Below are 284,326 nucleotides of genomic sequence, written 5' to 3' on the forward strand. Positions count from 1 at the left end.
GAGCATGCTACTCGTCATTTGTCTATTATTATATGATGTTAAATTAAATGGTTTGATATTATCTATTATATTTTATATGTGAGCTAATTATTTGATATCTAATAAAAACATGTTATGAAAATAATAAAAAAATAATTATAAATAAGATTTATCCAAATTCGTGACTGGCAAAACTAGACAAATCACAAATGTGGGAAGAAAATAAAACATATCCGTATGAAACTTTTCTTTTTACTTTTTCATTTTGTTGGTTCTTTAAACTCATGGAGAACCATTTATGGACTGCATTAATATCAAAAGTTTATACATTCCTGTGATGCCCCCAACCCCCACTTGGGATTGGACGGTGATCGAGATGCCGAGACATGTAACACAAAGCTACACACCCATCGTACATGACAGATAATATACTATTATTGCTATATACCTAAGTATACTAGCAGTATAAATACACTAGCAATATGCAATAACGTATCAGTAAAAAAATAACAAAAGTCGGATAAACTAAACAACGCGATGAGCAGTTGCAAAGTACATGACACCGTACTAATATCACATCCCAAATATTGTTCAAAATGTAAACATGTATCATAAAAATATAACATCCCAAATCATATAGTATAGCTTAAAACTCCCAAAACACAGGACTTCCTCAAAACATAGTTTTACAAAAGTTGAGGTCTAAAACCATAATTATTTTTTTTGCCACAAAATAACTTAAGCTCCCGTACTTCTTCAAAAAGATTCGGGCTTCACATGTTTTTCCAAAACCTTATCATTGTCCCGGTTGTTACGCCGCTTGAACTCCACAATGAATTCAAGTACACTAGTAGTCTCCCAGTCGATAGCATCCAGTAGCTCCAAGATGGAGGGCTCGAGCCGATTCATAGCCATTTTAGGCACAATCCTCTCCGGAGGAGGAGGTGCCATTCTCTTCCTCTTTGTCATGGTCGTCGCTTACTATACCTATCACAACTTCTACCATTCCGGTTGGTGAATAGTAGTGAAAACTATCACAATGATATTTTAAGATATCTCAACAAGTAATCACACAACATACCACAGTTAACACAATCATACAAAATGTATATCATGAAATGCGTGCATGGACATGTACTTAACTTATGCCTTTGACTATAACTTGGTTTATGCACTTGACCATTTTCAAGAGACTCGTAACAGACACTTGCGTTTGGATGTTGAACTAAATTGAGTTGAGTTGAGTTGAGAAGATAAAATATTGTTAGAATATTATTTTTTAATATTATTATTATTTTGAAATTTGAAAATTTTGAATTGTTTATTATATTTTGAAATTTGAAAAAATTGTAATGATTAATTGAGATGAGTTTGAGATCCAAACGTACCACTTAAGCTTTTCATAAAAACTTCTTACCTTTTTCTTATTCACGTGAACTTATTCAGAACTTGTCTTATCAGAACATATCACAAGATTTGCATCGAGTGATCTTTGGCACTTAGGCTCATATTCTTATTCAAATGGTGGACACAACACGGTTCCCCTTAGCACCGTGTGTCCTTGCTAGTTACCGCACCATCAACGGTCCATACACCATGATGAATACGTCATAAATAAAGATTCATATTAACTCGACCTTACTTCGTCGGGTTACATGCCTTATGCACCCACTAGTGTTAGGTGATTCCTCTGTCCGGTATCATTTAAAAAGAATCTATTCGAGACTCGTCGACGGTACTTTATTGACCCAGGAGTTACCACTCCATTCTTAAACACTCCAGAGTGGACATAAGAGTTTCACTAGGACATTCCTCCGCCCTAGCATATGGGATCGTGATAAAATTTTTAAACTCTTTTATTTGAAAATACTTTTCTCAAATGCATGTGACATGAGACTTATAACATGCATACTTACACTTGACATATGACATGCGAAATGTCGTATATGAAATAACCAAGCATAACATGTTTATTACATAGCATGATAACACAAATCATATGAGATATCAAAACATATACATGAAATCATAAAAAATTGCTTAAGCTGAAACTCATGGGCACAAAAACATGAATGATCATCACTTAAACATATTCCAAACTTCTAGCATATAATATAGAAATCAATACATAGTGAAACAAAACATGAAATCATAGATTTTGACCAAAGTCTGAAATTTTCAAGACACGTTCAAACCGAAATATCATGTTACGTAAACTATCAACCTTACTCAAGTAAAAACTGGAACTTATAAGAGTATTTCATGGTATTTTCATCACAAATCTGAAACATATAATTCATTCTTTAGAGTTACTCAAGATCATATTAGCATATTCAAACAAACAACCAAAAGATGACAAACGAAGCAATCAAAACCATGGAAGAATTTACACAAATATATACAAGCATTAACCAAAAGTAAGTTGAGTGTATACTTACAAAAATCCACGTAAAGAAATACTTGGCAAGCTATAAATCCGAGCATACTATATTAGAAAGAGTAACTAAAACCCTATCTCATGTTCTTGAGTGTGTGTGTGAATTTCTAGGACATCACTTGGTCTTAAACCACTCGGCTTCTAGGGTTTTTGGGTTAAAACCCTTTCATTTCACTCATGAAGTAAAACAAAACCTAAAGAAAGCAAAAATACATGTGGTGGTCGAAAACATGGAGGATGAACTCCCCCTTACTAATCGGCTTCAAGGGTTTTTTTAAAAACCCTAAGTCATTTTTTCAAGAAAACGTTAGAAAGTGTGGGTGTTCTATCATTTTCAAAGTCTAATGAGATTTAAATCTCATTTTTGGGTTGAGAAAGCCAATCCTTACCTTGCTTATCCTTGGTGGTGCCGAAATCCCTTCTCTTGCAAGGATCCTCCTTGTTTGGTTGGAAAGAAAATACAAGAAAATGAGAGAACTTTCAAATGAATATGGGAGAATTGTGTGGAGAGAGTGAAAGCTCATGTAATTTCCGAAAAAATGGCAAGGGAAAAGCTCTTTGGCGTGTACCCCTTATTTTTTATAGAAGACCCTTCACTTTCCACCTTGGTTGCTTCTAAAATCTTTGCATGGATGACAAGTGGCATAGGTTTATTCTTCCCCTTTCTCTTTTGCCAAAAATGCCTCTTGGAGTTCTCCATTTGGATTGCATTGGAAAGGGACACCTTGGGGGTGGAGTGTAGGGTTTCTCTTCCCTTGGCCGAAATTCCCTTATTTCCCCTTTATGCCATTCATTTCCTTAAGTAAGTGAATGTTTCTTCAAGGGTAGCTTGGTAAAACATTACATGTGTCTTCTTTTTCCCAACAAGTAACCTTTGGCATGGATGACAAGTGGTATTGGGCGTGTTCCATAGGCCTAGTCGTCCACTCTTTCTTCATTTCCCAAGTTGATACTTCATCTTCCAAATGCTCATTCCCTAGGTGACATTTCAAGTACCATTGGTCCAAAATAAACTAAGTGACAAGTGGCAAGTGAATGGGGTGCTTGAGAGTGTGCTAGTCGAAACCTTAAGGGCATACTTGTCCTTGATACAAAAGTCTATTCACATATTCTTTTAGAAAATTAGTGCATGCTTGACACTTGGTAAAAATTGACTAAATTCGAAATCATATGTACCTCCCTTCGATTCTCTATGCAAAACTTTTAGAAAAGCTCAATTTCACTTCCCTAGGTTTCCATTTCCAAGAAATCTACCTTGGAACTTGAATTATGGGCAAAACAATGGGTTAAGCGTGCAAGCCATTCTTAGTCTTTCCTACACCTCTCTCTCCCCCTTAACCCACTATCAAGATTAGATTTAAGGTATAACATTCTCATGACACATAGCACTAGTGACTTAGAATTGGGTCATGGGCCTAAACCATTGGACTTAAATTTCTAAATAGGGCTGAAATTACAAAGTAAACTAAGGTCACTCTCCTATTGGGCTCAAGTTACCAAATCAAAGATCCTAAGGCATTTCAAAGTAACTAAAGGCTTCTAAAATGTCATGACAACCTAGAACAAATTTTAAGGGCCAAGCTTAGACAAACTCAGGTCATCACAATTCTGATGATATTTTTTTTGTTAAAATGGCAGGGGGTTTCGAACTCAAGTTTTACATTTAAAGAATTGGATCATATGCCATCAAACTATCAAACTCTTGACCATTTCGATGGCATTTGTCTCACAGTTACGTGGGTGTTTCTGTTTCAAAAAAATAAAAGTTACATGGGTGTTTCTATTTTACTATCTTAATTTTCTAAACCACCTTATTACACAATTAATTTTATGTGTTTGGGTATACTTAAATTTTGTTTTTTAATAAAACTTTGAATTTATTTGTAGTGGACCTAGTGGTGGAGTCTGACAAGTGACAAGTTGATGAGTTTATATCTACTACAAGTTTTTTTTTTTTTTTTTATAAAGGAATTAAAAGTTTTGAATTCAGATTTTTCATTTGGAGAACTGGATCAAATGTCATAAGATAACTTTTTTTCCTCTTTTATATTATATATATATTTTTTATAATACTATAAACCGAATACAAAAAACATATACTGAAATACCACAAATCTCGAAAAATGGGTTTTCACTGATAATTTAAAGAGAAATTCTTATTGCAGTCCCCATTCGGGGACTGCAATACAATCCTTTAATGAAACGCAGCGTTTCATTAAAGGAAATGAAACACTGCATTTTATACAATCCTCAAACCCATACGAATTTGAAACGCTGCGTCGCCCCAGACCCATCGCCCCTTCGCCCCTGCTGGTTAGAGTCCTTTCATCGCACTAGGACTGATCGAGCACACCAAGCCCATCGCAGAGCGCCGTCGCCGTGCCCAAGCCCATCGCGACGCCATCGCCATCGCCGTCGCCGTGGTCATCTCCATCTGCCGCGGGCATATCCATCTTGGTGAGGGATTTCTATCTCTCGATTTCAGCGGTAAAACAGTGATCGATTTTCTCTGTGATTTAAGCTATTTTCTGGTTTGTGATTCGCTTGAGCGTGAATCTTGAATTGATATAGCTTGTTTGTAAATTTGTGTTAAGATCTTTACTTGGTTGTATAAAATATTTCTACTTCTAGAAATGCACTCTACGCGTTTGTTAAAATTTTTGAACGGGTTTCATATGATAATTTATGCTTGAAGTGTATGTGTTTTTCACTTTCAGACTTGTTGAAGTGTAAGTGTATATAAAACTTAGTGTGTGAAGGCTTATTTCCAGTGGTGCTAAGGATCAGTTTCCTGAAAACGTGTTAAGGATCAGTTTCCTGATTCCAAAACATGAAAACGTGAAAACGTGTTGAGGATCAGTTTCCTGATTCCAGAAGTCACCATCCATGCACTTGTACCTCAATATTAAGCATCTACTATACTGGTGAAAAGCCATTTCATGAACAATTAAAGAAATAAACTTTTAGATGAATTGTATCAACTTTAGTTGCATTTCACTCTAATTAACAATCAAAGCTCAGGTAAGTAAAACATCATCATGGTCAGATTATTTTCCCTATATATGCCTTTCTAACTTCCTCATGGAATTAAAAAAAAAAAAAAAAGGTCAAAAAGAAAGAGAACTAAGGAATAGAGAGGAAGAAATTGTTAGTTGTATTTAACTTGAACCCCAAATTGATTCATATTTAACTTTCCTTTGTGGCTACATTTTTTTTCTCTTCCACACTTAGTTTATATCACTGCTAGTCTGCTACAACTATATACAAAATGCCCAGACTATGGTTTTTTTTCCCTTTTTGTCAAAACACTCAGTGCTGGTGTGCATAAAGATTCACACTCTTTTCATTCAACCATGGGTCATTATTCAAGCACTCTTCATTCTTTTATATATCATGTGTTTTAATATATCTAATTTTTTATCTGATGTTTAGAATCTAGACTTTTGCGCATCTAATATATTTGATACGCAATGTCTTTATCGCATTATTCATCTTCTTCGAATCATACTCCAAAATGTCTATGCGGAGAGATGGCATGTTTAAAATTATCGAAAACAACAAAAAATCCAAGCCGACCTTTTTATTCTTGTCCAAATTACAATAGAGAGGTAACATTAAAAGAATTTGTGATTTCATATATTGTTGTATTATTTGTAATTTATCACACTAATTAGATGTTTGTTGCAGGGAAGACCATACTGCGAGTACTTTTTATGGGCAGATATTAAAGTAGAAAATGAAGGAAAAGTTGTGTGCGAAAGAGAACGTCGGCTCCAAAAAAGAGAGGAAGAACTCAAAAAATGGGAGGAAGAACTCCAAGTGAGTGAGAAAGAGCTTCAACGTGCAAGGGTACAAATGCATAAATCGGAAGATGACATCCGAAATGATCGGGATGAGCTTCACGGTGTAATGAAAGATATTAACCATACAACCATGCGACCCTGCATGTATTGGAGATTTGCAATTCTAATATTTTGTTGTTGGATATGATCAAGAACAGTGTAAAATTAGTATAAGTGTATATCAAACTGTGTAATGTTGTTAAGTAGGTTGTAATAGATAGGTTTACAATCTTTATCAATATTGTATTATTCAAACCCATCAGCCTTGTGAACATTATGAATGGTTATGAGAAGTATTTTCCTTGCATTATATTTCATGTATTTTGTTCTACATTAAATAAAGCCAATGAGATTATTACTTTGAACTAACACTTTAATATAAGTATCCAACACTTTGATCAATCCTCATTCCGAACAATAATAACATATCTCATACCCATAACATTTCAACAAAATGAAATGGTATAAATATCCAATGTTACAAAAATACACCAAGTTTACAAGAATACAAAGTAGAGTTATACAAATGAAGTTATGATCTTTTCTCAACATAACAGTCTACAGCGTTTTCAATTCTCAAATACTTTGATGGGGGCAGCAGTCTACGATGTCTTTCATCAATCATCGAGAGGGCCAGGGCATGCGAAGTTCACCTGCAAGTAGTTTGAAATATTTTGTAAAACATTATGCAATACTCAACATTATTTGTTCAAAATATAAACAAAAAGGAATATTATTTACCATTTACCTGAGAAATAACGCTTTGTTGTGTACCAGGCAACTGCGAAACAACAGCTTCTGGTGTGTCGTGCAGTATTACCGATTCTGTGGAGTTTAATTCGTCTTCCATCCGTGATTGAGGCTACATTTGAATACATAAACAAATGACATAACTTATGTATAAATTTGTTAAAACTATATCAAAATCACATTATTTAAATATTCCGTACATTCTTTATTTGTCGCTTGCCACCAGCTTTTTTATTTTTGGTTTGTAATTTCTCTATTGTAGTTTGTCTCCTCTTTGATGGGAGCCTGCCCTTGCCTCTGACAACACGAGGGCTCAACACTTTTTTCGAACTTCCAGTTTCGGCATCAATGGAAGCATGAGTGCTTGCAACTGTGGCCTGTGGCTTCGATTTAGTGTAAATGTCATTCACTGCCTTCAACTTCTGTGTCATGTCCAGAGAATTATCTTCGTTTTCACATGCATTTGTAGCTACTTGGTAATGTAATTTTATCAAACCAGAGTATCGACTAGCAGCTGGTTTACCACTCAAGTCATCGTAACTGCTTCGAATGAGACCATATCTATGTTTAATGTCCTTCCTCCACTTCTCCATAATGTACTTTTTCGGCAATACTTGGACATCTCTTGTGGCAAAAATTGAAAGAATGTGCCTACATATAATCCCTATCATCTCAAATAGTCCACACATGCACTTGGCCTCACACTCATCTTCATTGAAGTACGCCTGCAAAGTTGACTTCTTGATACCGTCTTCAACTACCCTTTGGTCATTAACTTGATACGTGGTAATTGCCCCTTCTGTTTTTATGACAACACAATGAGAGTAGATAATCTCCATTACTTCTGACTGCACTTCTTTAAATTTAGAATTCGTGTACACAACTTGGAATTTTTTCTCCACGGGTAAATGAGATATACAAGGGACTGTGCAATTGAATGAGTGGAAATCCGCTGCCATCTCATTCTCTACTTTCTTCCTCAGTGCATTGTCGAATTGATCAACGAATTCTTTCAACGTAGTCTCAGAATGTGCATATCCATCAAAAAAGGCATGCATGCTCTCAATCCTCTGAGTTGTGCTCATCCCAGCCCAAAATGTATTTTTCAGGTATACGGGAACCCAATACATTTGCTCACTGTAGAGACTTTGAAGCCATGCATTTTCCTTCAAATTGTAAGTGTCAATAAACACCTCCCAAGACTTCTCGAACTCGTCAGAAGTTTGAGAATCATAAACACATCTCTGCAATGCACTTTTCAACCCACACTTAAAATTCAGCATGTGAGCCCAACTTCTCTGGTAGTTTTCTCATTATGTGCCACAAATAGTATCTATGCCGGGTATTTGGAAAGACTATTGCAATAGCATTTTTCATGGCCCTGTCTTGATCAGTGATAATAGCTTTTGGCGCCCTCTCATCCATACATTTCAACCAAGTGTCAAATAACCAAACAAATGTTTCAGTATTTTCACTTGATATCAAACCTGCTCCCAGCAGTATTGACTGTCCATGGTGGTTAACACCAACAAACGGAGCAAATGGCATGCCATATCTATTTGTTAGGTATGTTGTATCAAATGTCACAACATCCCCAAAATAATCACATGCTGCTCTGCTGCGTGCATCGGCCCGAAATACATTTTTTAATCGACTCTCATCATCCAAATCCATTGATGAGTAAAACCCATTATTCTTATACTGCATCCTCTCAAAATAACCACGAAGTGCATCAGCACCTCCTTTGCCAAGTCTAAGGTGTCGAGCCTTGTCTATATAATTCATTGCATCTTTTTCAATAAATGGAAGTTTCTCAAAACCACCAGCCTCAACAACCAATGCGTTAAAACTTTTGGCCATACCTATGACTGCCTTGTCGTTAATATCTAACTGCCTCTTCACTGAATCATCAATTGCTCGATTACATCTAAAAAATCTTGCCTTTTGTGGACTTAACCCATGGTTATGTGCATTGCAGACAGTAGTTATATGTAAGACATCATCAGCCAAAACTGCATTAATTCTCGCCTTACAATCAGTCTTCGTTGTCGGGCGTGGTTTAGAAATGTTGGTAATACGTTTCCTTGCCTTACCGCCACGAGCACACCCAAGTGTTACATATCTAACACTCCCATCATCTTCCCTTTTACTTCTTTGGGTCATTATGCCGAATCCAGCCTGTCTCCCATATTGCTTGTAGTAGTAAATGAGTTATTTCTCAGTTTTAAAAAACATCCCCGGCGTTGGTTCTGAAACCCCATCAGCATCATTTCCTGGTGTTGGTTCTGAAACCCCATCATCATCATTTCCTGACGTTGGATCTGAAACTCCATCATCATCATTTCCCGACACCCCATCATCATCATTTCCCGGCGTTGGCTCTAAAACCACATCATCATCATCATTCCCCATCAATACAACATGATTATCAATCACTACCTCATCATCTCTCACATTTGGGGTATCCATATAATTACTGCTTTCTGAAAAAAACAGTGGTCGCCTAGTAGATGTGCATTCTTCCCCTTTCTCCATCAAGAACAATCTTCATATATTTTTGAAGCACAACATGAAAGTAAATATATATATATATATATTTAAAGCACAACAAATTAACACTCCCATATGTTAGTAGAAGCAAATGAAATAGGTAAAATCATTTATACTGTTTCTAGAAATAATCTAGTTAAATCTTGTTTATCTACTCTCATTTACTTCCACTAAAATCTAGTAGAAGCAAATGAAAAAGGTAAAATTATTAACACTCCCATATCCAACCCCCCATTACTTCCACTATCTACATGCCACAATTATCCAACCCCCCATTCGGACTAGGCTCTATTTATCAATGAGAGTAGATAAACAAAATAGTTTACAAAAAATGGCATGTAGATAGTGGAAGTAATGGTAATTAGATAGTCTGTTTTTATAATTGTGGCATGTAGATAGTTGACAAAAATTGAGAGTAGATAATTGTGGCATGTAGTCTATTCCCATTTTTCTTTGATCAATTATCCTTGCCCAGCCCAGCCCGTAAAACCATCCCATTGTTTAGCCTTTTTTACATGCACAAACCATGGTCTTTCTTTTGCTTTTCTATAAAACAAAGTGTAGACTCAGCCAACAATGGGATGTCTGGTGCTTTCCCCAGACTATACAAGCATGCGAGCCTATATTTGTGCAGCAGGACTACTTAAAACATTAAATCAGTGTGCATAAATAAACAAGTGCAGGAACCTCAACTGAGCTAAAATCTCACAGTAACTATACCCCTATATTTATACAAACTGTACATACTAGAAAAAGTTGTAGTCTCGGTAAAACAATCCATACTTTCTTAAGTTCACCAGTTACATACTTTCTTAAGTGCTTTGCCTCTTGATTTTGTATCTGAATGATTATTCTATATTTATACAAACTAGCTAAAACTATGTAAATAATAAAGTGCAGAAAACTTAGAAGATACTAAGGAAATCGTCGGCAGTCGATGGTGGAGAAGGCTTTGGCATCCGTCGATGGTGGGTTGAAGGTGCTCTTCTCGATGGTGGAGGCTGCGATTCGTTCGGGCATGCATCAAGAAAACCCAGAAGAGGGAAAAACGTAGGAGCAAGGTGGAGGCGTGTGATTTGAATTTGGTTTTTGGTTCAGATTTAGGTTGTAGAGAAAATGGTAATTTAGTCAATTCACGGATTAAAATGGGGATAAGATTGTCAATTCGGCACTAGGACTGCAATACAGTCATCTTAAGAGGACTGTATATAGAACGACTCTAATTTAAAACATGTTGTTTTCTTTGAATAGATGAAAATCCCACTTTACCTTTCAAAGAAAATGTAGTCTTAAAGATGAAAACCTTTTTTCTCTTTATGAAATTTATGTAGAGACGGGGGAGAAAGCATAGAAGAACGAAACAAAATTGAAGAATATAATATAAATATATAGGAAATCATAGAAAAAACAATGGCACTGTTTAGCCTACCCTTCATCCGAAGAGTCTTCTTCAAAGCGGGAGAGGAAAGGGGTTGGGGCTGTGATATCCGCGAAGAGGTTTGACGGGGACAGTACCTTGAGCCTTAAACAATCACAAGACAAGGACTGAAAAAGAAATAAACAAAAGTGAAAAGGTTATAACGTAAATAACAAAGTACCAGCAATATCTACCCGCCGATACGCACTCTTATTTAATATTTATTTATTTTTCTTTCGGTTGAAATAATTTAAGGCCCCTATTCTCGGAAAAACCAAACGATCGCTTTTTCTTTTTCTTTCTCATTCCCCATTTTATATTTGTCCATTTCGATTAGGGTTTTCTTTTTCTTCTTCATCTTCTCTTCGTCTCTGAGCTTACAAACCCTAATCTCCTCCCCCCCTCTCACCCACTCTCCGTCCGATCTCCTTTCACTAGCCGTTACACTCGGTTTCCCGCCAAGCTCAACTTCATCTCAGCCGTCTGTTTCTGTTGTTTATTTTTTTTAAAAAAACTAACCGTTAGATCTGCCATATCGGGAAACCGTTCGGTTTGTGTTCCTTTTTTTCTATCGACATAAGATTTTATTGACCGTTGGGAATGTCTGCGGTGGAACCGGAGAAGACGGTTGACGTGGTGTCGGAGGAGGAGGAGAAAGGGGGAGAGCTCTTGTTCTGCGGTGCCACTTCTTGGGATTCCGTTGGTCGCCGCAAAGGCCTCGAGGGCAACTTGGTCTCCCCGACTCGGCTTCGCCCGCTCGTCGGTGTTGACATTCGATTCGTCGCTTCGGGCTGCAGTAAGTTTCATTCTCCATCTAGAATTGGTTTCGCTTCGCTTTTAGCTCCTATTGGATTGCATTTCTCGGTTCTTGAATCGAATGCCTTGATCTTGACCGAACATTGCCGGTGTAGTTTTGGTATTTTTATTTTTCTTTCATTATAACGAATTGTATTCTGACCGTTATATGGTTTGCATCGAATCGTAGCATCGTGTCATTGTGTGGCGTTGGATACTGAAGGGCGTTGCTATACATGGGGGCGCAATGAGGCACGAACTTGTATTTTGTTAGCAAGTTTGTACGTTTCTTGCTCTCTTTTTATGCTATTAATTCATAGTCTATTGATGTGCAGAAGGGCCAACTTGGCCACGGAGACACTATTCAGAGAGACAGGCCGACTGTAGTGTCTGAACTTCTCAAGTAAGTTGCAGGAGTCAGGCTTTGCTTGCTCAGTGTCTACTCCAAATCTTGGGAGTGGCTCCTGTCCAATAGGTTGTTGTAGAGTTCCTCTTTGATTTATGGCTTCCCTTGAGCGAACAGATGTTCTGAATAAATGCAGCTGGCTTGAGTTTGAATTTTAGGGATTAAAGTGTCTGAAACTGTAATTTAATGACTGCATATGGTGGTTATAGAATTGAGTTATTTAATGTTAATGGGGCTGAGAAAAAATAATTCGAAGAAAGTATTGAAAAAAATAGATGGATAGAACAAAACTATTTTGCAAAAGTTATTAGGCATTTTGTTTGTGGTTGGTTAGCAAAGTTCCACCTCGTCAAGATGGTAGAGAACTTGATAGCCACATAACAACAAGTGGAAATAGATTTACTTGCTTATCACAGTTTCACCTTTTCAGGATGGTAGAGTACAGAGAGTGATAGTGATGCGAACAGATGTTCTGAATAAATGCAGCTGGCTTGAGTTTGAATTTTAGGGATTAAAGTGTCTGAAACTGTAATTTAATGACTGCATATAGTGGTTATAGAATTGAATTATTTAATGTAAATGGGGCTGAGAAAAAATAATTCGAAGAAAGTATTGAAAAAAATAGATGGATAGAACAAAACTATTTTGCAAAAGTTATTAGGCACTTTGTTTGTGGTTGGTTAGCAAAGTTCCACCTTGTCAAGATGGTAGAGAACTTGATAGGCACATAACAACAAGTGGAAATAGATTTACTTGCTTATCAAAGTTCCACCTTTTCAGGATGGTAGAGTACAGATGAGTGATAGTGATGAAGGTTCTGTTAAGGATTTGTATATTCTACTAATATCATATGACAAGTGCTCGTATTGGTGATTTTTGTAACCCATGGAAAATCCTGGATTTAAATGTCTTAATTGAGTTTTAAAACCAGTAATTATTTATTTATTCATTTTGTTATTCGAGTTGTTACGGCTATCCATTGAAGGTACAAAGTCATTAGAGCTGGAACGGGGAGGAGCCATACAGTAGTGGGTACTGAGGATGGAATTTCCCTCTCCTTTGGCTGGAACAAACATGGACAGCTGGGTTCAGGCTCGGTACGCAATGGTGGGTTTGTTTTTATAAATTTAGTTCAATGAAATTTCTAGAAGCTTGCAATGCAAATCTAATGGCAAATGTTTTTGATAGGCTGGCCACTCTGACATTGCAGTGCCATTTATAGATTTAAGAGTTATAAGCTCACTACATATGAGGCAGGGTACACAATATTTCCAAGTTTCTTATGCATTAAGAATGGCACTTGTAACACATGGAATACCTATCTGATTTCATGCTGAAGTGGGTACTTTAAGGGCATTCTTGGAATCATGATCGAGTACTAGGACTTTGTCACTTTATATGCGACATTATTATGCAAATACAGATAAAATAATCCAAGTTTGATCCCTTTACGTGTTACATTTTTTTTAGGTAACATCATTATATTAAAATAACAAAATTCAACATTGTTATTTGATTTTGAAGGTTTTATGGGAAAATGTGATTAGGGATATGCGGTGTGCTTAATCCAAGTTTGCCTTTGCAAATTACTGATAAAAAAAAGTTTGCCTTGGCAAATTGAATTCAGATCACCAAGTCCATCATCCAGATTATGTTTGTATCTGGATCTGATTCCTGTATGTATTTTTATAGTTGTGAACAAATAGCATATGATATTACTTATTAATGCTTATAGAGTTTGTATTTTTGTTATATCTCATTGTAAAACATGCATTAGTGTCTGACAACAAGCTGCTTTACGTAGTCACTTTATCATTTGTAGAAATCGAGTTATCTCCTGTTCGCTGTCTTGTTTCTGAAGTAAAAAATACTGTTTGCGGGGCTGACTTCACCGTGTGGTTGACTTCTGTTGAAGGAGCTTCTATACTGTATGGTTTGTGGATACACTTGGGCTTTTGTTTTCATGGTTTTTCGGCCAATTTGTCATTTGGTTTTGTAGTTCACAATTAAGTCAAACAACTTGCTGATTTGCAAAATTTTTCTTGGTTTCTAGGACTGCAGGTCTTCCTCAGTATGGACAACTTGGGCATGGAACAGATAATGAGGTATGCTATTATGTTTTATGTGTTCATTTTTTATATTCTCCCCATGATCTTTTGACAAGTTGCCAAGTTGTCCGTGTGTCGTATTCATGGGATCCAAAGACTTTATTGCTTTAAATTTGGTGATAGCGACATAGGTCCTTACCTGTATTTCTATATTTTCTTGGCCAACTTTCATATATAGAGGCAATATGTTTGGGATAATTCTTTTATCAGGGGTGAATAGAGCGATCAAGTACCACTAAAAGGTAAATGGTAGAATTTGTTACATAGCACTGATCCAATATGAGTATTAATTTGTATCTACTAATTTTTTAATCTGAATCTCCTTAGGGTTTTTAATAGAACAGCTGGATTGTTTGCATAGGAATTTTGTTTAGTTTTTTCTTTTGAGATGAATCTTAGCCCCCTCAGAAAGTATGAAGTTGATGCAATATGCTGGCTTCTTAATGAAGGAAAAGAGCTGACTGTGGAAATATGTACGGTGGACTATCATTGGATTTTGATTTTGGAAATAGGCTTATAAAGAGGGATTAATAGGATAGTTTTCTTAGAGATCGTACCTCATTTCACATTCACATAAAAAATAAAGATTGTACCTCACTTAGAACCAGAAGCATCATGCCTCTTGATTGTTAGGATCCTTTGACATTTTCAACCTATTGAGAAAAGTACTTAATAGTTCTAATGTCCTTTTTGTTTTCAAATATCCTTCAACAATATTTCCTACAATATGATGAAAAAAAGTTCTTACAAAGGTGGTTACTTTATTTTTTGTTAAGTATAAAGGTGGTTACTTTTAGGTGTAGCATTCTGCAGCTAGCCTTAATTTTTTTTTTTTTTTTGATAAATTGCAGTTTGCCTTAATAGAATTCTCTATTCAACAAAATTATTCAAAACATATGATGATGTTAATATTTCAAAATCTCCCATGGCCGAATATGGACTTATTAAGGCACTTTAAGCTGGTTTGTGGTGCTAGCATTAAACGGATGCTGAACTGTGGAATGATTTTCGTAATATCCACCCTTCTTGCCCCTCCACTGCTTTCTGCTTCTCCCTCGGCTGGTGTGAAGTCCAATTAATTCATCAATTGCTTAAACTCGACTTTCTTGTTTAGTTTCATGCTTCTGCTTGCTAGCAGCTCTCATCTTGAATTTTGTTACGTCGTTTTATTTATATTCAATCTTCCTTTACACACCGTATGTAGCCTATGTAAACGTTTCCATTAGACTGCATTCATCAAGAAGCGTCTTTGTTGTTGTCATTATTTAGTTTGCTCTAGTCACTACCCTTGATAAAGTGTCATTCAGTTTATATGCAGACACAAAGACACAGGGCGCTGCATGATTTTAACACATATTTGCACATACCCTCGCAGATATGAGACTTTTTTTGTATGAAGTTTCACATAATTTAAGCTGCTGTGTGGCACTGGGATTAAATGGCTACTGAACTGTAGAAGCCTCTTTGATTTGTCATTACCTTGTTTCCTCTAGTCGATACCCTTGATGAAATGTCAAAGTTTGTATACAGACAGAGACAGGGTTGCATGATTTAGACACTTTTGTACATACACATACAGATATGGGACCTTTTTTAGTGTGAAGCTTCACATAATTTTTTATGTACTTGCAGTACAACACCAAGGACAGCTCAGTGAGACTCGCTTATGAAGCCCAACCACGCCCTAGAGCAATTGCTTCTCTTGCTGGGGAAACGATTGTCAAAGTTGCATGTGGAACGAACCATACTGGTTGTTAATAGCTTCTGCTCTCTCTGTGTATTTATACATACGCATTTTCTTAGGTGTATTTATACATAAGTATACACTAATCCCCCCCAGCTCCCACCCCACTTTTCCTCCGCGTCAACATACTTGCATTGTTGTTATGTTTGTTTCTTTATGTTGGCTTTTGGTCTTGGCATACAGTGGCTGTGGATTCAAATGGATTTGTTTACACGTAAGTGCTTATTCAGTTTACCTAGTGTGAGATAGCATTACACTTCTCTTTCTTCCTGCTGACTTGGAAATATCTTCTGGTTGACTATCTGCTGTGGAAATATGTTTAGGTGGGGATTTGGCGGTTATGGAAGGTAGGTTCTAGCTATTCAGATTGTGTATGGGCTTTCTTCATGGTGCCGTCTTTTTCTTATCCATGTAATTCCTGGAATGCTTATTTTTAGGCTCGGACATAGGGAGCAGAAGGATGAGTGGGTCCCTCGTCGTGTTGACGTTTTTCAGAGGCACAATGTTCTACCTCCAGATGCAGTGATTTCAGCTGGTTCTGTTAACTCCTCTTGCACTGCAGGTATATATGAACTTGGTTTAAAGTGTAGATATTGTGATGCACACACCCTCCCCTATTATAGACCTTGTTTATTATGGAAGCTTGGAAGGTGGTGCTAAATGCCAACTGGGACAATATGTAAAGGTGTTTGAACAACATGATACCAAGTTGAGTGTGTCAGTGTGGAACAATAGAATGCAAGTTGCTCTATAGATCTTAGCATATAAGTAGATGTAACAAATCATTTAGACAACCGTGTAATGAGTGTATGTGTAGATCATGACATGATAAAGATGTAGAAGGGCTGTGGGAAGATTAAATTTATGTTTAAGCTTTGTGGTTTACCCAATTAACCTACACCTCTTATTGATAGTATTTGGCAGAGAGCTAAGTGTTATGGTTAATCTCTTTAAAGGAAAATATAGAAGAAAAACTTTGTTATGGTGAAAAGATTGAATTTCAAATCAAGCATAAGAGTCTAAGACTTGGTAATATGGGAGTGAAACACTTCTTCATAAGGTTATTGAATTGGCTTTAGTTTTGTCATATAATATCCAATTTATTTGTCCATTGGTAATGTGGGAGTGCACACGTCTATTACTAGGCAATTGAATTGGCTTTAGTTTGGCTTGCCATATCTTAGGACCAAGATATCGTGTTACATTCAATTTATTTGTTGATGTTTTTTTCTTCATGGGCCCCTGAATAAAGGACCAAATCATCAAGTAAGCTTTAGTAGTAACCACTTGGCTCATTGGCAATTAGCCAAGGTTAGTTGAAGTGAGGATCCTATTTAGTGTTGCCAAGGGGCTTCAGGCCTTTACTTTTTTTTTAATAGGTAAAAGTAAAATTTTATTGTTATAAAAGGCAAGCTTCAGGCCTCTACTTACCTTGCAAGTGAAATAATTTTATACAAATGGCATATGTAGGAAGGAATATGAAAACATTATTAATTGGAGAATTTTTTTTGCGAACCTTACCACTCAATTTTTAAATTTGTGTTCTATTTTTTTACAGTTTTTTTTTTGGTTTTTGCTAAAATTAATTTGTTTTCTAGGTGGAGGACAGTTGTATATGTGGGGCAAGATAAAGAACGCCGGTGATGATTGGATGTATCCTAAACCTCTCATGGATTTAAGGTTTGGCTTTGCATCATGATTGTGTTATTTATATATTAAGTTTTATTTTTTTTATTGGCACCGGGTGTCTGAGATCAAAGTCCCGACTAATTCTGAGGGTGCACAGGCCCTCGGCAAGGAGTTTCCCACAAGTGCAACTTGGGTAATTCAATGGGAAGTTCCCCCAGTCCGATGGCCCTTAGAAAGTGTTTGCACCCAAAAGGATTCAAACCTTAGACCTCGAGGGAGCATACCACCAAAACCAAGGCCTTTACCATTTGAGCCAACCCCTATGGGTTGGTTAAGTGTTATTAAGGATCAAAATATGTTTTTCCCAGTACAGAGAACTAATACTTGAGATACACCCTATGAAAAAAAAAGGCATAAAAGCCCCGTAAACTACAAAGAAAAAGCTGAATGAGCAATCATCCAATGTGGTAAAGGGTTTTGAACAAGAATCCTTGAGTTCCTCTGTCTTTATTGTCTTTCCAATTGCAACACAACAAACTAGATGGAACAATCTTCCATGATGCTTTGCTGTGAGACTGACAAAACGTTCCATTTCAATAGTCCAATAAGATCTATGACATGACAAGGCATTGCAATCTAACCCAAACATCCCAAAAATAGAATTTCATCAACTTATCTGTGGAAACTCTTCCACGAACTGCATAAATTTTTCTGTAACTTTGGATTAACTTTTTTGTTTGACATTTCCCACAGTTGTTTAGGAGTTTCATGTTTTTTCATGCAAGTTGATCCCATTAGGACCTATGTCCTTCACTTTCTGCTTTTACATCTTCATATGTGGAACTTTTTAAAGTAATGGATAAAACAGAAAAGTGAAATTGAAGTCTTAGCCATTTGCTGCAAGATTAGTTATGGGATGAGTAAAGGTTAGCATGAAAAGGGATTTCAAACCCAGGCTTGTAGTCATGCGAATGAAGGCTTTAACGCCAAGACTTTGGTGTTGTCTTTTGAGTTTTGGGAGTTATTATGAATTTTTATTTGTGGAAGTTTTGTTTACCGAATAAAAAAATGAAAAATTATCCGTGGGATTTGATCCAAAGAACCAAGTCGGCTCGGCCTTTCTTTATCCAAGTATAATCATGCAATTGACAAGCGGTTTTGCAGAACCAATAGTGCTGTTAATATTCTGAATATTATAGCATTCCTATTGTAATTTGATTTTTTTTTTGCCAAAATTTTGAGTTCATTTAGGAAATCTTGATGATTCAAATTGACTAGCCATCAAAGCATATCAGAAAAATTTCCCTTGTTTTTTAGATTTTGTATTCTCTTCAGCTTTACAAGTATCCCGTCTCCTGGCCTTTATTGTCGGTGTAAATCCAGAGCCTCTTTCAGTAATATAATATCCTGTCTGGCATCTTGAAAGTGTATTACTCTTCCAACTCATGAAGTGATAATTTAGAGGTTTGCTGGTTTTAGTTTTTGGGTTTGACTGGTACTCAGCATAATTGCATAGATAACTTTATTTTCTGCTTTTTTACAGTGGCTGGAATCTACGTTGCATGGATTCAGGTAATATGCACCATTTTGTTGGTGCTGATTCCTCCTGCATAAGTTGGGGCCATGCACAACATGGAGAGCTGGGATTTGGCCCAAATGGGCAGAAGTAAGGGTTTGTCACTTCTAAATCATAAATTTCCTTTCTTTTAAAGGCGTCCTTTTTTCTTTCTTTAAGTTTTGCTTTGTGTTTGTTTCTGCTCCTTAGATCTTCCGCAATACCCAAAAAAGTAGATATTCTTGAGGGCATGCATGTCATCAGGTGCGTGTTAGTCTTTGCTTACCTTTTAATTTGTTTTCAACAATTCTACTCATAGATTGTAATTATTTTTTTTTTCACTGTAGTGTTGCATGTGGTATGGGCCATTCCATGGTGGTGGTTGATAGAAAAAATGTGGGTGACCAACTTGATCAGGTAATTATTAAAAGATCACAGTATCCTGTTATTGGAATTTTGGGTGCTCTTGCATTTTTGGTGTTGTATCTTATCGGAATGTTGTCTGAACACTGTTGCCAGAAGAAATGTAGTTACCCTTAGCTTTCAGCGGTCATCAATCTTTGTTTGAGCATTTAACTTCCTGGTAGTGTTTTGGCAGTACAATGATTTCGAAACAGTAATTGCATTCTTTGATAAATGAGCTAGATGAAATACGAATTTTTCTTAAATTGTGTCCTTGGAATGTTCGATTTGGAAGAATCTTAAACAGTAAGTGTTTTGGCATGGCAGAATCGTTTTGTAGTGACAGCTAGCTGCTCTAGACTCTTTAATGTCATACTCTGTTCAAAATCTAATGTTCAGCAGCGATTTTCCCTTCTTTGGGAAGGGCATTTTATCTCCTATATTTTAGTAGCTGCTTTTCATTACGCTCCCTAAAAAATACAGATAAAGCTGTTATTAACTTTGGATAATTTTTTGATCTTTATTTTTCAGCTCGATATTTATGATGGCAAAGCTTCTGGTGAAGGTATGCTGATGTCAAAGCATGTAGTGTAAATGGTTGGTCTGATTTATTGTTGAAAGAACTGTTATTACATGTTTTGGATGAAAGGAATATTAGTCGATTCAAGGCACAACTTTTGGCCAAGTGGACAATGTATATGTTTGCACGTTTTTAGGGGCCAGACTTCTGCCTGGGCCTTCCCATAGCCTGAGAGTTAAAATTAGCTTGGCTGTCAACATTGTATTGACGATTTGGGGGTCTAAGCTGGTTAACCTAATCAGAAGAATTCTTTCTGCAGGTAGTGAAGAGCCTGAGCTTCAAACTCCGGTTGTCAAGCAAACTGCTAAAAAGGGTACTGCTAAATCTTTAAGTAACTCGAAGAAGAGGAAGAAGTTGAAAGATTCATCTGACTCGGAAGATGGAGATGACAGTGATGCTGACAGTGAAGATGGTGAAGAACAGGTCAATGGGCAGACAGAACAGAGAAAGGGGGGTAGGAATGTTTCTGGTCGAGGTCGAGGTAAAGGTGCTAATAAATCAACGCGTGGGCGAGGTCGACCTCCATCAGCAAATAAAAGTTCACATTCTTCTCAAGGGAAAAGCGGTAAAAGAGGAAGGCCCCGGAAGGCCTAACTTGACACTTCCAAGTTTGAAATTTTGTTCTCTCTCTGTTTAGAGAGGGGTACGACACTATCAATTGGCTACTGTACTTGGAGTTCTTTCTAATTTCCAAAAGTATTTTTTTCCTTTTTTAATTCTTCAGTCCCGCAGAATTGTACTTGTTTGATTGATAGAAACATTTCTCTTGTACTAACATTTCATTTTTTTACTTGGAAAACTGAGAAAATGTTGCATCAGAACTTACCACATTATCGATTTTAGAAAATCTCACATTCAGTCAATTTTCCCATTGATATTTCATAACTTGATGGGCTATTTCTCTCTTTCCGTTTTATACTATTAACAAGCGTCATCAGCATTTGCTAAAATACGCGAGCAAGCGTTTGTGGGATCTGTCATCTGGTTGGTCTGTAAACATTTTGTGGCTAACATAAATTACCGAAGAATACTTATTGCAGAATTTGGTATTCCAAACAGAAAATGAGAGACAATAATTATTGTATGGAGTTTGCGACGAACATAACCAAGCCGGACAAAGAGAATGAAATGAGTATATCAAAAAGTGACCAAAACTTAAATTTTTTTACATCTGAACATAACCAACCAATTAAAAAATGACCAGGTTCAATAAAATAAACGATTTTATGTATTTCTATATTTATAGAAGCTTATATACGATGGCACACAACCTTTATTTCATGGTAAGGCTTTTTTTTTTCTTTCTATGAGCTATTCAAAAGCTAGGACACCATGCAGTTTGAATAGACAAGTTGAAGCGGCAACCTATGGGTTTGGCTCTTGCTCAGCAGCATCATCATTCTGCAGCTGGGGCTGTACTCCATTGTGATGAGGCTGTAGTTGTGCCTGATGTTGCAGTACATGCTGCTGCTGCCGCAGCAAATGGTAAAGCTGTGTTTGCTGGGGATGCTGCAGCTGGAACACCTGTTGATTAATGGAAAGCTGCTGAGCCATTAAGTCTGCAAGGTAGCCCTCCCCGCCGCATTCTGCTGCAGTAAGCCTCAAATGCTGAACTTCTGTGGTCAAGGCCTCGTTTAAAGCTGGGAGTCAAAAGACAAAAAAGACAAATATCTTAGCCCAAATGCAGCCCTAAAACTATTAGGAACTAGGTACCATAGCAACAAATATCAAAAGATGATATATTAAACAACCCCATTAAAATCTTCAGGATGAGAGAAATTAAGAGAGTACATATTGAGCAACAAACTGAACCAGTGCAACTTTAATGACTCGTATCAAAGCCCCATGTAATAGATATCCTCGTTTGAGACACATACTGATGCAAACTTGGAAAAAAAAAAAGTTGGGAAACTTCATCCAGTTAGCTCTAGTAAAATTTTCAATTGGCTTAGAAACATAAGTTAATGTAGTAATGACAAAAAAAATCTATCTTGACGAATTGGGAGATGCAAGATACACATCCCATGCCCCATCATTATTTTTCCAGACAAACTACCATCATCGAGCAAAAGAATTTCCATTGCAACGTGAAAGTTTACAAGCCTGTGAACTGCTCGAACAGCATCTTAAAGTTGCATCAAACTAATGTAATTAAGCAGTCGTGTATCCTGGATCCTAAGTGTAAAGCCAGGCATGAGCATGAGGGGGAGTAAAGTGCTTATGGAAATTATCACACTTGTACAGGGATAATTAAGTAATTTGATACGAATTACACTTTTATGCACTTCATAATTAAATTGTAAAATCAGTTGAAATTTTACATGAGTTGGGATTAATCACTCAATCACACAACCTTTTTTTTATGAGAACTTCTAAGTTCAAAATCTAGTAACCCAATTAGAAGGAAAACAGCTGCGTTCGACGTACTAGAAACAGAGTTAAAGGTTTCTTCTGCTTACTTAAAGTTTCAAGTTCCTAAAGTACTCTCTTCTCATGTAAAAACTACAAAGGAACAAAAATAAAAATAAAAACTATCGACTCTACAAGCAAAATCCAGCATGTTTGTTACTGCCTTGAACTTTTGTAAAAGAAAACGCACATTTTTGTTCTGAACTTCCGCCTCTTCTATGAAGCCTTACATGGGCATCAAGGTGCTAGATGTGAGCTTCACTGAGATTTGAACTTGAAGTATTAATTTTTTTTTAGAGAGGCACTTAAAGCATTCCTAGGCACACTTTTACTGACACTGATCAAGAACTTGAGAAGCCTCTTAGATTGATTCCTGATTTATTTGTTTACCGAGGTGCTAGATGTGAGCCTCACTGAGATTTGAAATTGAAGTATTAATTTTTTTAAGAGAGGCACTTAAAAGCATTCCTAGGCACACTTTTACTGGTGCTGATCAAGAACTTGAGAAGCCTCTTAGATTGATTCCTGATTTATTTGTTTTCTGATTTACTCACAGATAGAAGGGCATCTTAACTTTAGGGTTTCTTTTCCTTCTCAGTGCCAAAAACTTTAAGAAAATTATATATATTGAACTTATCCCCCTTGTATATAAGAGTCCCAGTACAAAATGAAGCAACTAAATCCTACTTTGCCTATGTTTATTTGAATCTAGGTCAATTATGTTTCCACTAGCATATATGTCAAGGAGTTGATGGAGCCTGGAAGAAGAGATTGAACAATCCATACAGACTCAAAAATCATAAAATTAAAATAATCTGTGATACATATTTGGATACTGTACTTATATTAAAAATATATATATATTTGGATACTGTAAAAGGCATGGTGGAACTGCCAAAATAATCTGTTAAATCTAGTTCCCAAGCAGCTTCAATACTGCCAAAATGGGTAAAAAGATCAATAGTAAAAATTACATCATCAGAGTTGGAAGTTTTTGTTTACTTATGTGGGTAAAAGGAGGAATGGGTAAAGTGAAATGAGAAGCTAGGGTCAAGCAAGCACATTTCGTAACAGAAGAATGAGACAGCTTTCAGCTAAATCAAAATATGAAGTTCTTGTTTTGGTTTCGGGGGGAGGGGGTGGAATTTTATTAAAATATCAATAACCTAAATTAGGAGAAAGGCAACAGAAGAAGCCTCTCTACAACCTAGTCTAACATACCATAATTTCGAGTTAGAAGAGCCCCCACTAGAATTAGATGGCATATTTGCTAAACTCTAATTAGGTTACTCATGTATACTCCCTGTGTACTTGGGCTTTGCCTACTTCTATGAATACAACTTTTTGATCACCTAAAAAAAAAAATAGATGGAATATTTGCTAATAAATCATAGTTTGCTTCAGCTGACTAAATTACACGGAGCAGAAGAAAAAGTATGCATACCGTTTTTTAGCTTTGACTCCTGTTCCATGGCCTGAAGGCGGAATTTCAACTCATTGTTCTCACTCTTAAGCACGGTAGACTCCCTCTGGATAATAAAATGGAAAATAAAACCAAGAGTGTATAACGAATATCAATTATACATTAAGTTCATTACTAGTTAATAACAAATCTCATCAACCTAGATACCCACCTGTAACTTTGTAAGCTCATTAGACAGTGTAGTGTTCTCTGTCTGTAGGGTTTGTGCCTTCTGTTCTAAGTCTGCAGTGTAACGCATCTTTCGCTCCTTGGAACGAGCAGCTGACAGACGATTAGCCAAAACCCTGGATCAGAAAATCAGGAATGAGAAAATTCACTCAAGGGCACAATGATTGCCAACAATACACAGATAAAAGGGTGAAAAAACACCTCTTGGCACGCTTCGGGTCTGATAATGCAATCTCAGACAGTTTCGCATTTTCCCTGATCTTTTCCAGTTCAGCCTCACTGAAGTGACCATTTCCAAACTCCACGCAGAACTTATTTGCGTTCCCATCAATGGTACCGATAGGTAAGTGTTGGTCCATTCTAGTTCCTATGGGCGGGAGCTTTGGTGACTCATCGTCAAAATGCAAATTTCCCATATAACTATCCATTGAAACACTTCTATTGTGTCGAACAGTGGGCTTCGTGTCTCCACCAGCAATTCTCTTTCCTTCCCTATTCTCATTAGCAACACTATAACTGTTTGGGTAGCCATTTACACGACTTTCCACTTCATTATCACTGCTATCACATCCATTTGTCTTCGAGCCACTGACTCTGCTATCCATATCCTTTTCCTCTGTACCAGATGAGTTCATTTTATCAATATTGTCCAGATTCATGATTTCATTAAACAAGTCATCAACGGTTTCTCCTTCAGATTTCCCTTCAGCTGTTCCATCAGCAATGTTATTGCCATCCCTATCCCTCTTCAACTCACCCTTCATCACCAACTGGATTGGCTTGTCCACCCCAGAATTCTCTCTTACAGAAACCGACCGGTCCAAAACTCCCCGACTTCCAATGGGAATCAATTGAGGTGAAGACTGAATCATGGCTGAAAATCCTAATGGAATACTATCACTGTTGGAGCGCCGGTGCCCTCTACGAGGAGGAAGGCCCTCACCTACCCGAAATGCATTATGTCCGTTTACAGGCAAAGGAAGTGGCAGGGAATGAGAATTAACAGCACTTTCTTCCATAGACAAATCAGTCGAGATTGGATCAGAGAGCGAGCTCATCGAGGGCTCACGATAAGGCAAAGGACTCAAAGGGGGCAGCAAGTTATCAAGCGCAAAAAATGTGGGTTGAGACAAAGATCTAGAATGGGAAGGCCCCGGGCTTAAACTCTGAGAACTCGGTTGTTGTCGTGAAGCCGGGCGGGACCCCATAAACTGGGGAAACTGAGGCGAAGAAGCGGTGTTATTCGGATGCGAGGGTGGTATACCAGATCTCTTATTACCATTCTCACTACCTCCAGGACTCGAATTTTGCGGTAGATGACGCACTGGAAAACCCATTTGAGACGCATTTAAATTTTGCATATCCAATTGATTCTTTGGTTTCAATCCAAATGCAGATTGATGCCCCACTTGCATAGCACTTCCACTTTCATCAACGCCACCCATCTCCCTCTCTGTTATGCTAAACCCTTTTAATAAGTACAAAAAACCCTAATACTACCAGATATGGTAATGAAACAAACCTCTAAAACACACACCAACAAAAACTCGTACTAAATTGTTAATCGACTGGAACCCAATTATCAGAAAAATAGAAAAAAGAACATGACTGCGTGATCATACACACGGTCACCATAGTTATAGTCATGGTCATAGACAGACCCTACCTGCTTCAGTGAAATAGACTCGACACAGACCTTAGTGCATGGCGGAAGATGAGCAAGAGAACCTCGAAAGTACGGGCAGACAGTAATCGAAGACCGCGACCGAGTTTATCGGGCAACTGTGGCGGTGATATCCACAAGCACGGGGGAGTAGGCCTCGGGCTACGCTTCGAAGAACTCAGAAATATTGCCTCTTGGGACACAAGCTTTCTTGTCCTTTCTCTCTCTCTCGGACAACGTAAATATATATGTATCCTTGTATGGACGGCTTTATTTTCGGTCATTTTTATTATTATTTTTTTGGGTAAATTGAAACGCGGTTTCTAATCATATGCTTTCGTGTCGATGACGCCGTTACGTTACGGTCTTTCTTTCTTTCTTCCCTTTATCTCCGCCTTTAATCGCGAGGATAAGATTCTACGGCAAATTGACGATTACGTTTTTCGTATTCACTAATAGCCGAGCCGGCCTAAGTCGGTGCACAGGTGCAAGGGGTTCAGACGGCCAGCTTGGCTTGGCGTGGCAGCTATGTATTTGAGGATTTATTTAGCTTATTATGGTTTTATTTATTTACTTAAAAAAACCTTCTTCTTTTTTTTTTTAAATTAATGAGCCAGATCGTTTTCCATACGCACCCCTTCATTTTTTTAAAAGTATTCCATCACAAGCCATGGACTTTCATATTTTGGTAATATATTTATTAAAATGCACTAGCCTACCATATGTTGTGCATATGGTGATTTCATCGTGTGTTTATCTTCTACTTGCGTCTAATTATATATTTTAGGTTGAGAAGCGATGCATATATAACCTGTTCAACATTTTAATAACTCGGTGTTGGATGGAAATTGATTTTTTAAAATCCCAATCAGACGAAAAGCTCATAATTCTTTTTGTTTTTTTTTTTTTAACATTTTTAAGGAAGTGAAACTGACAATAAATGGTTTGTAAATAGTCATTGTTCATTTTAATACCAGAAGTGCTATAATCACATAAATATTTTATAAAAATAAACTCACAAACTGACGTGATATCATATAATACGTTAAATATATTTTATAATAAAAATAATTTTATAATCTGAGATACTACATTAAACCATATAAGTTTAAGAATTTACTTTTATATATATATATATATTGTGATTAAAACATTTCTATTTATTTATTCATTATAAGATATTAGTAAGAAATCATTAGGGACGCTAAAGGGGTCTAACAAACTGATGTAGCACAGTGTCAATATGCCATGATAGTTAAACCCCTTTAGCTTGTTAGACCCCTCTAGCGAACGCGTGAAGGTGTGAGGAGGGGAGGAGCGCAGAGGAGAGGGAAAATTAAAGAAAAAATAGACTGATGTAGCATATTAGCACTGCATCACATTATTTTGTGAGATCTCATTGTGCCTCTAACAACGGTCTATTAGTAAATCATGCACCACATATTCAGGTTACCAAAACTTGATGATGGGCTACCAGGTTTAAGTTATGGGCAGGCTGTTCGAATTTGAACCCGAGGCCCATTGAGGCACCACACTGGTTTTAAAGTTTGCTTTCCAATCCCCTCTTTCTCGGCCCCAATTCATAAAAACCCAATGCTCTCCCCTGTTTTAACCTATAGGTCCATATATCCGAGCCCAAAGGGATAATATCTCGGCCTTCACCGACTAACAGGAGGTGTTATTACACCATTTGTCTGTGACAATTTTTCCATCACCAATCAAACTACGAATCTATTTGACTCTTAAGGCCTCCCGTCGAGCCACTTTATAAACCAAGCCTGCAAGTCACTTTAGCCGTCCCCAAAAACCCTAGCTAAAACTTCTATAAATCGCCGTCTCCTTACCTTCTAAGTGTACCTCGCTTCCTTCTTCCGTTCTTCACCTTCTTGAGCTGAGTCTGAGGCCTATAATCCGCGTTATTGCTTAGGTTTTGTGTTCATATATGTACTTGGATATGACTATATTGGAGAGGGCAAATGACGAAGATTCTTGATTGTTAGAATGCTCGAACTTTGATTTTGGGTGTGATGATCCAACAATTTCGAATAGGAAGATCTGATGCCTCTCTTTCTCTAATATTCATTTCCACTATCTTTCTCACTTTTTCGCTATATTTTTTTTAAATTGTTTAATTTCTGTTGTTTTTAATGTTTTCCTCTTCTTTTTCCTATATCATCTACGAGCAAGGAAACTTATGAAGCACACGGTTGTATTCATGAATTCCGACCTCAAAAAATAGTTGATGGTCACACATTTATGTTATATTTCTTTTTGTTATAGTTGTGGATAAATAGCCAATGATGAAGATCTTGAAATCGACTGAAATGCAAGTTAATGGTAAACTTGTAAACTTGTCGAAAATCATGAACTAGGACGGTCTGAGGCTCTTTTTTTTTTTTCCATCCAATTGCATATCTCGTGTCGAGAGTAAGAGAGTTCGTCCTTCTTTTAGAAGTGTTGGAATTCATGATCATAATTTGTTGGATAAATCGTATCTACAGTGTTGTGAATGATGAGGATATAATTTTTACAGTTATCCCTGTCTGATGCATTGTGCTGACAGTTTGTAATCTGACGCACACTGTAGGGCTCTATGCATTCATTTCCATAAATTTACATGTTATATAATCCTTCTGCCCCTTGTGATTCTATTATTCAAACTAAAATATTTTGAATGATTTGTAGTTTTAATCATGTTTGGTCAGATTCTTGAATCTGTTCTTCATAAACACTCGCAGTAATGAATGCATGATTACTTTTTATCATAGAGTCCTGATATAATCACGGTGAAATCCACGGGATGCGGTAAAAATCTATCCCGTGAATTCCCCATTTTCTCTCACGTTGTCTAATCTCTTTGCTTTGATTTATTTGAAGTATAGTTTTATTTTGCCGTAATCTTATTCAGGTCGGTCGATACTCCGCCCTTGTTTCCTCTTTTTATCAGAATTTGTTGTAAATATAATCCGGGGTGCTGTATACTCAAGCCAGTTGTGAATGTGTGGGTCTTTAGAATGATGACCGAACGATCGATGCGAAAGCTTTGGGCATTTAAGAAGGGATTATTACTGGGTTAAAATGGTTTCAATGTTTCAGTTCTTGGAAATGTGCACATACAATTTATATGTCAATTGGTGATTGGTAGGGAAAGAATATCTGCCGTGCGATATGTGGGACTTCAAGAGAGACGCACATAAGCCAAATAATGTCAAGACTCCACTTATTGAGTGCCATAGTAGGGATTGTCATTTGAAATGTATTTCTCGAAAATATGTTCTATTATTGGCATTTGATTGGAGAAATCAGATATGTTAGACAAAGGAATACTACCTTCAGCGGATTAAAATTGGCTTCTATTTGAAAAGCAGAAACCATTTATTTTCTGTCTCTTAAATTTTGAACGCGGAGAGACAGTGAGAGAGAGAGCGAGACGCTGCGAGAGACCTCCTTCTATATCATTCCCTCCCCCTCCCTCCCTCCCTCCCTCCCCGTCTGACACACTTTACCCTGCCCGGCAGGAGCATCTTCAGAACTCAACTCCTAAGTAAAAATTGTCATTGTCAACTTATTATTCACTGTACACATTCCAAAACATAGCCATATCGATAAAAAAAAATAACTTATAGACTGACGCTTTTCATTCAAGAGTGCAAGTTCCACAACAATCTAGACAGAACTCCGACATGTCACATGGGCGACTAATCACTAGTCCTAAACTAAGGTAGTTTAGGCGAGACATAGGAGGCGGCTTTCGTTCTTTATTGATGTGGACAAAATAGTTACATCGACAACAACAGAGAATGCTGATTTTCTGCAGGAGGGGTAAACTGGCAGGGCTACTAACAAGCTCATTCGTTTGCCAATTATCAATTTCTTTCTTTTACTCCACGGCTGAAAGGGAAGTAGTATAAGATGGATACCTGCTCGTCATTAGCTGTTTAACTATTATCCTATACCTCCATTCCATTAAAATTTACTAGTCTACTTGATTGTTATGTAGCGATTTGTCCCATGCTTGGCCCAGTGATCTTTCAGGTCAACGGGATTTGACAGATCATGGCCTTCTGCTGCAAGGCGGCTGATAAGCTTGTTAAAGGCACTTCCGCTCATCTTTCGCCCACCGACTCGGGCATGCCGCTTGTTGGGCACAGCTGGTAGAGGATACATTGACAGGGTTGTTGTGCAGCATGAAGATTGCCACCCCCCATTTCCCCATTTATAACACTGCCTTAGGATTCCAGTGCAGGAACATACTGGTGCAGGCATGGTTGAGTCGTCAAATGAAACCTGATTCAACCCCAGGTCCTGTCCCTTCCAATCAGACTTTGAAGCCCCAGATTGTCTGTTCAGATCATCACTTCCAACACCCATTTCCGGCCCACCCTTCCACTCTTGTGACTTTCCAAACATGATTTTATTCAAGTCATCACTCTCGCTCTTAATCTTCCTTGGAGGTTTTGAGGCCTTGCTTGCAGTTGTCATCCCCTTCGTCTCTTTTGTTCGTTTAGCTCGCCGTGACTTGGCAGTCTCAGACTCAACTTGTGATGCTGCAAGGCCATCGCTTGTGTGCATATCCCTTATATTGTTAGAAGCCTCACCCATGTGGGGTAGATGATGAACGTGCTGTTGGGGATGGTGGATGTGCTTCACCCCTCGTGAGATTTGGCATCCTGGTGGGCATGAGGACATATTGCCACTGCTCAAGGAGTTTTCCCTATATTGAAGAGTGGCAATGGCATTGTCCCGTTCCATTATGGCATTATTCCGTTCTGCTATTGCTGCATCTCGTTGCAAAATTGCCATGTCTCGTTCTGCAAAAGCTGCCTTTTTTTCAGAAAGGGCCAAATTTCGTTCTTGAAGAGCTGCATCTCTTTCAGCTATAATGGTCATTATCTGCTTCATTGATGGCTGATGTTGCATCAACCACTGCAACAACAGCAGCATTTGCATATCTATCACATCAGGAATTCAAAAAGAAAGATGTGCTCATTCCTATAGTTCTGTGTATAATCTGTATCAAATTCTTACTCATACCTGACCCTGAGCTGATTTATACTGGTCTGCTTTGTGTCTTCCATTTTCACGATGCCCTCCATCATCCATCTGAGCAGTAATTCTGACAAAAGTTTCAAACCTCCTTTGTAAGCACCAAGTCCCAGTCAATCAAGCATGACCCTTGTCCAGGCTACAGATCCTCTATCTTGAAGCAAAGAGATAAAATCGTTCATAGTTTATTTATGGGTTGCCTGTGTGCAGATACACACAGGCACAACAGATTTGAACAGAGCGAGAGAGAGTGAGAGAGATGGAGGGAGATTTGAATTACAGAACCATAAGCAGGTGGACATAAGTAATAATAGAAACCCCTCAAGGAGGAAATATTAGAAATCATGTATAAATCCAAAGCTTAAGACCCACACGCTTCCATCAAACAATGATCCACAAGATGCAAAAAGAAAACAATGAGTATAGACAAGACAATATTGATGATCGCCTATATACAAAGAATACTCGAAGATGGAAATGAGAAATCAGATGCACGAAAGCTCATCAAATGAAAATGATGCTGAAATGGACCATAGCTAAAACAAGAAGCAAGCACAGATGTTAAGCTAAAAGTATAAATAAGTTACAACAGCCCTAAAGTGCATAGAGAAGGTATGCAAATTCGGATGGTGTCTTTGAACAAAAGTACATCCTAATTGTTAGCACTAATCCGACTAAGCACTTTTAAATAACTAATCAGTCACAGAAGGTATGTGAATTTCTTGAGTATAAACGCTGAGCCTACAAAAATACAGTGTGGCATGATGTTGAAATGTTAAGAAACATGATTGCACAACATATTTTTGGTTATATTATATAATGGTAATGATCAAGAAAAAAAGGATGCACTTTGTATATAATGTTCTTGGATAAATGCAGAGCCCTCGTTTTCATTATGCTTCAGTTCAATATATAACATGTTGTGGCTCCGATGAAAGAGTCAAGGATTGCCAACTTTGTAGCATATGCTCTTACACTTCTAGGCCCTTTTGTTTAATTCTTAAAAACCAAATCAAATCGATCATGGCAATTGTCATGTAAAAAAGCTTCATTCCTTCTTGGGAACCAAAAAGACGATGGCAGTAAGAGCAGCCGACGAAACAATAGAAAGAATCATTACAGCATGTCCATATCAATTTAATCCTCATTAAATGTCACTCAATCCTAGTTTAATCCACAAGATCACCTACAGAGTACTACGCACAGCTTAACATCGATTGCCACACGCACAGGGAACAGAAATCACCAAAATTAGTGTCTACTGCTCGAAAAGTGTTGCAGAAACACCAATTCAAGAAACAAGCTGCACGAACTTAGCACTAAGTAGGTAGTAACAGTATTAATAATCAGACGAAGAAAATCAAATCACTACAAAAATTAAAAAAAGCGAGAAGCTTTACCTTAAGAAGTAAGAGCAAGAGAATCGGAAGAGGAACGGAGACTTCGGGAACCTACAAATCAAGAAAGTTATAAATAGAGAAAAAAAAATTGGGGAAGCCACAGTTGGGAAAGGGATGCAAAACCCACTTTTCCGCTGCGGGAGCGATTTTACCTGTACCTCACTACATTTTTTCTTTCCACTGCTCTTTTTATTTTTTATATTTTTTATTTCCTAAGAGTACAATTTTCTTATTTTCTGGCATAAATAAAGGAGATTTTTCCTTCACCTTACGTGTGCCTGAGATAAAATAGACGATGATTTTTAAGGATTCCCTTCGCCACGTGCGACAAAATAAGGAAGTTGTAGTGGCATTTAATTATGAATATTGCTAGAGCTACTGCTGTTGGGCTCAGCGTATGTGTTTTTTTAATTTTTATTATATAAATCTTTTTAATAATTTTAAATATTTTAAAAAAATAAAAAATATTCACAATATTATTAAAAAATATTTCCTTAATCACGAAGTAAAATAAAAAATCATAAAAAAATATTTTTTTTATTTTACTTCATGATTAAGAAAGTATTTTTTAATGATTTTTTTTACTTTCTAATTAAAAATATATATTTTAATGATATTCTAAATTTATTTTATTTTTTAAAAATATTTAAAAGTGTTAAAAAATTTATATAAAAAATAATTTAAAAAAAGACACATGAAAAAATACATGATAGAGCTAGCGGGAGCTCCAAGCGGTGGCTCTAACATTGTCCTTTAGTTATTTAGTTTTTTCAATAATAATTAAACTTTGAGCCAATGTTATATTTAATTAACTGTCTTGAAGATTAGTTGACAGTTGAAACCTACCTAGACATGATATTATGTAAATATATATGACATACCCACGAAATTAAATTGAATCATGTTGCTTATTTACATCTTGTTTGAAGCATTGATATTGACTTAGCCAGATGAGTTTTTACCTTAGTAGTTCAATGTATATGTAGGAAATTGTAGTTGTAGGCAAATCTTATTTTATTTGTTTTTTTCTCTCAACCTATTTTTATTTGAGAAATGATATTCCCACTAAGGAAAATCACCGGTAAAAGTCACTAATTTTGTGGGTTTTTTTTTTTTTTTAATATATATACTGAATGTGATGGGAAGAAAAATCATTACCTTAGCCACAAGAGAGCAGAGAGGGCTTGTTGCGGGAGTTGGGTCAACAATGGGGTCAAGCCCGGTCGCCTAAGCCCAAACAAGGGAAGACGAAGCCAAGACCAATGCCAAGGTAGAGGGTTCAGGTCGGGCTAGTTATCCAGAGGAAGACTAGGGAAAGAGGAAAGGAAGATTATGACTAGCGTCGTCGAATGAATGGAATGGCAAACGAAGCTGCATTTAATGCAGCCCTTAACAGAGGCCACATCGTATTTAATGTGGCCCATAACAGAGGCCACGTCGCATTTAATGCGGCCCATAGTAGATGTCAAGTCGCGTTTAATACGGTCCAGAGCAGAGACCACGTCGCATTAAATGCCTCCCAATGCACAGGGTGTGCGGCATTAAATGCAGCCCAAGACCAGAACAGTGCGCAGAGAAGGTTGGGTGTTATCGCTGCTCGGTGGCGCAACACGCGGGGCAAATTGCCCTACGCAACATGATACCTTGCTATAGGGAATCCTAAACGGTAACTATAAACAAGGGACAACCCAACGACGAAGGGGGTAATGAAAAAAACTCTCTCTCTCTCTCTCTCTCTCTCTCTCTCTCTCTCTCTCTCTCTCTCTATTCATAATTTTAGCTTCTCTCTTGAGTAGGGCTGCAAACGGGCCGGTCCAGTCCGGTCCGGCGATGGATCGAAAATTTTCGGTCCATTATTTTTCCAGACCGGACCGGACCGAACACCCAAAGGGACCGGATCGGACCGATAGCTATCGGTCCGCCTTTTTTTTTTTTTTAAATTAATAAAAAAATTTATTTAAAATACTAAATTAAATTAAGTGACTTATTAATGTGGATTATATAACAAACTCAATAAAAAAATATTTTATATGGTCAATAATAATAAATTAGATGAAAATTATATTATTAATTTATATAATTACTATATAATTAACTAATTGATATTATATATTTATTAATTCATAGAATATTAACAAGTGTTAATAGTATATTTAAAATTTTATATTGTTAATAGTGATAGGTTAAATGAAGATATATATAAAATATTGTTAATTTATAGAATATTAACAAGTATTAATAATATATTTAAAAATTTATATTGTTAATTGTACAATTATTATATATAAAATATATATAAAAAATATTTTTTTTTTAATTTTTCATTCGGTCCGGTCCGGTCCGGTCCGAAAAAACTGTGGACCGTGGACCGGACCGAATGATTTCGGTCCTCTAAAATATGGACCGGACCGGACCGGTCTAAGTCTCGGTCCGGTCCGGTCCGGACCGAAACGGTCGGTCCGGTCGGTCCATTCGGTCCGACCGGACCGTTAATCACCCCTACTCTTGAGTCTTATCTCTCAAAATACTAACTCAAGCTTCGGAGGATTAACGGACCTCGAGATCCCCTTTCCGTTTTTGACTGTGCAGGATCGAGCTTGTATACCGAGACTGAGTAGTTGCCCAGGTCCGCGAAACACGACATCAACACTGAAATATATATTTAACAAATTTGTATTTTTTTTTAAATATTTAAAGGATTTAAAATGTTTGAAAAAAAAAATTTGACCGTTCTGTGGGAACTTTCGATGGCTCTCCTCGGTAGCTCTACTCGGTGGGTGTATCATACTATCGGCACCCTTTTTATTTTCATTTACTTTTCTCTCCAAACACAAAATATATAGGCGATACTTAGTGGGTGGATATGTGATTTTTTAGAATTCTTAAAATATTATAAATGTTATAAATCTTATTGTTGTACAGATTGGTATAACTTTGATTGGTATGACTTTAGTGGCACCGCGATATAATTTTAGTGACAATGGCCATATTGCATATAAATGAAGCTTTTCTTAATGTCCTCCAGCAAACAATATGAAATATCTCGAGATGAATTTCTTTACATCCGATTTCTTTTACACCCATGTATTACAGTATTAAAAAGCATTGCTATATTCTCCCAAAAAAAAAAAAAAAAAGCATTGCTATAGATAGACATTTTTTTTATATCCATGTATTAATACAACCTTTAGATAGAATAATGATAATTAAATAAAAAAAATGACCGTTAGATAAAATAAATACAACCGTTAGATCTACAAAATATAACTATTAAAAATAAATAAATAATTATAATTTATTGTTATAGAAAGTTAAATGGTTAATTCAATATAGAATTAAGTTTTGGATGAGGTAGCCCAAATGCAAAGCATGGTGCTACTCCCACAGAGGGAGGTCACCGAATAGGCAAAAAAACTTTTGCCTTTTTTTCTTTTCTTTTTTAAATATTTTTTTATTTATTAAAATAAAAAAAAACATAAATTCATTAAAAAACATTTACTTAACTAAAAAAAAACTGGATCGGTGGCCACCAGATAAGCATTTCCCAAATGCAAAAGGTTACATATTAATAAAAAAAATTGCCTAAACTAATGTTAATGCTCTTGACAAGAAAGCAAAATAATTATAAGAAATGTGATATTTACGTAATTATTTAAAATTATGTTAATCTAAAAAAATAAATAAAATTATGTGGCTTCTTTATACATAGCTTATTGTGGAACTAGAATAACTATAAAAAAAAATTAGAACAAATATTTTATTGTTAATTGACGAGAGAGTGAGTCTCTGGGATAGAATTCCACGCGGCGTTTGTTTTCAGAGATGAGATGAGTTGAGATTAAAGTTAAAAAGTTGAATAAAATATTGTTAAAATATATTTTTTAATATTATTGTTATTTTGGGATTTGAAAAAATTGAATTGTTTATTTTATTTTGTGTGGGGATTTGAGAAAGTTGTAATGATGAGGTGAGATGAGATGAGATGAGATGAGATGTTTCTGGAAAACAAACAATCCTCTAAAGTCAAATCTTCGTTCCAGTCTTTACCTATTCTGGCTTTTTTGCTTTTATTTTCACACTACTAATAGAGCAGCGTCCAAGGAACGTTTGCATTTTTTACAAAAATTATAACATCTTTTATATAAAAAAAAATGATTGATAAATTATCTAATAAATTTTAATACTGATTTAATGTATAAAGTACGTTTGCCATATTTATCTAATTAAAAGAAAAAATACATTTTTTAAAAATAATGTGTCCAAACAGTAAATAAAATGTGACTCTTTACATGTAGCACAAAATCTTGAATAATTGAATTAGTTGTTAGTTCACAATCATCAAGATTCAAAGAGCACATATGATTGATTTGTAAAAAGTCTAATGCATAAGAGCCTAAAATCTAATATAAACAAGTATTTATGAATTTCCATATTTCTCTAGTTTAATAAGAAGAGTTAGTTTCAATCGCAATATCTCCAAAGATTTCTTTTAGGTTGATCATCTGTATGTGAAAGATCAATCACAATCATGTGTTAAAACTCTGCATGAAAGTTTCAACTCTACAAATTAATCATTTGACGGTAGAGATTAATGCATTCATGTCATGCTACCTCAAACCATGCAGTAGATGTAGCGAGCTTGTATGAAACAAATCCACCCTCCCTATTTCAACTCTTATATTTTGGAAGCCCAAAAAATATTTTAATTGTAGAAAATTATTTTATCTAAATGATTTTAGTCAATTAAGAATATTATAATATTTAAATTATGTTAAAAACTATAATTATTTATATGGTTTTACTTTCTAAAAATATTTTACAAAATTTCATCATTTATTTAATGACAAAATATTACTATTTTATAAATTAAATTTGATAGTTTATGTATGATATGATATTTATATTTTAATTATCTATTTTAAATTAGTTTAAATCAATATTTAAACTTCTATTGTTGGATCAAATTTGAGACTTAAGAGTTGGGATTTAAATCCCAAAAACTTTCATTTTCTCCTCACTTTTCATTTCTCACTCTCTCCTTCTCATTCAGCAGCCATGCCTTCCCTCTCTCTCACCTGATCTCCTCCCTCAAGCAGCCCAGCACCACCATGTGACGTCACCAACCACTTTACCGGCTTCCCCTCACGCCGGCGACCAAACCCCACTGTCAAAGCCCCTTGGCAGCTCCTCCTTTAGCCGCACGCGAGCAGCCTGAAATGGGTCTCAACGCAAGGATTCTCCTCTCCACCCTTGCGCCACCGCGACTCAGCCCCAGCTCCACCAAGCACCACCACCTAGTTTCCCTCACGTTGTAGATCACTTCCATGGAACCCACTACTTGTAGCTCCTCTCTAACCCCACCCACGCAGCCCCTCTACATGCACGAGTTTCTTCCTATAGTGTCGTCGTTAGCCAACCCCACGCCACCTCACCGCCATGATGGCCTAGATCTGCCGCCTACAGCCCACGATGCCACCACCAACCTTCCACAGCACCTCCCTTGCCCCTCTATGCCCAGCCAAGCCTCTACCTCTCCCTTACTTTGATTTTATAAATTTGTACAATTAGTATGATTTTGTGATCATCCTACGGTGATTTTGAGATGATTTATGGTGAGGTTGGTCTATGTTTGCTATGATTGCTGTAGAGTTGTACAAATCAGGGACATAAGTGAAAGAAAGAAGTATACATTGTTCATTCATGTTCATCAATCGATAGATTCTTTTAAGTATAAAGAGATATTGAGGTTGGGACCACATTGATAAAAAGCCCAATCCAAGTTTAATAAAAAGTATTGTTATATCTATAAAGGAATTACACAAAAACAATCTTATAAATTAATGACTTCATTTGATCCATTAGATCTACTTTACAATAAAAATAATTTTATAATCTGACGAACTAAATCAAGTCACATCAATCTGTGGAATTACTTTTGTGTAATCCCTTTGTCACATCGGTTTGTTGAATTATTTTTATATAATCTCTTTGTCACATCAGTTTGTAAAATTACTTTTATATAATTCCTTTATGATTAGAGTATTTCCCTTAATCAAAAGACTCTTGTTTCAAGTGACCAGAATAAACCGAAACGTGAGTCCCACCCAGAACTTGAAACAAGATTTGGGGGAAACCAGAATAGCAAAATATATCGTTCGTTTTAGGTTCGAACAAATCACCTATCCAAGTGATATTTTATGAAGAAAAGTAACATTACTTCATTGCATCTAATTCTAAACACGTTTCTTAAAAAAAAAAAAAAAAAAAAAAAATTCTAAACACGAATAAAAAAAAAGAGATTCAATTGTACAAATCTAAAAATTAACAACACCTAACAGCCTCACAATGATCAATTTATAACAAAGAACCCAAGATTAGAAATAATCTGATTGGTCCCTGCCCGATACGTACATCCCATTCCAATAAGAAAGACAACTAGTCCACAAAGAGATTCAATAAAAACTACCCCAGAAAGTAATGTGGCGTGATGTGGTACTTTAAATTATAAAAATTTATTTAGTGTAAAACAAATATGATGTATCATATCATGACATATCTATTTGTGAAATAGCTTTTTGTGAATCTCTCTTTGTGAATGTAGCATTCTATTCCAATAATGAGCCATGAAAAATAAAAAAACCTTCACTGTGAAGTTTATCATCAAACTTTCACAAAAACGGGAACCTTCACCTGTGCCTAGGGATGAAAGGAAAGGGTAGGAATAACCGTGGGATCAGCCTGAAATGAGAACCTTTTCAATATTGTCAGGGTACATGTACATGTTTTTACAAACATAGATGATTGTTTTTCGCTACAAATTCAACATAGAATGCATAGCTACACGAGAAACGTAATGTCAACAACAAGAGCAAAGTGTAATTGCAGGGTCAATATTTGAACCTCTAGTCTATGCTTTCCTTCCTCTCAATACTTGACCTGCTGAGTACAAGTACGCCAATTATGATGAGCAGGGCACCTGCAAACCACTACCAGACAAACCTTTTCATCAGAACATGAACAATTTAAGCGCCTTAGGCTTGCTAAAACCAAATTATCTCTCTTAGTGTTGCACTTAATGTTCTTCAAAAGAATAAACCAAATAAGAAGAATAATCAAAATATGAATTGACAATCACTAATTAATATTATTAATCTCCGACCAGAGAAAAGCAACTATTAGCTAGAGTTGGCAAGTCCACTTTTCAGCACTGGTTCCAAAACTGCAGTAAGATGAAAACTCGGCCATCTTAGGGGAGGTTTGGATACAAAATGGCTTTTAACTCATCTTATCTAATTATTACAATTTTTTACACAAAATATAATAAATAATTCAACTTTTTAAAATCTTAAAATAATAATAATATTCTAACAATATTTTATTCAATTTTTAACTTTCATATCAATTAATCTCAACTCACTACCTCAACTTTCAGGTAATCATCAATCACCACAGTGATATGATTTTGGACTGCGGCCAAAATGCCAAGCGCCATCCAGGCATAACATGAGAGAACCCCAAATGGGGTGAACACCAAGGTCTCTAGCAGCATAATATTGTAGAAAGAGAATATTAAAATAAACGATTGGCTTAAATGCATTCTCATATGATAACTGTTCATTGACAATACTGGATGTCACCTCTTTTTGAATGGGAAATCGATAGATATGGCAACTACATGGATACCTAAGGCAATCCAACCTTTCTCCTGGTATAGGAGCTCTGTTCTTCATTAATTCTCTTTCATCTAGCTACTCTGAATCGTGATACTAGACAACTCAAACTCTGGTTTTCACAAATAATCAAGTACCTACTTTCCTTGCACCAGGACTTTCTTTTCCCCTTTGGGCATCAGGACTGTTCTTGCTTTCAGAAACTAGCACTGGATGTATATCAACAGGAACTAAAATAGAAACCCAGAGACTCTTTGAAAACCAATTTTTTATCAGGGCGGCCATAATTCATATTTTTTTTCATATTTAATAGATTTACCTGAAATGACAATGCCTCCTCGAACAAGAAAAATCCAGCTAGACCAGAAAAGAGGAAATTGGTAGCAAAGTTTGTTACCGTAGCTTGTAGAGAAGAGAGAGCTTTAAGGCTGTTGACATAACATCCCCACATCGTCGCATTGAATAATATGACCATGGAAAATCTAACAAACTGTACGGAAATAAGAAATGGGTCAGATATGAGATATCAATGCAAGAATGAAAAAATAGAACAAAGAAAAAAGGCAAAATTAATCGTCGTATGATATCAGTATCAACATTGGGTAATATTAAAGAACAAAAGGTGAAAAAGTTTGCAAGCGACAGTCTCACATTATTGTCTAACTAATGTTTGCAAGAATTAGTTTGACAGAAAACCCGTTCTTCTTGTGTGTAAGATTAGTGAGTCCCACACTCACGGGGATGAAATTGATTCGATTTTTTAAGATTGTGAGTGGTCTTCAAGAGGCATATTCCAAGTAATGGAAGATGAAATGAACATGTCTATATTACGCAGGCGCCCTGGGAGAACTGTAAAGTGTTTGTGCTAACCCTGTGTGTTCTAAACGGTGAATCTGTCCCTCGTCTTTGGCCTTCTGTTGCTGTTACTGCCCAATTTGTGTTTGTTGATTTGTCTCCCTTATTTACCCACGTGATTTGCTAGTCTAAACCATTCGGCAAATGAGATCAAACATAAAATTGGCACTGCAAGGAATGAGTTAATACTGGATGAAAAACGTACTATATAGTATAAACAACCAGAATGATGAATGAACGCACCTGAGAGGTGAAGAGCTTTGCGGAAATGGCAGCAAGAGCAGCCGTAACTCCGGCTAAGATTGCCCAGGCGTAGCCCTTCCTCTCTCTAGCCTCCATCACAGTATCAGATTCAGATGCGAGGTGGCCTTCTTTCTTCAAACCTCCCTCGTCCGATCTTGGCAAAGGTGGATACCGGGTTCGATACTGCCGGTTATTCTTTCCCCACTTTTTTTTGGTTGGGGCGAGGGAACTGGTTTTTTCTGGTTTTTTATTGACACCTATTGTTCGGAGTCTGGACTAGATCTCGTAACTCGTTCACTTTTACAAATTTTTTCGATTAATTTAATTTAATTATTATAATTTTTTTTTAAAATATTTATATAAAATAAAATAAAAAATTTAATTTTTTTAAATAAAATATATAAATTATATTTTAATAATATTTTATTCAATTATCAACTTTTATCTTAATTCATTTTATAATTAAGGTCTCGTTTATTTTTACAGATGAAATGAATTAAAATTAAAATTAAAATTTAAATAAAATTTTATTATAATATTATTTTTATTTTAAAATTTTAAAAAATTGAATTGTTTATTTTATGTAAAAATTTGAAAAAATTATACTGATTAGATAAGATGAGATGATATGAATTAAGAGAAATTATAAAAATAAACTAGACCTAAGAGAGTAAGGCATCACAAAGAAAAACTTTAAATAACTACACTAAAGTTGTGTTTGATTGTTTAACTAAACTTAATTCATCTTAATTTATCTCAAATTAATTATTAATGAGATCCATTATTTTTTCAATTCTTCATATAAAAATTAAATTTAGCTCTATCTATTTTATATATTTCAATCTAAAAGGTTAAATTATTCTCAACTTAAAAAAATTAAATTAATCTCAATTACGTTTATTACTTTAAATGACCATTAAATTATTAATCTAACCATTGAGATAAATCAAACGTATAAATTTATGTTTGAAGATAGAATATTTTTATAAAATAATAATTTTAATTTATTTTTTTAAGGAAAAATAATAATTTTATTAGAAACACACGCTGGAAATCCTCATCTCATAAAGGGGAACCAATTGCAGACAAGCTTGCACACTAGAGACCAATCAGAGTGTATCACACGGATCGATGCCTTTTGCCCGTTGAGTTCACGTTCCCCCTCTAAACCCGCTCATATAAAAGCTCGTGCTTGTTCGCATCCATCACAAAACCCAGAGCCCATCTATTACTCTTATCGTTTTTGTGCTTCTGATAGGTACGACGTAAGAACCCTATTTCTCGTTGTCGTCCTCCACCTCCTTTCGTGATCTAGATATTTCTTTCTGGCTTTTGTGTTCGAAGTTGATTTCTTAATTTATCGGCTTTAATTAGAGCCGTTCGTTTTAAAATACGCAAAATCTTTTTGTTCTGTGCCTCCCATCTGAAGAGTTATGGCTCGTACGAAGCAGACTGCTCGCAAATCCACCGGTGGAAAGGCTCCGAGGAAGCAGCTCGCCACAAAGGTTTGTTTCTCCGAACTTTCAAGCGACAATATTTGAAACCGAACGAAATTTTGTTTCCGGAAAACTATATTTTTCCATTATTTTGGAGTCCGTTTCTAAACTTTTCTTCGGTTGATTATGTCAAGGCTGCAAGGAAATCGGCACCCACTACCGGTGGAGTCAAGAAACCTCACCGTTATCGCCCCGGAACTGTTGCCCTTCGGTAATTACTTATATGAACACCTAGTTTTATTTTATTTCTATTTTGATGTCATTCATTATATTTACGAACCCTGATATATCATTATCATATATTTGAAACAGTGAAATTCGTAAGTACCAGAAGAGTACCGAGCTTTTAATCCGCAAATTGCCTTTCCAACGCCTCGTTCGTGAAATTGCTCAAGACTTCAAGGTTCGTAATCATGATTAGCTCCCGAGAAACTTCTGGGATGTCACTTTTATTTTCTTCTGATTTCTTCAAGGAAATTGAGAAATCGGTTTTTGTGAATTTGTACTCCACAGACGGACTTGAGGTTCCAGAGTCATGCGGTTCTGGCGCTTCAGGAGGCTGCAGAGGCTTACCTGGTGGGTCTCTTCGAGGACACCAACTTGTGCGCCATCCATGCTAAGAGGGTGACCATTATGCCTAAAGATATCCAGCTCGCTAGGAGGATCCGTGGCGAGCGTGCTTAATTGGATTTTGGAGCCCGATGTTTGCGTATTAGATTTTGCACTTATTAGGCCGTGCTTACTTCTTTTGATATTGTACAGTAGTCAAAGATTAGGAAAATTAGCCAGTTTCTGAGGCCCGCAATACTATATGAATTTGGTTTCTTGAACATTTATTTGCGGTGCTTCCCTTTGTGGTTCGTGTGAAGTGTTTTCAGCACTTGCACGATCATGTTGTGTTGCCATCGTCATTGCATGGGTCATGGCTTGTGGTTGATAGCTTTGCTTTTTGTGTTTACTTAGCGATCAATAAGTTGTTATTCCGTGTTATGGGGTTATTCATTTACCTAGAAACCTCTATGAAAGTGCTTTCACGCCAAGTCCCCCATTATAATACAATCTCCATGCTTGCCGATTGATGTGGTTGTACATTTACGGTGCAACTTGGTTTGGGTATTTGTCCTCTTTTAGTAGGCGTTTTGATTTGTTTATTGTGAAGTTTAATCGCGAATTCGGGAATTATCAAGTTGTTTCTGAATGTTGATAACTGATAAAGAGGAAGGGTCGAAGGATTGGAAAAAAAAAACAGAGAGTTCAAGAGAAAAACTTAGAAACGGTGTGAGGTCCTCATTTTCACATTGGCCAATAGGATTTCAATATGGGAAACAGAAATGCTAGTTATAACCTGTGTGTGCAACTTTTGCACAACCGGCTAACAAAATTGGGTCTCATCATCTTATTTTTTCTTTCGTCTTTTAGTCTTTCTCTCCCCTTTCATCTTCTTAAACAACTTTCTTTTCTTTTTTTTTTAACAGAACTGGAAGCATTCTATTACTTAGAAAAATCTAACAGACGTGATCCTCAAAAATCTAACACATTCCTCAAATGGTAGAATGCATCTTCTATTACTCATGATCTTTAAACATTTGAAGCAAAAAAATTCATATTTCCGTTATTGAGGTTTAAACATTATGTAAAACTAAAAATGAAAATAAGAGGTTTTTCAAACTTAAAAACTGCAAATCATGTTTTTGCCAAGCCTTTACTCTTGTGGTACAGTCGGACGAAATGCAGCAACATCACCTTTCAAATAGCTCTTCGACCTCAACCTTAGATGAAATCCATTCCAGAACCCATATACATGTCGACATTCACGAAATTTTTCACTACCATGTGCTGGCCTTTTTTTTTTCCGCTACGTGCACCCCACATGCACGACTCTACCTTCATGTGAATGCTGCCCTTCCATCCCTCCCTGTTCTCCATTTTTATATCAACAAATACACATGTATTCCACCCCACCTCACATAAATCACCAACCCAAGCTACAGCAACTCCGCCAGCCACGTATCGGAACAAACCAAGAAGAAGAAAACAACTCCCGTGCATCCTCTCCACCACGGAATCACAAACCGTGTACGTCCACACTGCAACCTTCCACAGGCTGCACCACCGTATCCGATATTCAAGTATAGTTTCACCACCCTCTTCAAGCCGAAAGCCAACTTGTGCCACGGGTTACACCCCTATAGCCCATTTTTCCTCTACGTTTTCAACTCACACAGCAAGCCCCATACTCCTTTGTTTTAACCATCCAAAAACAGAGCAAAAACAGCCCTTGTTTCACCATTTAGACCACTGTCCTCACACGAAACCTCAACCATCCACGTCCAGGAAACACCAAAGCCCAAGCCCCACCATGCCAACCACCGAAAATAACCTCACTGTGGAGTTGTCCACGCCGCAAAACCCCAGGAAGCTGCACCCTCACGACTCCCCACAACCATAGCCTCAGCCCTACATTTGGTCCCGCAGCACTGCTACTCTGGCGCACCACCACCAGAACCTTAGAACACCATCGCGAACCACCCCATTCTTACTCGCAGCAACGCCTCACACAACTCTGTTTTTCCCACCCAAAAACAGAGCAGTCGTCCACGCCAACATCCCTGTTTCCTCCACACCTCAACCGCACGGGCCCCCGTTCGTACTCCTCAGATCAAGGCCAAACGCCAGCAACGACGGAAGCTGCCAACCATTGTCCCGACTACCGTAAGTCATTCTCTCTCCCTCGCGTTAATCTCACTATCCCTGTGTCTCTCTCTTTCTCTCACATTATCTCCCTCTCTCTCATCACTCTTTCTCTCTCTATGCTCAGCTGCCCATCCGCCGGCGTATACACCTCAGCCACCCAAATTTCCGTCGCATCCTCTTCACGGTGCCGCTGTCTCTTAGTTTTCCTTAGGTAAGTGCTGCGGCCACATCATCTTGGTCTTTCTTTGTTCTTTTGTTTTTCATTTCGTTCTCATCTATTAGATTTTTCTCGTGAGTAATGCTGTAATAGAATGCTTATAGTTGAGTATAAAAGAAAAGAGAGTTGTTTGAGAAATGGAAAAATGAAAGGGGAGAGAAAGACCAAAAGACGGAGGAAGAAAAGGAAAAAAAGACGGTGGGACCCAATTGTGTCAGTCAGTTGCGCAAAGATTGCGCACGCCGGTTGTAAGTAGCATTTCTGTTATAGTAAAGTGATGAGAAAAATATCGTCATCAATGATTGGTAACTTACTTTTGACAAATACCGAAATTATACTAATCTCGACTTTACTTAGAAAAGTCACTAAGATTTTTATAATTGCAAATTAAAATAAATTTAATTCAAAGAAAATACTCAAAGGAAAATAAAGATATTGTTCAAAGATCAAATCAATGTGAAAGAAAACTTCTAGGAAATCGATTTCACCTAATTTCTCACAATATTTTACTCATCTAACTAATTGAATTTAATTCTCTCTTTTTATTCGCAAATCTCCACAAACATCCAAAAACCTCTTTCGACAGTCAATTGGAAGTTATTCTTGTTCATCATTTTACTCAAGAGTATGCAAATTAATAAAGTAAGAAAGTAATAAGACCAATAATTTTAATACTACATAGGTTCATATAAGTCTTTCGATCTATATATTTACATATGATGAAATATTCAAGATCTATCCTATAATTCCCTCTTTTGACAGCAAATCACAAGATTAAAATCATCTAATTAGTAGCCAGTTATTTAGAAGCAATAAGCTCAGAATAAATCAGACAAATATAAAAGATAATTACTTCAAATTAACATAGAAAAATAAGTATAGTTCGGAACTAGATTACATCGTTTTCCTAGAATAAAGAAAATTTAGTTAATGCTAAAAATTAAATTCAACATAAATGAATTCACCATAATTTTTCTGAGAGAAGAATAAAAAAAAATGAACACTGAAAATGCTCCTCGTAATCTGCAGTGTCGTCCATCGCAAGCTGCAGCGTCTGAAATGAAAAACTCTAAAAAAAATGCCCCTCTAAAAAACTCTTTAATTTTGTGCTAATGATATGCTTAAATATGGTAGGAAAGAAACCCTAGTGTTTTCATATTTCCTCACACAAAATCACCTAAATTTTAGGACTAAACTTGGCAACCCCGTATGCATTTTAGGAGTTTGAATTTGGAAATCCTTATTAGAGACAAATTTGTAGCCCTTTAATATAGATTTTCAACGCATCAAGAATCGCATCAATCCGATATTGAAACAAAAAGTTATGATTAAAATACTAAACTGTGTTCATGCTGTCTACTAGCGCATTTTAGACTCTGATCTGAATTACTCTCAAACCCCATCATTATCCTTATTTGAAGAATCCTACACTCATTGAAAGTTCTTAAGTTGTTCAACGTCTTGCCCACTTGAAAGTCCTTTGAATTTGAATGGGTTTGGACTTGTTCTTTTATAAACTCTGAAATTAAATATAAAAATCTGCTCAGGAGTATCCCAAAGTAAATAGAAACTCAATTCAAGAATACACATTAATTTCAATGATTTCTATTAAAATTTTAACATTTTAGTCTAATAATAAGGTATTTAGACTAAAATTTAAAGTTAAGAAGTGATAAAATATAAGAAATTATGCAAGTCATCAATAATCCTATCACTATCATTCAATATATGTATGAGATGTATATTTGTCTTACAATGGATCAACACTTTATTGAATCAACTTTATTCATTTCTTTCTTCTCTCCCCTCCCTTCGCTCCTCTCCCCTTTTGATTCTCCTCTCTCCTCTCTCCTTTTATTTCTATGCTCTTCCTCTCCCCTTCTGATTCTTCTTTTCCTAACGTGGGTATAAGAATGAAATGTATTTTTGGATATACTCATTTCTTATTTGAATAGCATTTTGGGTATAGGAAGGCATTGGTTTTTTATATGGAAAGACGTCTAGAGGGTGATAAGAGTCTAAGACTAATTGGATTATGCATGAATATAAAGTCAAGAATCTACCTCTAAGCAAAATGTGCTCTCAAATGGCATCAATGTACAAATAAGTTTTTCATTCTTTCATTTTATCACTAGAAAACTATTTTCTTAAGCAGCTTTGTGATCCTTTTTCCAACCCATTATGCTGTATTTTAAGATTCTTCTATTTTTCTTATACTGAGCATCAACACTTAATCTTATAATGTGTTTTGCAGGATTCATAAGAAACAACCTATTAAATCCACCAAAACTCAAACTATAATTAGGGTTCCTGACATGGTAATTGATTCAACTTCTTTGGAAGATAATGATGAGGGGATCATGAGCATATAGGTAAGATGAACTTGGGTTTGGGAGTTCCATGTATGATATTTCGCACAAATCATTTTGAATCGGAGGCTCAAGATTTCTCACAGTTTCTCAGCAATCAAAAATAAATTATCAAATCAAAATTTAGTTTATCTAACCTCAGAGAGCTACAAATTTCTTCAAGCAATGGAAGCTACAAATCTTTTCAACCGATGGGGGGGTTTCGAATAGGGGTGGGCAGCGGGGCCCCACCCCCCGCCCCCGTTTCACATATAATTTATATATATATAAATAAATATATTGTATATAGATATATACAATTTATTAAATATTTAAAATTATATTCAAGTCATTGGATTGCCTTGGCCTATTAGGCTAACCTTTATATAGGAGGCCAAGGCAATACAATAGTCATCCTTAAGCAATGTGAGATTTACTACTAAGTCCCACATTGCTTAAGGATGACTATTGTATTGCATTGGTCTCCTATATAAATGTTGGTTTAGGATGCCAAATCAATCCAAACTCTAACTCAAATGAGTTTAAGTTTTTTTTTATATTTATAAATTTTAATTTATTATTTAAATTATATTATAATTTGGGTCTAAAAAAATATTTTTAGACCAATTTTTTTTTTTAAACATAATATGGTACCTAGGGGGGGGGGGCGGATGAAATTTTTTACCCCGCCCCCGCCTCCTGGGGGCGGGAGGCTGGGGAGAGTACCCTCCCGCCCCGCACCATGCGGGTATCACCCCTAGTTTCGAAGGGATAGTGGGAGCAAGCCGACTGGGGTGGGGGCACAGTGTTTCAAGGGACAATTTTTTTCACACAGAGTGAGATATAGATAGGGGAGGAGGTCGACGGGGGTGGGAGGAGGAGGAGAGAGAAAAGAAGAAAGAGCTCTCAAGGCACACAGTATTCAGGAGATCACACAAGTTGTGATCTGGTGCATGTGGGTCTTTTTTCAATATTGCTGAAAATCATACCTGGCAGCTGCTTATTCGATGGTGTAAAAGAACACGTGACACCCGACCGGCCCCAAGCATCCCCCAAAATTCATTGTTAATTATATTCTTATTTCATTTTTATCCTACTTACATTCAAGTGTCATAGTTTTGGACCTTATGTGCAGAAGATGCTTGAGCACATCTGCTCTGTTATAAAAATCCACCCGCTTTTAAACCCAAGCCTTCCTTCTTTGAACTACTGACTAAATGCTGGCCCACTTTCCTTTTTTTTTTTAAATGGTTCGCTCAAGCACAAGCATAAAGAACACTGAAAAATGTCCCCCCCCCATTTTTTGTTCTCAACAAATGTAAGTATTCATTTCATTTCATAAATAATCAAATGTAAGTATTAATTAGTATAAGTAATCAAGTAAAAACAACAAAAACAAGCTTTCAAGTCTAGTTTCAAGCTTTCAAATAAATCATGTGTGAATGGAGAAAATCCCTTAGATTGGACTAAAGATAGAACCCAGATTAAAATCCAGATATAAGGTCTGGGCTAGAGGCAAGGCCTGGATTAGAGCCCAGGTACATAATATAGACTGGATCAAATTGTAGTGCCTGGGTCAGGGCTCGGGTATAAGACCCAGGTCGGATCTTACTTACATCAGGAAACAAGACAGGTAATGCAGGCGAGACTTGCGAGGGAAGGAATATAACATTCAATGTCAGACGAGTAAACTTGCGGCAGCTCACACCCAACATTAATGAGATAGAAAGGGTTAGAGATAGAAAGTATGCTACATTCAATGCAGTTCAAGGCTCAACCAACACTCAATAATACTGAGCACTTCATAGCTCGGTGAACTGACAGCACAATGATAGCTCGGTGAGTGGATAGTATGCATATATGATCTTCTGTTATGCAACACTCCACTAGCATGGAGACCAGGTCGGTAAGTATAAATAACACTACCTGCAGCCCACAAGTAAGTAATCTAACACTATCATTGTCAATGTACTTCATCTTCATCCTCAGCATTATACTAACTTAAGTATTGGAGAATCAACGGACTCTGAAGTCCCCCTTATTAATGTGAAGGTGATTGCACGAGCATTGATTGAGTGAAATTGCTCAGGCCCGTGAAATACGACATCAACACCACGGAACATGTTTCCTTGTATTGATAGGCTTGATTGTAAGGAACTCGAGTTAATACATTTTTTTCTCGCCTGAGTTCCATAGCACAAGACTTTTTTCTACTTCGCACAGTAATTGATCTTACATTGGAAAGAACATTCTTAGATCGGTTAAAAGCTTTCAATTTCGAAATATAATCGAACAAAAATGCTATATATCACATCCTTATCCTAATAGAATAAGATATCATCATCCATTAGCTTTAGAATTTTCTTTTAAAAACTTAAAAAAATCATTTAAAGGTGAAAAGTGTAACATTTACTAAGAGCACTGGCATTAGCCAATGCCAATGCATCTTCAAAATTTGAAAGAATATAAATGAAATGATCTACATTGCATTGTAGTAGACAAATAGTGAGAACTCCAAATTTGAGCTAACAGTATTTCCAAGTCTATCTTCATATTTAGAGATGAACTGTTTATTTTTTAAAGTGATATTTTATTCCAAAAGTGATATTATTACATTCTGCTGTTTTTTTTTTTACTTCACATTTATAGTCCCATAATATACTCCACATTCAAGGTGCCCACGTGAATTCAAGGCTGCAAATGATTTTGGCCACATGACTTACAGGCTGCAATTAGTTGGAAAATAATAATTTAAGTAAAAATTAAATGATTAATTAACATATGGTTCGTGTAGTTGCAAAATATGAAAAAAAAAATAATTTAAAAAAAATTATATTATATTATTATTTTGACTAATTTAATGTGTGGTTATGGCTTGAATGGTTTTGGGTTTATACTAAAGATGTACTTTTAACTAAATTTTAGACATGAGTTTAAGGAAACATATCATTGGCATTGGTTTATCTTTATGCAAATGCAAACACACGTGTATAATTAGATCATTAAATTGAGATTACATTAGATTATGCATATGTAAATATTTTCATAATTATGAACAGTGCCAATACATCTTTACAGATGTACTGTTCATTCTACAAATGTTATTTTATTAAAATTTTTTCCTCCTCCCATTCTCTCTCTCCTCCCACTCTACCTTAACATCTTTGTAGTGGGTACTAATTGTAAAATATATAAAAAATTAATAATAAATAAATAATATTTTATTATTATTTTAGCTTAAATATGTATAATACAATATTGGTGTTTTTCTTGAATGGCAAAGACAATTTTTAAACTATGTGATTTTGTATTTTAAACCATTGCCAATACTGTAAGGTAGATAAATTGGAACATTTTGTAGGGACTTTGAATCTCCCTTTATCTGTCTGGTGATGACAGTACTGATGAGTCTTCGCTGTCTTCAACGCGAATATCTTCATTTTTTATTTTTTTCGGTCGTTTCAACTTGGAAGTGATTATGTGGCGGTAGGCGTTGGTTGGTGTTTTGTTTTATGTTTGCTATGGTTTCCTTTCCTTGGTTATATGAATTATAAGGTGCCATGGTGGTTGAAATTGCTATGCTTTCCTATTCTTGATTTTGGTTAGTTTCTGACTTTTGATCGTTTTAAGGTACATAAATGATCGAAAACGTTTTCAACATCATTTTCTAGGTTTTTTTTGCCAAACACTGATAAAATCATAGATTTTCTAAAAAAATAATGTTCTGGTATGGTATATGTTGACGTCGTGTTTCGAAGGCTTGAGCAACTTCATGCAGTCAGTGCTCGAGCGATCACTTGCATAGTAAATGAAGGGGAGGGGGGGGGGACCTCGGGATCCATTGATCCTTCGATACTTAAGTCAGTGATTGGTGAAGGAGATGATGAATAATAGTTAAGACGAGAGTGTACGGTGATAGTGATGGATTATCTTGTTTGTTGCTGGTAGTGTCTTATTTATAGTTACCGACCTGATCTCCGCAATAGTGAGGAGTTGTAAAGCAGGAGATAATATGCTTATGCTTTCGATTCGCCGAGCTATGAAGTGCTCAAGGTTGCTGTGTATTGCTCGGGTCTTGAGCCACATTGAATGCGACATGCCTTCTGCTTTGAGTCGCATTAAATGCGACATGCTTTCTCATTGATGCTGGGTGTAAATTGGCGCAAGTCTTTTCGTCTGGTACTGAGTGCTAGGTTCCTTCCCTCTCAAGCCTCACCAACATTTCATGTCTTGCTTCCCGCCGTTATGAACAGGATCCAACCCATGCATCATACCCAAGCTTTGACCCAAGTGTTACTGTCTGTCCTAGCCCATATTGTGCACCTGAGCCCTAATCCGGCCCATGTCTCCGGCTTGGTTCAATCTAGACCTCATATCTAGGTTGTAATCTGGGGCATTGCTCTTGGCTCAATGTAAGAGATTTTCTCCCTTCACAGTATATCTTTATTCTTGTTTGTTGAGAAATAGATTTGAAGGTTCTGTTTGGAAATACAAATATTATCAAACTATTACTGTTGTTTACTATTATTTAAAACTTATGTTAGCATTATTTACAATCATCCGATATATTCTTAATATCCATACTATTCACTTGCAGTATAATCTTGTTTTGCTTCGTGATTTAATTGACGTAATGTTAATGGTTAGGTACTTGGACTTGTCTTTTGGGATACAGCCCATTGGTATAGCTCCTCTGGTTATGAGAGCACTAAGAGGCCTGATGCTTCAGACTCACATTTGTAATTATGGGCTCCAGCCCAAAGGCCATGCAATAACAATTTGGGAAGTGAAAGACGCGTACGTGTGAATTGTGATCTTACCGATATCCGAATGAAAAAATAGGACGCTTCCCGCCATCATTTTTTCCCTTACCGCTAGCATTTGCCTTTTTTGTAACGTCTCATTAGGGAGGACTCCGGCCAATTGGGGTTTAAAATTCTCGTGGAATTGTTGATGGTTTGGTCGTTAGTACTGCTCCTCGATCGGAATTTGCCTGCGCATAGTCTCCGACATAAGAATGTTGCTTCACATATATATATATATATATATATGCAAGTTATAAGGATTTCTCTCATTCCATCGAAGTGAATATCGTGTCTTGCCTTCTATTTTAGCCATATCATAATGCATGGTACTGCCCTGTCTGTCTGGATACACATTAAAGTCTCTGTTTTTCCCCGATCCTTCCAGACATCTAAGTCTGCATGCAGCAACACTTCTGAAAGCTTTCTGATAGAACACACACACACACACAACACACACACATATATATATATATATATATTATATTGAACAGGCCTTTTGCCAATGGCCTTTCGGTCTCATGTCATTTGCCTGCCAAGGAACAAGCTTTTCATTGACTGGGACCATGTCATTTATGCTCCGGCTAGAGTTGAAATCTAAACTTTGGTACCATTTTTTCATGATTGCCTTTTTATCGCTACATTTACTACTCCCCATAACCACCCAACCCCGCTTGCCAATGAACGTACAAGCTTTTCATTCAAATTTCAAGTGGACCATGTCATTTATGTCTTGCCAGGCTAGTATTTGGGTACTACCATTTTCCATAATGTTTTTTATATCGTCATTTACTTTCACATTTATACATCGAAAAGAACATTGTTTAGTTTAAATTTAAAAGATAAAAAATCAAAGATTTCCTAGAATTTTCTTATTCAAATATTTTTTACAATTTGGAGATAAATAAACATGTAGCTAGATTCTATTATGTACATTAAAATTTAAATGTTGTCTGTAACTAATATAGTGAGATTCACATGTTGTAGGTGTCTATCTCTTTCCGAATGGTAGAAAATATTTACATAAAAAAACTATAAAAAATTTCAAAATTTTGCTCTTAACACAAAAATGAACACTTGATTGGCCGATCTGTGGTGCGGATCGAGGGGAGGTGTTTTAGAGACGATCAGGTTAAAATTACAAAAGGACATTATAATTATATATGAGGATTGTGATCATGACGGAGCTAGAAATCCAAATTAAAGGAGTACTTAAAAGGAACAGTTCATGATAAAATGACAAAAGGTTATCAACTCGTGACAAAAGGGAGTCGTTGATTAGTCTTAGCTTATTGATGAGGATCAGGTACGTACGTAGGAGATCGAGGGGTTTTTTACAAGTGGAATTGGGAAGATGATAGCCATTGACTGCAACTGCGCGCATGCTAGCTAGATAGCAAGCAAACAACCCCATGTATTCCTACAAGATAAGCCCGTGAACCCAATTTCTAACTAGGGTTCCATAGTTAACCCGTGATCACATACAGATATTTTGCCACCCGTTTCAAGACAAATTAAAGTTATAATTTTTTCTAATCACATGGATATAATATCATATATACGAGTAATCACCTCTCTCTTCTATAGCTGGCACTTTTGTGATCTACTATTAATTAATACGAGATTTTGTACAGATGTGCATGCATCCGTTCGCATGAATGGCATAAATTCCTTTGTTTTTATGCTTACTTAAACTTTTAAAAATATGATTATAATTATTGCAATTTTTTCGTCATTCTGTGGGGCAGACAATATTGATTTTAAGTTCGTAGTAAAGTAGTAGTACTCTCTGTTAATATTCTTTTATATTTCTTTTTCTTTCTCAATTTAATTCGCTCTTAATTTATAAAAATAAAATAAAAAGAGATTAAATGGAATTAGGAAATTGTCTTTTACTTGGTCGCTTTCTCCTTTTTGGTCACGTAAGGAAGATTTTGGACCACACTTATAATTAACATAAGTTTTTGCTCATGACAAAATATTTCCATCCATCGTCTTTGACGTTTGAACCACCCCCTCCTTTGCATGGAGCGATATATATTATAGTCCCATGTGAGGGAGAGCCACTTGTAGATTGAGACTTTGTTTATGTCTGACATATCTCTCTCTCTATATATATATACACACTCAAAATAATAATGATATATATATATAATTATAAAATGTGCAAGTCTCGCACACTCAATTTGAAAAAAAATAAGGTTTATTATTAAAAAATATAACTAAATTTATCAACTTTTTAGAAATAGAATATATATTAGACTTATAAACTTTAAAACTGTACAAATCATTTCCCTATATAATTAAACACGTAATATCATTATGAAACCCACCTTTACACTATTCTTGATGCACTTGCATTTGTATGACATGATATATGCGTGTGTGTGTGTGGAATTCTTTGAAAACAAGCTAGGCATCAAGATTTAATTTATAAAAACGTACAGTGACAAAATATTAGTTAGTTGTGAACTTGAAATTATAGAATTATTATATAATTAGAAAATTATTAACTTTGGAATATATTGTTGGAGAAACCAACAAGGAAGCTAGCTAGCTAGTAAAGTGACGTTTATGGAGAAAGAAGTCGACTAAGTGGAAAACGATTTATCAACTAGCTAGCTAATTGTCCATAGCCTAGTTTTATACACAAGCGGAACCATATTGCATATTATACGCAGGGAATTTGGAAGAGCATAATCATGAGAGATCCATTGCCATCATGATTTTGCTGATATTGCAGCGGACACAGCTCTTTAACCAAGTTGAAGGAAACGTATATAGTTGCTAATTTGCTCGAAAATGCATGAGAAGGGACGTGACCACGTACGCACACTGATGAGCAAGCTCCTACATGCTGCATGCATTTTAATCAAATTAATTAGATATTTCATCGTATATATGCATGAGAACACGACCGAGATTATCATGTAAACAACTCTATCAATATTATGACAATATCTCGATCCATTTCGTTCAGATTTTAAACACGCCCCCCCCCCCCCCAAAAAAAAAAAAAAAAGAACGGTATCTATATATATATAGATATGCATTAATAATAATCGTCCATGATCATGAGCTTGCTAGCACGTAGCTTCTTTCGTCGTAGGTGGCATCTTCCTCGTGCATTCGGAATGTTAAAAAATATCACAAAGCATGTCTTTGACGTCCATCAATAATAATCGTCCATGATCATGAGCTTGCTAGCATGCAGCTTCTTTCGTCGTAGGTGGCATCTTCCTCGTGCATTCGGAATGTTAAAAAATATCACAAAGCATGTCTTTGACGTCGTTGACAAAAGGAAAATAGATCATAATGTTATCTTTTAATTATTAGTCCTAGTGTTAAATATTAATTAAATAGTACTGTCGGCAAATTAGAACAAACGCTTTGTTTTAACTAATTATATATAGTTCTTCGCGCGATCATCAATACTTTCCAGGCAACCGATCGACTCGTTTATTTTGATTGGGATTTGGGACAATTTGTTATTTTTTATAGATTAATATTATATATTATGTTGCATTAACAGAGCAATATATAGTACTACTTCATGCATCATGAGTTGAGTGATATATAATTCCATACCATACAATTAAATAACACTACTAACAAGCTAACATATATTATTAAATTGTTAATTAATTTACCGCAATAATTAAGGGTCTAAAGTAAATGATGTTCAAATGAATAAGGATGAGGAGTACGTACGTACAAGATAACTGATATCAGCTGCAACTTATGTCAACTGAATGCGTTGGCTATTGATCATTATCATTCAAATGTTAATATGACGAAAAAATTAGAGATTTCCAGTACTGGATGTGTCGTGGAATCGAGGATGAAGGCTACGTGCATTTACAATGACGCATGATTCTTACGCACGCACCGGACAAAAGAGGCCGATTCAGTAGAAAATCGGAGAAGCTAGGAGAACACGAAGAAGATAGACCGTGCAGTCAAGTGTGTTGCGCGCGGTTGCTAAGAAAGGTCAGAGAGATAACAGCAAGAGGCTAATTAGAGGGTTGTACCTTAATTCCCGAATTAAAGCAACTACAAAAAAATAAAAAAAAAGGCTAGCTGATCAGAATAACGTACGTCTGTTGTTTTGGTGCATATATGTATACACGTATAAATATTAATATACATATATAGTGCGGGATATTAATATCATGCACGTGTATGCTGAGTATGCGCATGATATGACTGCCCTTAAATACAGCATGGATAATTCAGTAAAAATGGAAAAAGACATCAAATTGGTACTCAAATGACTTTATTGATCAATTCTATATATTACAAATTACAACCTGCAATTCAAAAAAATCGGTTGGATTTTTGAATTGGGAATATTATAACTTTTATACCCTTATTTTATAATCAATCTAAACCCCCAAATAAAACAAAATATATAATAATAATAATAATAATCATCTTTTAATTTTTTATCACTAAATCTGGACCCAAATTCCCTGGCTAGGAATATCTTGATGAACCACAAAGAAAAGATAATATCCGGACGGGGCAAGATAAGCCGAACCGGGTGTCGTAACCCGAACCTCGTACCTAGAATTCCCAAGAGTTGTCACCTTCTCGGCACTAAGTACCAGCAACCTCTGATTCATGGAGAAGGAGTGGGTGGTAAAAGAAGGTGCCACCATGGTTACCGATACCAGATTTTGTGCTAGGTTTCCCGCCACTGAAAATCTAACTCCTATTTTCTGGCCATGCTTAAGCTTAGCTTGGGAAGTAGGCGACAGAATTTGTGGACGCAAATTCGAGAATTGTGTGTCCAAATAAGATGGATAAAATGCTTCTAGTCTTAATTCGGTAGGGAAAAGTACGTTATTGAATTCGTAACCTATGTGAGGATTGCTACCACCGACGAGTACCCGACCATCCCGAAGCAAAATTGCCGTTGAATGGTACATCCGGGGAATAGTTGTCGGGTTTTGTAACTCGAACCGTGAACCCAGCTTGCTGTTGGACCGGTAAATAACCGGATTCAAGACCGGGTTTCGCCCGTATTCCCATCCAGCTGTCCCCGCCGCTGCGCCGTTGATTATCAAGACGTTGCCGTTTGGAAGTAAAATCATGTCACCCATGACTCTGGCCCGAGGCATTGTCTCCATCACCCACTGTGGATTCTTGTCGGTGATCTTGATGCGTGCACAGGTATTCAATGCGCCGACGAAGTTTCCTTTTCCGGCCTGGCTGAAAGACCCTTTGGGAGCTCCACCACAAACCAAAACTTCAGCTTCAACAAACTGCGCTTGCAGATTGAGTGGAAGCAACACTGCGGAGCCGGTGCTCGGATAACATCTCGGATCGCCGCCCGGTATTGCCGGGTACGTCTTCACGATCTTGTTTCTTGCATAGTCCAATAAAACAGCTCGATTATTCGAGAAGATGAATAAATTCCCATCAACGTTAAGAAAAACAAATGGGTACAGATTGTTCTCTATGTTTGCGTCGTTGGTTTGCGCCAGAAATGGCAGACTATATGTATTTGATGCGCTGCTGGTCTTGGGATAAAATTCATAGTTGAACTGCCTTCTCCCGCCGATGACGATCTGGCGTCCATCTGGCAGAATATGATTAGTGGCATACCATCGCCGAGCTGCTAGGCCGTCGCCTATCTCTTCCCAGTCACAGCCACTGCAGGGCTTGAATATTCTGACTTTACGTTCCCCGTCATTGAATCCGCCGGTTTGGATCAGACGGCCATCGGGCGCGACAGAGCCAGAGGAGCACCAAACGTCTGTTTGGACGAAAAGTGCTCGAAAGGAATTGGAGGCGACGTCGTATTCAACCGAGTGTGCAGTGCAGTCGATTTTCAGTACCGTTTCAGCCGGGTCGTTGCGGCATTTACCGTTGGGTAATGATAGATTAGACCTACCGAAGTCGGTGCGGTCGAAAATGATCACACGGTCGTTGTTGAGGAGTTGCATGTGCATGGCTGTAATGCCAATGTTCCTTTGCAAGAGCTGCCACCGGCCACCGGAGGCGTCGGTAAGATATGGTCTGGCAGACAGGATGACCAGATGCCAGAAGAGGAATGAAAGCATCCCATCTAGTTTCATCACAGCGGTGCAGCAGGTGACTCGGGATGCTTATTGCTCTTACTTTAACGAGGAGGTGAGAGAGAGAGTTGCAGACTCTGCAATGGGTGTCTCAGAATGTCTTGCTTTTAAATCCTCGTGGAGGAGAAAGAGAGAGAGAGAGGTGATGGTGTAGACTGTGCTGTACTGGGTATCTCATGTCTTGCTTTTAAATCCTCGCGGAGGAGAGAGAGAGAGAGAGAGAGAGATCAGAGGTTCGATCTTACACGCATGTCTACGTATGGGGTCGAACTCGGGCAAGTGAAAAAGACTGTATTTTAGTCTTTATTGTTTTTTTTATTTTTGGACCGCAACTATATATCTTCAATAATGTACCCCCGCGCGGTAGTAGTTTTTCACAGACGGAAGTTAAGGTTTTCTAAAAGCACAAAGGCGCGTACGTACGAGTCGTGACCGTGGGTCAAAATGCATGTTATTTGATCAATAAGTAATTTGAAATGGAGATCGAACGAGTTGGTGAAGTACAGGCTACAGCTTGTCTTCTTTCGTTTCCATTTTGGTCAATAAGTAATAAAATGGCCAGGAGAACGGACTTAGAATTATTAGTTGGGTTCGTGTTAAATGTAGCTAGCATGCATACTAACAATAGTCTCAACAGTCGTCTTCTTAACCTTTAAGATAAGAATTCAATTAACCATTTCATCAAAGATAAATATTAAGAGCCATGATCATTAAATGCCTATCTTCTCATTACGGATTCGGGTCATATTTGGTGGGACGACTAAGAAATTGCTAGCTCCTTCCATTATCTATTCAAGAAGGTTAATCAAAATCTAATCATAATTTAATACAGTGGAGACTTTCATGTGTAAACATAATTCTTATGAGAAGTTTTCCCATTATATATATGGTTTAGGGCCCAGCGCCAATATTTGATCTTTGTGTGTACAATAATGCATAAAACATGCAGGTTTAAGTGGTAAGCCAGCTTTGATTAGGAGTGAGCACCAACTTAGTCAGAGTTGGATTTTTTTAAATCCGACTCCGACTTCGACTTTCTCAAAGTTTAAATCTAAACTCCGACTTGTAAATTTGACTTTGACTATAGAGTAAAGTCAGATTTAGCTTTCAGCTTCTATTTACTTCTATATTAATATCTAACTTATTTTTATACAAGACATATATTATAGTGTCTAATTATATGTTATTATACAGTTATAATATTACATGTTATTATATTATACTAGTGCCTAACTTATTTATAACTTATTTCTATACTATATTTTTTTCTTTTTTTTTTTATAATTATGGTAGACTTATTTATATTGTCTAATTACATGTTATTATATTTTAATAAATTGATATTATGTGTTATTAACTTATTATATTAAACTTATTAGTTATCTCTATACTAGTATCTAATTTATTTCTATACAAGACTTATACTATAGTTTCTAATTACATGTTTTTATATTAATGTCTAACTTATTTCTAACTCAATTATATACTAGACTTTCTAGTGTCTAGTTACATATTATTATACTTTAGTAAATTAGTATTATATATTATTAACTATTATACTAGTATATATGATAAATACATATTTTTATAACATATATACAATATTAGAGTTCGAGGGCAAAGTTGGAGTCGATCCAGTGACACCTCCGATTGAAAAAGTAAAAAAGAAATCCGATTCCGACTCCGATTCCGACTCCAACTTTATTTTGTCGGAGTCAGATTTTTGCTGAGTCCTAACTTTGATAAGCATCTCGATCTCATTGTATATATATGTCCAGAGTTAGAAATTTCACTTTGCATAATGATCTCTTTGTTGCTATCTCTAGGACTCAACATGGTACAATGTTAGATTATTTGTGATTATGAAGATTAAATATGTGCAAGCTAGGAATCAATTCGACCAAAATTTTGGATGCCTTTGTCACAAAAAGAAGAAGTATAAATGTTATGTCTAACATTCTTAAATACCTATCAAATTAAGTTTTTGTGAGTAAAAAGATGATGAATTTAGAATATAAAAAGAGGAAACTTGGAAAATGGTAGCTAGCCAGCTCATCTGCTCATGCACGAGCAATCTACGATTAATTTCGCTGCTAGTTATGGGTGGCGAGAGTTCCAGCACACCACCCACCAAATAAAATTAGCTTTCATGATATGGAAAGAGAAAGGTTAGTTGGTAACTGGGTTATGGTCTTTCTCTTTCATTTAATGAGCATTTTTTTTAAATAGAAGAGAAATATTTTATCTATAAATGAATTACATAAAAATAATTTAATAAATTAATATGATTGGATGTAATTTATCAGATTATAAAATTATTTTTATTATAAAATAAATTAATATATCTAGCTAGATTATTTAATAAGTATTTTCCTTAACTAGAAGAGAAATACTTTTAGCCATGCCCCCCACGTACTGCTTGTAACCTGATTCTAATTGAGTTCCCTAAAGTCCATCTTGGTCGGTTAGCTGATTCGAAAGTTCCTCTGCGAGGTTAGGTGCGATTTTTTTTTTTTTTTGAAATAAGGTTAGGTGCGATTTGAAATAACATAAAATATTATGTTTTAATATTATAATTATTTTAAAATTTTAAAAAATTAAATTATTTATTATATTTTAAATAAAAATTTTAAAAAATTATAATAATAAAATAATTTAAACACTTTATAACCATGATTCTGATTGATTGACGCCAAGTGCAAGAAAAGGAGCCGGGTCTGACTCTGAGCGTGCAGAGCCATGCATGCTAGAGAGGAGAGACCAATCCCACCCTTCTCCAAACTCAAATAGTATGTAATAGCAATCTCTTTAGATTAGTCAAAATTAAAGTATAATTTTAATAAATATAAGACAAATTTAACTATTAATTATTCTATTCACATAAATATTTATATTAAAATAATTATTTTTTTATTATATAATAATAAAATAATATAAGAGAAATTTAGTTTTAATTATTCACATTAAATCTTCACATTAGATTATACATTTATTCATTATATAGTAATGAATAACTACTAATTTCAAAAATATTTAATTTTTTTAATTATTAATTTATTTAATTTTATCATATTTTACTATTCTACTTATTATATGTTAATTAATTATCATGTTCTTATTAAATTAATATATCACTAAATCAAATTAATATATTAATTGTGATAAAATATGTGATAGAAAGAAAGAAAAAGAAAAATAATTAATAAAATATGTATTTGATGTATGTATAGTAATTTTCAAATTTAGAAAAAATTTTAAAAGTCATTGTAGCTAAATTTTAAACATTTGAAATTTGACTAATTCAATATGAGCATATTTTATTTTTTCATAATTAAATATTTATTAGATTTAGCTTTTAACTAATCTAATGAGAATATTCTTATTACCTTTTTCATCTCTCTCCATCTATCTCTCTCATTCTTTATGAATTTGTGTACTGTATAGTCGGTGAACCTTTTTTTTTTAATGCAATTAAATATTATATATTACAACTTTTAAGTTTGAGCACAACAGGTTAAAAGATATGTGCTAGCTAGGAGTTATGTCGTTGTTTCGTTGGTGTGTTTGGGGGTGGTCGTTTTGCTCTGTGTCTAGTCATGAATGCACTTGTAACTTGTGCTTTAAATTGTTTTGGCAGTGCTTCTCATATGATTTGCTTTCTTTTCATCATGGGCTAAGACTTGCCTGAGTTGCCCTACTCTGGCTGAAAGGTCGACAAATGGTTAATTTTTATAATTAACATGATGTTCTTTATTGTTGTCATATTCCCATATGGCCAGCTCATTTTATTTCTGTGTTTTTCTCCTGCACCATCAGAGAGAGAGAGAGAGAGAGAGAGAGAGTTGAAATGGTAAAAACAAAGAAAAAATAACCTTTCCCCTCTTGAAATAATTGTTTCTATATTAAATTGGGTGGTGGGCCCGATCATGTTTCCTTAACGAAATTAATGTATAATGTGGTTCAACCTTGATCTAGTCATTGGAGCAGCATCCAAGAACATATTCGACCTGAGGCCCCATCATCCTAGCTAGGCCACGCTATTCAATTGCATTTCATTGTAAATAAATGTTAAGATACGACCCGAAGAAATGGTTGGTGGGATAAACAGAAAAACGTAAATAAATGATTCTTTTTCTATGTATAAAGAAAAAAAAATCATTAATCATGCATTGCATTGGTTAGGCGTACAATATTCTATTGCTCGTTTAGTTATTAATGAACGATTTGGTTATTTGTATATGAGTTTTGCTACATATAGTTATTTTTGTATATTTTTTTTTATATTTCACTGATGAGATTAATTAAAATATTATTTTATATTAAAAATAATGATACACCTAATAACATTAATGAAGTACACAAAAAGAACGTATAAATAACAGCACATAAAATTTTTATTCTTATATATATATTTGGCTCGTCTATTATATATTTCCATACACTAGTAGGTGATAGTTGATCTTGTCACTAATAACCTTCCAAGTTTGACTGTTTCATTTCGAATAACTAATGATCTGGTCACTCTAATAATATAAATTGTATAATAGTAACGAGTGATTACAAAATTAGTTTATGGTTTAATTTATTGTTTTTGTGTTATATATAACTAATTTATGAATGGCAGGCGGGTTTAATCCATTGAGAAATGCTTCTAATTTTTATCATGAGTACGTATCATCTTGATCAATCATGGCATTTGATGATATTTTGTTCATTTTAAGGGACTTTTTATTTGATTAATTTATTTATAAAACTAATATTGAAAATGTTTCACATCAGTCTGTGTGATGCATGGGAAATGACAAATTAATTACTAAAAATAAAGAGTAGCATTAGTCTATATTAGTACTGCTGAATAAGCTTTATCATGAAAGCGTTTTCGTAAGTGACATTAGTTTGAAGTACATAATTAGATGTTGGCAACATGATAACTAACTTGATTTTTCGACGTTACTATATATATAATTGACACACAGGTCACATCTTTTGAAAATCAACTTATGATCATGATTAGGTTGCTGTCGAGAGTGACGTGTAAGGAATCCATTAGATTGCAAGCAAATATTTACGTGGCTGATCAACTCTGAATTAGAATACTCTCATTTATAAAATGTGTAAAATATATCAAAGGGAACGGATGTTTTATTTCCTTATTTCCGCTAGCGCGCTATGCATGTACCATGGCGGCAAAGCTTGCCCATGAAGAAAATGAGAATTAAGTAGTCGGTTTGCGTGGGAATTGAAGTATTCCTCTTAGGCCGCGTCTTACGAAGACCGACTGAATAATACTGCTCTCTCTCTCTCCCTCTCTCTCTCTCTCTCGGTGCATATACTCCATGGCCTGGAAAGGAACAGAAGTACGGCTCCGCGTACAAATTATCATCACTCTCTTTAAATAATAAAAAGCATCTCTCTTTGGTATTCACGTACGTACATGATCTGGCATTTATGTGTAAGTATGACTTAATTTCGAAGAAAGGATAGAAATCAGAAACCAGGCGAAACAATAAACTATGTGCATAATTGCATCAAGAAAAAAGAAGGCTTGCCGGCCGCCTCCCATAATTTGCATCAAATACATGTACACAATTTAATACACCACTGAACTATATCTCACAATTAGTACTGGTCATGTGTTGATACATTAGACTCGTAAATGGCCAAATAACTCATGATATACACACATATATATATATATATATTTAACGACGCCAATCGTATATTAGATAGGTTTAAAATGGGTAGATTAAGAGAGGTTTTGATTAAAAATCCACTTCAACTCATCTCATCTTATCATTACAACTTTCTCAAATTCTCACACAAAATATAATAAATAATTCAATTTTTTAAAATTCTAAAATAAATTTCTCAAATTTCCACACCAAATATAATAAATAATTCAACTTTTATTCTACTATTTACAAACCATCTCAATTCATATCTGAATTCAAACCTCTCTTGAATTAGTTATTATATGCATGGTAGGTAGGTGCATGGAATATACTATCGTAGGTGAGAGCCCTGCATGGGTATATGTTATTCCTCAATAATTGATGTAGCCATGTTTTGAGCCTTATCAGTTAGCTTTGCTTTGAAATGTCTATAAAATTATAAATAACGCGCAAATGAGATGTCACGGCACGCCATCCAATAAATTAAATTAATATTGTTAAAAACCTTTGCTCTTTTATGAGTAATTGGAGCAAACATTCGAGAACGCGACATGTACGCGTATAACGTATATAATAAAACAGACCACATTTCGAAAACATTCTATTACTATACATTATTATTCCTGTTGTTGTTATTTGTATAGTTTGACTTAATTCTTGTACAAAGATCTTAAAGTACTAATATGTGTTCTTAACCAATATAATTATTTATTTATTTATTTTTCATATGATTTTGTAATTGATTGATATTCCAAGGGGTTAATGCGTCAATCAAATTAACAGTACTTTAGACCAACGACCATATCGCAGCCGGATGGAGGAAATATCGTAAAATTAATTAAAAAAAATGTAGAAGTAGAAGAAATATATAATAAATTAAATATGATGGACGACGACCGTCATAATGATCGATGGAATTAATATATAAATTAAAGAGTCAGAGTACACCATGCATTAATTGATGATTTCTTGCCACAATAAATCAAATAAAATGAGGACAGATATCAGTCTTGTCATTACGAATTGAGATTTTTTAAACGGTCTTAAGACGTTATAAGGACGGGAAAAAAAAAAGAAAAAGAAAAAGAAAAAAGAGGTGATAAATATTCTGTGAAAATCATCAATATCGCGACTAGAAGTATCATAACAAGCCAGCAGCTTCTAGCGAGCAAGCTCGTTCATCATGCACGTCTTTTACTAGTCTGAACTTCAAACCTGCTACTTTTTGACAAACAAAGACGACGTTGATCTCTCCCAGCTAGCTAACATATACACGCATTGATTTCTTGACAAAATCATTCAACACTTTATGTTAAGGTACTTATCTTCCCAATTAGAACTAGACGTAGTCATCATTCTTTGCTTTTCCTTTGAAGATTGGTGCTTATAATCACGGATTGGCCACACAGGAAGGCCAAGTGCATGACAAGTCCAATTAAAATTATCATCTTGGTGGTTACAACTTCTCTATCAGAACCAGCCTCATCATCAAGCTAGCTGTATATATCTTGAATCTTGATGCCCTGGCGTATCTTGTTTGAACTCCCTAATTCAAATATATATATATATATATATATATTGTATTTAATTGAAGATGATCACTACAATTTGGAGTTAATTATCGTCTATAGGGTTTCATCACCTAATCCTGAACTTTAGAAAAATGGCCATGTGGATTGTTATGAGGACGTACAGCATAAAATATTTTGGCGTAACCAAATGAGACTTTGACAAATTAATTGGGGGATTTTTTTTTTTTTTTTTTAAAAGTAGTTATAATATATCAAGTAATGCCAGTACTATGCAAAATATATATAGCTGATCAATAATTAATATTCTCCCGGCCACCACTCATACATGCATGAGGGGTCCTTTTGATTGATTAATTGCTGTATTGAAAATGGCAACTTTAGAATTTAGTGTACGTTAGAGCTGGTCGCGATCGGGAAGGAAAGTGATTGGAAATAAACTATGAACTTTCAAATTAATGATTTTTTTTTTTTTTTGAGTTCCGAATGATCATTTGATCCTTTGTCTTTCAGTACTCGATCGAGAATTGAATCTGATCAATATTGAAATAAATAAAGAGACAACAAATAGTAGTACCACTGGCCTTGGAAAGCAATAATATTCGATCAAAAGCACATGCATGGGGATATTGCGATTGCTACCAGCCAAACGTATAAAGATCATAATATGTCTGTGTACCGAAGCCATTTCGCTGTGGGCGTTATCTTTAGCCAAAATCATTGACTCCTTCAGTTGTTTGGCACAGAAAAAACGTGCAAGCTAGCAAATTCAAACGAGCTTCAATTGGAACAGATTAACATGATGAGTACTACTCATGTATAACATTAAATATGTTCAATTAATAGTATATATAAGATCGTTCAATCTACAGTATATATAAAGATGCTAAAATTAAGGTAATGAATTCTAGATCAATATCTAATTAATCCCCTAACGTCCATCTTCTAAATTCTTATAAATACTCATGAATGTGTTAATTTTCTCTTTTGTGATATATATACTAAACATTAAATTCTCAATCTAATAAAATCGCTTGAATTTTAAAAACCTTATAGTGTATAATTAGATGGAAAATCATTATTTATATAGTTTTAAGATGTATAAGCCTCATGGATTTTCTTTAAAAAAAAATGGATAAATCTAAAATCCACATGAAAAAGATTATTTTTTAATGGTGAGTCATACTTTTTTTCACGAGTAGTACTTGAAGTTTGCACACTGAAAACTGTATCTATCATTATTATATAATAAAAAATCTATAACTTCTAATTAATTCATAAACATGAATATTAATACGTCAAGCTGATAATATAGAAAAAAATGACTTGTTTAGAGTCGTACTAATAATACTGGATCTCTCGATCTGCCTTTTGAAACTTGTTATATATTTATTCTTATCTAAAAGAAACATACCCAAAAACATGTGTTTTTCTGATGTTGTCAAATGACGACGTTCCTGTTGAAACTTGAAGTAAGCTAGCTGCCTAGCTACCGGAAAAGAAAAAGATTGAGCTAAATAGTCATATGTAGTAAACATCATAAAAGTTTCACATACACGCAATTAACAGATATCCCAGATGTTAATTAATAAATATTATGGCCGGCGAAAAAGGACAATCCATTTGTCAAACTCTCCCTACGTGAACGAGAAGTAACCACAAGTAGTCCTGTCGAAAACCAAACGTGATTGTTTTCTAGGCATTTTTCAATCTAGATTAGTTAACTTCTAGAGAGTGCTTTTTTTGTCTCCTCTCCTTGTCTGACTAGGAATGTTGCGATTCGCGAACTAGCGAAGAAACAGCGTTGCATGTGGGCCTAGAAATCAAAAAAATCATCGGAGTAAAAATGATAGGCTGACCCTCGATCTTAACTCTGGGCTTGGCCGATCATTAACCTCTCGGCCCCCAATAATGAAACCAATCGTAAATTAAATCTTATAATCAACAATTGCATTTATATATATATATGAAGACATTGGTGACGCCAAAAAATAGCGCAACGGTCACACTATAACAAATACTGATTTTTTTCAAGCGTGACAGTCATAGAAAAAAGTATATTTTTAGTGAAATTTTCTTTTTCCCACCAACTTATTCCGTATGAGACTGGAAAAAATCTTCTTTTTCCCACGACATTTGTGGCGGTTAAATTTTTTTTTCTTCGTAACAAATAAGGTCTCGTCTTTTATATGTGGTGGGAAATAACATCATTCTCTATGGGAAGAAGTTGTGACAAAAAATGTTTACCCACAACATATCTCCGTGGAAAAAGTGATATTTGGTATTTCTGATAAAATAATTTCCTAGGAAATATGTATTTTCCACAAAATATTTTGCTAGAAATACTTATTTATGAAGAAATTTTATTGTAGAAAATAATTACTTTCGGCCAAAAAAGAGAAAAGCATTTTCCACGAGTTTCATTCGTGGCAAATGCTAAGAGATTTAAAAAAAAATGTCAAATAAAAAAAATGAGAATGAGCTAAAAAAAATCATAACAAATAGTTTAATATAAGCTATAATTATTATATCCGAATCAATGACAAATTATAACTAATCCAAAGAATTACATTTAATTAAAAAAATTTTATAATTAAACTAACTTTAATTTAATTAATCAATAAAAAAATGCATAAGTTTCTAAACTAAGCCCCATCACACAATCCATTGTTTGTGGCAAAATCCCGCATTTGTTGTAGTGTGCAGGAAGATATTCTGCTCTCAATAACTTATTAACTGATAGTAGCTAGAGGTACGTACCTTTAAATCCCTGTGAAGAACACGGTTGGAATGAAGGTAATCCACAGCTAGCAATAGCTGGGTCAGCCATTTACAGAGCTTCTCGATAAAAAGTTGAATATTTTGAGTGTCAAGTGCAAATTATCATACGCGCATCTGGGGACTTCCTTTTTCATGCAATTATTTATGTTCCTTACCTCTTCTGGAAAAAATGTTCCTCTAGCCTTCCTTATCATCTCAGTCCTGTATGATAAGCTTTGCTTTAGATTGTCAAGAGAAAGGATTTCAGGAAAGAAGGCAAGAGTAAAAGAAATGCTGGCATGTGAGGAAATTCCATGTCAAAGTTCTATCACCAATGAGGAATGGTCCTCAACTTTCTTAGAATCCAGAAATTTAGATAGCTATATTCAAAGTTCTATATTCATCTGCAGCAGACCAAAGGTTAGAAGTTACTTAGCTTCTCCTCTATCTGTCTAGGATTTCAGTAACCTACCAAAGGAAGTCTTGGGATTTAGTATGCAAGCAGATATTCTTCTGTGATTTTTTTATATCCGTCAGATACTCTGTTATGGAATGCCAGATGGAAATTGATTGAATCTCAACCTTACTTGAACAGGATCTCTTTTATCAGATCCTACAGGATGGTGGTAGAGGCAGGTGAGCCTCTCCCCATCCTCAATAGTTTTCATGATGCCAGGGTTGCTCACATGCATATTGGTGGAATAGCAAACCGTTGAAACACTTTTGCCATAAACTAAAATGTAAACATTACATAAAGTGTAAAGAACATGATTTAAAAAAATAATAATAAATATGGCACAAAGGGTACTATAAAGGATAACCTCTTGATGTACTGCACTCTTGAATTTTTCTGTTTGTCTAGACAAATGAATCTTCTTCAAAACATATCTAAAAATACCAATATAAAAGTAAGGATAAGAGAAGATTAAGAATAGCTTTCTGTGAGAGACAGAGAGAGATAGAGAGGGAGAGAGGAGGAGGAGAATGAGAAGGAGAAAGAAAAGAAGAAGAACAAGAAGATGGAAGAGACGAAAGCAAAACTACACAGGTGCTTATACAAAGTTTTTGCCAAACTTTCAGGCTTATTCATCAGCAAACAACTTGTCTGACATTTCTTATGCAGACAACTAAACGCAGCTTCCCCATATAATTTTTAATTTCCAAATAACTGTATTATAACCGAAAGCATTAACTCTATTTCCATTAACGGTCATTATTTTCATCACCTAGGACACATGTTTTTTTAAGTACAAATTGATAACGAAAACCAAGGAACAGAAGTTTTGAAAGTAATATTCCTTAACTTCTTTCTCTCCAATTTGTGTAGAACGAGAAATGCTGCTCCCGATGTTCCTCTCCCAATCTGTTCTATCACTTCGTAACCATCCATCTTGGACACTTTTTCCTTGTTATTCATCTCCATTAGCACCTTTAAAGCTCAAGAAAGTTGCAGAGCTCCATGATATTTACATTGGCTACTCGATACCACGCACAGCGAATAAATGTCTACAAGGCCACCATGTTATTAAATTGACTTTAATACCATTCCAGAGTTCCCAACTCCTTGTAGGAAAAGAAGTCACGGTAAAAGTTGAGGGGTACAGAGATCATAAAAGGGGCTATTCATGTAATAACCATGAAAATGATAGAACATTGTATTCTCTATTAAAATATCAGACATGAGCACTCTTTAAAAAGGTCACCTGGAAAAACTTCGGTTAGGACCAAAACAGAGCATTTAAAATATTTTACAAATTAGAGCAATAAACACAACTTAAGACACAAGCTTTCCATTACAAAAGAATTCGGTTGGCTTCAAAATAATACCCAAATCAAATAGAATCGAGTTAGGATTTTTACCTTGGTTCTTAGCTCCTTCTCAAGATGTAAAATGGGCGACCAAATAATGCTATAGGCGTGTAGAGGAAAGAACACAAGTGATTGCACTGAAAAATCCCAAACCGAAACATCAATGGGTAACCTTCCTTGAAGAAATCGAAACACATTCAAAACCATAATAGAAAGTGAATCAAAATGGTCTTACCTTCAAGGTTTTCCCTTTGGAAAGATGAGAACAAGACCTTAAATCAAACTTAGAAAGAAAATAAAATGGGTAGAGGGATGAGGGCATTGCACGGCTTGGAAGGAAGAAAACCATTTGCTTAGTTGCTATGGTTGCATGGCTTGGAGGAAGAGATATGTGGGAGTTGGGGTGGAGCGACGATTAGCAACTAGAGGAGCCGTAGGCAGCTAAGGGTGGCGATGGCCATGGCTGGGGGAGGTGCACAGATCTGCTGGGATCCGAGAGAGAGAGAGAGAGAGAGAGAGAGAGAGAGTCGGTGAGAGGGCGAGGGGGAAGGCCTTCAGTGGCTTGACGGCAAGGGGAGCCTTTCGTAGTGGTGCAATGGGGAGGAGAGTCTCGACAGTTGCACAGAGTCGAAGGGAGAGAGAAAAAGAGACAGGCGAGAGTATCGTAGGGGTTGGAGGGAAAAGAAAGGAAGAATGGTTTTAAATTCTTATTACTATTTGCAGCGAGTTGTTATCGCCGCAAATGGTATTTAGTTGCCGCAATTACCAACACCCAGAATTACTTCAAAAAATTTAGTAGGCAAGTTTATTTGCAGTGATAAATAATCACTGCAAAAAGATATTAATCTCGTCATAAAAATTATTAACCATGAGAGGAAAATATTTCTGAGAAGATTATATTCGGCGATACAAAGTCACCGCAAAAAACTAATAACCTTGTTGCAAAAACTATTTATCTACGAAAGTAAAAATAATTTTGGTAAATTTATTTCCAACGACCTGAAATCGCTTCAAAAAATGTTTATTTCATGGCAAAAAAAAATTTTCCACAAATTTTTACTTGTCAACATGATTTCATGACAAAATACTTGTTTTTTTCCCGCTAGCTGCTTGCATGTCATCAGCACACTATTTGCCACCATCATATATCGTGGGAAAAAAATTTGTGGCAAAAACCCGCATTTGTTGTAGTGTCAAAATGAGAGAAAGAGTCATTCCTGGTCTTCTAAGATTATTTGGATGTCGATCGGTGCTGTATGGAGCCCCAGAAGACAGTTCGGTGCAGTTGTGCGGTGTCCGTACTTGTTTCCATGCAAATCAACGGAAAATAAATGCAAGGAAGATAAAGAGAGGGATACACATATTTATATGGTTTGACATTAGGCCTACGTCTACAGGACGTTTGGAAAGGCGAATCCACTATAATATAAGTATTTTATAGTTTCTCATGATCTCTCATTCTCACTATACAATAGAGATCGAAACTCTATCTTCTTGAGATATCTCCTCACTAGCTAGACTCTCTGTCGTGAGGTTGAAGAAACTAAAGAAAAAAAAAAGTTGAAGTCTCCCTAAAAGTCATTTGAAAGCCCCATTAATCTTTTGTTCATTCTTTACTTTATGTCTCATTTTCTCTCATTTATATCACATCTCTATTTTTTCTCACATTATTTTTCCTTCCTCAACTTTTTATCCCCTCCTTCATTCTCTCTCTCTTTTTCCCTCATGATCCTCATATTGGACTGGGCTTGAAAACCCAACATGGGTCGGGGATATTTTATCCTCCATTAAATCAGGGGAAAAAATTATGCACTTCTCATTAGAAGCAGATCACACGGGGGACTGGGTCTTAAGCATGGCTAACCTCGATACTCTCGAGTACCCAGCTCGCGAATCAATCCGTATGCAAGGACGAATCCAAGGAGAACCCAAACCCGGAGCCCCCAACTGATTTATAAATAATATATTAAATAAATTTACTTATTTATTTATATGTTATGTTTTTTTATAACTTAATAATGAGGGTAATAGCTTTTATTAATTAAAAGAATATCAAGTTCAAATGGCATGACCATGCATTGTTTTTAACTTTTTTATAACTTTAAATTAGACGTCATTAATTTTTATATATTTAATGACTACATTTTTGTTAGACATGTTTTTATACAGGAACTTGAATATCAAATCAAAATGATTACTTGAGAAATAATTTTTCCTAAACTTTTTCTAACCCTAGCTAGTTTTTAAGAGTTCGGTGGAATGCATGCAGAATCAAAATGTAGAAGCTCATCGGAAAGAGACGTACTCAAGTCTACAGAATTAGTACCTACAGAGAAACTGCCATTTGCCAGACTGACAAAACTAGCTACTAAACAAGAACATGAGTTGAGATAAACAATATTCTGACTCAAATATTTGATAGTATCACAGAAAACAAAAACAAAAAGGTATAAAGAATCCTTGATAAGGCCAGTCAATTCATCGAAGCATGAAGTGAGGTCAGTGACTTTAGAAATCTGAACTCTAGCTGCATGGCTACCATGTGGCCCAGATCGAACAAGTTCTTCTATCGGCCGATGTCATTAAATATATATCAAGCTTGAGGTTGAGGATCGAGGATAAAGCTGGTCCCACATACAGACACAGCTGTACGTCCAGCTGGCTTCTGATGAACAAGCTGGCTAGCCTTACATTGTCATTAACTCGCCAGCAGATCATGAGAATGCATGCAATATTAATTCAATATTGCGTTTTTACCATGGAGTGATGCAAACCATTCATCACAATTTCGTCATCTGCATGCAACTCCTGATGAGATACTCCTCTCGTATTAATTAATGGAAATGGTTGATACATAGAATTACTTGATGGATAACAATTTGCTTTTCAGCACAATCAGCTTGTTACTTACATAAACTTATATTCACTGAATCTATATTTAATGAAGATAGGTTAACATAAAAGATGAAGAAAATCTTGTCTAAAATAAAATTAATCTTAAATGGTAAAATTTGGTACTGGTTATAAATTATATAAAAGTTTTACTAAAGAAATCTTATCTAAAATGTACAAAACTTTCAAACAACAGTGAAACTGGAATAGAAGTACTTGAAAAATGATGATATATTACTCTCAAATATTTCCTAAAATATTATATGTATTTTAATATTGATGACTTTGATTTGTTTAATTTCAAATTAAGTATTAAAAAGATGTATATATTATGGATAGGAGATAATACTTCAATTACATAATAATTATATTCTCTTTCTGCTTATGGATATTATTAAGAAGATCAATAAATTGTTTGCATCTAAAAAATTAAGTCTAATTTCCAATTAAATTTCATCATTCTGTATTCAAATATTATTATTATTATTTTTAAATTAAAACCTCATGTTAATATATAGCTCGCCTTAAGCCACAAAGTATATTGAGTCAAGAGAATTAGGCCCAATAATTTATGCTAAGAAAAAATATATTCATTATTAATTTCTTATTATCCAGCTCTCAGCATCCCATGATATGTCATTAGATGATAGATTCATAAGTAAAATATAATAAATAATCTTCAATCATCTAATGTCACATAATAGTAAGATGAGAAGATGCTGAAAATTAAAATGATGAGTAACATTACTCTTTATACTAAATCTCATAATTGGTGTGGGTGCCCAACTTATTAACAATTTTTAATAAATACTACCCAATATTTTCTAACTGAACATATATAAAATTTTCACTCGATGGAACACAATTTAAATAATTAAATTTAACTCTTATGTTTAAATTTTTTGGAACAAGTACTAATTTAACATAGCTAACATATAAACTTTCAACAAACCCCTCGTAGTCATGATGTCTGTTGAGGGGAGAAACTATAGGCACACAGATATATTACAAAAAATGACATCCTTCATGCAATGCGGACCTAATTTGTACTTTAAGATTCCATGCCGCTATGTACATGAGTTTCTACGCCAACAACTACCCGATGATAATCTAACTCTAGAAATGGCAAACTGTAAGTATAGCTAGATGCGCCACCGGTCTGGGGATAAAACTCGTAGTTAAACTGTCTTCTCCCGCCAATGATAATCTGGCGTCCATCTGGCAGAATATGATTGGTGCGTACCATTGTCGAACTGCAAGTCCGTTGTCTATTTCTTTCTAGTCACAGTCAGAGTAGCTAGGGCTTGAATATCCAGACCCTAAGGTCCCCCTATGGGGAGATCACGCAACTCATCTTACAATAAACAATTTTCACCTACCTGTTACTAGCCCAACCCGATTACCTCCTTGCCCAGCCTGCCCACAAGCTATGTCACACACTCTTCCTCACCCACCCACCACCTCTAGATTACACAAACCTTTTAGTCTTTTATTTTTTGATGTTTGGGCCTTGGGGACCGGCACCTATACCATCCACTACTGATTGTCGTTTTTATTTGTCTTTAATTGACGATTTTTCTAAATATATTTGTCTCCTTCCGATTCAATCTAAGTTTGATGTTACAACTATTTTTCTAGCTTTTATCAACCATGTGAATAATTTTCTCTTTAAAAATTGCTTCCGTACAAATGAATTGGGGAGAAGAGTTTCGCTCGTTACATAAAAGTCTTCAAACCACTAGCATTAACCATCGTCTGACGTGTCCTTATTCATATGTCCAAAACGATACTGTTTAATATCGACACAGTCACATTATGGAAACTGGACTTTCACTCCTTGCTCATGCCTTTGTTCCATAAAAATTTTAGGCAGACGCCTTTTTAATGGTGGTCTTTCTTATCAATCGCATGCCTACACTAACTCTAAATCACAAATCCCCTTGCCAAATCCTTTTTAACAAAACTCCGGATTATAATTTTTTTGCGAACTTTTGAATATCAATGTTGGCCCCACTTTCATCCCTTAAATCATCACAAGTTAGATTTTTGTTCTAAATCCTGTGTTTTTATGGGCTATAGCCCCGACCACAAGGGATATTGTTGTCTTCACATTCCTACAGGTCCGACCTATATCTCACGCAATGTCCAGTTTTATGAAAATATTTTCCCTTTTGCATCACTTTCTAACTCTGGGTCTGGTCCACATTCGGTCAACGCACTTCCTAACATTCGTCTCACCCATCTCTACTTCCAACCCGATGCCACAGCCCACAACCTCTCTTCATATTCCTCATCTGATTCCCACCTCATCTCCTTTCACTACGCTTGTCAATCCAACCTCATCCCACATACCACAATCCATCTCTTCACCCCAACCCCATACGTCTTGAACCCAACCACATCCATTCCTCTCTTCTCCACCCAAAACCCATAATCTGCCCCCTCACTCACCTAGGTCATCTTCTTCACAACAAAACCTCACTGCGCCGCAACCTTTTACTCTGCGCGATTCCTCTCTATCACTCCCACCCACTTCAAATCACCTCATGGTAACACTCTCTCGTAACAATATTCATCGTCCTCTTCATCTCTCTGATGGCACCATCCCTTGGCCAACCCCAAAACCCTCTCCATCTCATGGCCTCCACTTCCAGTTTTGTCCCTGAAGAACCAACCTCCTTCACGGAGGCCTCCAAGTACCCCGAATGGTGACAAGCCATGGCCTCTGAGTTTGAAGCACTTATCCTTAACCAAACCTGGGATTATATCCCTTATTCCTCATCTCTCAACATCCTCAAGTGCAAATGGGTCCTCAAATCCAAATGGGGGTGCTGATGGCACTCTCGAGTGACGCAAGACCTGCCTAGTTTCAAAAGGGTTTAATCAGCAAGCCTGGGTTGATTTCACCGAGACCTATAGTCCCGTCGTCAAACCTATGATTGTGCTCCTCTTTATTTTCGTCTCTTCTGGTTGGTCATTACATCAGTTGGATATTCAAAATGTTTTCCTGCATGGTGACTTGGAGGAAGTTGTTTACATGCATCAACCGCCGAGGTTTGCAAATCCATATTGCCCCAATCATATCTGCAAACTGCACAAGTCTGTCTACTATCTAAAACAAGCCCCTTGGGCTTGGTTCTCGAAATTAAGTAATAAACTGTTGACTATTGGCTTTCATGCTTCTAAATCTGATTCATCCTTATTTATTTTTTTCAATGATTCTGATTCGATTTATGTGTTAGTATACGTGGATGATATCATTGTTACTGGTTCTAGTTCAGCACTTATATATGATTTTCTTACTGCTTTGCGTGCTTCATTTTCGATTAAAGACCTAAGTTCATTGCATTATTTTTTAGGCATCATGGTTCATAGAAATTCCCATGATTTATTCATGTCTCAAACAAAATATGTCACTGATTTGCTTAACTGAACAAACATGCACAATTCAAAATCAGTGTCAACCCCCATGTCCACTGGTAGGTTTTGCGTGTATTTTGGTTCACATCTGATATCTTGGGGATCTAAGAAGCAGCCTACTATCGCTAGATTCTCCACCGAAGCTGAATACAAAGCTGTTGCTAACACCACTTGTGAATTACTGTGGCTTCAATCCTTACTCAGTGAACTTGGTATTTTTTTGTCTGATCCACCTACACTTTAGTGTGATAATCTAGGTGCAACATATTTATCTGTAAATCATGTCTTACATTCACGTACTAAGCACGTTGACCTTGATTAACACTTTGTGCGAGAACGTGTCGCTGTCAAGGCACTTAAAGTTTCATTCATCTCAAGTAAATATCAGCTTGCATACATCTTTACCAAGCCCCTTTCTACTGCTCGATTTAATTTTCTTCGATCAAGCCTCACCATCTCTCCAGTGCTGCTTGACCCGCGGGGGCATATTAAGACAGAAAATTCACAAGGCATAGCTGCGGCAACAGATACTATCAAGACAAAAAAAAAAAAAAAAAAGTTCACAAGGCATAGCTGCGGCAACAGATACTATCAAGACAAATTCCTCATGCAACAGATTCCTCATGCAAGCAGGAGCATTGCACGACAGCGCTACCAGACCAGTACATTCTAGAATCATAATATTTCAACCACAAATAACAGAGCACCACGTGTCTCATCTCTGGAAACTTCTCCCATAACAGAACACATCACTATGCACGGTTTGATCAAGATTCTGTTTTCATCTTACTATTTGTGAAATCTGTATAAATATAGTCAAAGAATGAATGTACAGAGATATAGAGAAATAAAGGAATACGAATGAAAAAGTAAATTCTGTTTGTGCAATTTCCTTGAGCACCTTATGTGCAATATCTACTTTCTTCTTCTTCTTCGATAGCTTAGCTTCTTCAGTATCATTACTACTGTCGTTTCTTTCTGTGTTGTATACTGCTTTTGTTTTTGGTGTCCAAGGACAAGGGCGGCTGTGGCGGAGTGGCTGTCGCACAATGTCTCGCTTCTAATACTAATTAAGGAGAAATGATTTTGTAATTGTAAGTCTATAAGCATCGCGCAACTTTTAATAAATATGAGATTTACATAAAATAAAAAAAAATAAAAATAAAAAAGATTAATTTTTTAATAATAAACTTTTCTACTTTTTAAAAAATTTACGTGAAAATTACATATTCTACGACTATATCTATCGTTAATCGTAAATTCTTGTGAAGGGTGAGATACAACCAATGGAAAAACAATAAAAAAAAATTGTGTGGTACACACTCATGACTCAACATAAATTTATATAAAAATCTTTCGACATTAATAATTAGTATAAAAACACATTTTTTGTAATTATAATACTGGAACTCCGACCAAAATAGTAAATTGGTTGGACGGTGAGAAATATGATAAGCATCGGTGTGGGAATTTCGTCGATTTGATTCCTCAATTCCACTTGACAAAAATAGACAAGCCACAAGCAAGGGGAAGGCATTTTTAGAATCGTTTTCCCCAATGTTATTCCGTTCTCTCCTTATCCTAATTGATATTCTAGGGAATTAATGAATAAATCAAACACTTTCAATTGAGTGCAATTTGATCATCATAATATATATATATATATATATATATATATATGATGGCTGACGAACATTACATAATGATATTTGATGCCATCACAGAAAATAAAAATCAAAATATTTGAAGGATATGGAGAATGGACTCTTTGTATCCAACACATTGAACATGAAATGTGATCAGTGACTAAGAACCCTAGCTAGCAACTACCTGGCACCGTTCAAGTTTTTGGAGGGTAAAGTTCCCAGAGCGCAACTGTCCTATCTTCAGATGCAGAGGCCATTAACTTAGAATCAGACGAGTATGAAACAGAGTTGCACTGTTAAAAAAAAAAAAAAAAAGGCAAGTTTTCAAAATAAAAAATTGTAAAAATTCACAAAAATCAGATATTCAATAGTGTGAAGCTGAGAGAGAGAAGGGAGGATTACAGCAAGTAAAGAATTAAAGGAAAGATGCAGCTGAATACTTAAATATTCTACAGATTTTTAAGTAGTATAATGAAAATATAGAGAAGCCCCATAGAGCATAATGATAGAAAATTTTCCCTTCTTAGTCCTTTTCTCAACAAGTATATAGCAAAGTGGGATGGCTTGTTTTGGCCTTGAGTTTTGAAGGGCGTCGAAATTAGCACAAAAGTGAGTTCATAATTTTGGAACTGATCATGCCACAGTCATTCCCTTGTAGAACTTGTCAACTAGGAATAAATATTTGTGAAGAACAGACAAGTCCACATGAAAATGATGCTCATCAACAAAAAATAGGCAATGGAAAATTCTATTTTCCAGATCTTCCATGAACCAATCAGTGTAACTGGAATAAAAAGTATGGTGGTTCAACTAAGGTTCCATTTGAAGTCTTAATCTGATATTAAAAAAAAAATAACACTGGAAACTTAAACATGCACCCAATAGGGTCTTAAACATAAGATCTCACCCTCCACCCCTAGTTTTATGAGAGAAGTGTCATTTAAGCTAGAGCTCATTGGCCTCAATCTATAAAGACCATAATAAAAATCAGAAACATGCATTTCCCTGTTGAATATAAAGAAACAAAATACCAGCCACAAAAACTAAATTCAACTTTTGATGTGAAAATTGAGAAGCTGAATATAATTAACAAGAGGGGGAAAAAAAATATTTTAGCATCTGTCTCCAGCAATGCTAAACACAACATAACATACCGTAGCATGGTGATATTTCAATATTGCCAGAGCATTTCCTTTGTGGTAATTATATATCCTTACTCTGCCAGTGATTAAAAGAGACAACTTAAGAACAATACATTTCATAAGAAAACAAGATAATACGAGGGTATACCTTAGTGAATGATTTGCATACAATAAAAACACAAAGCCTCAGATTAATTGCAACATAAATGAAGATTATGAATACGAGACTTTTTTTTTATGTTATTTAACTTCTCAATAACGAAACTGTTTCAGAGTGAAACCCTGCATGTCTTCTCAGAAAATCAGAAGATTTCCCAATAGGGAGACAAAAAAAGTTTGGGAGGAATCCCTTTAGGGACTCAGTTGAGGCAATCAGAGGACAAATTCATTCATTATCAAAAGCATACAGGTTTTAGACAGTATGATAAAATCGTCCAACCTTATAGAAATTCAGCTGAAATGACAAACACAATTCTTGTGGAATTTTCTGGGCCTTGAAATTTCATGCACAAGATATAGAAAAATTCTATTTATAAGCCTCATACATCACACACCACCCTTTTTGTGATTTTTTTAATTTTTTTCTCTTACCAAATGTGTGGTATATGGATGATGAGAAGAAGAATTCAATTGTTTTACGAAGAATAAAACCAAAAAAAAATTAAAAAATAAAATAAAATAATAAGAAAATTGTGGTGTATGGTGTATGGTGCTTATGAATAGCAATGCTCACTCTCTTGTATATGCCCCATCTACATGAAGTATGCTTATTGTTTTCATCAATCAAATTTTTGGCTACTTATCGAAAAAAGTAACTGAAAACATGCAAGGATCGCAATGAACTTCTATTAATATTTTAAGATGGAAAATATAAGTTCTAACCTATGGTCCCAACCAGCTGTAGCAGCAATTTTCCCATCAGGTCGAATTGAGGTGCCTGATATACCAGGTCGTTCCAAACTAATTTCTTTCTTGACCACACAAGAACCCTGTTTATAGTAGGCAAAACACATGATCTTAGAAAAAATAAACTTATTTTTTTATAAATAAATAAATACACAAAATTTATATGGATTAACATGATAATGGCCTCTGTAGAGACATAACTCTACCTAGTGCTTGTGTGCGGTGGGGGTGGGTGTGTGTGTGTGTGTGAGAGAGAGAGAGAGAGCAATATAGTTAGCTGTTAAGCTAAATTAACTTCTCATACCTGAAATTAGAATTTGTGAATGGTCGTGGCACAAAACAAATGTGCGCCATAATTAAGATAAAAATGGAAGCACATAACTCCATTTTCATCCCACCATTGTCAACATGCTCAAATGTGCCATGGCAGGAGATATAGCAAACTGAAAACAAGTATGATTTTATGATAAAATGTGTTTACCATGGAATGATCCAAACTAAACATCACAATCTTGTTATCTGCAGCTCCTGAGATACCCCCTCTACATGACTCATCAATGGATATGCTTAGAACTGAACATAAAATACCAAATGGATCACAATTTGCTTTCAAAGGAACTGAGAATGAATGAAGAGAGGGTCCCACACCTGGCTCTGAGTGGAACTTTATTGAAGTAACAGGAACTCCTGGGTGCCGTATATCCCACCAAAGCATGGAACCATCTTCATAACTGCCACATGTACCAACGGAAAATTATGTTACGTAAATCACCCATCCTCCCCTCGTCTCCTTATTTGACATTTAGAAGCTTTTTCCAATGACTGCAATAGGTGATCCTACAGAAATATCATTGAATTCTATACACGTTCAAAGTGAAGATCCCACAGAACTAGATGGAGGAAATATGGTAGAAAGGTTTCCCAAAAGACAAAATTGGCCTGGCAGGGTTAAAGTAACAGTGTAATTCGTCAACAGAAAATAATAAAACAAGTCAGATCTTACATAAAAAAGACCACAAGGTTGTACCAAGTAAATTATCATCAAGAGTTAAAATATGGCCTTATAGGTGTTTACCGATATTGAAGTCGTCATCGACGTTTTAAACATACCACATATCATTTAGGAGTTATATCTGAATGTAGCAAACTTATAGAGTTGCTAAGCTGATAAGGTCCTTAGACCCATAATAGACGATGTGCAAGAAAGATAAGAGGGATATACCCAGCCAAGACATTTAAGGATCCCTGTGATTCAGTAGGTAAAAATGCTTGAACCGCCATGCACATCCCTTCCAAGCAATAATTGTTACATGTCAAAGTAAAGCATTAAAAGAAAGAGAAAATATTTTCTTCAATGAAAATAGAGGACCAGGTGATGCAGATCATGCATTAAGCCAATATTTAAAATGCATGAAAAAAATGGAAACTATACAAATACAAGAATAAGATATAATCCTGTCAAAGAAAATACTGAAAACTTAGAGAACAAGCAAGAAACAATACCTGAGCTGTCAAAAAGTTTAAAGAGGAACAACACTTGGAAACCATAAATACTGGTTGTACAAAATAGTTATCTAATAGTGATATGCTGCTAACTGTCAAGTACCCCAGGAGAAACGTGATTAGTCAAGGTACTTGAGATCAATAAATCATGTAAACTGTTTCACTTTGTAATTTTTCATTTTGCTAAAGAAAAGATATAAAACTTATGACTATGTTACATCCGGTTTCATAACTTTCTACTTCAGTTGGTGTGCAGGTTAATTCCTCAGTAATGTCATCAGTTTCTAGCCCCAAGATGCCGATAGTTTGAAGAAAATCAGTAAAAAGACTAATAAAAAAATGGTCTATATATATCTCCATGTCTTCTGCATGCATGTGAAACACAACCACAAAGGATTTGTCATATTCAGATTAAGATATTCTGAAGTATTTGTCCAGTAATTTTTTTTTTATAAGTAAGAAATTTATTGAAACCACGTAATTAGGCATATATGGTGAAAGGAGATATGGTGACACTGTCCAGAATAGTTGAATATAACTATGTCAAGAAAGAGCTTACCCAAGTAATAGTATTATTAATAATACCATAAGCTAAGAGACATATAAGTTCATCTCAAATACAGACCTCTCTCACTGGTAGAAATGTTAGGGGAGCCACCAACTGAACTTTGAGGGAGTTGAACAAGCCTTTCTGCAGTATTGAGATCCCAAACTTCGACCTGTGGATTGCATAAAATTAAAAAGTGATAGGCACACAAAACTATTATGTATGTAAAGATAAATAGGAAAGGAAATTATTAAAAGTTGCATATTGACCTCATGTGATAGCTCTCCTGCTATAGCCACATAGTTTGGTCCTTCAGCATGTGTATCTTCTGATTAAAAATAAACTTAATAGTGTATAATCTAATTATAATAAAATCTGGGACCAATAAACACCAAAAAGAGTGTAGAACCACCAAAAAACACAATGACAGATGAGGTGGACTGATAAAAAGTAGAAGATACAACTGTGAGTGAAATCAAGAGATGAGCATCTAAGGCTGCACCTCCAAGTATTATTGGTACTAGGGAAAGCTCTAGCGAAAAGGTTCTTTTTTTCTTCTATATAATTAACTGACCATGTATAGATAAATTTATTAAGTAGTTCAGCATAATACATAAAAGAGAACACACGCTGCAGATTTAGTCGGAAATGATATCAGACATTCAAGAATTGAATCTGGATAATTATCCAAAAGAATATCAGACTACATTCCAGTTCCAGAAAACTTATAAGCGCGATCAGTTTTGATAGGTTCCTTCGTATCAGAAAAACCATAAATTAAATGGAAAAAAAAAATCTGTCAATTTGAGCAAACCTCTAACAACATTGGAACACTCTGTTAGACCTCTTTCAGCCTTTTCCTTGCTATCATCCAGACTTTCTAAGTCAAAAGTTCCCCTAAACTCTGTCTCGTCATGATAACTATGCCCTTCAGCTTGCAGTGCATGAGCAGAAGGCTTCTTCACCAGGGAAAGCTTGCAAAAGTGATAAGTGTTTGTCTTGATTGTAACAGAAGGATTCCTACCAAGAATAGAAACATTATTTTAATAGTCTCAGCATACTGTTAAGCTGAGAAATAACTAACACCAACCAAAAAAAGCAAACAAAAAAGGTAGCTAATACTAAGGACTAATCTTGTGGGGAAAGGTAAATAACAAATAGGAAGAATGGGGAAAGATTCCTCATGCCTATAGGAAGATTGATGAGACAAATGCCACGGTGAAGCTCAACATGCCAGCCACTCAATGAAACTCATGCATTATATTTCTGAGACCAGAGCTCAACCCAGTTCTTTATGATCTATCCTTTGAGACAATAAGGGCGGTAAATGGAATAAAGGAAATATATTGAATGGAAAACATAAAACAGACAAGGTGATCGGGTTTACCAATGACAAGACATGCTTGTAAAAAATTTTGTAGCCGTATCTATCGTTGAAAATTACATTTTTTTTGGAAAAGAGCCAGTGCAATAATCAGTGAAAATTATTGTTTCAACTCAGGTCTTTCAGATAAGCATAAGTGAAGAATAAGTTTCCGTCCCTTCCAGGGAAAAGATGACTGCCCCTACCATCCAACTCCTTTTCTAAATAATTAGCGACTAAACCTAGCACTGCACAAGATGGGTTCTTCAGATGCTCTTGCAAGTAACCATTTTGCCTAATGGCCTGACATGCCACGAAGCACCTTATCCAGTGCATCTGAACACGTTAATTGTTAACTTGTTTGAGGCCTAACAGTTGCTTTATCCACAACATTCACCCACCAGAGTCCATTCTAGCCCTACACTCTTGGTAATGCAGATGCACAAACTATCCTTATAAATCTATATTTTGCCATATTTTGCATCATATTTCACTCAAAATAATTAGAAGTAGTTGTGCACCGGGACAGCCCTCCGTCTTCAATATCCCAACATTTGACGGTTCCGTCCCTGCCCTGGCTACATGCATCAGAACACATATAACACAACCATTAGTGCACAACACCACTTAAATAATACCCAAAAGAAATAGTAAACAGCGAATCACAATCGTTAAACGAGCCAAAAAAAAAAAAGCACCTGATAACTTTGTTGGCTCCAATGAAAGGACTACTAGCAACGCAAATAATCCCGTGAGCGGCACTATGCACACTGCAATTGACCATAATAAAATCTCAACAAACTAATTGTCAAGAAATGAAGATAGATATGCTGAATTAACATGACTACCATGCAGATGATACTGTTCGATGCTGGACCGTGTCCCATATCCGCAACTCGCCATCCGCAGAGCTACCGAAAAATAAAAACTTTATTCAAAAAAACATGGATTCTGAAATTGAGATGTCCAAGCCTTTACACGGTGGTACACACACTATTACTAACGTATAAGTACGAGGAAACATACCCAGTGAAGAGTAAAGGTCTAGAAGGGTGAAAGGAAGCGTCCATGACAGAAGCTCGATGGCCCCTGAGCACCGCCACAGGATCAGGCGTCGGCCTCTTGCTCATTCCCTCTCTTATCAAATTCCGAGTTCCTTTGCCGCGGAAACTTGAAGAGCAGAGTTCATTCGGCAATCAAGAACAGGGAGAAGAGAGCAAAAGAATACAGTTTTGTTTTCCACGTTTACCTTGAAATATGTTGCAATTTGACAATGGTAGCCATAAATGTGTAATTCGTCCGCGACGTCTATTAGCCCTAAACTGGCGCACCAAAATGCCAAAATAAAAAGAAATTTTAATTTTTGGGCCGTTGGGTTATGGGCCGTTGGGGTTAATAAACTAGCGCACCAAAATGCCAATAAAAAACAAAAAAAGTCATTTTTACATTTAGAAAAAATATACTTGTCTTCCCCTATTTTTATTTTTTATCTTTTTATTTTTTCCTTAACAGATGTGTGGTATAAAGATAATAAATAGAAAAACTCTTTCATTTTATATAAAAAATTAAAAAAATAATATTTACAGTCATAGAGTACCATAAGTATCATCTATTTTTTAAAATAAATAAATAAATACGAGATACATATATAAAAATTAATTTTTTTTTATAGTGAAGCCACTTTTTCGAAAAGAACACTTGGCGCTTATCCAACTTATGATTATATTTAGTATTACTCGTTATGAAAAATGATAAGTTGTCCACCAAATGATGATTTTTTAAAAAGTGTTAAAAAGGCACACACTAATTGTAATTTTTTGAAAAAATATATTCATCATCTTAACTTCCATCATCCTCCAATCATCCCATGATGTGGCATTAAATGATAGGTTTATAAGTGAAATATAATAAATAATCTTCAATCATCTAATGACACATCATAAGATGATGAGAGGATGATGGAAGTTGGGATGATGAGTAGCATTGCTCTAAATATTTGATAAAAGAAAAAAATAAAAATTAAAAAAAGTGTAGTGTGTGGAAGTTGTGTGAATAGTATGAAGTTGTGTAGATTTTTTACTTTTTTAAACATTAAAAAGACAAAATATACGAGGCACTTTTGAAAAAAACATTTGAATGACAACCTAACATCACTCTTATATTATTATTATCATTATTATTATTATTATTATTTTAAAATAAGAAAAATAATTCATACAAACTTACAGTGCAAGTTATAGATTCATTGTAAAACATTTGGCCCGCTCAAAAACAAAATAATTTATTTATGATGGGTCCCAATTTTTCTTCAAATGGTTTACACAAAACTTGCATCCCCAAACCTGTATGGCATTACGTATTTCAGAATTGCCCCCGTTTCCTAACATTTTCCAACCTTTCAAACACTAGTGGCTTGCGCCACATTACGGTGTGCCATGCCCCGCAGTTTGCATCAATAATATTTAATTTAATTATTGTTAAGATAATACTGTATATATTGTATAAAAAAAATGATAGTTATAGTTATTAATGTACAAGCGTCGTACAATCACTTTAAAAAAAATAAATATATACGTACGTTGTTAGATTTCCTTAGAGCTTTCTTTCATAATAATGTTATATATAAATTTTTAAATAGAAAAATATTATATATGCTATTTGTTAAAAAGTAAGTCTTATTAAAAAATAATGATTTTTTTTTTTTATGTTTTTTTTAAGTGAGATCTAACTTTTTTTTAACAAAAAATCACGTGAAATTTATCTATTTAAAAATTACACAAATAAGTTCTTTTATTAGTGTCCAATGAATGTATAGATTGTAATAGAGTGAATCTTCAAATTGATATCACTATCTTTCCCACCAGCTCGTGCCATTGCTATCAATTTTGTGGGTGGCTGATCATACGGTCTCTTGTTTATGATCAACCAAAATCCACAGCATTGTTAACAATGCTTCGTTTATGAAGAATTGTATGGTTTATCAACTTGAAACGTGCAATATTCGTCAGTTACCTTTTATGAAAAATAACATTGGTAAGTCTTTCAATCATTATCTTTTTATTATCTCCTACAACGATTGATGGGTAAATGAAAATAAATTTAATTCTCTTATAATTTGACGTCAAATTAAAGATGGTGATTAAAGAAAACTACAGCCTGCTGGGACTTGAAAATATTGGAGACATGGGGCCAGCATTGTTCATGTTCTGCCCGGATTTTGTTGGTCTTGTATATTATTTATAAAGAAAAATATAATTGTAACGATTCTATGTATTAATATGTACACTTATTCAATATGATTGATTAGAAAGTAAATTTTATTAAAAATAATATTAATTTAAATTTAGAATATAAATACAATAATATTAATATGCAGATTGGTACATAAATTTATTTGTATATAATAAAACTCTATTTATAAAACGATAACAAAAAAAGAAAAAGAAAAGGCAAAAAGCCCAACTGTATGGATATATCTGATTTCATCGAGTCTTACGGCCCCTTCTACAGATAGTGGACCGAAGTGAGATTCAAAGCCCAACTAGTATTAGTCCTAGACTCTTGACAGACGAGGGTGTTTCTGTACTACTTTTGGCTGAGATTGGAGCAGATTCACGTTCGCTGTTCGCATATGAGGGAGGGCCGTATATGAACCACAGAACAGAAGCATCAAGAGCCAAACTTTTCCTCTCCGCTCAGAGAAATCCAATAGAATAGTAATAAAGAAATTATCTTCTCAGATCGGATATTTTTCTCTGAAGAAATTCAATTTAGTTAAAGCGAAATGTCGGGTTTCAGCGGCGATGAAACCGCTCCTTTCTTTGGCTTCCTCGGCGCTGCAGCCGCCCTCGTATTTTCCTGTAAGCAAACCATAAGTCTATGCTATTATTTGATATTATTATTATTATTGTTATTTGTTATTATTCTCCTGTTTTTGTGCAATTACATGATCACTTTCGGGTATGGATCTAGGGTTCGGTTGACGTGGATCTAGGTTTTCAAATCAGTGATGTAGATCTGGGGTTTTGATCGGGTGCTTGCAATTTTTCAGGTATGGGAGCTGCTTACGGAACGGCGAAGAGCGGGGTAGGTGTGGCGTCAATGGGTGTTATGAGGCCGGAGCTGGTGATGAAGTCGATCGTGCCGGTGGTCATGGCTGGTGTGTTGGGTATATACGGTCTCATCATTGCAGTCATCATCAGCACCGGGATTAACCCTAAGGCCAAATCCTATTACCTCTTCGATGGCTACGCACATCTCTCCTCTGGTCTCGCTTGCGGCCTCGCTGGCCTTTCTGCCGGTATGGCTATTGGAATCGTCGGTGACGCTGGTGTTAGGTATTTATCTTCCATTTCTAACATATATGTAGTTGTTTTTACATATGTTATTAATTTTCCCATTAATTGTGGATTTGCCTGAATTGGTAGATTGGATTGAATGATTGCATAGGATTACGGATATTTATTTTTGCTGATAGTTTGGGGGGCAAATAGCGAAGATGCGAATTTCGGGTTAGTGGCTTTGTAATTTGATTTGGATCCATCTTACCATAAATGGAGATCATTTTAGTTCCGAAATGGAAAATGGATTGGATATGAATTGGATTCGTGTATCGGTAACATGTAGAAACGTGTTCCAAACCCTAAATTGCCTGAGATTCTTGTTTTCTGGTAGTACTGATTTTGATTTGAGCTAAAATGTGGATATGGGTGGTGGTGAAATCTCTCTACTCTTAGGGTATAACGTTTAGATGGATGGCATAAGTGATGTAGCTGGCCTCTTAAAACTTAAAAGGAAAAGAAGAACCTAAATAGGTAGCTTTCCAAGGATCTAAGGTAGTAGTGGTCCATCTGGGTTGGAATATTTGGGGATGGTTATCATTGCCTACTCACTTCTGTTGAATAACCATATACTTTTATTTGGCTGGGAAGTAATCAGCAACAGCCAAAGCTTTTGTCGTAAGGTGTCACTGAATATTTCAATATACTCCGAATGCACATATTATCTGTTACATTAGAAATTAGAATGCCTTGTTTTTAGAATGTTCTCTTAATGCAACCATGGTATTTTACAGAGCAAATGCACAACAGCCAAAGCTTTTTGTTGGGATGATCCTTATTCTAATTTTTGCTGAAGCACTCGCCCTATATGGTCTCATTGTCGGCATCATCCTCTCCTCCCGAGCTGGTCAGTCAAGAGCTGAATGAATGTGCACATTCTTCTGTTGTGTGCTTGTGTGGTTTGTTTCCATCAAGTGATAAGTGTTTTTTACTACAGACTCTTGTTGGTGAGGGAGGAGGGTTGTCTTAACATCTGTCAGGGAGTGCCATACTATGGTGCTAGGATGTAGAATTAGAAATTAGTTTGCCCTCTTATAAGTTTACTACTTCATCTATGTGATTGTGCATTATCCGGATTTAATTAAACTTGTCGGATTTAATTAAACTTGTCTAGAGATATTGACTTTATCCTTCTACAAAGGATTTGTACTCATCATGTCCATTTATATTCAATTTTTTGGTGCTGAATATGGAGAAATTTAGCCAAAACCTTCGTGCATGTCTAGTGTATTGATCCAAGCTCTTCAAATGATAGTAGATATTGCCACCTTTCAATGTTGAGAAGCTTTACATTCTACATTTTTGGATCCAATTGAAATCCAAAGCGAAAAAATTATGTCCATGCTCAGCTTTCACGGCTCAAAAAAATTGCCATCGTATCTCCTAAAATCCCTTCTACCCAAACATAACTCGGAACCCATCTTCTGCCGGCATGATCGTGTAACTCGTGTTATAAGCTTTAATGCCCGACTTCCTCGTCGTTACATTCTTCCAGGTTATGTATGGGTATGGGATCTGGGGAGATATGATCGAAGCGGGATTCTGGGTTTTGTTTTGGGGGAGGGAAAGTGGGAGAGAAAATGTTGGGTAGATGGAGGGAACGTTTAATTGAAATTTAATATTTTCTCACTATTACATACTTGAAATTAGATCACCCCCCGAAAACTTTTCATCTCTGCGCAAAAAGATTCTAATAGAGAGAAATGGTTAGAATTACTTGTGGAAGGGTGTTAAAGCTATATCCGTGTGCTTATGTAAACAATATTTGAATAATTGGTATCATGTGATAGTACAATACTCGGGAATTACACAATAAATTTTTCGAGGGAATTTTATCATTTCATACTATACACTTTATATATTATTTTTATTTATTTTATTCTTGTTAAACTAGTTGAGATGTTATCTTTATCATCTATACATCATATACTTGTTATAGAAAAAAAATAAAAAAATAAAAAAATAAAAAATAAAAGAGGTGTAGTGTATAGTATGTGGTGTAATAAATGATAAGTAGAATTTTTCAAATTTTTCGTAGCAAAAAGAGAACAGACGGATAAACTGTGCAGTCTAGTGGGACTAACGTCGACATGGATTCCACTTCATTGCATCTTAAGAGAGGTTTGGATAGTGAGTTGAGATGAAAGTAGAAAGCTTAATTGTTTATTAGATTTTATGTAGAAATTTGAAAAATTTGTAATAATTAAATTAGATAAATTGAGATGGGTTGAGGAAACTTTTGTATCCAAAAACTAGGCCTAGTGGGCTTTAGTCCAATGTAGCTCCTTGCTAATTAGAGGTGCAACGTGTTTGGTTCTGTTCGGTTTTATACATTTTTTATAACCTAACTGGTATATACCGGTTTTGAAAATTTAAAAACCGATATTGGATTGATTTACGATTGAAACTACAACTTTTGATTTTTTCAATTTCAGTCTAGTTTTTCCGGTTTTATGAATTATCTATGTTAGTAATAATATGATATTTATATATACTAAACTATTATTTTATTTCTTCCTATATCTTACAAGCATGTATAATGTGAACAGTAATGAACAATGATTATTGTTCACGTTAAAAGTCAACAGTAATAAACAGTTATTACTGTTTACGCTAAAAGTCAACAGTAATAAATAGTGATTGTAAAAATTAAGATTTGAGACTTTAAATCTCAACATTTCATCTTGAATCTCTATAATTGATACAACAATAGATGTTAAAACATTAAAAATAAACAACTTAAAATAGATAATTAAAATATAAATTCAACTTTAATTTATAAAATACTCATATTTTATCATTAAATAAAAAATAGAGTTTTGTTAAATATTTTTAAGAGAATAAAATTATATAAATAATTATAATTTTTAATATAATTTAAATATCATAATATTTTTAATTAACTAAAATTATTTAGATAAAATGATTTGTTTAGTGCTCCCTAAGTCATTGCGTAGTGTGGTTAAATTCTATAATTTATATATTTTGTTAAGAAAACTATTGTTAGAATATCCAAAATCTTTTAATTTTAATATTACTCATATTACTATAACATTTTGTTGTCATTATGATACTTGTTAAATTTTATTTTTCTATTCCTGTATATTAAATTATTGACTAATTAATTTTATTTAAAAAAACATTATTTTTACATTTTATAGATATTAGTCACTAGGAAAATGTGCATTGCACGTCACTCACTGCTAATATATTATAATATAAGTATATTATTTTATAATAATGAACACATATTAGCATGATATTGAATTTAACTATAGTTATATAAGTTGCAGACTTTTTATATGAGTATATATGATTAAATGTGTAAAAATGTATTTAAAAAAAGAATATATATTATAATTTATTATTCTAAAAATGTATTTATCATTTATATATATATATAAATAACTTAATATTAATGTTTATGTTTAAGACTAAAATTTATTTGTTATATCAAATATTGTATTACAAATTATAAGATTGGTTTTATATTATATCACATGTTATATTGATATAATATTATAAGATTAATAGACTTGAATAATAAGATTATAATTTCATATTATATTAATTAGCAACTTAATATGTAATATATACATAATATAATATAAAAAAGTACATATAATATAAAATTTTATAAATATATATACCGTTTCAATTCGGTTTAAACCGGAAATTGGTACCGCACTGGTTTTTATTCTTAAGAACTAGTACCGCACCAAATCACTTAAAAATCGGATCAAATCTACCGGTTCAGTCCAATCCGATCCAGTTCATCCAGTTTTTCGATTTTTTTTACACCCCTACTGCTAATGCTTAGAGATAGACTTGAGGTGTCTGCATGTATGTATATTAAGTTATTCTATTATCAAGTCGGTACGTAAAGTATAATATTCATATTACTTAAATGATAAGATTTGATTTATAAAAATTAAATTTTAAAATTTATCTTTTAAATCAAATTATATTATAGAAACATTTTATAAGTGTGCTCCATAGTCTATTAACTGACTTTGAAAGTATAATTTTTCATATATAGTTGCATAGCCACCTATAATTGGACTGATGTCAACGGGATTATTGGGATTTATTATTTTAAAAAGATAAAAAAAAAAAGGGATCATCCTTTTTCTGGTTTTATATTTAAACAAAGGTTAAAAACCTTGTTAAGTTTATATAAAGTAACGCAATTCATCATCTATTTTATCATGATTTTTTTATTATTTTATAATGTGATATTAAATTATTACAAATTATTTATTATATTTTATTTATGGATATATCATTAATATCACATGAAGATATATTGAGAAGATGTGATAAAAAGAACAATAAATAGATTTATCTTATTTTAAATAGTCACTTTATTGTTTCCAGGTGTTACTTCCAAACACTTTAAAATCATTGAAATAGATCGGCTTATATCCTATTATAATATCAAGAAATTCAAGCATGCAAATCTTAATTTTTTTTTTTTTTTTTTTTTTCAAGCAAAGGCTTAGAAATGGCTAGAACTTTAAAAATTGGGACGTGCCACGTCCACCCTCCCAGCTTCCCGTTGGGAGTTATCGGTAGGTAAATTGTATTTTTTTTTTATATATATTTTGTAAAAAATAAAAAAATTATAATATTATTAAAAAATATTTCATTAATTGTTAAGTAAAAAAAAATAAAATAAAAATCATAGCAGTAAAATAAAACGGTTAAAAAGAACAATAAAAATAACATTTTCCTTAAAAATTTGGAGTCGCAATTAGATTATGTAATGAGCGCCTTCACCGAATATGAATTACCAAGAACTAGAGAGAGAAAGTCCAGGAAGTAGAGAGAGAAAAGAGATAGAGAATTGAATAGAAAGATTACGAGGGAAATTCTGTTAATTCATCTTATCCCTTTTCACTTCATTCCAATCTGTTTTTATAGCTAAACATTATTAGAACGACACCGTTTCGAGCTTCCTACACATTTTACATTCAACTCAACGACATCGTGCAATCAAACTCTATTAAACAAGAATACACTCATGACCTGTCGTATTACCACACTAACAAAACTAACTTTCTAACAACTTTAACTACTTCTGCATTCAATCTCACGAGCCTTCAACAACTGATTATTCTCACGAGCCTTCAACAACTTTAACTACTTCTGCACACAATCTCTCCCAACATTGCTCAACCTCTGGACCCTTACATACCCCTCCCCTTCAAAGCACCTTACCCACAAGGTGAGGAAAACTTTTCCTTAATTGCCAATAAGGTTCCCAGGTAGCTTGATCAGCATCAGTGCCTTCCCACTGAACCAAAACTTCGACCACTGCTCTGCTGTTCACTTTTCTGCTACGACGCTGTAGAATAATCTGAGGCTCAGGTGCAAGTTTACCTTGAATATCCACTGGAGGTAATGTTGTCAAAGGAGAAATATGATGCCCAATCTTTTGCTTTAAACAAGAGACATGGAAAACAGGATGTAATTGTGACTGTGGAGGTAATTCAAGACGATAAGCCACCTGTCCAATCTTTTACAATATTTGGAAAGGACCAAAAAACTTAGGTGACAGTTTCATGTTTCTCCTTACTGCCAAAGACTTATGTCTATAAGGCTGAAGCCTTAAATAAACCCAATCTCCCACTGTAAAAGTTCTCTCAGTATGCTGTTTATCATACTGAAATTTCATTCTTTCTTGTGCCAACAACATATTAGTCTTCAAAATGTCTAAAATCTGTTCTCGAGACTTCAAGAATTCTTCCACAGATTGATTAGAGGAAAGACCTGGAACATAGCCTCTGAGTGGTGTAGGTAGAACACCATAAACTGCCTCATAGGGAGTGATCTTAGTCGAGGTGTGGAAACTGGTATTGTACCACCACTCAGCTAAAGCCAACCAGTCAGACCACTGCCTTGGTTTATCACCTGAAACCTGAAAACAGACTCTACACCAATGAGTGTGAGGCCATATCGATATCCGTACTACCAAAAGATTGAAATTGAAAAAATAATTAAAAAATTGTTACAATCTGGTATCATCATGCCAAGCCAGCCACCATTTTCTTTTGACTACGGTTATTCAAAAGAACCGCCGTGCTTGTTAACGAATTTCCGTCTTTGAACTGGTTTGCCAAGACAGACTAAACAAACTTGGAGTTCAACTTTGGCGCGCACCCTTCCGGGAAGCGGAAGGACGTCACTGCCAACGTATATTCTCATCTCTTCTACTTATCAACGGCGTGGATACAAGTGGACTAGAAGGTGCTCCTCTGACGGATCGGTGCTTTAAGCCAGCAGATGCCTGACACGTGCACAGAAAGTTACTTCCAAGCTCTTTCGGGAATATATTTATTTATTTTATTATTTTATTTAAAAAGAAAAAAAAGTGTCCGTCAGAGTCGGACCCAACGGGACCAGTTTATTTGTGCGTATTATTTATATATAATCGGGGGTCTGTGTTGGTTCTCGTAAACGTAGAGAATTACAACTTACATGAGCCTATCTCGCCTTCGGTGGTCAAAAATGGCGGAGGAGATCAGAAACGCCGAGATGCGATCTTCTCCTGCGTCCACGACGAAATCATGGTCTTTGTGGCCCTCTGTTCTTCGTTGGATTCCCTCCTCAACTGATCACATCCTTGCCGCCGAGAAGCGTCTTCTCTCTCTCGTCAAGTATTTCTCTCTCTCTCTCTCTCTCTCCGGAACCCTAGCATGTCGGTTGGTTGCCTAGAATTTGTTGGATAGGAAATGATTTCCTTTTCAATTCCAATTGCCTTTGGTTCAGAGATAATATGAAATGTGTTAGTAAATTTGAGGATGAACCCAATTATTCGCTTCCATTAAATGAAAAGCTCTAATTTGCCTTGCTCGAATATAATGGCGATTGGTAGTTGAACAAACCGATATTTTAGTTTCTCCCAATAATTTTTTAAACCCTTAAAATTGGGTTAGGAACTTCAGTGAGGTTGATTTTGGAATTATGAGTTTAATAAAAATTATGATTGATGTTTGTCTCATTTGAGATGGTGTGTGTGCATCTACTTGAATTTCAGGACCCCGTATGTTCAAGAAAAGGTTAATATTGGTTCTGGCCCACCCGGGTCGAAGGTCAGGTGGTTTCGTTCTAAAAGCGATGAACCGAGGTTTATCAACACAGTCACATTTGATGCCAAGGATAATTCTCCCACTCTCGTGATGGTTCATGGTTATGGTGCTTCTCAAGGTTTCTTCTTCAGGAATTTTGATGCACTTGCTAATCGTTTTAGGGTCATCGCCATTGATCAGCTTGGGTGAGTCTCCTTGTCTTGATTCTACAGTTTTGTTGACGATTCGGTAATTTCGCTGACTATATACTACATCTGCAATAATAAGCTAATTTTGTACTTGTACTACTTTTAAAATTGCAGCATTGCAAATTAGCAGGGACTAATCTATTAGTTATGGAAGTTAATAGATTATCTCAGCTGCCCCCAAAGCCGTCAATTTTGACACTAATTTAGTAGGTGGAATGGATATTACAAGTTAATGTTGAATTGAATGTTGGTTGCAGTCTTTGTTTTTTTAATGTTGAAAGTGACGCATATTTTTCTTATTAAGCCCCTTGGTCCTGAAAGTGCTTTCCAGAAACTGCTCCAAAGCCGTTGTGTGTTTTGTTTTTTGTTTTTTTTTTTTTGGACAAGTATGTTTTGCTTCTCATTGTACATGTTATCTACTTGCTTTCTTCCCCCTCTTTGGCCAATGGGGGGAGTTTTGTTGTCGATTAGATGTGTTTCTCTACATTCTCTTTGCTGCTCTTAAAATTTTTTATTGCTTTTTAATTTAAGTGCCTCAATCAACTTTATTTGCAGCTGGGGTGGATCAAGCAGGCCTGACTTCACATGTAAAAGCACTGAAGGTAGTTTTAGGTTTCTTCTATGTTGAACACAGAAGTCACTATATACTGCTTGTTTATAAAGATGGGATAAGATACTACAGCACAATAGAATATAGGTTGAGTTTGTTGTTGCAATTGGCAATGCAGAAACTGAGGCATGGTTCATTGATTCGTTTGAGGAATGGCGAAAAGCCAAAAACCTTAGCAACTTTATATTGCTTGGACATTCATTTGGAGGGTATGTTGCAGCTAAATATGCTCTGAAGGTAATCGCTTCCTCCCATCATTGTTTGAGTTCTAGAATTAATATAAAGTACCATTTCTGAATTCTGATGCTATTTTTTTTATCTATAGCATCCCGATCATGTTCAGCACTTGATTTTAGTTGGACCTGTTGGATTTTCATCAGAGTCAGATGCCTCTGAGTCGCTTATCCGGTTCAGAGCGACATGGAAAGGAGCAATTCTGAATCATTTGTGGGAGTCTAATTTTACTCCTCAGAAAATCATCCGGTAAATATTTGTTATCATTTTCTTCTAATGTCTTCCCTTGAAACCATAATACGAACAATAACCTCATCCATTCTTCTATCTGATATTTTTTTTCTTGCATTTCTGCCTTGTGCATGAGGGGCTTAACACCCTGTCCCATGGCCTTACCTTTCTGAGGCACTACTTGCAGCTTGCAGTATTAATCTAGTCTGTTTGCTGGAAAACTTGCAATGAGATTTGACTAATTAATTGTACTGCCACTTTGTAAACATGGTTGAGGAATTTTAGTCAATCATAATGAAGAAGCTTTTCTAAAATCCATGTAGAATTGGACGCATGCTATGCTAAGCTAAGCTGTACTTTATTTTTATGCATCCCTTGATGCTAGCATAATTTCACTCATTACCTGTAATATATCTCTTTGATGTGTAACGAATGGATTCCAACTGTCTTCGTTATTGAGGAGGTCATATCATATCATAAAGGTCTACTGTTTCAGTGAAAGCAGTTGTTCTTGGTTTTCAAAATCCATATTTAATCCAGGCAAGAGTGAACATTTTTCCCAGAATTGAATTTATTTGAGTGATCTTTGTCACTGAATCGTAAGACTAGACATACTGTATTGCCACACTTAAGTTATGTCTATTTGAAACAATTGATTGAACCACATAGTCAATTATATGAATTTTGTTGATTATTTGAGTTGTGAATTTGAATTCAAATTCACTCATAGTAATGGGCTGAATTAAATTATAATGTTCTGAAAGGAGAATTAATTCTCTCTCTCTCTTTCTCTCTCTCTCTTAGCGTACCGAATATTTGATTGTACAATTTTCCTTTTGTCTTTTTGTATCTTATTTTTTCATTTATTGCAGAGGTATAGGCCCTTGGGGTCCAAATCTTGTTCAAAAGTACACGAGTGCTAGATTCGGTACTTACACAACTGGAGACACACTGACTGACGAGGAGTCCAAATTGCTTACAGGTAATATAAGATAAAAATGTTATATTATATATACTACTCAGAATAATCGAACCGCTAATGGTTGTGTTTTCAATTGAAGATTATGTTTACCATACTTTGGCGGCAAAAGCAAGTGGAGAATTGTGCCTAAAATATATATTTTCCTTTGGAGCCTTTGCTCGGATGCCCCTCATACACAGGTCTGTTGAACCTGGTCATTTAAAAGTATATTAAATTTTATATTATTTATCAACTTTGTTTTGTGTGCTTTGGGTGTTATAGATTTTCCAATTTTTAGTTATAACTGCTACACTTTTTAATACTAGATGTCCAAAAGATAATGCTTGAGTCGTACCCAAATTTTTTATGATTGAATGGGTGAAACCATAACCCTGGGTTTTTTGGGTAATAATAAAATTCATTCAAAAGCAAGTAAGAAAGGACGCATATCCCTAGTATACAAGAGGGTACACCTGTGATCGGAATTACAAAGATCCATAAGCTTCCAGAGGGATAGTGAAGAAAACCCCTTAGGGCTTCTCATCTAATTGGAGAATACTCTGACATAAATATTTCAATCACTATGATTTCATTTCCGTAAAAGGAATGGGAGTTCCTGTCCATCTTAATACACCATTTGTGAGGTAGTGGAGTGGATTCCCATATGATATTTCTGTGCATAATTTGCAAGTGACCAATGGCCTCTTCCTGGAATATGAGGAAATAGATGACTTCTACGATATTTGTTACATACCAATTTCTTCCTTTCTTGGTGGTTGGTTTTATTTGCAAAACTATGGATCTCTCTTCTTGTGAAGGAATTCATGAAGACATAAATGCATGCACGTTCGCATGCACAAATTGCACGTTCGCATGCACAAATTTATATACATGGTATTCTGCTAATCAGGGGCAGACCCATGTTATTGGGGTGGGGCTCCAATTTATTTATTATTATTTTTCTTTTTTGTGAAGTTGCCTCCTAAATTAATAGTTTAATGTATTGATTTTATTTAATGAATAACCGTCCTCCAACATAATATAATATTAAGATGCTAAGTTGTTTTTTGAAATTTTTCCCATATATGTAGAAACTCTGAACATTTGTATTCAGAAGAAATACTTATTGTAAGATGATTCTATAAACTTATTAACTTTTGTAAATAGTTACAGCTTATGATTTATTTTGGAATTGAATTTGACTTGTGTGTTTTTATCTTACATAGATATGCACATTTAGAGAGATGGACTATACATATTTAGGTAGGTTGGTACCGACAGAAAAAAAAAAAAAAAAAATTAGGTTGGTACTGATACAAATGTACTAGTTCTATTCCTGCTGCTAATGTAATTCCTTTTCTGGTACTTTACCAATGACCAACTGAATCATAGCCATGCTTTGTTTGAGCTAAACTGTATGCCCACACCGAGATTGTGCTAATTACTTACAGTGCTTAATCAGGTTATTGGTTTTTTTGGTCACCATCTTAAATTAACACTGCGAGTGTTGTTGCAGGGAGATGGGGATGGAAGCAATTTCTTTTGGGGGTTTGGTTTGTAGAAAATAGGACTTTTGAAACGATTACATAATCCTATCTTTTATTGTGTGCAGTGCATCAGAATGGAAAGTGCCAACCACTTTTATTTATGGCCATCAAGATTGGGTGAGCTATGAAGGGGCTCAAGAAGCTCGCAAGCGTATGAAGGTCCCTTGTGAAATCATTCGGGTTCCTCAGGTCCTGCACTCTCCATTTCTTCCTATATTTGTGTGTGTGAGCACACATTCACACGCATGATTGCGTTTTTTTTTTTTTGGGCATTTGAAAGCCATTAATCAGGAGATTGATATAATTTCATTAATATTCAAATGCAGGCTGGGCACTTTGCGTTTATAGATAACGCAAATGGTTTCCATTCAGCTGTTCTTTATGCCTGTCGCAGATATCTTTCACCCGACCCAGATGCTGAATTATTGCCGGAAGGTTTGACATCTGCCTAGAGAAGACAACGTTGTAATATTGTTCATGTGTATAATAGATATAAACTGCCATCATTGTTACATGTAGAACATTCACATTTCATTTATCATATCTATTTCAATTCATTTTAAGTGTATCTTTATCATTTATGATAATCTTGTGGAAGATATCTGCCTACGGGTAGTGTATGGTTTTGTACCTAAAAAGAATAATTAAATGAATGAGTCATGTTTATTTTACTGCGGTTTTAATGGTTTTAGATGAGTTGAATAAAATATTGTTAGAATATTATTTTTAATATTATTATTGTTTTGAGATTTGAAAAAGTTGAATTGTTTGTTATATTTTGTGCGAGAATTTGATAAAGTTGTAATGATGAGATGAGATAAGTTGAGATGAGTTTCGAATTCAAGCCACCGATCAATATATGAGTAAATACTACTTGTAACAGGACTAATGTAACACTTATGTTAGTCATAGTTTATATAGGAAAATAAGGGAATAACATCGATTAAGATTATAATAGAGCATAGTATATATAGGAAAATAAAGGAATAACATCGGAGCATACTCATTACTCATCGCATGGAAGTTCGGCAAATCTATACTCACCTTATTAATGTCATGCCCAGGTAGTGGTAGGGAGTGATTAAATGCCTTTCATCACTACTGCACATGTACGAGATGAGCCAACGGAGTAGATTACATTTATTTTCAGTGTGTAAATGAGGTGGTGCTCGTAAGCTTGGGCGACATCATTATGGCTACAAACCATTTGTGCAAATGCCAGCCTGAGGAGGGAAGCTAGAAACACAATTTGTCTATTGGAGGACTGCATGCCAGAGTTCTACCATTATTTCACAATAGAATAATATGAACACTTGTTGTTCGTCGTGGTTACAGTGAATGCTAGCTCTTAATGCGACACGACATTTTCAGCATTTAGATCGGCAGCTAGCTGCTTTGTCTCTGATTCACGACATATACAACCATCATCTCGTTCGGTCACAGACTCACAAAGGATGACAGCAAGTTGTAAATTGCATGATCTGCTAATAATGAGAAAAAAATGAATTTGCACCTCAATATTTAGTTGAAAAAATTACAGCAAATTTGCACCCCAATTCGTTATTCTATATAAAATACGAGATAGGACAATTAATATCTATGCAACCGTCCGTTTGAAGTTAGAAATGGTACTGTTGTTAAAGAGGCTCAAGTTCTCGAGCTTAGGGTTCCTCAGATATCAACATGGGAGCCAACTGGGTTGTTTCGACCCCGACAGCGGTATGGTCGGCAAGTTTTTATTTTTACAAGTTACAGCTATTTTTATGGATGTTTTTACTTGAATTTGACTTATATTCAGTAAAAAAAAACAGAAACTAAAGATGCCCTTTTCACTCTGTACAAGGACAAACGCATGAAGATACCAATTTTACTCGATGATTTCTTTCCACGGCGGATTGATGAGAGGGAGGAATGGGAATATTGAATCCGCAAGTGGTAAAAAAAGGACGTGGGTCACGTAAGAAGAAGTGAATCATAAATGTCTGGGGACTGGTATTGAAAATGACACGTCTCGACTCGCCAAGTCGAGTCTATAATACACTCACACACAGTGCTGTTACTTACGTGGGATGGGGTCCATTCTCAGAACTTGCAAGCGCACATTACAAGTATTTACGCCCCCGTTAACTCAAAAGTAGTGTTCACTTGACTTTGGCTTTACGCCGGCTGACACACTCACGATGCTACTGTCACCCTCATCACTGTGTTCTCTTTTCAGGATTTTAAATTTTAGGTTGATACGGTGGGACCCCGCCACCGTATTATTGTTATTATTCCTTATTTATTATTATTTTTTTTTTTAACATTTCATAGATGAACTAAAAAATTATAAAATATAAATTTAGTTAGGTGAAAATCTCTTACATTCATTCCAAAACTAATAAATACATTATATTAAAAAAAAATCTGGAGCCAAGTAATTGCCTCTAACCCATGTCCCATTAGGAAAAGTCGATTAAAACAATTTGTGTATAGTCTATTAAAATAGACTACAATACCGCGATCAAAAGTCGCAATAAAGGAGATTATGTTGCATCTTGTTGGTTTGGACCGATTGGAAGAGACAATCACAGCCAATTTCACTTGATCATCGGTTCAGAAAAGCAGGAACATAGGGTAGCAGCCCGAAATGAAGTCGAGTTGCTGGTGAAGGACCAACACAAGCTGTGACGGCTCGTGCAAATCACGCGTCGCCATTTTGAGTAGAATGGAGAGTCGGATCCCAAGCCTCTAATGCCGACAGAGCCGCGCGTGTCCACAGAAGCAACTCCAGAATGCGGTGGCGTGTGGTTGACGTGCACGACATAAGAATCGTGTGCAATGAGCGTGACGAACGGATGAGCAAAAACCTTCTACGAACTAAAAGATCGGCGACTAAAGATGCAGAAAATACGGCACATGTTGGTCAAAAGGGCATCATAAAGCAGGAGATCGGCTTGTTGCAGTACTGTGAAGAAAAATCTATGACAAAAAGCAGAAAAAATAGATAAAACATGAAAGTAAATTCGACTATTACGATTGGCTAGTGGAGGAGGTGGGTGGAGCTGAAACTCCAATCCCCTTGCTCCCAGTGAACGGACTAAAATCTTGACAACAACAAAAGGTATTTTATCCTGGATAGAGAGAAAAAAGAAAAGGGAAAGTATTTTGTTACAAAGCAAGTTGCTTTTGTAAAACTACATTATTTGAGTTAAATGAGAAATGTTCAATCATTCTCTTTTATTATTTTTATTTTTTTATTTTTTAAAGAGTGAGAGGGGCTGCTAGTGTAGTTTTTCTTTTTAAGCGTGACCATGGGAGCCATATTGATTGCGACATATTTGATTTGAGCTATAGTTATTGATTTTGGATGGAATAGTCCAATCCCACAAATACTATCGTGCAAAAATTTTAGTTCATAAGTTTTACAAGAGCAAATCCTTTCGACCTATAATATCAGAGTATTCACATTGGCTTGACCAAATAAAAAAATTAGTTAAAATTTATATAATTAATGTCAAAATACCTCACATTGGATTGACCAAATATAAAATAAGATAGATTTCTACTACAGTGATTGGTCAAAAATGAAGAACTACAATTGATTCACCAAACATTAGAATACTAATTTCTCACTCCAAGTAAATATTAAAATATTAGTTTCTCACTCTAAGTAAAAATACAAATATTTGATTTGTAATTAATAAATTTAAATAGAATTTTAAATGAGTTTAATCAAATATTTTTTATTATTAGCATTAAATGACTTTTGAAAATATTATTTTTTAATATTAATTAAATTAAAATATAATTATTATTAATATTAAATTGATAGAATTATAAAATGTGATACAAATAAATTAAATAAAAAAGTATTAATTTAATAATATTTTAATATTATATAGAGAATAAATAACTAATTCAACATGAGAATTAAATTTAAATGAAATATATAAATATAAAAAAATATAATATTAGTTAAATTTTAAAGATACATTTTATTAAGCCAATAAAAATACTCTTAAATAAAGGAGAGGAATAATTTACCAACCTTTACAGACTGATTATCATCTTATTTTTATCTGATTATATAAAAATGATTGAATAATTTTTTACTTTTTTAAAAAATAACAAAATTAATAAATAATCACTTTATATAATCTTGTCAACATTACTATTTCCCTCCTCCCAATACCCAACGTGGCAATGCCCTTAATCCAATCCTGTTTTTATAATATATTATATTATTAATACACATCCATATCCTAAAAAGAAAAATGATTGGTATGTCTCCATCGTGTCAACAAGTAAAGTCGGCAAGGGTTTTCAAGAAAAATTATAAAATTTGGAACTTTTATTATCTATATTATACGTTTATTATAAATCTAAAAAACAAAAGATGGATGACATGACCCTAATTTTATGTTCCTTTCTATACTTTTTAACCAATTTTGTCTACTTTTTGTTGTAAGCAATAAAATACAAACACATGTACACTTTTTTTTGTACAGAAACTTGACCATACGATCATGAGTCAATGCTTAAAATATTTTTTATTTTTTATGAAAATTGTTTACATTTTATTTAAGATCATAATGAGATTCCTAAGCTAAATTTATGAATTTGTCGGTCTGAAATTTTTCTTTGTAGGTATTAGGAGTTAACGAGCATCACGGGTCCTGACAGTGACAGGCCTTTCCCTTTCCTTTCCCGATAAGGACGCTTGGGGTCTTGTCGCGGTCATATTAACGGCTACTTTCCCCTCTCTTCTGAATTCACCACGTGGCGTTTACAGATTATAACATCCTTACTTGGCGGGAATGTACTTGGTGGGAGCCCCCTGATCCCTCATCCAGTATAGTTTGACCTCCCCTACTAAAACTTCCTCGCTGGAAACCGTAGTAGGGTCGCCCTAAATGAGACATACTTTAACTGTACAGACACACAAACAGTACTACGAAATCAAGAAATTGCTTAGAAATATTTAAAAATAAAAAACATTAAATTCCATTCCATGAATCATCATAGATAATCTCAAAGAAGGACTTCTTTCAGGGAAATAATTCCGGGGACGAACGAAGAAAAAGATTTCAGGCTGGTGAGGGCAGCGAGGTGGGATCGGCTGAGGAAGGGATTTCGGGTCCGACCCGGCAGCCTTCAAGCATGAACACAATGTCGGTCATTGATGGTCTGTCGAGTGGATCGGGTGCTGTGCAAAGCAATGCTACTTTCACTCCCAATAGGAATTCTTCCCACTCCGATGACTCCGGGTCCAGCTCGAGCAAACCCGGTTCAAGCAGCTCCGAGACCTGGCCCCTCTGCAATTGCCTTTTCACCCACTTCACGATGTCTTCGTCTTGTGTGAACATCACCGGCTTCCTTCCCGTTAGAATCTCTAACAATACGATTCCGAAACTGTACACATCCGCTTCCCTCGTGGCTTGCCCGGTCAAAGCTGCTTCTGGTGATACATAGCCTAAGGACCCGATCGGGGTGGACGAGGAAGATGCTTCTGCTGGAGTTGCGATGGTTAGTCGGTCTAGGCCGAATTCAGATAAATGGGCTTCAAAATCAGCGTCGAAGAGAACATTTTGAGGCTTGACGTCACCGTGGACTATCGAGACCGAGTGCAAGAAAGCTATCCCGCGAGCAATGCCAAGTGCAATGAGGTGACGCATTGGCCAGTTGAGTACGTGCCCTTCCTGGTGAGATGCCTCTTGGAGGAGAGTGGCAAGGTTTCCATTGGGCATGTAGTCGTAGACGAGGAGCCTTAGATCGGGTGGCCCTGCGTAATAGCCACGCAGAACAGTTAGGTTTCGATGCTTCACTTTACCGAGCGATTCTGCTTCTTTGCGGAAAGTGTTGTCGTCGATGGACCCGTCGGGAAGGCGACGGATTGCTAGCACCATTCCATCTTGGAAAGATGCCTTAAATATAAGACCAAATCTTCCTCTGCTCAGGACGTTTTCCTCATCGAATTGTCTTGTTGCTTCCAATGTCTCTGCAACTGTGATTTTGTTATTGATCATGACCAGTTTTGGCCCTCCATTTTCTCCACTACCACGACCCCTTTCACCTCCTGAGCTTGCACGACCCGGGCTCCGTTTCTTCTCCCCAGTTGCCCCTTCTCTAAGCTTCTTGCGCCAACGTAAGAGGCCGTAGATATAGCCACAACAGCAGAATGTCAAAAGGCATGCCCCAACTACAGCCACGACGATAAATAGAATCAGTCTCTTCTTCTTTTTCCTTCTCACATTTGCACACTCTCTATTCAAGGGCTTCCCACATAGATTTCTATTCGTGGCAAAAACAGCAGGATCATTGAAACGAGTACCCAACATTTTTGGAATTTCACCTTCCAGGTCGTTGCTAGACAAATTTAAGTATCTCAAACCAGAAATACGTGAAAGACTTGCGGGAATGGATCCACTCAATCTGTTAGAGGAAAGATTTAACATTGTTAGCTTCGATAAATTGGACAATGAGTCAGGTATATGACCTGCAATGTGATTTGCGTCCAATAACAGAGAAGTCAGAGACGAGCATTTGGAGAGCTCATCTGGGATTTCACCCGTTAATCTATTTTGACCCAAATCAAGCTCCTTCAAACGAGATAAGCGAGAAATATCACCTGGTATGTGCCCCTCCAAACGATTAGAGCGAAGCTCAAGCACTTCAAGATCAGAACAATTACCGAGTTCTGGGGGGATTATACCCGAAATACGATTGCGTGATGCGGAGAGAACAACTAGTGATTGAAGAAATCCATATGTTGCGGGAATCTCACCAGTAAAGGCATTTGACGTGAGATTCAAATATTGTAGACTAACCAAGCTGCTGAAACCTTCAGGAACATCCCCAGATAAGTGGTTATCTTCTAGAGCAACAACCTGTAGGCTTGGTAACCCAAAGAGCTCAATGGGCAACTCTCCGGATAGGTTTTGTTTACTCAAGTCAAGAACTGCTAGCTTCATCAAACTCCCAACACTAGCAGGAACGCTCCCCGAAAATCCGCAGAGACTCAGGTTGAGAATCTGCAAGTTACTCAAGTCCCCGATATTAGATAAAACTTCTCCGGAGAGCCTGTTGTTGCTAAGATATAAAGCACTCAAATTGCTCAGACGCATTATCTCCTCCGGTACATTCCCTGTGAGATTGTTGTCGCTCAAGTTCAACATTTCAAGCTCGGAGAGCCTTCCAAGTTCCAGTGGGATTGAACCGGAGAACATATTTCTTCCTAACGATAACACCTTTAAGCTCCCTAGTCCTCCAAAAAAACCAGGAACCAAACCCGAAAATCGGTTCCCTTCAAGATCAAGTACCCGTAACGAACTGCATTTCACAATCTCGCTAGGAACCTCGCCAGTGAGTGAATTATTCGCCACTCTAAGCTCCTCTACCCTCAAAAGATTGCCAATCTCAACCGGTAGCGTACTCGAAAAGAAGTTCCCAGAAAGATCCATTGCCCTTATTGTCGTCACATTGGTCAACCACGTCGGAAACAGACCATGTATTTGATTCTCTTTAAGGTCCAATACCTCCATGACGCTTAAACATTTCCCATTTGGCGGCTTAACTATGCCCGTGAGTGCATTAAAACCCAGCTGAACAATCCTAAGCGAAAACGAGTGGTTGGCTGACGCAATGCTGCAGAACAAAGATGCGGGGACCGAACCTGAGAATTCATTGCGCGATAATGATAGCACCTGAAGCCTCGGTATCGCTCCGATGGTCGCCGGGATCAGACCTCTTAGCGCATTGTCTTCAGCACTGAGATGTATGAGGGAGGAACAGTTTGCAATAGCCGAAGGCAGAGTCCCGTACAATTTGTTCGAGTCCATCCAGAGATACTCAAGCTCCTGAAGCTCTCCTATTCTCGCCGGGACTTGACCCAAAAACCGGTTGTACGATAAGTTGATAAGTTGGAGCTGAGATTTCACAGAGAAGTTCGACGGTATTTCGCCGGAGAATGCGTTCGACGATAAATCGAGGTACCTGAGACTCTGCGATACATATACGGGGATTCTTCCAGACAGGAGGTTGTGAGCGACGTTGAGTACTTGGAGATTGGTGAGGTTAAATATGGACGGCGGCAGGGTACCAGAAAACGAGTTGTAGTGAAGGTAAACGGCGCGTAGGAGAGCGCATTGGGCGAGCGACGAAGGTATGGAGCCGTTGAAGCCATTGGAGTGGAGGCTAAGCTTGCGCAGCTCTCGCAAGTCAGCGAGTCGGTCACTGACCCGACCACGGAGTCCGAGACGAGGCAAGCGGAGCTCGCGGACTCGATTTTCATAACACACAATGCCACGCCAGTCACAAGGCGCCGTCGGGGTGGACGAATCCCAGCCGTCCAATGCCCCCAACGGATCGTAGAGACCAGCTTTGAAGGCCGTTAATGCTTGGATCTCCGACAAACTTTTGCCGCTGCGTTGCGCAGAGGATAAGATGGCGATGAAGTACGGCATAGTGAAGAGGAAGAAGAAAAAGAAGAAGAAACTAAACGTTGCCATTGGAGAAATTTAAAGGGGTTCTGATGAGCAAAACGAGTGTTAGAGTGTATATATATATATATATTTATATATATGTAGTGTGCTACGGCTAATACCGGCAGAGATTGGTTGGAATGAGCGTTTGACCGCTTTGCGTGGATGATAATATGGGGAAGAATCAAGGCAAAGTGAAGAAGAAGAAGAAGAGGAGGAGGAGGAAGAGGAAGAAGAAAGTAGCCGTTGCCATTGGAGGAGCAGAAGTTGGTGGGGGCGCAGAGAGGAGCAAAACGAGCGTTGGGAACTAAGGGTTGTGTGGGTGTACTTGGGGAGCGTGTGTCATGGCTAATGCTAGCAGAGATGGACTGGAAAGAGGGTTTGACAGAAACGATGCCATACGAGCAAGTGGTTTTATCATTTTGTGTGTTTCTGTTGCCTTTTTCACTCTCTCTCTTTGTCACTGGTCTCTTCCGCTTCAGTTTCCTTCCCTCTTCCCCAAAAGTTCCAAGGGCTTTTTCTTCTTAGAAAGAAAACCCAAAAAACACAGCAGGGCTTTAAAAAAAAAAAAAAAAAAAAACTTTTTTGTCCATGGGAAAGAGAATCATCAGTTCTTTGTCGTGAATGTCCCGGTCACGAGGGGTTTGATAGTGTCACCTGACGGTGTTGACTTGATTCGGGTGATTTTGGTTGGTGCTTGCATGGAGTTGGGGGGTTCTTTCAACTCCGGAACAATATTACCTTTGACTATGTTTTTTATTACTGCTAGGTGATCTTTTATTACCTATTTCAAATCAACATGAAACACTATTCATTAATACTACGTATTCTACCTATTATATATTATATTATTATATAATATTCTTTTTATTGCTGATTTTTTGTTTTCAATTTTTGTAACAATTATATTTATAGGCTTATAGCATATTTTTCTTTTATAGCAAATCTCTTGTTTCAGTTTTTTTTATAACATAATTTTTTTTTACATAGCAGATTTTTTATAACAGAGTTTTTTTTACATAACAGATTTTTATAAATAATAACAGATTTTTAATAAAATAGCTTTTTTAAATAAATTTTCTTTTATAAACAATTTTTTTATAATTAATTTGTATTTTATTAAAACTGAAAAATCCGATCGAATTAGACCAAAAATTAATAAAATCGAAGATACCAGTTTAAGTGGATAATTGATGCGTAATTAATTTTAAAAAATGTAAAATCAGATTGATTACACTGCTAATTATAATATCAGACCCTGATATTTTCACACCTCTCATTTCCATTGTGAACCAGATGGAGCCTCCTCTCCATCACAGAAGGGTATAAGGGGCTGAAAACAAAAAAAATAAAGTCACATAAGTTTGGATAGTAAACAAGTAGTAATACAGTAGTAAGGACATCATTACTCCGTATAAAATATTTACAAAAAATTTATAAAAAATGATAAGATATTTACAATCTCATTAAATATATTCTATAGCATTTATGCATTAGGCTAGTGATTGTGTCACTGGGTCTTGTTTGTAACATAAGAGATATAAATAATAATAAAAAAGAAATGATACTTGAATTACGATTATTTTTTTTTTATTTTAAAATTTTATAAAATACTAATTTGATTTAAAATTTAAAATATAAAAAATAAAAATTTTAAGCCCATATTACGAATACGTTGAATAACCCTACTCCCCGCAGGTTCAGGGACAGAGAAGAAAGGAAAAGAGGGTTTAAAGCTTGGCACGCTCTCTCCTGCTTCAATGGAAGCCTTGAGCCCCCTAGGCTTTGGCCTCCGTGCCACTCCAGGCCTCCTAGTACCCCTTCCACTCCTTCGAAAATCCCACAAACTCATACCCTCCTCCTCCTCCGGTGGCGGCGGCGCTAGTCTTTCGACCACCTGTTCCGCCAGCAAATGGGCCGACCGTCTCATAGCCGACTTCCAATTTATCGCCGACCCCTCCGACCATCCTATCTCGTCAAACACCGCCACTCTCCCTCCCCCTTCACTCGCTCCACCAGACCGCCACGTCTCCATCCCTATCGACTTCTATCGAGTCCTCGGAGCCGAGACGCATTTTCTGGGTGATGGTATCCGGCGAGCATATGAAGCTAGGGTTTCGAAGCCTCCCCCGTATGGGTTCAGCGATGACGCATTGATCAGCCGGCGGCAAATTCTTCAAGGCGCTTGCGAAACCCTATTGAACCCAGCTTCACGAAGAGATTACAATCAAGGCCTCGCGGAGGACGAACACGGAACAATTCTCACCCAAATCCCCTGGGATAAGGTAGTTTCCGTTCCAATTTCTCTCGAACTTCCAACTTTCTCTCATGCTTTGTGTGGGTGTGCTTAGAAATTTTGCAAGACAAATAGGTCTGAACTTAATGGACATTGGGCATGTAAGAGGATGGAATTGGTGGACTTGTAGGTTCCTGGCGCTTTGTGCGTCTTGCAAGAGGCCGGAGAGACGGAGTTGGTTATTCAAATTGGAGAGAGTTTGCTTAGAGAGAGGCTGCACAAATCGTTCAAGCAAGATATTGTCTTGGTGTTGGCACTCGCTTATGTCGACATGTCGAGGGACGCAATGGCATTGACTCCGCCGGACTTCATTCGGGGTTGCGAGGTACTTGGGAGGGCTTTGAAGCTCTTGCAGGTATGTTATCTCTGGATGACTTGTTTTACTGGCTTGCGTGAGAAGTTTCAGCTTTTTTCATTTTTCCTTAAAAGCTTGCTTATGTGCTCTTTATTTAGTTAAAAAATCCTTAACTGTCTAGGAAGAAGGGGCCAGTAGTCTTGCACCAGATTTACAAGCGCAGATTGACGAGACATTGGAAGAGATCACTCCACGATGTGTACTGGAGCTGCTAGACTTACCACTTGGTGACGAGTACCGATCAAGAAGGGAAGAGGGTCTCCATGGTGTGCGTAACATTTTGTGGGCTGTTGGAGGAGGGGGAGCAGCTATTATTGCTGGAGGATTCGCGCGTGACGATTTCCTGAATGAGGCATTTTTGCGCATGACGACTGCTGAGCAGGTAGCATCTTAGATTATCTTTTAATTCCTGATTTTACGCTTACCACTCAATGCCTAAATCGACGTTTCAATATTAACTTATTTTTCTGTTTTCATCTTTTTCCTTTGAAAGGTCGATTTATATGCAGCCACACCACCTACTGTCCCAGCTGAATGTTTTGAAGTTTATGGAGTAGCGCTTGCACTTGTTGCACAAGCCTTTGTTGGTAAAAAACCTCATCTCATTAAAGACGCTGATAATCTGTTCCAAAAACTTCAGCAGGCTCAGGTGACAGCTCTTGATAATTCAGTCCTTTCCTATTCATCCAAAGGAAACCCTGAGATAGACTTTGCATTGGAGAGGGGCCTTTGTTCACTGCTTGTAGGGGAGCTTGATGAGTGTCGCTCATGGTTGGGCTTGGACAGCGATAATTCACCTTACAGAAATCCGTCTGTTGTAGATTTTGTGTTGGAGAATTCAAATGATGACTATGACAAGGATCTTCCTGGGCTTTGTAAACTGTTGGAGACGTGGTTGATGGAGGTGGTTTTTCCTAGATTTAGAGACACTAAAGACATACAGTTCAAGCTTGGGGATTACTATGATGATCCTAAAGTCCTGAGATATTTGGAAAGGCTGGAGGGTGCAGATGGCTCACCCTTAGCTGCAGCAGCAGCGATTGTGAGGATTGGTGCTGAGGCTACTGCAGTTCTTGATCACGTAAAGGCTAGTGCAATTCAGACATTGCAGAAGGTGTTCCCTCTTGGTCACAGAGACCAGAGTGCAGGAAATCAAGAAGATAAGGACATCAATCACTTTTTTCCTGCTGTAGAAAGTGAGGAGCCTCTGGAAGAATCTGATCAAGACGATTCTGCCAAAAATGCTGAGATCTCTGGACGCAATGGGACTGGTGAAACACGTGAAGAAGAATCAATTACCGACAAAATTAAAGATGCAAGTGTGAAGATCATGTGCGCCGGTGTGGTCATTGGACTAATGACTTCTGTTGGCTTGAAGTATTTACCAGCTAGAAATGGCTTGTCCATCCAACGGAAAGTTGGTTCAGCAATGGCATCCAATGCTGTCAGTGCAGGTATGATATATTGATACATGTGCAAGAAAGCCATTATTTTAACTGATTAGGATCAGCTACATGAGTTATTCAGGCCATTTGGCTCTATCTAGGGAAATATTTCTAATTACATGTCGCTTTGCTTACAAATGATGGGAGGTAATCATTGTGTGCTTCGCTTACAAAAGAAAATAAATATTGTGTGCTTGGGTTTTTTTTCTGCCAAGTTACTTAACAAAAAATAAAAAATAAAAAATTCTGCCAAGATCCCCTTGACAATTTCTAGGAGATAGTCTTTCTGATGGAGCCTTTTTCTACCATCACAAAAATTTTTTATAATGGAGGTGTGGGTTCTCCAAATAGAGCTACTTTTAACTACTCCATTGAATGGATGGCGGCAAAATGGCTGGCATCATTGTTTACGCACCTTAGGTGCGAAGTATAATTTGCAAGATAATTTGTTACTTTCTTTTATATTTTCCCTTTAAACTGTGGATTTATACTTTGCTTCTTGCCCAAGTGTGGTTTCATCCAATTAGTCGTTTTTGTTATTATGAATAATACTTTTGGATTCAAGCCACCTGTTAAGTCTTAGGGTTCTGTTAACAAATGTAGCGTTCAGTTCTTATGCATGTAGGCGACGGCAGGTTAATGACATTGTGTTATTTGCATTAGCTCTAGATTCTGAAAATTGCATTACATTTTTTATGGGTGGAGAGGATTAGTTGGTCGCCCACAAATTGCAACATTGTGGAAAATGGTTTCATACTTGCCTCATATGGTGTATTTGAAGGGAAAATAATGGTAGGTAATTTTTATTACTTATTAAAAAGAAGTTTAGATGGCACCTCTTCCCAGCATAGAAATTGGCTGGATGGTGAGATCATGAACTTAAACCCTTATATAACTTACAAAAGAAAGAAAGAAAGAAAGCAGAAAAAACTACACGGGTTGATCTTTGAGGGGCAATTTTATTGTTGTGGTGTAAGTCTAGTAATGGTTGATCTCTCCCTCAAGTAGTTACCGCGGAACACTTTTTTGTTTTATAAGTACCTACTGTGGAACACTTATGCTAGTCTTGTGGCTTATACAGTCTCGGCTTTTCTCAAGAAGTTATTATATACTTTTATATATAGGCAAATTTGAGAGTGAAGAATCAGGTCGTGCCCCTCATTATATACAGAACCTCACCTAAATTGCTTCATTTATTGACTACCATTTCCCTCAATTTATCAGACTTTTCCAAATTGGAAAATTTTCATCGAGGTTTTTTTTTTTCTTATTGAATGCGTATTAACTCCCAAGATCCATGGTTAACTAATTCACGATTGGTTTTACATCTTTGAATTTTATGTGTAAAATATTGGACATCACAACATGCAGATAGATTTGAAAAAGCAGGCATTCTAATTGCTTCAAGCTGATTGCTTTAAACTCGATGTGGATTCAACTGTGCAGGGTTTTCCGGAGATGAAAAGGCTGGGGAGGAATCACCCAAAATGGATGCAAGAATTGCAGAAGGTCTAGTTCGCAAATGGCAGAACATTAAATCTCTAGCATTTGGACCTGATCATTGCCTAGACAGATTGCCAGAGGTAACCCAACTTCCTTTGTTCTATGGTAATTAGCAGTGATCATTAGCATAAACTAGATGTGGGAACTCTATGAGCTTAAATTTCTCGCCACAGAAGAAAAGTCCAAAACAGAGAATCCGCCCACCACCACCCCCAAAAAAAAAAAAATCCAGTGGCTAAGAAATTGGTAGCAAGCAGCAACGGAGATTTGGCTCTCTTCTATTATTTTCCTCTTCATAATGTTAGTCATAGATCTCTTTCCTATACACGAGGATTACAACCAGATTTGACTGATCTTCATATTAGACGTGTTAGCAATTAGTACTTGGCGATTCTGCACCTGAAGTTTGAAATCTATCTGGAGAATCCAGAAACCCGTGCTTACTTCCGTGCACAGACACAGACTAACAACTTTGAATAGGCTATTTTCTTCACATGTTATGTCTTTTGTTATGGGTGCTTAAAATGTCATTTGAATGCCAAGGGTATGACATCATTATATTGTTTGTTGAGGCCGTTAAGCTCTCAGATTTTGTATTTGGGTTTTGAGAATTTGTAATTAGTCACCTATTTATTTGTTAATTTTTTTTTTTACTGATAAACAAAATTTTATTAAAAGTAGGTAGCAGTAACCCAGTTACACAATATATTTCTATTGATATTGGGGACTGACAGGTTTTGGACGGTGAGATGTTGAAGATATGGACAGATCGTGCGGCTGAAATTGCCCAACTTGGTTGGTTCTATGAGTACAGTGTGTTGAACCTCGCAATTGACAGCGTCACAGTCTCAGTAGATGGGCAGCGAGCTGTGGTTGAAGCAACTCTCGAGGAGTCGGCCCACCTAACCGATGTGGAGCATCCGGAGCAGAATGCCTCCAACACCAGGACCTATACAGCTAGATACGGAATGTCGCGTTCCAACCCAGGATGGAAAATTACTGAAGGAGCTGTGCTCGAATCATAATGAGGTTTTTGTGTATGAAAAGTCATGTTTTCCATATCTTTTTAAAAAATTCTTGTTTGCGAGTTTATATTTTTGAAAGTAGACGGAATTCGAGGGAATTTCCAAAAAAAAAAAGAAAAAAGAAAAGAGACTCAAACCTCGAATTCTCAATTTTATTTATTTGCCATGCTTTATATCCATGACAAACAATCCCTGTACCAAATTAGGTAGTCCACAAGCTTTACAAACATAAAAGTAAAAGGTACATTTCATTAATTTATATTGAAAAGAAACGCGACCGCGACCGTGATCACGTTTAATTTGTAACTTGAGGATGCTTCAAGCCTTTGAATTTACATTTAAAAGCAGGACTAAGGGAAAAACATATACATTTGATTGTTTGGAGTTGGGTGCAAAACTGCAATCATCGTATAGTCTAATCTGATCAGCTTCTCAGTATCGAATGGTTAAACAGGTATGGGTACGTACCTCCCTCAATCCAACAAAGCTTACGAGAGATAAGAGAGACCGTGTTTCCATGGAAACGATTTCCGGGATACAGGTTGTTGGGATAAGAAGCTGAGTCCAAATGTCTCTTTGCATGCTTGACCTGGCTTTCCCACCAAGCCTGCAACAAGTGCAGCACTCTTCCTCAGATGGTCCATGTCCTTCGTTTCCGTCCATAAGCAGCATGCTAATTGTAGGCTCCTCCGCTTTGAGTTCAGCCCAATACCCCACCTCTGGTAAAGGCGTTCTCGTTCCTTCTTTGAGAATTTCTTTTGCACTTTCCTGCTCAACATTTTCCTCTCCAGATGGAGAGCCTTCGCACTGTCCCCCAACCAAAAAACATTGATATTAGAATGGCCCTTGAGAGGAAATCACATAAGGGATCACACTACTTGTACTTTCTAATAAACAGTGAACCCACCATTTGTAACATCCTCTGGTGCAAGTTTCAAATTTCCTTTAAGTTGACATTTTAAAAATAATAATAATAATAATAATAAAGTAATTTTTTCCTCTAAAAGATTATGAAAGTTTCTTAATTAGTTAAAAAAAAGTTGGTGACTTATTGTCACAAGAATGGGGTGACACTTGTATAAGTTTTATTTTACCCCTTTATAATCCATTACATTTGCAATAATCTACACACTTGGGTCAGTCACAGGGAGATATGGTGTACTTGCATGCCTTCTACGTAGTCCGTGCTTGTGTATAAGATGAATCTCCCAGATGGAGAAAGGCTATACGACTGTACCTTGAAGCTGGTGTGAGAGTTTCACTCTTATTCACCGTAAGAGTTCCATGCGAAAAAGTAGCCTTGAGAAAGGACAGCCGTCTGAGCTCTACTTCCATGTACACAGCGTCTGAAGGATCACCTTCGAAGAGAAGGAAGAAATAGGTTCTATGAACCAACGGCACATTGCACTCATCCCAGAGTTCAATTATTTCTCTTCGCTGCCTCTCAAATTCGGCGTACCAATTAGAACCAGGCTGCAGAGCACCCTGCACTTCAGCCCACCCAGCATCCTTTCCATTGTTCCTGCGATCATAGTTGGCGGGTGCAGTGCTAATTCGTACCTATCACACGCCACAATCGGATAATAAAACTTGAGCCCCATCATGTCTTTAGTATGTCTTTTCCAATAGTTAATAAAAATGACGAGATTAAAGTGATATTGTCCGAAGGATGACATGAAGTATTGCCAAACAAATTATGTAAATACTCCCAACCTACAAGACTTGCATGAGAACAAAGTGAACAAGAGTGGACCCAAACTAGGTGTGTGCGCGCGCGCGCGCGTGTTTGTGACAGAGAGAGAGGGGGAGAGAGAGAGAGAGAGAGAGGTCTGCATTCTCACCAAATCACCAAATCGTTTCTTGGATTGAGGGTGGGCCTCTTCATTCGCTACTGTAGCATAACTTAGGACGCTTCTAGCATCCTCTGAATCATCAGACTTGTCGCTGTTCTGTGCTTCTGTGAAAGCACTGGTTAGAGAAATTTGAGAATCTTTTCTAGACAAGTTCCCATAGCTGGCACTAATCCTCGGTGCAGAAAGCGTTTTCTGAGGGCACGCTGGTCTTCCAGGCAAGTCCTCAAACGCAGCAGGTCGTATAGGCATGACAACTGCCCTGCAACTTCTGCTTCTACCGAAGTTCATGCTTCTAGAGCGGAATGTGTTTGCTTCAGAGTGACTTGGAGATTGCTCTGACGGACAGAAACTAATAAGACAGCTGATGGCCTTTTGCATGCTCTGAATTTTTTGCTTCAGATCATCATAAGCGGAATCATTGACATCACCCGGATCCCGAGACCCATTCTCCGGGGATGATAATGCATCTTCATTCATAAAACTCTCAGATCTTTTCTGTGGATATGATACTGCATCTTCATTAGTAATCTTCTCAGATCTTATATGTGGATATGATACTGCATCTTCATTCATAAAACTCTCAGATCGTTTATGTGGATATGATACTGCGTCTTCATTCGTAATATTCTCAGATCTTATATGTGGATATGGTACTGCATCTTCATCCGTAGCCTTCTTAGATCTCTTCTGTGGTGACATTACTTCTTCATTCATTTCCTCCATAGGTCCCTTCTGTGGGGATGTTACAGCATCTGCATTCACTACCTCTCTCAAGAATAAGTGTCCAATTCTTTCTTCAGGACTAGATAAGAACAGAGGAGCTTCTATTTTTTGATCCATTCGCGGTTCATCCACTTCAATGCATCGAACTTCCTTGCAGCTATCTTCAGATTTCTCATAATCTATTCCGGCAGTCTCCTCCCAGCCCTCATACGGATCAGGACTGGAAGACTTGATATCCCACAGAAAGTTTTCAGGATTCTCGGCAAATTGTTGGTAATGCTTATTGTAATTGGGTCTGCATGTTCTGGGATTTACTTGGTCGAAACAAGGATTGGCTAATGCTGATGGTTCTAATACGGGATATTCATTAGTTCCTGAAACCTGATCTTCTCTAGTTAATTGCCTTCTAGTCTCAGCCCGAGCACGAGCAAGCTCACATTGCCTAGTCAATTCTTGAATCTCTTGATCCATCTGCATAGAAAGGCAGCATGAGCCATACTTGAACTTGGAAGGAAACAATGTAAAACCAACAAAGAATCATTTTCTTTACTCCACATACATTCTGACATAAACCCCTAACCGACCCCACTCTTCAAAATCTAAGCTCGCGCCACCTTCATAAAAAAAAGCTTTGGCAAGTGCGCTATTTTCTAATTCTAAATCAAGTAAAAGATTAACCATGCCAAGTACATTTAGTGGGAAAAAAATTAATGAAGCCTCTGAGTAAATGGCATTCTCAATATTCTTTTACCTCAGCTAAGACATGGGGCAAAAAGTGAACAAATTACAAGCTCATTAGTATCGATTCCCATGATTTTATGTCTACTGATGAAGGATTCCTGCATCATGGCCAAACTCTTGCAATTACTACAAACTTCATATCTCTCTTAAGGAAAATCCAATCTCATTTTGTTATGTCCTATTTGATCCCTCTATATTCCATATTCGAGTTGCGATTGATATATTTATTATGGATGTCATTTATATTTGTCTTTTACACATCCATTTTTCAATGTCTAGTATTATATATTGTCCTCTGTCGCCAAATTAGATGTATCATTTTCTATCTTCGATAATATAAGAAGGATACGTGTGCCTTCTTAAAAGAAAAAAGCACGAAAAATGTGTATAGGATGTGCACAAAATGGTAGACCCATGAAAAAAAAATTATGGAGTGAAAGTGTTTAAGGTAACAGAACATATAATTGGCGCATGAATATATAAAAAGGCTATTTGTAGACACTGAGTTGTAAATATCATCGTACCTTTTCAATCTTGAGATCTTTCTCCTTCAGTAAAGCGGAAACATCAGTTGTCTTGGGACCCATTGCTAAATTTTTCATCTCACCCTCCAGTCTAGCCAGTTCTCTTTGCAGTTGCTTTACCAATGCCTTATCGGTCATCAACACGTTAACCTGTGCATTAGTAGTCACCTCTTTAGCACAATTTGCAAACAAGAGGGTGTTTCTTGATTGCTCAACGTGACTGCGGGCAGGGCTCATGGTGCAGACGATGGCTGTTCTGGCATTGCCTCCGAGGGAGTTCTGCAGAATGCGTGTTAGCTTGGAGTCCCTATAAGGAATATGCCCAGTTCTTCCTTTGCTGCATCCAATTGTGGAAATAGATCGACAAGGACCAAATGATTAAGCAATGTTTACAACAAAGAAGTTGAGAAGGTCAAATTAACAGTAGAAAAGAATTTGATTCAATTTCTTTTCGTACTTTTTCAAGGCAAGAAAGCAAAAAAAAAAAAAGATTTAAATTTGAATGTCATCTTTGAAAACAAAGCCTCATTAATTTCACAAAAACCAATATAGGCATATCCGAGATCATGCATTAATCATCCTCACTTTAATTGTTAAAGAAATAAATAATGACCTTAATTTTCGGATTACAGTTCCCAGAGTCAGTAAACTGCGATTTATGTGGGCACCTTCTTTCAATCTTGTACCAGCTGCTAATGTCTGAGAAGTACGCTCACTTCCAGCAAGGTCAACAAAATTCTGTAGATATAAACCAACTATAAGCACTCATTTCTCATTTGGGAAGAAATTTATGAATTACTATTTCGTACCAGTTGAGCTGCAAGAGTTCTTGAATTTCGGGCGCCTATATATTCACGAGCAGAGCTTTCAATTGTCTGGGGAGTGTTTAAGCATCCAGCATATTACAAGGAGAGTAAAATATTAAACGAACTACAAAAAAAGGTAACTTGATGTGTGTAAAGTATACCAATCGCAAAATCTGATGAGATCTGGAACTAGTTTCATTTAGAGAGGTCTCTCCTATCTTTCTTTCAGCTGCAAGCATGCACCGCCCAGATTACAAGATGAATATCCATATTATGAAAACAAATCATGTGAGATAGCTATAACGTTATTTTTTACACAAGCTTATTATTTACCTTCACATACGGCAAGGAGCTCCTGCAGATGTTTCCAGTCCCTCAAAGTCACCTCTGTAAGTCTCTCAACAACTGTACCTTTCTGTTGATGTTAAATAACGACATTAAAGATGTGAGTGATCATAAAATAAAATTATGAAAAAAAAAACCGAAATATTCACCTCTGGATCATCTAAAAGTCTAAGTGCAGCACCGTCCGACCTCAGAAGATCTCTAACGGCTTCATTGTATATCTCCATGGCAGAGAACTTCAACACAAACTCTCTTTCTTTATGCTAAAAGATGAGAAAACACGTAAAATTTACGCTACTGTGCCAAGGAACGGAGATAATTAGTATGTCAAGTTTTTTTTTTTTAAGTTACCCCATCTATGTAGTCATATATATCTGCCATTGCATGTTCTGTAATTCCAGTCATGGTGTAGGTCTTTCCACTGCTGGTTTGCCCGTATGCGAAAATGCTTGCTGTATAAACATTTCTCCCTCAGTCATCTGCAATAGGACTCGAATTCCAGGAAACTGAAAATGAGGTCAAGAAAGCTACTCACAATTAATACCACCGACTGCTGAAAGGGCAACGTCTCTGGCTCCTTCTTCATACACCTTCTTTGTGGGGCTGTCAGTCCCAAATACTCGATCTATATATCCCCCCCATTTCATCGATATCCAAAAATTAGAAAAGAATGGTATATTTGAAGATAATGGAGAAAAAAAAAAGGAGAAATTTATTGAGAGCCATTCTGTGATCTGAACTACAAGCTTGTTTGCCTATTCAAGTTTACACCTGAGTCTCTTGTAAAACCTTTTGAAAAGAAAAATAAAAAATAAACAGAGTAATGGAAAGGAAATCCTGTTGAAAATCTATATTCCAACATAGAGATTCTAATAAGACAACAACATCATGCTTTGGTTTGACAAATTACAATAACATTTGATTCGACTGGATAAATTTTAAGAGCAAACATCGTTATCATACTTATTCACTCCTGTGGTTATTATCCGACATCGATAGGCACTCACGCATATATATTCCAACAAAAAAAAGGACCTGCGATCAAATGACAACATAAAAGCGTGAAGGATCATATGCTTCAATTACCAAATGTATAGGCAGTGGGAAACATGGCCCGGTCCGGCAGGGTGTGCTTGAATCTGATGGCATTGTTATTGATGCATTCCCAATCGATCACATCGTTCGACGCAGTTTCTTTCTCATTCAGAGGCCTCACCCTCACCGATACGAAGATTCTCTCTTCTTGTCCACTCCATCTCGGCATATCCCGGCCTTGCATTGTTACCACCTCCTGCTCACTCATTGTGCATGAAACATATCTTCTCCTCCAAAGTTTCTTCTTCGAATTCAGAATCTGTTTCCCTTTTCACAAGGAAACGAAGCTGAAAACGAAGAAAGAAAATGGAGAGAGTCAGAGAGAGGGAGAGAGTACGGTTTTGTCGTTTCCAAGGGAGCTATGGAAGCCAAAGAGGACAGACGGAAAAAGAACCGACCTTAGAAATAAAACCGCCAACGATTGACTTGTCGCTATTCTTCGACCGCAACCATTTTGACCCAATCAATAAAAATTATTGTTTTTTTTTATATTAAATTTTCAATTTTTAAAACAAAATTCAGTTAATTTGTTTTGTTTTTTTTTTAAATCTTCATTAAAAAAAATCTAAAAAGTTTAAAACATATATCTAAAAAGTATTATTTTCTTACGCTTTTAACCTTCATCTTGGTATGTATTAACGTGATAGCCCATTCTTTCTATCTGTCAATTGTCAACGTTAAAAACAATTTTTTGAAGCCACTAATTTTTTTGTTTATTCAGTTTCTCTCTGTCATCATCCGAGCAAAACGGATGGATCTGCTGCGACAGTCTATCTTTGGGTAACAAATCGATATATCTCTATACGTATTTATATTAGACCTGTTCTTCTTTTATATATGAAAATCAACAATTGACAATTTTTTTTTTCCTTTTTTTAAGGTTTCACAAATTTTCAATATTTATTTTTTCTTGCACCAATTGAAATAATATGCAGCATTTGTATAGTTTTTTTTTTTTCCTTTTAAAAACTGAATCAAATATAATAATGGATAGAACACAACATTTTTTTTAGTATTTAGTTTAAAATGGATAAAAAAAAACTTGATTAGAAAATGATTCACTTGAAAATATATATCGCGCTCTCATCTTACATTAATCTTAATATCGATGTGATATTATCTATCAACCATTGGATCGATTATTGTTTTTAAAAGGAATATATTATATACTAATATGGCATTGCTCATCAACTCTGATTTTTTAAGAAATTAATTCAACGATTTATAGACAATGTCACCTCAATATAGTAGGCAAGGGTTGAATATGTACATAATACATTGAATAACTCTGTTTACGATAATAATCAATTCAATTTTTCATGAGCAATGATATCCATACAACACATTTCATAATATATTTTACAATACATGTTGTAAAATAAAGGTATTTTTATAAAATAACATTACTTTTAAGGTATTTTACAAAAATATCTTTCATTTTAAAATATTGTGTAAAGTGATGTGAAAAGTGAGATGTGTTTATCAATTTTCTTTTTATAATGGTTCTTAAGGTATTGCCCACGTATTAAAGCAGTCCCCCTATTTAAGGTCCATTAATGAATTGATGGAAAATACTAGAGTGATGGTCGCTTGGTATATCAAGACCAATCAAACAATGACACATATCACAAAAACACAATTAATTTAATAAAATATCATAGGGATGATGTTCATTGCTATACCATCATTTGCTTCTCATATCTATGATTCCAGGCTTCTCTCAGACTCGCAAGAGAAGGCTACAAACAAGCATAGGGTGGAATAGTCTCTTGCGGGGAAAAAAATATCTATGAAATCCAAACATAGTCGGCTTTCGAGTTCCTATGCTGCATGCTTGGAATTAAGAAGGCAAATGCCGAACACAGAATGACAGCAAAAAGGAACGCATAGATGCAAGTGTTATTTAACAACTAGTACAGAAAGTCAAACTAATCTTGAGGTCAGCTAGTTATTCTCTGAAGAATATTACAGTTGCCATCAGGGCCATATCAAAAAATTCGACATCCAAAATTAATGGCTTTTACCAGCAGAAAGTTGTGCTGGTTATTCTGTGATGAAATATCCTATTTGAGGTCAAGATTATAGTAGCCATCGGGGCGCTATCAACGATTTCCATGTTCAAAATGAGTAGCTCTACTAGAACTCCTATTTATCTTGTATCTCACCCAAGAATATAAAGTACATCTACCCGTTGGCAAACACCACTCTGGAGTCCAAAGAACTTGTATGTATCCACAACATTAGATTGTAAAATATTCTATATTGAGCTGCAATTTTTTCTGTAAAGGAAACTAATACCTGAGTGAAAAACTCATTTGGCCGGTCATCTGGAAGTCGTCCGAGGGTAATTATATGTTTCGGTAGTTGGATGTATAATTGGCATGGATCTCCACTACATAAACTCCCACACTTGGGTCCGAGAAAAGGAAAGAGAGGATGTAGTTACTGTTAACTCTGTTGACTGTAAGCCTAAATATCTGGCTAATAAAAAGTTTGCCTACCAGTAATTGCCACAAGAGCATTCACCATTCCTAAAATGATGAAACCTCTTCCCATCTCTCACAACTATCTCTCTACCCACCACTTTTGACATGTACTTGAATGCATTATGACAATCCCCACAAATTCTTAGGTTCTTGAAAACTCTAATTGTCGCTCCTAGAGGAAGCTTCATAAGGCCAAAAACAACCGCAAGCTTCTCACTATGAGTAGACAAGGCAGACTCCTTATGTTCATTCTCCATATCATGCAGCACAAATTTTGTGTCGGGGACATATCCAAGTTTTCTCATTTCTAGTACCAATTGCTCCAGATGATTGTACACAGCTTGCACCTCGTGGTGCACAGTGTCATCAACCAAGAACACATGAACTTTGTTTTCGACCTCAACCCAACTGCAACCAGGCTCTTTCTTGATACCCCGGTCCCTCATTAGTTTCCGCACCTTAGCCACATCATTCCACCTGCCTGCTGTGGCATACATGTTTGACAGAAGTACATAGGTCCCATCATGTTGTGGCATTAGTTCAAAGAGTTGTTCAGCAGCTTGAATTCCTAACTCCATGTTCCCATGAATACGGCAACCAGCAAGAAGAGCCTCCCAAATTGCTGCACCTGGCTCAAAAGGCATTGATTTGAGCACATCCTTAGCTTCTGAAAACTTCCCAGCTCGACCCAACAAATCAATCAAGCGGGCATAATGATCTTCACCTGGTGTTATACCGTAAAATCCACACATCGAATCGAAATAATGACGTCCTTCTTTGACTAAACCAGCATGGCTACAAGCAGAGAGAACTGTGAGGAAAGTTATCCTATCAGGTACTAGATCTTCTTTCAGCATCTCTTCAAAAAGTTTTATCGCTTGCAGACCATGTCCATGTTGTCCTAGAGCTGCAATCATGGCGTTCCATGACACTGAATCCAAATAAGGCATTGTAAGGAAAACACAATTAGAAGCCTCAACAACGCCACATCTTGCATACATTGTAATAAGTGCATTTCCAGCCGAAAGGCTTGAATCATGTCCCAGCTGAACTAGTTGAGCATGGAGCTGGCGTCCATGCTCCAATGCTCCAAGCACTGCACAAGACGTAATTGCTCCTGCAAATGCATAGTCGCATGGCTCAAAACCCTCCATTCTCATTTGGTTGAACAGCTTCAAGCCTTCTTCTCCAAAACCATTTTGTGCTAAACCAGATATCATAACAGTCCATGATAAAATGTTTCTCTCTGGCATCTCCTTAAAGAAGGACTTAGCTTCTTCAATGCGCCCCACATTCACGTACGCTGACAGGATCGCATTCCATGAAACAAAATCCCTTACAGGCATCGCATTAAAAATTTCTCGTGCCTCATCTACTTTACCACATTTCCAGTACAGTGTAACCAATGCATTATTCACAGACAATGAGAAGTCTGGTTCAGGTTTCCTTTCCGTTCTCAAAATGTAAGCATGCACTTGCTTTCCGTGTTTGAACAATCCACCATTAGCACAAGCACTGATTACACTTGTATATGTGAACTCATCAAGCCGAATCCCCATCATATGCATCTTCCTAAACATTTCCAATGCTTCCTGAATAAAACCACGGTGCACATAACCTGAAATCATTGCATTCCATGCAACCTCCAACTTTTCAGTCATCCCATCAAGAATACCACGGGCTGTAGCAAGATCATCATTCCTCACGTACCCTGTAATGATTGTCGTCCAAGTTAACTCGTCCCTCTCGGGCATCTCGTCAAACAACTTTTTCGCAGCACCCAGCAATGAAGATGATGATTCCAATGGTGAAGACGCGCACTTCACATAAACAGATATAAGCGCATTCAACACTGAAGTAACAAACCCTGTTCCTGACTTTAGCACAGCACCATGAATCTGCTGGCACTGCTTTTTCTGATCAGCTATGAGCGCCAAAGCACCAAGTACACTAGTGAAGGTGAAATTATCTGGCCTAAAAGCTTCTCGCCTCATGTCACGAAAGAGTTCCATAGCGGCGTGGCCATCGTTGTTATGCGAATATCCCGTGATCATCGCGTTGTAGAAAACGGTGTCTCTCATACTCAAAGGGGTTCCACCAAATACTTCCCGAGCCAGCTTTAGATTCCCTGCGGCAGAGTATGCAGCAATCAGCGTCGTTCTTGCAACTATATCTGGCTCGGGAATTTCATCGAACAGGTGGCGGGCGTAGGCAATATTGGATGATTTGCAGTAGAAATCGATCAGACGGTTGAGGATGTGGCCACGCGGTTTGAACCCAAAAGCAATCATATGGGCATGAATGGTTTGAGCTAGGGGGTATGAGGTGGGGTTTCGGGAGCGGCATAGTTGCAGGAGTGTAGCGTAGCGGTTAGCCACTGTGCGGACGTCTAATGCATTGCTCATTTTCGAAATGCTTGGAAGCCATGGCTTTTCTCAAGGATGAGAACAGTTCAAAGAACCAAAATGACCCCCCGATGAGAGGGTCTTGGGAGAAGCCATTTATTTTTCAGAACTTCTTTCTTTTTCGCATTTTATATTTTTAAAGTCGCTTTGTTCCACTTTACGTTTATATTCGTTAGCATCATCTCGATATTATAATTTTTTAAAATTTTCAAATAATAATAATATTAAAAAAATATTATTATAATAATATTTTATTCAATTCATTTAAAATTATTTCATGTCATTATTTAAATCAAACTTTAATCTTTTTCAAAATAAACGAGATATCTATATTTTATGAATAATTATATGTTTGAAATTATTTTTAACTCTGTACTCTAAATAAAAGGTAATTAGGGTGAGTTTGGTTGCCAAACTCATCTCAATTCATCATTACAATTTTTTAAAATTTCAATATAAAATATAATAAACAATTCAATTTTTTTAAATTTTAAAATAATAATAATATTAAAAAATAATATTTTAACAATATTTTATCATCTTAACTCAACTCACTTCAACATCCAAACATACACTTAAAATTTTGTATATATTTATTTTATAGATATTATTATATTAGTTCATTGTAAAATAATTATCTCAACATTATTATTCTATATCGCCAAGAGAAAAAAAAAAAACATTATTATTCAATATCACAGTATTTCCTAAGAAGATTGAGATGTACTGAATATTTTACGCGACTTGTAATACTATCGATGTAACACACTAGCAACACTAATAATGTGGCAATCACGCGCTCATCATTAAAAATCAAATTGAAACTCACTAGCAACGCTACTTTTCTTCGAGTGGTTGGATCACCACCACTTCAATTTTTAGGTAGATTTTTTAATTATTTTACTTTTAATCTTGATATTTATAATTAATTCAATGACGGTAATTTCTTAATTCTCTTATAAAAAGCCCATGACGGTACTTTTATGGGCCTCATGAGTGGACGTGGCCCGTTGATACTAAATACCGAGCACTAAATAGTTTAGAGGACACATTCAATCTGAGCCAAGCCCAAGCCTCTATTTTATTAGCTGTGAAATTTACCAATACTAAAGGAAGGTCCTATTCTCACTACTAAATCGGCTGAATCCAACTGATAGCAATTTAGCAAAAGAGAGAGTTAACCGCATGGTGTGAGTTTTAAGACTGAAAAAGAGCATAGCATTGGTACGAATGCTTCTACTTATGCACAAATCACAATAGAAAAATTATATTTACAGTCGCAGAGTACAAAAATACTGCACAATTTCTTTAAAAAAAGTGAAAAAATACGAGACTCACATAAAAAAAAAATTAATTTTTTAATAATAAACTACACTATTTTTCAAAAAGATTGCACGGCGCTTAATTTATATTACTCATCACAATAATTATCTATTTGATAGTATTTTAAGATCGAACATCATTTGATAATCATCTAATGCATGTGAAATTATAAACTTTATATGATTAAAGCCTAAAAAACCTTCAGATAATCATCTAGAATGATGTTGTTCACACCTTTTAATTCTCTATTTGATAGGTAGCACGACAGCTTTCGCACTTGTTTTGGTTTCAGTTTAAAAAAGTGTTTTTAACAGTCTAAAAATTCGTTTTAAATATATATATATATTTTTAAATAAATACTATCGTAACTAATTTTAAAAGCACTCGGAGCGTATATTTGCTAAACAATAAACAATATAGTAGAGTGTTTTTAATAAAACTCTACAATTAACAATTATAATATGAAAACTTTTAGTCCAAACCATCACTTCGCATCACCAACTGATCAATGGGTCAACTCGTTCATATTTTTCTATCAAACCATTTTTATTGTTATAGAATTCATGATGAGTTGCATTGTTTCGCATCAAAAGAAAAATATTTAAATATTACTTAAATATAAAATATTTTTTAATTTTAAATATTCAAAATTTTTATTTAATTATTACTTAATCATTTATACAAATCCAAAAATTAATATAATTTTGTAAACTTCAGAATAAAAATTAATACATTTTTTACAAATTTTATAATTAAAATTATATTAAAAATGATATTTAAATAATTTTTTAATTTGATAATTTTTTATTCAAATATTTTTCTCTTATTTTTTAAAATTTAATAAAATATTTTAATTCAAATTGATCTAAAATTATTATTACATTTAAAAAGAAAATAAAAACGGTCGTCAAAGCACTTTGGTTGAAAGTAAACTAACGGTAGTGTAGGGTCCAACGAGATTATTCGACGGTTGAAGCACATGGATTTCATTGTCGGAAGCAGACTTGGGAGTTCTATAGTAGTAGTACCCTTAAAATTACGATGGAAGCTAGAAATACGCCACCTTTGTAATGACAGCTGCCTGGACCATTTTTTATTTTTATTTTTCACAAAATTCAGAAATATATATTAAGACATAAAGAGTCGGATACAAATTACAATAATACAAACATAGGAATTCCAAAAGTCTGATACAGCTGCCTGGACCATCTACTACTGCTATTATTAAACTGTCAACCAATTAAATTAATTTAAAAATCAGAAAAAGTAAAAACGACTGTGCTTTATCGAGTATTGTGGGGCTGGCACTGGCAGTGGCACAGTCCACAACCTCCTCCCAGCCATCATCACTGCCACACTCAACGGCCAGAGGAGAGAGAGTGAGAAAAAGAACAGAGGAGAGAGAGAGAAAAAGAGACGACTCTGTCTCTATCTATCTCTATTTTTCTTTGTTTCTCTCCTTTTCTGGTTTATAATCTGTCCGTGAGTGTCCAGTCAAGAGACAGCAGTCACCCCCAAATTATGCTCGCAAAATCGGGAAATTTAAGCTCCCCCTTCATGTTCATGTGATCAATCTCTACCAGTTAGAGCTATATCCAAATCTCTACCCTTCAGGAAAAAAGAAAAACAGAAGGAACTAAAAAGGATAAATGGCGACGAGAGGTAGCAGATCAGAGAAAGTGAAGAGAATTTTCCAGCAATTCGATGCCAACCGTGACGGGGGGCTTAACAGAGGGGAAATGGAGGCTCTCGTCGTGGCCGTCAACCCGAGGGTTAAATTCAGCGACGAGCAAATCAGCGCCATTCTCGACGAGGTTTTCCGGACATACGACGAGTTCATCGACGGCGACAAGGGTTTGACCTACGAGGGGCTTTTGCGAACATACGACGATGGTGCCGGCGACGTCGACCGTGACTTCGACTCCCTCGAGCTCGAGCTCAATTTGGAAGATAATATAATGGGTATTTCCGAAGCGTCGTCGTCTTCAATAGCGGAGGAGCGCGCAATCGAGTCCCAGAAGAAACAGAGGACAGCGGCTTGGGCTGTCTCGCCCAACCACGGCATCGTCTTCGATGACACATGGAAAATAGTCGATGATTTGGAGATTGTTATCAAGAGGTTGAAGGCGAAGCAAGCGAAAGATGGTAAATCGAAGGGCGATAATTCCGACGCGTACTCGGACGCAGGGTGGTCGAGGGAACTGGGACCGTCGACGGAGATTTCGGACAAAAGGGTAATCTGGGACGAGTCTGTGCCTGACTACGCGGTGTTCGTAAAGGAATTGGGGGTTCTGAGAAGCCGAGCCGACGGGGCGAGGTCGAGAGAGGAGGCCTTTGATGGGCATATGGCGATTGGTCGAGTTATGTATGAGCATCAGTTGTTTAAGGAGGCTTTGGTGAGTTTCAAGAGGGCCTGTGAATTGCAACCCGTGGATGTGAGGCCGCATTTCAGAACTGGGAACTGCTATTACGTACTTGGCAAATATAAAGAGGCCAAGGAGGAGTTCTTGTTGGCCATGGAGGCGGCCGAGGCGGGGGGGAATCAGTGGGGTTATTTGCTACCACAGATTTATGTTAATCTCGGGATTGCTCTGGAAGGTGAAGGTATGGTTCTAAGTGCTTGTGAGTATTATCGGGAAGCTGCAATTCTTTGTCCTACGCATTTCAGAGCTTTGAAACTTTTGGGTAGCGCTTTGTTTGGAGTCGGGGAATATAGGGCGGCCGTAAAGGCCTTAGAAGAGGCTATATTTATGAAACCGGATTATGCTGATGCCCATTGCGATTTGGGGTCGGCTTTGCATGCTATTTATGAGGATGAGAGGGCAATCGAGGTGTTTCAGAAGGCTATTGATTTGAAACCCGGTCATGTGGATGCTTTGTACAATTTGGGTGGGCTTTATATGGACTTGGGCAGGTTTCCGAGAGCTTCGGAGATGTATACTAGGGTTTTAGCTGTGTGGCCAAATCATTGGCGGGCACAGCTCAACAAGGCCGTGTCCTTGTTGGGGGCTGGGGAAACTGAAGATGCTAAGAAAGCTTTGAAGGAAGCTTTGAAAATGACAAAGAGGGTTGAATTGCATGATGCGATATCCCATTTGAAGCAGATGCAGAAAATAAAGGTGAAGTCTAAAGAGGGTACCAATGTGGAGGGGACATTTATAACTGTGGAACCCGTAAAATTTAAGACCGCGGGGGAGAAGACTACGTTGAGATCGGACTTGGCCAATGCTCTTCAAATTAGGGCTTTCCAGAGGATTACCAGGTTGGGTCGCTGTGATGTAGAACTTCTGAAAAAGGAAATGATTGATGGTGATGTGCCGGTGTCCTATTCTGGTAGTGGCGTTCCTGAGAATTCCATACGCAAGCCTAACTTGGAAGTAATTCTTCGTCGTTTGCTCAGTTTCCTAAAGCCTGAGACCTTCCAAGGAGCTGTTAAAGCCATAAACGAGAGAATACTCTCTGTTCTGGATGAAGGAGGCTTAGGCAGGGTGGATTTGGGTGTGTTTTTTGCTGTCCTTGCCCCCATTTGCAGTGGCCCTCCAGAGAAACGTAAGCGTGTGGCTTTTGACGCCCTTTTGTGGCGTCCCGTGAATGAAGGCATTTCGCTGATTAAAAAGGTTGATGCTGTCAGATACATCAAATTCTTGAGGGCTATTTATGTTCCTTCTCATGGGATTAGTGAGATGCTGGAAGTCCATGGAGAAACAGATGCTTCAATGGTGCCTTACTCTGAGTTTCTTGTTATGTTTGATGATTCTGATTGGGGGTTTGGTATCATGTCCACTCTTTTGAAGCTTGAAACTGGGGATAGGAACCGGCATGGTCACCATGTTTGCTCAGTTTGCCGCTATCCAATTATTGGGTCCCGATTCAAGGAAATGAGATCTCATTTTAGTCTGTGCAATCAATGTTACAGCGAGGGAAAGGTGCCTTCTACCTACAAGCAGGAAGAGTACAGATTCAAAGAGTATGGAAGTGAGGCCGAAGCGATGAAAGATAAGTGCATGTGCTTTAATATGCCATCTCATAATGATCCTTAGCCAGAAGACTTGGTCATTTTCCTGTATTGATCCATCATGTTGTTCAGGTTGCCATGTGTGAGGTGTATAGTTCGTCAATGTTTTCAGCAAGCATCTTGCCTTTGCATAATAAAATGTTTCAAGCGGTTGCTCTCATACTGTTGTCTCCAATAGCTACTAAAGAATCTCACTACCTCTCTTTTCTTCCCCTTCCCTTCACTTGAGACGTGTACATTACCTCTATGCTCTCTCATTCTTTGTGTAGAGTTTATTTTGGATTGATCAAGTCCAGATTTGGAAGCCTGGGGCTTTCCATTTAGTGTATTTTTTTTTTTACTCGAGGTGTCAAATGGAGAAAGAAATGTGTGTATTTTGGCATTTTATGACTTATGGCGCACCTGATTCTCAGGGATGATTTAATTGATCTTACCATCTCTTTTTATCTGTAGATACCTATTGCAATCAAATCGGACGTTTATAAAGATGAACAACGAAGAACATCATCTGTCACTATGAGAATGATGCTAATGATTTAAATTTTGACAAGAACACGAGAAAAAGCAGTCTGTAGATGGAGTGTGCTCTGTAGTGAAGGGCCTGGGAATGTGAATTAAAGGCTGTAAATCTTCTCCCATTTCTGGGTTACGGTCTAGAAATGATCAATCCAATAGGCAATAACAGTCTACGCTGTGTACTACTAGGTTATTTGCAATTTGTCTCATCATTCTCCTACTTTTATGCAGGAATTACAATTTGGTATCATAGCTTCTTTGCTTTGATTAACTGCATGTAGATGTCGGAGTAATATTAGATACAGTCATGAGTTGTGCAACACTATTTTTTAAAAAAAGCGAGTCTACTATTACAAAATTAATTTTTTCATATAATCTTATATTTATTCATTTTTTTCAAAAGATTATATGATACTTGCGCGTTCTAGAACAGTAAATATTATTTTTCTGTACTGTAACTTGCCTCTTGTTGCATGTGGGATTTCCGGACAATTTTGGCATGGTAAAACCTTCACTCTTTAGTTACAGATATGAGTCGATAGCGACACTGATTTCAATCACGTAAAATGCTTCCAAAGACAAGGAAAATTAACCAGCGAGAAGAAACCAATTGAGGCATCATTATTTCCTGCTTACTATATAGCCAAGGGAGAACGATATTGTCATAATTCAAAAGTTGCAAACACTAATGATAATGATGCTTTGACTTGAGAACTCAAAAAAACCTCGCTGGTGTGGGGTTGGGGCCATCGAATGGCTGTGTTAAAGCCCCTTGTGCACTATTTTTAATTTTTATGGCTCCACGACTGGGGCAGTCGGTAGGGACAAACTGATGTACATGTCGAATCTCCCAAAAACTCCTGTAGTTTTTATTTGGCTCGTGTGGCTGGCTGGTTGGTTGGTAGTTTGGATATTCAGGAATAGGGAGGAAAGACAATTTGGTTGAGTTAATCATTAGGACTTGTCCACTGTGATGATTTCAAAGTCTACTCACCCTTTAAAAAAGAAAAAGAAAAAGGGTGTTTGTGAATATTCCCAAATGATGCATGTAACATGTTAGCTAGGTTCATTCAATCGAAACCATTGACTTTTAGCCAAGCTAATATTCAATTTGATTTTATTTTAAAGGGCTATCAACAATCAGAACCATTTAGTACTCCAAATGAATTACACTTGCCTACAACCTCTAGGTCATAACTCTCAGTCTTTAAAATAAAAGCCTGGAATTCGAAACCTCCCTCTTCTAACTAAAAAATAATAATAATAATAATTATACTTTATTTTATTTCTTAATTAAATAGAAGAAACTTAAAAGTTAAAAAAAAATGAAATGCATTTATCTTCTCTAGCTTCATATTTCTTTTAGTTTAATAAAAGTCTAGATTTTATTTATATAGAAGTAAAATCATAAATTGATATGTTAAATCTACTTTATAATAAAAATAATTTTATAATTTGACATAATACATCAACTCACATCTATTTCTAAAATTCAATTAATGACAAACATTTCTGTTTTTCTATTTTGGTTCCTCCAACTCTGTAGGCTCAATTCAAAGACCTAAGAAAAAAAAGTATAAATAAAATATGTTTTCCACAAGCTAACAAGATCCGTTGTAGTCTAGTTGGTTAGGATACTCGGCTCTCACCCGAGAGACCCGGGTTCAAGTCCCGGCAACGGAAAATTTCTTTTTGATTCAACGCAGGCGTACTTTTGGGGACGGGTTCACAGGAGGCTGCGGTTAAATAACCAATCCATGTCGGATTGAAGACAAGAAACGTTCCAGCCCAGAGAGGCTATACGGCACCGTTTGTATTCAAAGTGTTTCATCTCATTATATTTTGTACTCCGATTTAAAAAGTGTTTCATTTCGTAACTATAATTTTTTAAAAATTTTCTTATAAAATATAATAAAAATTTTAATTTTTTTTCATATTTTAATTCAACTTTTTCAAATTCTAAAAAAATATTAATATTAAAAAATAATATTTTTTCAACTTTTATTTTTCATCTAAAATCATCTTATCTATCTTGAATCCAAACTGGCCCTTAAATGAATTTGTCCTGTTCCAATCCTATATATTTGACACATAAGCATTCTATAAAAAAAAAAAAAAAAAGGGTAATAGCAGGACGGCCAAGTTTCTTGCTGCTTTTACTGTTTACATGCAAGAAACATGTTGTGTCATCCGTTGGGTGTGAAAAGGAACTTTAATCAATTTAATATAGGCACTGCTTTGAGTTCATACGCCAGCATTAGCGCTCACATTATCATAATCCAGCTATAAATACCTGATAAGTAGTCTAATTAGTTGCTAATTGCTTTTCGAAAAAGCTTTTAAAATAAAAATTACTGTATGATGAGGACAAGGTTAGACATGCAGCCAAAAATCATGCCAACCCCAACACTAATGTTGGTTATGCGCAGGTTTTGCATGATAATTGCTTTTATGATGCTCATCGTAGCAACAACAACATCATCGTCATCATCACCAGCTCCATCGACAACCGCATCTCTTCTGTTTCATCCCCAACAGGATCAGGCGGAAAGGGGAAAAGAACAGTACCAGGTTCAACCAGAGATTATGCAAGAAGACTATGGCATGTGGGATCCCACACCTAACTGTGGAGGAGGTAATGCTGCTCCCATTCCACATTGAGAGGAAGAATTTTGCTGTGGTTCTACTTCCCATATTTCAATTTTCCTACCCAGCAAGGAAAATAAATTATGATGATCTTGAAAAGCATTAATGCTGTAATTTGCATAATTTATTATTATAATTTAATTTAAATAATTAATATGCTGTTGCTCGCTTAGTGTCATTGATAATGTAAACCACAGGGGAGGCGAAAGGCCGTCTCAACTCTCAACCTTCCCAAATATATATAGCCAAAGGCTTCCCACAAATACAATTAAGGACATTTTGCCAGTAAAGGGACACCATTTCTGATGCAGCATCGGAACTGCTATGAATAATACAAAAGAGTGGCCACTCTCAGACTCGAGTCACAATGCCACCAATTTAGAAAGGAAGACCGGACCATGGTATGTAGCCTCCATGAAAGGCGAAGGAAGACAACAGTTGTGTTCGAGGTGTTTTGCAATGAGATACAAGTGAGATATAAGTAGAAAGAATATAACTCTCACCAACTGTGAATGCAAACAAAATAATATGTGGCGCCTGAGCATACAATCCCTTCTCTGGGTCGCAGTTTCAGTCACAAAATCAAATAAGCCGAAACGAAAAAATATATAATTCCGTTGCCGGGACTTGAACCCGGGTCTCTCGGGTGAGAGCCGAGTATCCTAACCAACTAGACTACAACGGAGATGCATGTTTCGTTAGAAGTTTATTTGAATAAATGATATTATTCTAGAGCACGTGTATGCGGTTCGTTAATCCACGTGTTACGTTTCCCGCGTGCGTACATTGAAATAGCCGTTTCATACCTCCCCATTCATTCGGCGAAGTCGGTGCGATCTTGAAAAGGTAAAACCAGAAATTACTTCGATTCCTAACTCGAAAAATTTAATTTCGTATGATTGAATTTCATAGGGTTTCAATGCTGTGCAGCCCAAGAGATTATTGATTCATGGAGACCTGGTTATTGACGTCCTCGCAGCGGTACGCGTCGGCCGCTCTGTTTGCGCTTGCTCTACACCAGTCTCAGGTTCACCAAACACAGCCTTTGCATCACTTAGTCCCTCTAGAGGAGGAGCCAATTGGTGAAGGGGCCAGCGATGGAAAGAACGCTTCGGTCTCTGAGGATCCTCACCTTTGGGTCCACGAAAAATCTGGCTTGCTTTGGCATGTCTTCAGGTAATCGTTTTGTGTGCAAAGAGAAGAAATTTGCAGCGTTCATTATATTTTCAGAACATAACTATGATAGCCATGTCTAAACTTTAAAGCCTAAAATGAGAGATGAAAATACATGAGATTATTTGTACTGCATTTATTGAGCACCGAGAAACTTGCACCGATAATAGTAAATTTTGTAAGACTCAGTGGTACTCGTTTATCCCTTTTTCACTCTAGGCAACTCTAAGAAACCCATGATTGTATACCCTCTCGGAGCACTTAGAGACGATGCTTGAAATCTTGATATTATAGTGATTTTGCTTTCAAAAAGCCATGGGATGCGACTCGTGAGTTCATTCTAATAATTGTAAGGTCAATATGATATTGTTGTTTATTGATTGAGGATTTAATTTGATTACGGTGAGATTGAAGTTGTTAGTCATACTTGGGTAATTTTTAAGTAAATCTGGTGATTAGAACAGGTTTCTTGGAGTGGATGGCCAAGCCGGGCATGGGTTGAAAGAAACTGCAGGGACTTCTTCACAAGTCCGTCATCATGTTGGAGCGGTATGTCCCTTGTGTTTGAATACTTGATCAAATAATTAAAATTTTCTCATATTATACAAACTTAATTAGACTTTTAAGATAAATGGTAATTTATGGTGGTATGAAAGAAATGGTTGATTAATTGATAAGAATTTACCGGTTTCTATTAGTTAAACTAATCTCAATTCTGTCAAAAATAGTAATTGGTTTTAAAACTGGTTGGGTTGGTTTCCAATGATAGGAAGGAAGTGTGCACATGTTTTGTGTATGATATTCTCTTGCTTGTTATGATCGATGACTTTAAAAGGAAAAAAAAAAAGTAGCTTGGGTTTCTATAAGTGACTTAAGGTACCCTTTATTTCTGATTTCTTCTGCTTGCTTTGTTTTCATATATGCTGCAAGCATACTGATAAATTTTGAAGAGCAGTACCATTATTGCTTCTAATTTGGCTGGAACCTTTACATCCTTGCACTTGCTATCGAATGGGAATATATACTTATCCTTAATTCAACTTTATTTTAGGAAAAAAATTGCTTTTACTGTTCAGATTTTGAGAAATGACTGTGTAAATAAGAACAATTGGTTTGTTTTGATGTGTTCCTCTTTTTTTTTTTTCATTGTAAGGATCAAGGAACTGATGATATATTTTGACGTGTTATTTTTTCTTTTCATTATAAGGTTTTATGAAACTAGGGATGAATTTTGATGCATTGGTTTTGTCTCATTGTAATGTTGTGAAGTATCATTTTCTGTTACTTAAAAAGAAATACTAATTAAAAATATACTTTAAGGGAAAAGAAGTATGCCACCAGAATTCTGATACACAATGGTTCATAGTAAGTCGTTTTTTTTTCCCGGGGCACTTGTTATGATTAGCAGAGAGAAAGATTGGCTGCTGGGTATACTTTCTTACTCCTTTTATGAAGAGAATTATTATTTTTCTTAACATACAAATAAATCTTTTAGATATATATTTTTTTAATGAAATTTTAATTTGACATTCGCCATGCATCCACTCTCATTCCTTCTGAATTTGATATCCATTCTATCTCAGTTCTTGATGCTACTATCAGATGAAAGTGATGGAACATCATCAGAAAGAACTGACAAGGAACTTGCTTTGACAAATGCTGTTGATGCTATGGTGCTTAGTATGGAATGCCTCCCTTGTTCCTCTGAGGACCACAATGAGAGTAATGAAGATGAAAAAACATTCCACGAGAAAAACTCCAATTTTGAGATAGAATCAACTTCTGATGTGGCTGCAGAGCCTTATGAAATTACACAGAAAACAAGTTCCAAGATTTCCTCTAAAGGAAAGGATTCTATTGGATCCGGCGGCGAGAATTTTGAGAAACTGATAGAAGAGGGAGCAAGGCTCAGTTATCAGAGGAAAGTGACAGTTCTTTATGTGCTTCTTTCAGCTTGTATTGCAAGGAATACTAATGATGACAAGATGTGTTCTCAACTAGGAATGGGCTATGATGCTCGACACCGTGTGGCTTTGCGGTTGCTGGCAATGTGGCTTGGTATTGAATGGATAAAAATGGTTAGTCCACTCAAACTCTTCCCTTTAATCTCCCTTTAACATATTAATTTTAGGTGGTATTTTCTCTTTCGTAAGTGCAACTTCCTTCAGGTCTTGGTGGTATGCTCTTTCCGGGCCTAAGGTTTGAATCCACTTGGGTACAAACAATTTCTAGGGGAATCCCTTGGAAGACTTCCCCTTGAATTGCACTTGCGGGAACTCCTTACCGAGGGCTTGTGCACCACCGGGATTAGTCAGGACTTTGTTCTCGAACACTCAGTGCCGACAAAAAAAAAAAAGAGCAAGCTTCCTATACTTTAAGTAGAATATGTATGCAAGCTACTCTGCACATACATGTGAATGAATTATGTTTTGTAGTGATTATGAGCTGACATCCAGCAGTATCAATACATTTCTGGAGTTTTAGGAGAAATTGTGTGTCAACAGGAAGCCATGGAGATTATGGTTGCTTTCTCTATAATTGCTTCAGAGAAAGAGGATGGTGCAGACAAAGAGGATGGTGCAAAGGAAGAAAAATCTGAAATTTCAGAGAGCTCTTGGGATAAATGGAAGAGGGGTGGTATCATTGGTGCAGCTGCTTTAACTGGAGGCACCCTAATGGCCATCACTGGTGGTATGGGAAACAATGATTTTAATATATTAGATAACTCTTCTTCAACCGAAGTTTCTGACAGTAGGCTGTGTTAGAATTTACTATTGATATTATTTTACGGGGAAAGTATACTTTCCACCTTCCAACTACCATGGGTTTTACACTTTACATCATAAATTACTAGGATTGACACATTGCACCCTCTAACTGCAAAAAACTTGTATTCTGCACCCTCCATTAAGATTCAACTATCAAGATTGTGTTATTTTCAACTAATTTTCCTCAATATTAATGGCTAGAATTTACTGAGGTTGCACATTTCATTAAGATCCAGCCATCAGTATTGCATCATTTGACCAATTGTTTATACATCTTGATGGCTGGAATTGGGGAGGTTGCAATGTGTCAATCCAAATAGTTTAGAGTGTAAAGTGTAAAATCCTTGTAAATCGGAGGGTGTAAAGTGCAATCTTTCCTTAGTTTATTTTCTTACAGGCCTAGCTGCTCCGGCTATTGCTCAAGGTTTGGGTGCTATGGCTCCTACATTGGGCAGTCTTCTCCCTGCAATTGGAGCTAGTGGATTTGTTGCTGCAGCAAGTGCCACAGGATCGGTTGCTGGTTCTGCTGCTGTCGCTGCATCATTTGGAGGTATGAGAAATTGTTTTTGTTTCTAAGATTCTTTTCATGATCTATCAAGTGTTATTAGATTAGGAGGAAACAAATCTCTTTTTTGGCTAATGCTTGTTATTGTATTTTTCATCTATAAGGAAAGTGCCTTGTGATCAGAATTTAATGACCAATTTTAAAAAAAAAGGGAACAGTACCCCAAATTTTATTGATTTCCAAATCATCGTTCCAAATCATCATTTTCAAGTGTTATTTACAACAGTCAATTTGTGGAAAACTTGCACTGAATGCTTGTGTCTGAAGTTTGCAAACAGACCGGTCAAGGTCACAGTCCCTAACAAAACCAATCTACACGGATTAGTTGTATTGTTTGCAATAAAGTGATTTGAAATTTGCATAAAGTCTTGCAGAGCTGCAATTCTGTAGAAAACCACTTTACACACAGCGGTAGTTAAGGACAAAAACTTCAAAGGACCAGTGCATTGTCTGGTGTATAAGGTGCGAACCACTTTTTGGATTGCAGCTGCGGGAGCTGGCCTTTCAGGGAGTAAAATGGCTAGAAGAATTGGAAGCATTGAAGAGTTTGAGTTCAAAACAATTGGAGGAAATAATAACCAAGGCGTGAGTCCATTTCCCATTTTATCAATGTTAACACGTACTTCGAGCAAGTTGCTCACTAGAATGATGATTTAGCCAAGACCCTTTTAAGTATGTGCTATTTTTTTGTCGATAATAAACATACTTACCAATATTAACCAACTTTTTTTCCCAGCGGCTAGCAGTTGGAATTATGGTTTCTGGACTGGCTTTTGAGGAAGAGGATTTTATCTCTCCTTGGAAGGGCTACAATGATAATCTGGACAGGTTTGAAACACATTGTTATTACATTTTGCATGCTATATTCTGGTTGTGTCCTTCCGTGCTTCATCTTTGTTGAGAAGGAGAGGGGGTGAGGGCATTTGGTGCAATATAGAGTTGAAATGACCTTTTTTTCCTTTTTAACAAGCTTCTCTTTTTCTGAGCATTAACACATTTTGTGATGACACCCCTAATTTCCTTCTGTTACTATAAATTGCTTAGGACCACAGTCGAAAAGAACGCTTAACTATGAGATACATGTAATGATTAATATAAGCACCATTTGCCTTCCCCCTCCCTCAGTGGAAGTGAAAAAAAATAAAGTAGTTATACTAGTGGTACTCTCAAGGTATATGTTGGCTTGCAACTGACTTAAGGAATTGCCACTTATTATCAATCGATACTACATGGTTCTTCAAATGAAAGTTACTTTTCCACTGGAGCCTTTATAACCTAGAAGCTAGTTCTTCATTCTTTCGACAAAGTCAGTAATGTGGTGCAATATATAGGTATGCACTCTGGTGGGAGTCCAAGAACTTGATTGCATTGAGTACTGCGATTGAGGACTGGCTTGCTTCAAGTATTTTACTGAACCTTATAACTCTGACTACTTGTGACTGACTACACTTTGCATTTTAATGACTGGCAGTATTGTCTCCTGTTGCAGGACTTGCATTGCAGTTAATGAAAGAAGGCGCCATGATGACTGTGCTAAGCACACTTGTTGCAGCTTTGGCTCTGCCAGCCACACTAGTTACAGCATCTGACCTTATAGACAGCCAATGGGCAATTGCTGTGGACAGGTTAGCTTTCCATTTATTGGAAGGGAAAACCCACATCTGGATGGGAGATATAAGGAAACTGGTTTTGTTTCATTATCCAAATAATAAACATGCAGGCAATGTCAAGAACCTCAAAGTTAGTTAAATAAAATTAAAACATTATGGTTACATAATGATGTGCTTACTCTGAATAATGCACGTTATATGACATTTTTTCCAGTTGGTTCTAAATACAGAGACATTCATTGTAGCGTTTTGTACGTGTTCTTTGAACATTTTTGGAAGTTTAAGCATTCTTGGAGTCAGGTACACAAATTTGACTAAGTGATGTTTCAGGATGTTTAACTCTATCCCTTCTTTCTATTTGATCAGGTCAGATAAAGCTGGGAAGTTGCTTGCTGAAGTATTGTTGATGGGATTGCACGGAAACAGGTAAGACAAATTCATTTGAATGTATCAAGTATATTTTAATGACATTGGTATCATCCTTGCGTGTTCCAGGCCCGTGACACTGATCGGTTTCTCTTTGGGGGCTCGAGTAATTTTTAAATGTCTCCAGTGTTTGGCTGATACAGAAGGAGATAATGGTAATGGTCACTGCTGATACATATTTGCTGATAGATGGGATTATTGTTTGAGCGGAATTCTCTGATGTTGTATGCCTGCAGCTGGACTTGTAGAAAGGGTTGTTCTTCTTGGAGCACCAGTTTCAATTAAAGATGAAAATTGGGAGGATGCTAGAAAGGTAGTTTTATGCCTTTTACAATCTCTTGAGTGGTTTCTTGCACCAATTTTTCTGCTCTACTTTTTTAAGTGTCATGACAACAACATGGTTGTGGTTTGTAGATAGTTGCTGGCAGATTTGTGAATGCTTATTCTTCAAATGATTGGATACTTGGAATTATTTTCCGTGCAAGGTATATAGTTCATTTCCTTGTCAATTTTGAATGAGGCCTCGCCATGTAAGTTCAGCTTGGGATGTGAAAAAGATTGCCAACACATTAAATATAGATCTGCATAGAATTTATCAAACCCAATGGTGATTTTGCAAGATAATGAATGCCATTTATTTACAAGTACCATGCGAAATCTTTTCTCAGTTCATCAGATGCCAATTTCCTTCTATCGTTTTCAAATAGCAGTCCTTGAATTTCAATAGTATAGAACTAAGTGGTTTCCCGTGTACAGTTTACTTTCTCAAGGTTTAGCTGGTATTCAAGCTGTTGACATACCCGGGATTGAAAATGTAAGTTCTCCGTTTCCTATCTTTGTTTTTGTCACACGGTCTTGTGATTCATGCTTGTATTGCTTTATCCAATACTAATGATTCTTCCATTAGCTTTGCAGGTTGATGTAACGCATATCATAGAAGGCCACTCTTCTTATATCGGGAAGACAACACAAATCTTGGAGCAGCTGGAACTAGATTCTTACTGCACCGTTTTCAGCAGCACTCATTCCAAATCCCAGGAAGAGTGCTCTTAATCTAGTTCTCACTTTTTTGCATTGCTCTTACGCTTCCAACATTTTTCCCTATCACTCTTTTCATTATTTAATCTGTAATTTATTGTCTCTGAAATTAGCCAATAAGTTATGGAACGATGCCTGCTAATAAACAGTTGTTTGAAACCTGTTCTATGTTTCAATGCTTGGAGTTGGATATATGCCTGAATGATTCAAGCAACCGGGGACTTGGATGCTAATGTTAAATGTTGACTGCTGAAACCTAAACGAAACTTAATGCCGTGACATATATATAGAGCTTTTGTATATAACTAACTTTGAGCTTCTCTGGACTGCCTTGATATAGGGCGACAAACGCACATGAAAGCATTGCTTTAGTGTCGAATTAGCTTTTTGAACCCTTAATTTATGCCATTGTCCACTGAGGACAAAGGAACTTTTCATGACTATTCATAAAATGTGTCTGCACAGTCACCTTGTTCTGATTCATTCTCTTTTGATCATTTCCTTGTAGTATTTCTCCTTTACAAGATCGATCTTATTAAGATTACCTCATCCACCACTTCAAACAATCAAGTAGTGGATACGGGTAAAAGCACCAACTGTGAATGTATTGCTTGTAGCATAATCCGTATATATAAAATTAATGTCTATCTTCAATCCCCAACATGAGTAGTTGGGTACATGATGGTCTGATTATGTTCTGTAACCAGAGAAATTCCCGTACCGTCTCGAATGAATGCATGTCACCAAACTGCCCCCCACCATGATCTCTAATATCTATGCTTGCTTGGTGCACCATACCTTCCTCAAATTCCAGACTTCAAGGCCACGCAAAAGGCACTCTGCTCGTAGTTGTACCCATATACGTATTACAATGTAACCCTGGTATAAGGGACAGTACTAGTACTGTACTGTAGTTGGTTCCTTTCTGATTGATACGGGTAATGATTTGTAACATATTGGATCATGACCTGTTGAATGTACAATTTTACAGCCCACCACTGCAGAGATGGGTATATTTGCTGTTTGAGGTAGGATTAAAAACTTGATAACTCATGGGACTTGTCAAAGGGCCAATGTTTATTGTCGCCATTTTATGGGCAAACATTATTCTATTTGCCTACTGGTGATAAATTGTTGGTTTTTTTTTGCGAGATGCGAGGGCTTTTTTGAGAGATCTATGTCGCTACGGAGTACACGGGCATGGTGCTTTCAAAATCAGGACATTAATAACATAAATCATCTAAGCCAAACCCGAGATGAACACTTACACCACTAGGCGTGGTCCCCTTGGCCCATGCTCAAGAAAACTTGCTAGCTGAGACAAATCCAAGAGGATGCGTGCGCATGCTTTAATGGTGAGCGTGGATCGATTGGTGCACCCAAGGAGTTCAGGACGAACAAACCTTGACGCTTCCTTCAGCGTGCATATCAATCACTGCAATTGCTGGGTGGGGACAACGTGAGATGTAATGCACATATATTATATCCTTTTTGCTCTACTAAGAGAGCACGTTTGGTTTGGTTTGGTTTGGATGGAGATCTGGATATCAAGTGGGCGAAATGCCTAGCTGGCAGTGCCACCACAATTTTCTCATAAGCATGGAGTTATATATAATCGGCAAAAGGCATGTAGCCAATATTTGCATCTTTGGACGATGAAAGTTAATTTTAATGAATGGATACGACAATAAGATTTTCACGGCTTTTCTTGTTCATTGCCATTGGTATTGGTGGACTGAAAGGTGATGAAACAGGAAGCGGCACGGCGCATTCTCAAAGCAATTCTACTAATTTCGCTCGCCCTAAGCTTCTTCAAGGAAATGAAGATAACGAAGGAAGAAATAAAACTTCCACTGAAGTTGTACTCAACAAGAAGAATATAAATGATCGATAATTACAAGCTGGGAGGGGGAGTTTGCACAATGCATGAGAAGAGGGAGGTGTAGAGGAATGAGACTGGATTGCCCTCTTCACTGCGGTGGACCTTGCTTAATTTTATGATTGCCAACATATGTGCAAGGCTCACTGTCGACGTCTTTCCTGAGTTGCCATTTCTCACATAGTTGCATTCTTCGAAGACGACTATCATGAATCAATTAATGTGTTACGAATTCCAACATTGTGTAGGGTCAGGATGATTTTGGATTTTAGATTTCCAGTACTGGATTGTTAAAACTATATCGTTGGGATGTTTGTTTGTATGCTTATAAATTCTATTAATTTCTTTTTTATAATTCCCATGATCAGGAAATCAACAGCCATGCTAGCTCTACATTCATGTGGTCATATATATAAACTGCAGGCTTGTGATCTTGGATTTGTTATCCCAGTTTATGTCATGACCATACTTCTCTTCTCACAATTTCTTCCCTCCCCAATACTCATCTTTGTTCTTCTCTAATTTTCTCTTCCTCTCATGAGCTGTAGGTCCTCGCCATTTTCTACATCTTTCATGTTTTGCTATTTTCATAAATTCGTTCAGCTTTATTGCATCTTGGGTTCATTTCTCTCCTCTTCTTCACATAGAGCTCTTCAATCAGCGCTAGGTGATCCCATCAACATTAATTTCTCCTTCTCTCCCTCACGGCTCTTTCCTGCTTCAAAGCTTCTCCCCTTGAATTATTTCTGAATCAGCTCTTACATATCTTGCGCTTTGATTTTCGGATGAGATTGGGAAGGCAAGAACAGGAAAATGGAAGATGCGTTTTTCTCCCTAATGTTTAATACACGTACACAACGAGAATGAAAAATGACAACCAAATATTAAGCAAAACACTTGGTAAAATATATAGCACCTGCTTGTATTTCCGGATTGGCACACTAAAATATGCCAAGGGGTACAGATTCTACCTACTACGTCCTCCACCATTTGTGTAGATTATTAGGAACTGGAAATGGTATAGTACGTTTTTATTCATGGTTCCCATAGTAATTCATCCAGCACCATCATTGTTGGAGATTTATGAAAATGAAAATAAAAAAAGTACTTATATAAATAAATAAATAATTGCATTAAATATGAAAAAGAAAAAGAAATATTATTATTATAGAGAGTATAATAGCTAATCTAATGTGGAGTTTAAATTTTGAGTAATTATATTAGTTAAAAACTAAAAAGTGACGTATTAGCCAAATTTTAACTTTTGGATAGCTAACCAATGTTAGACAGATCAATATTCATGAAGATCCGAAAACTGGAGCTAGTATACATGGACCTAATTCCAAAATCAAATCTCTTCCTCAATCTCGAGATATTATACATGGAAATTCCAAACTAAAAGTAACAACACAATCTACTCCTCAATCTCATCCTAAATCAACGTGATGTGTCTCTCTGATTTTTCCTTGTATCTCCATTTTGTACATTATCATAGCTACACTTGTAAAGCTGTATTCTATAAAATGCTAGTGTAATATTTAAATAAAATGAAGTAGAAGAAGAAGGCAAGTTGGCCTCTAGATTATTTCCCATCCTCATTCAGTTTATTTTCTTACAACCAATGCTAGTACTCAACTACAAAACGATTTTACTAAAATAAACTTATAAAATGACGAGATTTCATGTGTTATATTATATCTAATTTATAATAAAAGTAAGGAAAAATCTAATTATAAGCGATTTTGTGCGCTAATACATGCACTCATTCAGTATGATTGGTCAAAAAGTAAATTTTATTGAAAACGGTGTTAATTTGAATTTAGAATATAAAGACAACAATATTAGTACGCAGATTGGTACGCAAACTTACTTGTACATAACAAAACTCTAAAAGTAATTTTACCATCTAACGGAGTACTACTAGCTACCACATGATTAAGTCATATCAATATGTATGTTTACTTTGATAAAATTCTTTTATAGCTAAAATATTTCTCTTAATTAATATTATTTGGTGCACAATATTAAAAGGCTAGGCAAAATAAGTGTGAGTAGTAATTGGATCTATAATCCACATATATAATTGGACTGCGTCTCCATCTCAGCAGCACTGATCAGATCGATCGAATTGTATCCGACTATAAGGACAGCTAGTATTCATGCAGAAAATCAGCATCAGAATTCGTAACTGTATCTGGCACTTATTGTCCTTGATCAGCTAATTTAGGAAACCTGTACAGCTAGTATTCTCATATACGTTAGCTTAAGTTTAGGAGTAATTTTAGTTTTTCAACTTTGTATTTATACTTCCTTCTTCTAATAAGAAATTGTGTGTGAATCCTTTTTCTTATTTCTGTCAAAGTCTCTATATGGTATCAGAGCCAGGTTCGATCCTGGGACCTGTGGGTTATGGGCCCACAGGATTCATCCGTGTGTGCTGGACAGGATTTAAACTGAAGTGGTTGGCGCCAATATTATCACAAAACATTTGAGGTGCTTCTTTGAGGGTGAGGCCAAGTTCCTTGATAAGAGAATGAAGCCAAACTGTTTCTGATGTGGCAGAAGCTAGTGCCCGAAATTCTGCTTCTGTGGATGATCTTGAAACGGCCCTTTGCTTGCGTGCAGACCATGAGATTGGATTAGGGCCAATGAAGGTGATGAAGGCAGTAGTTGAAACACGAGTGTCTGTATTTGATGCCCAGTCCGCATCACTGTAGGTCTTGAGCTGAAACTGATCATGCTTTTGGAGGAGGAGACCATGAAACATGGTCTGTTTTAGATACCTGAGAAGTCTTTTTGCTGCAGCCCAATGATTTGTTGTCGGCTGCTGCATGAACTGGGATAATCGATTGACTGCAAAAGCAATATCTGGGCGAGTGAGTCCCAAATACTGAAGTGCTCCAATGGTCTTGCGATACTCAGTGCTGTCGACACATTTAGAATTATCTTGAACTGTAAGCTTGGCTGTAGTGGACATTGGTGTGAGTGTTTCTTTAGCATTTTCCATGGAGGTTCGTGAGAGGAGATCCCGAATGTACTTTTGCTGAGATAGAAATAGCCCTTGTGGTGTTGGAATCACTTCTATGCCCAAGAAATAATGCAAGGAGCCCATGTCTTTGACTGAGAATTTAGAGCCAAGCTTTCTTATAATATTATTCATGAAGCTGACTGTGTTGCCTGTGACAATTATGTCGTCGACATAGACAAGGCAGTAGCACAAGATATCATGAGACTTATAGATGAATAGAGAGGTGTCAGTGGCTGAGTGAATAAAACCAAAGCTGAGAAGGGCATCCCGAAGAGCTTGGTACCACTGGCGTGGTGCTTGTTTAAGACCATAGATACTCTTTTGGAGCTTGCACACATGCTGAGGTTGCGATGGATCTTCAAATCCTGGAGGTTGACGCATGAAGACTGTTTCTTCAAGAGTACCATGCAAGAATGCATTATTGACGTCTAACTGATGAAGGGGCCAGCCATTCATGACAGCAATAGTTAAAATAAGTCTAATTGTTGCTGGCTTTATCACGGGACTGAAGGTTTGAGAGTAGTCAATACCTGGCCGTTGATGAAAGCCTTTAGCGACAAGTCGAGCTTTATATCGACTGATTGTGCCATCGGGATTTCGTTTCTTCCGAAACACAAACTTACACCCAATAATATTCTGGCCAGGGGTGGGAGGAACCAGTTCCCACGTCCCATGTTGAAGAAGAGCTGTCACTTCTTCTGTCATTGCCTTGCGCCAGTGAGGATCTTTAAGGGCTTGACTTACACAACTTGGTTCGGGTGGTTCAGGTAAGGGATGCTTGATGGTGTTGTGGAATTGTTTTGGTCGAAAGATATTGTTCATGGAGCGGGTGATGATGGATCGTGGACATGGTGTTGGGGAGGAGGCTATTGAATTTTCTGGTTGAGGAACAGAGGTGACTAGGGGAGTAGGAGAAGGTACCTGATCTGAGGTGGAAATTGGTGCTTCTTGAGGTTGCACAAGGGCTGGATCTTCGCTTGGAGTCGAAGAAGCAGAGGGGAGATCTCCTTGAGCCCGTGTGATTGCTGGAGGTTCCTTGGAAGCAAGCTGCAAAATTGGTCCAGAAAAGGAAGAAATTTCTGGTGTTGATGAGACAGTGGATGGTTGCATGGAAGCCTGTTTGAAGGGGTAAACCGATTCATCAAAGGTTACGTGTTTGGATGTGTATATGCGCTGACTTTGTAGATGAAGACATAGATATGCACTTTGGCTAGTAGAGTAGCCAACAAAAACACAAGAAACAGATTTCTTTTGAAATTTGTTAGTGTTATACGGCTTCATCAAGGGAAAGCATAGACATCCAAAGGACCGTAATTTTTGATACCGAGGTTGCTGCTTAAAGAGAACTTGAAGAGGTGATTCATGATGAAGAACAGGTGATGGAAGACGATTTATCAGATATGTAGCTGTTGCAAAAGCATAAGCCCAATATTCTGATGGAAGTGAGGCATGACTTAGAAGTGTTTGACCTGTCTCCACAATATGGCGATGACGACGCTCAGACACTCCATTTTGTTGGGGTGTATGAGGAGCTGTCGTATAATGACTAATGCCATGGATTGTGAAAAAGGGTCGAAGAGCAGTGAACTCACCTCCATTATCGGAATATACCCCTTTAATCTTTGTGTTAAAACGAGTTTCAATCATTTTATAGAAATGAGGAAATATGGTTTTAACATCTGATTTTTGATGCAAGGGAAAGAACCACACATATTTAGTAAAGTGATCAACGAAAATAACATAATATTTGTGACCATTCAGACTAGGAGTGGGAGAAGGTCCCCATACATCAGTATAAAGTAAATCAAATGGTGCTGTACTTGTTAGACCGTGTTTATGAAAGGGTACTATTCGTGTGCAGCACATCCATACCATTGATCAGCTAGCTGATCTTCTTACCAAATCACTCTCAAGACAATGCTTTCAATTATTACGATCCAAGATTGGCGTTGCAGATGGCACCTCCATCTTGAGGGGGCATATAAGGACAGCTAGTATTCATGCAGAAAATCAGCATCAGAATTCGTAACTGTATCTGGCACTTATTGTCCTTGATCAGCTAATTTAGGAAACCTGTACAGCTAGTATTCTCATATACGTTAGCTTAAGTTTAGGAGTAATTTTAGTTTTTCAACTTTGTATTTATACCTCCTTCTTCTAATAAGAAATTGTGTGTGAATCCTTTTTCTTATTTCTGTCAAAGTCTCTATACCGACCATTGCGCCTTAATTTGAGTCAAATTAATTTATTCGTCCGACCACAAAGAAAAAACTCATGTGCAACAGATATCGTCATATAATTAATATTGGCCAAAACATTATAAATAGAGTTGAATTCAAGACATCATTGCAATTTGCATGCAATAAATCATGATCATGATCATCATATATAATATTAAACGTTTACGTCGTGGGGTTTACATTGTTAATTTGAAAGTGGTTCCATATATATAAGCAATTAATTTACATATCAACGTTAATTATTAGATATGATATATTATACTTAAATAAATATTATTATTATTTTTTTTAGGTTCTGGATTTTATACTGACTGATCATGTGCCACGTTTTAAATGGTTGTTTATCTAATTACTCGATATATAAACTTACTTCATGTATAACATATCTATCGACAGTGCGATCGACTAATGATAATAAATTAAGAATGAAGAGTACTACGTAGTAGTACCATTATATATTCTTATATATGTATCAAATATTAGGGTAAAATAACATAAACCCAAGCAACAAAATCTGATGATCATCAGGAGCCCAGACAAGAGATGCATGGTGCACTAGTCCCCACAAAGGAAATGCTGCATTGAGACACAGCGAGATGATCACCCTGCCTCTTTGGCATGCAGCTTGTTTAGATGATCATCATGTCTCTCTTCCTGGCTTATCCAAAACCAACGTCTTCGTTCCTTATCCCCTTCCAACTTTTTAACAGGCCGGCCGTTACTGTCTTGAGATCTCGAAGACAGTACAGCACATAACCGGCCATATATAATAGACCAAAAGTGCAGATGAGTTTTGCCTAGCTAGCTTGATGACTCGTGATTCTCTGCAAGTAATAATTAATTATCTCAAATATTGACATATAGATTTTGTCATTCAAGGTGAAATACAAAAGATTTAATTTGTACATGCATGTCACTTGCAGACATGCATGCAGCTGGCCGGATCGATGATCTGCTAGCTCATACAAAGAAAGAAATTCATGGTATTGGATGTGAGGTGGGTTCTTTTTGTTTTTTTTGTATATGTAAAACTGATTTTAGGACACGTGACACCAACATCTGATGCATGTAGCTAGATTTTATGATCATTAAATTCACACGGTTCATACCTTATCTTTTATTCATGTGTGAGTTCGTCTGCTGTATATTACAATTTATTTTTATTTTTTTATCTCATTCTCGTCCCACTATATAAATCATGTGTTATTATTTATTAATCGTTAGATAATTTATATTCTTCAAAATATCAAACTCTAGAATTTGATGAGTGACAATTAGGTAATTAAGAGTGAGATCATGAGTTTTCTTTTTTTGATTTCTCCCATTTCAATAAAAGTGAAACTTGGTTCTCTCTGTTATCTACCTAGATAACAGCTCATCATGATGTCTATACTTATAATTATATATATATATATATATATATATATAAATGTTATTCATACTTATTATAATTTTACTTACATAATCTTACGTGATCTTGATATGTCTGAGAATTGTAAAAATTCTAAAATTTTAAATTCAAAATTTAAATTTTAAAAAAAACACTGATAATTAATTAAATGGAGTTACTACACAATACGTATATTATTATGAGTGCTTGTACGTAGCACTACTTTCTATCTATATATATATATATATATATATATATATATCGAATTAGAAGTAGACAAAAAACTCCTTAAAACGGGATACAGGAAACCTTCGTTCACTTCAATTTGCGTGTTGCCAATATTAACCGACAGTTCTAATTTCATGTCTTATAATGCTACGTCTCTTTCATCCATCACCAATTAACATTTATTATTTAAAACGTTTATATCGAAACGTACTCTTTGGGTCCACAAGGATTCGAGGGATCTTTTGGTGTCCCTTTTCATGTATTTATAACTAATAGATCACTTGTTTCATCATGTTTAACAATAATGTGCGACGATTATAGTACTATATATATATATATAGTATACTAACGTATTATTGATATGAAAATCTATTACATTAATTAAATATATAATAACTTTTTAAAATTATTGATATTTAATTGTTTTTTACATAATTATAATGAATCTTACGACAACTTCATGAATAAGTGCTGTATTTACGCGCATACAACTAGTTATAAGGTGTAGAATCTGCATGAACATTAATATATATTAAGTGGTGTAAGCATTGTGGGAAACATGCAGTGTGATATTCAAAGACGTTCCTTCAAGAATTAAACGGTTTTCCCCACAAGCATTCTGCAGTATTAACCCTTCAACAATATTTAAAGTGCTCTAGCTAGATGTGTGTGTCTATGTATACAAGGACGGTGCTATATATATACTATATATGTCGCCCATCGTGTATCATGTTAAGATATAAAATAATAATATCATGTTAAGATATAAAATAATAAAATCTACATCTTCCAATCAGTTTAAACTTTTGAAATAAGTGGTAATTTTATATAGTATAATAGAGGTCTTGAGTTTGAACTATGATTCTACACCATTTAATTAAATATTCTACTTGTTGGACCTACTTATTGAGAGAAAATCTAGCTCACAAGTGAATGAGAGTGTTAAGATATAAAATAATAAAATCTATATCTTCCTATCAGTTTAAGTTTTTAGAATAAGTGGTGATTTTATATGATATAACAGAGATCATGAGTTCAAACTATGACTTTACATCATTTAATTAAATATTTCACGTGTTGGGTCATCAATTGAGGAATAGTCTGACCTACACGTGAGAGTATTAAAATATAAAATAAATAATAAAATTTACATCTTCACATCAACTTAACCTTTTGAGACAAATGGTGATTTCACATATTACTAGACATGTCCTCTAATGTATTTGTACTTTTTTTTTAAAAAAATTATTCTTTTAAATATCTTTAAAAAAATATATACAGATTTATTAATAATTATTTTCTTAATTATTAAAAAAAATAAAATATATGAACGGTCAAATTGAGAGAATAAATTCAATCGTCACAATATCATTTTCCAATATATATATAAACCGCACCACAATGCACATGCTTGGTCCTACCATTGGGTAATTGAAATAAAACGATTGAAATCATATGTTTGAGCTGATAATGCGCATAATTATATAGGTAGTATATATCAATTAAGCTGATCAAGACTGAAAATGAAGGTGAGACATATCGATGTCGTGCATCGTGCAGTCGGTGGAACTTTAAAGAGAGTTCGATTACGGTCGAGCACGAGGCTGACATGAATCCAAGTGCGGCTTCACCAGCCTTTTTGTCGCAATGGGCCGGGTATCATGCTCTCATCAGTGACGTCGTACGTTCACTGTGATCGATGTTTCTAGGCATACCAGATTATGCGAAGCTCAAATTAAACTTGCATACTCCACGTGTAGAGCCGGCCCTAGCTTTAGAAATAGAAAGAGAGTCATCCTTCCCTCTTGAAATCACTATCAAATCAAAACCTGTATAGAAAGAGAAGCTTCGGCTCCTTTCAAGACCGGTTCAATGGTAAAATCATTTAAGTCATTATCTAACGTCCATCCTATATAAAAAATAAAGTATATGTTTTTAAACTTATCTTAAAATAAAAAATAAAAAATAAAAAATTATTTCATTAAATAAAATTTAAATAGTTTTTTGTATTTTTTAATACGTGCAAGGCTCCATAATATTAAATCTAATATTTAATGCAATGAATTATTTATATTTTAACTAATATTTTTAAAATCTTACTAAATTGAGGCACAAAATTTACATTGAAACCTCATTTTATGATATTGTATTAAATATAAATTTTTTAAAAAATTATTTAAACTTTTTAAATGAAATCTTATTTTATCAAAAATTTTGAAAATTATTTCATATAATAATTTATATTTTATTGTATTATAATTACGAATGACTCACTTAAATTTCGCTTTAGGCCTCAAATTTGTATTGAGCCGCCCATAGCTCCTCCTTCCCTCATCCAATCCCTCATTCATCCCTCCTCCATCTCTTCTCTCGTTTTATTCTTTCCTTTTCTTTTTTTGATTATTTTTTTAGGGCTAAGTATGGCGGGAGGTCGATCTGCTGCTCTCTGGTGTCCAGCGACCACCATGCGCCCTACCGCAGGTTTCCCAAGGCGCTGATCAATCTTTCAGACGAGCGAAAAAATTTTCCGAACTGCATTGCGCGTGAGCCACATGTGCAATCCAAAGTGGGTGCATGAAATCCACGCACCACCGCAAAGGGTGCTCTTCTGCAGCCACGCGCGACTTTTCTGGGTTCAGGGCCATTGGTTACTTCAGACCTGACTGACTGCCATACCCCCAGGGTGGCGTGTGGCTCTCACGCTTACCATCACAATCACTTTGTTTGTCTTTTTTCCTCCAAGGTTGAAAATGCAGTTCTATGTCTTTACAAAATGTAATTCATTTTTTTCATGTATCTTTAATTTTTGTTATGTCTTTTGTTTAAGAAAAATAAAAACAAAAAAATGCAGTCTCTTGGGCTTTTGTCCATAGAGTGTCTATTGGACTTTATGTCCATATAATATGTCATCTACTCCGTTTTAGACAGAGTATGCGGTTTGTAAACTCTGTCCTAGACAGAGTTGTGTTGTCTCTCAAACGGTCTTCTGTAAAGGTTTGCAACATGGACTAGACTATGTCAATTACAATTGTGTACTAGGGAGCTATTAATGTTGTAGTTGGCTTTTTATGTATGTTCAGGTCAAAGTTGTAATGTCCATTATTAATTAATGCAGTATGTTTTATAAAAAAGAAAACCCCCATTTCTTTTTCTTTTTCTTTTTTTTTTAAATATTTTACCTATAAAAAATCTCTTAAAAATAAATTTATAAATTGATCTGATTTAATGTAGTATACAACTATATACTTTTATTATAAAGTAGATTTAGGCTTAGTTTGGATAGTGAGATGATATGATATGATCGGTGAATAGTAGTAAAATGATTTGTGAATAATAGTGAAATATTTTGAGTTAAATTTTTTATGGGATTTTAAGAAATGAGAGATAAAAAAAATTGAATAAAAATATTATAAAGTTAAAATATTATTCTAATATAATTTTTTAATACTATTTTCGTTTTGGTATTTGAAAAAGTTTATTATTTGAAAGTTTGAAAAAGTTGTAATAATTAGATAATAATTAGATGAAAAAGTTGAATATTTGAAATTGAAAATATTTGTGTTTTGGAAAATCCTAGTCCTACCGAGAATATCCACTGAGAGTGGGTATCGTTTGTACATTTTTTACTTAATAGTTAAATAAAGAAGTATTTTTTAATGACTTTGTGAATTTCTTTTAAATGTTTAAGGTGTTTAAAAAATGTGTTGAGAAAAAAGTGAAAAAAAAAAATAATTTACATGAATCGATGAGAATCTTCGATAGGCGTAGCATCACCCTTATGTTTTTTATATTTGGAATCTTTCGATATTAAGATGAGATGGAATGAGTTGAAAGAATTTTACTATCTAATTAACCAAACCTCAAAGTATCATATGAATTAAAACCAAATTAATTTGTAAGTTTAATTTTATAAAATCTTTTTGTAATTATAACATTTCTTTTAGTTAATCTTGCTCTTGACCTATTAATTTCATAAGGTTAACTGTAATATTGTTCGAGAATCATGATCAAAGCATGTAGGTACACAACTTTAGTTAATTATGATGAGATATATAGTTGTTCTTTTGGTACTTGTCAAGGCTAATATTGTCCCAGCAGAAACTTCCAGCTCACACGCATCACAGCCCAAGGAATCTGATGCAGTCACATAACCAAATGAGTTGCATGTGTTGTACCTCTTGTAACAAACCGCACCTTTAGGTCTAGAATATTCTAGCCTCTGTAAATCTGTTAGCACACGCTTATAAAGGCACCTTCTGTAAACACTCTTGATATATAATGGAAATACAGAAAACAATTTCTACAGCATGGTATCAGAGCCCTTAGAGGACTAACGTCTGTGGTTGCCTCCTCCGATTCCTCTTCTCCCACCCTACCTCACCCAAATTTCTCTCATACCATCTTTGTTAAACTCACACCTGAGAATTATCTGTTATGGAATGTACAATTAGTTCCATACCTTCGTGGCCAGCGACTTTACAAGTATGTTGATGGCTCTTGCCCTCCCCTAAAATCAGAGCTCGACGACTCTACCCCAAATCCTGCATATGATGTATGGCTTCAACTTGATCAATTGGTCATGTCTACTCTCATTTCCTCCCTCTCTTAACCCCTTATTGCCCAGGTGGTTAGTTGTGAAACTGCTAGAGTTGTGTGACTCTCTCTTGAGTCTACTTACGCTTACGTCTCTCAAGCCCACCTAATTCAAACCTAGTTACAACTTGCTTCTTTAAAGAATGGGGTTGACTCCATTTCCACTTACTTTTGTCGAGCTAAAACATTGGCCGATACCATGGTAGCTGCAGGTCGTCCTCTTCCACTTGTAGAATTTGTGCCATATATTCTTGCTGGCCTCGGAAATGAGTACGATGCACCCGTCTCATCGGTGACCAGCTCTCTCTCAATCACATTATGGCACTCTCGACTCAGCCATCCCTCTATTGAGCTAGTTCGATCTATCTTTCATCAACATGATTTGCAATACGACCCTTCTATGTTACCAATGTTTTGTGATGCATGTGCTAAGGAAAAATCTCATAGAATCCCAGCTCACACACGACCAAATAGATATTCTGAACCCTTTCATCTTATTTTCTCAGATTTATGGGGACCTTCACCACATGTATCTCATGATGGATATAAGTTTTACATTAGTTTTGTGGATGAATTTTCTCGTTACACATGGTTATTTCTTCTCAAAACTAAATCACAAGCATTTGATATATTTGTTAATTCAAAGCTCAAGTAGAATTTCAATTTAATACCAAAATAAAACAATTCCAATAGGATTGGGGGGGGGGGGAGGGGGAATTTCAGTCTTTCTCAGGTTATTTAACATCATGTGGTATAACTCATCGTGTTACATGCTCACACACATACTCAAAATGGCATCGTTGAAAGAAAACATTGCCACATCGAAGCCATTGGGTTAGCCCTTCTTGCCCATGCCTTGGTCCCTCTCACTTTTTGGCCTTATGCATTCTGTCACGCCGTCTACTTAATTAATCTCTTACCATCTTCATCACTCAACAATTCCTCCCCTTATCTACTTCTCCATCACAAGCATCCAGATTATAATGCTTTACGTGTTTTTGGCATTGAATGTTGGCCATTAACAACTCACTACAATACTCATAAGTTTTCTTATAGATTGGTTTCATGTGTTTTTCTCAACCTTAGTCCTGGCCATAAGGGCTTCATCTATTATCATATACAAACGGGTTGGTTCTATATCTCAAAAGATGTCCAATTTAATGAACACAAATTTCCTTTTACAAACCTACCCAAGCCCAAGCTCAATCTATTCCCTACTCACGTGGCCTTACCCATTTTTAACTTAAATCTCCCACTGATCAATTCACCATCTTCTACATCTATTCTGGGCCCACCTCTTTCTTCCTCTCCACACCCATCACCAACTTTATCGAGTCTTTCTCAGTCTGGCTCTCAGCAACATGCACACTCAATGATGACTCGATCACCGACCAACACCCAATGTCCTCGATAGTTCACCAATGGCACTCTAAGATGGCCCCTTTGTAACACCTCATTCTCGTAGGTTAGGAGTATCACGTACTTTTCATAAAAATAAACCCAGCGAGAGATCTCAAATTTCATAAATGAAATTAGAAATTTATTTTGTAGAAAAATGTCTAATAAAATGTATTCCAAAAATATTAAATGAATAAACTGAATAAATTCATGTCATAAAAGTATGTTTTTTTTTTAGAAAGTCTGAAACTAAAATTAACTGCTCCTTCTATTCTTGGTCTGCCTGCTCGTATTCATCATCCTCACCTGGGTGGTTAAAAATATGAAAATAATCTAAAATGAGTCGAAGACTCAGCAAGAAATCCATCACAACGTAAACTTAATAAACATAAGGTTTTCATAAAAAATTTCATGCTGAGAGTTTAAATTCATGACTGTTCATACTGATAATTATGTTATGCATGATTGATTTAACTGAATTAACTGACTGATATGACTTATTTATCTGATTTTACTAATTTATTTAACTGGCTAACACATTTAACCCTGTGTGCGAGATTGTGCACCGACCCCACGTCCCGCGGCCGCAAGGGGAGCCGCTAATAGTATTCTGGCATATTATGATGGACCACGCTTGAGCCTGTGGCTTGCACACCCACCCTGAAACTGAACTGCATTGGTACCATGCATCTGAATGACCATCTAATTAACTGATTTGATCTTATATTGCACTTGAACTTAAGATAACTTATGTGTCTTATACACATGAGATGCATGACATAATACATACATATTTATAATTTTTGAATTTGAACATGATGCGGAATGACATGATCATATGCTATGCTGGATGACATGTTTGAATATGACATGAGTGGTTTATAATAATGGCTGTCAATGAACTGGTTTGAATAATACTTATATATAAGTTGAATTGTGATGATCCTAATTTATGATCAAATTACTTATCTCGCTGCGCTTCTTCTTGAATATCACTTCGTAACTCGACACCTATATGCAATAATAATTATCACTAAATTTACTTGGGAACAATATTTACTAATATCCTACTAAATTAAATTCACAATCTAAAAGATAGTCAAATAAATCTTGGTATTTAAATTACTTAAATACTAGTAACATATTATAATTTAGTAGAATACTTGAGCTATCATAAAAATCCCAATTCTTAAAATAGATTTATTTTCCCATGCTTAAAATAATTATTTAATCTTATAAGAAATCAAATAATTATAATTTACATATTCTTAACATTTTTCTTAATTTTTCTATTTAAAGTATAACATAAAAATTTTATTAAAATCCTACTAAATTGACAAAAGAAATATTAACTAAAATATTAGGCTCAATATTATACTTTAAAATATATTTCCAATTCTTTAAACACTTTTTTATAAAATAAGTTTATGACTAATATATTTATTTAATTAAAAACTTGGGTTTAAAATCATCAGTCTAGTCTTAATTGAGAAAACAGTCCATTTAAAATAATTAGAATAGTTTCTATAAAAGTGTAACATGGCCCATATTACTCTTGAAACACAAATCCATTTGAAAATAAGCCCAGCATACTTCATCTCAGGAAAAGCACTAGCCGAATGGGTTTAGGGCCCAAAGGCCAGTTATGAATCAAAGGACCTGGAGAAGGTTTGATGTGCGACGAAAACAAAACAAACAAGGAAAATGTCGTGCGATAATAGAGGAACTCATCGAGAGAGGGAGAAGGCCACTGCGATGGTGGTCTGGGTGGCTAGCGGGGGTCACGGTGACACAATCGGAGGCTCCTCTAAGTATGGTGGTGCGACGCAGAGAGAGAGAGAGAGAGAGAGAGGGAAAAACTTACCAAGAGGGGCTGCAAGGCACGATGGCTGGCGGGGTGACAGGAAGTGGACGGCGACGAGGCTGGGTTCCTGAGCAGGGAGGTGCAATGCCGAGAGAAAGAGAGAGAAGGGTGGTGATGGGTTTGGCAGCTTGCAAGAGTTCAATACGAGGGCTTAAAAAAAGGTTATGTGTTTAATTTAGAGGCTTCATGGGTTTCATATAGATGATATAAAGGATATATGGTAGGTTTTCATATATGAGTTGGTCTCCTATTAGAATTTGAATTTACTAAATTAGGGATGATGATGAATATGAGGTTAGGATTACAAATTTGATAGATAGGAATGATTCTTTTACGGGTGGGGATAGGAAGAACAAAATTTAAATTCAAACAAAACTCTAAAATCTGATAAAATCTAGTAATAATTATTAGAAATAATAATAAAACAAAAACTCTAGTAAATTCAACAAAACTATAATAGTAATTATTAAAATAAAAAAACTATAAAATCTGATAATAAATAGGAAAAACATAACTAGAAGATTTACCCATATACCTTAAATCTATGACTAGTATGTTACACCCTTCCTCGTGCTCACTTTACTGAAACCAACTCCATCCCTGAAACCCCTTTCAGCTTCACAGTTGCACGAAAGCATCCTGAATGGTGTGAGGCAATGTCCAATGAGTTTAACGCACTCCTTGCCAATCATACTTGGTGTTTAGTTCCATCATCCCAGGCCACCAACACGGTTACCTGCAAGTGGGTTTTCTGAACTAAACGACTTGCCGATGGATCAATCGAGCGTCGGAAAGCATGGCTCGTCGCTAAGGGATTTCTTCAACAGTCTGGTATAGACTTTGAAGAAACCTTTAGTCCAGTTTTAAAGGCCACAACAGTTTGACTTATCCTTGCTCTAGTAATTTCTCAGCAGTGGCTCATTCGGCAATAGGAAGTGCAGAATGCATTCTTGCATGGTCCACTCACCGAAACTGTCTTTATGACCCAACCACCTGGATTCTCTCATCCTCAATTTCCATCTCATGTGTGCAGGTTACATAAAGCCATTTATGGCCTTTGCTAGTCACCTCGTGCATGGTATTCTCGGTTGAGTTACCACTTGGTTGATCTTGGTTTTACCATTTATTCAGCAGACCCGTCGCTATTTTTACGCATGTCTGGCTCCATCACAACATTTGTGTTGGTTTATGTTGATGATCTGTTGATTACAGACTCCTCACTTCAATGCATCTCTGATCTCGTTTTTGCACTGAAGACTGACTTCCTTATAACTGATCTCGGCAGCTTGCATTTCTTCCTAGGCATAGAAGCAACATTCAACTCCAATGGCTTACTTCTTACTCAGCAGAAGTATATCAATGACTTGCTTCATAAAACAAACATGCAATTAGCAAAACCTGTGAAATCACCGATGGCCACCTCGGACAAGCTCAGTGCATTCACTGGGAATTTATTTGAAGATCCCACGTTATATCGTAGCACGGTTGGTTCGCTATAATACCTATCATTTACACGGTCGGATCTCATTTTCGCAATCAGCAAGGTATGTCAATTCATGCATGCCTCTCGTGTACCTCACTGGCAAGCTGTTAAGCGTATCTTGAGATACCTTAAGCACACATCAAACCTTTCCCCTTGATCTTGTTCTAACATCATCTTCTTTGGTGCATCTTCTTTGGTGCTAACTTGATCTCTTGGTCTTTAAAGAATTAGCCAACCATCATTCGTTCATCCACTGAGACTGAATTCAAAACCGTTGCAAACGTTGCAAACACTACTGTCGAAGTCATTTGGCTGCAACACCTTTGTTGGGATCTTGGTGTCAACCTCGGCCGTGCTCCTTTAATCTATTGTGATAATGTGGGAGCAATTTACCTCTCATCTAATCCGATTTTTCATGCATTGAATGTGGCTTTTATTTTTGGAAAGGATTAACTTGTAGACATACATACCAAACCACTGATCTTAGCAGCACGATTTACAACTCTGTGTTCAAGTCTTCACCTTCAACAGCTGCAGCTTGACTTGAGGGGGGATGTCAAGGCTAATATCGTCCCAGCATAAGCTTCCAGCTCACATGCATCACAGCCCAAAGAACCTGGTGCAGTCACGTAACCAAATGAGCTGCATGTGTTGTACCTCTTATAACAAACCGCATATTTAGGTCTAGATTATTCTAGCCTCTATAAATCTGTTGGCACACGCGCGCCTATAAAGACACCTTCTGTAAACAGTACTGCATGTGCAGTTCGTGATCTGCTTTATATTATACAGGCATATCATGATGTGATAAGTTCTTAATAAATAAATAATCACCCCAAAGCTGGGTTAATCAGATCATTGTATCAAAACACGTAGGCCTGAATGCCGGAAAAAAGGTTTACTTTTAGGTGGACACATCAGAAAGGTAAGGTAAACAATAACTATGCATGTACCTGCCAAAAAAAGTCCCGACCGGCCTAAAGGCCGAAAGAAAAAGGGGATCATGATCACTACTACGTCTAGTACTGGACCAAGTACTAAAATATTAAAACCCAAACAAAATTTCCATCTAGGATTAATAATGAAAACGATGCAACTAGCTAGCACTTGTCCCCACGAAGAAAATATCAAAAACCTACATCTTTGCGCGCATTCAGACAAAACTACACCATCCCTTCTTCTCTGGATTTCTCCATATCTTCCTTAGACGTCTCATAAATTATTAAATTTTCACCACCACCATCGACGTTCCATCTCATCTACTTATACCAATTCCAAATTTCCGCCATGTTACGTGCACATGCTAGCTGCATGTGTCCAATTATCCCAAACACAGTACGTACGTATATAGCTTCAAGTTCTAATTAATATGTACTATCACTTCAGAATTATCCTATGATCATCATACCGAGGATATATATATATATATATAAATATGATAATTATAATCGTAAATATATAAATATTGTATAATTATTTTAAAATAAATAAATAAATACATAATTTATATAAAAAAAATTAATTTTTTAATAATTAATCATATTTTTTTTAAACGATTGTTTTATACTTATACATTCTATATAATATATGTAATATTATTGATATATATATATATATATATATATATATAGTCTTTTTCTTCTTTATAAACACACTTTGGTCATCAGACAAAATTTTTCCACCTAGGAATAATGAAAAGGATGCAGCACTAGTCCCCACGAAGAAAAATCTTCATTCGGACAAAATGAGACCATCCGGCCTTTTGGGTTCTCCATCTACATGGATTTCACCATCGTTATCATTTACTAAATATTCCAACGTACCATATTATATATATACATGATGTTACAGTTTCCAATCTGAAGCAACGGTAGTACTGGAAGAACGTCTTAATTATATATATTGATGATAGCCCGCCCAAGTCCAACCAAATTAAAATCATGCCAAAAAATTGTGCTCGTACGTAGTACTGTCATGACTTCGAAATTCTGATCCGGTTATTATTGTGAGGGCATTTTGTCTTCTTCTTCCCTCACTAGAAAACTACATTCTACACCCAGCTTCGACAAGACGTTTTAACTTTACATTATCCGTCAAGATTTCAGTACTATTACCGATTGATTATATCTAGAATTAGACAGATCGGATAATGCTATATATAGTATAGAATAGGTAAGAATTATATAGTTATTTTGGAAAAGAATAAGTTTTATTATTAAAAGATTAATTTGTTTTATATAAATTTTATATTTATTTATTTATTTTTAAATAATTATACCATACTTACGTATTTACGACTGTAATTTCTCTTCTAACAAATCATGATGGTTTAGCCAAAATGAGTCGTGTTACTGCATGGTTTCAGTAGTATTGCTTGTTTTTATAATTTTCAGATTCCTCACGTACAGCTTCCAAAGATAGAATTTGATGGGATGATCATATATATGTGCATGCTTGATAGATCTGGCTTGCCCTCAAATATTCAAGTATAATATATGGTTGTTTTCAAAACTGATGAATACGGTTAATTTTCTTCTTCTTCTTGATCTTCTTCTTCTTTTGTATGGGTTTGATCTTGAATGTATCAGCCTGCATATATATTTATAGTTTATACACCTGTAGGCAAGTTTTTTTTTGTAAGGCTTAATTTGCTCTTTGGATTTTTGTAACTGTGAAAACCTTTTCATATTCTTCGACCATCTGCCGCCTTAAGTCATGTATATCAATAATTTTGCAATAATATATATGCATCGATCACATGATATTATTTTAATTTGAGATTAATGGAAGATGTCATGTGAAAAACCAAAGTGTATTTTCCTCGTCCTTTTTTTTGCAAGATTGAATTAATCAAAATTCATGTCAAAATGGAATTAGGTTAAGCGCCTAGCTAGCTACATATAATTAGCCTCTACAAATTACATGTTAAGCAAGGCAAAAGCTCCGTAAATTGAAACTGATATTTACACATGAGGTACATGCATTCGCAAGTACAAGCAGAAAGATAGACAAAACTATGAAAGCTAAACCTGGAGATGGAACGACAAACTTAACTCGGAAAGTAAAGAAAACAACATTCAAGCCAAATCAGGAAAATATGTGGAACGGTGCACCTAATTATATCTGCAGGTTTCTTTGTTCTATCAAAAAGGTCTAGATCTCTTGGAGCCAATCGAAGGAAGGTTAATTTCTGGAACGGTGAAACCATCCTCCATGCACCTTCTGTTGAATTTTATGTTTGTAGCTTCCTTCCTCTCTTTGAACACATTCTGCCCTGCTATTTTCTGGGGACACTGAAGAGCAGGTTGTTGAGGGACCCAAACTCCGAAATTAATCTCAGGCGATAAAGTATCAATATTGCTCTCAAGATCAGCATCCAGAAACGGCAATACACTGTCATCACTCTGCTTTCAATTACAAAGATGGAGAATATTACACTTGAGATCCAAAAGTGAAGCCAAAAAGGGTTTGGATTTAGCGATGCAAACCTTATAGAAACCAAAGGGAGTAGGAATTGAATCGAGAAAGTCCTCAACGTGCCATCCCGGAAGAGTCTCTATCAAGTACTCTGATATGCTACTTGTTTGGTTCGCTGGCAAGTTTTGATCATCTCCTTTGTGATCAGTGACTAGTGTTGTTGTGGTCGAAACTGAGTTTTTGGCCAGCAAAGTTTGCTGTGAATTTGTAAGATCAGAAGCAAGAACTGAGTTCTTCATTCTAGGCTGAGACTTGTAGTCAGGAACAGAATCGTAGCCGTTGGTTGAAACAGCGTTAGAGGAGGAGGAGGAGGACGTATAGAGAGTAGCGGTAGAAGAGAGCTTAACCCCTGTAAGAAGAAACCTATTATGCTTCTGGGTGTGCTCGTTGGCAGTGTGAATCGGAAAATCACACTCTCTGCACAGAATCGCTCTGTCCTGCTGACAGAACAGAAAAGCTCTTCTCTCCTACAGAGAACCCAAATCATATAACCAAATACAAAAGTCCCGTTACACAAATTAACATGTTCATAAAAAGGAATTAGAAAATAAAACATTGATTTGCCAAGAACGTGCAAGTATCAGCCAAAATAAGGGTTTCGGCATTTATGGTGATCTATACCTTGCAAATATCGCAGAGAGGGACTTGTTTGGAAGAAGGGTGGAGAAGAGAGAAGCGTTGATGCTTGGAGGCGAGCTTGTTGGCGTAGTGGACGCGGTGGTCGCAGGCATCGCAGAGAGCAGCCTCGTCGGCGGTGCAGAACACCGAGGCCTCGTCTTTGCCACAGACATCACACTGGATCTTCATCTGTTGGTTGGTTTGATTGGACGGCGTGATTGGGGATAGCAGAAGAGAAGAAGGAAAGGTAGAGAAATGATGGTTAAAACTTAAAAGAGAGAGGATTGACACTTTGTTTGAAGAGAAGGAACTGAGAAAGTTACAGTAAGAGACAGAAACATACAGTATTAAAGTGTGTAAAAAGATCTAGGCAAACATAGGGGATCAAATTTCAAGCTATTCGTCTCTCTTCCCATCTAAAAGTTTGAGAGGAACGAATGCAGGGTAGAGAGAGATATGGCCTTTTTTTCCTTTTTTTTTTTTTTTTAAGTGAAATCCAGTACTGCATTATCTATAATGACCTAACTTCTTTTATTTATATATATCGAGTAGTACTTTGGTTGATTTTAGTGCTTATTTTTGTATGTTTCCGTTCAGTGAGTTGATCCCTCATAGCTAGGTTTTACACCGAAGTACTGTTTACGTCTTCAAATTTTACGGCGAGGCCACCACCGAGGGTGCCTGTAGAAATTAAGGTTGGGACCTCCAGGGGATCGACTTTCACAACTTCTAGTAATTTATAGGGTAAGGTAGCTAGGCTACTGATCTTAAGCAAAGTAAGAACTATATTCCCACGTGCTAAATCTTATTCTTATTATAACATGACCTTGTAGAACACTTTTGATATTGTTCAATATTATTTATATGAGATTATCGTTAACGTGTCAGACAATTAATATTAGTCAAAGCCAATGATATTTGTTACGAAAATATTCATGAGTGATTATATATATATATATATATATATATATATATATATAAGATCACTAGCTATATATCAATTATGTCTAAAAAACATATATAATGATCAAATTAATAAAATCTATTTCTGAGTTAGATGGAAAGGATTAATGGGACTCAATATTTGTGAGGTCATGAAACACTTTTCAGAAGCTGGCCAGGACTCATTTAGTTGGAGCTTTCCAAGCAAAGAGAGTCTGGGGACCATCATGCTGATCTACTGCTGTCTTTGTCAATCGCCAATTCATCATCAGTTTGATCTGGAACTTGTTTGAAATGCCTCAGCAGGTCCATGATAACTAATAAATAAAAACATAAAATTACTGATTGGTTCGTTCATTGGTTATTAGTGATAGGTTTACTATCCTCTTATTACTTACTTACTATTTATATTGTATTTGAAGTTTTTTCTTTTTATTTTTATCATTTTCTTTTAAGTATTTTTTTAATTAACATCCTTATAAATCATTAAAAAAAATTATAATTTTACTAATAGTCATTTCATTAACTATTAAGTAAAATAAAAAATATAAAAATATAAAAAAATAATAAATGAGTAGTAAGAGGATAGTAACCCTATCATTATCCTTATTTTCATTACTTCTAAAAAAGCTAAAAAGGAAAAGTGAGTGCAGAGATAATTATCCCATATATAATGATCGGGACTTGTTAAGTATAAGTAGTTTGGAGCATCATATCAATACTTATATAATTTTTTTTAGTACAAAAAAAAAAATCTTATATTTAATATTGATGTTTAATTTGGTAGACGAAATTACTTGCAACAAAATTTGAGCATAATGAACTCTGTAGAGTAGTGTTAGTGTAGATCTCTTTTCTCTGTTTGTCCGCAAATGGGAATTAGGGGGACCCCTCTTTATTTGCGGAAAGGGGGAGGATGGGATGCTTTTAAGAGCGCACTTTCAGGAGCCCGCCCGAGCTATTCTTTGTGATAGAATAAAAGGGCGGAATGGTATAGCTAGGATCGAATAGTAGAAGAGTCTGGAAGCTTTTCAAATGAATAATGTTATATATAATTGTAAAATATGTAAATATTATATAATTATTTAAAATAAAAATAAATTTTATTATTAAAAAATAAATTCTTTTTTCGTATAAATCTCATATTTTTTTATTTTTTTAAAACGATTTTACGTTCTTTGAATTATAAATATCATTTATCTCTCTGAAGAGTGTGTGCATGTCGACATGTGTGCGTAATTGCCTCGTAAATAATTAATAAGTACGGAGGGTAATTTGTGTCAGGTCATGGGCAATGAAGACGTTGCTATCTATAAACCTATCTAAGCAATTTTTTGCAGCCAATTTCGTTCTTTCGATACACACACACGCTCTTTGTTGTGAACTTTGTACTATATTTCTCGAGATGGCAGATCCATCTAAGCAATAATTCCATACCTCTGGCCTGTATATATAAATACACACTCTTTGGTCGTTAATTGGTGGTGTTATTTGTTAACCAATTGAAGGGAGATTTAGGTTGAGAAGCCAACGAGAATACTCAGAATATATATATATATATATATATATAGTTCTTTCTCCAGACGGGTTTATTTATATTAAGGTTCACAAAACCAGGGCCAACTACCAAATGACCAAGTCAAGTCGTCCATCATCATTTGTTAAATCCAAATAATTAAAGTCCCCCCACCCCTTTTGAAGTGTCAAATCGTATTAACGGGTCGTATTTGTGTCGTATTAAGACATATATATTATATTATATGGGTCAATCTGAACATGATCTATTAAACTTATCGTGTCAAAATCTTAAACTCTAACACAACCTATTAACATAACAGATCATATCGTATCAACCCGTTAGTGAATACTACAAAATAGGTTAACACGACCCAACCAAACCTATTTCAACTCATTTATATAAATAGATTGAATAGATACGAAATTAACTCGTTTGACCTTATTAAGTTCAGCATAATTTTATATAAATATTAAAATCACAATATCTATAAAAAATCTAAAACTAACTTCAAGTCCAAAATTACAATCCAAATAATAAAAATATCGAAATTAAAATCTCAACAATTTTATTTTTAAGTATAAGGGTATAATTGTAACTTTAATTTTCTTAACAGGTCAAAATGGATTGATTCATTATCAACCCATTACGAAATCGTGTCTTAACGGGTCAATCCGTTAAAACTAAACTCAAATCCGTTATTATTATGTCGTATTCGTATTAGGTTAACTAGTCTTGTCACGTATTGTCACCCATGCATACCTTCCCCCTCCCAAAAAAAAGGAAAAACATTTCTAATTAACAAAGTCTGAGCATGGCCTGAATTTAGACGTTCTCATGATCCGCTGAGCTTAATGTTCTAAGGGCGTAATAATGCACAGCACTTCGATTAAAAAAAACAAAAAAAGCCTAAGTGTTGTATGCAAAAGTGATAAGATCTGTGATTAGCCGATCGACATCCATTTGAATCTAACTACGCATCCACATCATAGAGATATGAAGAATCTTCATAAAAAGAAATACCCTAATCTTGATGACTGCATGCCAGCTTTCTGGCAGTATTGATATCTTAAATTTTTTTTTAAAAAAAATGAATTAAATAGTCAAATATTATATATAATCAAAGACCCACTTCATGTCCTTTAATAATATAAATGATCATTCTAGAACCATGTACATAGCTTGTTGATTAAAATTAGATAGAACATGGTATATTGTATTTGACCCACAAATACCTCCGATAGCGACTCAATTGTTTTATTTATCATTCGATTGGTTTTCTAATATTGGAGAAATGTACTCATGTAACACAGATTGCAAAAAATTAAGTGCAACAGAAACAGTTTAAGCTACAAAGACGCATACAGCTTGTGATATGTACGTGGTAAATATCTTGACGTTGATAAAAGTTAAATAAAATATTAATTTTTTAATATTAATTTTATTTAAAATTTTAAAAAAATTGAATTATTTATTTTAATTTTTATAAAAAATTAAAAAATTATAATAATTAAATAATATAAAATGAGAATAGTTATAAAAACAAATCAGGTCTAAGATGTAAATAATTTCTAAGCTTGTGATATATATGTAGGTAGTAATTTTTTTAAAATTATTCAAAGTGTAATTAAAAAAAATTGTCAAGAATTTATGCACTTTAATTGGTAAAAAATAAAAAACTTTAACTTATGAGATATATATCCTCTAACTGTGTTGAAGCACAAAGTATGGACTTAATAAATACAGGATTTAAGTGGGAAGGTGCACACGCAGTCTTATCGATTAGACTCATCCTCGATCGATGGTTAGGTCAGGTAATGATCTCATTCCCGAGTATGAGTTTTGATGGGAGAAATATATATATATATATATATATATATATATATATATATGGGAAAGGAAAATGATTTATATATAATATTTAAATAATAATTTATATAATTATGTTTTAAATAATGAGTATTTGTAAAATATTTTATAAAAATAATATAATTTTATAAAAATATTTTTATTTTATAATATTATTTTATAATGTGTTATATAATATATTGTGTGTATATTATTATTCGATATAAAAAATACTTTTCTTATATAAAAGATAATTTATATTTTTTATTTTTTAAAAGATATTTAATGAATTTTAAAAAAAATATATTAAAAGATAAAAAGATAAATTATTTTTTGCCTATTTCGGTGGACTCCCACTCCCACCGTCCTATATATATTTCAATGTCAGTATTCAAAAATGCATATCATTAAACTTCACCATTTACTTTTGATGCTTTGTCTTTTAGTTTTGACATGGTCCTAATCATCACCACAAAAGGTGCTCCACTTTGTCATGAGAATAATTTTGTAGAGATATCCCTTTTTTTTTTTTGCTGTATTGTATTAATGTGATATTATTATTATTTGTTAATTATTTGGATTTTTATTTTTTTAAATTAATAAATTAAAAATTAGTGAATAATAAAACATCAATATAATAAAATGTAGATATATTAACATGCAAAAGTGTAGTAGATAACACTTTTTTTTTCCTAGTTTTTATGATGTAGCTAGGCTATTAGTTGTGCGTTTTGGGGTTTCTACGATCAGGCTTCACACCAATTAGCTAGGTCTAACGATTACAATCATTTGGGGGCATTTAGAGCATTGTCATGAGACTCGTTAAATGAGTATTATCTTTAAAATTTGATAAATTTGTGTTTAAAATTATTGTATTATATTTAATATATACTAAAATCTTTAATTTTAAGTTACAGTACATTTAAGTTCATCTCTAACTTTAAAGACTAATTATTCATACTCTATAATCATTATTTTATTTACTTAAATTATTATTTTTTAATTTTGAGCTACAATATATTTAAGTTTGAAAATAATAATTTAAGTATCAAATTAAAATATTAATTAACATATAATTAGTGTAATTGTAAATTATGAAAAAAATTAAAAATATTATTATTAACAAAATAATATTATATTATTATTTTGACTAATCTAATGGTTAATCTAATGTAGGGTTATGGCTAGAGAGGTTTTGAATTTATGAAAAATATATAATTTTCATCAAATTTTAGAGATAAACTTGATGAAATATTGGACTTTGTACAACTTATACGCCTTTAGGCTTTTTATACGCATATGTATATATATTGAAACAAAGTGTTATTTCCTATAGTGTGGATGGAAAACTTTAATTTTTTTAAGAAATAAAAATGTAATAATTTTAAGTTTTATCCATAAGTAGTCGAGGCATTTCAATTTTCAATCCATACAACCTATGATTGAAACGATAGATGATACTTTTATATTGTTCAAAGATATATTCATCCACAATGATTGATGTTATATATATATACTAGCTTTATAAGAAGTAAGAATCTTAATAAGAACAAATTAACGATGGATTGATCAGTCAGGAGTTGTCGGCATCGAAGTACTGTAAGCTGATAACGATTGAATATTTTTTTTCATTATTTGATTCTAATACCGTTCACTTGGACCAAAATTCATGAGTCGAACTGCTGTGACTGATCAACGTACGGAATAAGAACAAAGAACATACCTCGCATTAAGTCATGTAGGGGTGGCAAGTGGTAATACGTGATTCGCCGTGTGAATCCAATACGAGTACGATATAAAATTAACGAGTTTAGATTTTATATAAATTTGTTCGGATCAAAACGAATTGACGTGTTAACTAAACTCGATTAATAAAAAGATCAATAACAAATAAATCCACTTAACTCGAAATCAACCCGCAATAACCTGTTTAGATTTTATTTAAAATTATAATTTTATTTTTATTGTGTTGTAATATTAGTATTTTTTAATATGTTTATATTTTTATTGTTAAAATTGTAATTTTAGACTTATGCTCATATAATTTGTTATTGTTGAGTTTGTAATATTGATTTTATTATAAGTTAAAATCTAAAAAAGATTGATTTTTTTATTAGTAGGTAGTCTCATTATTTTTTTTTATATAGATATTGTAGCTACTAACAAATATAGATTTTTAAGTTTTATATAAAATTATGTTTATTAGGTCAAATAGGTTATACGAATTAGTTCAACTCATTTACAGGAAACAGATTTAAATGAGTTATGTTGTGTTGACTCATTTTAAATTAATTATTAAATAAATCAAAATGAGTGACACGACGTGATACGGCCTATATATATTTAAATTGGCCGTGGAGGATTTGAATGTCTAAGTTTAACTTAATGGATCATATTCGAGTTTATCTATATAATCAAATGTCAATGACTTGATACAATACGAACACGATCCACAAACGTAAATCATCGCCCCTAATTAATTAAGTGGCTCAATGCTATCATACATTGTGGGTCATATATATATATATATATATATATATAAGAAAAAGGTAATACTTTTTTGTTAATTAGTGGCTAAGCTGAGCATTCCCTATCTAGAATATTTTAGGCTAGCTGGTTCTTTTGTTTTTTACACAGTTATTCTCTTGTAGATAACAATCAAGATAATAAATAGATAATAATTTATTGATTGCTATAAATATTAATAAATAAAATCAATATGCAACTGCGCGCACGCCTTAAAAGAAAGAAAGAAAGAAAGAAAGAAAAAATAATCTACAGGCCAGGCTAATTAATTCGGTGCAAACGTAATGTTATAACGTACATATTTTGCAATGAGAAGTACTGCTAGCTATAGATACATAGATTTCATAAAAATAAATTAAAAATTGATATGTTGTCGTAATGTAATTCATTATATTTATTTTATAATAAAAATAATTTTATAATATAATGTATCAAATTAATCAACTAACTTCAATTTATAAGTTTACATTTATAAAATCCATAATTTGCTGTTAAAACACTTCTCTTTTGCAATACCAAAAAATCTGAATCAAGAGGATTGATGCTATATATATTATATTTAAAGAGATGAGTTTGATAGCTTATATATATCTATATAGAAAATGCTAAATGTATTTAAGAAAAATTTATAAAAATTTTACTCATTTACATGTTAGTTATTAATATGCTAAAAATCATAAAATTTAAATTTTAAAAGAAAGCTAACAAAATGAATCTTATAACTAAAATTATAAGTAAAAGTGTAAGTACATATAGCACTACTCATATATATATATATATATTGAAAAATATATAAGTCGCATGATCTTATTCCTTCTCCGACGTCCCTCCCATCACCTCTCTTCTACTGTAGAAAAACTCATTTTTTTTCTTTTGAAACGAAAGACCTCCATGCATGCATAAAGCTTAATTGCCCCCGCACTGGATCAACTCGATCGATCCTCCCCCTCCTCTGTCATTCCTTAATCCTTATATATATATATATATATATATATATATATATCAAGGCAAGCAAGCCACTGTAGTCTGTGCATTTTCTTTTCTTTCTTTCGCTAGCTCTTATGTTAGAAAATGTCCCGTATTGCATCTATATATGATCTCTTTCTAATTAACAAAGCACATAATATTACACCGTTCCAACCAATCGAGAGGTACAGTGCATCAAATCATAACTTTTCTTCCTTAATTTTACGTTTTGTACTTGGTTCTTTAATTTTGATGACAAGTTACAAATATACACACGCACGCACAGACACACAAATATACATATATAGAGAAATAGTCGCATGCATATTCATGTTTCATGCATAACCAGTACGTGCGCGCGCGCGCCAAATGACATAGGCATAAGGCATATATGCATGGTAGAGACAGAGACTAGATCATTTGGAAGCAAGGGTTCGATACTAATCGGAACGGCCAACCAGTACTCACCACTTGGACTTGTGTATAAGGGGCGGAGACATATGGCCGGCTCCAAACCGAGGCAACTTTTTGTCAGATTTGTGATTTCAAAACCACCCCCCCCGGCGCCGGCGAATAAACCTGGGATATGGATCGTGCTACAGCCCCAGCGGGGGTAGAAGTATTATTTAATAATATTATAAATTTTTTTACTTTTTAAAAATATTTAAAATCATTAAAAACATCTACATAAAAAAAAAAATTAAAAAATACACATAAAAAAATATACTAGAGCTCCAGCGGGAGCCCCCAGCGGGAGCTCTAGCATTGGAGTGTGCTAAGGTGCATGGATGGTGGGGGTAGAAGCTAGCTAGCCCTTGATGTCAGAAAAAGGCTCGATCGTCAACATCTTTAACAACAGCAATAATAAATTAACAAACTGGCCTCTGCAGGATTGAAATTAAATTATTTGTTTGGATTGAAAAAATAATATTTTAATAATATATCATTTTATTATTCACAAATTATCTAATCACGTCTTTAAATTCGACCTACTAATCGTGACTCGTGGTGTAGAGAACGAGGGCTCCTCTACCGACACTGCCCGGCTTGCAGTTCCCACGTGCCAATTACCAGTACGTAGTACGTACTGCCACTGGCTATCTCTTTGCATCTAATACGTACAAAAGGGTGGATGCAAATTATTTAAGGTTGTTGTTTGTACATCCATATCATATGTGTGTGTGTGTGGTGGCATTCATTCGATGCATGGTTAAGATTGCGATTTGCTCAATTCACACTTGAACACAGCTACTGCAACCATTAAAATAAAAAAATAAAAAAAGAAGTGATAGAGTTATAAAAGAATTATACAAAAATAATTTTATAAATTAATATGATTTTTTTATGATCTATAGATTTATTTTTTTAAAAAAATATATAATTTTTTAATATATCTAATTATATCAAATTACATCAATTTATAATATTATTTTTGTATAATCTCTCTCAGACATATAGATCCCATGTAAATCTTTAGACGGGTACTGAAATGAACTTAATTATCTATCTTGGAATAAACTCAACATGTTAACCTTCAAGCTTGCTTAATTATGTTGAATATGCAGCTTGAGATAGCTACGTACGCATCAAGCTGCTTACTCACTCACTCAATTCAAACTTAGGAACTAAGAGCACTCCCAATGGCTCTTGTAAATTATATTTTTCTTTAAAATATAAAGAAAGATGACCAAAAGTCCCTTCAATTGGATAATTTATTCTAATTCTATTTTACATTCAGCTACAGTAAATCCTCTACATGTAGAGGTTACTGTTCATTCCTCCAAACAATTTACTATTAGTTCTCTCTCATTTCATCCTCTTTCATTTTTATCTTATTTGCATTTTAACCATTTTATCACTTTTGCATAGATCCCACTCTCTTATTTCTCATATACTCTCTAGCACTCAGTTTATAGTCATTTCGACTTTTATGCATGCATAAGTTTTGATATTGTTAATAATAAAGACAAGTTTTTTTTTATCATTTTACTATTTTTTTAAGTAATTTAAAATATTATATTATACATAAAGAAATATTACAAATATCAAAATATATGATGTATAGAGAATATAATATTTGAAATAAATAAAAAAAGATTAAAAAGTATAATATTTAAATGATATAAAGAAAAAACAGATAAATTGATATATGACGTATTGTAAAAGTCAATATATAAAATAAAAAATAATAATTTTAATGATATATGATAAAAAATAAGATAAAGAAATTATTGAGAGTGCTTTAAGATGTTGGCAATTATTGGTAAAATGTATGAATAAAGTAACATTAATTAGAGAGGCTCCCCAAGTTGAAAAGAAGCCACTACAATTAAGTACAGCGTGCAGCAGAAGAGCATTTTATTAATATTAGAACATTTAGTCATGCACGGTAATAAGGCTTGGCCCGTAATTCAAATTTGGTGAGCTTTAATTGCAATATATATATATAGATAGCTAGCTAGCAAGTTGGATTAGGGTGCATGGATGAGCTATACATATCATGTGTGTCAGTGTGGACCCGGCACATTAAACCCGCTCAATTCCTGGACCACATTAAATGAATATGGACATGAAAACTATGAACATATTCTGATAATCGAAGATAGCCTTTTATATAAACATTCTCAATAGAGTAAAAGAATTATTCTGATTCCAGCAAAAGGAAGAGAAATGGATCTGATAATCTTTTTGGACTTAGAAAATTTGTCTGATTCCAGGCAACGTTGATTGTTGATTAACAACAGAAAATTTCTCTCTCTCTCTCTCTCTCTCTCTCTCTCTCTCTCTCTCTCTCTATATATATATATATATATATATAAGAAATTAGAGAGTTCCTGAAAGATGCTGACTATTTTCTTTCTAAGCAACTTGGGCTAAAAAACGTGACAAATTGGAAAAATCCGAGTTGAAAGTCCAAGGACTCAAGATTACAATAACATACTCCGAGAACATCAACCCAAAGGAAAGAACGTGAAGATCCAAATATTTGAAATTCTATTTGCCCAGAAAACTAATTGAATTTGATTCCAACCCTTTAACCCAATTACGGCTCTACGTAATAGTGAATTTATTATCCCAACTTCCACAACGTACCTTTGGATAATAGACGATGCCTCTCTATATATGTATGAATGGGGTAAGGGGCTCTAACTGCTTAACTCCGTTAAGAAAAAAAGAAAAATTGTTATCATATAAATTCAATCCTGTAGTAAAAATTGGCTTCCAACTTACAAAAAGAAAAAGAAAGAGAAAGATCTGGACAACAGAGCGGAAACCCAAAAACTGCTGTTAAATACAAGAGACTCAATACAGCTTCTCCAATAAACTCAGAAAGTGCGGAAAAAATGAGCACCTTCTAATAATCAGTTTGCTGTTAAATACAACAGACTGAATACAGCTTCCTCAAGAAACCCATAAATTGCGGGAAAAATGGGCACCTTGTAATAAGCATATTAGTCAACACGCCTGAGCTATGATCCACACGGTTGATGCTCTTGGGTATGGTTATACTTGGTGATGTTATTTAGATACTGCTGCACCTGATCTTGGTTCATGTCAAATACAAAAGGCATTCCCCGTATCTGCAAATTTACCATTTGTCATGAATCACCTCAAAAGTTCAATCCATCATGTACTAATATAACTCTCAAGTAATGGTATTCCCTTTATTGCTGTAAGTCAATTTAAACTAATCTTAATAAGGCATGAGTTATATCCTGTGATTGCTGCAAGTCAATTTAAACTAATCTGAGAATTATCACTACATGCCCTTTAGGCAACTTCAGCCCTATAACAGAAGTTTGTTGTTATATGCCGCTAGGAACCACTGTCTGCAGACGTCAGTATTATGAGTCTAAAAGATCTGACTCTGAGGTTATTATCAATGTCAAAATATAATATAATGAAAAGTATGTTTTATTCAATTGATGCATTGCAAAACTTTCTTCACAATACCATTGTGCATGTGCCTGATGGATCAGAGAATAACAGAGAAATTGTGGCAAAAATAAGTGCAAACAGCGTTTCTAAATAAAAAGAGCAATTTTAGGATGCAGCTATTGGTAACAGAAAAGAGTTTTCTTTTTAGAAAAATAAAAAAATCAGACTATTATTTATCAATTAAACGAAGGATAATAATTACCACCAAGACTGGGTGGTGCCAAATAATGGTAGCATATTAGGGGATTATTCTAATAGCAAAGATACAATCGCAGACACATGGCAGACAACTTTTGATACCTTTCGATTATATACATGTTCAAGAAACTATGAGAACGAACCTCAATCAAACAACTGGTGATGAGGGGTAGACTCTGACCAGGGCCTACTTCCTTGTTATTCACTGACATTGAGCACTTGCCAAGATTTTTCAGATGGAATGATCCAGCTTTGTCCATCTTTATAATAGCCTAGCAGATGAAGAAAGAAGTTAACCCACTTCAAGTTAAGCATATATATACACTTTGTTGGGTTAGCAAGAAGTGTATCAAGAATATCTTCTTTTTTTAATTAAATTAAAAATCTTATTACCAAAAGAGTAGGCATAGTCCAAGTATACAGAGCTGTATCAAGACTATCTAAAGATAAAACATAGCTATCAGGCTAAAAGCAGTGGCATTCCAGATGAAGCTAAACCACTTGTCTTCTTAATTGATTGTTGTTGCAGGTGTAAAAAGTGTGCGGAACCAATCGATTATCTCTTGCTATACTATGAGCTAGCATGTTCATTATAGAACTGCATTTTCTGTTTGAGAAATACTTTAGCCACAAAGAGATCGCACAAAAGTAAACCCACAAATTGACGTAGCTTGATATGGTACGTTAGGTTGTAAACCTACTTTTATTGTAAAGTAGATCTAACGTATCATATGAAGTCAATTTGTAAAGTAGGTTTACAACCTAACGTACCATATCAAGCTACGTCAATTTGTGGGCTTACTTTTGTGGGATCTCTTTGTGACTGTAGCACTTCTTCTCTTTCTGTTTATTTGGAGTGCATTGGGTTATGCCTCTAAAGTGTGATTGACCTCTCAGCTTGTTGGAAGGGTCAATATGGTTGTCTTCAAAGTGACTCGCTATGTAAAATTAGCTTGTCATGTTCATTGGGGTGAATTTGAAAGGAAAGAAATTACCGAAATTTTGAGGATTGCGAGAAGATGATGGCAGACCTCAAAGACTTTATGCTTGTACTTGTGTATCACTTTTTTATGGTTAATGAAATTTGAGAAATTCTAGACTTGCAAAGAGAATTTAAAACAAAAAAAAAAGAGAAATTGACAGACTGACCTGAATTGATGTGATATACCACATATGCTTTCCAATAAAAATAACTTTACTATATGATAGTACCACATCAAGCATAAGTTTGTAGTCTTTTATTATTCTCTCCGTAGACATAATACTTCTCATAAAGTTTAACTTATTATAAAAGATGAAACAACATGATACTGCGGGTATACCAACAGAGAGACCTAAAAAAGACAATCCTTACATTTACAGTTTTAGGAGAGAGATCAATGCAGAAGTGTTATTATTAGTGTGAATAACCAAGATGACCATAGAAAATCTCACCTGTCGACGAGATATTTTATTGATGCGCCCTTCCATTCCCAAATCGATGTCGACAGTAACATCTTCCGATGCTCTACCAAGTAACACCTGCAGAAACAAATGACATGTGGCCTAGTGATATTTGCAAATTTCATTTTTCACTAGCTTGCTCTAGTCTATAATATATCAAAACAGTTCTTCTATAGACAACCACCGGTGGAGAACCCCCGCGGCATCGAATGACGTGGCAGTATGCCACGTTTGTCGATATTTAAAAAAAAATAAAAATTTCACAACCAGACTGAAGCTGAGAAAACAGTGAAGACGGGCTACAAATCACAACCAGACTGAAAATCACAAATCGTTAAAGGTTTCAAAAGGTTGATCTGCGTTTGTCGCCGTGGCACCCATTATTTCTTTACCACCAAAGCTCACAAATTTACTCCTGGTAGCATTTGGAGCAAACCGAGTGGGTCCTCCGACTCAGAATCACAATTTGGTACTTTTAATTTCTTTATTCCTTCCTCTTCTAGGTTTGTTCGTACTCAGAAAACAATCTAAACATGTCAAGGGTTTCGATTATTTTTTTGCACGAACACTATATTTCAGATAAAGAAATTTGGGATCGTTTGGCTTCGGAAAAATCCCCACAAATAGCTTCGACCTGAATGCATAGAACGGATCTCTGTGAAGCTTTTTTGATGTACTTTTTTCGCAGAACTGTCATGCGAAGAAGAAGACTCTGGTTCTCTGGCAGAGGAAGGGAGGGAGGGGGCGGACTCTGGTTTGAGGCAGAGGAAGGGAGGAAGGGGCGTCTTCATCTTCGGTGGGAGATCAAACTGAGGGAGGGAGAGTAAGAATCTTGGGGAAGACGAAGGGGTACCTCTCCGCTTGGGGGGGAAGAGGAGAATGAGTGAAATGAGAGGGAGAATGAGAGGAAGAAGAGGGCAGAAAAAATTGATAAGAGGGGGGGAACGAAATGAAGAGGAAAAACATAGAAAAAAATAAAAATTTTCATCAAAAGGAGTGCCCAGTTACGCCGGGGTTCCCCAGCCAGGTTGCAAGTAGAGTTTCTCATATCCAAACAAAACCTGTATCAATTCAGAAATAAAGTCCAAAAAGCACCTTTCATTTTTAGGTCCTACAAGCTTCCCATTTAATTATTAAGTTGTGTCAGTTCCCCATTTGACACAAACAATGAAAATTTAACAGCCTAGTTCTTTTGAATTGAATTTCGTGCATATCATTAGGTGTGTGTGAAATCCAAACTCAGTTCTGCCTCATAATCTCACTTGACTGGTTACAGGCTCTGAGACCCACTCCCATTAAAACAGATCATTCATAACCATACCAGTTTAGAATAATTGTTGTCTTGGAGTTTTGGGTACAAAATTTAACTAAAAGAGCTATAAAAATATTTACACAATTATAGTCGTAAAAGTTAGAACATTAAAACCCCGTTTGGATAGTAAAAGTGTTTTATCTCATCTCGTCTTATCTCATCATTACAACTTTTTCAAATTCCCACAAAATATAATAAACAATTCAACTTTTTCAAATCTCAATACAATAATAATATTAAAAAAATAATATTCTAACAATATTTTATTCGACTTTCAACTTTCATCTCAACTCATCTCATCTCAACTCACTATCCAAACAGCACCTAATTCAGAAATTACCTTTAAAAAGGCAGCAAGCCATGGAACAAGTTGGGGAAATAATTGTAGCATTGACATACCTCTGATTTTTTAATATAGTGCTTTGAAAATCGCCCATACAAAATGGCAAATGCTCCATGAGATGCAATAGCTCTTTGCATACAAGAATGAGCACCCTGCTCCAGCCTTACAATTGCCCTCTTTGTTTTCTCATGCTGATATCTTGCAACTGCATGTAGAGAACAAAAGAAAATCATATGCCACATGAAGAATATAGTGTGCATATGTTACAAGCAGAGAAATTCAAGATGTTAACTTTCTCAGTATTAAAATTGGACGCCTACCAAAAGATAAGCATTCAATGGACACTTATGGTGGAGGCAAAGCATGAAAGATTTTCTGAATTGCTCAAGTTAACGAAGGTTCATCTCAACCATCCAGGGTACTACAATTGAATATACAATGTTCTATTAAAGAAAACAAACATTCATAGTCAGGTAGTCTCACACACATTAAGAGAGTGAAGAGAAAAGTAATCTAAGAATAGATGCTGTAATAATCTGTTCGGTATATTTTGACCAATTTGAACACATCTCATAACAGATAGGTTCATCAATACATAAAGTAAACACCAAAAGCATGAGAACCTATATCGAGCACACAAACAATGTGCGCACATTATTTGTTGAATGTCAATTTAAATGTAACAAAAAGATGTTTAAATTCCCACCACATTAATAATAAGATCAACACAATATAAAATAACCCAATTCAGATACAAGAAACCATATTATTATCTATGTTATATTTGCATATTTTCCACATACCATCCATCAACTTGAGAAGTAAGCATGGCACACATATAAATAAAGATCATCTACTACAAAATACCCCACCATGAAGTTTCTTCAACGAAAGAATGAAAAGGAATGTCCTCATTATTTCATCTCCATATACTTAAAGCACGGTAAAAGTAGACAGTGACAAGAATTGCCAAACTCCAAGTGCAGACCATCCTGATGAATAGGCAAAGAAGTAATGAAGAGCGGATCATTCTATGAAATCCTAGATTGAGAATACCTTCCTCACTAGAGTAAAGATCCTGGTCCTCGGGATCCAAGTCCATATCAAGTATCTGCAAGGGAAAGTTTTCAACCAAAAAAAAAAAAAAACTATGACAAATAAATCGTAGATGAGAAATAAAATATCCACTAATCATAGATGAGAGCAAATTAGCATTTACCATTGCCTCAATATCTGAATAATGAGGTACTTCATCATCACTCTCGATAGGTAGCCCCTCCTGATCTGATATTGGGGGCATTTCTACAGGTTCAGCAATATCGAGAGGCCCAGACTCTGTTTGTGTTGATTGATAATCTTGAATTGCAGCAGGTGCATCTAGTTCCTGTTTGACGCGATTAGCATTTGCTCGGGTACAGCCTCTAAAGCTATCAGAACAAAGAGACGGCCCCTTTATGAAGGAATCCATTTGGTTATCACTCAGATGCTTTGTGGGTGGAACTTCAGCATTCTCTTCCTTTGGAATTGTGGGTCGAAGAGCATCAGTGCTCAGACTTGATGAATTTATTTGTTTTGAACCACCACCCTTAGACGCCACATGTGCATAGTCACTATAGGACAACTCAAACTTAACCCCATCTCCAATTGGATTCTTTAGACCCATTTCAGTTGACACGTGTGAGCATATCATCATAGAACATGAATGAAACTCACCCCTTTTTTTTCCTCCTCTCTGCGTAGAAACCAGACCTTTTTCACGAGTTCTTTGACCACTCGACATATCATTAACAGTTGAAGATATGGGATTATTAGCTTCTTGAGAACTTTGCTGAGCTACAAAGGTACCTGATGATGGGGAAAACCGATTTGGTGGGTTGAAATCATCATTGCATGGTATTTCTGGATCCTCAGTGTTTAATATACAGCAAATAACTCCCTCACTCGGATCAGAAAACTCAGAGTTTAAAGGTAATGAAGATGACAGCATTTGGGCACCTGAATCTTGAACTACATGGCCAACATCACACTGAGACCCCATGTTATCCTCTAACTCTCCTGGACATGCAATAGATGGATTCTTAAAATATGTCTCTTGAACTACTGATGCCTGTGGTTCAGTTGCACTGGGTGTGTGATCTTGACCTGCATCACTAGGAGAATTCAACAATAGTGAGCTTAGGCCATCAAAGTAAGATTTATCAATAACATCTTTTCCATCAACATCCATGAAAAGCAGTTCTTCCTCATTTGTAAAATCCAAAAGAGAATTGGACAGTTCTTCCAGATAACCTTCTGCACTAGTCAGACCCTTTAAATTATCACAGGGCATTTCAGCTTTTAACTTGCAGTCTAAATGACCATCATACACTGATGTTGTTGCATTCCTAGCCTCGTCATCATCAGGAAGTTCGAACCCATCTCCAGAGTGGAGATTTTTTTCTCCAAGACCAGGATCAACTCCCATAGATGGTTCTGCAATGCTCTCAACTGTTCTCCATAGAGGCAATCCATGAAGTGGTGATGAAAACCCCAAGCTGTGAAACGATGCATCACACTCCAACATAGGTGAATTGAACCCCTGATTGCCTTCAAAGTCAGAGCAGATATTTCCTCGATCATTATCAGTTCGATCAATTGTAGATGAGGGCTCCATGCCTAAATCATCAGATTTGAAAAGAATGTGACCCGGAAACTGTTCTGGTTGACCCAATTCCTCAGCCCCAGAGCTTTTACCAATAAAATTTATAATTTTGTCAAAAGTATGAGGAGTTTCTTCATGTATAGTGTCTTGCCCAATATGAAAATCTTCTTCACCTGGCTGCCGAAGTCCTGGATGAAAGGCATGGGCAGCAGCAGCAGTACTACCAATGGCAGTGCCACCATCCATCAGGTTTTGCTGAAAAACAGGATGCATAACATCCAAATTTGGTCCTTGGAGTCCAAAATTATCTGAAATAGGATCTCCAGACATGCAATCTCCAGATAAAGGCTCATCGCCATTTCCGATGTAATTTCCATTGCCAGGTGCCACAAGAAAACTCAGATCCATGGAGTTAAATGGCTCATTGCATATCCTTTTGCGCAGAGCATAATAACAACTACGGACACTTCCAACCTTTCTCTTACCACAAATGGATTTGGTTTCTTTTGAGTTGCCAAATCTATTGAATTTTGATGGAAGAGTTGTAGCTGAACGCTCAATCTCAATCATGCGAGCAGAAGCTTCTGCAGAAATAACTGGATCAAAAAGGAGAGAATGCCACCGATCTTGCAGTTCTCGAACAGTAAATCTTCGTGAAAATTGCACAGCACCTTTAGCAAGTGATTCCAGAGAAGCACCAGCCTGTAATCAGCAAAATCAATAAAGTCAACAGGGTTTCTGAAGCTGATAAAAATTGTGGGGCCCCAGCAAATAAGCTCTAGTTAATAAACAGTTAAACCCCCCCCCCCCCCCCAAAAAAAAAAAAAAGCACCCCCACACACATGGACACGCACAACCAAAAAAAAGTAAGTGCTAATTTCTAAAAAAACTTGGAAAGCAGCAATCAATAATCTCTGGAGCCTTTGTAAATACCCGTCTACGTTCTGATAGGCATAACAGAGAACATTACAAATGGAAATGAATAAATACCCATTCGCTGCAGAATTTAATCAATTTCATCTGTCACACATCAAGGCAAATTAACAGGGAATGAAGAATCAAAACCATCAACTGAATAACCACATGGAAATAATCATTGAATCACAACCCATCTGATTTTGCCTATTAGTTGACATTGAATTCAAATCCCAGCTAACATACACAGATTCCTTCATTTTATTGATTGGGGGCACAATCTATCAGCATAAGCACATCACTTTCCATGAAATGTCTGCCAATTTATATGGATGGACCTGTAATAAATCCATTATCTCACCCAATCCCATTATTTTCTTAATTCTTTATCAGTAACATAGAAGAATCACAAGGCTTTAGATGCATGCCTCCAGGCTCACACCTAACATAATTGGAGGTCTAAGTGATTCACATCTCAAATTTTTTGTTTGAGATGTGAGGAGATTTTTTGAGTTGTCAAATCTTAGGAGAAGCAACAAAACAACCCTATGACTTATTTGTTAGGTAAGAAATGAAATTTTATTAGAAACAACCCTATGACATATGGTTACAATGTGTCTTCTTTCCCGGTTGATTCTGCCAGGGTAAAAAACCCCCATGTCACATATGCTTATGAATCTCAGAGGCATAAATACATGTGAGCTGCTAGCAAAAATATTCAAACACACAAGAACCATGCCCAAAACACTATATTTTGGGGAGCTAATACGCTGAATGTCCCATGACTGCAAGAACTTCTGAAGGTGACAGCTCGCTCCATTTTCACACATCGTCCAAGAAAGGTTAATGAATATGGTTTAGTTAAATCTAATAATGAAATGTTTCTCAGATTTCCAAGATATCACAGGTACATAAACAGAAACATCAATTTATGGAGACATTTGATATTGACACTTTGAAAACTACTATATTACCTACAATGACACTCTTTAACACCCACTGAATTGATGAAACCATATTTAGCTTCTAAATATGGCACCAAGACAATTTGATTCCAAACACATGCTCTTAACCAATGGCGAAGAGATATCAGTAGAACCACCATGCCACCTGTGGCAGGATATGGGACAGCTAGTCGGAGTCTGTCTCCAAACGACCTATTCAACAGTATTCTCCAACCCCGATCGCTAACCTATCTAACATGGGTCAAATTCCTTGATTAGCCAGGGCTTCAAATCTTATACTATTTTTTTATTTTGCCACCACATGTCCGGGATGAAATCCTAACTAATCCCGGATTTCCCGCAAGTGCACCTAAGATAATTCAAAGGGAAAATACTCCAGTCTGATGCTCCCAAGAGTGTAAATGTGGAGTTTCGAACCCAAGATATCCGATTTATACAGCTCAGCCAAGGACCACTACGCCACCCCTTGGGATTACTTTGATAATGATAAACCTACAGTTAGTCTACAATTATGTTTCCACTTTATTTAAAACGAAGGGAAGTTATGTACAATTGAAATTATTTTTTTAATGAAGTGTCACAATTACATTGGTTGATTAAGTGTATCATTACCCCAATTGAAATCTTACACCGATAGAAAAGCTTAAGTATCTAGGTGGATAAGCAATCAAGCCGATAACTCTTTTAGTCTCAAACAATTCCTTCAACACAATGTACCCAAGATTTCAAAAAGGAAACAGGCACGATGCCTATTATAAAAAGTAGCAAAATAATTATTAGACTCCTACAATGCGCTGAACAAATTACAACCAAAAAAAAAAAAGAGCTCCCAGATTTTCCGAATATACAAAGCAATTCAGCCCTGAGTACACAGTTATTGCCATAAAAAAGAACAAAACAAAGCAAAAGAGGAGCACAATCGAGTCAACAACCGAAGCGGGTTTTACAACTAGCTTCTGAAACAACGCCAACCTTCAAAGAGCTTAAAAGAAAGAACGCCAAAGGTGAGTTGCAAGCTTTTACCTCAACAGCGTTCTTCAGCAAAAGGTCATCTTCGGGATTCCAAGAAGACGCTGGAGCAAGAGCTCCCATGTCTGAAACTCACTCTCTCTCTCTCCCCCTCTAAATATTCTCTATCTAGAGCTGCTTTTTCTATCCCCTCTGAAGTGGTGTTTGTAACTTGAGCAAGTGTCGCTCATGGAATTAAGCGTGAAAGAAGAGAGGGAAAAACATTTGGGGCATTAGAGAAAAACCTAACGTAAAGGGCCGGGGTTTTCTAAACGTGGACAATTGGGTCCACAGTGGTCAGGGTGACTGAGACCATGAAATCTAGGCAGGTGGACGGCACGTGCCAAAACCCCTCTCCTTGCGGACTAGGACTATCATCATCACATTATTCTTCAGTGACCGACTACAGACTATATGTTCGAGGCTGACAGGACGGTCCCTCCAACCATTTGCGTATCTCATTTGAACAAAAATTATCTGGATGTTGAATAAATTAAATAGATAATTTGTATAAAAAATTTGAAATCGTGGGAGTTTTAAATGACATTAGGTCTTTCTCTCTTCACTTTAAAATATCTAATTCAATTAAATTGTAGTATTTTTTTGTGAATTTCATTTTTATTTTTATTTTTTCAAAAAAAATATGCAATATTTTCACACTCTATAACTGTAAATATTATTTTTTTACATTTTTTATCATCAACCATACTTATTGCTTGGCATTGTATCTAATAGTAACAATCCATACACTAATCCCTGCATATATATATATACTAAATATAGTTGAAAGAACCACCGTAACATTTTTATTGATATAAATACTTATTATTTATATGAAAGCATAACGAGTAATGAAAATCATGCTTCCTCGACCCATATATCTATATGCCCACAGCACTTCAACATACAAAAAGATAAGCTTATCATGTTTCGTCAATATGACTTAACGTATGCCGATTTTGGTAGACCGTGCTCCACCCAAGTGAACTCATGCAATTCCAATATGTCCAAAAGTCTCTCACTTGTCCGATTATTGCTGGGCAATTTTTGGATATCAAACTGCCTACAGAGGATGTGAAATCTCCTGTCAATTTGGACCCCATTGAGAGGAATACTTATGTTCCCCTCAGGCTGGGGCGAGTCTTTACTAAGGGCCCTCCACGCATCAACCCCCTTACACTCGACCCATGGGCTGCATGAAGAATAAGGGGCCTCGAGAAGAAGAAGCCCAAAGCCCAAACAACATAGAGACAAACATAGGATGACGAGATGCCGACATTCTTGACACCTCCTTACACACGTACATAATGATAAGGTCACGTCGTCAAAAGACTGACGCGCACACGAGCAAGAGTCGCAGTAAGACAACATGCCCTAATAGTGTGCACAACACGACTCTTTATCACTAATAGAAGTACATCGGAAGTGGCCGCGCCCACCAACCTGCCACTACAATGTGACCTGAGAAAACAATGCTTTGTTAGAAACAGCAGGGTAACATCCCGTATAAAAGTTAGGTATCTCTAATACAAGAGACGGGAGACCATCTCAGCTATCACTATAAAAGTCAAACTTCAAGTCAAAATTAGCTATCATGCTCTCTAGTTTATTAAAATTCTCTCTAAAAAAAAATAACTCTAACTTAGATATCGGAAGTTACCTAAAGCCTTGAGCCACCACCTTATATGTGTTGCAAGTAGCTAAGCGCGGTAATCTGTGTACGAAATAAGTCATCAACACTGCCATCCCCAAAAGGTAATTTTGATGTATTCGATTTTCCCTCTTTTGCAATTTATTTGTTTCGTTTTTTCTGCTCATTTGGATTGTTTTGGATGTTTAAAATTAATGGTGTTATTAAAAGCTATTGATAGGCTAGTGTGATAAATACAAATATCGAGAGAAATAATAAGTTTTGATATGAAAATCTCAATGTTGAATATTGTTATTTGTTATTATAACTTATATTTAGGTGCCGATTGGATAGTAAGTGAATACGAAATTAAATGAGATAAAAATTAAAAATTAAATAAAATATTATTAGAATATTATTTATTATTATTATTATTTTAAAATTTTAAAAAATTAAATTAAGTAGATTCTACAACATTTAGTGCTCATTTAATACTACCTAATATATATTCTATTTGAGGCTATTAATTTCGAGCAAAAACTCTAATAGCATATTTTTTCAATCTTTCCGAATTACTCTCTCAAGTCAATATCTTTCCACAAAAATACGATTTCATGTATATTAGAACATTGGCCACTAAAGATACGTGTGTGTATATATATATATATGTACATACAGTACTCAATCATTAGGTTGTTCTCACGAAAAAGAAATGAATTGAATAGAAAAGGCATGTTAAATGGCTGTCAGGTGTTAGCGAAAGCATGGAAGAATGTCTGCCACTGCCTGATAAACCAATCTCACAATTAATGATAGTTTTTGACTATAGGATTTGGTTTTAAAATGCTGTTTGCTGTCGGTTTTGACTTTTGAGGGCTATTGATGATCACATCAGACAGAGACGTTAATTATTTTTTAATAATAACAAATATTTTCAATTTTCAATTTTACAATTATCACATAATCAATTTTAAAAAAATATGAATAAAATATAAGATTTATATAAAAAATAAAATATTTTTTTAATAATAAACTCTACTCTTTTTTAAAACAATTACGCAATATTTATATACTTTACTATTATATATAAATTTTTTTTTTTTTAAATTTACAATGTGTATAGTTTGGGGAATTGGATTTTCTCATTATTCTATTTGTTTTTTTCCGTTTAAGGGTGACAGCTCAATGATATTAATGAAATGCGAGTGAATGAATGAGCTCTGTTTTGGCCTTTCCACAAGATATTCATCAGAGAAACCGCCCATTTACAAGAGATTTTCCTCGGCCACCCATCAGCCACTGTATTTATAAGGCAAAAATATCTGGAATTTAAGACCAAACAAATCATAGCTACATGAAATTTTTAACATCCGAATTTCTATTTTTTTTAACTTTTTAAATCCTGGATTATTACTTAAAAAATAATAATAAAACTATATTTGATTACAAGACTCAGCTGAGTTTAATCTAATTTTAAGTTGAATTTAACATCTAAATACTTAACTCTTAAATTACTAAATTCATTTCAATTCAAAATCTCTTTATACGTGAGACCCACAAATTTTTTTAACTTAACACATATTTATACATGAGATCTATAATTTTTTTTTAATTTTTCATAAAAAATACTAAATTTATATTAATATTTAAATATATTTTAAATTTAATTTAGATCAATTCTATATAATTCTCTCAACTATTTAATAACTTCATAAAAGATTGAGCTCAGCTCAAAATACAAAGCAGCTCCTGCGTTAATCATTTCATTTAATTTTTGACAAAGACACGCGCACATGTATAGGATGGATCATCTCCTTTTCATTTGAGATATTTACCTTTTCGTTAGTCAATGTAATTACTTTTAAATGTTGAGTGTTCTGTGCGCAGCTTCGTTCGGTCTGTGACTGTACAATTTTATGATTTAAAATTCCTTACATTTTTTTTTAGATTTTCAATCAGGCTGGAAAAATTTTGGACTCATTTTCTGGATCTTAATCCGACCTGCTAATTAGGGTTTAATATATATTAACCCTTGTACTGCCGCCAATTAGGATTGGTCATATATATGCACTAGTTTTGTACAACCGCACTATATCTTTTATCTTTTATCTGAATAAAATTTTCTGCAATCTTATGCACGTCGACATGTTGCCAAACGACATAGACCTTGTATTCGTGTGTGTGATTAATTCTATTATTACTTTATTTTTCTCTTACAAATTTACAATCCTTAAAAGATTGAAATCATAAGACAAGGAAGTAACCATTTTTCTCTACAAATATTATTAGGCTTCTAAATTGTAATATTTGTTCTGACACAACCCACGTGACTAGTCGGGGATTGAATATCGACGGAGAAGGTAAATTGTAAATTTTTTTTATTCTCAAATTATAATATAATTTAATTATAAATTTTATTTAAAAAAATATAAACTCATCAAATGAGTTATATTTTAAATTGTCTTTGACCTTTTAGGCCAACTTTTATATAAGAGGTCAAGATAATATAATAATAATACTTAAATAATGTGGAACTTCACAATTAAATTTTTAACAAATTGTATATATATCTATATACAATATATTTATATAAATATAAAAAATAATATTTTTTATTATAAATATAGGAGGGTGCGCGGTGGCCCCCCCCCTAGGGGTCCTCCATGCGGGGCGGGGTGGCGGGCCTACGCTGCCCACTCCTAACTTTAATGCCCATCTCTTTCCCACTATAGATCCTAATTCAGGAGAAAGGATAGCTAGATATTCAACAAGAATAAAAAATTTGAAGCATAACTATCAATCAGAGAGCAAATAAGTCCACTGCATATTCTATCATAACAGGTAGGCGAGAAACGATAATTCTGCAGCTACATAAAGTTGAACCCAAACCTTAAACAGTACTGGCACTACAAATAACTTGATTTAAAATGAACTGGTAACTGAAATCTGGGATTTTAATTCGCAGGACCTCAGGTGCTACTCAAGCAAGGTGTAAGTTGTGAGATCTGACCCCTCTCCCATATGAAAATTAGGTTGCAGGCGTAAAGCAAACATGCAGGAATCTGTATTTGAGCATCCAATTATATCAGGATCACAATAATCTCCTCCTCCATTATCAACTAACCCGTATGGATCTTCATCTCTTGCAACCTTAATCAGGTTAAAAAAGATTCCTTCTATAAGTCCCAGTTATTAGTTTCTCCAACTCAAGTCTCAGATCACAATATGCGTGTGTGCCTGTGCCTGTGCGCACACATAGACTACAAGAGATCAAGCTATAAAGGATGACGCTTACAAGTTCATGTAGAAGAACTTTATGTATGCTTTCTGCCCTCTTTTTCTGCAACCAGGAAAGAACACAACCAAATATGTTAATTACAAATAAAGTTGAATGAAATATATTAATTACCATATATTGAAGATTGGATTCACCTTTTTCTTGAGAATATCAGTCTTTTTGCCGATCACGTGGTACTGTAGCTTAACACAAAACCAAAAACATTAGTGCTTAGATGATTCAATTAACCTCAGAACCACCCTAGCTACTCCGTTAAACACGACAAATATGAAAAAGAACTACTATCATTCTATCAGCATCCTATTGCTGCTGCTAGTAAAGCTTTTCCAAGTAGATAAACATCTCCAAATGATTTATATGCAACTTAAGGAATTCCACCCCAAAAATACATTTCCAAAAATTAACAGATCTTGTTGCATAAATAGCCTCAATGAGTTCTGAAATCACAACTGTGTATTCGAATCTTTCTTTCGTACACATATATAAATGTTCATTAAATATATGTAGCATATCCAGGAAAATCCTACATATTACACCATCATCCTACACTTATCCTATTACGAGGAGGTGTCATTGTTCATCAACCCTTGAATTTATTTATTATTTTTTTTTTTTTAAATAAGAAGCGATCCAAAGGTGTTGTGCTACGTCTATAAAGTGGGATGGAAGTAGGATAGTAATGTGGTTTGCAACATTACTCATATACTCGTGATAAAATTATAACTATTTCCCAACTCTAATTTAAATAGATGATAGTTTTATAAAATTAAAATTATTTTTAATGAAATAAGTTGTAAAAGAGTATCAAATGTATCATTGCTTACATAAGTCATTTTAAATGCCCAGCGAAGTATCTTCAAGATAAACACTCCCACATGTGTCAGAATTGTGAAAAGGGTGGATTTGATATGATATTTTTTTAATAGGTAAAATAAAATTTTATTTTATACAAGAGAAATAAAATAGATATAGCCCAGGCCAAGTATATCCCAGCCCAAGTGCATCGGATGTATACAAGAGAAATACCTTAAAAAAAAAAAAAATCATTGCTTGATATAGAAATAAGAAAATCATGGATGCTAGCACCATTGAGATTAAAAAAAAAAAAGAGCCCATGAGCATGAAGTTTTGAAAAAAAAAAATCTTCAGAGTTCTTTCAGTGAACGTTCCCTGTCGATTGAGATTTAAACGGATAAATCCATTGATTAACCTTTTAATAACTTTATCCAATTTACAACGAAACAGATAAGAGAAAACATATGGAGGAATATAATATATAGAATTAAATAGGTCAGAAAAAAATTATGTTCCCCAATCGAAATTTCATCACAATTAGAAACATCATATCAATGAAACCAAATGACTTTATAATAGTAACATCCATAATGATAGCAAAAATGTAAATAGAAATGTCTGTAAAACCCGGATTTTGCTTGGGTAGATCCAACCTTGCGGTCGCGAATAACCTTGACAGCACTTTCTACGTTCTGCTCGAGATGATACAGTTCCTCCAAATTCAGATCTATCAGAGATTCACCCCTCCTATGCCTGTCAATATAATAACAAAGACAACATCAACGCAAAGATATCCCTCAACTAACTCCAGTAATTCACTAAACACAACAAAATGACAACTGCTCTTGAGTCTCTATTAGTTTCTTACCTTATCTCCCTTCTTAGACTCCTATTCACGTCGTTTAACTTCTTCAGTTCTTCTTGCATTCTCTGAACATGTTACCATCCTTAGAATAAAGGGGCTGTTTTTTCATATATGTTTTATTTATTTGTTTATGTATTTTTTTTATGTCAATAATCTCTTCAAGGCACTGCATTTTTTAAAATTTTCTACGCGAAACTGATTAAATCGCTAACTTTTAATCAGAAATGTGATTCCAAATGATTGTTACCCCCATTGTTAAAACTTTGAACTTGAAGGAATTGATACAACCGAGCCTTCACCACTTGGCCAACCCCTTGTTCTGTTTTTTTATCTGTATATGTATAAATATCTGAATATATGTGTGTACAGAGAGAGAGAGAGAGAGAGAGAGAGAGAGAACCTCATAGTGCGAACTCCAAAGATCGACGCCCATGGTGTGCTGGTACTGATCGAATATTTGTTTCGTTCTAATCCCAAAATTTTTAACCATTTCAAAAGAAATAAAAAAGGGGGGAGAAATTTTCAGTACCACAATAGGAAAAGCTAGTTCGTGTAAGCAGAAGAAGATAGACACAAGATTAAGAAGAAAGAGATCACATACGTGGTGGAAGGGCTAACATAATCACGGAGCTTCTTATTGCTAGAGATCATTATAAGCGAAACCTTGGCATCGCAGAGAACGGTGAGCTCGTGGGCCTTCTTGAATAGACCTTTCCGCCTTTTGGAGTACGTGACCTGCCTGTTGGTCTCGTTCTCTATCCTCTTGATCTGGATCTTACCCCTCGCCATGATCTCTCTTCCCCCGATCTTTCTTTTCCTTTCTTCCTGATGTAAAATGGAACAATAAGAAAGCAAGAGCAGAAGGAGTCTAAAAGGAGGGAGAGAACGGAGAAGGTGAAGGCCATTGCTAAAAACGGAAAGGTGTAGCCAAAGGGACAAAAGGTTTAGCTATGGCTTACTAGATTGATCAGGGACCCACATCCCAATGCCGGGACCATCAGCTTTCCGCCTCCATAACTCTCCGTCACGGAACCACCACTCCCCAGTCTCCCCATCTTCCCAGTCTTACTGGTTTTGTTCGGTTTATTTTAGTTTGCTTTCGATTGATTGATTTGATCGTTTTGGGTTTGCTACTACTGACAGGAACGGCGCCGAGGTGCTAACCGCGCTGGCCGGGGTGCGGGCGCACCATGTAGGGAGGCGGGGGTGAGGTAAAAATGTCATCCGTTCCGCCCCGTCTAGGCCAATTTATTGATATTAAAAAATTATATTTTAATTTTAAAATACTTTTTATCTAACTTATAATATAATTTAAATTTATAAATACAAAAAAAAATTTATACTCATTAGAATTATATTTTAAATTGACTTAAATCTATGAGGTCAGTCTTTATATAAGAGATAAAGACAATCTAATAATTTGAATACAATTTCAAGTTTTTAATAAATTGTATATATCTATATACAATATATTTACCTTTATATATAAATATATAAAAAAAATTATATATGCCAAGCGGGTGCAGGGCATGCCCCCCACTGGTCATTCTCCCTGCGAAGCGAGGGACCCCATCCCAGCATGATCGAAGCAGGGTAGCCCGTACTCCAATATAGGGGCGAGGCAATGGGGTGAGTTTCATTTTCACAATTTTGAAAGAATAATGATACAAACAAGTAGGAGTGTAAATCGGTCCATCCGGTTTGATCCAAAGTCTATTTTTTTTGGATTGGATCGAATTGAACATCTATAGGTATAAGGACTGGATCGGTCTGTTCAATCTGGCTTAATTTTTTTTTCTTCTTCTTTTTAAGATAAATTAAAGGAAAAAAATATTTAAATTAAAAAATTAAAATTAATTGAATTATTAACGTGGATTAATTGATTACATCAATATTAATTTGTAATTACAATTTACATATTTTAAATTTTATATTACAAATGGTGATGGGTTATATGAAAATTACATAATTAAATATATAATTATTACATAAATAATATATATAATATTTTTTATTTTACTATTTGGTCAGTTCGAGGTGCAAAAACTACACTCCGAGATCGGATAAAAAAATTTCGATCTTCTATTTCATGGATCGAAACTAACCGGCCTCAATCTCGATTCGGTCTGGTCCTAATCGAACCAATCAGTCTGGTTGGTTTATCTGGTCCAAACTGACCAATTTTCAACCCTTTAGTGTTTCAAACGACATATTTTTATAATATATTTTACTGGAATATTATAACAAGAGAATGTTTTTATAAAATGAGATTATTTTCATAATATATTTTATAAAAATATTTGTAATTATATAAAATATAGTGAAAAATCTCATGGATAAATCACTTACCATTTTCAAATTCAACCGTGCTTCACCTTTTAACTTCCTTTATGCAAACACCGAACGTATGGTATTGAGGATTGAACTATAATGATGAAAATTACAAGATTGGTTTTGGCAAAATTCTAGCCTATAATGTTTCTATGACTCAGCGTAGAGGCAAAGAAAATGTTTTGTCTATGTTTAATTATACGTGAAACATTATATCTATGTTATAGTCTGTCTCGTATAAAATCATTCATTTTATAATTGTATCATTATAAAAACTTTGTATAGACCAATCATTAATTCAAAAAAAAAAAAAATCTATATAGACCTTGAAAAATTAGCAATCCTAATTTTTAAAAAAATGTGCTACATACATATTAGTATAATTTATCACGAGACCCATTAAAAAATATATAAGTTTTATGTTAGTTTATATACTTCTACATACATATTAGTATAATTTTATGCGTGTGATTATTAAATGTCGCATACTTTGGAGAATCAAAAGAGCCTCATATAGATAAAACGAATTTTTAATTTATTTTTTTGTTGAAACGATAATAATAAGAGAAATTTTACAATAAAATCTTACATTGTACTCATTCACTTAATCAACGTGTAATTTATTATTATTTTTATTTTATTTAAACATACGCGTGTCTAAAAATTGTTATAGAATTATAAAAATAATAAATTATATATTGACTAGATGAAGGTGTAAGGTGTAAGGATTTTATGTATAATTTTTCTAATAATAGTATAAATAAAGATGTTATTTGTGGATAGACTATTGGGGCTATGTTTTGGGCCGTAGAAATATCGGGCTTTGTTGACAAAATACGTATCATCAAAAAGTTACAATACAAGAGTGACGTCCATGCACTTGATGAGCCTTTAAGATTTCACTTTAGGCCCTAAAATATACATCCGAGTTCTCCACTGTCCCCATTGAAACATGGCCGGACGGGCAAAAGTTCAACCCGGCCAGATATGTTTTCCTAATAGGAAAATGCTTTGGGTCGGGTCTTGATTATTATTATTATTTATTTAATGATTAAGTATGTATTTTTTAATGATGTTATTAATTATTTTAAAATATTAAAGGAGATTAAAAAAAGCATGAAAAAAAATCCCAAATGGCCTAGTCGGTGAGTTTTCTCGTGCTATACTCTCAGTAGTTGTAACGATGTCATTCCTAAAATTCTCATAAATAATGATTTTTATATTTCGACACAGTAAAAAATATGAAACTTACACCTCAACCTCGCTAAAGAATTCAACTAATATTTAGACGGCTAATATCGATAGTTCAAGACGAGACCAGTCGTGATTAAAAAGAAGAGTAAGCCAGCCTAATTTTCTAATAGAGAGCATAATCAATCAATCAAACAAAATACCAGGTTACATGCATTAAGGCCCGTTTGTTTTCAGAGATGAGATGAGATGAGTTGAGATTAAAGTTAAAAAGTTAAATAAAATATTGTTAAAATATATTTTTTAATATTATTGTTGTTTTAAAATTTGAAAAAGTTGAATTGTTTATTTTATTTTGTGTAAAAATTTAAAAAAGTTGTAATGATGAGGTGAAATAAGATGAGATGAGATGTTTTTAAAAAACAAACAAGTAAATGTTTTCTTTGAGATCTTAGAATTTTCCTAGTATTGGCATTTCTGAGGAATAAATGTACTGTTTGTCCTTGAGAACCTTTAGGAGACATGCCAATTTCACTCTGTGCTGGCAGGTGATGAGACAGTGCCTTATTTATTTATTTATTTTTTTCTCTTCCACAAATTCATCAAACCAGGGTCATGTCAGCCACCACCTAACTATAGTATTTACTCATGAGATTCAAATGAAATTAGATGATATATTTTAAATAATAATAAAAATTTTAAATTGAAATGAGATGAGATGATTTAAAAAAAATTATATTTGAATATCGATATGAGATATTTTATAAAAAATAATATGTTTGGACATTAAGATGAAATAAAATGATTTTAACTTTTTAAAAATTTGATAAAGTGGTAAATCCCACATATTATTAAATGTTTTTTAATTATGACATAGAAAATATTATGAATATATTAAAAATAAGTAATATATATTATTAATTTAAAAACTCATAAATATTTTAACTTTTTCAAAATATATTTGTTATAGATGGCCGTGATTATTTCAATATTTCTAAATATGAACTCGTTTATTTATCAAACGAAATTATTCAAATTATCACCTATTTATTATACTATATTTTATAAAATTTGAAATATATTTTTCTAATTATATATTACAATAAAATAAAAAATTCTTACAAATAATTGTATATATTAAAAATTTGATAGTTAGCGATACTGTACCAATATTGTAGAGGTAGATAAAACTTTGTAGTTGATCAACTGTAGTGATACTATATCGTTAATGTGACATTAATGTAGCGCTAGTTGAAAAAATCAAAGATGAGATAAAATTTTATATTCTACTGTTTGGATGAGCAGATGGAATACAACTCAAATGAGATACTGTACCAATATTGTAGAAGTAGATAAAACTTTGTAGCTGATCAACTGTAGTGATACTATATCGTTAATGTGACGTTAATGTAGCGCTAGTTGAAAAAATCAAAGATGAGATAAAATTTTATATTCTACTGTTTGGATGAGCAGATGGAATACAACTCAAATGAGATAGCTTGTATCCAAACAGGGCCATAAGCAGATGCTCTTCTTTTCTCACGTACTACCTTGTAATAGATGTACCGAACGAATGCCCTTTCCCCCAATAAACTTGAGAAATAAATAGACAAATTATAGCTCTATGTGTTCAATAAATAATGTAATGAATTGCATTAAGAATAATGATTTGAACAAGTTTTAAATGGATTTGTACATTTAGGCTTCGTTTGGTTAGTTAAATACTCTCAACTCATCTCAACTCATCATTATAATTTTTTCAAATTTCAACACAAAATATAATAAACAATTCAACTTTTTCAAATCTTAAAATAATAATAATATTAAAAAATAATATTTTAACAATATTTTATCATCTCAACTCAACTCACTTCAACATCCAAACACAACCTTAATTGTAAAGAAGTAAACCTCACAATGAAAATATGTAAAAAATTAAATATATTATTTACCAGTTGGATTCATTTTATTATAAAAGGTATGCACGATATTTTTTTATTTGAAACTTATATCTAATATTATTCTTATATTAAATGTATTAAAAATAATATTTACAGTTAAAGAGTGCGCAAGCGCTGTGCACACTTTTTTAATTTTAAAAAAAATGAATAAATATGAGACCCACATGAAAATAATAATCTAATAATAAACTCTACTATTTTTTAAAAAATGTGGATAACACTTGCTCAATTAATAATTGTATCTATCATTATTCATATATATACTATATATATATATAAATTATAAATCAGCTTGTGATTGTATTGAAATAAACATTAAAAAAAGTACGAGGGAAGTCCTTTCCAACGTCTATATGCAATAAAGAGCAAATAAATAAAAATAAAAACCAAACATTTAAAACAAGACAAAATAAGCGAGAGTTGCAGAACTGGTCGATCCTTGCAATATTAATATTATTTTTTTTCCGAAGTAAATAATTTGAATTATTACAATATTTAAGAAGGAACAGGTGTTAGTGCAATATGATCGATTGTATATATATACAGGTGTGGTGTGTGAATATATATTATGATACAGGTTGCCTCGTGTCCCACTGCAGAAAGAAATGGTATCATTTCTCACGAGAATGATTATTTGAGATAAAAATAGATTTATTTTAACAGAAAATAATTATTTATATAATAAATAATTGGTAATAAATAAATAATTTTTTTTTATCAAATTGTGATTAAAAATTTTATTTTTTTAAATTTAACTAACTAATTTTCAATAGCATCAAATAACAAACTTTCTATATTTATTATTATTCTATTATTTATTATTATTTATTTTAATTATAATTATAATTAAAATATTTATTTGTTATTAAAAAAATATACAGTAATTTTTTAATTTTCATATTATTCTAACTGATATGATTTTTTAAAGATATATATATTTTTTATTCTTTCAACAAATATATTTATCAAAGAGAAAAAATAGGAAAAAGAAAATTATATAAAATTATCATTTGGGAACCAGGTTGGCAACCGCGTGAAGTAATGAATTATATCTCCAGGAAAATTGTGAAAAGTCACAACGCCCAGGCGGGAAGGATTTCGACCACGTCGTTCAAAAGTAGCTGCAAAGTGCAACAGAACAATTGGGTTTGGACTTTGGAGACCGAGGCTTGGAATAATATTTTAAGGCCAAATTATTTATTGGCTGATTAGTCTCGTTTGAATTTTAAAATATCTCATTTTATTATTATAATTTTTTAAAATTTTTATATAAAATATAATAAATAATTTAACCTTTTCAAATCTTAATATAATTTTCTTAAATTTTTACATAAAATATAATAAATCATTTAATTTTTATTTTGCTATTCACACACCATCTAAACTCATTTTTAAATTTAAACCACTCCTTAACCAGCTAAAATTATGATAAATAAAATTATTGACATATAGCTAGTTTGATGTAGATATATTTTAAGCAAACTAATTAAATCTTAGTTAAAATTTGACTCTCTAGTTAATTACTACTATTCTAATACTGTATTGATAGGTTGTGTTTAAGTAATGAGATGATAGTGAAAAAAATAATAATATAATATTAAATAATAGTGAAAAATAATAATAAAATAATCAATTATTATGAATGCTCTATTACCCAAATTAACCCTAAATCGTCAGAGATGAATGATGATTAAAAGGTTTATTATTGTTATTTTAGGCAGACCCAACCAGGCGTGTGTACGGCGGGGCTAAGGCCTTCGGGAGACCGTACCCCTCTTATATTATTGGAATCCAATTATTAGTGCCCATTAATTTTGGCAGATTCATGTGATTCATTGTTTCCAACAAAATAAATAAATAAATGAGAGAGAGGAGATCCGCTCCTCCCCCAAATCAATTGCTGTTCCGTCTGTAATTCAAGATTTTCTACTGCCCTTTCAAAATACATTTTATATTTGAATTGATATGAGTGTGAATTTTATAATATTTAATCGTCATATATATATATATATGTTTGTCATATATATACATATATATTAACAATAGGATTACGTGCGAGACACGTTTGTGCTGTATTATTATAAAATAAATTACTCTAAAATATAAACATCGAGTATAGAAAAAAAAAATTTAACAATAAGGTCTACGAAGATAATATAGATATTTCGAGATAGAAACTACTAATTCAAACAGTAATAAATTTAACCAACCTATTACTCAAATTCAGAACCTTCAATCTCATAAAGTATTGATTGAGTTGAATCATTACATATTTTATACATCTAAAACCAATATATTTCAATTATTTCATGATATTATTATTAGTTTTAGATAAAAACAATTGTTAAGAGGTATAAATATGAATTGTGAATTAAATTGGTTAATAATATGATTTATGCTTAATTTTATAACTTGTGATTTAATTTGACAATGTTTCTTCACATGCACAACAATATCTTTGATATTCTATTCTTCACTTTTCTTTTCTTTTTTATTTTATTTTATTTTATTGTTTCTATTTTTTTAAGCCAATAAATGCACAACATTAGCATATTAAAAATGGAAAAGCAACGTATTTACAAACAAATAAGGACCCCTTCACAAACAAATAAAGACCCCTTCAATCTCATCGTGCAATTTTTACCCATTCGGCATTTCTAGATACCTACCAATAAAATATTCTGTAATATAATTCAAGAGAGGTTTAGATAGATGAAGCACATGAGTTGCAAAATATAAAAGTAAAAGTGGGCTGGCGGAAAAAAGAAAAAAAGAAGGCAGCAGCTTTACTTGAAAAAACAGAGTTTTAATGGAAAAGAAAAGTATCAAACATAAAATACTATTGATTACTGTTCATATATCTATAGTCTATTTTAAGTATAATGAGATATTGTATATATTAGTGAAATATACTTTTGCCAAATTTATGTTATCTATTTCTAAAATTATAGGAAGTGTTGGGAACTTTTGTAAGGAAAAAAAGTCTATTAATGATGCAAAAGGCTCCCAAATTAACTAATAAATAATTTTGTAATTATTTTAAATCTCATGGCAACCAATGCATTTACCCATATATTTATAACTAGTATAACTTGAATACAAATTACTAATTATTTTCTAAGATGATTGTATATGGTTCAGCGCATAATAGGGCTCATCTTATCCAACAATTATAAGCAAATAAATAATTCTATTTGAAAGTCACACCATCCACATATCATAATTAGGGGTGTAGAACTTGATCCAAATATCCGATCATAACTGAATCAAGATTTGGGTTTTAAAAATCGGGTTGTTATCCGTTTGGATAAGCCAAGAAAAATCGAGTCGATAACCAGATATAAACTCGCATATTAGGGTTTATTGCTTTTTTTTTTTAGGAAAAAAAAATACTTTTTAAAACTTTTTTAAAAAAGTTCTAATACTTTTGTTAAAAAAATTTGGATATCATGTTTAATACCCATATTTTCTTTAAAAAAAAATTTAAAACACTTTTTAAAAGGCTTTTTTTGTTAATAGGCCTTTATGTTTTTTATACAAAATAAATAATAATACATCAACACACACAATACATACATATTATATATTATAGTGTTGTTTACATCACAATACAAAACATCAATCTATAATGAATAAAATAAATCATAATAAATCATAACAATATCAATATGTTATTAATGTACTTAAGCAATATTAATTGAACAATCTCCATAAATTAAACGTGTTCTCTCCTTTTTAAAATCATCCATCTCTAATTAATGCCAAAAGACATTCTTGGAAGATTAAAAAAATAAATAAAAAAATAAGAAGACATCCTCGTCCTTTCTTTTTCAATTTTTGCTTTCGAATCCAAAAGAGAAGAAAAAATAACTTAAAATAACTCATAGTTTTGTAATTAGAATAATATAATTATGGAATAATATATCAAAGCTTAAATTCGATCCTTATGTGCTCTACACAAACCAAAATAATCTCTTTAGAATATAACTTTTATATATTATTTTTGTTTTCAAATTTTTAAAAAAAAATTGCGTGTGTGTTTTTTTAAAAAAAAAAAATCTGATTACGGATAACTGCTTACATAATTGGATTCATAATCAAATCCAATACAGGTCCATATTGGATCCAATTTCATACTACCCGCTCGGGTCCAATCCGAGCAAATAACCACCAGGATTTTCAGATTTCGGACCGAACTGAAAAAAAAATCCAGTCCGGTTACACATCCTAATCATAATTTGATTTAAAAAATAAATTTTAAAATTTAAATCTTACAAATCAAATTATATCATGTGAATGATGAGTAATATAAAATTATTCAAATAACACTACTGTAAGCGAATTACTATATTATAAATTTGATGATCGGATGGAGGCAACTCTCCCTGCATCGTGATAAAATATGAATGGATAAAAAATTAATGGGATTGACGCGAGGGAATATGCATGGAAGGCTATATTTCTGGGGTCGAATTCCAGGCGAATTTGATCTTAAGCGCGGATGTCCAAGTTTTAAGTTCCAATTTAATGGCCAAGAGTCAAATTTAAAAATATTACTCTCATTTCTTTTTTTTTTAATTTTTTTTTTCACGTTGATCAAGGTAACTTTTGACTTTTTATGTTTTTTTTTTTTAATGTTTTAAGGGGTGAAGTATGAAGAAGAAGTATGTAAACTCTTACGCGTTAAAAGAATTAGCCGATATGGTGCTATCCTTTTAACACATCAATTACTTCTACCCAAGTTGTAATATTTTTTTTTAATTAATTATAGCTAAAAGTAGCCATGGATCAGGATATGATCATACCCTATATCTATAGATGCATATTTTAGTGCAAGTAATTATAAGCCGCTTGGTGATGTTATAGACAACATTTTACAATATGGTTTTATTTTATTATATGCTTTCTTTTTAATTATGTGTATCCTAATTTTTTTTATTTAATTAGTTTCAAATAATTATAATGACTCGAATTGTAAAATTGACTAGATATGATTCGAACTTTAATTACATTGATATTTCATTAGTGTATGCATATAGTGAAATGACAAAAATAATTACTGAATTATTAGTATTATTATTATTATTATCGCATGCATGGACCATTGTACATATGAAGAATCTCAAGACAGAGTAGTAAATTCTGTCTTTTTTTTTTAGGCCTTTGTGTCTGCAGTGAGCGTACTTTGTACATACAAGAGCTGAAAACAATTGTATAACAAATACAGCCACTTGGAACTTAGTTTCTTGGATTCATTTTATTTAATCTAACGCGTATTTGTGAAACAAATGCGAGTCAAATTTCACGCGGAGAAGGTTTGAAACAAATCATCCATCATATTTGCATATCACCGCATGCAAAATGTATGGGATCATAAATATATATATATATATATATATATATATATAGTTGTTGCTTTTAAGGTGAAAGGCACGTGGCTTGATTGACAACTTGACATAACTCTCGGTCACCTTTTAAAATAGAAGTCTGAAGTTCGGAACTCCCTTCTTGAAAATTTAAAAAAAAAAAAGTTGTTGCCTCTTAAAAAAATTATTCTATATATAATTTAAGCTAGAATGATAATTTAATTAACTCTTTTTTTTCATAATAAATATCATTTGATCTAAATAAAAGAAAATAAATAATATAATTTTTTTAAATCTTAAAATAATAATAATAAAATATTATAATAATATTTTATTTTATTTTTAATTTTTATATCAAATAATCTTATTTATACAAATAAACGAGTTTGATTAATCTGTAAAAAATCTTAAAACAAAATAAAATAAAAGATTTTTTAAAAATTTAAAAAGTTAAACACATCAAATCAAAAGGAAAAGTCAAATTAAAATTTAAAAAAGTAATTTTTTTATATAATTATATACCAGCTGTTATTTAGTTGTCACTTCACCATTTTTCTTAATTAATGCCTTGATTTCGTGCTTGGTTCTTATTATAAAATATTGCTTTTCTTTATAAATATTAATATTTACAATCATATTCATTACATTTAAATAATTCAGACATGTTCCTATAAAATGAATAAATAAATAATTCAGACATGTAATCAATTTATTACAACAACAAAAAAGAAAAAAAAACACATTATTTCTTATCTTGAAAACGTACTGTTCAATCTTCAAGGCGGAAACTTTAATCGGTTGATAAATTATTTGGAAAAAAAAAAAAAAAAACTATTTATCCACAATTAGTCAATGATTAAATGATCGCACCAAGAAATTCGAGGAAAAACATCACAGGAGTGGCAAGATGATGGAACTCAAAACAAAAAGAAAAAGAAACCCACTCCGAGAAATTCGTTAAAGGCTCGATTTTTCCTCAAACTTTTTCCCTTGAAACTCGTAATCGAAGTACCGCCTCTACTGTGGGTCTGTGACGCTTGTAATCTTGGTCACAACCATCACCCTCCATTTTTGAATGCTAGACATGTGCCGAATCGATGGAAAACTTTCACGGACGATTTTGGGGATGTGCCGTGGTGTTATCGGTGCTTGCTCTTGTGGTAGATCGCTTTTGTGCATTAAAAATGGGCGATAGAGGGGATGGTCAGGAAAAGTACTAGCGGGTTTTCCGGTACAAGGACGAATAAGGAAAAGCTGATTCCGTGACACGTGGATTTACATTGAGCGTCGGATGATACTACAGTGACTGGAGATTCAACAATCCTGATGGGATTCATTGAAACTGGAAGAGAACTGTAGACAAATGTCCAGTGATAATGATAGGAGTGTTTTTCTTCTTTTCTTTGGTAATCTCTCTCTCTCTCTCTCAAACGCACAGCCAAAATTACGAACTCAGTTGTATGGTAGAAAGTGAGAGAGAGAGAGAGAGAGAAACGTTGGTTGTCATAAATTAAATGAGGTTAAAGTGTGTTAAGTAGTAGCAGAATGGGGTGCAGTTACCATGGCGGCGTTGCAGAGCTCTAATTCCGTGTCAGTATTATTGCTTCCAGCAACGGAAGAGAATTGAAACTCTGATTCCGTGAGGTAAAACCCTCGTCTTCCTCTGTCTTTTACCCTAAAAAAAGGTGTCGAAAATCCTGCCCGCAAAAGCTGCAAAATCCCCCCTACAACAAAGATCACACGCACTCTTAGTCAGATTCGGAAACAAAATCAAAGTCAAAACCAACGGTCACTTAATTAGAACGTCCCACACCAAGGCGATCAGAATTCAAACCATCGATTGAGTTCCCAGAAATCAACAATCGCTGGTCTTCATGAATCTGGTTGTTACTTGTTGACGCCAACGTTCTGCTATGGATTTTTGGTCAAAATTGAGGCCAGTCGTCTCGGGTTTTGGGTGCAAGAAATGGCTGGGTTTTTCTATCTAGGTGGACGAGAAGGCCCACAAAACAAACAGGAGGAAGAAGAGAAGCAAGAGAATAGCCAATTCTTGTACAGAAACGAGGAGATCTACAACAAAGGGTTCGAGATATGGCCACAATACTATCAGCAGCAGCAGAACATGAGCAACTACTACTCGTTTGGAGTGGGTCCTAGTCGAAGGAACCTCAACAGCGTCTCTGATGAGTCGTCGAGATCCGGATTAACGTTGATAAGGCAAGGAGGAGTAGGAGGAGGCATGAATTGCCAAGACTGTGGTAACCAAGCAAAGAAAGACTGTTCCCATCTCAGATGCAGAACTTGTTGCAAGAGCCGAGGGTTTCAGTGCCAAACCCACGTTAAGAGCACTTGGGTCCCTGCAGCCAAAAGGCGCGAGCGGCAAGAACAACTCGCAGCTTTACAACAACAACTACAGCAACAGCAAGATCAACATCAAGAACAACAACACTTTCGAGGAGAGAATCCCAAAAGGCAGAGAGATAATCAATTAGGAGCGGCCCCTCTTGCTTGCACTCGTATACCCAACACCACGTCAGGTAAAGTCGTAGTTTACGGTACAAACAAGGAGAAAAAATAAACCACGAGTGGAAATTTGGATTATGATCTTGCGAAAGGTCTACGGAGAATAATCGAGGAACTGAGATGCTAGAGAAAGTTGTCTTGAGATCTAGCTTGAGGGATTTCTGGCCAAAAATCAGTACCCCGTGCCCAACAAATCCATATCGTTTGCGTGTGAGAAAGTCCACCTCCATAGTCACTCTCACCCACTCACCTGCTTTTCTTTCTCTTTTCTTCTTTTCCATTGCTGTCACTGTTTATTAGTAAAACTGACGAAAAGTTCTATGAAATTAGTTAGACCACTTTCCGACGTTCTTCCATACTTATTTTTTACAATTCTTTTTCCTCCTTTGGTTGGAACTGAGCATCTCAATTCGTTCGATTGATTAGGGTTGGAACGGGGACAATTCCCAGCTGAGGTGAACTCGCCGGCGGTCTTCCGCTGTGTGAGAGTAGGCGCAATGGAGGATCCGGACGAGCAGTACGCGTATCAAACGGCTGTAAACATTGGAGGACATGTTTTCAAGGGAATTCTCTATGATCAAGGCCGCGAAGATCGTTACACCACAGTCGGAGAGAGTTCCTCTGGTGGCGATGGAGGCGGAGTTCAACCACTAAATTTCATTACGGCAGCCACCACCACCACCACCACAGCAACCACTAGTACCCCATCTGCAACGTTGCTCGACCCTTCACTATTTCCAGCTCCACTCAATGCTTTCATGGCTGGTACGCAATTCTTCCCACCCCCAAGATCGTAAAAACATCTTTTAGGACGTTGTTTCCCTAGCAAATCTTGAAATCTCTCAATCTATCTGGATTTGCTGTCGTCAAGGTTATAAGTAGTAGTACTTTGTAACACCCAGTGAGCTAGAAGTCACAGGAATTAGAAACAAGGATAAGGATGAGGGGATGTTTGATTTTGTTCGAATTTCAATTCTGATTTTCGTGGTAATTTTGATCTTATCAATGACTGATTTTTAATTAGAAACCATTTGTTCTGTATGGCTGCATGCGGATGTGTGCATTTTATAATGTTTGTGTCGTTTGGTTTCTTTTTAGTTTTTTCTTATCTGGGCTTGATATTCGATGCACTTTCTGGTTGGTGTTGCACTCGAAGCCGCTTTTTCCAGTTTATCCGTTTGCTTGCCGGAAGAACACGGGACGATTAGCTTTCGTGTTTTGGATAAACTAAGAATTTAAAAACCCTTCTCAAACCTTTGTATATTCTTTTCACGATTTCTGGAGGTAGAAAACGGAAGGATCGAAGGGCATGGGCTTGTAAAGTTCGTCATGCATAGACAATTAATTAGCAAGCTGCTGGCATTCCAGTCCAAAACATGAACCCTCCCTCCCCGAATACATCTAGATTCACTTATATATCTATATAACTAGATATCGGAAATTCACTTTTAACTCTTAGCTCTTACACCGACTATATACTTAGCTACAAAACAATAAAATTTAGCGCCTAAATATTGAGTGGACATTCGTGGATTTGAGCCTGTAGTGGAGTGAAAATAGCTAGCTGCAAGCTAGTGCATGTGATATATTATATGTTATTTCTAGACTCTTGACTTGCTAGTGACATGATCATATAGGGTATGGTTCTTTTGCGAAATAATAGGAGCTATGAACGATGCTACCGCAGCCTACTAGATCTAGCTAGCAGTATGAAAGAAACGTGGAATTGTTATGAAAATCTTCCCCAGTTTTGTAATATCTGACCATTTACATGTGCACTCTGAATATATTTTTAAACAACCGATCGAGATTCCTCTCGTAAATGATAACTGATCATTTGTGATTCACTGATTAATTCTTCTTCTATTCTATTCCATAGATTACTGAATTATTCATTTGTTGAAATAAACAAACAAAAATACAACTGATCATCTATATATGGCGCATGCACCTTAATTGGTAGATGCAACGTCCTTATCTGGAGGAGTTAACAGACTCTTGGAATTCATGAACCTGCATGTTATATATATACGTATAATTTTCAAGATAATTAAGATATATGGTTTTAGGATAATCATCTCATTACCTTGTATAGTTATTATATTACCCCATGATTCAGGTTAATTGACACTGAAGGATCATATATATAGTGCTGCTGTTGATCAAGGGCTTCAAAATGCATTCATGACACGCAGAGAATGAATATATATATATATATATATGAATTGCATCATTTGAAGAGATATATATGGTCAAGAACCTCTTGAAGTTACATGAAATAAAACCATGACATGTACAAAATGGTGATTATAAAGCGTTTATAATTCTCTATCTTCGTACATGTAAACTATATTGATCACTTTAGGTCAACAAAGCATTCCTGCTGAAATTGAGGATTAAAGGTGTCGTTAATTGTTTTAGTTGCTTTTGTATTTTTCACAAGAAATACTGATATATATAGCATTTTATCCTGCTCGAGGTTATATATATTATTTATTAGCGATGCATCGGTGCTTTTGTACGATAGAATAAAGGCAGATGCTAGTACGATGGGACATGCAACTTGAATCGGATGCATGATCTGATACGCGTTTAACTTTCTTATTTGATGATGAATGCATGGTTCATGTGGACGTATTTGAATGAAATCACCTTATTATAACGACATACATACATACATATATATATATATATCTATATATTTACAGCATTTGAAATGAGTGCATTATTAATGCTTTTTCGTTCATGACTATTAATTCTCTGTCTGCTGGTTGTGCTTGTGGTCATGCTTTGATTCACGCTGACCAGTAGTAATTAACCAATTCAATGTACGTACCACTCAATACACAACATGATCTTACACACACACACACATATATGAGTGGTTTTTGATTTTTTGGTTGTAATTAAGTTCCTTGTCTACTTGGTTAATTGAATGTTGATCCGGCCGATCGATCGATCGATCGATCTCCTTTGGAATTCACAAGTGACTGGTTTCATGATCAGTTGTTAATGACTCGATCCCTAGCTCTTGATCTGTTGGCTCATGCATGGCTGGAGCAAATATTATTAATTCCTGCATAATTAGTTGGTATAGGAAGCTGTTGCTTAATTATGATGGTGACCTTCGGAAGGGAATGATAATGGCATGTAAAGGAGAATATCATATCCCACTTCATGTGACAGCCAAGCAGTCCAGTAGATCAACTGGAAATTATATATATAGCTAGCTACTATATATATAGGTTCGCCTAGCTACACGATTCTAGCCTCAAGCGTTCTTTTGTCCGTATATCCACGTAAGATTAATATAATAGAAATGTATTTTATAAATCTACTTAAAAATATATTGACTTCTTATTAATTCATGCCACACCTATATATATAATTTATGAAAAATGATTTATACAAGTTTTAAATAAATAAATTTTGTATAAATTTTTGTAAAAAAATAGATCACATTTTAAAAAAATATAAAAAAATATATTTTTTATTAATAAGATTTATTACTCATAATATTACTCATAATTTATATATATATGGCCAGGACATGATCAGACGTAATATTATCCCGTGATGTCATTCAGAAGCTGACATTGCCAAATCCTATATATATGGATCGTACGCCTCACTGGTTATCTGCCAATGTGATGGACAGCTTACTGCCAATTCAATCCCAGAGCTTGCTATGCATGCAGCATGATTATTACATTGAGGAATAATATCTACATAATATATATATTATAAAATAAAATATCTCAACAAAAATATCTTATTTTTGCAAATTAGTTTATAAAAATATATATATTTTAAATATTATTATATAAAATATTATAAAAAGTAATGTATATTTATTACTGCCTCTATTGTTTTTACAATTATTCTGGTATCATCTCATTTAATTTTATAATTTTTTTAAATTTTAATTAAATAAATAATTTAATTTTTTTAAAATTTAAAATAAAAAATAATATTAAAAAAATATATTTTAATAATAATTTATTTAATTTTTAATTTGTATCTTAACTCACCTTATAATCTATAAAAATAAAAGCCTCACGTAATCCATTCTTACTCTTTATCGGTGTACGTTCACGAGTGCGGATTCCAGTTTTTTAATATTCGACGTACGTACCGGATCTTTCGGGAAGATCAGTTGTACTCTTTGTATAGAACGAGCGGTCGTTGTTGATCTGGATTGAGTTGTCTGGATATTGATCAAGCCAGCACTTTGGCTAGCTGAGAGAGAAATTAGGGAGAGAAACAAAGAACACACCTAGCCAGAAGCTCTAGCTGCTACATTTTCTGGGGGCTTTTAATTTGGATGTGCGGGTATCTTAAAACGAATTCATGCGGGTCAAGAAAGAAATAGTAGTCAAGATTTTCTTGATACCTCCGTGATGTCTCTGTCAGAAATCGGCTGAAATTGACTGTCATCAATTAAAATTAAATGTACTCAGAAAATAGGGACACCTAATCCCTAATCCTTGAATGACGAACATCTGTAACAGCCCCCACCAAGTTAGGGTCTCAGTTACTGTTACGCTCTTTCCTTGTCAGTTGTCTCTCACATCAGATTTAGGTATTATACAGTTGCCATGCATATACAGGAATTAGTAGCTAGGGTGGTACCAACTATCAGCTTCGCTGGTTGGAACAAGGAGTAAGAAGGATCCAAAGCTGTTTTCTTTTTCCTTTTTCTTTTGGCAGATGGATCCAAAGTTACTTTTTCTTAATAACATTAACGTAAATATCGCTGATTTAAAACAAATTAAATATATCAATTAATCATACCAAAACCCATTTACGTACACAGAGAGCTAGCTAGCTAGCTAGCCAGCAGCTTGTACACGTACCAGCTTAGGTCAATTAACTTAATTACCATTAAGATCGAGCATGATTTTCTGATTATACAGCTAACTCAGAGGACTGGGATTTCAAATTTTTTTGGTAACAATTAGGCGAATAGGATAGGAATGGTTGGTGGCTCAAACCTTCTAGGAAGAGAAAAGCCCAACCACTCAGAAGAGGAACTAGGGTTTTCTTCCTATAGCTAGGCACTCTAGGGTTGTGGAGTTCTGATAATTAGCATATGTCGTAGGTTGGGGGCCAGGCAGGCGCATGCAAAACTATTTCTCTCTTTCTTCTTAATTAGCTAATTTGTTGCTGGGCTACACGTACAGTGGTCCAAAAATAACAGTTCCCAGCCAGTACCCCCGACCCCCCACATAGCTTTAAATGCTGTAGCGGCCTGCATTTTGGATGGCTTATCTTTGTCATTTCCAACGTTATGATCGAAGCTACAATGTTGTTCGTGAGCATGCATGCATGGCTGCATGTCCTGCTGCCTGCCTGATGTCGCTCGAAGATATACACATATAATATTTGTAGCCATGCAGCATGCATTTTATTGATGTATCCGATCGATCGACCTCTCAACTGATCGATCCGGTAATTCTAAGTTCTAACTCTCCAACTTTATATATATATAAATATATATATATATTTATATATATAGATCAACCAAATCATACCTGTCAAGAACTTCACCAAATGTCACCGGAGATCAGATCACTTCGCTTGCTGTAAGTTTTAATTGCTGCGCGCAGTTTATTATCTCGAGAGAAGCATTAATTCAAAGTTTAGTACAGTTTGTCCCAATATTGGAAGCATACAGAAGTTTTAATCTAGCTAGCTATATATATATATATATCAAGCAAAAAATGATATTTATTGAACTATATATATGGTCATTTAGGTTTTTTAAATTAAGTGATGATAAAGGGTGGATTTAAAGTATAGACTAGCTTCATGCATGCCTTATAATTAAGTGAAATGATGATCATTGCTGACACTAACACAGCATTTTTGTCAAGAACTACTTGTAGCATATATGCTTGTATAGTACCCGTACGTACGTGCAAGCGCTGGCAATATTTATATACCTTTTGGAATATATAGATATAATTAAATTATTTTTAAGCCGCTGTAGCACTATACACATAATTTAAATTGTAAGATTTGATTTGAAAGATTAAAATATTAAAATTTATTTTCTGAATAAATTATGTCACATAATCAGCCATGTGTGATATAGATCATGCATTAAAAATATAGCAGTATAATACTCATATATGTATATATATGTTTTGGTTTTAACTTGTTGCTTGTTTGTAGAAGATGATTCTTTTAGGATATGTTTCGGAGCATAATTGTTTTCAAACTATATTACTATTCACAAATAATTTCCTACTGTTCATAAATTATTTATTATTATTTGCAAATTAATTCATTACTATTATATCATCTTAATAAGTTTGTAACATGATTTTCATACCTCATGATAACTCTTCTTGTACGTAATATTCTTAATTCAACCATCAGTACCATTATTAATTAATTAAATTCTTCCACTGGAACTGTAAATGTTCATTTCGAATGGTAAACATGCAACTACATCTCAAGAATTGCACACAGAAGCACAAAAGTGACACACATATTCCCTTGCAATAGATTCCAAAATAAATCATGCACTTGCATCCTAGCCACAAGGGAGTGGGACTGACATTCTAGAAGGTGAAATGGAATATTCTATTGGTTGGCTCAATTGCATACTTGTAGCAGAGTTAGTTAGTGTACAACTGCGAATTTGATAACAGATTTGATAGCAAAAAAGATGGTATATAGTGTATGAGGCTTATGAATAGAATTTTTCTCTTTCTATTATTTTTTTCATGCTCAAGAAGCTGCATTGTATTGTATATAAAAAGAATACTGTATAGAGCCATAAGGGCATCATGAATGAGAAATACATTTCTCCAATCTTCTCCTTCATTTTTTAACTCAATCTTTAACATGGTATCAGAGATAGGTTGGGCTCATCCATACTGCTGCATTCTTTCTCAGACCTTTTCACAAAGACCCTCTCTGTAGCTCTTTCACTCAAGTCTTCACAAATGGCAGACAATGATGTGTGAAACCCGATTCCCATCAATAATATTTCCTCACCTTCAGAAAACTCAAACAGCCAATTCTACATACATCACAATGACCACTCTCGCATTGTGGTAATTTCCCCACCCCTTTCAGGATCAAACTATTTCTCATGAAAAAGATATTTCACATTCGCAATATCAATCAAAAATAAACTTGGCTTCCTCGATGGGAGCATTTCATATTGATGAGCCTAATACCTATACTGGATAAGACCTTCCCCTTGATTTTACAATAAGAATGACAGAGACAAACACGGGTTATGGTGCTTCATTCTGTGGAATCTTCAGCTTTAGCAGTGTTTCACAACACTCCATTCAAGAAGAAAGAAAAGACAAAGCTCACATGTAGCCACTGTGGGAAGTCTGCAGGACAAGTTCGAGTGAAATGTTACAAGTTGATTGGGTTCCCTCCTAACTTTAAATTCACCGAGACCAAGCAGGGAAAATTCAGCAACAATTTCCAAGCTCCTCATTTGGCAAACCAAGTGATATCTCCCAGCCAGGAGAAGGAGACTGTCACTCACTCAATCCCAAGTTCAAAAGTTGATGGAACTAGATAATGGTCAAGCACAACCGTCGATTCATACCTCCCAAGGATCCAACTCATCCAACTAATTGCTTAGTACACCTCAGCTGAATATGGCAGGTATATGCTTGTCTGCTATCTCAAACACTTTTATTTTTTCATAGCTTCATAAGAATCAATTGTCATCTCTTTTGCATCATAATTCATATAGCTTAGACAATACACCATGGATTATTGATACCGGGGCAATAGACCACATAATTTGTTCCCAGACCCTCCTCACATCCATCACTTCCACCACTCATGCTTTTGTTCAATTGCCAAATGGATCACGGGTTGAAGTCACCCATATTCGAACAATAAAACTTTTTGAGTCCATTATTATTGCAAGGGAATCTGTGTGTCTCTTTTGTGCTTCTGTGTGCAATTCTTTAGACACTCATCATAAGAAATATTAATATATATATCGCTAAATATTTATGAACGCCGACTGTCATATTTTTCGAAATAGCTAGATGATCTCAACCGTTAATTATATGAAATTTTTATTATTATATGCACAAAAAAATAGAGAATAAAAATGGGGCTAGCTAGTTTGGATCCCCATTATAGCTTATTGAAACACTAATATAAGATAGAGTATTAGATTTATTATTTTTTAAAAGAATAAATATTAAAAAAAAATGAAGGGAAAAGGGGTTGTGTGATGCCTAAAGGAAAAGTAAGAAGGAAGCATTTTTAAGACATTATAAATTGTAATATAGTCGGACTCTCTCGTAAAAATAAATAAATTAACGTACAAATATACGTATTTACTAAATTGAACTGATCAACGATCACTTACATCAATGTATTTATAGGAAGAAAAACTCATTACGACTCCTGACAACCAATGACTGTTTTACATGTAAGCATATCAACTACTAATGCCATATCAGCAACCTGAGCCAAATCAGCAAATTAGTAAACTAGATTAGTCACTCTAAGAGAGTTGCTGCGTCCGGTTTCTGTAAATAATTGAACCTAATTAAACCGAGTCTATAAAACAATATTGACATTAAGATGACAAGGTGATGAAGAACGCCGTTCTTGTTAAATGAGTTCTGTTTGACACAAGGAATATTAGTTAATACCGTTCAATGTGTAAGTGCATATTTTCGAGCACATATTTATTGGGGTGGGCCGCACCCCGCTGCGCGCCCCGTTCGCCCTGCCCATGCGGGGGGGAGGCTATATAGGGCCCCGTTCTGCATTTCTCTTGTCCCACACTTTTTTTTTTTAAATATAAATATATAAATATTTATTATTTTTACTATATATAAAAATAGTAATATATATTAGGTAGAACTTTTACTTAATACTTTATGTAAGTTGTAGTGTGGTAGTGTGATCATTTTATAGATTGTCTTGACAATACAAATCTTATACTTAAGCAACGCGAGACTTTTGTGTTTTGATATGTACGAGCAAATTTAAAAACTAAATATTTTTAATTATAGTCATATTTACAAATTTAAATTTACAATTCGAGTCCACTTATGTGTTTTGATCACTTTTGGACATAAGAATAATTTTGTAGCCTACGGGAATGTAATCCATTATTGAAGTGGATCGGTGACTCACTAAAAAATGAGCAGCACAAAGGCTATCCCAAGTGCAGGAAGATGTCGCGTAATAACTAGGAATAAATTCTTAGATTGTCTCTTTAGGAAAAGTTACTTAAAATCAAACTCGTTTAAAATGGTGAAAATGTTCACAAAGAGAAAATAAAAATAATGGTATGTGTAATAAATGGAATAATGCAACAAGAAAGAAAAGGGCACTAGTCATGGACTAGATTCATATTTTTAGATTTTTAAGTGTCGAAATGAAATGTAAAAAACTAATAAATTAAAATTAACAATAAAAAAAATCAAGTAAACTAAACAATCTTAATTAATCTGAAAATTAAACAATAAAATAGAAATGATTTAAGTCTCAATTAAGGTTTAATTAATTTAATATGCAATGGAACTAAGATATTAATAAAACTAATCTACAAATTAAATTAAATTAGAAAATAATTGACAAAATACGAGCTGAAAATTAAAAAATCCTAAAATCAAGATTCTAGGGTTCATCCTTGTACTCAAATCACAAATTCTTAAAATTAATCTATAGTAATTATAATCACTATTAAATAAAAGCTTAAAGAAGCGAGAAAAAAAATAACACAAAGTAAATAAACAGCAATAAACTTCTAAGCTAAAAATCTCAAAAATATTTCATAAATTTTAGACTGAAATTAAATAAAAAGTAAAAAATAAAAAAAAATAAGTCAAAGAAATGAAGGTAGTAGGCAATGAATAAAACGACTGGAGAAATAATTAAACCTTAAAAGAATTCTTCAAATATGCGGTGCTGCGTTCTTTCCCTCAAAGAAAAAAAACTTTCGTTGCTTCAGCAAAAATTAAAAAAAAAAAAAAAAAAACTTCTTTCTTGCGTGTTGCCGGTTGCGTACTCCCAATGAATTAAAACAAAGAATCCTCGATTTTTTTCTTTTCTTTTGCGCGTGCCGCGTGTCCTCCTTTAGAGAAATCCCAAAAGTTGCCTTTTATTTTTGCTTCCGTCCAAAATTTAAACACTAAAAAAAATGTTGGTGCCTTTTGATGCCTTGACAGTTATCAAGCTTTTCATTTCTTGACCTTTTGATACCTTGACTTTTCTCAAATTTTTCATTTATTAACTTATAAAAATAATAGAAATTAGAAGAAAAAAAAGAATAATAGAATCTTAAAAATATATTATACTTGTTAATAAATATTATCCAACTAAATCAGAAGTTATAAAATTAAGTATAAACTATACTATTAACCAATTTAAATCACAATTTAGATTTATTCATCTTAATTATTTTTTCATCTAAAACCAATAATAATATAATAAAATAAATAAAGATTCTAAATATATAAAATATGCAATAACTCAAATTAATCAATGAGACGGATTGAGAGTCCACCCCACCCCCGGGATGCAGGGAGGGGGCTACCCCCACTCTATATGGTGCAGATAGCACCCTTACATATTTATGCTTTGACCGTTAAAAGGAATACCATGCACATTGCTCTTAAGTGCATATTTTCAGCCTAAACTGTGTAGATTTTGCGTTATACTTGGTTACAACTTAAAATTGTTGTGAGAAGGGAAAAAAGTTGAATCCAGTATTAGCTTCGAAGACCAAAATACATGTATATATGGATCATGTTTACAAAATCATACCATCGATTGTTTTGTTTGTGAAATACCATACATAAGACCTTGTCTGGTATGATATGGTCATTTGATTGATGAGGACAGTTACTAATTTGCACAACAACCATGCATTTTTTCGTCCCCGAAACCCAACAATATGGTCAAACTGTCAACGATGATGATTTGGGCGTTAATACGGTGTTTGGATGCTCATTCATAAAATAAATAATAAAGCATATAAAATGTAAATAAATAGATAGATACATAGATTTACATGGTTTGTCATAAATGCATACATTCACAAGTTGCTTGGGAGTAATGTGTACCATGTTTGGCGATTTTAATGTCTCACGTGGCCTTTTATAGGTCTCAAAACAATGAAGAAAAAAAGGTTTTTGAGAGGTTGAAAAAGATGCATTCAGTGGAGAAATCTGGAGAGGGGAGCAAATTATTTGAGGGCTCTTTGTCAATAGAGAAGTCTGGATATTTGTAGAGGAAAAATTATATTCTATCATCTCATATATCACACATTATACTTTATTTTTTTATTTTTTATTTTTTTTTCTTACAAAATATGTAGTATATGAATGATGAGTAGAAGAATTTAATAAGTTTAAGAAGAATAAAACCAACAAATTAAAAATTAAAAATTTTAAAAATAAAAACAAAATATAATATATGATGTGTGTGAATAATAAATAGTAAAACTCTTTGTTGAGATCCTCTCTTTGATAGAGGTTCCTTCATTGTTTAGACGTAGATGGGTCCTACTTTCCTTGAAATAGTTCAGTTATACTTTCTTTCGATCACTTTCACCTTTTTGTATTTGAGTCAATTTTTTTTGGTTTTAGCTCTTTATTATCTCATCTCTTCTTCCATTTCATCTCCAACAACACCTACAATCAATTTCCAATTTGATTATAATTCAGAGTTATGTTATTTACTTTAAATGTGTACATACACAGCTAAATTAGGTCAGTAGAAGAAAATTTAAATTGCATTTTATACAAATTGATGTCATAAAATTTTATATCAATAATATATTTATTGCTTCAATAAACTAAATTACAAATAATATATCTTATGAGAAATGATATTTACTGTCCTGGAATGTGTAGTCCTCTCATTTTCTATTAAAAAAATAGATAAATTTAAAATCTATTTGAAAAAATTATTTTTTAATAATAACTTATATAATTTTTTTAAAAAAGTTTGCAAAAACTGCTTTGGTCAAAACTATATGTAACATTTCAAAATTATACGTAGCATTATATATGTTATAACTTAGCTTGGTCTTTTTGTTTTAGCTCGCAAGGTTCTGACGCAAAAAGCCCTTTAGCCCTTAGAAATCAAAGTCGGTCCACAATGCTTTTATTTGGACCTTGACCCAATGCCACCACGGTCTGCCGTATAATGAAAACCCGAATCGTTCTACAGAATTAGATTTCTGTACAATTCTTCCCGAGGCAATTAAAAAAAAAAAACCAAAAAAGCAACGGCCGTAACGAACGGCAAGTATGTATATGGCGCCGACAAGGCCCATCCACATATTTCATTTTCTTCTAAAAAATATCTTGATAATATTTTTAAACTTATTTTTTAGTAAATTGCAAATATAAATATGCAATTTACAATATCCATATATTTTTTATATTTGCAATTCTTAAAAAAAATTAAAGATTATGATAAAAGTATCACATTTTACATAATGAGATAAGAGTGTAATATTGTATGAAAATATATCACACCCTTTTTATAATCTGAGGTAAACCCGATAATTTTGTCATCATAGGAACGTCTGACAGATGCACACACATACATGTTTTATACAAACATGCACGTAAGAGCATCTATATTGGTCTATGCATATGTATATGCATAGTCATATTTGCATAATATGACTCTAAAATCATCTATATTGGTTTATGCATATCCAAATATTTAACTAGGTATGAATAATGCTTATCTAAATTTGGATAATTACTATTCACTCTACAAATCATATTTTAATAATTATTTATCTCTCCTCTCTCTCGACAACCCCTCCCCCAAATGGGATTATTATTATTTTTTCCTCCCCCATACGTTTCTGGTTCTTTGGTTCTCCATTCCTCTCTCGACTCAAAAACCCTGACGGAGATCAAACCCGGGCACCTCTCTCTCATGACGCCTGTCAACGGAGTTTGCGATGGCTCTGGGCTCGTCATGGTTGGATTTTCTGTTTGGTTCTCTACATTTCAGGTATGAAATCGCTAGGTTGAAAAGCGTATAAACTTCTCCCTCTGTTTCTTCACGGTTTCGATGTGCTGTTATCCCTTCATGGTTTTGATTTGTGCTATTTCTTCATTTGTTGTTCTTGGTTTTAGATTAGGGTTTTAGATTAAACCTGACTAACAACATTAACTGCACTGAGAAAGAGTGGGAGGTGTATGATCTGAATGAGAATTGAGCCTTACTTTAATTTTTAGGCTGCTTTTGAAAGTAGAAACATGAAAGACTAGAGTTTCGATGATGTTGGTTTTAGATTAGGGTTTCTTCATTTTAGATTTCTTGGACTAGATTTTCTATTCTTGCTTTTAGATTCTGTTCTTGCTTTTCAATGTAAATTTTAGCCATTGATCTCATGCTTTGTCCCACCGATTGTCCCACTGATTTGTCCCACTGAAGATTAAATATTGGGTTATATAGAACTTCTTAAGCTTGATCTATGTACTTATTTAAATTTGGAAAAAAGACCACAAACTAGTTCTGGTTTTACCCCTATTTTTGCTTGATTTATGTACACTTATAGAACTCATGCTTTAACCCCTGTTTTTAGTTTTATTTTACAATTTGTGCAATATGTGCACCTTGTTTTGCTGGTTCTCTTTGGCTTGTGGTTTGTTATTGAAGCCCTACAATATGTGCACTTTGTTTTGCTTAATATGTGCAAAATTTAATAACATTTTGTCATTCGATATTTGTTGAATGATGAATACTTTAATTGATGAGGATCCCTTCTTCACCACACTATTGGAAAGTGGTGAGGGTGGTAGTAACAACTCTACTATGGATGCTGCTTTCGTTGATGTCCAAGTGATACAACCCCAACGGGAAAAAAATGGCACCTAAACAAAAATCCTAGCAGGATGTGTCATTTACTGTTGAGGAAGGTTAGTATAGATTTTATTCAGGGGACTTACCAAACCTCCACACAACTGTGGTGTAGAATTTATGATTACTACTCCACTTATAAAAAACATAACGGTCAAAAACATTTCGTGAATTCTTTGACCAATAGGTGGTCAACCATTAAAAAATGTGTGAATAAATTTTGTGGTTCCATGGCCTAAGTTGAAGGAATGCATCCAAGCGGTGCAACCGAGCAAGACAAGGTATAATCGTTTAAATAAATTGTTGTTGTTTATTTTTTGTTATTGTTCTAATTATTAATGATTTGTCCCGTTGATTGTTAAACAAAATTGTAGATTGACAAGCCAAAAATCTTATATCGAGACACCCAAAAAACCAACTTCACCATGGACCATTGTTGAAATCTTTTAAGGCACCAAGCGAAATGGCAAACACACGTGGACAACATAAGAAGAAGAGACAGTGTCTCATGTTCAGGTAGTATTCCAAACTCAGTACAATTAGGGGAAGAGATGGAAAATGTGCCCGTGGAGTGTGAGAGACTTCCGGACAAAAAAATTGAAAAAGAAATGGAGAGAAAAAAGAAAAGTTAGGGAAAGAGAAGATACTGAATTTAGTGACGCCTTAAGAGAAATGACACATGATAGGAAAATTCATATGTTGAAGAGAAAAGAATCAAATTTGAGGTTAGACAATGAAGTGTACGAGTTATTGGCTATTAAGAAGAGAAGGGTTGAAATTAAAATTAAGGCTCAATAATACTAGCTAAAAGGAAAAGGAAAAATGATATGGAAATTATGAAATTGGATTTTGGTTCCATGAATTTTGTGAAGCAAGAGCATTTCTATAATCTTCAAATGAAAATAATTGAGGAACAAAGGAAAAAGGCAAGAGCTCGTATATAGTTGTATGCTTTGTTTTGTGCAGTTTTTTATAATTTTTTTTGGTTGTGATGATAGGTTTTGAGTATTATTGTATTGTTGGAATTATATATGGAACTGTATAATTTTTTTTGTACTACTATATGAAATTGTATTTTGGTTGTTGGTGGGTGGGTACTAATTGATTGGGTGAATTTTGTTGTTGGTGGGGTTTGGTTTTGCTGGAAATTGGTTGTTTCTGCTGGATCTTGTTGTTGCTGTAATGGTCTTGAACCAAATTTGTATTGTAATGAATTTGTATCAAAATCAACTTTTTGGAACTTGCATCAAGTTGATTTTGATACATAGAATTTGTATTAAGATGAGCAATACCTTGATTTAGCAGATCACCTAGTTTATACATGGAATTTGTATTAAGGTGACATGTTAAATATGTGTTGTTTATGAGCACATTGAATTCATTTTTGGTGTATATAAATTTGATGTATTTTTTATATATGAAATTGTTAAATTTGGATGCATGAAATTGTATTAATATATGTACTTAGATACTATGAAATTGTATTTAGGCAAAAAATTAATAATAATAAAATAATAATATTTATTATTATTTTGTCTCAAATATGCATAAACCAATTCGTAAATTTTGCTTAAATGGCAATGCGGTTATGCAAAAGAGATGAATACATAGACCAATATTAATGCTCTAAGTATTACATTTTGTCTTTTTGTTGTTTCAACACTTTCACTTTTGGGATCCATCACTCTCTCTTTCTTCCTCTCATCCAGATCATTTTTTCATCGGATTAGTCATGGCATCGAGAAACCTCAACGTTCACTTCCCGCTTTGTTTTAATTTGTTTGCTAGTCTTGGAGTACTTGATCCGCAGCATGCATGATGCCATATCTCTATATGATAGTGAAATGAGTGGTTTTTTTTTCCTGAAAATATCTCAGATTTATGCATCCACGCTAAAATAAACACCAATATCAATCACATTCTAATATATGCGGGCATGGTCGAAGCTGAACTAATTATTTTTCTATCCAGATCATGTAGCAAACCATTATTAACCTTTCACTTCATATTTCATGTCTAGCTTAAACCACCATATTTCCCCACAATAGAATCCAAGGACCCGAGCCAAGCCAAGGAGTTTCTTTGTATCGATTTGCAAATATAAGAGTTTTAAAATGGATAATCATGATATAAAGTACAGGGGAACCACCAAGAGAAAGCTAACCATCTCTGCCTAGGCAAGTTGATGGGAGCATCAAGAGCAGATAAAATTCTAGGAACTCCATGTCCTTCATACAATATTATTCACTTTCAATATTCACAACGGCTAGCTCCACTCTCCACTTGCCGCCCAACACGGAACCACCAAGATATTTAATGGGAGGTGGTATGTATGGCAGCTACAGTTGAGACCATGGAATCCACTCCACATGAATTATGGCCCCTGCAGATCTTGTAATAACCATTCTCTCCCCAGTTTTCTCCCCAAGAATTCTTTATGATCCAGTATGGCTTCTCCTTGAACCGGATAGGGGCATAACCAGCAGATCCGTACCCCACCAGGAGCACCCCATGATCCAAATGCTTAGAGCAGATGTACGGGCATGAAACTTTCCCAACGTATGTCTGCATGAAAACTGCATTGATGCCAACTGCAAAATGCAGGCACAGAAAAAGCGTCAATTAATCACTTGATTTGGCATTAAACCATTCATTAATCACTTCATCTACTTTATCATACTTAAACCCTAGCCTCACAACGCCCTCCTTTACAAATTTAAAAGGAAAGATGCGTAGTCTATTATTATATATATTACCTTCACAGCATGCACAACTGAGGAAGAAAATAAGAATAATACGTGGAAATCAATGCGAACTACTAGGTTTCAAAAAAAGCTAATTACTTGCAAGCGGCCCATTCTTCACCAAATTTGCAGCAATCTGATCTTCATCAATGGAAACAACGCTGAAGTTAGATACAGAAGCAGCAATTTTGTTCTTGTCAAACTTGCATGTGCCGCGATCAGTCCCAGTGTAAGGATAGTCCTTCTCTTTCTCTAATCCACCAGACTTGAGGGTGTACTCAAAGGCAGTGGTCATCAACCCACCACTACAGCCCGAGTCGCATGCGCCATATTCTTCAGGATCACACTGCAAAAGATTTCATGGGTTATATATGCAAGAGCATGACGATAGTTATATCATTTATGCACACTCGTGTGAAAATAAAGAGTCAAAAGACATCCATGCAACTGCCGTTTTACCAGGAGTCACCTGGCAAGACATGCTGAGAAAGTCATTTTTGTACTTTTCCTATCCTTTAGCCAGGTTGTCGAACTTCAGAACTAATTAACATGCATGATCAATTGTTTATTTTCACAGTCATGCCAACTGCCAAGAAACTTATGGTGAGAGATGCTAGTCTCGTCTGACATCTCTGAAGCCTACATAGTTGAACAAACTACGACATGCGAAAATTCTAAACCTCAGTTTTATCTGTTCTCCAGATTTCTGACTACCAGTTCCAGGAATCAACATGCTCGACACATCAGAGGTGAAGAGAGAGAATCTCAAACGAATTCATGTCACAAAAATCTGAAACTTACTATTAGGGTGGTGGATTGTGAGCAAACCCTTATACCATAAAAGAGGAGAAGGAAGACACCAATTTCCCAACTATCAGATTGAAGTATCAATTGCTATATCTAATTAGGGTGTAACGGGTCCGATTTTGGACATATTTTAGAACTGAACTGGTATATACCGATTTTGAGATTTGAAAAACCGATAACGCACCGGTTACACCCCTAAACCGATACTTCCGGTTTTGCTCTGGTTTTTCCGGTATATTATAATATAGTACATAATAATATAGTAATAATATATTGTAATGTATTATAATATATATTATAATTATATTATAGACTATTATTGTGATATATTATAGTATAGTATAATATATAGTGATATACTATTAATATAACTATTAATACAATAAACTATACTGATAATATATAGTTTTTTATATAGGCTTTAAAATTTAATATTATATTAATTAGTAATTTATCATATAATATAAAATTATTTTATATATAATTATATATTTATATATAAAAATTATATATAATATAAAAAATCATATAAAAAATATTTTTATACAATATAAAAAATCAATATATATACGAATCGATTCGGTCCAGTGTTAGAAAAAATAAAACCGAAACTAGATCAATTTTGACCCATTTTGAGAAAAATAAAACCGGTACTAGAGCAAATCAAGCCGGTACCAGTTTAGTCCGGCCCGGTCCGGTCCAGTTTACCCGTTAACCGATTTATTTTCACCCATATATATCTTAACAAAAAGTAGATATTCAAATCTAACAATTGTATTTTCAAGCCACTATACACCCTTGATCTTGAACATAGAATGTTCAAAAAGCACGAGAACTGAGTCAAAATCACATAAATCATCAATACCGGTGACCTTTCCAGGACTTTCCTGATGGCCATACTATTGGACCTATATAAATAGTTAGGTTAACAGAGGCCACAATCGCATAAAACAAGTCCCATTTGAATATCGAGATGAAATGAGATAGTTTTATATAAATGTTATTATTAATTTGAAATTTAAAAAACTTACGTTATTTATTATATTTGGTATAAAAATTTTAAAAAAAAATTATAACGATGATACTTATATATGATATATCGGCCTTAGTGTTTGAAACAGCAGTTAAAAACCAACGAAGAATTTTACCACCATAATATATAACGTCATCCGGAAAGAGAAGAACGGAAAGGGAGAACATGTCAAACCTCATGGTCACAATCCACAAGCTGTTGCTCACTCAGGCTCACTAGCTCCCCAGTCTGCAAATAATGAGCTCCTTCCAATGCTCCCGTTGCACTAAACGACCAACACGATCCACACGCACCCTAATTCCCCACACATAAACAAATAAAAACCAAGTTTGTATTTGAGATTTTAAATAAAGAAATCAATATATAGTAAAAATATAGATAATATTTTTCTTATACCTGGTCTTTGACGCCCGTGACGGCGCCATGATCACGCCAGTCAAATTCGGTGGGGAGATCGTTGGTGGGAAGGATCGGAGCCGTATGAGCGTCGGCCGGGAGCTGAATAGGCTTCAACCCGAGGAAATTTCGGCGGAACTCTGCCGGGGTGAGATCGGAGAACTTGGTGACTCCATGGACGGCACTGGGGTCCAGCTTCTGGTGGACCTTTGCTCGTCGCAGGTTAGCCTTGAACACGGCGAACCTGTAGTCGTGCTCCTCCTGACTGGCATAACTCTTGCCGAACTTGGCCTTGAAGGTCGAGAAGTGATGCTCGGCGAGGAGGAGAGGATCCTCTCCGTCCGAAACCACTTGACGGATCAGTGGATCATCGCCAGCGTCGATCTCGCGAAACGCGGAGGAGAAGAGTAAGAAACTGAAGAGAGCAGATGGAAAGAGGCTGCCCATTTGCAGAGGAATTAGCAGAGAGAGATGGACAGCAGTGAGAGTCTGCGGAGAGATATCTAAGACCATATAGACTAGAGTATGGATAAAAGGGGTGGAGAAGATTGCGACACGTGGTAGGATCTTATTAGTCGGCGTGGTGCGAGTTTGGCCGGGAGACAAAAAGTACAAGGAAAGGAAGCATGGAGGTTTCTTTCCGACTTTCGAGACAGAAATTTGTCGATTATTGTTTGAGGAGCGTGCAATCTTCGTTTTTCCTTCGTATTAACCCCTTCCCTCTTTCCTCTTTCCTTTTTTTTTTTTTTTTCGCAAATTTTAATTTTGTCGTGGTTTTCGTATTTATTGGGTTGTTTTTATTAAAGATTATTTATTAGGTTGTCTTCCCTCTTTTATCGCGTCAGGTTTCGGGTTACATAATGATATGACTGGTCAATTGGACCGGGCTTACGTCACACCAAAACTCCACGGGCCACGTCCACCTAATTCATCGTTTTGGACCTTTTGCTAGTTCGGGAAACCAGCAAATTCATCTCACTAGGTACATGGCAACCAACCTAATTCATCGTTTTGCATTTTGTTTATCCATAATAATTTTATATTTTACATTTAATTAGCTATGTCACTTACTATAATAATAATAAAATACAATTTTTATAAATGTTAATTTTTTATCTACACATTAATGTATTTTTTTTATATATTTTTTACCTTATTTTTATTTTATTTTTCATAATTTCTAATAATCTATGTATCAAAATACATGAAACCTATCAAAAGAAGAGAAAAGAGAGAAAATAATATAAATTAATCAATTTGAGAGTGAACAGTAATTATACATATTTAGAGATTTACTTTATGCCTCTTCTAATGCAGACAATTTTAAGAAATTATTAGTCAAATTTTAGATTGTAAATATATTTGACTGAGCCAATGCCATTCGTATTAGAAAAGAAACAATACTTATGAAATCATCAATTGTTCTATAAATTTAAACCGATAAAAAAAGGTATATTTTATTATTTATATTATATTTTGTGCACATTATTGATGTGACGTAACTAATTATATTAATAGAGTGCATAAAGAATATGCAAAAATGATTGCAGATAAAAAATTTTGATTTCTTTTACTCCCGCCCAGTCGATTAATGGGCACAAAATGATATTTACATGAAGCCAGGATGGAAAGAGCTATAACAGAAAGAAAAGGCCCCATTTTTCGATTGGTTTGAGTTCTTTTTAACTTTTGATCTTCCCGTCATTTTCGTTTCTCTTATTTTGTATGAATTGACGTAACATCCCAGATGTGTAGGGTATAAGGGAGGTGAAAAACCATCCTTCTTTCACCTAATGGCAATTTGCAACGCAATAATAATTGGGAATTGGGATGGAAAATCTTCTTCTAATGGGAAATTCACTAGATGTCATCATATCCATACAAAATGAACCACTATTTCGTAATGGAAACAATCTCCTATTATTAAAGACACTAACTAGATGCTCAGAAGGTTTTAAGACATGGAGTACCGGGAAAGTTTGTGGTAGTGTCAGTTTTACTGCACACAACATAGCCAGATGGACTGCTTCCAATGACCAGATCGACCATCATTCTATCCTACCTCAACTACTAAATCTGAAATTTGTTTTTAAGGTTAGTTTGAATGTTGAGTTTATTTGAGATGAATTGATTTTTTTATGAATAATAATGAGTTGAGATGTATAGTGAATTTTATGAGACCCACCTAACATGAGTTTAGATGTATTTATGAGAAATTTAAAAATATTGTAGATCCCTCATATAAATAGATATTGAGTTAAAAAAAATTTTAAATTTTAGGTATAAAGAAATCTTGAATTGAATGATTTGGTAGTTGTATATTTAAATATTGGGCTATGTTTAAATTTGAACTCAACTCAAATGAGATGAGTTGCTTCCATGTTCGAAACATAGCATGATTTGAATAATTTTTCTTCTTCTTTGTTCTTGTGATTTTGCTCTTCAAACAAATTCTCCATTCAAAGACGCGCTAAACCCACTTTGTGAATTTCAATTTGTCTGCATAATGCTATATATAAGTTTAGAATGTACAATTATTGTATATAATCATTTGAAAAGTATGACTCACCATAGAAAATTAATTTTTTAAGTTGATCATACTTTTTTTTTTTTTTGTTTTCCTAAAAAGGCTTGCACGTATTGAATTTGCACAAATTATTTATGACAATATATTTTTCTACAGAGTATTTCTAATGGATCGTGCATTTTATTTCTATACGTAAAACGATAAAGGAATCTTCAAAAAAAAAAAAAAAAAAACTCTCCAACAAATTATGCTAATTACACTCCAGTACTAATCTAAATATAGATAGACAACATTTATCTATGCATAATATTTTGAGAAATGCTACTACCACCGCTCCTCCCTCCCGCTTTTCTCTCATGCTTGACAATAAATGCACACGTGGCATGATTTTTAAATAATAGAAAAATATAATTTGAATGCATAGTATTCTTCTATCCTTTCATCAATTTTTCTTCTTCTCTTCCAAACTCATGTCCGCAAGCTCCTCCAAACTCATGTCCTTTTCTCAAGAACTCTCTCCTGTTATTGCCTTTTCACTAATATTTTCTTGCTTCTTTCTCCCTTCCGGTAAGCAAATATTTCAACCAATGAACCCTTTGCATAAAACCTAATATATTTCTCTTTTTCGGAGTCGGTCTAAAGTTTGCAGCTTTGCAAGTTTTGGGGTACAAAAGTTCTTTATTCAATATTAATTTTCCTTTCATGTCCGCAAGCCAAACCCATCAATTTTTCTTCATATCCTATCCTCCACAAGCCAAACCCATAGATTTTTCTTCAGATTTTTCTTCGGATCCCATCGTCCACAAGCCAACCCATCGATTTTTCTTCGCATCCTATTTTTCGCAAGCCAAACTGCACGTATTTGTCTGAAACTTGTTATTTTCCTAGAAAACTATTATCTGCTAAAATCCATGTTTGTTGTTTGGCTACGAGAAAACTGAGATGAGCGTAACAAAAGTAAAAGAAGAGAATGTTTGTATTGTTTTCTTATAAAACCCATAATTCTTACTTTAATTTTAAAATTTAAAGCGGAAGTTTCCTTTCTTCTTCAAAGACATAATTCATTAGATCGCATTTTCGTGAATTTTTGTTTTGGCAGATTGTCGAAGAAGTCACCCAGAAATAAGATATGAAAAGTCCAATTTACGTTTTCGTTCCTTTCCTTTTTTTTTTTTTAATATAATGACACATGGCATGACAGAGACGTGACACATCAAGCGGGAGGGATGAGCGGGAGGGCAGAGCGGTGACTGTAGAAGGACTCTAATATTTTTATTCTAATCTCTCTCTCTCTCTCTCTCTCTCTCTCTATTATTTCTCTTTTCTTTTCTTTTTTCGTCTCATCTATCCCTTTTATTTTTAATATCCATTTTTATTTTATTTTCCTTTATTTATCTGTTTAAAGAAATAGAGAAGAACTTTGGATAATTGGATGGTACTCTTGAGAGTTTTACTATATACAATTACGTTTACATATTTATTACGTACTCTATTAATGTGAATGGTCAAAATAGTCATTTTATATTAAAAAAAAAGTGATGCAGCCAATTATATTAGTATAATGCACACAAAAAATACGTAAAAATAACTGCACATCAAATTTTTATTTTTAATAAAAGTATAGGAAATGATCTAACGCTACTTTTTTAAAGCTAATTATCTCAAGATTCTAAACAGATGAGCGTGGGTTTAAAGCGCCTGATGTAATGCCCCCAATTTTTCTAACTATTGGAGATGTTTTCATTGACATTGAAAAATGATATCGTAACAATGACAAGAAAAGAACTATGAGAAAATATTTATATATAAATAGAGTTTAAAATACTAAATTTCACTTAAACTGTTCGATCATAAAAAAATGTCACAGATTAGATTCAAACTATTCCATAACACTTATTCCATCACTCTTAATCTAACTCTTCCACATATCATCTAAGCTCCCTTTTTGTCTTGCTCCTTTTCGACATCTGTAAAATAAAATTTTACAGGTAGAATGGTAAGTCTACGGCTCGGTAAGTAGGATTGATTAAACTGTGTGTAACATATGAGTCTCATTAAATAAACCAATATATCAAATAAATAATAGCCAATAGCATTATTAATACACAAAAAAACAAAAAAGGCTTATACCATGTAATTTTAATATAAAACTTTCTCCATAAGGAAACTACCCATTCAAAGGTAGATATCATTTCCTTAATATCTTCTTCTTTTGGGAACTACACTGTAACACCCCGTTTTCGAAAAGACATTTAAGAATTTTCGAGGAGCCAGTGTGCTACTACTAAACTTGAACTTAAAATTTTTTCTTTTTAACAATGCACCAGATGCGAAAGATTTTCGTAAAATAACAAACTTCAATAAATACTGAAAATCCAAAATAAGGTATGCGGAAGCACTTATGAAAAATACGAAAGTCTCATGTGCTTATCAAAATAATTTATTTAAAACTTAAAACCATAAAAATAATTATAGCATAATCTGTCTAGGCCTCTGCCTCGCCTCCCTGGGTCATGTTCTGTCCTGCAGTCTCGTCTTCATAAATGTCATCACTTGGGGTAGTTTAAAAACATAAAAAAAAAAAAACTAAAATGAGTCGAATACTCAATAAGCAACACATCATACAGTAAATATAATAAACATACGATTTCTTAAAAAGCGTGCATATTCATAAATACATTCATAAAATAACATGAGCATGAACATTAACTTATCTTTCACTTATTATAGGCCGTTACCCACTGTTGACCCCCGTGAGTTAGGGTTAGCGAATCTAAATAGATTTCGATTCCGCCCGTGACCGCGGGTTGTGGAATCCATACATAAGGAAGACAATACTGGGTGCACTACCAGCATGCACGACCTGGCAATGCAATATGCCCATAACATAGGTACCGTTTTCATATCATAACATAGGCCGTTACATATTTTATCAAATCATACTTGCATACTTGTCATTTCATAGATTTCAAATGAAATCACATACGTACTTGTCATATCATATCACAGATTTCAAATGAAATCACATACGTACTTGTCATATCATATCACAGATTTCAAATGAAATCACATTATTTCATAAATGTCGTGATACATGTTTCATCGCATAAAATCATGATTTTTCATAAAATACTTTAATGCATAAATCTTTACATAAAACCATGCATTTCATAAATAATTTTATGAAATGACTCTCACATAAAATCATGCATTTCGTAAATAATTTCATGAATAATCTTCCACAAATAATCTTTCACATAAAATTATGCATTTAGTAAATAATTTCATGAATAATCTTTCACATAAAATCATGACTTTTTCATAATTTTATCATGTTTTGGGTACGTAAAAAGGGGTTTCCAATAAATGGCATACATGCATAATATCTTTTATAAAAGACAAACAGCTCACTGTACATATGCGTAAGGATATGATCATGCTACTTACCTTGCAACGCTAAACCACTATTATCGGCACGAAATCGGTCGCCTATGAAAATAAACACGTAATTTACATAAATTTCTAATTAAACAAGAGATTTTATTAAAAATCTAAACTATAAAAAAATATCCTATATTTCCTAAACCTAAAATCTTCATAACACTGAATTATTCTAAACTGTTAATCTTTATAACAAAAAGATTTAAAGCCCGTAAATAAGAGCCCACGTAAAAATAAAATTAAAGCTCAAAATAAAATATAAGTTCAATATGTTGCTATTTGGTTTAAAACTAAGGGACAAATATGTAATTTAAAAATAAAAGAATCTACCCTTCAGTAAATGAAGCCGACAAAAACGTAACTCCTTCTAACTTGAGGACACATGTATTTTTCTTGAAGGGAACTCTAAGCCGTGCGATATCCTTACCAAGAGAGGAAACACGCTACAAAGCGGGGCTGAGGAGAGGGTGGCGAGTGAGGCGGCAAAGCTGTGTGAGAGAGAGAGAGAGAGAGAGAGAGAGAGAGACGAAAAGTGAGAGAGAGTTATGAGAGAGGGAGAGTTTACGGGATGAAAGAGAAGGAGTTCTGTCAAACCGAAAACAACCGAGAGAAAGAGGGGGACGACGACGATCGTGGCTTACCGGGACGGAGTGGGTGCCACTGGGTTGTGATGGTCGGCGTGTTCTGTGGCTGAGGGTGGCTAGGCTGTGGCTCACAGTCGGAGAGCTCAGTGCTCTGTTTTTGGGTGTGGAAAACAGAGGTGTCGTAAGTGGTTGCCGTGCGTGTGCAGTGGCTATCACACAGTGGCTGAGCAACTGGAAGGGATTGCGGCGGGGTGGCGCAAGTGAAGGCTTGGCTGAGTGACGTTGGTGGAGGGCAACGACGAGGGCTTGTTGTCTGGGTTTGAGTGGGGATATCGTGTGTTTGTTGTGTGCGAAGAGATCGACGCAGACCAACTCGGCAAGTGAGGTTATTTCTATGGTTTACGGTGGTCGACACGGAGAAGGTCTTGGGTGCAACTGGCCAGTGTGTGGACGAACTGTGGGGAGGAGGTTTTGTGGAAGGTGCTCTGTGTGATGAGTGTATCCAGACGTTGGCGGCAGTGGCTATGTCTTTCATGCAGAGGATGAGGGCCTAACCTATTTATAAACCTAGTCAATTGAGAGTCAAGAGGAAAACCCTAGGGAAAAATAAACGAAGAGACGTGCATGTGCATGTGCATGTGAGTGTCTTGTTTGAAATTCTAAGAAGAAATCCGGTAGGGATGAGTTGTATTATGAAGAGGATTCATGGGTTTGGAGGAAAAATAATAATAATAATGGAGATTTAACTCTAAGTTTATAAAAAAAAAATCATCTGATAATTTGCTTTAACTCATAAAAAATTTTATCTGTAATTTTATTTCTAAATACAAGATCGGGCCGTTACATTCTTAAATATTCAGTGTAGTTATCATTCTCCTTTCTATTTAGGGCCTACACCTTCTCATTGTCTTTCAGTGTAGTTATCATCCTTTTACATTTCTCATTTAATAGGTCAATACATTCTCGAAGTCCTTCAATATAGTTATCCTCCCAAATAAAAATTAGTAATATAAACATGCCATCATATAACTCTTATAATATTTGGTGTAACTATAATGCACATAAAGTTTCTACAAATGTATCATGACTAGTTGCATATAAGTTTAGGCTCAAGCTACACATTTCATGATATAACAATTTATTTGGAGATGCTCTAATATTTATATATGATATTGAATAAATTTTTTGTATAATACACACTTTTAATTTAGAAAAATTCAGAATCTCTAATAAAAATGCCAAATTAATTAAACCTACTTATCTCGTGATCCCAAAATACTAATTGCCACAACTGTAAAATTGAGAACCTAAATGGTATAGAGCAAATATAAATACATACTCGCCTTAAATTCCATCTCAACATAATAATGATTACACATAAAAACATACATCAAAATAATGTTAACGGGACATCAATCATCATCATAACAATATTCAGAACATGCCTCATTACTAATATCGTAAATTTAAAACCATTTAAAAATCTATTATACTGTACTAATATTTTGGTTTACGTAAAAGTTATAAAAGATGGCATAATAACGATACTTATGTCTTGATAGTAATATGATATACTAGAAAATACGTTCATGTTTATCAGAGTGCACATTTTGCACTATAAAAATGACCTCATTGTTTTATAAGAATTATATTCCCCATATTTTATTCCTAAACAAGTTAACATCCAAAGTCCCTTACAAAAATGATTTTCATCAAATCTGTTTTCTTTTATCAAAATTAAAACAGCAACATAAAAATAAAGAATCCATGTATGTATAAAAGAAAAATAATTATAATCTGCACTGAAATAAGGAAAACCCAAATACAAACGTGATGGCTTAATGAAAAATTACTGAAATCATAGAGAAATTTTAAGAAAAAGTAACATCATGATAAAAATAAAAATCACATTTAGAATAAAAATATAATGAGTACAAGTAGTGAACTTACAGAAATCCACCAAATTGTAGAAGATTCGAGAGATAAAATATTATGAGAGAGAAGTGGTAGGGATTTTGAAATCCTCTTGGAAGAAAATTTTGGGATTTTTATAAGGGTAAAATCTTTCACTTGAGAAGGAAACCAATGACCATAAATTAAGAGAGAAGAGAGATACGTTATGGATCCGAAGAACTGTTGATTTCATCTTAATGAATATTTATGAGAGGAAAACAAGAGAAATGCAAGCTGTGTAACGTGATAGGAGAAATTGAAAGGATGTGACTGAACTTTAAATGAAAATATGCGTAAGAAGGGAAATAAAGACAAAAGAACTAAGTAAACCGAAGAGTTTCTCTTGAATGACTTCATATATATATATATATAGAAAAATAATATTTACAGTTGTGAATATATAAATACCGTGCAGTCACTTTGAAAAAATAAAATAAATACGAAATTTATATAAAAATAAATTAATTTTTTAATAATAAATATTATTTTTTTTAAAATAATTATACGATATTTACAGACTTCATAATTATATATAACATTATTCATATATATATATATATATATATTATCTTATTACAAAAGCAATCGGGCTGGGCTAACAGCAGGGCTGTGTACTACACCTGACACATTGAAAGTTTAATTTCAGGTATATTTTTTAACACATGCAACACACTAATAGATATCAGCATTGATATTTTAATTTTGTTATATTTATAATAAAAATTTACCATTTACAAGTTTATATTATTTATATGAAAAGACTTAATTTATAAAATTTTAATTTATTTAAAAAAAAAACTAAATTATACTATATAAATATTTTATTATATAAAGCTAACTATTAAGAGTACTAGCAATTAATTATTCATCTTCATTTTTAGATTTGAATAAATAATGTTTAATCTCTAAATATTATTTTTAGAACTGTGCTATACATCAGAAGCCGCAATACACCACACGTATATATATTTTTTTCACTCAATGTATTGAATGTGCGGCGGCTGCAACACACAGTACGCTGCAGTTTATATTTTCTGTTATTTTTAATATTCTCTCTCTCTACCCGGACGCTATTTCTCGAACTTTTACCCCCACGAAACTCTCTTGAAGCAACTCTCTCAAAGCGACGAAACCCAGCAAGAGAAGGAACTCTCTCTCTATCTCTCTCTCTCTCTCGACACATACAGCTTGCAAAAATCTCCAGAAAATCTCTCTCGTGCGACTGCCTCTTCTCTCACCCGATACTCGAAGGACCGGAGGTTTTCCATCGCAACAACTCTCGATAATGCAAAATTAAAAATTGGAGAAAAAAATGAAAACATCTACAAAATTTCGAAATAGAGCATCCATGAGTGTTACCTCAAACCTAAGGAGATCAACAATGGAAAAAAAACCAGAACAAGAAAGAATGGCAAGAAAGAAAGGAAGAGCTAACGATGGAAAAGCAGCTGGCGATGGAGGAAGCAGAACCTGGAGAGAAGAAAAAAAATAAGAAAAGAAGAGAGATGGAGAGAAATCGAAAAGGGTAAAGAAAAATAAGAATAGGAAAAGAAGAAGAAATAGAAAAGAGTGGAAAACCTATTTTATTATCAAAAATTTAATAAAATAATTAATAATTTATTATTATTTAGTTTAATGATGGATAATTAAATATGAGAGTTTTTTTTTTAATATGTAAAATTGATCTTCAAATATGAAGATACATAAGCTAATGCCAATGCTCTAAATAGGATTGTAAATGAACTAGTTTGATCAATAACCTGCTCGGTACCCACTTGATAAACTCAAATCTAACTCGATTCGTAAAAAAACTCATAAAAGTATAAACTTGCTCGATTAATAAATGATATATACTCGATAAAATTTGACTCGACTCGGCTAAGGCTCGCTCGTTTATGTTCGAGTCGATTCGTTAGCTCGATTCGATTAAAACTCATTCATATATTGATAAATATATACATACACTTATGTATATATATGTATTAGTTAATAATATAAACATAACACTTTTATAATTAAATATATAATATGTAACCTAATTATTTATGTATATATATTGAATATACGTCATAGCTATATTTTATAATTTATACAATAATTAGACGATAAAATTTAATAATTCATATACTAGTATGTGAGGATCACATATAAAATAGATATATGCTATCATATTATGTGTATGTATTAATAATATATGTAGGTATATAATATATTGTTATTATGAATAAATATTAATTAGTTAGATATTAATTATTTATAAATTTTTAAAATATTATAATTTGATAGAAATTCTATTTGTTAATTGTATAAATTTAATATTAAATTTTTTATTTTTTTATTTATCTAATTTATTAATTATTAAATTTTATTTAAAAAATAAAAAAATAAATAATTTAAACTCAAATTCGTTTATGAGAGGAGAGTTAAGAATTTAACTTATCAAATCGAGTTTAAATAAAAAATAGATAAAAATCTTTATCTCGAAAGCGTCTGACTGAAATGCTTGCTTATTGAACCCGGTTGATTCGGGTCCGGTCCGCCCATAGATAATCATCATATTCTAGACACGCACCCACCATCCCGACTCCCCGGGAAGAAACACCAAAAAACTAAAAAGAAGACTAGAAACCGGAGAGAAAAGTTGATCCCCACAATAGAGCTGCGACCTCGTGAGAGATGGATGAAGAGCATGGTAATAGCATCGGTAGTAGCAGTAGTAATTTGGAGACTGCGAAGGCTGAGAGATCGGTTTGGCTGATGAAATGCCCTGTTGCGGTGGCCAAGTCCTGGAAGAGTCATCCCCAATCTGACCCTCACCCTCTCGCCAAGGTCGTCCTCTCCCTCGATCCTCTTCATCCCGACGGATCCTCTTCCCTCCAGGTGGAAACCTCTTTCTCTCTCTCTCATCAGATTCTTCTTGATCAGCTCTCTTATTCTAGGAAAACTCTTGGTGCGAAGATTTAATTTCATGCTATTCAATTGATTTTCGTTGAATTTCACACCAACTCGGAAATTGGGTTAGTTCATTGGATTTTTTTTATTGTTTAATATGAGCTTCTTCGCATTCCTCTTGGCCGGTTTGGATTGAGAGGAGAGTTGACAACTATTTACTACTATTCACAAATTTTAACTCACAAATTTCACTACCATTCGCTTCTAGCTCGATGCTTGGAACGTTTGGAGTGGGTGATGGAGCAAGACTTCGTTTCTGGATTGATGCTTGGAGTGGGGAGACACCTCTTTCCATTATCTTTCCAGTTGCTTTTAACATGGCTGGAAATCAGCAAGTGGCAGTTTCAGATTTACTGTATTGTACCAATGGGACGGTAACTTGAAACGTCACTTTTACTAGAAATGCACAAGATTGGGAACTTGATAAGATGACAGCCTTTTTTAGCCACTTGTATTCAGCAAAGGTAGGAGGAAATGAGGGAGATCGTATGTTGTGGATTCACACGGGGAGAAAAATTTTTACTGTTAAATTTTTTTACAAGGTTTTGACAGTACAACAACTCACCTTTTTCCGTGGAAGAGTATTTGGAAAGCACAAGTTTCGCCTAAAGTTGTGTTTTTTACTTGGACAACCGTGCTTGGAAACATATTGACGATTGATAACTTAAGGAAGCGGGGTATGGTGGTCATGATGTAGTGCTACACGTGCAAAAGGAATGGAGAATTGATAGATCATTTGCTTTTACATTGTGAGGTGGTGGGGGAATTATGGCCTGGCATCCTTGATAGAGCCGGACTGAGTTGGGTAATGCCTAAGAGTGTGGTGGAATTACTGGTGTGCTGGAACAGGAGGCATAACAGTGCACAATTGGCAGCAGTGCGGCGTATGATACCTTTGTGCTTAATGTGGTGTCTATGGTTAGAAAGGAATAATAGGTGCTTTAACAACAAGGAGTAGGGCTGAGCAAAAATCCGACAATCCGACTCCGAATCCGACTCCGCTCCGGCTCCGCTCCGACTCCGCTCCAGCTCCGACTTGTCGGAGTCGGAGTCGGAGGTTTTTTCTTCATGACAGTCGGAGTCGGAGTCGGAGTCGGATCCATTGATGATCCGACTCCGACTCCGCTCCGATCCGACTCCGATCCTCCGCCTCCGCCTCCGACGTCTCCCTCCGACTCCGCCTCCGCCTCCGCCTCCGATTTTATACATATTTTATAAAATATGTGTTTTTCTATATATTAATTATTTAAATTTTATACAACTATATCTTATATAGTTAGTTAAACTCAATAATATACTAGTTAAATAATATATTTATACTATAATATATAAACTAAATTGACTAATAATAGTTTAGTATATGACTATATGTAAATATCATACTATTACAAATTTACAATATTACTACCATGTAACACTAAATTACTAATGTATAAATATAATAGCACATAATACTAATAACTAATGTATATATAATATACTATAAACACTAAGATGAATAATAACATCGACATGTAATATTGTAATACTAATGTATAAACACTAATCTATAAATTTATAATAACATATAATACTAATGTATAATAACTAAAGTATTATTCATATAAATTACTAATAGTCTAATAGTATTAATTACTATATATAAATTAGTAAACCACTTTAAGCCTATATATAAATGACTATATAAATTACTGTAGTAATAGTATCAATTACTAATACTATATTACTATATGATACTATTAAGTTATTAACTATAGTGATATACTAGTATTAGAAATTAAGTATACTAATACAATCAGTAATATAGTCAGTATAATACTAATATACTAATACTATTATATAGTTATACTAAATTAAAATCATTATAGCAAATACTAATATATAGTTATTCTAATCATTACAACTAATTCTAATACTAATATAGACTATAGTTATAACTTGTAGTATCATAACTATACTAAATCACTATAACTTATACTAATATAGTTATACTAAATGACTATATCTATAACTATATATATTATATAGTATTAATATCACTATTAGTATAATATATAGTATTAATAATAACTAATAGTCTAATACTAATATAACTATTAATATAACTAATATCACTACTAGTATAACTAATATTAATACTAATACTAATATACTAATACTATTATATAGTTATACTAAATTAAAATCATTATAGCAAATACTAATATATAGTTATTCTAATCACTACAACTAATTCTAATACTAATATAGACTATAGTTATAACTTGTAGTATCATAATTATACTAAATCACTATAACTTATACTAATATAGTTATACTAAATGACTTTAACTATAACTATATATATTATATAGTATTAATATCACTATTAGTATAATATATAGTATTAATAATAACTAATAGTCTAATACTAATATAACTATTAGTATAACTAATATCACTACTAGTATAACTAATATTAATACTAATACTAATATACTAATACTATTAGTGTATTACATATATTTATATATATTAATATATATATATAAAGTATATTAGTGTATTAATAATATTTCGTATACAGTGTCGGTGTCTTTTTTTTAATATTCATATATAATAATATATATCATATATTTTTTTATGAATCTTCATATATATATATATATATATATAAATTATAATGATAACATTAGATTGATATTGCATGGTCTTCTATTTAGTTTAGATTGTAATATTGATAAAGTTGAAATTTGAAAGCTCACAAAATTTTTTTTTTTTTTTTAAAAATGGGTCAAATATGAAATTAAAAAAGACAAAAAAATAAAATAAAAAAATCCGACTCCGCTCCGACTCCGCTCCGACAAGTCGGAGTCGGAGTCGGATCGGATAATATACATCGCGGAGTCGGAGTCGGAGGTCGGATTCGACCTCCGACAAAGTCGGAGTCGGAGTCGGAGTCTGGGCCCTCCGACTCCGAATAGGTCGGTGCTCAGCCCTAACAAGGAGCGTGCAGTAGGAGAAATCTGAAAGTTTTTCGTATTCTCTCTTTTACAGAGGTTTTCTGCTATTGTATTGAAGGGTGGGAGTGTCCATGAGTTTCTATCTTCTTTTCAGCTCACTAGAATGTAATTAGATTTCTCACTTTGTATACTTTCTGTGTACTTGGACATTTGCCTAGTTTCATTCTATTCAATAAAGCTATCTATTTACTTATAAAAAAAAATCTCACTACCATTCACTAATCATCTCAACTCAACTCATCTCATCTCATTTCATTTCTGAATCCAAACGGGGCTGCTTACCGGGAAAATCACAGTTTATTGAACTTTTGAACTGGATTTAGGGTTATTAGCTAACCGTGGTTGAGTTAGTATATTTTGCGTGAATCTCGTGAACTCTTTCAAAAATTGTGCGTTAAATTCGCCCATTTCAAATTTCAATTGGAGGGTGCTTTAAATTTGCTGCATTGTTAGTCTGTGATCTTTGTTTTGTCGCACTTTATTTCCATTTTCAGTGTCAGAGTGTAGCGTTAAATTATATCGGTATGAGAAGTTAAAACTATTGTCTGTACTCACTTACAACAATATTCCATGAAGCTCGTGTATTCATTCTATTAACCTCACATTGGAGGTGATTCATTTGTTTTGTGGGCATATGGAATCTTGTTCATAAGATGCTCTAATGGACACTTTCCGGACTCTGTTTGCAATTCTGGTGCACATCTGGTTTTTGAATGGTGTCCTTTGGTGTACCATTCATTTATTTAATTGGCAGTTCATTAAATTACCTTGTTTGTTCCCCTACCCCTTGGTGCTAGATCATGACCACTGTGAAGAGGGGAGCATAAGCACTGAAATAATCCCTTAAGGGCAGCAATATTTATCTTTCCATTGTTTTCCCTCTTTTCATAATTGAAGTGGCTACTTCATTTTTCCCTTAAAATTTTACCTTTATATATAGAGGTGGCTGCGAGTTATTAAGGTCACTGCCCTTAAAGGGTTGTTTGTTTATTTGGCTGCATATTTGCTTTAAGGATACACACACCTTGTCAACATATTTGGAGGACAAACTTCCTGACACATTTTGAATTGTTAATCAGTTCACAATGGAGATGGCAGGCACTGAGGCGGGGAGTGTTCCGAAAAGTTATTCTTTGAATATGTTTAAGGATTTTGTTCCCATGTCTGTCTTTTCAGAGACAAATCAAGGTGAGGATCATAATTTGGGTTTCCTGAAGTGTTTAATTTTATATCTTTCACTCAATGGATACATAAATATTGATTGTTTTTTAAACACATGGCAGTTGTGGTGGTCACGTGTTGTTGAAATGATTTTAGTGATGATGAATCTAGAAGGTTGGAGAATTTCACAGCTGTTTTTTTAGATGTTGATGGAAGTTTTACTTCCTGACCGTGATGGGTATGGCATACACAACTGACCCCACAATTTAAGTTCATTAGGTGGAGTTTTTAATAAATTATACAACCAGTAATTATTCAATTAGGTAGCTAAAATGGATTCCACATACATTTAGTATGACTACTTCTTGCTGTTGTCCCCTCTATAATGTAAAGCAGGGCACATTTTGTTAACTATTGCATTTATAGGTAAGGTTGCGATGGAGGGAAAGGTTGAGCATAAGTTTGACATGAAGCCCCATGGTGAAAACATTGAAGAGTATGGAAAATTGTGCCGTGAAAGGACAAGCAAGTCCATGATAAAGAGTAGACAAATACAGGTAGGACATTTGACTTATTGCTTTTTGCAGTGCAGTTCTTGTTTTGAATGATCCTAATTGTTTCCCACTTCCTCCAATTGTCCTTGATTTCCTTTGAAAGTTCATTGACAATGATCGTGGAATACATATGAGGCCCATGCCCGGAATGGTTGGCTTGATTTCATCCACTTCCAAGGTATTAACTATTTTATTTGTTTTCATATGAACAAAATAGTAGCTATGGGTTAATAGTGTGTTGATTTTTTAGGTTGAACTCTTTCTGTCCTGTTATTACTATGTTAATGTTTCCAGCTAAAGGGAAATAATTTATCCATATCAATGCCCCCCCCCCCCCAAAAAAAAAAAAAAACCCCTTTGGTGCATGGATGTTGGGCCCAATTTGTGGCGGCAGTTTGTAAGGCTTGCATGTTTTGACAAAGGAACTTGGCTAAGGTGAGGGGCGTCAAGCTGGGATAGAAGAGCTGTGTCAATCTGGAGTCAAGTTTATCTTTTATTCTAACATTTCATTTTTGTCTAATTGGTTGATAGATGCTGTAGTTTTATAGAGTTCCTGTCTAGTGGGGTGTGCTCGTGCCATTGCACCTGTTATTTTGTTTTATAAGCTTGCTCATTTACACTAGAAGAAAACCCGACAGCATAAATATGTTTGTCTGTACTTATCAAAAAAATTTCCTTCTGTCTACCTCAGTAGATGCCTGCTTGTACACCTGCATGCATGCATGCAAACCATATGCTCAATAGCCCACGTGAGCACACTAGATGCCTACTTGTTTATACTTTCTAAAACTTGTAAATATGGTCCTTTCCCTAATGTAGGTACAGGTTTCATTTTTGGAAGAACATTTACATAAGTTTCCTTGTTAATGATCTGTGGCAGGATAAGAAGAAAACTGTACCAGTTAAGCAATCGGATGTGAAAAGAACTAGAAGGGATCGTGGGGAACTGGAGGATATAATGTTCAAACTATTTGAAAGACAACCAAATTGGGCCTTAAAGCAGCTTGTCCAAGAGACTGATCAACCTGCCGTATGCATTTTGGTTATTTTACTTGTTTATGATTTTGCTTTGTGGGTATAAATAGCTCTCTTATGATTCTAATGCTTGTCTAGGATGAAATGCTTTGCCCTTTGTTTTAATTGAAGGATACAAGAAAATACTAACTGAATGATTTGTTAATTGCTCACAAAGGTGTAATATTGCCATATAAATATTGAGTCGCCTAATTCCTGTGAACTCGGTAATGGTTATTATTATTACCTCGTTTTTTTGAAGTTACATAACACATATTACATCCAGTTTTCTGAGTGATGGCTATGTTGTGTCCTTTATTTTATTGTTAATATTACTTTGACATGGTATTCACCTGTCAGAATGTTGGTTTCTTTGCAGCAATTCTTGAAGGAGATACTCAACGAGCTGTGTGTGTACAATAAAAGAGGAACCAACCAAGGAACCTACGAGCTTAAGCCAGAATACAAGAAAGTTGTTGAAGATACAACTGCTGAATAATATAGCACCTCTCGGGCCATTAGTGAACCTTTTTTCTATTTATTTCTCTATGTGAATTAAGCAGGAAAGGAGCAGACTCAGTCACAAAGTTCAAATAAATTCACAAGTTACGCAGGGGTGCTGCACGAGACGCCACCGAGAAGGTATCAAGCAAACACAACACGGAGCGACCTATTCTTTCCTCTTTGATATTTCGTTCTCGGAAATTCGCTGATGCGGTTTGTACACAATCTTAGTTTTAACTCAGGGGCCAACAGTTATACAAAAATATTTTGTTCAGCAAACTTAATTCCTCAATGACCCATTATCTTGATGTAGCATCAACTTTTACTGGATGGACATTTAGAGTTCCCCCAATTCCATTTTTATGCACTAATGTTTTGCCAATTTCTTGTCGTCTCATTTTGAGATGTATATCTATCTGATGTGTCTAACTGGGATTCAGATCTCCTATCAGAACTTGGGGTCTAAAATGAAAGAGATAAATATATGAAGTGAGTTTTACATTATTTATTAAGCATTTAATAAGGTTTGAGAAATTCATTCAGACAAGAGTTAGACAAACGAGTTCGTTCCTTTTTAGATCTTCACCATCTGGGTCCTGCAAAGACACTGCCACTTAAAAGCTTGTGGGTGAAATTTCGTAGCTTAAGTGGGCCAGTCGATCATGGGCTTGAGCTATGAATAGGCAAGTCAAAGCACTAAAGGGCCCTATTTCATTTTGGGTATTAGTACGGCCTCAAAGGCCTGCCTTACCTCGGAGTCTGTGGAATGACAAACACCAGTAACATGGGATTCGAATTTACGCAGTCAATTAAGCTGTTCTTTTACGAATTAAAGAAATTTCAATTATGAAGTGGTATGCCATGTTCCTTTTTTTTTTTCCCCGATAGAAAGTGGTATGTCATGTTGAGGGAAGGAAATTAATGAAATTTCATGGCTACAGTCAAGAGCTTGCTTTATACTTTAGGTTGAAGTATCCAAGTTTTTTAACCCTCTTTCGTCACAAATAAGAGTTTAATAACAAAATTGGAGTCTCGTCATCTTCTTTAAAATTAAAAAGAAAAATTAAATCAAATTGAATTGAATTTCCTTTTTCACTTAGCCTATAGAACTTTAATAATAGCATCAACTTGAATATATGTTAGTAATATCAATAGTAATGAGATCGTATCATAACAATAATGATTCCAAATGCCTTGAACCTAATTTGTAAGCATGACATAAGATCAGACCTAGTTGCCAAGCATTATTTTTCTAGCTGGCCACAAGACAATAACATTTTCATTTTCAAATCTAGGACTGTATGATATATGCCATTGCAATATTTTCTCGAATATCATCATTGCGCGCATTTTCGATGACGATAAATGCGGTTTTCACATCAATCAAATTGTTGGCTAGATCGATTTATTCCGTCATGTTAGTTCATGATCCGATTTGAATTATCCAAATAAAGATGCTATTAGTTATCTTATTAACTATTTATCATCTAGCTTCAAGAAAAACAAGCATTTGTGACGGATTATTTGTGACGATAACTATTATTTTTGACAAAAACAAACTCATTTTGACAGGGAAACAATAATTTTTGTTGGAAATAATTGGTCACAAAGAAGCAGTTTTCTTCTAGTATCGATCTCTTGATGTGTCATCAAATGATAAATAAGTGTAAGAAAAAAATTATACATAGTTTTTCAATAATCTGATTTCACATAATAATTAGGGAGGGGAAAAGGTTTATAAATGACAAATAGCATTTCTCTTCTCCAAATAAGAACTTCTCATGAAATATTCTTTTTGTTGGCTTAGAATGAAGGAATATTACAATTCTCTAGTTAATATTTCTAGTAATTAGACGCAAAAATATAGATACATTTGGTTGTGGGGCCGTTAGCTAGGACTTAATTAGGAAACAACATGTAAGGAAATGACTCATAGGGATACTATGGTTTTTGTGTATTTTTATTAGCGAGTAACTTTATTGAATGTACGCTTGTCCTAGCTAGCTAGCAAGTAAAAAATGGCCATTTTGATTTGGGCTAGCTAACTTTATTTAGCAGGCAGATCTAGATATGTCATAGAAATTCTAAAACAAGTAACCTAAACATTATTTGGGTAATTTTTTCTAAGCAAATATACATATTTTGTAGTTTCGCACAGGGTAGAAAAAGCTTTTATCTTTAATTTCTAATGAAGTTGCAGCTTGCAACACTCGTAAATATGAAATTGTGTTCTCGTTAAGATCAGTAATTAGAAAGAAAACTAAAGTCCATGCATGTGATCGTGCATATACAAAAGCTATATTTTAATGACATCTGAATTGTCTTATTAGTTGCATGGCTTTTATCATGATGAAAAGACTAATCGAGTCGAGAAAGTTGAACTTGGGATTGCTCATAATCGAGTGCATGTTGAAAGAAACATGAGTAAACCGGCCTAGATGATCAGTAAGTGAGCGTTGTTAGTGTTGAGCTTGAGCAACGAGAATGAATGGCCACCCAAGTGTCGCCCACTACTGACTCAGCTAGCTAGCTAGCTAGCGTGTTAGGCCCACGCGAATACGTTAACGATGGGGATCTTTAGCGAGCATGACCAACTAGTTAGGAATCTTCCCTGTCAGATTTGGAAGATTTTTACGTACAGCATCTTCCGCTCAAAGATTCCAATCCTATCTTCTCGATCGAGGAATATCTGCAGCATGCAATTGATCGAGGGGATCATCAACTTGACTTGGAATACTTTTTAGGTATTTGGGTGGGCGACCTGGGTGTGTACCCCAGCTGAAGGGACCCTTCTCGCATATAAATGGCTAAAGGGGAATTTTAATGGAGACTTTGTCACTCCCATGAACGTGGATGCCAAAGGTGGGAGGAGGCTAATAAATGAAGAGAGAGAGAGATAGATAGAGAAATAGACAGTCAATGCTGGTCTTGATTGAGGAATATTGTTGGAGTGGCTTCCACTTCATATATATTCTTAGATCAAACATGTATATATACGTAGTTCCTTCAAATGATAATGACTATTAGTTTGAGTAAGCTGCTAAATCTCTTGGCCACTGGAACTCAGAAGAGCTAGCTTCTACTTGGGTCATAATTACGTGCCTGATCTGGTCATGTATGTGATTGTCGCTATCAGCTGCCTCTGGCCTCCTATTGGAAGAGTTTTCTCGGCTGTAAATGATACCTATACATGACTCAAATATGTCGTATACGCTGTTTATATAACAACCAAAGAAAAAGGGGTACGTAATTATTTAGTAGTTGATCAATACGCAAAAGCGAGTTCTCATGATCATGTGTCGAACGCTAATTAATTCCCAATTACATTACTGCATGTGGTTTTTTTCATATATATCTAGGATGAATATATAGTACTAGCTAGTACTACTTTCCTTTCACTTCCTCAGTACTGTTCTTGCTGAGTAACGAAGCATTCGCACGCACTCACTTCTCAAATTATATTATATATAACAGATCGAACTTTGTTGCTAACAATATTTAACATGAGGAGCTAGCTGCCATGCATGGCCAGGAGGAATATTGTATGTGGGTACGTACGTACTGATGGTGACTAGCTAGCTAAAACCTTCCTATCGAGACCATTAATTCTAGCAGGATTGATCAAGCTAGCTAGCGAATTCATCAAGTGATCATCCAATCTATTGTGTTAAAAAACAAATCTTAATTTCTAACTGGCATGGGGGAAAATAATTAATATAAAAGAGGGAAAGATCTTGAACCCTGAATTTGATCCATCCGCCCATGCATGTTTGAGATTTTCGGACCTAGTTGGTAGCAAGCTAGCTTGATCATCCATGCAGCCAGCGGAAATTGGGGTAGTTTTTAGAGCAGTAGTAGTTGAGAAGGATGGACCATTAATAATTCTGTCAGAAACCAAAGGAAAATAACAAATTAATTATTAAGCACTCGATTGGCGATATATAATTTATGGTCATACGTCGACGTTTTTTTTTTCTTGTTAGCTGGGTAGTTTCGAAAATTAACACTAAATTAATAGTACCAAAATCATTTGTTTCATTAACTATTTGTTAATGGGGCACGGGGCTCAACACGAGCAATAATTGTAAATCATAAACCACATCGATCGATGCGATATATATATATAGCTTAATTATATATATATATATATATATATATATATATATATAGTGAGGAGGAATATTGATGCAATTATGGCAATCTATCTACCATTCATTTACGATTTATTAATAAAATAATATTTTTTATAATTTAAATGCATCAAATCAAAATCAAAATTAAAATATATATTTAAAAAAATATTATTTTATTGTAAGATGGTAGACAAGTAATAAAGTAGTAATTGTTTCATCATTTGTCTATAGTGAGTAGGCCGTAGTCAATATGAGACTCATGATCATCACCCACGACTGCTTTTATATATGACTTATCCTGATCTTTATGTCAGCAATTTATTTTCTCGATGTGGGACTATTATCTCTTCTAAAAGAAGAATCTCTAACCAATTGATCATGAATATTAAGTGACACGATAGATCAGCTTTTGCTTATGGCTGCTTAATGAGAAAAGATGCTTCTTTATGGGTCAAAAAAGGAAGATTATATGTATCGATAATATATAAAGTGATTAAGACTTCATGAGTCAAATTATGCGGATATACGTGGTGGCCGGGGAAATTAATTAATTAAATCATGTAGAATATCTCTTGTAATTATGTCATAAACCGCAAAGGTATATGCAGCATCCGATCGAGAAACATGTGATTGAGCCACATGCATGCATTGGTCAAATTTAACGACTGATCTTAATTAATGGCCGGCGCCGTAATCATCACGAAAGATTTATAAAAATCCATTTATTAATTTTTCAGACGATTAATTACACATGCATGAGGTTCATGAAATTACAGGTACCTACCTACCTAGCTAGCTACGTACCTACCCAATCATGCATGTTGTTATGATCTGATGTTGAGATCATCAAAAGAAAGTGATCAATAAGTTTCAACAAATAAGTTTCACCATATGGTCATGTGCAAGTGATCAGTTGCTGGGATCGGGGAATCTGCAAAAAGAGCCAAACACAAAAGCAATAAATAAAGAATTGCTAGTGGGTTTATCGCCTAGCAAGTGAAATCTTGAAAGGAGCCAACGCATGTAACGATAGAGAGATCTTTCCAAAGGGGGGAAAGTGTCTTGTTCGTGTGCACATTAATATATATATATAGTTCCTCCACCGACTACAACTTTGGGTAAAATGGAAAAACCTAACCTAAACCCTAGCAGCTAGTAGTAGTGTCATCATGTACTGATCATATTTATATATATATATATAATGTCCACTACTGATCATATATTTTATTTATATTAATCGACTGATTCACAATTAGTCGGAAGTCTGCAAGCTGAGAAGGTCCGGCTACCTATTAGAAAAACATGAGGAGAAAAATAAACTAAAAAAAAAGGGATAAAAAACTATTAATCTTTCTGGGTATAATTCTGTTCCCTTCACAATTTTTGGGGAATTAAGGATTAATTGTCATGGCATATTCTGATTTACGTTAATGCTCAAGATGTATATCATTGATCGATACTGCTAGGTGGGTCGGTCACTTGTAACGACTTATGTAGAGATATTTTATAATAAATGAGAGGCACAAAATTGAATATCCATTAATTCCTCGGTCCATGCATTATATATGGGAGAAAATATTAATAAAAGACATGATTTATAATGAACTACTGCGCGCGTTTACTATAAGACGTAGATGAACGGATTATTTGTAATGAGAATAAGTTCATTTTGATAAAAAATAACTGATCATAAATAAATATTTTTCTTATAAATATACCGATGTTCTTTTTCATGACCACCAACTGATCAATTTGATATATGATCGCGTTTAAGTGATCACCTCTCTCTATATATATGTGTATATATATATATATATAAATGAGGTAAATGATTAAGAAGATCTTGGAGTAGTTGATCTTATAGCGACGTCGATCGCCATAATTAATTTCTTTTCTACATATAATAATCCCACAATTACGTATAGTACTACCTGACAAAAAAAAAAAAAAAATCAAGAGTTGATCAATAATAGATGCTTTAGATATAATCTGATATAAGTAAGAAGCATCTAGGCCTGGGTCCAAGGTCTACAATTGGGGAGATATATGCACGTACGGCGCGCCTGATGATCTCAGTTGCAATATACGGCCCGTAATAAACGGTGAGATTGATGATGATGATCTAGAGCATCTCCGACAATGAGGGTGACTTAACATGCGCACCAAATGTGACCCAAACTACTGCATGCATGCATTAATTATAGATGCTGAATAGATGGAGATCATCAGCAAGGTAGCCATGGAAACACGAGGTCCTGTTTGCTCCGAAAGTGCGGAACATCGTGTTAGGGCGTGAGGAAAACCATTTTGGCTCTTGGATCAACTGGGTCGTCGATTTGATTCCTGTTGTCACACTTTGCTTTCTAACATCCTAATCATGTCCATCTTTGACGTGATTTATACTCGTAACTTGGGTCAACTTTCAACTGAAGAAAGGTTTAACTCGTGATGATCATGATGATCACAACATTAATCAACATATATATATATATATATATAGTGCTGACACGTTATTTATATATAATCATAGCTTGAAAACATTATTATAGCTAATTATATACCATTATGCATCAAGAACTGTTCATGTTCCATTAATGACGGATCGAGATGGCATATGTACAGGTACTTCAGTCCGGCCTGATTAATCTACGTCAACCGGAAATTAATTAAAGGGTCCTAGCTATAAAAAAAACTTGTCTTCATGACATGAGTTATAAGCACCATTAAACCCCCACAAGTTTTTTTGTTTTTTCTTGGTCGATTTGATCAACAACGTACGTACAGATAGACCAAAAAATAAAAGAAAGCCAAATTCTCGACCTTCCATTAGTACTCTTTTACCAGCTAATAATGTGGAAGCTTAATATATATTCAGCCAAACTCATATAAACTCAATTATTTGATCGATCGATGGAGTTGGTATGTGAAAATGGCAGAAGATTATATATATTGTTGGGACTAATTTTCATGGGAGTGATTTGTACGGTTCAAACTTCAAATGTCGCTTAAACAAAAACTCATGTAGATCAGGCAGCAGTACCCTAGCTTTTAGTCCTGCGATCAACTTAAGAAAAATTAATTAATTGGTAATAACCGGAACATATCGATGGACCAACATCCTGCGTGGTCAGCGTGCCACTTCTCCTTGGGCTGTGCACATGTCATGTTGGTGTCATAATATACGCAGTTTAAAATAGAATAATTTTACACACATTTATTTATAAAGTAGCTAAACGGGGTCTAATTGTTTTGAAAAATAGAAATTTATTATTAATAAAATATTTTTTTTAATCTTATATTTTATTTATTTTTTAAAAAATGATTATGTAATAATTATATAATTTACGATTATAAATATCTTTTTTCTTTAAAATATTCTATATTACTGCTAAACTCATTTTCTTTATTTATTCTTCGACCTTTATATAAAATTAGGATTTATATTTAGCTTAGTTGTATAACATGATATGGGGTCTACTCTCTATTCGATTGGGCTGAATTATATATATATATATTTATATATATATATATATATATATATTGAAGTCCACTGTACTCTCCTCTGCCATACTCTTCTTTCGGCCCCAAAATCCAAATAAAGGCTCATCAACGACAGAATACAGAGTTCTATGTGCTTTAATCTTTGTTTAATAAAAGAGCAATAATAACTTATAGGGTAATATAATATGGGTGCTTTTCCTCTACTGTTATAATATATATATATATATATATATATATATATTTCCGTATTCGAAGAGAATAGAGTTGTCATGTCCAAGTTGAGCACTTCTTTGCCAGAAGTGAATAAACGTACGTTTTTAACTTTTTATCATTTTGGTAAGGAAATTTAATAAACATAAGAGAATAGATGCAGGGAAACGAGTCAAACCAAACCAGGGCTCGACCTGAGACAGGCTTTTAAGGATTCTCTCGTGCTCCATCAAATCTATCCTAGCTGTCAGGCATGTACTTATAAGAGAGGATTGGACAAAATGCAATTAAGAACACAACTGGCTTGGTCACGGTGGTGTCCGACCGGTTCATGCAGGCCGGGTCAGAACCAGTCCTTCTCTTCCGAGGCTCAGCTTTTTTAACTGTGAATATTATAATACAAAGCAGGTTGTCTGATAGAAGCACTCGATCGATCTTAAAGATCAAAAGGCTTAGTAATAATATATTCTTCCTGGGAAGGCTGCCTCCTTTTTTGTTTTTTTGAATTTTAGAATGATGGTGGTCTTGAGTGAGGGGGGGCAGCATGTCTCTTAAAGTGAGGGGATTGATATCCGAGCTCAGCCACAATTAAGTACGCTTTAGGAGTGGCAAACCTTAGTGGAAGCACTTCATTAGGTTCCTTAAGAGGAGGATCAACATCTTACAAACAAATGAAAGAAGATCCTTTAATTCAATTTATTAAGATGAGCTCCAACATTAAAGACCTTTTTACTATATAACAAAAGAAAAAGGGCCAGAAAAGATGGATTCCCCCTGTTGCCTGCTACTTTTTTTTTTTTGTTTTGTTAAACTGTGGTCCTATACTAAAGGAGTGTATATTCTTTTTCTCTCTTTCTCAAACATGAGTAGTGGAACCTTTTCTAGGAGAAGGCTCTCTCGACGTTCCATATTATATATATATATATATATATATAATCTTTAACCCTTTGATGATTGAATTGGTTTGTCTAGTTATAAAAACTCGAACGAATTTAAGCATTTAATTTACTACTTAAGACTTTTGGTTGTATAATTACTTGTATAAGCTTCTCTTTTAAGTTCGTTCAACTGCTCATCATGGCTATCCTATGTAGTCTGCAACATATCATGATCTGCATTAATTGACAATTCGGTAGAGATCATCTCGCCGCAATGGCGGGTAATCATTCTTGAGTGCATGGTTGAGAATGAAGGGAATATGTGGAATCCCTACGAATATATACCTTAAAAGTATTTTCCCAGGTAACCACTGCAAATTAAATTTCGTCAAAAATTAGAAATTAAAAGGGATATAATATATTGATGCACAGATCATAAAATAGTAACATCATGAATGATCTATATAATAATGTGCAGATACATATAAAAATGCAAAGAAATGAAAGCTTAATTTGTAGTGTGTAAAGGTGGGGGCTGTAATGAGGTTGGAGGTCCTCATAGGGCATGAGAACGCATGGGGTACCTACCACTCCCCCTCGTGCGCGCTATCTATCAATGGCGGCTCAGCCCTCCTCAACTATCATCATTAATGGCATGGTGCCAAAACAAAACCTGTTAGATAATAGTCACTTTCTTCTCCCTTCCCTTTTCAAGGCTTCACGTAGTGCGATTGGGGTTGTCTTGTCAGCCAAGGAGCTATAGGGTATGATAGAGAAGAATGTGGGAGACAACCAAAAACATTTGAAGGTTAGCAACAGTTGACGTAACGTCTTTTTAGGGCCACTGTGGGCCACACCTCTCCACACTTGCAATCTTTTTTTCTCACTCTCTTCTACTATATTTACATCTCCTACTCCTCCCAAGCTCACCATCACTTCCCCCTTCTTTTTCACTTCCTATCCGTAGTAGTGTCTTTCTTTTGTTTCTGCTTCAATGGCTGATACCGGTTCAGCCCCTGCAAAGAGAATGTGGTGCTCTATACCCGAAAGGTTCCAGCTGCATGCGGCCATGTTGGCCTTGCAGTTTGGCTATGCCGGGTTCCATGTTGTCTCCAGAGCTGCCCTCAACATGGGCATTAGCAAACTTGTGTTCCCTGTCTACAGGAACATTATCGCTTTGCTTTTGCTCCTTCCCTTTGCATATTTTCTAGAGAAGTACGTACCTCACTAGTAAACATTATATACCTTTCGTTGCTGCATGATCTAAATTAATGATAATAACAAATGTTTCTAATTCTTTGACCAGGAAGGAGAGGCCGGCAATTACCCTAAATTTCCTCGTTCAGTTCTTCCTGCTCGCACTTGTTGGGTATATACTTGATTAGATCAAGCGAATACGCATAACACTAATCTCCAAAATAAATGATGATAACAATAATTTTAAACGTTCTTTTGCGTGACAGAATAACAGCAAATCAAGGATTCTACTTGCTTGGCTTAGACAACACATCTCCCACTTTCGCATCAGCAATTCAAAACTCAGTCCCAGCCATTACCTTTCTCATGGCGGCCTTACTCCGGCAAGCTCACGCTCCCTCTCTCTCTTAGGAATAATATACGTAAAAAGGCACGCGCGCGCACACACAAACTCCAAAAGACGGGACGTTCTTTATTCTTTTGGATGGTCAAACACGTGTTTTTGTATACATAACTTATACCTGTTTGTTCATTGCCTGAATACAGGATTGAGAAAGTACGACTAGATCGGAAAGACGGCATAGCGAAGGTGCTTGGAACCATATTCTGCGTCGCTGGAGCCACAGTAATCACACTATACAAAGGTCCAACCATATACAGCCCAACACAAACACTACACAGCACAACACCAGCTTTTGTGTCACAGCTGGGAGACGCAAATGGGAAGAACTGGACCCTGGGCTGCATCTACCTTATTGGCCATTGCTTGTCATGGTCCGGTTGGCTCGTTCTGCAAGCTCCGGTTCTTAAGAAGTATCCGGCCCGCCTCTCGGTCACCTCCTATACGTGTTTTTTCGGTCTCCTACAGTTTGTGGTGATTGCTCTGATCTTTGAAAGAGAGGCACAGGCCTGGGTTTTTCACTCTGGTGGAGAGCTCTTCACCATCCTCTATGCGGTGAGTGATTCTATTTAACACGAACATCCTTATTCCTTCGTCTAAAAGTTGTCTCAAATTATTAACGTACAATTAGTCAAGCCTTAGCTAGGTTGTATGCTCACAGCCTGAGCCAAGATCAGTGGGCAAAGATGGTAATAATGCTAAAAACAAAAAAGAAGATTTGAATTGATTGAATAAATAGCTGATAAAAACAAATTGCTTGAATAAATTTAACCGAAGAAAAGTACCCGTGTTATGCGCTTGCTGTTGTTTATTGCAAAAAAGTGCATCAAAGTAGTTTGACTAAAACTTCAGCCAATAGCCACCCTATTGTCAAACTGATGACAAAACCCACTATAAGAACTAGCGTGATAATTAGGAAGAAAGGGTGCCCAAAAAAGAAGGTGACATTGTAAGTTGGTTTTGAATGTCATCTAAGAGCTGCATATGAGGAAATGGGTGTGATACCAACTTCTTCTTTTGCATTACAAGCCACCGAGGCACCTGTGCTCAGGGGTGGACTGTGTTGAAAAGTCTGTCAAGTCTCGTTCTGAAATAAAAGGGTAACTTTGTTTATGTGCGAAACCAGTGCCTGAAACGTTTTGTCATGCTATATTCATTGGATGCAAAGCTGATAACTTTATTTGTTTATGTATGTTCAAACTTAGCTTTAGTTGTCAAAGGGTACAAAAGTAGTTATACAATAATGTAGCGATGGTTGGTGTTGAAAATGAAATGAGAAAGAAAGTTTGTGTTGTGTGGAAATATTGCAGGGAGTGGTGGCATCAGGGGTGGCTTTCGCTGTACAGATATGGTGCATTGACAGAGGAGGCCCTGTCTTCGTTGCTGTCTATCAACCTGTTCAGACTCTCGTCGTGGCTATTATGGCTTCTATTGCTTTACGTGAAGAGTTCTACTTAGGAGGGTGGGTCCCTTCTCTTCATACTACAATAATCAACTCCCCACATCTCTCTCTCTCTCTCTCTCACACACACACACACACAAATTAGTTTTAATCAGTCAGGCGAGTCGCATCAGTCATGCATTACTAGAGTCCCACCTGCGTATAGATATTTAGGATTGCACATCCAAAATATATATGAAGTTTTGGATTGGAAAATGTTTAAACTGCTTATACCTTATCTTTGACAAACACAAATGACCAATGCATGTTTTGTCGTGTTTGGTACCATGTCCATACCCAAAAAAGGTGTGGGGTACCGACCATGGAATTGGTTGGGTAAGTGAAGCATCAAAATTGTTTTGCTTTTGAAGGTAGCCTCTTCAATGCCATTCAATGAATATAGACTGAAAATTAAACACATAAGGATCAGTAAATAGAAATATCAGAGAGAGTGGGGACGTTTCTGCAAAACATCATGCTTCGCTTTAATGCCATGGAACATACATGTTAATTTTATGGGTGTAATATATACAGGATCATTGGGGCAGTGTTGATCATAGTGGGATTGTATCTCGTCCTATGGGGCAAAAACGAAGAAAAGAAGTTTGCACAGGATAAAGCTACGCTCCAATCCACTCCAGAGCATGGGAACAACGTCAGGACTACAAGCCACATCAAGTCATCCATTACTCAGCCACTACTTCCATCATCCTCAGAGAACGTTTGACCCGCAATTTCCTGACTTTTAACTACAGCTTTGCCTGCAGAAAAGGGGAAAAAAGTGGTACCCTATATCAGATAACTTGTGTGTGTATGATTTTTTTTTTTTTTTTCCTTTTTCAACTTTGTTTTATGGCTTTCTTAGTAGGAGAGAGGGTGTTCGAAAGAGAGATTTCAAGGGGATGAATATCATGATGATCATTGTCACCCATGTGGGGCCGCAGGGCCTCATGAATATGCATGCTTTATATATATGTTAATTAATTAATTTTATGGTTTGATTTACTTAAAAAAGATATGTACATTATCATGATCATGAACCTAATGCCAGAGCATTATGGCATGGACATGAAAGGCCCCACAAAGTTCCCCAATCGTGTGTGATCACTGTTTTAATTGCTAAAGTTGGTTAAGCATGCTGAATTGCAGGGTATTATTTGCCATCATAACCATACTCATTTGTTATCATTTCGGTCGGAAAGGAATCATCCAAAACTTGTCAATCTACAGATTTTGTTTTAATCATGGCCGGTGAGACATGATGAGATATGCTTGTAAAATATCGAGCATATGAGGGTTTGAGGCACAACTGGGAGACCACTAGAGTCGTACTTCGGCTCAGTGGAAGAAAAAATTAAGATGCAAGCAGAAAGAACGTCGTCGACTAATATATATAAATATATATATATATATAAATTTATATATGAAGCAGGCCACCTGCGCGCACTAGACCAGCAACGATATCATGTATATTTATATTATAATCGAGCAGAAAAAATGGGTAGGGCTTAGGACCTTGGCCAGTTGGAACCACGCCCCGATCAGCCATTTGAAGGTTGAGAAAGCGTATGCTCCAAATCAAAACATGCCATTAATGTCCCAATTAAGAGCAATTGCCTCTGCGTCGACGATAAAACGTCATAAAGACAGATCGGAAGGTAAAGAGGAAAATTTTCATCAAATGGAACCAACTCCCACCTCAATATACTATAGATCACACGTAATTGCGATGAGGCAATTGGAAATTAAGAAACATTATTGTTTGGCGGTCACTGCTAGCTAAAAATTATCATGTGGGAGAAGGCCGCTTAATTTAAAGCCGTGTCGACAAGTACAAGAGAAACGTCCAAGAGGAAAGTTCAAGCTGTCTCATATACATGCACCGAGCTCGAAACTTGATTTGCTAATCATCTCTTTGGATCGACTCCAAACACCCTCACTTATAATTAATGAAGGAGAAAAAAACAATGGCAAGCCGTTGGAAGAGAGAATTTTTTCCCCCTTGCCCGGTTTGGAAAGCATCTCATCTATATCTCATCTGGGTTGTATGGTCTCCGACTTTTGTCTATTCAAACATTGTATTTCATCTCTAAGTTTTGAAAACATGCATTCACTTAAGTAGATAGTAACTAAACAATATAAAATTGACAGTGAATAGTTCAAAACTGTACAACCTGATGTGAACAGTGTAAAATCTAAAGGATTCGGATACTCTATAAATACTGTGGGACTCTCAATTTTTTCAAATCCCAAAAAGTCAAAACTATCTTATCTCATCCAAACATATATTTTTTTACAAACTATCTGATCATCTTAATTCAAAAAATCTCACTACTATTTAAAATATCTCATTTCATTTCATCTCATCTAAACTGTGTATACATGCCGGGCATAATCTATTTAGCCCACCAAATATGTCAAAAGTCTACCTTGTCTAGTTAATTTTTTTTTTTTTTTTAAATATTGGTATTTTAACTTTTTATACGAATATAATGAATCCCAACAGAACCCTTTTTTTTGTTTGTTTAAAAAATGATAAAGCTTATAAGGATTACAAAACTTCCCGAGTCAATTCTCTTGTAATTATGTTAATTACATGCATGCATCTTCAACAATCCTAAGGTTCTTGCCTCGATCTTCGAGTTGTAATCAGGCTTTTGTTACGTTTTAAGAGGTTTATCTTTCCCTGATCATGAGTTAAAAAAAAATGAAAGAAACCACATACCTATTATTTATACTTACCTTTCAAACAAAATTGATAGATTATAATCTTCCCAGAAGACAAAAAGCTAGCGACTACATTGCAAGTTAGAGGGTGACCATTAATATTCCCAGAAGACAAAAAGCTAGCGACTACATTGCAAGTTCACCTCACCATGCTCAATTCTTCCACATCATCCCCTGCAGGCATCATCAAGTAGCCAAGTGCAATCCATAAAAAAAAGGCTAACTTATTAGATTCTTTAACAGTATCTCGACGATCCGTTTCAGTACACATGCCGGCCAGGTGTTCCTAATCCATGGCCAAAGACATCGGTGTGCTGACAAAATTCTAGGTAGGATTTATATATGATTAACATATCTGATCAAGATCATCACATCATCAAAGACAAAGAGTATATAGTAATCGGATTGGGTACTTTTCCAAAAGCAATATTAATCTTTTATATAATATAATATTTGAGATGCCTTGCCTGGCCTTTTCTTTTTCAATGATGTGAATGGCATCTGTTTTAATTTAATTACCACGTTTTTACCTTTTTCTCCTACTTTTTTTCCCCCTTGGAATTAAGCTTTCGTTGGAATTGTTCCCAAATTAAATGACATTTCAACTAAGAATCGTACTCCACCCCCCCCCCCCTCCCAAAAAAAAAAATCTGATAAATTGGTCACGAGTTATTATTGCTTGGAGTCTCGATCGCGAGTGTTGGCAACTTGCATGCCGTCAATCAACATTATTAATATTGTTGAGTATTTATCATATATTTCCGGAATATCATATCAATCTTAGGTAAATATTTAAACGAGCACTAAAGGAATGAAGACTTGTATATTAAATTGGTCTGGTGAATGTTGATTTACAGAGTGCTATTTATAGAGAATACATAGGACTGCACTGAGTCGGTTATAATGACTAGCAGGTGGTGTGCACTAACATTCCTAGGCCACCTATGACACGGCTGTAACAGAAAAAGATTCCTCACTACAAAAGCAACAATAACAAAATTACACAGAAGAAGATCTAGAAGATTCTGATGAGAAGAATTCTTGAATTTATTCTTGAGGAGCTGAGGTGGAAGCTGAGGTCGATTCTCTGTTCTTTGGAGCTGAGGTGGAGGCAACAGAATTTGTATTGCTTATACCCTCCTGTGAGTCCAACATGGGCACCATAGTAAGGCTCGACCGAATATGTAGAAACCAAGAGGTTGCAAGGGGCTTGGTAAGAGCGTCGACAGGTTGATCATGAGAGGAAATGAATGCAACATCAAGAGTTTTGGCTGAGACATGATCACGCACAAAATGGAAATCAATTTCCATGTGCTTGGTGCAGGAATGCAGTATAGGATTAGTGGACAAGTATATCACACCAAGGTTGTCACACCATAATGTAGGTGGTTTGGAGAGAAAAATACCAAGATCTTTAAGAAGTGACTGAATCCATATGAGCTCAGAGTGGTGTTTGCAAGTGCTTTGTATTCAGCTTCAGTGCTCGAACGAGCAACAACTTATTGCTTCTTGGAACCCCGCGAGATAATGTTAGGACCAATAAAAACACAAACACCTCCGTTGAACGCCGATCATCTGGGCATCCTGCCCAATCAACATGTGAAAAAGCATTTAAAGAGTAACTAGGACATGGCCAAATATTGAGACCAGGGTTGTCAGTGTGCTTGAGGGTACTTGAGGATTCTTTTCACTGCCTGCCAGTGAGGAAGCTTAGGTGCATGCATAAATTGGCACACCTTGTTAACCACAAATACAATATCGTGACGGGTAAGAGACAATAACTGGAGACTCCCAATAATGCTTCTATAAAGGGTAGGATCAATGAAGGTATTTCCATCAGTGAGAGATAAATGAGTAGAGGTTGACATAAGTGATGTAATGGGCTTGGCCAAATCTATATGGGTGCATTTCAATAGATCACAAATGTATTTTTGTTGGGATAAATGAAGACCAGTGGGGAGTGAATTTATTTCAAGGCCAAGAAAGAAACGTTATGGACCAAGGTCCTTCACGGGAAAAGACAAACTTAGGGAGTGAAACACAGAAGAAATGGCATGCGGGTGTGAACCAGTGAGTATTAATATGTCATCGACATAAACAAGAAAAAATAGTGTAACAGAATCATGCTTGTAAACAAAGAGGGATGAGTCTGCAGTAGAAGATGTAAAACCAAGTTCAAGGAGACGATTACTTAGGTTGGAGAACCATGCCCTTGGAGCTTGCTTAAGGTCATAAATGGCCTTATTTAGCCGACATACATGAGTGGGAAAGTTTGGGTTGATGAAGCCAACAGGTTGAGTCATGTACACTTGCTCATGAAGATCACCATGCAAAAATGCATTGGAAATGTTAAGTTGATTAAGGTCCCATTTCTTTGTAACAACAATGGATAAAATTGTGCGTATAGTTGTCGGTTTGACAACTGGACAGAAAGTCTCAGAGTAGTAGACTCCAGCCTGTTGGTGGTAGCCCTTGGCCACCAAATAAGATTTATGGCGCTCCATCGAACCATCAAACAAACTCTTGGTCTTGAAAACCCAACGACAACCCACCAAATTAGTGATATTAGAACAGGGAACAAGAGACCATGTGTTTGTTTGTAGTAGAGCTTGGAATTCCTGAGACATGCCATTGTGCATTCCTCAAATTTGGCAGCCTCTGTGTAGGAATTTTGTTCCTCGGGAATAGAGGTGGTAATGGTGAGATACCTGCGTGGTGGTGGCCAGAGTACCGTTCCATCAGTGTACTGTCATGGACGAAGATAATTTGTTTTAGACTTGGTGACAATCGGAGAAGACGAAGAAAAGTCACTGGAAGGATTTGTGAAATGTGAAGGTGAAACAGAAGGAAGAGAAGAAAATAGAGGAGTTGTCGAGATTTGAGGAAGAAGGTAAGGGACGAGATGAGTTATTGGGCTCACTGGGCTGGGCTTGTAAAAAGTGATGTGAATTATAAGTGGGAGAAAGAGGAGGGGATAGAGATAAAGATTTAATGGGCCGTGTGGTACTAGATTGTATGAGAGATGTATGGGAGTGAGGTGAAGGTCTCAGAATAGACGGAATAGTGGTATGAGGAGTATTATGAGATGAGATTGATTTGGAGAAAGGAAATTTGTGTTCATCGAAAATTACATCTCGAGAAAAATAAATACGACCTGTAGGAATATGGACACTTGTACCCTTTGTGAGAATTATTATATCCTAAAAATAGGCATGGAAGAGAGCGAAGGTCCATTTTGTGACGGTTGTAAGGCCTAAGATGTGGCCAACATGTAGTACCAAAAATTTTCAGAAATCCATAATCAGATGGTTTAAGAAATAATTTTTCATAGGGAGATTTATGCTTGAGAATAAGGGTAGGAAATCGATTAATTAAATATATGGTTGTGTGAAAATTGTCTGCCTAAAATAATTGAGGTAATGAAGCTTGGGCCATGACAGCAAGGCCTCTCATGGCCCGTTTTGACAATATGTCGATATTTACATTCCACAGCCCCATTTTGTTGATGGGTGTGAGGACATGATAGGCGATGGAAAATGCCTTGTTTTTCAAGTAGAGTATGGAGTGAGCGATAGTCACATCCCCAATCACTTTGAATAGAGATTATTTTAGCATTAAACAAAAGTTCAACATGTTTCTAAAAATGAATAAAAACTTAGAGAACATCATATTTTTGAACTAAGGGAAACCACCATGTATAACTTGTGAAATCATCTAGGAATGATACATAATATCAGAAACATTCTCTAGAAAGAACAGGGGCAGGGCCCATACATTAGTGTAAATAAGCTAAAGTGATTTGGTAGAAAGCTGATGGGAGTGCTAAAAGGGTAGTTGAGTGCTCTTGGCTTGGCAACATGCTGGACAGACAAAAGAAATATTATTGCTGAAAACTGGAAGAGAATTTGACTTGATGATGCGTTGCACAAGCTGTAAAGCGGGATGCCCGAGTCTTGCATGCCATTGAGAGGAAGAAGCACGCTCACGAGATAGAGCTTAAGGAGATGGAAAGGAATAGAGACCATCATGCATGGGACCAGAGTCCCCGTCTTGGAGTCCTTCACAATAAAAAATGAACTGTGAAACTTAAAGAAAACAAAGTTGTCAAAACAAAATTGTCTAACGAAAATTGAATTTTTGGTGATATTAGGAACATGCAGTAATTTCTTGAGAAGAAAAGAATGAGAAAAAGTGGATAAGACAGAATCGCCAATATTGGGGATTGGAAGAGTTGAACCATCACCGACGCGTATCTTATAAATACCACCATAAGGAGCCCAAGACAGGTTAAGATGGGAGAGGTTAGATGTAAGGTGGTTAACCGCTGCAGTGTCTGAGTACCAAGTTGTAGCTGGAGTGGAGGCAGAGGTGGTATAGTGGGCTGTAAGTGAGCGATATGGGTCACTTTGATATGCTTGGTCAAAGCAATGATAACATTTGAGGGCAACGTGACCCACTTTGCCACAGACTTGACAAGTAGGTTTAGAATGAGGAAGGGTGGAAGGGAGAAGAGGGTGGGTTGTGACGACCTCGTCCACGCCCATGATAGTTGCCACGGTTATTATCACGATAAGTGCCACGACCCCTATTAGGAAAAGTTTTGGTAATATCGGCTGAGGGGTTAAAGGATGATGGAAGATGATGGTTATGGTTGAGACGACTTTCATGGGTGAGCAAGAGACTATAGAGCTCTTCAGTGGAGAGGGGTTCCAGTCGAGCAGTAACAGATGTTACAAAAGCATCATATTCACTGTTAAGACCTAAAAGCAAATAAGAAAGAAATTCGACAGGGGTTAGAGGAGAGCTAGCAGCACTCATAGTATCAGAAAGATGTTTGACCTTGCAAAAATACTCAAAAACTGAGCTAGATCCTTTGTTATGGTGGCTAGCCGGTATCTTAGTTGGATACTATGAGCATGAGACTAGGAAGTAAAGAGTTTATCGAGGGCTTGCTAGACCTCCCTAGTGGTGGAATAGCCAACCGCTTGAGCAATGAGATTATCAGAAAGAGATGAAATTAAGGCGCTCAAAATGAGCTGATCAGTTTGGGTCCAGGACAGAAAAGCTGGGTTAGGGGAATTATCTGGAAGGAAAGGAGCACGAGGAACACCAGTGCCATCAACAAAGTGAAAAAGTTGTTGGCCTTTAAGGCATGGAACCATTTGGGCACGACATAAAAGAAAATTTTTATTTGTGAGTTTGACAATAACGAGATGGGAAAGATGAGGAAGAAGAGGGGCAGAGGAGGGTGGGTTTTGATTTGAAGCTTTTGGAGAAAAAGACTCTTCTGCCATTGTTTTGATGTTAGTCTTGGAATTGCTCTGACGCCATAAAAGAATAAAGACTTGTATATTAAATTGTATTGGTGAATGTTGATTTACAGAGTGCTATTTATAGAGATTACATAGTACTGCACTAAGTCGGTTATAATGGTGAACAAGTGGTGTGCACTAACATTCCTAGGCCACCTATGACACTGATGTGATAGAAAAAAATTCCTCACTACAAAAGCAACAATAACATAATTACACAGAAGAAGATCTAGAAGATTCTGCCGAGAAGAATGCTTAGATTTATTCTTGAGGAGTTGAGGTCGATTCTTTGTTCTCTGGAATTGAGGTGGAGGCAACATAATTTGTATTGCTTATAAGCACCATATTATAGATACTCCGAAAGTACCTAAAAATTTATCAGATCATAAATATGCACAAGGTCGACATGTCTCAACTCCTTTCTAAAATTCTTGGTTTCTTGATTTTTCAATAAAGTAACTAAATATATTTCATCTTTGTTGGGTTAACTTACGTTGGGAAAATTCGAATTTTATATTTTCGATTCAATATTCAATTTAATTAAGCTAGACGTGGTATATCATGTCACGAACTTCACGATCGGATGATATTCGCTTCATTATCAAGAAATATATGTATAATCAGATCCTATATATATATATGGTGCCTTCATATGAATCATATCCCAACCACTCTTATGAAAAAACAACCAGTTCATAATTCATATATAATTATATGTAATATGTTCAGTGTTCTTAATTCATGACTAATTTTCTTCCGTGTGTTCGATTAAAAAAAAAAAAGCTTCTGGTCAAAGAGTATGCTTTATTATTTTAATTAAAGAATAACGCGATCATAGCCGAAGAGCTCGCATGTTATAGACACAACAAACCTTTAATATTTTAATTAAAGCCATAAAAACTAAAAGTCGAATATTTCACACATAACAGATCATATATAATACCCTTTAATATATATATCATGTAGATGATAAATTGCGGCAAATATTTCAAAAAACAAGAAATTAAGAACATCAAGTTTTCAAACAATTTTCTAAAGAAGCCTTAATTAGATTCTAAAGCATCACACTTTTGAATTGATCTCCTTCACGATCATCATCATCCTCTCTCTTCATTTCCCCGCCCAGCTCAACCACGAGCTCATCTCTCACACTTCCAAGATCTGCACCCCTTCCTTTATAACTCCAAGCCACCCACAAATACACCGACAAATTAACCAAGTTAATCCCCGTCAATATCCAATAGAAATAATCGAGCCGGCTCTTATTCAAATCGTTCCTCAGCCACCCTTTCTCTTCCCCGCCAGTTGCTCTCTCAATGATCTTCACCAGGGCAGTGCTTAACCAGCTTCCAATCCCGATCTCACTGAGAAACATTGCACTGCTAATGCTTCGCGTCCCATCCGTAGCTTCATCGTAGAAGAACTCCAACTGTCCTACGTAGGTAAACACTTCGGCGCTGCCAATCAGAAAGAACTGTGGAAACAACCAAAAGACGCTCATTGATGACGGATTGGAATCGTCGCGGCGTTTCTTCTCTACCAATGCGGCTGAAGCCATGGCAAAGATGGAAATAAAGAGTCCGATACCCATTCGTTGCAGCGATGTCATTCCTCGGGGCTGACCGTTTCTTTTGCGGAGGAAGGGGACGACTAATTTTTCGTAGATGGGGACGAGAATGAGGGCGTTGATGGCGCTGAAAACGGGAATGGAGCCCGCTGGAATGTCGAAGTTGGGGCCGAGGCTGCGGTCCATGACTCGGGCTTTGCTGACGAAGAAAGTTGAGAGTTGGGAGTATGAGATGGAGAGGGCTATAGTGGATGCCCAGACGGGGAGGATTCTGATGAAGGATTTGAACTCTTCAACTTGGGTTACTGTGCAGAGCCTCCAGCGGTTTTTCGCGTTGGCTTCTGGGTCTGTGACTAGTGCTGCTTTGTCCAAAAACCTGCAGAAAGACAGTGGGTAAAAACTTGCACTTCCCGTTAATTATTGCATGCATGCGTTCATATATATAAAAACAATGGAAATATATATGAATTTTCGAGCCTGAGAGACGTTCTTCGGTTTAGTTTGTCGAGACAGTACTCATGCATGAGAGAACAGGTTAATTCCTTGGAGATGTTAAATATTGTTGGACACTTGTTGGGCCACGTTAAACTGTTAAACTAAAGAATAATGGTATTAAGTACTTACGCTATTTGGTAAGTAAATAGATTATTTAAATAAATATTTCTTGTACTAGTTGATACGCTGGACTTCTATATTAATAATTTATTTAGTATATCAATAAAATATGAGTAATGCTACATACAGTCGTTGAGTACACAAACGTTGTGCAGTCATTTTAAAAATGAGTGAGATCTTCTTTTAAAAAATTAATTTCTTTTCATGTGGGTCCCATATATATTTATTCACTTTTTTCAAAGTGATTACATGGCGCTTGCATACTCACGATTACAACTATTATTTTTATAAAATATTTGTAAATATATTTTTTGATAATGTAAGCATCTGAAATATTAGTACATAGATTTTATGGTTATACGATGTTACCGACAAGATCAAGTAAAAAAAAAACAAATAGTCAAACAAATATTAATTATCATATTGTAGGTAATGTATCTATGTTTAATATCATGAAATTTGTAAGATCGATTTTTTATGTAAAAATTTGTATAGTTTTAGCATTTTTTAAATTAGCATGTGTATATGGCTCAATCTTACGCCATCACGTACTCAAGTACGCATTAAGCAAGGTGCTGGATTATTCACTGACCTGTACTGTGCAGTATGAGGTAGTTTCCGGGCTCCCAAGATATCAGACTCCTCGGTCTTGACCTCATAAAGCTGATCTTTACGTCCCACCTCAACTCCTCTGAAATGGTTCCTCATAGAAGCCACAATGACCTGAAGGAACCTGCTAAAAGGGCTTCCCATCGGCTTTTGGTAGCGATATCTTCGAATACCGGCACCTAGTATAATGATGGAGCAGACCATAGACGCTGTCGGAACTCCAAATCCCCAAGCCCAACCTTTCTTCTCTTGTATATACACCATCAGTGTGATACCTAAAAGTGCACCCATGTTTATGGCTAAGAAGAACCAGTTGAAGAACCCGTATTTCTTTTGGACTTCCTCTTCATCAGCCTCATCGAACTGGTCTGCACCAAAGGATGAGACGCAGGGCTTGATACCGCCAGTTCCGAGAGCTATAAGGGCAAGCGCACCGTAGAGGAATGCTGTTTGGCCGTCCGTCGCCTTGATACATGGCTTTTCTGTGCATGGAGGTGGACGTAGGCTGTCTATGGAGGCCGAGAGTGTCAACAACACCATTCCCTGAGATATCATCACAAATTAAGACAGCGTATATATAATAAGATTGGGCCAGTCTTGCAGAATAAATTAAATGGGCCATTCATTTCTTAAATATAGGCCTAGCTAGCCCACTTTAACATCTAAGCAATTGGACTCTTTTCGGTGTTTTAATATTCGAAGAGATCATTTTTTGAGAGAAAACTGGGTTCAGTAGTACTATTATTAAGCTAATTACCACAGCATAGACGCAAGAGAAGATGATGATGGTTTTGAAGCGGCCCAGATAAGCATCGGCTAAAAATGCTCCCAGTAGAGTTAGAACATAAGCAGCACCAATCCAATCGGTGACGTGAGTTGCAGCAGAAGGAAGCGATTGGCGCATCTCAAACACCAAGTAAGCCACCATGTTCACCGCAATTGCAAAAAACGCCAACCTCTCCGCCACCTCATTCACTAATTCATCATGCAACAATTATAAGATCACCCCTTGTCACTAATTACACAAATCCTAGTATAAAAGAAAGTAGATAATCATTTACTATGATCTCCCATTTAATTAGAGTTTGAGACAAGTCATGAAAACCTATGATAAACGGAGAGGCCTTCCATCCTCCAGTTGTTTGCTTGTCGGCAGTTCTTCCTCGAAAATCCACGCATCCATTGCTTACCAAAGTCGTCGAACGGCTGGCTGCCTACAAAAACCTTCCCAGAGGACGTGTTAGTAGAGCAGAGTATATAATTAGTGCATGCATGCATGCTTAATTGGTTGCATACAGATGATCTTATATATACAGGCTAGGAAACTTTACCACTTTGGGTTGCGAAGTACTGTCATCTTCTGTAAATTTCTCCATGGAGGGCTGAACAATGGAGTACTTCTCGTATGTGTGATTGCTCGGTTCGTTACTGATCTCCATCTTTGAGTTTGTGTGTAAAAAGCTTTTGGCGTTTGCAAGAGTACTTTTGTCCAAGTAGGAGTCTACGATATTGAGCTGATCTATTTAAATTAAATGACCAGAAGTGGGATTATATATTAAATAAAATAAACTTTAGAAGTTTTTAGTCTTCTGCTTGGACATGACCTGCTGGGAGTGATGCGATGATGATCTGTCATGGCCAGTATGGTGTTAACGTGGATTCAATAATAATGCTGGATTTGGGAAGTGGGCATGCGGTCCGAACAAATGTCGGAAAATAAGTCGACTTGTCGTTGGTTCCAATGATGAATTTAATTCTTTGATTGCATGAAAGCGTTAGACTTTGGAAGCAGTCAAGCTGCCGTCCCAAATTTTGAGTAATTGCGCCAGACAAGATTCACGTCGACCGAACTCTGTGTCTTTTGTAACGTTTTGGGAACTATTCAAACTGTGTGGACTCGTTCGTCAGCAAGCAGAACGTTTAGGCCGGCCTGGTTTTGATAGAAAATGAGATAAAGATAAGATGATTATCTGTAAATAATAATAAAATATTTAAATTAAGATATTTTATGAAATTTTGAAAAAAGAAGGAGAAAAAATTAAATTAAAATATTATAAGATTAAAATATTATTTTTATTTTGTAATTTGAAAATTTTGAATTACTTTTTATATTTTGTGTGAAAGTTTAAAAAAATTATAATGATTCGATAAGGATTAGTTGAAAATTTGAAATTAAAAAATATTTGTGTTTATTATATTTAGATATTGAGATGAGATGCAAAGATGAGAGCCTTTTAACATCCAAACTAGGCCTAGAGAATTTTGTTCTTTTACGTAGCTTCTATATATGCGTGACAATTCCTATGTTTGTGTGAGGCATGATAACAGACGAAACAAAACGAGGGAGAAAAGAGAACACGTGATATGCTTGAGAAAAGAAAAGAATAACAGACGAAACAAAAGGAGGGAGAAAAGAGAACACATGATTTGCTTGTGTGGTGCTTCCCAAATTAAGGTTTTCTCAACTTTTGATCCAAAATTTTAGTTAAGTGGGAGATGAATAGATATACAACCCAACCCCGGGGAACGCCCCTCCTATCTGGTTAGATCAAAGATTGTGTAATCTTTTATTTTTTAATTTTTTATTATTTTTTTGTCTAAAGTATAGCGAAATGCCGATCTACTATTTTTCAAAGCCCAATGACCACCAAGTGCCCTTTTGCAGGATTCTTAAGCTGTCGATCAGCACGGTGAGTCACACGAGCGAGTCATAGCAACGCATGAGATCCACGCGCCACCACACCAAGAAGCTTCTACTGCCACCACCCGCGACGTTTTTGGAATTAGAGACTTCGGTTTCTTCAGACTTGACTGACCTCCACACTCATAGTGTGGCGCATGTCTCTCATGCACCAACACAATCTCTTTGTTTCTTGTATTTTATTTTCCTTCAAGCTGAAAATTCAGATCTACAGTTGTAATCCGTCATTCTCACATCTATCTTCATGTTTATCGTTATTTCCTTTTATTTAGATAAAAATAAAAAATAAATAGTCTCTTGGACATTTTGTCCATAGAGTGAAAGTCCTCTCATTCTTTAGAGATGGGGTTTGAAATCTATATTTTAGGCAGAGTGTAGTCTCTCAGACGGTTTGTCTGTAAAGAGTTATAAAAGTTTAAAATCATACCAGTCACAAAGAAATTTATGTACTGCTAGAGTCTCAACCGTGAGTAGTTGACTTGTAATCTAGAATTTTTTCTGTATGTATCATGTTACAGTTGTAATTTTACTTTCACAAATAAATGAAGTCTATTTTTCATTTAAAAAAATAAATATTGTAGAACCCATTTTGTTTGTTCATATCTTTTACACTTGAGTCTGAGACCCTCAAATCTGGATAATTTTTTACATCCGTTCCAGCCCAAGTCTCAAAACAACCCATAAAATTGGATAAATGTAGGGTTTTAAGAGTGAGATACGCCTAATTTTGTATACTTTTATTTTAAATAGGAGAATTATATAAAATTTAAAATTTCAACGAAACTTTTTAATTTGTCATGAGTGGTCAATGCTTATCGTGTTTATTAATTATTAAATGGTCCTTCCCGATTTTAATTCCTTTTATTAAATAATTACTAAAGTCAAAATTAAGTTATCAAAATAAAGGATAAGTTAAAGAGAACGGCTACATATATAAGAGATTAAATAAAAATAAATTTATAAATTAACGTAATTTTTTTAAAATAGAACAAACTTTATTTATTCATAATATGACATTATGAGTTTAACTTAAAATATACAGAATATAAACCAATAAATTATCAAATTGACATAATTTTATTGGATTTATTATATATATTTTATAATAATAATAATTTTATAATATAATATAACATATTATTTTATAAATTTATTTTTATATAATCTCTTTATAATTAAAATAATTCTCAAATAGGACGATACGTAATCATCTAAATAAATAAGTCAACGTTTATCAAGAATACACAGATTGACTTTTTAGGCTTGTGAATTCGAAATTTTATTCTTAAATTATTTGACATGTATTATTAAAAATCTGTATATATGTTCTCAAAATTAGATAAAAAATTATTTTTAAATAAATAATGTTATATATACATCACATTTTTATTCTATTATTTAAAATATAATACATTTATTATTATTAAATAATAATAAAATTATCAAATAAAAAATCATCTTAAGATAATAAATGTTATATTATATATAATTTTCACTCGAGATTCCACGCCTCCGTTGATAGACATGTCTCTCAGTTGACTGGCGGTTAGCCGTGCGTGTCCCAAAGGCGACAGGCGCATCAACCCCCATTGTGATGGAAGTTTCTCTACTCTTCTTCAATCCCTAACAAAGTTACAAAACTGTTACCTTACTTCAGCTTCCATCTCAGTTCCACTAACTAATAAGGTAAAATACCAGTATATTCGCACCCAAAAATGAATATTCCTTAGCGCCCAGCACTTGCATGTATTTGGGGGAATTGGTTTACGACTTGATACTTTCTGATTATCTTTTTTTTTTTTCTGGCGGCTGATTGGATATCGGATTGGAAGACAGAGGTGGGAATGGTGAGGTGGGACTGTGATGGTGGTGTTCTTCTTGTTGGGTGTTTGATTTTGAGTGTTTTAGAGCTTTGTAGTAGCGGAATAACCAGTGCTTATGTGAGGAACGATGACTTATCTCTGGATATGCCAATTGACAGTGACGTCTTCAGAGTGCCTCCTGGTTACAATGCACCCCAACAGGTGTGTTTTTTAAGAAGTTTTGAATTTCTACCAATTCCATTCCTGATATTTCCTTCCTCCAAGTTTTATGCTATTGGGAGTAATGTCATGTTATTTTCCAAAAAAATTAAAAAAAAAAAATCAAATAAAAAGAGACTAAATTCAATCCAGTACCAAATGCTGAACCGATCCAAATTCATTACTTTGATTATTTTCCTACATTTATCACTATTTGGGGGGGAGGTAGTTATGCTTGTTTTCTGATTTTGGAAAATTTGGGTCTGAAGGTGCATATAACTCAAGGAGATCACGAGGGAAAGGGTGTGATTGTCTCTTGGGTTACTCCAGATGAACCCGGTTCAAGTACAGTGCTTTACTGGGCTGAAAATAGCCAGCTAAAAAGCCGGGCTGATGGATTTATTCGTACCTACAAGTATGTCAATTACACCTCTGGTTATATTCATCACTGCACCATTAACAATTTGGAGGTGCGTGCTTGTCCTTAGTATTCTTTTTTTCCCAGTTCAAAGAAAAATCAACCTGGTAGGTTTTGGAAACTTAATTTAATGAATGCTGCAGTTTGACACCAAATACTACTATGAGGTCGGGATTGGGAATACCACACGACAGTTCTGGTTTAGAACTCCTCCAAGTGTTGGCCCTGATGTTCCATATACATTTGGCCTAATAGGTAATTCAATCTCGCTTACTTATTTTACTCGTTTTCTTTTGATTGATGGATAAAATCAGTTTCATGAACAACACTCTTCTTATTGCTAATCATTGTGTGCTTAGATATTTAGAATGGTTGAAGTACTTTTCTTGCTATTTTAAGGTGATTATTGCTTTTCTGTTATACTTTATGATTACATCCAAGCTGAGAATTTGCTCCTTCTATACCATCAAGGGCACAAATATATAGTGTTTGATCTGATATGTTCAAAAACTGGCTATTAGAATATAATATTAAAAAATAATAATATAAGATTCTCACTCTATCAAGAGTTTTGACTTTTGAGCAGGTGATCTTGGTCAAACTCATGATTCAAATAGGACACTCACCCATTATGAATTAAACCCAACAAAAGGCCAGATGGTGTTGTTCGTTGGAGACCTCTCTTATGCAGATGACTATCCATTGCATGACAACAACAGGTGGGATACATGGGGAAGGTTCATAGAGAGAAATGCTGCTTATCAACCTTGGGTATGGACTGCAGGCAATCATGAGATCGATTATGCTCCAGAACTTGTATGTTTCTATCTCTGCTTTTGTTTACTCTTGACTGGTTAATTTCTTGTTTTTTGTGTGCTCAGTGCTTGCTATTACAAATATGGCTACTCTTTATGTTCAATGGCTGTGTCATTACAATGGTACTCTTATTTATGTTCACTTAGTCTAGCATAGCTGTTGTTGCAGACAGTCTTAAAATACTTTGGTTTATGAAGTAATAATCATTTTGTCGCAGGGTGAAACTACACCCTTTAAGCCTTATACAAATCGTTATCATGTACCATATGAAGCATCAGATAGTACATCCCCCTTTTGGTACTCCATCAAGAGAGCTTCAGCCTATATCATTGTCATGTCGTCCTACACAGCTTTTGGTAAAAATTTTACTTTTCTATTACAGTTTTTTTGTTGTCATTGTGAGTTCTTATCGAACAAGCCAGCCAATTGTACCACTGGCATGAATAGTTAAGCTCCTGTTTTCTGCAGCTTTAATTCCAAGTAGTTATAACGTATCACTATTATAAAGCAACTTGTAAATTATCTGATGCTCTTATGTTTGGAAATTAGCTTTGCTCAAGGTTAATGATTTAAGTGGTTAATTTGCTGATTTGATAGAGACTAAGAGGGGAAGCCAAATTATTACTAATGAATCACAATACACCACCATATAAATTAATTCAGGAGGGAATCTTATAAACTTTGTGGATAAGTGAATCTACCCATGGCCTCCAGTGTTATACTGTTGAACATCCCTTTGTGCTGTAGAAAAGGGATTTAGGGACTGAGAGTCATATTAACAAGGCTATATGGTAAAATTGCTTGTATACATGCTATATGCTAACTCTTGGAAAGAGTCAAACATTGCACATCAAAGGTTAAATGACCGAGGAAACTTTTATCTGCAGGGAAATACACTCCACAATACAAATGGCTTGTAAAGGAACTGCCCAGAGTAAACAGGACTGAGACGCCGTGGCTTATCGTTTTTATGCATTGCCCACTATATAGTAGTTATGTACATCATTATATGGAAGGGGAAACCATGAGAGTGATTTATGAGCAATGGTTTGTGGAGTATAAAGTTGATGTTGTCTTTGCTGGTCATGTTCATGCCTATGAACGATCTGTAAGTACAAAATTCTTTTAAACTAAGGCTGCATCATTATTTTGCAGATTCCTTCACTTTGTGTAGAAGATTTTCACTTTTGAGTTGTTAAAATAATTGCTTCAACGTAAATGACACAGGCCCGAATTTTATTTTGAAGTTTTGTTTCCTATCTTTCCATATTTGCCCTGTCTGTTCCTTAGTTACTGATTAGAGCCACTGAATATTCTTGATGTAATGCCTAGTAGGATCTAGATATAAAGGTCCTCCATGAAGTTTTTTCATTCAATCATATTGCTTATTTTATGAGACTAAGCTGACTATGTAATTGAATAATTATTCTTGACCACTGAATTATCTGCTTGGAAAGTAGGTGATACAATCTGTTTGATTTTATGTCCCGGTTAAAGCCTCTTTTACGATAAAGAACCTACTCACACATTGCATTCAATATTCCAAGGGGCTTCTATGGATCGATGAGAGTGAATTAATGCATGTGGCTGCTATGCAGCTTCAAGTCGCGCTAAATATTGTGCACTTGTCCTGCCTCTCATAGATTTCTATACATGAGCTTTTCATGTCTAGTGAAAGAGGACATGGCATCATTTGGGGACGAGAAATAAATCCAATTTCTATAATATTATTTGATTAATTGGCTTGTTAATTAGAGGATTGAGATAAAACATGTCTTCTCTGTTAGGAAATGGATCTCTTAAGCAAACAAACTTAAGTGGGGGTTTTTTTTTTTTTCATGAGAAATGAAACATGCATTAATACAATTCCAACCACCAAAACTTTTGTTTACAATGCAGGAACGTTTTTCAAATATCGCATACAATGTTGTAAATGGGTTGTGCACTCCCATTAGTGACCAATCTGCTCCTGTTTACATAACCATTGGAGATGGAGGAAATCTTGAAGGACTGGTGACCAAGTACGTATAGTACAAAAAGCATTGTTCCTCTCGGAAAAAATTCTTTGCTTGTTTCTCTAAAAATTGAAATTTGCCTCTACTAATTGGATTTTTCAATTCTGCAGTATGACAGAGCCCCAGCCAAGCTACTCGGCTTACCGTGAAGCCAGCTTTGGTCATGGGATTTTAGACATAAAGAACAGGACTCATGCCTATTTTGGTTGGCATCGCAATCAAGATGGCTATGCTGTAGAAGCTGATTCTGTATGGTTGGCAAACAGATATTGGTATCCCTCAGAAACATCATCTGTGGCTGCAATATGATAAGAGTCATTCTCTAGTCTGTAACAAGTTACTCGAAAACATGTAGAATGCACAGTTCCCCTCTTCATGATCAGCCTTCCTTTTGCTTTGATATCTAGGTTCAACAGAGGAGGGTTGTGGAAGTATTTATGGCAGATTTCAAAATTTGCAGATAAGTTAGAGTGTGTTGCAAATAAATTTCACTGTACGAAATATTTGTCAAATATTGTAAAACACAATTTGATTTTATATGAATCTAAATAAAACTCATTCAGTGTGTACAATTTGCCGTGAAAATGGGTTTTAGAGGTAAACTTGGCAGGCCAATCAGGTTCCCATGCCGCTCCCAATAATTATGTTGTTATATGTGTATTTACATTCACTCGTATCCTAACTTTCTGTACCATCTCCTGCCAAAAAAGAACCGATGAATTCTGGGATGTTGATCACGACGTAATTTGGTTGTTCTGAGTATTTACCACAACATTGCCTTGAATAGTGTTGGAGTTGTCCAACATCGTGGAAGGGGCTAGTGCTCAGTTTATAAGTGTGAGTGAGTTAATTTTTGGAGTTGAAAGAGGTCCAAGACCACCCAACAAATAGAACCATGCTTTCTAAGATGATCGATACTAGAGTTTGAATTTCTTTCTTTCCTCTCTTTTTATCCCATACCATCTTTTTGCCCCCACTTCAATGTTGAAGTTTAATGGCGTTAGAACTTTTCGGACATTTGGAGAAAGAAATGGAAAATATTTTGGTTGGAGAGAGTCTAATCAAAAGAGCAAATTCATACAAATAATTTTTCCACCATGAGACATTGAGGAGATGCATGATTCATGATGAGTGAGCTTTTATTTTTCAATTTTTTTTGCCAGAAATTAAACTTGAAAAATCATATCGCTTTTTTTTTTTTTTTTCCTTTGTCGAATACCTGATGATCATTACCCCCACAATGCCAGTAGGGAGAAACAAGATAGGCGTGGAACAAGACATGGAATGTAGCGAGTACAAGCAGACATGGGGTAACAGAGCATGCAGTCATTCATGCACGGACAGAAAAGACAGCTGCAGACTGCAGGCCGCTAATGTGAGTTTCTGCATCTTAACTGTTGTTGACCACGTTGAGCCAGGGCAGTCTCTCTTTTTAATCCTCTTATTTACTTTTCATTTTTTGGCTCGGATTTTGTCAAGGCGGCCAAACTCATTCTTTTAATGAAAATTCCTTACGTATGCATGGTTGAAACATCATAGTTTATAAACGATATAATTCTCTTGTACATAAAAAAGCTAGTTAGAGTGAGAAGATGACTTTCTTTCTTTCTTATTTTTACTTGGTACGTGACTCATTAATACATACAAGAGCTTTGTAAAATGTAAACCCCACCCTTTCAGAAAAGAGAAAAAAAGAAAAAAGAGAGAAACACACAAGAGCCAAACCCACGTGTGGTCGAGACCTTTACTGAACTCAGATACAGTACTTATGAGCCTATACTAAGTTTATCCATGCCATATCTAAAATTAACAATACATATATATATTTGGGCAACTTGTTCCAGGCTATGATGCTTTAATTACATGCATCATTTTGACTGCAACGTTTCCCTGGCCACTACCAACGACCAATTAAGTTGCCTGCGAAAATTCCCGAGTCCCCCATGAATGGAAAATCTAATGACATGGCGGCCTCTGCCCATATTGTCTCATCAAACACTGGGAAACTGGGATTGATATTACCCCAAAGTCCATCAATCCCCTCCTCATTCTCCCCGAGTTTCACGTTGTATTCGGCCGCTTGCTTTTCTTGGGTCTCCACGCTTTCATCAGTAAAAGACATGGTAGAACTGTTTTGGTAGACTTGTGGTTTAACATCTTCAATATCCCTGACTATTGGGCTACTATTATTTGGAGAACTTGTGGTGGCCGTAGCGCCTGAATTATGCATGACTTGAGATTGGTTTTCGATATTGGCAATCTGGTTTTTGTTCGAAGTGGCTGGATGCCGAGAATTAATGGTACTGGATAAGTTCGGCAGATTGAGCTTGGCCACCGAACCATAAAGCTTACGTGCAGCGGCATCATATGCCATGGCAGCCTCAAGGGACGTGTCGAAAGTCCCCAGCCAGAGGCGCGCACCACGATTTGGCTCGCGGATTTCGGCCACCCATTTGCCCCAGGTTCTCTGCCGGACGCCCTTGTAGGTGCACATAGCATTCTCTGGACCTCCTTTCCCTCTCATGCACCCTTTTCTCGAGCTTGCCTGTGCAAGCTTCTTCACCTGTTTTCTCTCTCCAAGACCCATATCTGATTTCAACATTGTTCGTGCAGAGAACTGACCAGAGCCTGATCCAATTAAGATTTTGGCGATAAGGTAACAGATATGGCTTAATGGCAGGTACGAATAATATATATATAACGGAAGCAAAGCCAAGTAAGAACTTGCGAAACACTGTACTGAGACACGCCTGAAACGTGGCTTTTCTGGTGACTTGGTGTTGCTACTTGGCATAATGAACCACACTGCTCGTGTCCGCACACAGCCTCACTGTTTGTTTCTCTTAGATACACTTGGCTTCGGCCTTTGTTTGAGCACGAGCTCAGGTGGCAAGCGGAGAAAAGCATGTGTATAATACATGCATATACATACCCTAAATTTGCTTTTCATTTTGTCTTTCATTTTTCTTTTTCTAATTAAACCTGAGGAGGAGAAGGAGAATGGAATTGGATAATTGTCATTTTGCTAATATTTTAGGGATGGCGGTGTCTTTAAACGTGCAGACGGTTGGGGATAAGAACATAGTTGGGGGTTCCCAAAACCAGTTGGGCACGACAATTAGCAAAGCAGAGAGAATGATACGTGGGGCTCCCAGTTCCCATGAAGTGGTGGGAGTCAGCCCTGATGTCTGTGTGAACATATTCAATCTTTTTAGGATTTCTCCTCGATCCAGTACTGTAAGGGGCCCACGCTACGAGTTTTACGATAATACTCTGTATCCTCCTCAATCTTTGGTAGGTAGATTCCTTGTGCTTGTAGTTACTGGAAATACCTCTCCGCTGTGCTCGTCTTACATAAGACCACGTCACTAATGCATATGGGAAATTACCCTAAAAATAAAAAGATAGAATTCATGATCAATTCACAGAAGATTGGCGCACAATTCGTCATCAAATTGAAAGGAGAATAAGAATTGTTACACTGTAATATGTCACGCCTATAGCATCATTTTTCCTCTTTGAATTTACGTCATAATGTCATTTTTCGACTGAGGACAAAAAAAAGAGTGGCGCTCTAGGCCGGGCCGGTCGGGTGTGAAGATTAATTTCACACCGGCCAATCAACAAGTGTCATGTAGGCAATTGAAATGGACATGCATATACTCGAAACCTCTCCCTCACCTTTCTCTCACTCTCCCATCTACACCAAGACTCCGGCACAAGGAACATGAATATTATCCAAAAATTTTGCTATTGTGCAAAATTGAGAGCTCAAACAATCATTTAAGTTTATGTGTCAAACCAGTAAGCCTTGGGAGAGGGATAGAGAGTATCTGTTGGATTTTCACTCACCTATTCCATATGCAAGAAAATTTTGTTCCAACGACACCGAATACAATCTTGGATCCGCTGTAATTCCATTGCAACAAAGTCTTGCTCTATTTCCGGCCCTTCTATTATACATAATCTAAATCCAAGGAAAAAGCGGATCAAAGCAATTAAAGTAAAATGAATCATGGACATCGAGAAAAAAATGAATCAACGAGAAAAGGTTGGAGAAGAATATGGTAATGGCGGTAGAAATATCTTCTAGCCACATCTTGAGTGCAGATGGGGGAGAGAGAGAGAGAGAGAGAAAGAAGGAGAGGGACAGTCAGTGTCTTGAGTGTAGATGGGGGAGGGAGAGGGAGAGAGAGAGAATGAGGGAGAGGTTTTAGGTGTATACTCATTCATTTCAATTCTTTTTAGGATGCCTACGTGGCATTTGTTGATTGCCCGGTGCGAAGTTAATCTTCACACCCGACTAGCCTCAAGGTTTTCTCAAAAAAAAAAAAAAAAAAAAGGTGCCACTTTTCTTTATAGGTCTTAATCCCACGTCAACTTGCAAATACATAGCAAAAGCATTGGAGTCCCAGAGGGCAGAGGGTAAAAGTCTGATCTAAATCACCTAAACGACCCAAACTAAATGCGTGCAACCACTTGGGATGTCCAAGATCTACAATAAGTACAATAAATGAGCTCAAAATAGCAACGGTGACACAAAAAGTTTGAATTACATTCTAAAAGTATTTTAAATTTCGAAACACGAAGCCCACCCCACACATTCTCATTATCATCACGGCACAACCCTCCTAATAAGCAGCTTCGCTCTCACCAACACCCAACCACTACCTGTACATGCATGCATTGTAAGCAGTAATTGGTCCCACTACGTTTGGAACTAAAACTCCTCTCAACTCATCTCAACTCATCATTACAACTTTTTCAAATCTCAACATAAAATATAATAAATAATTTAACTTTTTTAAATCTCAAAATAATAATAATAATAAAAAATAATATTCTAATAATATTTTATTATCTCAACTCAACTCAACTCACTTTAACATCCAAACGCAACCTAACTGGCATTTACAAGAAAATGAAAATTTTCCGGGTACAGTGATAGCTGGACCAAAATGATCAAAACCCATAAAAGAGCCGGTGTAAATTGATGGAGCCTTGAGCCAATCTCATGATCGCGCGCCCAACTTCAAAGCTTCATCGGGATCTCTGCACTTCTTCAGGGCCGCCCTTATCTCCTTCAACATCTCATTTATCCTGACACCTTTCCTGGAACAGCACAAACAACATTTTCATGTTTCGAGCACTATAAATTAGGTAACTTGTTCACCACAACCTGAACTGTGTCCAAAAAGAACTAACATGTCAATTTTTTTAGCATTGAAGAGTAGGAAAACACAACCAGCAGCTCATAGACTATCTCCAAAGTAGATAAGTAAAAATGACTGTACATGATCAGGAATTTTCACTCAAGAAACAAAAGCAGCTATAGAACACCCAAAAAAGGATTTGAGGTAAAATATAGAAAAACATAGTACTTGAAGAGAAAAGACATAAAGACAACGGGAACTTACAGGACACTAACTCCTACAACTGCAAGGGGGCGTGGATAGTCCTCGATTTCTTTCTCCTTCTCATCCTTACTTTGAATCCCTGGAGAAGATACATCTGCATGCGGGGCTTCACTGGAAAGCAATTGAAGAACATTGTCAGAGCTCATTTCTGGCTTAGAAGACGCACCATCACTTCCGATCCTCATTATTTTTTCAGTCAAAGATGAAAGCCTGTCTCTTGCCTGAAATAGTAATTAACAGAATTCTTAAATTTCAATTAACATAAGAAATGGAAAGATTAATAAGATTAATACTAACAGCACTAGGATATGAAAATAAGATAATACCAAGGAAAGGGGTTCCAAATCTGAAAGGAACAATCAAAGGCACATACCTCTGGAAGGTCAATCTTATTTAGCACCACAATGAATGGTCGTTCAAGGTAATCAGGATTGTACATTCGCAATTCCTGCAAGACCATAAAATCTCAGTGTTTATATGTGAAAGATTAAAAAGTTAATATGTAAGAATAACCACGTGATAAATTATTTCCATGGGCTTTTCACATTCGAACTTCCGGAATGCTAAAAACAATGAAGAAAACTCTAGAATTTCATGACATTGTCGTTTTTTCCCTAAAATATTTGACAGCTCAAAATCATGATCCTAATCTCCCACTCAGCTTTACATAAAACTCAAACCCTTGTGCTAGCAACCCAGTTAAACATATATCAGTATTATTCAAGAAGGAGAGCACATACTTCTTTTACTGTTCTGTAGTCATTTACAGGGTTATCAGTAGCTGCATCAACAACATGGACCAAGAGCCGAGTCCTCCTTAGATGCCTCAAGAAGTTGCGACCAAGACCCTGAAGGATGGTACAGATGTCAAATTTAGCAACATTTTACTTTATAGTAAGCAGGCAATTGACATGAAAAACACACAAACCTTCCCTAGATGAGCACCCTCTATAAGACCAGGCAAATCAGCCAATGTTGCCTCAGATGAGTACATCCGCGCTCCTAAACTAGGATCACCATCAAGGCGTCCAAGGTTTGGCATTAATGTGGTGAAAGGATAGTCAGCAATATCAGGTTTTGCAAGAGTAATGGCAGCCAAAAGGGTTGATTTTCCAGCATTTGGGAGTCCCTACAACAAGAGGAAGTAAACCTCTAGTAATCTAGAAGAAAATTAAATCAATAATTATAATTAGTAATCTACCAATCCACACATTTTTTCATGAATACATGGGAAACGGAAGTAACTACATCAATAAGGATGACTGCATCCTTTAAATCAGTAATGAAATGTGAAGAATTCTGTTGGGTTTTCCTTTTCCATTATCTTTATTACTTTAAAACGAACTTATAACTACAAATTATTAGACTGTAACATGAAAATTTAAAAAAATGATTTTTTTTAATAAGCAGCAATTTTTTTTTTTTTTATAGGTAATCGAGAAGTTTTATTCATAAGAGAAGGTAAAGCCCAAGTACACAGGATGTATACATGAGAAGTACCTAACTAGGGTTAATGATAACAATGAAAACATAGGCAACCGTTAATGCAACCAAGCTCTTCATGTAAACCAAGCAGTACTTACAACTAAACCAACATCAGCAACAATGCGTAGAATCAACTCCAAACTAACTTCCTCCCCGGGTTGACCAAGAACTAAAACCTGCAATATATTTATAAAGATTCACATATGTGTATGACATGAAAGGCATATAACTTGCCATGCTTACCTTATCACTGTCATCTCTCATCACATTTGTGGTCAAAGCCATCAGCTTTTTCCTTCGATGCTCTGGCATTTCTACCAAGCTAATCTGTCAAAAATAATTAATCAAGAAAAGTTTAGAATTACATATCAACATTGAGCACCCAAGTTAAAAAAATGTGCTCTAAAATTCTGATGATAACCTGCAGGCACATTGAAGATAACATGCATGTAATATTTTGATATTTTCAGGCCCATTATTTAAATTTTGATATTCCAACGAACCGAAACTTTACCATTACTCCATCTTAGGCAGAATGTCTTGACATCAAAGAGCATGACTTTGGAAAATAAATGAATGAAAGAAAGAGACAACAAATGCTATGCACTCACTATTACATTGAGACAAGTAAACTGGAAAAAAAAAATCGATTTCCTTCCCCCTCCTTGCCCGCCCCTAGCAACTAGGACTTCATCACCTGGATGTGACAGATCAGCCAACAACTTCCCCCGCTTACGTTTCACAACTGTACCTGTCATCAGATTAGGAGAGAAAACAGTACGCATGAAGCAACTATTTTTTCTGAATGTTTAAATGAGAATTGACCATCCTAGCATATTCTCATCCTCGTTTGAACTAGAGATAATAAAGGAAGGGGGAAACCACCTACATAATCAGATCTAGTAAAGGGTATTCCCCACTATAATTCTCATGACATGCTATGGCAGTTATCTTTGTCAAACTTAGGAACATAACATACAAACCTACAGGCACAGGAATGCGCAAAGTTGGTGCAGCAAGTCCATTGTGCAACTGGGAAGTCAAAACACCCATTGCATCAACATTTCCACCACGCTTTGCATTATATCGGCCTTTCTTGTGAAATTCCAATAATGTATCTTTCCCTTCGTCTGCATATATCACTACATCCCCTCCATGCCCGCCCATAGGAAGGATAAGTGACCCATCAAAATCCCTTTTATACAAGCTTTTCCTCCGTGTCTTCTCCTTTTCATGCTTTCCTTGAGACTTACCAGCTCTTTGGTTAGGCATGTTAAGAATGGCACCGTGGCCTCCATCTCCAGCACGGACTGTGATGATAGCCTGATCAAAATACTTGTGAGGTTCGTTGATCAACGTAGCAGGGCTTGAGGAAGGACCCTCATTCACCCTGGCAATTTGGCACTTCACTGTGTAGTATGCACAATTTTTAGAATTGCTTTTGTGTTGACTACGCCGATAGATTAGAAGGCCTCTTGATCTATTAGTGCAATAAGAAGACAAGAGGGGGTAAAAAAGATATTGCATAAGGATTCTGATTAAAAAATAGGAATGAAGTTATCCAATAAAATACATAGAAATGAGGAGTTTCAAGGGAAACAACAAAGTAAGTTCATATGCTCATGTGAAACACGGTTATTCCAGTTTTCTGAGATAATCTGAAGTGTGTTTTCCTTGGTCTTGTTTTAGTAGAAAAAAGCTTCAGAAAATTCACATATTTTTCTTATGGTGTGGTTGAAGCATATCCAAATTACTACATATCAGCATACATAAAACAGTAAATCACAACAAATTTGTCTAAACGATTAAAAGCTGAAACATCAGGTGCTTTCATCAAGCGGAGTCTGGAGCTACCACCAAATACAATTGGCTTCATCTTTTGTTAAGCATTAGGAATGTGAACCACTCCTCTGGAAAACAGAATTCATCACCACTCTGAATGACATGGTCTTGACATAAAATAAGCGCACCCTGAGTCAGAAGTTTGTAAAATTCCGTAACATGCAATGCTAACTATAAAATGTCTGTGTTCTCGAGCAACTCTTTTGCGGCAAACTTATCCCTAGCATATCTAATTACAGAAATCATCTTTGGTAATCTTGGTTGCTTTCTCACCACAAATCCTTCAAGGTAAAACGTAACTTTTAAAGAAACAGGACGGGAAAAGGTTTTATGGGAAGAAACAATCAGTGGTTCCTACGATTCCTTTATTAAAAATAAAAAATGAAAATAAAAAGCCCTAAAACTTCATTTGCTCACTACTATATTACGACGAGAAAGAACTTGAAGATTTCAAATTTCTCAGCAACCAAGAAAAATGTAATTGCAGTATTGCTTCCATCATAAATTTCATAATGATGCGAAAAGTTGGGGCAAGAACAAAATATATATTTAAATCCACCAGTAAATTACTAAATTGAAACAAGTCATATTCTTTGATTTTTTCAGTGCAACCAAACGCACCGTCAAATTTTATGTTTTTTTTATTTATTTAACTTATCAAGAACTATGGAGTTCGTTTCTTCTAGGCAATAAAGATTTCACAAATCAAAGCTAAATAAAATCTTCTTCTTCTTCGAGAAAGAATACCTTTCCGAGAAAACTCGAGCGGAGAAAAACGTATTGTTATGGAGGCGTACGCTGAGATACGAAGGTGAGGATGGTGCAGAAATCAGCCAAGGCATTATCTGAATAGAAGAGCCTCACCCTGACACAGACAAAGATTTGAGAGAATCCTCTGGCAATGGCACAGCTGTTGTTTTAACAGTCTCTCTGTAGTGGAAACGGTTGGTCGTTTTAAAGAGTGCTGCCTTTCTTTGTAGGTTTTGCATGCGAAGTGCTGCACCCTTTTAACTAAACGTCGTCGCTTCCCACGACGATAACAATGCCATAGCCATAAATTGTCTAGGGTTTGCACATTGCGGTAGGGGTGCTATCATCTCCTACAGGGCGGGGCCACCCCGCCCTACATGGGGCGAGGGGTGGGGATTTCACCCCCGTCCCCTGCCCCTGTATCTCGGGGGCGGGGCCTCATGTCTATTTAAAAAATAGACTACATTTCACTAGGTTTACAAATTATTCATAGATTCAAAAGTGATTAAAAATATATTTTTAGACTCAAATTATAAATAACTATGTAATTTTTAAATTTGTTAGTGCATATTTTGTGAACAAATATAACAAATTGTAATATACATTATATATACACAATTTATAAAATATAAATATATATTTATGTTTATATATATATATATATAAACATGTAAGCGGGGGCAGGGCGGGATTGGGCCCTCCTAGCCCCTCGACCCGCTAGGGGTGCTAGATGTGGGGCGGGGCAGACAGGGTGTGGGGCCCCACTGTCCACCCCTACATTGCGGAGGCTCGGCAGTTGTAGTGGTGTCAATATGTGACATGATCTGTGAAATTAATATGAACACAATATGAAATTAACGAGTTTAGATTTGATATAAATGGGTTTGGGTAAAAATAGGTTGACCTGTTAAAACACGATTAATAAGTAGGTCAATAACAAGTTAATCCGCTTAACCCAAAATCAACCCGCAATAATTTATTTAAATTTTATTTCAAAATTATAATTTTATTATTATTAGATTGTAATATTGGTATTTTTCAATGTGCTTATGTTTTTATTATTAGAATTGTAATTCTAGACCTATACTCAATTTTGTTATTGTTGAATTTGTAATAATGGTTTTATTATGCGCTAAATTTGGAAAATGTTGATATTTTTTGTTAGTAAGTAGTTTTATTATTTTTTTAGATATTGTGGCTACCAATAAATATAAATTTTAACTTTTAAAATTATCTTAATCGGGTTTAATGGGTTATGTGGATTAGTTCAATCCATTTATATGAAATGGGCTAAAATGAGTTTGTCATGTTGAATCGTTTATAATTAATTATTAAATAAGTCAAAACGAATTATACGATACGATTTATTATTTAAATTGATCGTGTTAGAATTTGAAAATTTGACACATTTAACTTAACGGATCATGTTCGAATTGACTCATATAGTCGAATGTTTATGAATTGATACAACCCGAACATGTCCGTTGAACACAAAATGTCATCCCCATCTACTGGCGCTCTCTCTAGTAAGATAGCATATAGGCATGGGAATCGTTTAACTACGAGTTTAAGATGAGGGTTCAACTTTTTTAATATATAATTATTTAAATGTAAACCAAAAATTAGATTGTGTCAGTTTTTCAAAATAAGAGAAACCTTTTTTCTATTGGTATTAGGTGTTCGAGAATAGTGTCCCGATTAATCCTGAAGGCGCATAGACCCTAGATAAGGAGTTTTCTACAAGTGCATTTTGGGTAATTCAAGAAAAAGATCTCTTAATCCGATGACTCTTAAATATTGTTTGCACTCAAAAGATTTTGAACCTTAGACATGAGAGATGCATACCCTCAAGCCCAAGCCCTTTACAGCTTAACCACTTAAAAGCAACCCCTAGGATTAAAAGAAGAGGGACTTTAACACCATCAAAATTAAAAGATTGTATTACTAAAAAGAGTGGACTAGCTTTGATAATATCGTTTAAGATTGTGTATACATATTTAGGAAATTGGAAAATATGCAATAAATGTAACAGTTCCTCTTTGGAACAACATATCCTATGTAATGGGTTTATTGAAAGTCAATAAGAAAGTGACACGTTAGCTAAGCACATATTAACAACCTGAACCGCATCGCATAATAGCACAAAAATGAAGCCTTGGGAACCCACCATAGCGCATTGCCTTCGTTGACAAAAAATTCCATCGACTAGAAAATCCGCATCCCTATGAACCCATTTCGACCTCCGTTGAACCCACTTCGAGACCTTCGGTGAACCCACTTCGACAAAAAATCCCTATGAACTTGCATTGCACCAAAAAATCCCTTTGCACCATAGCACGTCGTACGACCTTCAATTCCGATGGAAGAGCTCCAGACTAGACCGACGCATTGCACCGTAGTCGTAGGTACCATCCTAAACCTGCTGCCCTCCACACACCACCCATTTTTTTGTAGTTCATCGACATCTTTTGTTCTGCAAATTACATGGTATGCATCATTCTACTTCTAGAAAGTCACTAAGTTTGAAGGATACTGCGTAGCCATCTTGCATTATTTGGTCTTAGAAGATTGAATTTAACACCTTAACTAATTTTTTTCTGATAGTGAAAAATATGATCTATTCGATGAAGAAGATGAGTTGTTTTGACCATTTGATCTTGTTCTAGCCATGGATCTCAAAAAGGAGAATATTTATCTTTCAGAAAGTTTTAATACAGCTAGCTAGCTTTGTATCATTTGAATATTAGTCAATGAATTCTATATCATGGATCCCCCATCCAATTCCTCTTTCCCACTTCCTTTTTATCTTGAATCTTGACTCAGTAATACAAGTAACAAGCTACCATGTTATTAAGGACAAAAAAAAAAAGTTATCTGTCATGGAGGGTCCACCATAGGATAGCTTTTCCTGCCCCAACGTTCAAGGGTTAATCGTCTTGCATGTCATGGTGTGTGTGTGTGTGTACACCATGAACAAAGAAGGCTGCATCTATAACCCTTTTGTCTCTTGTTCTTCTTCTGATATTGCTATCTCTTTTGGTTTGAATATTTCTGGCCTTCATTCGTTTGCCAAAAAAGAGATCAAAAGAGAAGATAATGGCAGCAGAGTTGGTGGGAGGAGCATTTCTGTCAGCATTCCTGCAGGTGTTGTTCGACAGGGTTTCGTGAGAGAGAGAGAGAGAGAGAGAGAGAGAGAGAGAGTGTTTCGGTGGCTACGACAGAGTGGGTAGGAGGGGGAGAGAGAGAGAAATAGAAGGGCAAGACTTTATCATTTGTGCTTCATCACCAAACGTTCATTATGCGTTGCAAATTGCAACCTGGCATTAAGCCAAATAACTGAAATAGGCGGAAATGCTCAACGTATATGACATTACAAGATAATCGGAATTCCCTAACGTCTGAATATATGCAAGGTAGCATGTGCATGCCACAAACGTGGATCAACAATATAAATAGAGAAGACAGACAAATTCGCACGAAGTTGAAGGCAATCATGGTTTTCACAATGGGCACTCAGGACGAGGGTCATGCCTCACTAAAAGCAGGAGAACGCATACACGAGACAGCCCACTCACCGTCTTCACAGAAGAGCAAGCGGTGAAGACTTTTTTACCCATCAGCAAACCTTACACCAAATCCAAAAACTCAAGCTGAATAAGCGATTACCCATCACCAGCAATGCTTCAAACACTCGTCCATTCAGCTTTTGAGGAAATCCTCCAAGGAAA

The 284,326-nt window shown here is 35.4% G+C and overlaps 28 protein-coding genes and 5 non-coding genes across 51 annotated transcripts in view; 15 read left to right on the top strand and 18 right to left on the bottom strand.

The window, feature by feature from the left end:
• Positions 1–6,875: 6,875 nt before the first annotated feature.
• LOC108991328 (protein FAR-RED IMPAIRED RESPONSE 1-like) lies at positions 6,876–9,171 on the bottom strand. Its single transcript, XM_018965509.2, has 5 exons — positions 8,616–9,171; positions 8,365–8,495; positions 7,209–8,252; positions 7,007–7,120; positions 6,876–6,911 (listed from the first exon to the last, which is right to left on the bottom strand). The coding sequence occupies exons 1-5, from the start codon at positions 9,169–9,171 to the stop codon at positions 6,876–6,878; spliced, it is 1,881 nt and encodes a 626-aa protein (XP_018821054.2).
• Positions 9,172–11,250: 2,079 nt separating this feature from the next.
• LOC108991367 (protein RCC2 homolog) lies at positions 11,251–21,065 on the top strand. Its single transcript, XM_018965590.2, has 16 exons — positions 11,251–11,771; positions 11,961–12,022; positions 12,106–12,173; positions 13,162–13,283; positions 13,999–14,104; positions 14,230–14,281; positions 15,917–16,034; positions 16,212–16,242; positions 16,352–16,375; positions 16,466–16,590; positions 17,627–17,708; positions 19,201–19,323; positions 19,423–19,476; positions 19,560–19,629; positions 20,146–20,179; positions 20,454–21,065. Exons 1-16 carry the CDS (start codon positions 11,576–11,578, stop codon positions 20,786–20,788), a joined length of 1,602 nt encoding a protein of 533 aa, XP_018821135.1. The 5' UTR covers positions 11,251–11,575; the 3' UTR covers positions 20,789–21,065.
• Positions 21,066–21,214: 149 nt separating this feature from the next.
• LOC108991368 (probable transcription factor PosF21) lies at positions 21,215–26,147 on the bottom strand. Of its 2 annotated transcripts, none has more exons than XM_018965592.2 (5): positions 25,951–26,147; positions 24,456–25,707; positions 24,238–24,370; positions 24,048–24,132; positions 21,215–21,834 (listed from the first exon to the last, which is right to left on the bottom strand). In XM_018965592.2, exons 2-5 carry the CDS (start codon positions 25,697–25,699, stop codon positions 21,560–21,562), a joined length of 1,737 nt encoding a protein of 578 aa, XP_018821137.1. In that variant the 5' UTR covers positions 25,700–25,707; positions 25,951–26,147; the 3' UTR covers positions 21,215–21,559. The 2 variants fall into 2 exon arrangements, with proteins under 2 accessions (XP_018821137.1, XP_018821136.1); XM_018965591.2 differs by having other exon boundaries at positions 25,921–26,147.
• A 1,753-nt stretch (positions 26,148–27,900) lies between these two features.
• Positions 27,901–27,979, top strand: LOC118343865. Its single transcript, XR_004797655.1, has one exon. It is a non-coding gene; the product is annotated as a small nucleolar RNA snoR64a (small nucleolar RNA).
• A 231-nt stretch (positions 27,980–28,210) lies between these two features.
• On the top strand, positions 28,211–28,302 carry LOC118343867. The gene has a single exon (XR_004797657.1). It is a non-coding gene; the product is annotated as a small nucleolar RNA snoR20a (small nucleolar RNA).
• A 116-nt stretch (positions 28,303–28,418) lies between these two features.
• Positions 28,419–28,499, top strand: LOC118343919. Its single transcript, XR_004797706.1, has one exon. It is a non-coding gene; the product is annotated as a small nucleolar RNA R38 (small nucleolar RNA).
• A 1,020-nt stretch (positions 28,500–29,519) lies between these two features.
• Positions 29,520–32,552, bottom strand: LOC108991356 (protein BASIC PENTACYSTEINE6-like). 6 transcript variants are annotated; one of them, XM_018965577.2, is made up of 4 exons: positions 32,491–32,552; positions 32,364–32,414; positions 30,952–31,033; positions 29,520–30,843 (listed from the first exon to the last, which is right to left on the bottom strand). In XM_018965577.2, the coding sequence occupies exons 3-4, from the start codon at positions 31,018–31,020 to the stop codon at positions 29,899–29,901; spliced, it is 1,014 nt and encodes a 337-aa protein (XP_018821122.2). In that variant the 5' UTR covers positions 31,021–31,033; positions 32,364–32,414; positions 32,491–32,552; the 3' UTR covers positions 29,520–29,898. The 6 variants fall into 6 exon arrangements, with proteins under 6 accessions (XP_018821122.2, XP_018821120.2, XP_018821117.2 ...); XM_018965575.2 differs by having other exon boundaries at positions 30,952–31,113; XM_018965572.2 differs by having other exon boundaries at positions 30,952–31,117.
• Positions 32,553–39,096: 6,544 nt separating this feature from the next.
• On the bottom strand, positions 39,097–41,381 carry LOC108991380. Its single transcript, XM_018965607.2, has 3 exons — positions 41,132–41,381; positions 40,353–40,523; positions 39,097–39,349 (listed from the first exon to the last, which is right to left on the bottom strand). The coding sequence occupies exons 1-3, from the start codon at positions 41,225–41,227 to the stop codon at positions 39,266–39,268; spliced, it is 351 nt and encodes a 116-aa protein (XP_018821152.1). The 5' UTR covers positions 41,228–41,381; the 3' UTR covers positions 39,097–39,265.
• Positions 41,382–42,326: 945 nt separating this feature from the next.
• On the top strand, positions 42,327–43,716 carry LOC108991379 (histone H3.3). Its single transcript, XM_018965606.2, has 4 exons — positions 42,327–42,636; positions 42,762–42,838; positions 42,940–43,030; positions 43,141–43,716. Exons 1-4 carry the CDS (start codon positions 42,565–42,567, stop codon positions 43,309–43,311), a joined length of 411 nt encoding a protein of 136 aa, XP_018821151.1. The 5' UTR covers positions 42,327–42,564; the 3' UTR covers positions 43,312–43,716.
• A 13,370-nt stretch (positions 43,717–57,086) lies between these two features.
• On the bottom strand, positions 57,087–58,952 carry LOC108991382 (aldehyde oxidase GLOX1-like). The gene has a single exon (XM_018965610.2). It carries the CDS (start codon positions 58,769–58,771, stop codon positions 57,140–57,142), a length of 1,632 nt encoding a protein of 543 aa, XP_018821155.2. The 5' UTR covers positions 58,772–58,952; the 3' UTR covers positions 57,087–57,139.
• Positions 58,953–78,332: 19,380 nt separating this feature from the next.
• On the bottom strand, positions 78,333–85,280 carry LOC108991385 (protein DECREASED SIZE EXCLUSION LIMIT 1). 5 transcript variants are annotated; one of them, XM_035682807.1, is made up of 14 exons: positions 85,210–85,280; positions 84,987–85,130; positions 84,809–84,871; positions 84,659–84,730; positions 84,482–84,538; positions 83,412–83,617; positions 82,867–82,883; positions 82,676–82,769; positions 81,770–81,836; positions 81,196–81,278; positions 81,029–81,120; positions 80,524–80,630; positions 79,654–79,717; positions 78,333–78,792 (listed from the first exon to the last, which is right to left on the bottom strand). In XM_035682807.1, exons 1-14 carry the CDS (start codon positions 85,242–85,244, stop codon positions 78,694–78,696), a joined length of 1,200 nt encoding a protein of 399 aa, XP_035538700.1. In that variant the 5' UTR covers positions 85,245–85,280; the 3' UTR covers positions 78,333–78,693. The 5 variants fall into 5 exon arrangements, with proteins under 5 accessions (XP_035538700.1, XP_018821162.1, XP_018821159.1 ...); XM_018965617.2 differs by having other exon boundaries at positions 82,867–82,886; XM_018965614.2 differs by having other exon boundaries at positions 82,867–82,922.
• A 2,261-nt stretch (positions 85,281–87,541) lies between these two features.
• On the top strand, positions 87,542–89,519 carry LOC108991387 (V-type proton ATPase subunit c4). The gene is made up of 3 exons (XM_018965620.2): positions 87,542–87,820; positions 88,012–88,297; positions 89,035–89,519. The coding sequence occupies exons 1-3, from the start codon at positions 87,745–87,747 to the stop codon at positions 89,165–89,167; spliced, it is 495 nt and encodes a 164-aa protein (XP_018821165.1). The 5' UTR covers positions 87,542–87,744; the 3' UTR covers positions 89,168–89,519.
• Positions 89,520–94,736: 5,217 nt separating this feature from the next.
• Positions 94,737–99,837, top strand: LOC108991383 (probable 1-acylglycerol-3-phosphate O-acyltransferase). Its single transcript, XM_018965611.2, has 9 exons — positions 94,737–94,959; positions 95,340–95,576; positions 96,135–96,181; positions 96,308–96,426; positions 96,515–96,672; positions 97,527–97,636; positions 97,716–97,815; positions 99,228–99,351; positions 99,489–99,837. Exons 1-9 carry the CDS (start codon positions 94,781–94,783, stop codon positions 99,612–99,614), a joined length of 1,200 nt encoding a protein of 399 aa, XP_018821156.1. The 5' UTR covers positions 94,737–94,780; the 3' UTR covers positions 99,615–99,837.
• A 4,256-nt stretch (positions 99,838–104,093) lies between these two features.
• On the bottom strand, positions 104,094–108,117 carry LOC108991311 (probable LRR receptor-like serine/threonine-protein kinase At4g36180). Its single transcript, XM_018965492.2, has one exon. The coding sequence runs from the start codon at positions 107,649–107,651 to the stop codon at positions 104,232–104,234; it is 3,420 nt and encodes a 1,139-aa protein (XP_018821037.1). The 5' UTR covers positions 107,652–108,117; the 3' UTR covers positions 104,094–104,231.
• Positions 108,118–109,279: 1,162 nt separating this feature from the next.
• On the top strand, positions 109,280–114,503 carry LOC108991355 (protein ACCUMULATION AND REPLICATION OF CHLOROPLASTS 6, chloroplastic). Its single transcript, XM_018965571.2, has 6 exons — positions 109,280–109,909; positions 110,051–110,275; positions 110,397–110,657; positions 110,769–111,729; positions 113,167–113,303; positions 113,958–114,503. The coding sequence occupies exons 1-6, from the start codon at positions 109,385–109,387 to the stop codon at positions 114,246–114,248; spliced, it is 2,400 nt and encodes a 799-aa protein (XP_018821116.1). The 5' UTR covers positions 109,280–109,384; the 3' UTR covers positions 114,249–114,503.
• On the bottom strand, positions 114,478–120,711 carry LOC108991327 (kinesin-like protein KIN-7E). Its single transcript, XM_035695782.1, has 12 exons — positions 120,327–120,711; positions 119,776–119,865; positions 119,592–119,692; positions 119,390–119,503; positions 119,229–119,310; positions 119,057–119,124; positions 118,899–118,964; positions 118,703–118,827; positions 118,090–118,426; positions 116,090–117,295; positions 115,486–115,808; positions 114,478–115,055 (listed from the first exon to the last, which is right to left on the bottom strand). Exons 1-12 carry the CDS (start codon positions 120,541–120,543, stop codon positions 114,737–114,739), a joined length of 3,048 nt encoding a protein of 1,015 aa, XP_035551675.1. The 5' UTR covers positions 120,544–120,711; the 3' UTR covers positions 114,478–114,736.
• Positions 120,712–122,009: 1,298 nt separating this feature from the next.
• LOC108991303 (pentatricopeptide repeat-containing protein At1g25360) lies at positions 122,010–125,334 on the bottom strand. The gene has a single exon (XM_018965480.2). The coding sequence runs from the start codon at positions 125,224–125,226 to the stop codon at positions 122,833–122,835; it is 2,394 nt and encodes a 797-aa protein (XP_018821025.1). The 5' UTR covers positions 125,227–125,334; the 3' UTR covers positions 122,010–122,832.
• Positions 125,335–127,875: 2,541 nt separating this feature from the next.
• Positions 127,876–130,724, top strand: LOC108991372 (uncharacterized TPR repeat-containing protein At1g05150-like). The gene has a single exon (XM_018965598.2). The coding sequence runs from the start codon at positions 128,199–128,201 to the stop codon at positions 130,587–130,589; it is 2,391 nt and encodes a 796-aa protein (XP_018821143.1). The 5' UTR covers positions 127,876–128,198; the 3' UTR covers positions 130,590–130,724.
• A 1,966-nt stretch (positions 130,725–132,690) lies between these two features.
• TRNAE-CUC lies at positions 132,691–132,763 on the top strand. Its single transcript has one exon. It is a non-coding gene; the product is annotated as a tRNA-Glu (tRNA).
• A 1,575-nt stretch (positions 132,764–134,338) lies between these two features.
• On the bottom strand, positions 134,339–134,411 carry TRNAE-CUC. The gene has a single exon. It is a non-coding gene; the product is annotated as a tRNA-Glu (tRNA).
• A 135-nt stretch (positions 134,412–134,546) lies between these two features.
• LOC108991306 (transmembrane and coiled-coil domain-containing protein 4-like) lies at positions 134,547–141,889 on the top strand. Of its 3 annotated transcripts, XM_018965485.2 has the most exons (16): positions 134,547–134,572; positions 134,657–134,902; positions 135,364–135,448; positions 136,483–136,977; positions 137,404–137,590; positions 138,065–138,217; positions 138,720–138,817; positions 138,969–139,060; positions 139,564–139,634; positions 139,722–139,857; positions 140,209–140,268; positions 140,338–140,423; positions 140,505–140,581; positions 140,683–140,753; positions 141,025–141,082; positions 141,184–141,889. In XM_018965485.2, the coding sequence occupies exons 2-16, from the start codon at positions 134,676–134,678 to the stop codon at positions 141,319–141,321; spliced, it is 2,034 nt and encodes a 677-aa protein (XP_018821030.2). In that variant the 5' UTR covers positions 134,547–134,572; positions 134,657–134,675; the 3' UTR covers positions 141,322–141,889. The 3 variants fall into 3 exon arrangements, with proteins under 3 accessions (XP_018821030.2, XP_035551321.1, XP_035551322.1); XM_035695428.1 differs by lacking the exon at positions 134,547–134,572 and having other exon boundaries at positions 134,658–134,902; positions 136,502–136,977; positions 141,184–141,466; XM_035695429.1 differs by lacking the exons at positions 134,547–134,572; positions 134,657–134,902 and having other exon boundaries at positions 135,387–135,448; positions 136,502–136,977.
• A 20,449-nt stretch (positions 141,890–162,338) lies between these two features.
• LOC108991312 (B-box zinc finger protein 21-like) lies at positions 162,339–163,979 on the bottom strand. The gene is made up of 3 exons (XM_018965493.2): positions 163,508–163,979; positions 162,898–163,353; positions 162,339–162,813 (listed from the first exon to the last, which is right to left on the bottom strand). The coding sequence occupies exons 1-3, from the start codon at positions 163,691–163,693 to the stop codon at positions 162,553–162,555; spliced, it is 903 nt and encodes a 300-aa protein (XP_018821038.1). The 5' UTR covers positions 163,694–163,979; the 3' UTR covers positions 162,339–162,552.
• A 10,492-nt stretch (positions 163,980–174,471) lies between these two features.
• On the bottom strand, positions 174,472–184,306 carry LOC108991388. Of its 2 annotated transcripts, XM_018965621.2 has the most exons (7): positions 184,082–184,302; positions 179,757–181,880; positions 179,594–179,648; positions 178,594–178,742; positions 176,874–176,960; positions 175,583–175,711; positions 174,472–174,883 (listed from the first exon to the last, which is right to left on the bottom strand). In XM_018965621.2, the coding sequence occupies exons 1-7, from the start codon at positions 184,148–184,150 to the stop codon at positions 174,773–174,775; spliced, it is 2,724 nt and encodes a 907-aa protein (XP_018821166.2). In that variant the 5' UTR covers positions 184,151–184,302; the 3' UTR covers positions 174,472–174,772. The 2 variants fall into 2 exon arrangements, 1 of the variants encoding a protein (XP_018821166.2); XR_001996140.2 differs by lacking the exons at positions 174,472–174,883; positions 175,583–175,711; positions 176,874–176,960 and adding an exon at positions 178,858–178,958 and having other exon boundaries at positions 178,654–178,742; positions 184,082–184,306.
• Positions 184,307–188,474: 4,168 nt separating this feature from the next.
• On the bottom strand, positions 188,475–191,876 carry LOC108991307 (agamous-like MADS-box protein AP3). 2 transcript variants are annotated; one of them, XM_018965487.2, is made up of 8 exons: positions 191,614–191,876; positions 191,256–191,479; positions 191,055–191,121; positions 190,658–190,719; positions 190,443–190,542; positions 189,129–189,176; positions 188,992–189,036; positions 188,475–188,846 (listed from the first exon to the last, which is right to left on the bottom strand). In XM_018965487.2, the coding sequence occupies exons 1-8, from the start codon at positions 191,707–191,709 to the stop codon at positions 188,673–188,675; spliced, it is 816 nt and encodes a 271-aa protein (XP_018821032.1). In that variant the 5' UTR covers positions 191,710–191,876; the 3' UTR covers positions 188,475–188,672. The 2 variants fall into 2 exon arrangements, with proteins under 2 accessions (XP_018821032.1, XP_018821033.1); XM_018965488.2 differs by having other exon boundaries at positions 188,491–188,846; positions 189,129–189,170.
• An 11,037-nt stretch (positions 191,877–202,913) lies between these two features.
• On the top strand, positions 202,914–206,230 carry LOC108991308 (protein EXPRESSION OF TERPENOIDS 1-like). Of its 2 annotated transcripts, XM_018965490.2 has the most exons (3): positions 203,225–204,040; positions 204,453–204,791; positions 206,146–206,230. In XM_018965490.2, exons 1-3 carry the CDS (start codon positions 203,470–203,472, stop codon positions 206,148–206,150), a joined length of 915 nt encoding a protein of 304 aa, XP_018821035.1. In that variant the 5' UTR covers positions 203,225–203,469; the 3' UTR covers positions 206,151–206,230. The 2 variants fall into 2 exon arrangements, with proteins under 2 accessions (XP_018821034.1, XP_018821035.1); XM_018965489.2 differs by lacking the exon at positions 206,146–206,230 and having other exon boundaries at positions 202,914–204,040; positions 204,453–205,071.
• Positions 206,231–219,848: 13,618 nt separating this feature from the next.
• On the bottom strand, positions 219,849–223,379 carry LOC108991364 (cysteine protease RD19A-like). Its single transcript, XM_018965587.1, has 4 exons — positions 222,852–223,379; positions 222,630–222,749; positions 220,715–220,961; positions 219,849–220,462 (listed from the first exon to the last, which is right to left on the bottom strand). Exons 1-4 carry the CDS (start codon positions 223,362–223,364, stop codon positions 220,185–220,187), a joined length of 1,158 nt encoding a protein of 385 aa, XP_018821132.1. The 5' UTR covers positions 223,365–223,379; the 3' UTR covers positions 219,849–220,184.
• A 10,546-nt stretch (positions 223,380–233,925) lies between these two features.
• On the top strand, positions 233,926–240,925 carry LOC108991399 (transcription initiation factor IIF subunit beta-like). The gene is made up of 6 exons (XM_018965638.2): positions 233,926–234,236; positions 238,390–238,498; positions 238,898–239,028; positions 239,129–239,203; positions 239,906–240,055; positions 240,419–240,925. Exons 1-6 carry the CDS (start codon positions 234,033–234,035, stop codon positions 240,536–240,538), a joined length of 789 nt encoding a protein of 262 aa, XP_018821183.2. The 5' UTR covers positions 233,926–234,032; the 3' UTR covers positions 240,539–240,925.
• Positions 240,926–250,187: 9,262 nt separating this feature from the next.
• On the top strand, positions 250,188–253,336 carry LOC108991375 (protein WALLS ARE THIN 1-like). Its single transcript, XM_018965602.2, has 6 exons — positions 250,188–250,480; positions 250,572–250,634; positions 250,729–250,845; positions 251,009–251,417; positions 252,173–252,324; positions 252,838–253,336. The coding sequence occupies exons 1-6, from the start codon at positions 250,260–250,262 to the stop codon at positions 253,028–253,030; spliced, it is 1,155 nt and encodes a 384-aa protein (XP_018821147.1). The 5' UTR covers positions 250,188–250,259; the 3' UTR covers positions 253,031–253,336.
• Positions 253,337–261,396: 8,060 nt separating this feature from the next.
• On the bottom strand, positions 261,397–264,572 carry LOC108991324 (protein NRT1/ PTR FAMILY 8.2-like). Its single transcript, XM_018965506.2, has 5 exons — positions 264,465–264,572; positions 264,239–264,347; positions 263,891–264,108; positions 263,117–263,676; positions 261,397–262,285 (listed from the first exon to the last, which is right to left on the bottom strand). Exons 1-5 carry the CDS (start codon positions 264,570–264,572, stop codon positions 261,397–261,399), a joined length of 1,884 nt encoding a protein of 627 aa, XP_018821051.2.
• Positions 264,573–267,361: 2,789 nt separating this feature from the next.
• Positions 267,362–271,690, top strand: LOC108991386 (purple acid phosphatase 2-like). Of its 2 annotated transcripts, none has more exons than XM_018965619.2 (9): positions 267,362–267,520; positions 267,667–267,858; positions 268,125–268,325; positions 268,417–268,528; positions 268,860–269,089; positions 269,307–269,445; positions 269,977–270,197; positions 270,989–271,110; positions 271,215–271,690. In XM_018965619.2, the coding sequence occupies exons 2-9, from the start codon at positions 267,679–267,681 to the stop codon at positions 271,411–271,413; spliced, it is 1,404 nt and encodes a 467-aa protein (XP_018821164.1). In that variant the 5' UTR covers positions 267,362–267,520; positions 267,667–267,678; the 3' UTR covers positions 271,414–271,690. The 2 variants fall into 2 exon arrangements, with proteins under 2 accessions (XP_018821164.1, XP_018821163.1); XM_018965618.2 differs by having other exon boundaries at positions 267,671–267,858.
• A 1,129-nt stretch (positions 271,691–272,819) lies between these two features.
• LOC108991344 (dehydration-responsive element-binding protein 2D-like) lies at positions 272,820–273,796 on the bottom strand. Its single transcript, XM_018965539.2, has one exon. It carries the CDS (start codon positions 273,704–273,706, stop codon positions 273,002–273,004), a length of 705 nt encoding a protein of 234 aa, XP_018821084.1. The 5' UTR covers positions 273,707–273,796; the 3' UTR covers positions 272,820–273,001.
• Positions 273,797–275,965: 2,169 nt separating this feature from the next.
• On the bottom strand, positions 275,966–280,774 carry LOC108991389 (probable GTP-binding protein OBGC2). Its single transcript, XM_035683031.1, has 10 exons — positions 280,596–280,774; positions 278,990–279,486; positions 278,666–278,757; positions 278,250–278,333; positions 278,105–278,182; positions 277,450–277,650; positions 277,262–277,369; positions 276,895–276,969; positions 276,522–276,742; positions 275,966–276,216 (listed from the first exon to the last, which is right to left on the bottom strand). The coding sequence occupies exons 1-10, from the start codon at positions 280,688–280,690 to the stop codon at positions 276,117–276,119; spliced, it is 1,551 nt and encodes a 516-aa protein (XP_035538924.1). The 5' UTR covers positions 280,691–280,774; the 3' UTR covers positions 275,966–276,116.
• Positions 280,775–283,862: 3,088 nt separating this feature from the next.
• The window catches only part of LOC108991340 (glucose-induced degradation protein 8 homolog), a 3,553-nt gene continuing 3,089 nt past the window's right edge, over positions 283,863–284,326 (bottom strand). For all 3 annotated transcript variants that reach the window (XR_004802741.1, XM_018965530.2, XM_018965532.2), the window contains one exon: positions 283,863–284,326. This exon is cut by the window's right edge and continues 16 nt beyond it. Coding sequence is in view for 1 of the 3 variants with exons in the window: in XM_018965530.2 (XP_018821075.1) it covers positions 284,298–284,326 (29 nt within the window). In the remaining 2 variants the exon portion in view is untranslated.

The sequence above is a fragment of the Juglans regia genome, chromosome 11 (genome assembly GCF_001411555.2).
Source record: "Juglans regia cultivar Chandler chromosome 11, Walnut 2.0, whole genome shotgun sequence".
Classification (NCBI taxonomy): domain Eukaryota; kingdom Viridiplantae; phylum Streptophyta; class Magnoliopsida; order Fagales; family Juglandaceae; genus Juglans; species Juglans regia.

What these genes read in the sequence shown, in the direction of transcription:
- LOC108991379 (XM_018965606.2), top strand. Translation starts at nt 42,565, where the DNA reads ATGGCTCGTACGAAGCAGACTGCTCGCAAATCCACCGGTGGAAAGGCT. An exon ending in GGAAGCAGCTCGCCACAAAG is followed by an intron (nt 42,637 to 42,761) that starts GTTTGTTTCTCC and finishes GATTATGTCAAG; the next exon opens with GCTGCAAGGAAATCGGCACC. An exon ending in CCCGGAACTGTTGCCCTTCG is followed by an intron (nt 42,839 to 42,939) that starts GTAATTACTTAT and finishes TATTTGAAACAG; the next exon opens with TGAAATTCGTAAGTACCAGA.
- LOC108991307 (XM_018965487.2), bottom strand. Translation starts at nt 191,709, where the DNA reads ATGGGGAGACTGGGGAGTGGTGGTTCCGTGACGGAGAGTTATGGAGGC. An exon ending in AGGTTATTCGCGACCGCAAG is followed by an intron (nt 189,177 to 190,442) that starts GTTGGATCTACC and finishes TTTTGTGTTAAG; the next exon opens with CTACAGTACCACGTGATCGG. An exon ending in AAGTTCTTCTACATGAACTT is followed by an intron (nt 188,847 to 188,991) that starts GTAAGCGTCATC and finishes AACCTGATTAAG; the next exon opens with GTTGCAAGAGATGAAGATCC.
- LOC108991328 (XM_018965509.2), bottom strand. Translation starts at nt 9,171, where the DNA reads ATGACCCAAAGAAGTAAAAGGGAAGATGATGGGAGTGTTAGATATGTA. An exon ending in TGAAAAATGCTATTGCAATA is followed by an intron (nt 8,253 to 8,364) that starts GTCTTTCCAAAT and finishes AGTGCATTGCAG; the next exon opens with AGATGTGTTTATGATTCTCA. An exon ending in AACAAAGCGTTATTTCTCAG is followed by an intron (nt 6,912 to 7,006) that starts GTAAATGGTAAA and finishes AACTACTTGCAG; the next exon opens with GTGAACTTCGCATGCCCTGG.
- LOC108991303 (XM_018965480.2), bottom strand. Translation starts at nt 125,226, where the DNA reads ATGAGCAATGCATTAGACGTCCGCACAGTGGCTAACCGCTACGCTACA.
- LOC108991388 (XM_018965621.2), bottom strand. Translation starts at nt 184,150, where the DNA reads ATGGGAGCTCTTGCTCCAGCGTCTTCTTGGAATCCCGAAGATGACCTT. An exon ending in TCTTTACTCTAGTGAGGAAG is followed by an intron (nt 178,743 to 179,593) that starts GTATTCTCAATC and finishes CTCTACATGCAG; the next exon opens with TTGCAAGATATCAGCATGAG. An exon ending in ACTATATTAAAAAATCAGAG is followed by an intron (nt 176,961 to 178,593) that starts GTATGTCAATGC and finishes TTGTTTCTGCAG; the next exon opens with GTGTTACTTGGTAGAGCATC.
- LOC108991368 (XM_018965592.2), bottom strand. Translation starts at nt 25,699, where the DNA reads ATGGGTGGCGTTGATGAAAGTGGAAGTGCTATGCAAGTGGGGCATCAA. An exon ending in ATGAGCTTACAAAGTTACAG is followed by an intron (nt 24,133 to 24,237) that starts GTGGGTATCTAG and finishes TTTATTATCCAG; the next exon opens with AGGGAGTCTACCGTGCTTAA. An exon ending in GGAGTCAAAGCTAAAAAACG is followed by an intron (nt 21,835 to 24,047) that starts GTATGCATACTT and finishes TTTGACTCCCAG; the next exon opens with CTTTAAACGAGGCCTTGACC.
- LOC108991389 (XM_035683031.1), bottom strand. Translation starts at nt 280,690, where the DNA reads ATGCCTTGGCTGATTTCTGCACCATCCTCACCTTCGTATCTCAGCGTA. An exon ending in AGGGTGCTCATCTAGGGAAG is followed by an intron (nt 277,370 to 277,449) that starts GTTTGTGTGTTT and finishes ACCATCCTTCAG; the next exon opens with GGTCTTGGTCGCAACTTCTT. An exon ending in GTTGTAGGAGTTAGTGTCCT is followed by an intron (nt 276,217 to 276,521) that starts GTAAGTTCCCGT and finishes GTGCTGTTCCAG; the next exon opens with GAAAGGTGTCAGGATAAATG.
- LOC108991327 (XM_035695782.1), bottom strand. Translation starts at nt 120,543, where the DNA reads ATGAGTGAGCAGGAGGTGGTAACAATGCAAGGCCGGGATATGCCGAGA. An exon ending in CTCATCAGATTTTGCGATTG is followed by an intron (nt 118,965 to 119,056) that starts GTATACTTTACA and finishes AACACTCCCCAG; the next exon opens with ACAATTGAAAGCTCTGCTCG. An exon ending in AAGATCTCAAGATTGAAAAG is followed by an intron (nt 117,296 to 118,089) that starts GTACGATGATAT and finishes CTTTCTATGCAG; the next exon opens with ATGGATCAAGAGATTCAAGA.
- LOC108991344 (XM_018965539.2), bottom strand. Translation starts at nt 273,706, where the DNA reads ATGTTGAAATCAGATATGGGTCTTGGAGAGAGAAAACAGGTGAAGAAG.
- LOC108991311 (XM_018965492.2), bottom strand. Translation starts at nt 107,651, where the DNA reads ATGGCAACGTTTAGTTTCTTCTTCTTTTTCTTCTTCCTCTTCACTATG.
- LOC108991355 (XM_018965571.2), top strand. Translation starts at nt 109,385, where the DNA reads ATGGAAGCCTTGAGCCCCCTAGGCTTTGGCCTCCGTGCCACTCCAGGC. An exon ending in CCCAAATCCCCTGGGATAAG is followed by an intron (nt 109,910 to 110,050) that starts GTAGTTTCCGTT and finishes GTGGACTTGTAG; the next exon opens with GTTCCTGGCGCTTTGTGCGT. An exon ending in GCCTAGACAGATTGCCAGAG is followed by an intron (nt 113,304 to 113,957) that starts GTAACCCAACTT and finishes GGGGACTGACAG; the next exon opens with GTTTTGGACGGTGAGATGTT.
- LOC108991382 (XM_018965610.2), bottom strand. Translation starts at nt 58,771, where the DNA reads ATGAAACTAGATGGGATGCTTTCATTCCTCTTCTGGCATCTGGTCATC.
- LOC108991375 (XM_018965602.2), top strand. Translation starts at nt 250,260, where the DNA reads ATGGCTGATACCGGTTCAGCCCCTGCAAAGAGAATGTGGTGCTCTATA. An exon ending in TTCCTGCTCGCACTTGTTGG is followed by an intron (nt 250,635 to 250,728) that starts GTATATACTTGA and finishes TTTGCGTGACAG; the next exon opens with AATAACAGCAAATCAAGGAT. An exon ending in CTCATGGCGGCCTTACTCCG is followed by an intron (nt 250,846 to 251,008) that starts GCAAGCTCACGC and finishes GCCTGAATACAG; the next exon opens with GATTGAGAAAGTACGACTAG.
- LOC108991356 (XM_018965577.2), bottom strand. Translation starts at nt 31,020, where the DNA reads ATGGATGATGGAGGGCATCGTGAAAATGGAAGACACAAAGCAGACCAG. An exon ending in ATAAATCAGCTCAGGGTCAG is followed by an intron (nt 30,844 to 30,951) that starts GTATGAGTAAGA and finishes CTGTTGTTGCAG; the next exon opens with TGGTTGATGCAACATCAGCC.
- LOC108991387 (XM_018965620.2), top strand. Translation starts at nt 87,745, where the DNA reads ATGTCGGGTTTCAGCGGCGATGAAACCGCTCCTTTCTTTGGCTTCCTC. An exon ending in AGCCGCCCTCGTATTTTCCT is followed by an intron (nt 87,821 to 88,011) that starts GTAAGCAAACCA and finishes GCAATTTTTCAG; the next exon opens with GTATGGGAGCTGCTTACGGA. An exon ending in GTCGGTGACGCTGGTGTTAG is followed by an intron (nt 88,298 to 89,034) that starts GTATTTATCTTC and finishes GGTATTTTACAG; the next exon opens with AGCAAATGCACAACAGCCAA.
- LOC108991324 (XM_018965506.2), bottom strand. Translation starts at nt 264,572, where the DNA reads ATGGAGATCAGTAACGAACCGAGCAATCACACATACGAGAAGTACTCC. An exon ending in GTACTTCGCAACCCAAAGTG is followed by an intron (nt 264,348 to 264,464) that starts GTAAAGTTTCCT and finishes AGGTTTTTGTAG; the next exon opens with GCAGCCAGCCGTTCGACGAC. An exon ending in CCTCATACTGCACAGTACAG is followed by an intron (nt 262,286 to 263,116) that starts GTCAGTGAATAA and finishes GTCTTTCTGCAG; the next exon opens with GTTTTTGGACAAAGCAGCAC.
- LOC108991367 (XM_018965590.2), top strand. Translation starts at nt 11,576, where the DNA reads ATGTCTGCGGTGGAACCGGAGAAGACGGTTGACGTGGTGTCGGAGGAG. An exon ending in ATTCGTCGCTTCGGGCTGCA is followed by an intron (nt 11,772 to 11,960) that starts GTAAGTTTCATT and finishes ATCGAATCGTAG; the next exon opens with CATCGTGTCATTGTGTGGCG. An exon ending in TAACTCCTCTTGCACTGCAG is followed by an intron (nt 16,591 to 17,626) that starts GTATATATGAAC and finishes TTTGTTTTCTAG; the next exon opens with GTGGAGGACAGTTGTATATG.
- LOC108991372 (XM_018965598.2), top strand. Translation starts at nt 128,199, where the DNA reads ATGGCGACGAGAGGTAGCAGATCAGAGAAAGTGAAGAGAATTTTCCAG.
- LOC108991306 (XM_018965485.2), top strand. Translation starts at nt 134,676, where the DNA reads ATGGAGACCTGGTTATTGACGTCCTCGCAGCGGTACGCGTCGGCCGCT. An exon ending in TACAATGATAATCTGGACAG is followed by an intron (nt 139,061 to 139,563) that starts GTTTGAAACACA and finishes TGCAATATATAG; the next exon opens with GTATGCACTCTGGTGGGAGT. An exon ending in TGGGCAATTGCTGTGGACAG is followed by an intron (nt 139,858 to 140,208) that starts GTTAGCTTTCCA and finishes CTATTTGATCAG; the next exon opens with GTCAGATAAAGCTGGGAAGT.
- LOC108991386 (XM_018965619.2), top strand. Translation starts at nt 267,679, where the DNA reads ATGGTGAGGTGGGACTGTGATGGTGGTGTTCTTCTTGTTGGGTGTTTG. An exon ending in TCGATTATGCTCCAGAACTT is followed by an intron (nt 269,090 to 269,306) that starts GTATGTTTCTAT and finishes ATTTTGTCGCAG; the next exon opens with GGTGAAACTACACCCTTTAA. An exon ending in TTCATGCCTATGAACGATCT is followed by an intron (nt 270,198 to 270,988) that starts GTAAGTACAAAA and finishes TTTACAATGCAG; the next exon opens with GAACGTTTTTCAAATATCGC.
- LOC108991383 (XM_018965611.2), top strand. Translation starts at nt 94,781, where the DNA reads ATGAGCCTATCTCGCCTTCGGTGGTCAAAAATGGCGGAGGAGATCAGA. An exon ending in CGTCTTCTCTCTCTCGTCAA is followed by an intron (nt 94,960 to 95,339) that starts GTATTTCTCTCT and finishes CTTGAATTTCAG; the next exon opens with GACCCCGTATGTTCAAGAAA. An exon ending in CGGATGCCCCTCATACACAG is followed by an intron (nt 97,816 to 99,227) that starts GTCTGTTGAACC and finishes TATTGTGTGCAG; the next exon opens with TGCATCAGAATGGAAAGTGC.
- LOC108991308 (XM_018965489.2), top strand. Translation starts at nt 203,470, where the DNA reads ATGGCTGGGTTTTTCTATCTAGGTGGACGAGAAGGCCCACAAAACAAA. An exon ending in TATACCCAACACCACGTCAG is followed by an intron (nt 204,041 to 204,452) that starts GTAAAGTCGTAG and finishes TCGATTGATTAG; the next exon opens with GGTTGGAACGGGGACAATTC.
- LOC108991380 (XM_018965607.2), bottom strand. Translation starts at nt 41,227, where the DNA reads ATGGAGGCTAGAGAGAGGAAGGGCTACGCCTGGGCAATCTTAGCCGGA. An exon ending in CAAAGCTCTTCACCTCTCAG is followed by an intron (nt 40,524 to 41,131) that starts GTGCGTTCATTC and finishes ATTTCCGTACAG; the next exon opens with TTTGTTAGATTTTCCATGGT. An exon ending in AGGAGGCATTGTCATTTCAG is followed by an intron (nt 39,350 to 40,352) that starts GTAAATCTATTA and finishes TTTGTCTGGTAG; the next exon opens with TGGTTTGCAGGTGCCCTGCT.
- LOC108991399 (XM_018965638.2), top strand. Translation starts at nt 234,033, where the DNA reads ATGGATGAAGAGCATGGTAATAGCATCGGTAGTAGCAGTAGTAATTTG. An exon ending in TAAAGAGTAGACAAATACAG is followed by an intron (nt 239,029 to 239,128) that starts GTAGGACATTTG and finishes TTCCTTTGAAAG; the next exon opens with TTCATTGACAATGATCGTGG. An exon ending in TGATTTCATCCACTTCCAAG is followed by an intron (nt 239,204 to 239,905) that starts GTATTAACTATT and finishes GATCTGTGGCAG; the next exon opens with GATAAGAAGAAAACTGTACC.
- LOC108991364 (XM_018965587.1), bottom strand. Translation starts at nt 223,364, where the DNA reads ATGGTCTTAGATATCTCTCCGCAGACTCTCACTGCTGTCCATCTCTCT. An exon ending in TTGTGGATTGTGACCATGAG is followed by an intron (nt 220,962 to 222,629) that starts GTTTGACATGTT and finishes AATCTTTTGCAG; the next exon opens with TGTGATCCTGAAGAATATGG. An exon ending in GAAGAATGGGCCGCTTGCAA is followed by an intron (nt 220,463 to 220,714) that starts GTAATTAGCTTT and finishes TGCATTTTGCAG; the next exon opens with TTGGCATCAATGCAGTTTTC.
- LOC108991312 (XM_018965493.2), bottom strand. Translation starts at nt 163,693, where the DNA reads ATGAAGATCCAGTGTGATGTCTGTGGCAAAGACGAGGCCTCGGTGTTC. An exon ending in CTCTCTGCGATATTTGCAAG is followed by an intron (nt 163,354 to 163,507) that starts GTATAGATCACC and finishes GGTTCTCTGTAG; the next exon opens with GAGAGAAGAGCTTTTCTGTT. An exon ending in CTCCCTTTGGTTTCTATAAG is followed by an intron (nt 162,814 to 162,897) that starts GTTTGCATCGCT and finishes AATTGAAAGCAG; the next exon opens with AGTGATGACAGTGTATTGCC.
- LOC108991385 (XM_018965613.2), bottom strand. Translation starts at nt 85,244, where the DNA reads ATGGCTACCATTGTCAAATTGCAACATATTTCAAG. An exon ending in AAAGTTCCACTCAGAGCCAG is followed by an intron (nt 81,121 to 81,195) that starts GTGTGGGACCCT and finishes TTTTATGTTCAG; the next exon opens with TTCTAAGCATATCCATTGAT. An exon ending in TTAGTTTGGATCATTCCATG is followed by an intron (nt 80,631 to 81,028) that starts GTAAACACATTT and finishes TACTATAAACAG; the next exon opens with GGTTCTTGTGTGGTCAAGAA.